The sequence below is a fragment of the Salvelinus alpinus genome, chromosome 3 (genome assembly GCF_045679555.1).
Source record: "Salvelinus alpinus chromosome 3, SLU_Salpinus.1, whole genome shotgun sequence".
In the NCBI taxonomy this organism is placed as follows: domain Eukaryota; kingdom Metazoa; phylum Chordata; class Actinopteri; order Salmoniformes; family Salmonidae; genus Salvelinus; species Salvelinus alpinus.
In genome coordinates, this window is record NC_092088.1 from 37,197,456 (window position 1) to 37,485,813 (window position 288,358).

Here is a 288,358-nt window from a genome sequence, read left to right on the forward strand (position 1 = left end):
GGGGTTTTAGGCTGGGTTTCTGTACAGCACTTTGAGATATCAGCTGATGTGCGAAGGGCTATATAAATCAATTTGATTTTGATTTGCAACCCAAAAATGGCGCCGGAAGAAATGGCAGCGGTTTTACGGGCGCCCAACCAATTGTGCTATTATGTGGGGTTTTTTCGCGTTATTTGTAACTTATTTTGTACATAATGTTTCTGCAACCGTATCTTATGGCAAAAAAGAGCTTCTAGATATCAGGACAGCGATCACTCACCTCGGATTAGACAAAGATTTTTTCTACAATAAAGAAATGTCAGTCCTGAGAAGAAATGTCGGTCGGAATGTCTTGTGCGTACAAGACATTCTTCAAACATCCCCGTTATTTGCAAGAGGAAGCGACGCAGGTACAGAGGACAAAGAGCCGGATGCCTGGTCAGGACCCGGAGAAGGCGACTGGGAAAGCTGCCGTTACCGTCAATACTACTCGCCAACGTGCAATCATTGGACAATAAATTAGACGAGGTACGATCACGAATATCCTACCAACGGGACATCAAAAACGGTAATATCCTATGTTTCACGTAATCGTGGCTGAATGACGACATGGATATTCAGCTAGCGGGATATACGCTGCACCGTCAAGATAGAACAGCACACTCCGGTAAGACGGTGGGGGGGGGGGGGGGGGGGGGTCTGTGCATATTTGTAAACAACAGCTGGTGCACGAAATCTAAGGAAGTCTCTAGATTTTGCTCGCCTGAAGTAGAGTATATTGTGATAAATTGCTGGCCACACTACTTGCCTAGAGAGTTTTCAGCTATACTTTTCATGGATGTTTATTTACCACCACAGACATATGCTGGCCCTAAGACCGCACTGTATAAGTCAGCTGTATAAGGATATAAGCAAACAGGAAACCACTCACCCAGAGGCGGCGCTCCTAGTGGCTGGAGACTTTAATGCAGGGAAACTTAAATCAGTTCTGCCAAATTTCTATCAACATGTTAAATGTGCAACCAGAGGGGAGAAAATTCTAGATCACCTGTATTCCATACACAGAGACGTGTACAAAGCTCTCCCTCGCCCTCCATTTGGTAAATCTGACCACATCTCTATCCTCCTGATTCCTGCTTACAAGCAAAAAGCAAAAATTAAAGCAGGAAGCACCAGTGACTCGGTCTATAAAAAAGTGGTCAGATGAAGCAGATGCTAAACTACAGGACTGTTTTGCTATCACAGACTGGAACATGTTCCGGGATTCTTCTGATGGCATTGAGGAGTACACCACATCAGTCACTGGCTTTATCAATAAGTGCATCGAGGACGTCGTCCCCACAGTGACTGTACCCCAACCAGAAGCCATGGATTACAGGCAATATTCGCACTGAGCTAAAGGGTAGAGATGCCGCTTTCAAGGTGCGGGACTCATTTTGGTCCAAGGTGGCTTAGCAGTTCAGACGTCTTTTTCCGTATTGTCGTGTCGTGTCCTGTATATATATATATTTACACCTTTTCTTCGCATATCTTTTATTTATTTTATTATCCAAGAACTCAACTACAAAAGCTTTCCTGCAAAAGCTTTCCTGCAACCCGCTTCACCAATTACAAAAAGTATTACTTACCTCAATCTGAAAATCCATCGTGGAAGCTAGCCAGGGGCTAATTCAGAAGCTAGCCTGAAAGCTAACCAGAAGCTACTCCGATAGCTAGCCAGAAGCTAATCTGTAGCTGCCCCGAAATTAGCCGGTTTGCTGGCTAGCGTTGGTGTTTCAGCTGCCCTCGTTTTGTGGTCATCAGCTATTCCTTTAGCTCGATAATCTACCGGCACTTTTGTGCAACGCGACTCGGACCGGAGCATTCCGGGACTTTTTTTCTTTTTCTCTCAGTTTCCCCGGATTCCAGCCGCAGGCTCTGGACACCTGCACCTTGATTTCGCAGCTAGCTAGCTGCATACCGTGTAACTATTGGCTTACGTCGACCCCGGAGCAAACTCAAATCATGCTGGAGCTAGCCAGCTAAGGAGTTCCATCACCATCCGGACCCGTTTCTTTTGTTGCTGCTGCAGATACGGAACCCCACCGGGCCTTCACGACTGACTGCCGCGACTGACTGCCGACGTTATCTGCCCGAGGGATTTATCCAACCGGCACCTCCGTCCCGACGTTACCTGAACGCTCATCTGAGGCCCGCTAATCGTTAGCTGTCTTATCGGCTGCTATCTGAACAAAACCCCACTACACGGAACCTACCGACGGAAACGCACGAGGTATCTACAAACAGACCTCCATCCTATGCTGCTACCGATAGCCATATACCTGGCCAGCTGTCTGGATCGCCACGACCCCAACCAACCTCTACTCACTGGACCCTTATTGATCACTCGATTAAGCATGCCTCTCCTTAATGTAAATATGCCTTGTCCATTGCTGTTCTGGTTAGTGTTTATTGGCTTATTTCACTGTAGAGATTCTAGCCCTGCTCTCTATACCATATCCAACCTCTCAGTTCCACCACCCACATATGCGATGACATCACCTGGTTTCAATGATGTTTCTAGAGACAAGATCTCTCTCATCATCACTCAATACCTAGGTTTACCTCCACTGTATTCACATCCTACCATACCTTTGTCTGTACATTATTCCTTTAAACTATTTTATCGCCCCCAGAAACTTCCTTTTACTCTCTACTCTAGTAGCTCTAGGCGACCAATTCTCATAGCTTTTAGCCGTACCCTTATCCTACTCCTCCTCTGTTCCTCTGGTGATGTAGAGGTGAATCCAGGCCCTGCAGTACCTGGCTCCACTCCTATTCCCCAGGCGCTCTCTTTTGATGACTTCTGTAACCGTAATAGCCTTGGCTTCATGCATGTTAACATTAGAAGCCTCCTCCCTAAGTTTGTTTTGTTCACTGCTTTAGCACACTCTGCCAACCCGGATGTCTTAGCCGTGTCTGAATCCTGGCTTAGAAAGACCACCAAAAATTCAGACATTTTCATCCCCAATTACAAGATTTTCAGACAAGATAGAACGGCCAAAGGGGGCGGTGTTGCAATCTACTGCAAAGACTGCCTGCAGAGTTCTGTTATACTATCCAGGTCTGTTCCCAAACAATTTGAACTTCTACTTTTAAAAATCCACCTCTCTAAAAACAAGTCTCTCACCGTTGCCGCCTGCTATAGACCACCCTCTGCCCCCAGCTGTGCTCTGGACACTATATGTGAACTGATTGCCCCCCATCTATCTTCAGAGCTCGTGCTGCTAGGCGACCTAAATTTGAACATGCTCAACACCCCAGCCACCCTACAATCTAAGCTTGATGCCCTCAATCTCACACAAATTATCAATGAACCTACCAGGTACCACCCCAATTCCGTAAACACGGGTACCCTCATAGATATCATCCTAACAAACTTGCCCTCCAAATACACCTCTGCTGTTTTCAACCAAGATCTCAGCGATCACTGCCTCATTGCCTGCATCCGTAATGGGTCAGCGGTCAAACGACCTCCACTCATCACTGTCAAACGCTCCCTGAAACACTTCAGCGAGCAGGCCTTTCTAATCGACCTGGCCGGGGTATCCTGGAAGGATATTGATCTCATCCCGTCAGTAGAGGATGCCTGGTCATTTTTTAAAAATGCCTTCCTCACCATCTTGAATAAGCATGCCCCATTCAAGAAATTTAGAACCAGGAACAGATATAGCCCTTGGTTCTCTCCTGACCTGACTGCCCTTAACCAACAGAAAAACATCCTATGGCGTTCTGCATTAGCATCGAACAGCCCCCGTGATATGCAACTTTTCAGGGAAGCCAGAAACCAATATACACAGGCAGTTAGAACAGCCAAGGCTAGCTTTTTCAAGCAGAAATTTGCTTCCTGCAACACAAATTCAAAAAAGTTCTGGGACACCGTAAAGTCCATGGAGAATAAGAACACCTCCTCCCAGCTTCCAACCGCTCTGAAGATAGGAAACACTGTCACCACCGACAAATCCACTATAATTGAGAATTTCAATAAGCATTTTTCTACGGCTGGCCATGCTTTCCACCTGGCTACCCCTACCCCGGACAACAGCACTGCCCTCCCCTCTGCTACTCGCCCAAGCCTTCCCCATTTCTCTTTCTCCCAAATACAGTCAGCTGATGTTCTTAATGAGCTGCAAAATCTGGACCCTTACAAATCAGCCGGGCTAGATAATCTGGACCCTTTCTTTCTAAAACTATCTGCTGAAATTGTTGCCACCCCTATTACTAGCCTCTTCAACCTCTCTTTCGTGTCGTCTGAGATCCCCAAAGATTGGAAAGCAGCTGCGGTTATCCCCCTCTTCAAAGGGGGGGACACCCTTGACCCTAACTGCTACAGACCTATATCTATCCTACCCTGCCTTTCTAAGGTCTTCGAAAGCCAAGTCAACAAACAGATTACCGACCATTTCGAATCACACCACACCTTCTCCGCTATGCAATCTGGTTTCAGAGCTGGTCATGGGTGCACCTCAGCCACGCTCAAGGTCATAAACGATATCGTAACCGCCATCGATAGGAAACAATACTGTGCAGCCGTATTCATTGACCTGGCCAAGGCTTTTGACTCTGTCAATCACCACATCCTCATTGGCAGACTCGACAGCCTTGGCTTCTCTAATGATTGCCTCGCCTGGTTCACCAACTACTTCTCTGATCGAGTTCAGTGTGTCAAATCGGAGGGTCTGTTGTCCGGGCCTCTGGCAGTCTCTATGGGGGTGCCACAGGGTTCAATTCTTGGACCGACTCTCTTCTCTGTTTACATCAATGATGTCGCTCTTGCTGCTGGTGATTCTCTGATCCACCTCTACGCAGACGACACTATTCTGTATACTTCTGGCCCTTCTTTTGACACTGTGTTAACAACCCTCCAGGCGAGCTTCAATGCCATACAACTCTCCTTCCGTGGCCTCCAACTGCTCTTAAATACAAGTAAAACCAAATGCATGCTCTTCAACCGATCGCTGCCTGCTCCTGCCCGCCTGTCCAACATCACTACTTTGGACGGCTCTGACTTAGAATATGTGGACCACTACAAATACCTAGGTGTCTGGTTAGACTGTAAACTCTCCTTCCAGACCCACATCAAACATCTCCAATCCAAAGTCAAATCTAGAATTGGCTTCCTATTCCGCAACAAAGCATCCTTTACTCATGCTGCCAAACATACCCTTGTAAAACTGACCATCCTACCAATCCTCGACTTCGGTGATGTCATTTACAAAATAGCCTCCAAAACCCTACTCAATAAATTGGATGCAGTCTATCACAGTGCCATCCGTTTTGTCACCAAAGCCCCATATACTACCCACCACTGCGACCTGTACACTCTCGTTGGCTGGCCCTCGCTTCATACTCGTCGCCAAACCCACTGGTTCCAGGTCATCTACAAGACCCTGCTAGGTAAAGTCCCCCCTTATCTCAGCTCGCTGGTCACCATAGCAGCACCTACCTGTAGCACGCGCTCCAGCAGGTATATCTCTCTAGTCACCCCCAAAACCAATTCTTCCTTTGGACGCCTCTCCTTCCAGTTCTCTGCTGCCAATGACTGGAACGAACTACAAAAATCTCTGAAACTGGAAACACCTATCTCCCTCACTAGCTTTAAGCACCAGCTGTCAGAGCAGCTCATAGATTACTGCACCTGTACATAACCCATCTACAATTTAGCCCAAACAACTACCTCTTTACCTACTGTATTTATTTATTAATTTATTTTGCTCCTTTGCACCCCATTATTTCTGTCTCTACTTTGCACTTTCTTCCACTGCAAACCAACCATTCCAGTGTTTTTTTAGTTTTTATTTTACTTGCTGTGTTGTACTCACTTCGCCTCCATGGCCTTTTTATATTTTTATTTATTTATACATATATTTGTTTGCCTTCACCTCCCTTATCTCACCTCACTTGCTCACATTGTATATAGACTTATTTTTTTTCACTGTATTATTGACTATATGTTTGTTTTACTCCATGTGTAACTATGTGTTGTTGTATGTGTCGAACTGCTTTGCTTTATCTTGGCCAGGTCGCAATTGTAAATGAGAACGTGTTCTCAATTTGCCTACCTGGTTAAATAAAGGTTAAATAAAAAAATAAAATAAATAAAAATCCAGAAGTTTACAACAAATCCTGCTATGCCCTGCGACGAACCATCAAACAGGCAAAGCGTCAATACAGGGCTCAGATTGAATCATACTACACCAGCTCCGACGCTCGTCTTATTTTACCTTTATTTATACAGGTTTTTTCTCATTGAGATAACATCTCTTTTCCAAGAGAGACCTGGTCCAATAGCAGCAGAGGGATCAACGTTTCCGACAAAACAACTTACATACACCAACACAACATTAAACAAAACTATAAACACACATACAGTACAACAAAAACATTTTACATTAAAAACACAAACGTCTTGACTAAAAACAGCTGGCCTAAAAACAATTATTCTAAAACACTCTTCTATGATATATACATCGATCAAGTGTTTAAACTCCACCAATGAAACTAGATTTTAAAATGTTCAGGAGAGAATTCCAGGACCACGGAGCTAAGTAACTAAAACTATTTCTACCATGACCTGTTCTAATTTTTGGTACTGTTAGAAGCAAATCAGAATGGGACCGTAATTTATATTTATTTACTGACCTGACTAAAAAAGAACAGAGATATAATGGCATTTTACCCAATATGGCCTTATAAATCAGTGTATACCAGGGTTTAAGCCTAAGCAAGGTCAATGACGACCAGCCAACAGCGCTGTAGAGATCACAGTGATGTTTTAGACGTTTCTGATTTGTAATGAACCTGAGGGCTGCATGATACACTGAATCAAGTGCTCTCAGGGTAGTGGCTGAGGCCTGCATATATATAACATTACTAAAATCTAAAACCGACAGTAATGTACATCGTACCAGCTCCTTCCTGGCCTCAAAAGAAAAACAAGCCTTATGCCGGTAATAAAATCCTATTTTAAGCTTGAGCTTCCTTATCAAGTTCTCTACATGCACAGTGAAGCTCAATTTATCATCAACACACACACCCAAATATTTGTTTCGTAAACAACCGCTGAATTGCAGAGCTCCAAATAAAATAAAATAAATAAAAATATTTATTTTCATTAAATCACAAGTGAAATATACCAAAACACAGCCTAGCTTGTTAATCCACCTATCGTGTCAGATTTTGAAAATATGCTTTACAGCGAAAGCAATCCAAGCGTTTGTGAGTTTATCGATCACTAGACAAAACAGTAAGAACACCTAGCAGCCATGTAGAATGGTCACGAAAGCCAGATATCGCTGCAAAAGGTGCTTCAACAAAGTACAGAGTAAAGCGTCTGAATACTTATATAAATGCTTTTTTAAATTTTTATAAATTAGCAAACATTTCTAAAAACCTGTTTTTGCTTTGTAGTTATGGGGTATGGTGGTCTATTTCTCTCAATCTACATGATCTAATAAATGTTTTATCAATAAGGCTGTAACCTAACAAAATGTGTGAAAAAGGGTCTGAATACTTCCCGATTATAATGTACAATCATGTTCATTGATTGGGTTAAGACGAACCGTCTCTCCAAAACTAGCGGACCAATGGAGACTCATTGTCTACGCCTCCCTCTAAACCCCGCCCTTCATGGAAAAATAATGCCAAAACTCGCAATCGAAAAGACTGGCAGTGAAAGCAAAGAAACAGACATCGAAAGCAAAGATATGAGTAGCGTAACCAACAGGTAGTACATGCAGGCAAGAGCGTAGGCAAAATGTATTCAATAGGATTGGTCGCTGGGAAAGTTTAACTGAAAACAATTTTTGCATTTGTTTTCAAATATATTTTTTACTCATGTCAGAATTTTGCTCTCGCTTTAAAATTACTTACACGTTTTGCTTTTGATGTCTTATTTTTGTCTTATACATTTTGCTTTCAATTGTTTGGTTTTTGATATCAACATTCATTACTTCACCCGTCCTTGAGAATGTTTCATTCTCAACTTTAACTTTCATGTTCACTATTTATTTTATTTTGAATTCAATACATATGGCGTGAAATTGACCCCATATCGCGCTGCATGAGGCAAATGATGGTCACACCAGATACTGACTGGTTTTCTGATCAACACCCTTACCTTCAAAAAAAAAAAGAGATATCTGTGACCAACAGACTCATATCTGTATTCCCAGTCATGTAGAATGCATAGATTAGGGCCTAATGAATTGATTTCAATTGACTGATTTCCTTATGAACTATAACATCTTTGACATTTTTGCATTTATATTTTTATTCAGTATAGATCCATTCTCTGATCCTTTTATTGGGTGTCAGATCATGCTGCAAGAGCGCCGATTGGTTGGAGGATGTCCTCTGGAAGTTGTCATAATTACTCTAAGTCTATGGAAGGGGGCGAGAACCATGAGCCTCCTAGGTTTTGTATCTCAAGTCAACGTATCCAGAGGACTGAAACTAGCTGGCCTCCGGCTCCATCATGGCGCTACCCTTCTGAGTACTGTTGATGCTACTGTAGACCTTCTAAAATGTGTTTGATATCAATTATTGTGACATGAATATATTTAGTATAGTTATCTAAAAATGACAAATCTAATGTTAATCATAGTTTCTCATTTCCTTTATTACTTTTTTTGTTGCTTTTAATCTTTTCATACAAATCTTCACTTCAATAGAAGGTGTAAGCTTGCAAAAACAAAAGAAACAACCAAAACAAAGACTGGTAGCTACAGTGCATTCGGAAAGTATTCAGACCACTTGACTATTCCACATTGTTACATTAGTCTTATTAGAAAATTATTAAATTATTTTCTCAAATCGACACAATACCCCATAAATGACAAAGCAAAACAGGTTTAGACATTTTTGCCAAAGTATTAAAAACATACCTTAATTACATAAGTATTCAGACCCTTTGCTATGAGACTCAATTGAGCTCAGGTGCATCCTGTTTTCATTGATCTTCCTTGAGCTGTTTCTACAACTGGATTGGAGTCCACGTGGTAAATTCAATTGATTGGACATGATTTGGAAAGGCACACACACACCTATGTAAGGTCCCACAGTTGACAGTGCATGTCAGAGCAAAAACCAAGCCATGAGGTCGAAAGGAATTGTCCGTAGAGCTGGGGCACAGATCTGGGAAAATGTACCAAAAAAAGTCTGCACTATTGAAGGTCCCCAAGAACAGTGGCCACCATCATTGTTAAATGGAAGACGTTTGGAACCACCAACTCTTCCTAGAGCTGGTAGCCCGGCCAAACTGAGCAAACGGGGCAGAAGGGCTTTGGTCAGGGAGGAGACCAAGAACCAGAGCTCAAGTGCTCCTCTGTGGACATAGCAAAACCTTCCAGATGGACAACCATCTCCGCAGCACTTCACCAATCAGGCCTTTATGGTAAGGTGGCCAGACGGAAGCCACCTTACAGACCGCTTGGCGTTTGCAAAAAGGCACCTAAAGGACTCTCAGACCATGAGAACAAGATTCTCTGGTCTGATGAAACCAAGATCTTTGGCCTGAATGACAAGCGTCATATCTGGAGGAAACCTGGCACCATCTCTAAGGTGAAGCATGGTGGCAGCATCATGCTGTGAGGATGTTTTGGACTGGGAGACTAGTCAGGATTGAGGGTTAGATGAACGGAGCAAAGTACAGAGATCCTTGATGAAAACCTGCTCCATGGAGCTCAGGACCTCAGACTGGGTTGAAGGTTCACCTTCCAAAAGGACAATGACCCTAAGCACACAACGAAGGAGTGGCTTCGGGACAAGTCTCTGAATGTCCCTGAGTGGCCCAGCCAGAGTCCAGATCTGCAGAGAAGAATGGGAGAAACTCCCCAAATACAGGTGTGCCAAGCTTACAGAGTCATACCCAATTAGACTCAAGGCTGTAATCACTGCCAAATGTGCTTAAACAAAGTACTGAGTAAAAGATCTGAATACTTCAGTTTATGTTTTAATACATTTGCAAAAATTTCAAAAAACAGTTTTCGCTTTGTCATTATGAGGTATTGTGTGTAGATTAATGAAGGGGAGAAGTTTTTTTTTTTTATTACCCATTTTAGAATAAGGTTGTAAGGTAAAATGTGGAAAAAGTCAAGGGGTCTGAATACTTTCCGAATTGTATATCACAAAAAAGTAAAGTGTTATACAGCTAACATGTCAAAAAATTCAAAAATAGCATTTCAGAGTTCAAAGATACAGGCTTGAAGTGAACATGGCATAAATGACTTCACACAAACAATCCATATTAAAAAAGGCAGACTTCCTCAATTCAACAGTTTCTGAATAATGATTCTGATATATTGCTTCAATCAATGACATTGATTACATTTGACTCTTGAATAGAAATATGCCTTCGTACAATGCCTTAAACCAAGATGTAAAGGTTCTATTACTCTATAATTTCTGATTGCAGCCTTAAAACGGTCTTGTATGAACCAGAAAAGAGCTATATCTGCATGTAAATTAATGTTAGCTGGCTAATGTATCGACCGTGCGTTGTGGTCCACCCCTCGGTCAAGGCGAAGCCAGCGATGATAGTGGGAGGAGCCTGCCAACGGCTCTGAGGTAAGTCTTTGTGTGGAGCCCCCAGTGGGCTGACCTCTGTTACCTCTTCAGACTCTTCTGGGCCTGCTTCAGTAAAGTGTCAAAGTCAAGGGCATCAAACTTGCCAGTCACGGGTGCCGACGGGTCATACTCGCGGTTAGAATCTGGAGGAGTGAAGAGAGAAAGAAGATTAGTATTAGGCGGTATACTGGGGTATTTTGAAATACCCACTATGATTTAATGCCATAATTTGTATTTATTTTTTATTTTAAGTCAGTATTCAATTGAGCAAGTCACATGGTATGTTTGTTAACAAAGAGCACATGGCGTGATCTAAGTTTCTTGACATGATGATCAACTGTTGAGCAGCGCAAGAGGTGATAAAGTTACACTTGAAAGTCCCACAACTAATGTTAGCCAGCTAAATATCTTAACTACCTAAAATGTGCCAAATACATTTTCTCCAGCTCTGTGCCCGATTTCCTGATAGCGAGGGAACTTAGGCTTACGGGTGTTTTAATGATGCAGCTTCCCTACAAACGGCCGATAGACGCAACATGCGTTTCTCAAAACACCACGCAAAAAGAACGTTCGCCAAGTGTGTCGCTGAGGCACACGTCGATACGGATAGGATCGAAAGGCAGCGCTGCTCTCAGATCAGTTTTCTCCATTCAAATCTTACCTTAACATAATTATTCTACAACACTGACGACAGATCAGTTCCTAGAAAGATATCACCTATGGCTGCAAATATTGAGTCATCTTATTCTAATGCTTAGCCTATAATAGGCACCTCATTGTGGCCATGTTACACATCATGCAACATACTGGGGCAAAAATTAGACGAGTTCCATTTGAAAAATTGTAGGCTAATTGAATGAACATTACATTTCAAAATGATTTAATTTGAAGCATCTTTTTATTCTTTGCTTGTTTGTAGGGATGTGCGAGGTTATTTTAATATCCGAACAGACATTAGTATTCGAATACTTGTGAGAAATTAAAGCCCTATTTTAACACTGAAAAGGCTATACAAATAAAGTATACACGTGACATTGTTGCATACACGAATGACCATTCAAATTATTAATTTGAAACGCGTCCCGTAAAAGTACCTAGTAGCAGACCGGTAGACTTCACGTGTAGCTTGTTGTTTACGTTGGACAATCAAAAAGTGAAAGTGGCAAAGACACTCAATGTGTAGCAAGTGGAGTGATGGTTCACTAATGCAATGTAATGCAAGATAAAAATAACATTTCGGAATGAAGTTAGCGAAATGAGGAGTGGGCTACAACGACCAACTAATTGGTAGGATGCCGTTTTATCTGAAAGGGGTTAGGGAGAAAGCGCAGCATGTGGCCTCAACTAGCCCAGCTAACTACAGCTGCCCAGCTTAGCTCGCAAGCCAGCTTGTCTAGGCTACTCCGTTAAAGACAGTAGTCTTGGCTGTAACCGAGTTGCCTCGGCATCTCTCTCATTTGACATCTGATCACTCCCATCTCATACAGTTGAAGTCGGAAGTTTACATACATCTTAGCCAAATACATTTAAACTCAGTTTTTCACAATTCCTGACATTTAATCCTAGTAAAAATTCCCTGTCAGTTAGGATCACCACTATTTTAAGAAAGTGAAATGTCAAAAATAGAGATATTTAAGTTTTTATTTCTTTCATCACATTCCCAGTGGGTCAGAAGTTTACATACACTCAATTAATATTTGGTAGCATTGACTTTAAATTGTTTAACTTGGGTTAAACATTTTGAGTAGCCTTCCACAAGTTTCCCACAATAACTTGGGTGAATTTTGGCCCATTCCTCCTGACAGAGCTGGTGTAACTGAGTCAGGTTTGTAGGCCTCCTTGCTCGCACGCTTTTTCAGTTCTGCCCACAAATATTCTATGGGATTGAGGTCAGGGCTTTGTAATGGCCCCTCCAATAACTTCAATATGTTGTCCTTAAGCCATTTTGCCACAACTTTGGAAGTATGCTTGGGGGTCATTGTCCATTTGGAAGACCCATTTGCGACAAAGCTTTAACTTCCTGACTGATGTCTTTAGATGTTGCTTCAATATATCCACATCCTTTTCCTATTTTGTGAAGTGCACCAGTCCCTCCTGCAGCAAAGCACTCCCACAACATGATGCTGCCACCCCTGTGCTTCACGGTTGGGATGGTGTTCTGCGCCTCGCAAAAGCATCCCCCTTTATCCTCCAAACTTACTGGTCATTATGACCAAACAGTTCCATTTTTGTTTCATCAGACCAGAGGACAATTCTACAAAAAGTACCATCTTTGTCCCCATGTGCAGTTGCAAACCATAGTCTGGCATAGTCTCCCTTTCTGCATCCTTTGACTCTCTCTGTCCCCTATCCTCCAGGCCGGCTCGGTCCTCCCCTCCCGCTCCGTGGCTCGACGACTCATTGCGAGCTCACAGAACAGGGCTCCGGGCAGCCGAGCGGAAATGGAGGAAAACTCGCCTCCCTGCGGACCTGGCATCCTTTCACTCCCTCCTCTCTACATTTTCCTCTTCTGTCTCTGCTGCTAAAGCCACTTTCTACCACTCTAAATTCCAAGCATCTGCCTCTAACCCTAGGAAGCTCTTTGCCACCTTCTCCTCCCTCCTGAATCCTCCTCCCCCCCCCTCCTCCCTCTCTGCAGATGACTTCGTCAACCATTTTGAAAAGAAGGTCGACGACATCCGATCCTCGTTTGCTAAGTCAAACGACACCGCTGGTTCTGCTCACACTGCCCTACCCTGTGCTCTGACCTCTTTCTCCCCTCTCTCTCCAGATGAAATCTCGCGTCTTGTGACGGCCGGCCGCCCAACAACCTGCCCGCTTGACCCTATCCCCTCCTCTCTTCTCCAGACCATTTCCGGAGACCTTCTCCCTTACCTCACCTCGCTCATCAACTCATCCCTGACCGCTGGCTACGTCCCTTCCGTCTTCAAGAGAGCGAGAGTTGCACCCCTTCTGAAAAAACCTACACTCGATCCCTCCGATGTCAACAACTACAGACCAGTATCCCTTCTTTCTTTTCTCTCCAAAACTCTTGAACGTGCCGTCCTTGGCCAGCTCTCCCGCTATCTCTCTCAGAATGACCTTCTTGATCCAAATCAGTCAGGTTTCAAGACTAGTCATTCAACTGAGACTGCTCTTCTCTGTATCACGGAGGCGCTCCGCACTGCTAAAGCTAACTCTCTCTCCTCTGCTCTCATCCTTCTAGACCTATCGGCTGCCTTCGATACTGTGAACCATCAGATCCTCCTCTCCACCCTCTCCGAGTTGGGCATCTCCGGCGCGGCCCACGCTTGGATTGCGTCCTACCTGACAGATCGCTCCTACCAGGTGGCGTGGCGAGAATCTGTCTCCTCACCACGTGCTCTCACCACTGGTGTCCCCCAGGGCTCTGTTCTTGGCCCTCTCCTATTCTCGCTATACACCAAGTCACTTGGCTCTGTCATAACCTCACATGGTCTCTCCTATCATTGCTATGCAGACGACACACAACTAATCTTCTCCTTTCCCCCTTCTGATGACCAGGTGGCGAATCGCATCTCTGCATGTCTGGCAGACATATCAGTGTGGATGACGGATCACCACCTCAAGCTGAACCTCGGCAAGACGGAGCTGCTCTTCCTCCCGGGGAAGGACTGCCCGTTCCATGATCTCGCCATCACGGTTGACAACTCCATTGTGTCCTCCTCCCAGAGCGCTAAGAACCTTGGCGTGATCCTGGACAACACCCTGTCGTTCTCAACTCACATCAAGGCGGTGGCCCGTTCCTGTAGGTTCATGCTCTACAACATCCGCAGAGTACGACCCTGCCTCACACAGGAAGCGGCGCAGGTCCTAATCCAGGCACTTGTCATCTCCCGTCTGGATTACTGCAACTCGCTGTTGGCTGGGCTCCCTGCCTGTGCCATTAAACCCCTACAACTCATCCAGAACGCCGCAGCCCGTCTGGTGTTCAACCTTCCCAAGTTCTCTCACGTCACCCCGCTCCTCCGCTCTCTCCACTGGCTTCCAGTTGAAGCTCGCATCCGCTACAAGACCATGGTGCTTGCCTACGGAGCTGTGAGGGGAACGGCACCTCAGTACCTCCAGGCTCTGATCAGGCCCTACACCCAAACAAGGGCACTGCGTTCATCCACCTCTGGCCTGCTCGCCTCCCTACCACTGAGGAAGTACAGTTCCCGCTCAGCCCAGTCAAAACTGTTCGCTGCTCTGGCCCCCCAATGGTGGAACAAACTCCCTCACGACGCCAGGACAGCGGAGTCAATCACCACCTTCCGGAGACACCTGAAACCCCACCTCTTTAAGGAATACCTAGGATAGGATAAAGTAATCCTTCTCACCCCCCCCCCCCTTAAAAGATTTAGATGCACTATTGTAAAGTGGCTGTTCCACTGGATGTCATAAGGTGAATGCACCAATTTGTAAGTCGCTCTGGATAAGAGCGTCTGCTAAATGACTTAAATGTAAATGGCTTTATGGCGGTTTTGGAGCAGTGGCTTCTTCCTTGCTGTCAATATAGGACTCGTTTTTACTGTGGATATAGATACTTTTGTACCGGTTTCCTCCAACATCGTCACAAGGTCCTTTGCTGTTGTTCTGGGATTGATTTGCACTTTTCGCATCAAAGTACGTTCATCTCTAGGAGACAGAACGCATCTCCTTCCTGAGCAGTATGATGGCAGCGTGGTCCCATGGTGTTTATACTTGCGTTCTATTGTTTGTACAGATGAACGTGGTACCTTCAGGCGTTTGGAAATTGCTCCCAAGGATGAACCAGACTTGTGGAGGTCTACAATTATTTTCTGAGGTCTTGGCTGATTTCTTTTGATTTTCCCATGATGTCAAGCAAAGAGACACTGAGTTTGAAGGTAGGCCTTGAAATACATCCACAAGTACACCTCCAATTGACTCAAATGATGTCAATTAGCCTATCAGAAGCTTCTAAAGCCATGACATCATTTTCTGGAATTTCCCAAGCTGGTTAAAGGCACAGTCAACTTAGTGTATGTAAACTTCTGACCCACTGGAATTGTGATATAATGCATTGTAAGTGAAATAATCTGTCTGTAAACAATTGTTGGAAAAATTACTTGTGTGATGCACAAAGTAGATGTCCTAACCGACTTGCCGAAACTATAGTTTGTTAACAAGAAATTTGTGGAGTGGTTGAAAAACGAGTTTTAATGACTCCAACCAAGTGTATGTAAACTTCCGACTTCAACTGTATGTTACAAACCAGCTCATCCGTAGCAATACAGCGCAGCAGTGCTCAAGTTAACAAGTTTAAGTTTCTTTAGAAAGTATTCATACCCCTCGACTTATTCCCCATTGTTGCGTTAGATGGATTTTTTTTTTTTTTTTGCCATCTACACACAATACGCCATAATGTCAAAGTAAAAAAGTTTTATAGAAAATGTATAAAATGAAATGCATAAGTATTCACACCCCTGAGTCAATACATGTCAGATTCACCTTTGGCATGGATTACAGCGGTGAGTCTTTCTGGGCAAGTCTAAGAGCTTAGCACACCTGAATTGTACAAAATGTGCACATTCTTTTAAAAAATGTATTCAAGCATCGTCAAGTTGATTGTTGATCATTGCTAGACAGCCATTTTCAAGTCTTGCCATTGATTTAAGCAAAACTAACTAAGCCACTCAGGAACATTCAATGTCGTCTAGGTAAGAAACGTCAGTGTATATTTGGCCTTGTGTTTTAGGTTATTGTCCTGACGAACATTGAATTTGTCTCCCAGTGTCTGGATTTTCCCCAAACATAATGCTTTGTGTATTCAGGACATGAAGTTAATTTTGCCACATATAACAGTTCTTTTTTTGAATAATATTTATTCTGTACAGGTTTCGTTTTCACTCTCATTTAGGTTAGTATTGTGGGGTAACTACAATGTTGTTGATCCATCCTCAGTTCTATTGCAGCCATTAAACAACTTTTTTTTCAAGTCACCATTGGCCTCATGGTTAAATCCCTGAGCGGTTTTAACAGAGTTAGGAAGGATGTCTGTATCTTTGTATTGATAGAAAATCCAAAGTGTAATTAACTTCTTATGGCTGGGGGCAGTATTGAGTAGCTTGGATGAAAAGCGTTCCCAAAGTAAACTGCCTGCTACTCAGGCCCAGAAGCTAGGATATGCATATTATTAGTAGATTTGGATAGAAAACACTGAAGTTGAATGATGTCTGAGTACAACAGAACTTATTTGGCAGGCAAAACCCCGAGGACAAACCATCCAGGACTTTTTGTTGTTGTTGAGGTCACTCTTTTCAATGGGTTTTCTATGTGGATCTAGATTTCTAAGGCACGTGCTTGCAGTTCCTATCGCTTCCACTAGATGTCAACAGTCTTTAGAAATTGGTTGATGTTTTTCCTTTGAGAAATGAAGTAGGGCTGTTCAGAACGAGGGTCGAGTCTAGTGTACTGTTGTGGTTGGGGCGCACGACCTGAAAGCTCGCTCTACTTTGTTTTTATCCGCTATTGAACCCAGTTTATCCCATCTTAAATTGTATTGATTATTTACGTTAAAAAATAACATCCCTCTGTTTGGACAAAGATTACAGGTACCTTAGATATTTTGTAGTCATGTTGCGCGAGTTGGAACGAGTGTTTTTCTGGATCAAACGCGCCAAATAAATGGACATTTTGGAGATATAACAACGGAATTAATCAAACAAAAGGACCATTTGTGATGTTTATGGGACATATTGGAGTGCCAACAGAAGAAACTCTTCAAAAGGTAAGGCATTAATTATATCGTTATTTCAGAGTTTTGTGTCACGCCTGGCGGGATGAAATATGATTGTCTGTGTTTGTTTGATGGAGTGCTGTCCTCAGATAATCGCATGGTTTGCTTTCGCCGTAAAGCCTTTTTGAAATCTGACACCGTGGCTGGATTAACAAGAAGTTAAGCTTTATTTTTGACATATTGCAAGTGTATTTTCAAGAATGTTAAATACACTGCTCAAAAAAATAAAGGGAACACTAAAATAACACATCCTAGATCTGAATGAATTAACTATTCTTATTAAATACTTTTTTCTTTACATAGTTGAATGTGCTGACAACAAAATCACACAAATTATCAATGGAAATCAAATTTATCAACCCATGGAGGTCTGGATTTGGAGTCACACTCAAAATTAAAGTGGAAAACCACACTACAGGCTGATCCAACTTTGATGTAATGTCCTTAAAACAAGTCAAAATGAGGCTCAGTAGTGTGTGTGGCCTCCACGTGCCTGTATGACCTCCCTACAATGCCTGGGCATGCTCCTGATTTTACCCATCTACAAATAGGTGCTCTTCTTTGCGAGGCATTGGAAAACCTCCCTGGTCTTTGTGATTGGGTCTGGAATTCACTGCTTGACTGAGGCACCTTACAGATAATTGTATGAGTGGGTTAAAGAGATGAAGTAATCCTTCAAAAATCATAATAAACACAATTATTGAACATAGAGTCCATGTAACTTCGGCAAATGTTTACTCCGGAACTTATTTATGGTTGCCATAACAAAGAGGTTGAATACTTGACTCAAGATGTCAGCTTTAAATTGATAAACATTAAAACATTTCAGAAAATATAATTCCACTTTGACATTATGGGGTATTGTGTGTTGGCAAGTGACACATAATCTCAATTGAATTAATATTTAAATTTAGGCTGTACCAACAAAATGTGTAAAACGTAAAGTGGTTTACATACTTTGAATGGACTGTATTTCGAATATCCGGATATCCGACAAAAGTGAATGATACTATTCGAATAGTGACATTATTTCAAACCTCCATCCCTCCTTGTTTGTAACAACTACAAAGACATTGGCAACTTTGTTGTGAAGTTCTGCGTTACAGAATCAAGATGTTTCTATGTTTAGCGGAAACATGTATAAAGTAATGAACCAAAAACAAAACAGACCTAATGACGCACTTAGCTGTTCTATGAGTGGTCTGAGGAAGCTTGTAAATAAGTGCAACTATGCATTTGGTTTGTTAATGTGCCAGCTAGCCACCTATAGCTTGCAAGATCAAGCATCTTGGTTAGAGCAGAGAATCAAAGTGTGAGTACCCTTTTGAGATAGTTACACAACTAGGAGCATGGTTGTCTGTCCATGGAATTCACTTGAGCTTGTTAGCATTTAGCTAGCATCCACTACGGGAATTTGCTATTACTTTGTTAGCATTTGTTCACATTTTTTGGTTAAGAAATAGCACCCCTTGTGTGCATTTCCGGTAATACCGTATGGTACAGGAACAGTAGGTATGGAAATATGGATACTGTTCAACCCTAATTAGCATCACCTGCAGGATTTGAGGGAACATAATCTTTGCTAGCTCTCCTTGTTTCTATAAACCGTGTTTTACCTAGATCAGCGTAGCTCGTCTTGCAGAACTGTCTCCTTCCTCCGAAGCAGAGGTCAAAGGGGAGTTCGTCAGGCTTGCGGAGCTTGCTGCCGTTCTCGATGGCCGTGAATGCATCCTTCGTATCGTAGTAGGTCACAAACCCATAGTTATCCCTGTCACAGAAATTGAATAGCAAATATTAAACATGCAGGAGACAGAGGGTTGATTCATTATGGCACAAAATGGAAGACATTTTAAAATACAAAGACAAACATTTGCAATGATTAGTGGACAATTCCGGGTAGTCCCGCCCTGTTAGTCGGTTTTCTTCTGCTTGGTGACATGAACACTAGATCGTGTTGAGGTGTGAGTTCTTAAAATAGCCACTGGTGGTTTAGCCTGGTTGTTGCTGTAGCACCTGTAGTTTGGCCTGAGAGACCACGGAGAGGATCAAGCAAGGGTTGGTGTTCTGGGTCTGGGAAGAAAATGAGACTTCAAGTTGTCTTCAGGAAGCACAAAACCGAGTTACTGGCAAACAAAAGGTTTAGCGATGGAAGTGGTAAGACCATGGCTGTGGCGGTCATCAAATTTTGTGACCCGGTAACCGTCATGCAAGTAACTGCTGGTCTTACGGTCATTTACCGTTAATTAACAAACACGTTTAGCATCTCCGGCCTTCCACGCATAGCCTACAAGCATCTAATGCAGACCTTTGGAGCATCTACTTTAAAAAAGTCAAATAAAAACATTCAATATAGCCTAGACCATCACAATAAATCCAGTTTAGGCGGGTCTAAAAAAATAAATGTAGCACATTTTACAAGAACAGAATAGCATATTCTGAGTCATCCTTATGTTAGGCTCTGCTCTTGCTATGCCATGTGACTATGGGCTAACACTAGTTTATTTAGCAGACAAGATTTGCTTATAATTCCCGTGGCATTATTTTATAGTAAGAGTAAAATTGAACATAGCTGAAAAAAATAAAAAGGATATTTTTCTCCAAACGATTTCCCATGGAGATGCTGCTATTCGGTGTTGAGAATTTGAAACAGAACCTCCTATATGCTTAATTTAGAGTTATTTATGGTACTTTGTGACACAAACCTTCTGTTTTGATTTCTAATATATTCTAAGGCTGCATGATGCGACTAATGATGATTTGAAAAAAGTGAAGCCATGCACTCTGCTCCGTTTCTTGTGCAGGCTACACAGACTTCATCAGTCTCATTTGCAATTTGACAAGCACTTCATAATATTCTAACCCATCAGACTATTCTCAATGTAATCTTGTCTTTACTTATGACCTAATGTGTGTAAATAAGTGGAGGCTCCTCAGAGGAGGACAAAATTTCAAACATTTAAAAAGTAAACATTTTTAGATGAAACTGTACTAAATACAATCACATATCACCAAATAATTGATTAAAACACTATTTTTCAAAAAAAGGTCCTCAGTAGCCTCAACGGGACTGTAGGGTAGCACCATGGTGGAGCCGGAGGACAGCTAGCTTCCGTCCTCCTCTGGGTACATTGACTTCAATACAAAACCTAGGAGGCGCATGGTTCTCACCCCCTTCCATAGAATTACATAGTAATTATGACAGCTTCCAGAGAGGTCCTCCAACCTATCAGAGCTCTTGCAGCATGAACTGACATGTTGTCCACCCAATCAAAGAATGAATCTAGTATAGAAAGCATAAGCTATAGCTAGCTAGAACTACAGTGCATTAAAATGTAGTGAGTAGTTGAGAGAAAGACGATAGTTGAACAGTTTTTAACAAATTAATTTCTTAAAAAATGGAGAAGTGAGAAAGTGTGTGACCCCCGGTTTCACTTAGCTAGCAAATGCAGCTAGCTATTGTCACCTACTCAAACACCCTGCTGAAACAGAGGGATGTTATGTTAGCTAGCTGGCTATGACTATCCAACGCAACACTGGAACTCTTCCAAGTCAAGGTCAGCTTTTGGTTTTACAAATGTATTGCCACTGAGGCCCGCAGGTGTAACTGCTTACTAGCATTACTGCATGATTGTAGCAGGTTTAGTAACGCATTAGTTCTATTAGCTATGCTGACTGAGGTTACGTTAGCAAATATGGTGACAACGATGTAGGCTGTGTGTAGCGGTTTGGCTTGTGACACACAGCTGATGTGTTGTGTATTGAAGTCCACAAGCAAAGGGAAGAGGTACAGCGCATAGATGCGAGAAGGAATAATACGTGGCTGCTATGAAAGTTCACTGTGCTTTCGCGTGATCAGGGGTGTATTCATTACACGGATTCTGTTAAAAAAAAAAAATTCTTATACGGAAGCAAACGGAACAAAACAGGGTTAAACACCTGAATTTGTCCAACAAATACTCATTTGCAACTGTTGGACTAATGAATACAGCCTATATTAGCTAGATGCAGGCAAGAGTGTGCAAGGCGGTATTGAATGACATCGTCTGTCACCTCAAATTTGTTGTAGCAACCTGATGGGTATAGGGAAAATTTGAGTAGCCTAAACCTATCGCTGTTACATTGAACTGGGTGAATGGAATTTGAATAACAGTCATCCAATAGGTTGTTAATAGAAATAAGGCCATACTCATGAGAAACAAATCGTCCTCTTAAAACGTCACTGACCACCACTGGTGCAATTATTTCTTATTTAGAATGGGCCACAAAAAAGAAAGTAATCTGTAGCCTGCACTCAAATAGCGAATATGTGCGGTTATGTTTTTAATATGCCAGGTAGGCTTCACCGGTTGTAAAGTGGATGAATGTGCTTAATTTAAGGTATTTATCAATAAATATAGCAGGACGAGAAAGCTTGGACCCTCTTATATAGTGAGCAGTCAAAACACTTCACATGCAATTGCGCAATGACTAGCCTTATAAGAACACATTTCACTAGGCTCTGTAGGCTATGGGCTCTCCAGACTATTCAATTTAATCTAGTCTTTACATATACTAAATATTATGTGTGAAATTACATTTGATTTAGAAAATGGGACATTATGCACCTGTCGGAACAACGGCATAGCAAAGACATCCGTATGCACTTGAATAGGGAATGGAGGACGTTTTCCCGCGGTTAATTTTCATTCCAGCTAGGTAGGCTACTCCGGTTGTGCTTAATATTATCAACATTAGGAAAGTTGAGAAATAAAATAGGCCTAGTCTATAGAAAGATGATGGAGGCCATCAAAACTGTTCTTACACAATTGCATAGCCTATAGAAATGTTGCACAACATGGGCTTATAGGACCACTTATTTAATTGCATGCATCAACCAGCTATGAGGAGCTGGCTCTCGCTACACAAGAAGTGATCCTATTCCACTCAATCTCAATGCCAGAGCTCTCATGAAATGTTTGATTTTCGATTGCATTTACATTGATGTCAGCGTGATTAGAGGGAAAATAGAGCATTGAGTACCAGGCCATTAACGACTTGCCGTTAGCAAGTTTGGTAGGCTACTAATAGACATCAGAGCGCAGTTTTGGAGAATCCTCGTTACCGTGACTCAACGGTCACGTGGAATTTGACTGCAATCCTGACTCATGACTGCCGGTGTAGAGGTAAAATGGTCACCGTAACAGCCCTAGGTAGGATTCAGACCTGTTCAATAGAACTAGTTTTTAGTTTCAAAATGTTTTCCATATCGTGCCGACAGAACATGAGCCAGGTTCCAGGCATTACTCGTTATTGAAACAAAACATGACTGGTGTTAAAGAGTACTTACCCATGGCCTCTGAAATGTAAAGTGCACTCCTCAATTTCTCCGTACAGAGAGAAGCGTTCCTTCAGCTCTTTATGAGTCATTGTCTCTCGGATTCGCCCTACGTAAACAACCCTACGCTCCTCCTGAGGGGAGAGAGTACGGCATTAGTCAGCTGACAGTTATTGTTCTGCACCATACACACGGTATCAGACAAGGCACTATTGGCTTCAATGTCTGAGAAGGGGCCCTTCTCAGACAAATGCCTATGTCTTCAACTGAAAAGAAGACGCTGCTCTGGGAAACTGAACCCAGAAACACAGAACGTGACCTTGACCCAGTGACCCCCACAGACTGTCCCGTTCTGACTTATCATCAATGGCCAACTTCACTTTAATAGAAATGTACTCACAATGGCTTTATCTGTGAGTCTCTTCCCCACCTCACTGTTTTCTCTAGATTCAGGCCGGTAGCCTGGTCTGAAAGACGGGCTGTGGAAAGAAACGGAATAGGAGACGTGGTCAATGTTATATAACTAAAAATCTGTATCCATGAAGCTAAGTACAGTGCATTCATAAAGTATTCAGACCCATTCACTTTTTCCAAATGTTGTTACGTTAGTCTTATTCTAAACTGGATCAAATAAAAATCTACACACAATACCCCATAACAAACCGTTGGCCTGAATGCCAAGCATCAGGTCTGGAGGAAACCAGGCACCACTCATCACCTGGCCAATACCATCCCTAAGGTGAAGTATGGTGGCAGCACCATGCTGTGGGGATGTTTTTCAGTGGCAGGGACTAGTTAGGATCAAGGGAAACATGAACGGAGCAAAGTACAGAGAGATCCTTGATGAAAACATGCTCCAGAGCACTTAGGACTTCCGACTGGGACGAAGGTTCACCTTCCAAAAGGACAATGACCCTAAACACACAGCCAAGACAATGCAGTAGTGGCTTCGGGACAAGTCTCTGAATGTCCCTGAGTGGACCAGCCAGAGTCTGGACTTGAACCCGATCAAACATCTCTGGAGAGACCTAAAAATAGCTGTACAGCGACGCTCCCCATCCAACCTGACAGACCTTGAGGATCTGCAGAGAAGAATGGGAGAAACTCCCCAAATATAGGTGTGCCAATCGCTGCCAAAGGTGCTTCAACAAAACACTGAGTAAAGGGTCTTAATACTTACGTACATTTTATATTTCATTTTTTATAATTTTGCTAATATTTCTGAAAAACTGTTTTTGCTTTGTCATTATGGGGTACGGGGAAAAACAATTTCATGAATTTTAGAATAAGGCTGTAACGTAACAAAACGTGGAAAGAGTCAAGTGTTCTGAATACTTTACAAATGCACTGTAAATGATGTTATCCTATCCCAAGTATTCAGGAAAACATACACTGATCTGACTGCACTGCATGTATGCATTTTTGGTTAATTTGAACTGACCAATACCATAGGAAAAAAATGTAACTCATGGTTGTTTATGAGGAAAGTGCTTTAATTACCTGCGTTGTCTGCTGCATCTACTCCACGCCCGTCTGTGGGGAGAGCGGGAACGGGACCTACTCCATGATCCTGATCGGGAAGAGGAGTAGGAATATCGCCGCCGCCTTGGAAAGCAGGCCAGGGAAGGAGAGGAGGAACGAGAGGAGGAGCAAGAGGAGGAGCAAGAGGAGGAGCAAGAGGAGGAGCAAGAGGAGGAGCAAGAGGAGGAGCAAGAGGAGGAGCAAGAGGAGGAGCAAGATGAGGCACTGAAGCTGCTATCAGAGTGACGAGGCCTGTACCTGGAGGAGAGATGAACGGGAAGGAGAAGGGAATCTGTCAGTAATGTCAGATTAGGATGGACTGGATATCGCCATTAGTCATATTGGTTTAAGCCAATGACATCACCTTTTTGATTGCTATATTGGTAGCAGATGGAGGGGGGGAGATAGAACAAACTATGAAACACATATGGAATAATGTAGTAACCAAAAAAAAGTGTTAAACAAATCAAAACAAAGACACGGCGGTTGTAACCAAAATTCTCAAATTTGGACAGACCAAAAGGACCGATTTCCACCGGTCTAATGTCCATTGATCGTGTTTCTTGGCCGTGTCCTTTAGTAGTGGTTTCTTCACAGCAATTCGACCATGAATGCCTAGCTCACAGTCTCCTCTGTTGATGTTGAGATGTGTCTGTTACTTGAACTCTGTGAAGCATTTATCTGGGCTGCTATTTGAGGCTGGTAACTAATGAACTTGTCCTCTACAGCAGAGTTAACTTTGGGTCTTTCTTTCCTGTGGCAGTCCTCATGAGAGCCAGTTCCATCATAACGCTTGATGGTTTTTGCAACTGCACTTGAAGATTTAAAAGTTCTTGATATTTTCTGGATTGACTGACCTTCATGTCTTAAAGTAATGATGGACTGTCATTTCTCTTTGCTTATTTGAGCTGTTCTTGCCATAATATGGACTTGGTATTTTACCAAATAGGGCCATCTTCTGTAATCCACCCCTACCTTGTCACAACACAACTGATTGGCTCAAACACATTAAGGAGAAAATAAATTCCACAAATTAACTTTTAACAAGGCACACCTGTTAATTGAAATGCATTCCAGGTGACTACATCATTAAGCTGGTTGAGAGAATGCCAAGAGTGTGCAAAGCTGTCATCAATGCAAAGGGTGGCTACTTTGAAGAACCTCAAATATATATTTCGATTTTTTAAACACTTTTTTGGTTACTACATGATTCCATATGTGTTATTTCATAGTTTTGATGTCTTCACTATTATTCTACAATGTAGAAAATAGTAAAAATAAAGAAAAATCCTTTTGACTGGTACTGTATTTGTTCAAAACAGATACATCTGTGCTAGAGGTCGACCGATTAGTCGGCATGGCCTATTAATTAGGGCCAATTTAAAGTTTTCATAACAATCGGTAATCGGCCTTTTTGGACACCGATTATGTCCGATTACATTGCAATCCATGAGGAAACTGCGTGGCAGGCTGACCACCTGTTACGTGAGTGCAGCGTCAAAAGGACCCTGTGGCTGCAATGAGCCATGGTAAGTTGCTAGCTAACATTAAACTTATCTTATAAAAAACATTCAATCTTCACATAATCACTAGTTAACTGCACATGGTTGATGATATTACTAGGTTAACTAGCTTGTCCTGCGTTGCATATAATCAACGCGGTGCCTGTTAATTTATCATCAAATCACAGCCTACTTCAACAAACGGGTGATGATTTAACAGAAGCACATTTGTGAAAAAAGCACGTTCGCTGCACATATGTACCTAACCATAAACATCAATACACAGAAGTAAAAATGTTTAAACCTGCATATTTAGTTAAGAAAGTCATGTTAGCAGGCAATATTAACTAGGGAAATTGTGTCATTTCTCTTGCGTTCAGTGCAAGCAGATTCAGGGTATATGCAACAGTTTGGGCCGCCTGGCTCATTGCGAACTGTGTTTCTTCCTAACAAAGACCATATTAATTTGCCAGAATTTTACATAACATTGAAGGTTGTGCAATGTAACAGCAATATTTAGACTTAGGGTTGCCACCCGTTCGGCAAAATACGGAACGGTTCCGTATTTCACTGAAAGAATAATCATTTTGTTTTCTAAATGATATTTTCCGGATTTGACCATATTAATGACCAAAGGCTCGTATTTCTGTGTGTTTATTATAATTAAGTATATGATTTGATATTTGATAGAGCAGTCTGACTGAGTGGTGGTAGGCAGCAGTAGGCTCGTAAGCATTCATTAATTCGAGCAGCTCTTAGCAATGCTTGAAGCACAGCGCTGTTTATCAACTCCCGAGATTAGGCTGGCAATACTAAAGTGCCTATAAGAACATCCAATAGTCAAAGGTATATAAAATACAAATGGTATAGAGAGAAATAGTCTACGCGTCATAATTCCTATATTAACTACACCAAAAACTTCTTAACTGGGAATATTGAACCACGAGCTTTCATATGTTCTCATGTTCTGAGCAAGGAACTTAAACGTTAGCTTTTTTTACATGGCACATATTGTACTTTCTTCTCCAACACGTTCTTTTTGCATTATTTAAACCAAATTGAACACGTTTCCTTATTTATTTGAGACTAAACAGATTTTATTTATGTATTATATTAAGTTAAAATAAAAGGGTTCATTCAGTATTGTTGTAATTGTCATTATTACAAATATATATATATAAAAAAACGCCCGATTAAAATCGGTGTTGGCTTTTTTGGTCCACCAATAATTGGTATCGGCGTTGAAAATTCATGATCAGTCGACCTCTAATCTGTGCCCATGAACCAGCTTTTTTCCTCACTGAATAGAGATGACTGGGATGAATATGACATTCTCTTTTCCCCTGACAGATATAAGACTCCGTGCCATTAGAGGACACCGCCTTGCCAGGTGACAGGGGGGACAAATAGCTATAAAGACAGAAATAAGCAGGGAGATGAGCATCTCACCTCTTCCTGGGTAGAGAGCGAGATCTAGACTGAGAAGAGGAGTCCGACTCCGAGTCAGTAAAGTCAGGGCTGGAGGAACGGTGGATACTCCTTTTCCTCTTCCTTCCTCGCCTGGGGCTTGGGCTAGGCCTGTGGGAGAAGGTATTATTGTAACTTCGGTAAGACCTCCCTTTCTTGGGACTCCTCTCCAGGGGACCAGCCTGGTCCATCAGCCTGGTGGGAGAGGCATCAGGGGTCTCCAGCACAGAGCTAGTCCTGTCAGTCTTTACATCCAGGGGCTGGGGAACTAGGGGGGCCTGATGGTTCTTCGTACCCAGGGCAGTTGTGAGGGTTTGGAGGGAGGGGGCAGGGATCCTCTGGGGTACCCAGGTAGTGTTGCTGCCAAGTGGCTCGATGGTGATGGCTGCTTGCTGTTTGACATTCCAGCGCTTGCCTGGCTCTCTTGCAATAGCCATGGGTTCCTTCTGAAGGAGGGAGTAGTCGTGGTCTGAAAAGGCCAGGGTGAGAGACACTGGATTGGGGGTGGGAGTTATAGGGGGGCTAGAGGTCTTGCTCCGAAGCTTGTTGGAGTGCAGGGGATGCGCGTCGATCTGGATGGCCTTGGAGGGTGATGGTTTGGGGGCCTCAGTGGCTCGGCTCTTACCAAGGAGGGCAATTGGGACCAGGGGCTTCCACATCTGGTGAGGAGGGGTAGCTGGAGGAGTCAGATCTGGAAAGAGATGGGAACAGAGTAGTCAGCTACTGTTCCATCTGAAGCAGAATACCTCTGACAGCCATTTGAAGGTAGATTTTGAAAGACATTAATGGATATCAAGCATTTTACCAAGAGAAACAGGCAACTTTTCATTACTCCATTGAGTGACAGTGCGATTTAGGTTAGTGGTGTAAACTTCTTCCTTGTTTTTAGTATGTTAGCAGTGTATTATTAGCATTAGCAATGTACAGGGTGATTGGTGTGTGATTAGCATTTGCACTATAAAATTACCATTAGCAGCTAACAGGGTGAACAGTGTGTGTACAGTAGTTCGTACCTGCAGTGCTGGTCAGCTCATGCGCTCGGACTCTCTCCACAGGGGTCCTATCACATGGTTGCGCCACACTACGATAGAAACAAACCTTCAACACACTGCTTTATTGAACATGTACACTTCTAAGAGGAGTCTATGGCGTGGTCCAGAAAACACACAGACGAAGACAGTAGAACATTTTCGAATTGCTGAACAGAAACAAATAGAAAATGGTTGAGCGCTTGGCCCATTGTGGGGTCAGAAGTCAAGGACTTCGGTTTGCGGTAGGTCTTGGCGAAGGCTCTCCATACACACACGCACGTACACATACATACACACCGACCCAGAGCAGCATGGGGCTGTAGGGTAACTCACCTAGAGTTTCCTACAGCTGCTGCTCTACCAGAGACCTCCGGAACACACTGCTCCTCTTTAGCTGGAGAGAGAGGGGGAAGAGAAAGCATGAGTAAAAGCAAGGGATGGAGGAAGGGGGTAGGGTAGCACAGTTACCATTCTCCACCAACAAAACATCATAAGGACTTGTTTCCATGATATCATTTAGATTTTGGGACATCTACATGGAGGTTTCAGCCAGTATGCTAGGCCTGGACTAGTCAGACGTGGTGTCATTACACACACGCCAGTGGAGGGGCCGACAAACACGTCTGGCTCCTTGTTCTAGCTGGGGCCTGTACTTCCAGCCAGAGAAAGGAAGCAGTGCGAGAGTTAAATGGATTTGTGAACAGGGCAGAATTCCAGCAGCTCAGCCGACATGACCACATAGCTGCTGCCCTGACTAAGCTACAGGATTGCTTCGCTAGCACAGACTGGAATATGTTCCGGGATTCATCCGATGGCATTGAGGTGTTTAGCACATCTGTCACCGGCTTCATTAATAAGTGTGTCGACCCCAGAGTGAACGTACGTACCAGAAGCAATGGAAAACAGGCAACACCCGGACCTAGCTAAAGGCTAGAGCTGCCGGTTTCAAGGAGCAGGACACTAATCAGGACACTTATAAGAAATCCCGCCACGACGAGCCATCAAACAGGCAAAGCCTCAATACAGGACAAACATACATGAGAGCACCAGCTGTTCCAGACAACTGTGTGATCACGCTCGCCGTAGCCTATGCGAGTAAGACAAACAGGTTAACATTCACAGGGCCAGATGGATTACCATGACGCGTACTCTGAGCATGTGCTGACCAGTTTGCAATTGTCTTCACTGACATTTTTAAATGTTCCCTGTTCCAAGCAGACCACCATAGTCCATGTGCCAAAGAACACCAAGGTAACCTGTCTAAAGGACTACCTGTAGCCATAAAATGCTGCAAAAGTCTGGTCATGACTCGCATCAACACCATCATGCCAGACACCCTGGACCCACTCCAAATCGTATACTGCCCCAAAAGATCCAGATGACGCAATCTTTATTGCACTACCACCTGGACAAGAGAAACACCTAAGTGAGAATGCTGTTCATTGACTACAGCTCAGCGTTCAACACCAGTGTCCTCCAAGCTCATCACTAAGCTAAGGACCCTGGGACACCTCCCTCTGCAACTGGATCCTGGACTTCCTGACGGGCCACCATCAGTTGGTGAGGGTAGGCAACAACAGATCTGCCACGCTGACCCTCAACACAGGGGCCCCTCAGGGGTGCATGCTTAGTCCTCTCCTTTACTTCTAGTTCACCAACGACTGCATGGCAGCGCACGACTAAGTGTGCTGAAGACACGTCGTTGGAAGGCCTGATCACCGACAAGGATGAGACCGCCTATAGAGAGTTGGCCAGAGACCTGGCACTGTGGTGCCAAGACAACAACCTCCCCCTTAACGTTAGAAAGATAAAAGGAGCTGATCATGGACTACAAGAAATGAGGGGCCGAGCACGCCAACATTCACAGGTCTGTAGTGGAGCAGGTCAAGAGCTTCAAGTTCCTCAGTGTCGACATCACGAAGGATCAATCATGGCAATGACAATGCCTCGTCCCCATCAAGAGGCTAAAAAGACTTGGCATGGGCCCTCAGATCCTCAAAATGTCCTACAGCTGCACAATTGAGAGCATCTTGACTGACTGCATCACCACTTGGTATGGCAACTGCTTGGGATCTGATCACAAGGCGCTACAGAGGGTAGTGCGTATTGCCCAGATCATCACTGGGGCTGAGCTCCCTGCCATCCAGGACCTCTACACCAGGCGGTGTCAGAGGAAGGCCCTAAAAATTGTCAAAGACCCCAGCCATAGACTGTTCTCTCTACTACCGCATGGCAAGCGGTACCGGAGTGCCAAGTCTAGGACAAAAAGGCTTCTCAACAATTTTTACCCCCAAGCCATAAGACTCCTGAACAGGTCATCAAATGGCTACCCGGACTATTTGCATTGTGTGCACCCCAACCCCTCTTTTTACGCTGCTGCTACTCTCTGTTTATCATATATGCATAGTCACTTTAACTATAGATTCATGTACATACTACCTCAATTGGGCCGACCAACCAGTGCTCCCGCACATTAGCTAACCGGGCTATCTGCATTGTGTTCCACCCACCACCCCCTCTTTTACGCTACTGCTACTTTCTGTTCATCATATATGCATAGTCACTTTAACCATATCTAAATGTACATACTGCCTCCCGGGTGGCGCAGTGGTCTAGAGCACTGCATCGCAGTGCTATGCTGCGCCACCAGAGTCTGGGTTCGCGCCCGGGCTCTGTCGCAGCCGGCCGCGACCGGGAGGTCCGTGGGGCGACGCACAATTGGCTTAGCGTCGTCCGGGTTAGGGAGGGTTCGGCCGGTAGGGATATCCTTGTCTCATCGCGCTCCAGCGACTCCTGTGGCGGGCCGGGCGCAGTGCGCGCTAACCGAGGGGGGCGGGTGCACGGTGTTTCCTCCGACACATTGGTGCGGCTGGCTTCCGGGTTGGAGGCGCGCTGTGTTAAGAAGCAGTGCGGCTTGGTTGGGTTGTGCTTCGGAGGACGCATGACTTTCGACCTTCGTCTCTCCCGAGCCCGTACGGGAGTTGTAGCGATGAGACAAGATAGTAATTACTAGCGATTGGATATCACGAAAAATTGGGGAGAAAAGGGGATAAAAATTTAAATAAAAAATAAAAAAAAATAAAAAAAATAATGTACATACTAACTCAATCAGCCTGACTAACTGGTATCTGTATGTAGCCTCGCTACTTTTATAGCCTGTCTTTTTACTGTCGTTTTATTTCTTTACCTACCTATTGTTCACCTAATACCTTTTTTGCACTATTGGTTAGAGCCTGTAAGTAAGCATTTCACTGTAAGGTCTTCAACTGATGTATTAAGCGCACGTGACAAATAAAATTTGATTCGAAAAATTTATTGAGTGCATGTAAACTTCTGACCCACTGGGAATGTGATGAAAGAAATAAAAGCTGATAAATAATTCTCTACTATTATTCTGACATTCCACATTCTTAAAATAAAGTGGTGATCCTAACTGACCTAAGACAGTGAATTTTTACTAGGATTAAAAGTCAGGAATTGTAAAAAACTAAGTTTAAATGTATTTGGCTACGGTGTATGTAAACTTCCGACTTTAACTGTATCTACCAAAATTACCTTGTAGCCCTGAACATCGACTCGGTACTGGTACACCGTGTATATAGCCAAGTTATTGTTACTCATTGTGTATTTATTATTATTACGCGTCATAACTTCTATTATTTCTTTATTTTCATTCTCTGCATTGTTGGGAAGGGCCCGTAAATAAGCATTTCACTGTTAGTCTACACCCTGTTGTTGACGAATACAATTTGATTTCACTCTCACACATTAAAGTAGTAATGGAAGAAAATGTTACCCCAATTTTCTCCTTGGGGATAACTACATGGGAACAGGTTACTAAAAAGCATAGAGTGTTCTCAAAATCCATCTCCTGAAACAACTATATCCCATGTTTCCAACTTTCACCTCAATGTTTGGACCTGAAAATCAATGCTTTCTAAAATGCCAGAGTGGGCACGTAGCTAGATTAGATAATGTCACCACCATGTTCACGTGCAGAATATACACTCACATAAAACAGTATATGAAGTAACCAACAATGAACTCAATTGCCTTAGTGTGTTGGAATTAAAAACTAGGCTAAAACACAGAAAGGCCTCAACGAATGACATACTGATAACCTACTGAGAATGCTCCTTACATGTGAACAGTTGATAATTGGATGTTTCTACATGACTAGATTTAACCAGGAATCATCACTAAACCGAAGGAAAATGTGGCTCTCAAACCCAAAGTATGAAAGCCCCTCTTTAGATAACTCATGAATATAAAAGACAACACGTCCAGCGCTGCTTCGCAAGCTACTAACCTGCACCAAAACACGTAAGACAATGAGCACGTTCCAGATCGAACTGCAAAGCCAAATGCTTGGGTCAGCCATTGACTTCATAAGGACCTTAAAAGTCTTGGCACTAAATTCCTCCAACCATCTCATCAGTCAATTAAGGCCAGAGGTAGCCCAGCTCTGCAACCCTTCACCCCACCTTTTCATCACACAATCCAGTGAAAGTGATTCTGGGGACAGATTTAGTACAGTACTACTGAACTAGCTGACACACTGAGCTTTTAGCCAATACCAAGTCACACAGATGTTAGCCAACGCTAAGACCATTAAGCCACAAGTATGCCATAGAAGGGTTACATGGATTTTACTTCAGTGGGAAACAGTCAGCCATTTGAAGCAGAATTCCTGGCAGTTTTCTAACAGAAATGCTATTTTTCAGTACTTTGTCATATATGAAATATCGGCAATGCCAAAGAAACATGGAAATGTGAAAGAAATGGGAACTACTGAAGAAATTTGGCAGTCATTTTTTAAAAACTGTCCCCTACAGCCAGAGAGAACTCGTGTCAATACCTCAGAGTCCATATCACTCACCTTGTGTCTCTTCAAACTGCTCCAGCAGGCTGGTGAGGTCTGCAGCTTCAATACCTGTGAGAGAGAACAACCACTCACTACTATACCAATAAACCACAACAACTAAAGCCAGGAGAAAACACTTTACATGTTTGTAATTGCTCTACGGAAGTGGCAAATCTAACATCCAAGCAACCAGAGACTCAGTAGTAAGTTCAGTATATCCCCTCACCGATTTCACTGGTGAAGGCCTCCATCAGCTCCTGAGTAGGACTCCTGGCTTTGGGGGCCTCCTGGGCTGGAGAACACCTCACTGGAGGTTTGAAGACTGGAGGTTTGAAGGCCTGGGCGTTGGAGGGCTTGGCTAGGGTAGACACAGGAGTGATGGTAGGTAGCTCAGGCACCCTAGGCTGGAGCATAGCAACTACTCCCTTCTGGAGATTAGTAGACACCTTCAGAGCAGCAGCAGGGGTAGGTTTCTGTACACAAACAGCAGCAGTGTTGGGGTTTAAAGTTCTCTTGGGTACAATAGTAGCGACGGGGGTGGGTTTTTGGGGTATAGGAGCAATTAAGGTGGACCTGTGGGCATCTGTAGTGGTTTTAGAAGAGGCTCCACTGGAGCTCTGAGATTTGATAAGGGCCACAGGCTTCAAGGAGGGTAGCTGAGACTGGCGCAGGGGGTTTGAGAGTGCAGGCTGGGGGGCCTGGGGTATACAACACTTCACAGAAAGGGTCTGGGCCTTGGTAGAGGGGGTTTGGGATGGTATCACCTTCACAGTACTGGATGCAGGCATAGCGGAGATTAGGGGCTGGAGTTGGCTAGCTTTAGATGACTGTGGAGTAGGAATAGCCGCTTGCTGGGGAGGGGTGGTAAGGGCCGCATTTTCAATAGCAACTTTGCTAGAGGAATATGACTTGGAGGCCTGCATGTAAGCAGGAGGCACCAGCAGGGCTTCAGGTGTAGGAGGTGCTCCTGGTCCCATGGGCTGCCAGGCTGCTTTCACTTCATCCACCTCATTCTTCCCCGGGGAGGGGTGGGGGCCTCTGGAGGAGGGGGTGGGGAGGCAGGGGATGGGGGGCAGCTCTGTAGGGGCCTCAAGGAGGATGGGCCACTTGACGCTCTGGTCCTCCAGTCTCTCTAGGGGGGCAAGTTTCTTCTGCTGGCGCAGCAGCCGGTACTGCTGGAGGGACAGGGGCTTGGGTTTGGGTTCAATAGCCTGAGGGGGGATCGCCTGGTGGGCCACTAGAGGGGCAATGTTGGGCTGCATCGTTGGCTGAGGGGCCACTGATACAGGGTTGGCACTGGGAAGGTTGATTGTCATTGACTGGGGGGCTTCCATCAACTGGTGGGCAGTTGGGTTAGCTGTAGAAGCTGGGGGGCCTTGAGGCTTCCCGCAGGCTGTGGTTGGTTGGGAGACCTTCTCGGGGGTCATAGTCATTGGCAACAGGTCAGAGGCGGGCATGACCTTAATGCTGGGTTGTTTGGGAAGTACTAGGGTGGTGACTTCCACATGTTTTTCGGCGGTATGTGTCGCTCTCGTCTTGTGCTTTGGAGCCTCGGGGGCGGCCGTAGAAATGGCGGAAGTTAACGACTTGTTCTTGTCCTTTTTCTTCGGTTTGGCTATCTCCTTGACAGGCTCGCAGGGCGAGGATTCCTGGGCTGCTCTCCTCAGGACCCTCCTCTCTGCCTGGTCAGGTTCAGGTGTGACTTCGGGAGGTGAATTCTCCATTTTGTTTTTCCGTTTCCTTTTCCTTCGAGACGGACATCTCTCTGCAGTCTCCTCCTTTGGTCTCCTGTTGATGACCTTCTCACCCCTTGCCTCTGACCTCAGGGTCACCGCGGGGTCAGAAGGGCCAGCCACCTCTGCTGGGTCATCCCCAATTACGACATCATCATTCGCAGACTCTTGTGTCTCCAAAATGGCGGCCTCCAAAACTTCATCTGGAACCCTCTGCTCCGCTTCGGATGAGTCTTCTACTCCAGGCAAGGAGAAAGAGGGATGACAGAGGGAAAGGCCCATATCTGGGAGGGCAAATATAGATTCTCGATGCACTCCCTGGTCCACCACCTCCAGCAGTATCCTTTTCTCTGCCAGCATCTGTTCTTCCCCTTCCCCATTCTCCATGCACACGGCCATGCAGTAAGGGTGCATGTGTCTGACCAGCTCTCCTAGACTCACTGACATGCTCTCTCCATCCTCGCCCTCTTCCCCCATGTGCTGCTCCAGAGCCAGCGGGAGAGGCAGATTCAGGCCATCCCAGTTCAGGAGATCTTGCTCTCCATCCTCTTCCTCCTCTCCGTCACTCCTCTGGACAGACTTCTGTGTCCTGGGGAGACTCTAGATAGAGAGGGGAAACATCTGGTCAACGTCTGGGGCTTTCTCCATTCAGCTTGGAGGTTTAAAATGTCTGGACCACCTGTATATGCAGACTTTCTCACCGGCTACACCATTTGTTGTGTCTGCACTTTAAAGCAATAATTATTTGAATGAAGACTTGAAGATTTCATATGTACGTGTCAATATGAAAATACCAAAATAACTAAAGTGATACAGTCTAATGCATTTACAACTGGGATGTAATGAAAGCAGATGAACTACCTTTCCTGTGGAGAACTGTCGTGTGTTGCAGAGTGTCTCTCTCTCTGGAGGCGAGCGGGACAAGCACAGCAGTCTCCTCAGCTACGATATGAGAAGAAACAAACATTACAATCACACATAGGACAAACTCAACATCAACAGTGAATCAAGAACACAGTTTAAGCACAAAAAGTTGTCATTAATTCCAGTTGCCTATTCGGTTAGACAGCCTTGCTTCTTAAAGATGGGTCTATCTTAGCCTCCACTAGATTATACTTAGTGTCCATTCAACCAAGTGACTAAGACATATGCACTACTACATGGCATATCCAAATTATAAAGCCTAAAGAAATGCTAGTCCTCAGTGAGCTAATTATCTTGTTTTGAAAACGAGAACTGCAACAAAGATGCCAGGAGGAAAAAAACACTAAGAAATCAAAAAGACAGCAGTGGCAGCTGTACAGATGAAGCCCATTGGATTTGTTAACTTCTCAAACATGGCAGAAAGCCAACACAATATGATGTTCAGTCACCTTATTAATTCAGCCACTTACTTAGATAACTAGCAAGTTAAACTTATTTTTCCACGCAGGAAAATAAGATAAAAGCATAAGAAATACACTACATATGCACAAAACTATGTGGACACCCCTTCAAATGAGTGGATTCGCCTATTTCAGCCACACCCGTTGCCAACAGGTGCACACAGCCATGCAATCTCCATAGACAAACATTGGCAGTAGAATGGCCGTACTGTAGAGCTTAGTGACTTTGAACACCGTACCATCATAGGATGCCACCTTTCCAACAACTAATTTTGTCAAATTTCTGCCCTGGTCAAATGTAAATGTTATTGTGACGTGGAAACAACTAAGAGCAACAATGGTTCAGCAGCGAAGTGGTAGGCCACACAAGCTCACAGAACAGGACCGCCTTGTGCTGAAGCGTGTAAAACACGTGTAGTGTCTCAGCTGTTACAGGGAACGATGGTAAGCTTCATAATGTGACAGGTGAAATGAAGATCGGAGTCTGCTTTATCTTCTAACATATTGCACAAGTTGACTGCTGGAATTTACTTCAGTAGCTACAAATATTACAATGTATAGAAACGGTATTGAAAAACCACCCTGGGGCTAGTTCCATATACCCCAGTATACTCCCCAAGCCTTGTGCAAGCTCTGCTTGCACGTTGGCCAGGACCAGCTGGGAACTCACAGGGGTGTGTTCCCTGACCTGATAATAGTTCAGAGTCGGGCAATATGTCAAACAGGGATAAGGTCACAGTTCGTATGTGTATGGTGTCTATTAGGACTCACCGGAGAGTGTTCCCGATATTTCTGGCCAGACAGTAGGTCCGAGTCTGGCAGTGTGTCAAAGTGGGAAAGGTTCTCATTGTCCACGTTATCCAGGATCTCCGTCAAAGCTGTGAGCAGCGTAGCCTGGTTCACCTCATCAAGTCCAAATTTATTCTGAGAAAAATCATGTTTTTTTGGGGGTGTTACATTTCACACAATTCAGCAAAGTAACTATTGTAGTTACCAAAAAGTAAAATTACTACCTAAATGTGTCTCTGGTCTGAAGTAAAGAACTGTACTATATAGGAAACAGGGTATGGTTTGACCTTTGTCCTTGGGGCCTTACCTCTCCTGAGGGTGTGTCCTCAAAGATGGACAGTATGGAGGGGTCCAGACAGCAGTGGAGGGCCTCCAGAGCCTCTCCTGTCTCCAGCTCCAGTCTGGCCACGCTTTCACTGGACAGGCCCCCATGGAGATTCACCACCTGATGGGGAGGGGGGGATTGGGTCAGTAAGCCCGGAGACAGTCGAACGATCAAAAAATCCCCCCAAGCACCTAGGCAAGTCGTGTCTAAGTCATATTTGAAGTACTGTTTAATAAATATATCCAGTAGTTATTTATAGCTTCATCTTGCTATTTGATAGGCTGGGTGGTATTTATTTTTCGCTGTATTACTTTAACCATGCTTCATTCCTCTCAAACCTACACATGGAGAGAGGGCCTACCTACACACTAGCAGACGATGGAGTCCGTTAGGGCTAGTTAGGCTGGATGTTAACTGTTAACCTCTTGACGCCAGGGGTCAGATTTTTTTTATTTTTTTATAATAATGTTCCCAAGGTAAACTGACTATTTCTCAGGTCCAGATCGTAGAATATGCATATAATTTACAGATTAGGATAGAAAACACTCCAAAGTTTCCAAAACTGTCTGTGAGTATAACAAAACTGATTCTGCAGGCGAAAACCTGAGAAAATCTAACCCGGAAGTGATTTTTTATTTTTTTATCTGTTTCCTGGCCCGTCTTTCTTCCATTTAAAGGGGTATCAACCAGATTCCTTTTCGAATGGCTTCCTCAGGCTGTGACCAGGCTTTAGACAAAGTTTCTGGCTTTTTTTTGAAAAATGAGCGAGATTTTTCAAAACTAGTCAGGTGTCCTCTGATTAGTTCCTGCGCGCGAGAGGGTAGCTCTCCATTTTATTTTTCGCTCTTATTGAATAGGTTACGGTCCGTTTGAAATATTATTGATTATGTTTGTTAAAAACAACCTGAGGATTGATTATAAAAAACATTTGACATGTTTCTACGACCATTACGGATACTTTTTGGAATTTTCGTCAAACGGAACGAGGCTTTGGTTTTCTGAACATAACCTCCATTGAGGCGTTTTTTTTGTTATAAAAGTAATATTTATCGAACAAAAAGAACATTTATTGTGTAACTGGGAGTCTCGTGAGTGCAAACATCCGAAGATTATCAAAGGTAAGCGATTAAATGTATTGCTTTTCTGACTTTCGTGACCATGCTAATTTGGGGCTAGCTGTTCTAGCATTGATTGATACACTCACAAAAGCTTGGATTACTTTCGCTGTAAAGCATATTTTCAAAATCTGACACGGTAGGTGGATTAACAACAAGCTAAGCTGTGTTTTGGTATATTTCACTTGTGATTGCATGATTATAAATATTTAGTAATATTTTGCGCCCTGCAATTCAGCGGTTGTTTAGGAAAATGATCCCGTAAAAGGGATCCGTAGCGCAGAGATGTTAATCTTTAAAATTGATTAGCTGCCGAAAATACATTTTACCGGTCATTCTTATCAGTCTATAGGTCAATTTGCATAATTTTGTGGAATTGAAATTGACGCATGCATTTTTGTTAGTTGTCACGCATCTTATTTATCACACGCGCACAGCATACAGAGCATAGTTTGCGTAACAAAATGGCCCATCACCTGTCAGACAGTGTGAGAGCAGCTCCTCAAAAAGCTAGTACTGGAGTGTAATGATAAAATAATTATTTGATGAAACATTAAAATAGGGGCCTTACTGTTACTGCCATTAGACCATAGAAACGCAGTGAAGGAAAAGCAGCCAACAAGTGCCCAGCATATTTGGGAACTCTTCCAAGACTGTTGGAAAAGCATTCCAGGTGAAGCTGGTTGAGAGAATTTCAAGTGTGTGCAAAGCTGTCAAGGCAAAGGGTGGCTACTTTGAAGAATCTAAAATATATTGATTTGTTTAACCCTTTTTGGGTTACTACATGATTCCATGTGTTATTTCATAGTGTTGAGGTCTTCACTTATTCTACAATGTTGAATATAGTAAGAATTGAAATATTAAAAAAACCTGGAATGAGTAAGCGTCCAAACTTTTCACTGTTACTGTACATGTTTGTGAATCTCACCTTCATAATAGTTTGTTGGACAAACAGTTCGGACACTAGATGTTTTATTGAGAATACCGATTTTTGGGATGTCTCACGGTCTGAAACACCGCTGTTGCTCTCCCACCTTTCACTGCAGATGCAGAAGGCCAATATTGACGGACAGACCCAACCAATGTATAATAAATAATAAAAATAAACGTTTTTTAATTAGGATTTTTTATTATAGTAATTACATTTCTGTGGGGCAGCGGAAATTGACTCGAGGAATAACCAGCATTTCTCTCCTGTTGCATTGGTTTTCATAAACTTTCATTGTCCAGAAGCCCAAAGACACAATCCTTGTCATATTAGCAACCCATCCTTGTTGTTTCTATCAAGACTCCCCCATCTAAATTTCTAAAGGAGATCTTCATATCGGTCACATGCATGTACCACTGGCATTTGATGCGCTGTTTAGAAGTGGGTACCTGCTAAAAGCATTTTGGAAAAAGCTGCTTCATTAGAGCAGTTGCATGTTCAATAATAAGCTATAGCCTTTTGACTGTACAACAATATGAAACAATAGCAAGCCTGTTTTCATTAAGCTCTTAATGAAACATGTAAGTTACTTGCATAGTATTTTCTGTTGGTCACGTTTTTTTTATACCATATGACAAAAATTTGACTGTCGACCCGTTAGAGGTTCCGCAGTAAAATTGACCAAAATTAAGCTGAATCGGTGGGTGCAGGCCAGGACAAACAAACTCCACCCCTCAACAAATATGAGCCTGAGGGGAGCATTCGGACGCAAATTGCCAACTGCCCACAGAATGTGAAGTAAAGGTATACAAAATAATGACAGCGAAATCCAGATGGTGTGCGAGGGGGCGGCTATAAAACCTGTGATGCGGAGAACACGGACGTTAACACGGAATCCAAACAACCATATGCGAACTTCGTAGGGAATCAACTTAATGTATTGACAATTAATTAGCCCAAGTTTATCATAAGACATGAACAGAACGCATCAATGTTTCGTATTTCCTGCAACCTTCTGAAGAGGCAAGGTGAATTCCACATCGGTGTGCGCGCGCCGAGTTGTCGGACAACACGAGTTTCGTAACCGGTATGGCCAATATTCCTGATACAGAAAGTACGTTGACGTTAATCGTAATTATCCATGATCCGGAAAAAAATTATAATTTCAGGTGTCCGCACACATCTTTCAATCAAGCGCGAGGTGCTACGTGATCTAAATAAATTAAATGGATAGCTTGCCTGTCTGTAAAGATAAGTGCGCTCGCTCTACGTTGATCCTGCTACTCTGATTTGGATGGAGCAACGCTGTATTACTCCATCCACCCGTCTCTTCATAATTCCACCCGATCACTTTTCCTCTCATGTTCCAGTCTGATCAGTTAGATTCCTGTTGCCTCCTGTTAGTCTGCTACTGCGATAAATCAAATGGCAAGGACGTTTGATAGCCTAGCAAGCTATCCAAGTGCATAATATCTAACAAGCGGGGTGAGATGACCAGCCGATGCGCATTCTGACTAGTGACAACAAACTTGTTGAAATGACATAAGCAAGCCAACAACAATCAACTTTTCTAAATACATAGATCGTTCAAGGATAAGCAAAGGCTGGAAGTAGTTACGCGACATTTCTAAGACAATCGAATTAGAGCAATATTAATGTATCTTGCTAGCCTGCCATCTAACCAGCAAAAATGCTAGGGGAAACATACAGTGACAACTATAATGCGACAGCTTTACGGTCAGTGTTAGCAGGTCGGATAACAAATTACAGTGGCAGAATAAGTATCATTAATTAACAGTAGGCTTAGTATAGCCCTTTGGACACCAAGGAACTTGCAACTCTCGACCCGCTCCACTTCAGTCCCGTCGATGTTAGTGTCCACATCACCAACAAACTCATGGTCCAAACACAGTATCAAGCATCGATCATCTATGTAACCCACATGTCATTATGTGCACCATTGAACTGGACCCTGCCCAGAAGGACATGTTGCTACCACGTACGTTGCCCCAAGAGATCTCCTTCCTAATTATCACGTTTTGCACTGCAACAAACCGGGCTCCGCTATCGCAGGGTACCTCGTGGAATCTAGACAGGCAGTATTGTAAACACACATGTGCTAATAATACCGCAAATATATTTTTGTAGTCTGAAATGTACACAATGACAATGGTATTCTGGTTTCTGAGTTGAATGAGTAAATGTATAGCTGTTTGAATCCGTCAACATGTGATGCATTCCCCACCACGTGTTTCTCATAAATAAGCATGGCAGAGGAATTTTTTATTTAAAACTATTATAATCATATACAACTGCAGGTAATTAGAAATGAGTTGCCAATCACTCAAGGTGGTGCCAACATATGTATTTAAAAAAAAAAAAAAAAATCCTGCATGTTTTCAACTCAGTGTAGCCAGGGATTTCACTAATTTTAACACACCAAGCTCGAGTTACCTGCAGCCAACTGTAAAATAACGTAACCGGTATTGGCATTGTTGTACATTACATATTGTTACTAGTTATTAACAATACTTATAATAACGAGAACGCAGTCTAATTTAGCGTTTTACGACGGCATGCATTTAGAACCACGTGTAAATTACTCCGACTCGAGACTGAATTTGAAGAGGCACAGGCTAAAGAAACATCTATCATCATGAAGCATATAGATAGATATTATAGGTTCATTAAAATCAGCACATTTGGTTAAATTATGTCATTGCCAGACATTGACTTTCACGATGTTTTACAGACTTTCAACTAGCTGTCAATGGCCTCATCTCGGACGAACAAACTGGACATCTCCCAACTTATAGCTAACGTTACAGTAGCTAGCTAAAACCACTTGTCCAAGTGGTTTTACGTTGGCTATATTTGTACATTAAAGAACGGCCATTGGATAACTAGACTATATAAAATCATCCACTTTAGTTTGACCGAGGCAGTTAGTAAACAATGAAATCCAAAAGACTTGAGTTCAACACATTTAAAGCCAAAAATCACGTTGTCTATCTAACCGTTAGCTAACTAACGTTACACATCCAGGCTAGCAATAGATTAGTTAGCCAGCAGGCAACTTCACATACTGTTTTGGATGCTACCTAGTCACTACAGCAGTTAAAGAAAACACAAATAATCGATCTACTTATCAAGGGATTAGATGTAATCAGTATTCTCCAACCGGCTGCTAATAATCAACCATGCCATGTTTGTTCTGGACAGTGGCTGTATCCACGTGTCACTTTTCCAGCGCATCATTCCCAGCACACGAGACATTCCCATTCAGCACAAATACACGCATGATACCAAATATACAACAGTATCACCTTTACCTCGTCTAGAGTATTTGTTGAGAAAAATTCCATGTTGCAGGCAGCTAAAATTTCATCGCATGCTACCCACCGCGCCGCCATTTTAGTTACAACACTCTCGCGCTGTGAAAATTCTTCTTCTATGAGGTTTAACGGTGGTTGGCATCCAATTTGTTGCATTACCGCCACCTACTAGACTGGAGTACAACTCCCTTCACACTCTAAATGTGTCGAGTACAACTCCCTTACACTTTGCTTGAAAAATAAAAATGTACTAAATAAATACCCTACCATCTAACACTACACTCACTAATTAAAAAATGTTATAAAATAAAATTAACACCACCCTACTCCACTAATTCAATGTATTTATTCCTACCTCATGACATCAACCTGAAAGGATGGAATATCACCACACACACACCCTGTAACTCTTCTGATGTCAAGTCTCACACACCCAAATACCTCTCTGCACCTGCCACCACAACCTACATTTTCTGCGACTTCCGTTCCATCTCTGCAGTACAGTTGATAACCATTGCTATAAATGCTAAAAATCCAATCTTACTGAAACTTATATCACTTTTTGGCCTATCCCTCTGTACTGGTATATCTCTACTACTCTCACCACTCCTCCCCCTTAACCCATCTTCCTCTACTTTCTTCACTGCCTCAGCATATGACAACTTCTGCACTACTCTAACACTGGAAACCTCAACCTGCCTCTCTCGCACGGGACATGTCTGATCCCCAGCTCCATGGGTACTCCTACAATTAACACATTCCACTACTTTCCCCAATACTACACCTTCCTTTGTCTCATGCCCTTCTGCACACTTCTCACACCTTGGACCCTCCCTCCTACACAGTGCTGCCACATGCCCATAAGCTTGACACCTGTAACATCGTAATGTATTCGGCACATACGCTCGTACAGGATAACTTATATCCTAACTTCACTTTGTCGGGCAAAGATCAACTTCAAAACTCAGAAGAACAGACAATGACTCTTCTGTTTCCCCCTTCTCGCCACCCTGTCTGCGTCACATCAAACGACGAGCATCACATACACCGGGAATCTTTCCCCTCAGCTGGTCAACTTTTAAATTCACTGCTACCCCAGTTATCACTCCTTTCATTGGTGCCCTTTTCTTGAGAGCTAAACAATTCACTTTTCTTGCCCCCATTCGTTTTACTCCGAGCGCATTCTCCCTCTGACCAACCGAAACACAAACAATTATCACTAGACCACTTCTGCTTACCCTCACCAATTCCACATTACCCAACTCTTTTTCACTCACCATGAAACCACAACATTTTCATTTAATGGATTAGCCAAAAGACAAGAGTCCACTTTTTCCATAAACTTCACTCCTACTGTCACAGACTCATCTTTTTCCTGATCCTCGGTGCATACCTCGGTCTCCGATACCTTCACCACACCTACCACCTCCGATACTTTACCCTCACTCACTTCCATTTCTCCTCCTGTATTTAGCCCCCTCTGCTTACACTTTCTACCATTCTTCTTGAACAAACCATATCCCTTTTTTCCACTATTTTTATCTGACTCAAGCTCACCCTCTTCTTCCCTCTCTCTCTCTTAGACCTCCTCTCCCTCTCTTTTTCCTATTATTTTTCCTCCGTTTTCCAAGTATATGTCTCCCTATGATAATATTGCACTACTCCTGACAACCATCTTGTTCTTGCTTTCTCTAGGGACTCCATTTCCACTGGGGGGCGCGTTCAGCAGGACGCAACCTTTTACGTCCCGTCCCAGCAACAAACTCCTCTGTGAAAATTAATCATCCTGATAGACCAAGACCGGCATAGGGACACGTGGTATTTGCATTCTCGGCTAAATTATGTACAGGGTCAGAGTTTAACTCCGCCCCTCAGCTAAATCTGGACAGGGCTTGAGCGGGAGATGGTGGAAGCAGAAGTGTCGTTTGAAGCTAAAAGCACGTCGAGTACAGTTAGCGAGAAAGATGAGTGGACAACAGTGAAGTCCAAGAATAGAACAAAAAGGGCAAGAATTGTTGTGGAAAATGAGTCTGATGAATCGTTGCTTGTTGGAGTACGTTTTTTTGGATAAGGATGTTTATTTGGGAAACTCTTTTGAAGTCACGAGGATGGTGAAGACGGCGTTGGGAAAAGTGGATGCAGTCAAAGTAACCAGGGAGTGGTATGGTATTGTTATCTCTGGCATCCCATTGGACATTGATAATCATTATCTTAGGCTAACAATTCCATGAGTAGTTCATGCACGTCGCTTGACTCGTATGGGGAAAAGGAGCAAAGTTTATCTGTATTATTGATGTTTTTTGAAGAGTATTTACCACCTTATGTAAAGTTGGGATATATAAGATATGCCGCAAGTGTCACGCCCTGACCATAGAGAGCTGTTTATTCTCTGTTGGTTGGGGCGTGATAGTGACTAGGGTGGGTCATCTAGGTGTTTAATGGTTTATGTTGGCCTGGTATGGTTTCCAATCAGAGACAGCTGTTTATCGTTGTCTCTGATTGGGGATCATATTTAGGCAGCCATTTCCCCTTTGCGTTTCGTGGGATCTTGTCTACAGATAGTTGCCTGTGTGCACACCAGTTGCGTCACGTTTCGTTTGTGCTTTTGTTGTTTTGTTTGGTGAGTTTCTGTTTATTAAAAGATGTGGAACTCTATGCACGCTGCGCCTTGGTCCGATTACTATGACGAACATGACAGCAAGAGCGTTTGTGCAAAACTCAATACTATGCAAGAAGTGTAAAAACTTTGTCCATGTGTCAAGTGTTTGCAGATGGAAGGAATATGTTATTAAAGAGTCTGTGAATATAAAATGTTGCAAATGTGGTGGGGAACATATTTCTCGAATTCTCTGAGTGACCTGTTAGGGTGAAAGAGGTTGAGCTGTCAAGGATCAGGGCTGTACAACAAATCTCTTATGTGGAGGCGGTGAAGAGAGTTGAAGGGGCAAAAGGCCACAGTTCTGAAGACGATATGGCGGTGGATGCACCTCAACCAGTTGCAATTGTTATATGTCAATCAAGTTATCTGGATACACTTATTATGAATAAGGTGGAATTTGTAGCATTTATAGCCACAGTTAACACGGATGGTTGCCGTTTTACGGGCTCCTAACCAACTGTGCTATTTTGTTTGTTCTTTCACATTGTTTGTAACTCATTTTGTATGTAATGTTGCTGCAACCATCTCTTATGACCGAAAAGAGCTTCTGGACATCAGAACAGTGATTACTCACCTCGAACTGGACAAAGATTTTTTTCTTTAAGGAGTCAGACACAAAGGATATACTGCTTTGTCAAGACAAGGCCCAAATCCCTGTCATCAGTGTGAAGAATTAGCCGACGAGAAGGTAAACCACCACTTCTCTCTGCTTGGCATCTGACCGTAAGGCGCTATAGAGGGTAGTGCATATGGCCCAGTACATCACTGGGGCCAAGCTTCCTGACATTCAGGACCTATATACTAGGCAGTGTCAAAGGAAGGCTCCAAAAATTGTTAAAGACTCCAGTCACCAAAGTCATAGACTGTTCTTTCTGCTACAGCACGGGAAGCGGTACCGGAGCGCCAAGTCTAAGACCAAAAGGCTCCTTAACAGCCTCTACCCCCAAGCCATAAGACTGCTGAAAAATTAAATAGTCCGGGCCATTGACCCCCCCCCCCCCCTTTTGTTTTTACACTGCTGCTACTCACTGTTTATTATCTATGCATAGTCACTTTACAAATGACCTCGACTAACCTGTACCCCCGCAATTTGACTCGGTACAGGTTCCCCCTGTATATAGTCTCATTATTGTTATGTAATTTTCTTGTGTTACATTTTGATTATTATTATTTCACTTTAGTTTATTTAGTAAATATTTTCTTAACTCTATTTCTTGAACTGCATTGTTGGTTAAGGGCTTGTAAGTAAGCATTTCACGGTAAGGTCTTACACCTGTTGTATTCGGCGCATGTGACAAATCAAATTAGATTTTTTTTAAACTGTACAAGTGTCCAAGAAGCTGGACATCATTATATCTGCAGCCGATATGTTTTTGTGCCTCCAAGACTTAACGCAGAAGCACTGGAAGGACTACTGTCGCCAGGAAATGTCCTGCTCTCACAGGATCCTTCTGAGCCTGTATTGGGACCTGAATAGAACAGAAAAGCAGCCTGATATAGTTTAATTCAAATTTTGTTATTGATAGTTTGTATGGCATTTTTTCTGTGTTATTTTTTTTTTATGGCAACATAGTTTCCCCTTCTGCCAGCCCTCAATTATCAAGCCCCTAAACCAGGGATGGGCAACTCCAGTCCTCGGGGGCTGGAGTGGTGTCACACTTTCTCCCCATCCCTTGCAAACACAGCTGATTGAACCAATTGAACCAATGAACAATCATGATTAGTTGATTGTTGGAGTCGGGTGTGTTAGCTGGGGCAAAAGTGTGACACCAATCAGGCCCCCAAGGACTGGAGTTGCCCATCCCTGCCCTAGACTGTGCCAGTTTGTGGGCACACATTGAGTCTCACATATTGAAGGCTGTGCCGCATAGAGGTAAGCACATGTAGCGACAGTAATTGTGACAACATATTAAAACAAATCTAATATGACAATTGGGATTTCACGCTGCGTTGTACAAAAACCAGCCATGTGTGTGGGTGGCCTCTGGTCTCCCTACCGGAGAGGAGCGTCAGTATAGAAGAGGTGGAGCTGACAAAGAGAGGGAGGAATATGCGCTGGCACGCACAGAGTGACTCACCACCATCAGCAAGTATGCTAAGGAGGGGACCGTCCTCAGGAACTACGCAGATGTTTTGGCTATCCTGGTTAAGCTGAGACAGTTATTTTGCCAACCTGACCTATTGGGCAAGACAACTACACACACAGGTGTGGTGTCTGTGACTCCTGCAGAGTTGAGAGAACTTCTGATAGAGAGGCTGAGGCTGGGCAGTGGCTCTGATAAGGAGTGTGCTGTGTGTCTGAACGGTCAGTTTGCCCATCATCAAACATGTCTACTGCAGACTCTGCCTCGCCATACCCCAAAATGACAAAGTTAAAACAGGTTTTTAGGAATTTTAGCAAATGTATTAAAAATAAAAAACAGAAATACCTTATTTACGTAAGTATTCAGACCCTTTACTTTGAGACTCAAAATTGAGCTCGGGTGCATCATGTTTCCATTGATTATCCTTGAGATGTTTCTACAACTTGATTTGAGTCCACCTGTGGTAAATTCAATTGATTGGACATGATTTGGAAATGCATTTACCTGTCACAACCTGCTCCAGAGCGCTTAGGACCTCAGACGGGGGCAAAGGTTCACCTTCCAACAGGACAACGACCCTAAAGCACACAGCCAAGACAACGCAGGAATGGCTTCGGGAGAAGTCTCTGAATGTCCTTGAGTGGCCTACCCAGAGCCGGGATTTGAACCCAATCTAACATCTCTGGAGAGACCTGAAAATAGCTGTGCAGCAACGCTCCCCATCCAACCTTACAGAGCTTGAGAGGATCTGCAGAGAAGAATAGGAGAAACTCCACAAATACAGGTGTGCCAATCTTGTAGCGTCATACCAAAAGAAGACGTAAGGTTGTAATCACTGTCAAAGGTGCTTTTATAAAAATTTGCTAAAAAAATCTACACTAGTTTTTGCTTTGTCATTATGGGGTATTGTGTGTAGATTGATGAGAAAAAAAATAATTTAATCCATTATAGAATAAGGCTGCAACGTAACAAAATGTGGAAAAAGTCAAGGGGTCTGAATACTTTCCGAATGCACTGTAGATTATATCATGGAGCTGTAGACGTCTGGCTGTTTAAAGACCGGTTGAAGGAGACTGTTCACTGTTCTTTTGTTCTTTAATATGCTTTACACTTAGAGGCAATGTTTCCCCATTTGTGGAACCAAACAAATACACACACACAACAATGCCCATCTTTTAGAGCAGATGTTTCTAAAAATGTGTACGTGGGAATAAAGTTTGTGACAAACCAGAAAAAAATGGGGAAAAAGTCATGAAATTCTTCTGGGAATTGCCAGGGACCTTTACAATACAATATCACAATACATACTGTAGGTGCCGATACGATAAGTATTATGATTCTATCTCTATGTATTGCGATTTCGATACTGTTATTCGATGTTCCAAACATTTTGCTCACTATATGTCTGCTGCAGAGGGACAAGAGAGACCCATGAGAAAACAAGTTATGATCAGTCATGGAAATGCAAGAAATATTTCACAGTAAAAAGTAGAGGTCGACCGATTAATCGGAATGGCCGATTTCAAGTTTTCATAACAATCGGAAAATCGGTATTTTTGGGCGCTGATTTTTTAAAATATATATATATATATATATAGATTTTTTTTACACCTTTATTTAATCTTTATTTAACTAGGCAAGTCAGTTAAGAACACATTCTTATTTTCAATGACGGCCTAGAAACGAGGCAGAACGACAGATTTTTAACCTTGTCAGCTCGGGGGATTCAATCTTGCATTGATTACATTGCACTCCACGAGGAGCCCTGCCTGTTAGCGAATGCAGTAAGCTAAGGTAAGTTGCTAGCTAGCATTAAACTTATCTTATAAAAAACAATCAATCAATGACTGTCATTGCTCCAATGTGTACTTAACCATAAACATCAATGCCTTTCTTAAAATCAATACACAAGTATATATTTTTAAACCTGCATATTTAGCTAAAAGAAAACCAGGTTAGCAGGCAATATTAACCAGGTGAAATTGTGTCATTTTTCTTGCGTTCATTGCACGCAGAGTCAGGGTATATGCAACAGTTTGGGCCGCCTGGCTCTTTGCGAACTAATTTGCCAGAACTTTACGTAATTATGACAACATTGAAGGTTGTGCAATGTAACAGGAATATTTAGACTCATGGATGCCACCCGTTAGATAAAATACGGAACGGAATAAACGTTTTGTTTTCGAGGTGATAGTTTCCGGATTAGTCAAAGGTATATGGTTTAGAGAGAAATAGTCGACGCGTTATAATTCCTGTAATAACTTGCGGCTGAATTTGAAAGGGGTTCCTTCGTTATTTTACCGTTCATGTCTTCCATAGAGAATGTCTTGATCTACTTCAAATAAGATCTGTGTTTTGTGCAGGCTTAAACCGCCTCTACGTTTTGATACCCGTGTAAATCTCACTAGGATAAGGTAACGTTTGTCAACATATTTTAATAAATCCACTCTACAACTTTTTTTTTAATCTTCGCTTATATTTAGCCAATATTGATCAGAGTTACCTTGTCCTATGGATATCTACACAGTTATAAAATTGGCACGGTGATGTAAGCCTACACGAAACACAGACCTTATTTTAAGTGAATCTAAAAATATCCTATGGAATAAATGAAGGAACCGCTTTTCAGATTTTGCTAGGTGTCATGGGAATTATGACTCGCACTTTGGTTGTCAATTCTTACCATGCCCATTATTAAAATAGGATTTCCTGCATATAGAAATGACAGTTTTTGTTTTCAACATTCATCACAGGTAACTTAAACTCTATTTTTATTCAAACAGTTGAGAGTATTTGTCTCCTAAGCAGACTCTTCAGTATCATTGTCACTTCAGAGCTGTGTGCGTGTGTGTATTTATGTATTATATTAAGTTAAAATAAAAGGGTTAATTGTTCATTTAGTATTGTTGCAATTGTCATTATTACAAAAATGTGTGTGTGTGTGTATGATATATATATATATATATTATTATTATTATTATATATATTTTTTTAAATAAATCGTCCGATTAATCTGTATCTGCTTTTTTTGTCCTCCAATAATCGGTATTGGTATCGGCATTGAAAAATCATAATCGGTCGACCTCTAGTAAAAAGGCCTCTTCAATATTTATTTCTGGCTTTCATTATTGTCATGCCAAGCTAGAATTTGTACATTGTATTATCAGAAATGTAAAGTGTAGAAAGAGAGGTCTGTGAAGAGGGATGGGTTTCTTTAGGATTCAGATTAGGCATAGATGCTTGTAATGTCCAACTTGTTCAGTCATGATGATAACACTGACATAATAACATCATGACACCCCTCCAAGTCAACACCTACAATACCTCCTCATGTACAGTATACTCCAAATGCCATTCTGTTTGGGCTGTACTTTGTTAGATGAATATCTCACATTAAAATGCCCTCTTTCATATTTTCATTCTGTCTTTCATTAATGTCCTACATGATAAAATTGGATGCTGTTCACATGGGAAACCATCTAGACCAGGCTAAACATTTGTGTGATTTTGAGAGTCCATCTTTCATTACTGTACTGCATGTAAAATCTTTGGTTCAAGATTGTTTAGCTTAAATGTCCATCATGTTAATGAATTTAAGAGAAACAGCTTGACCTGGTATACTTTGGGGTCTAATATGTTGAGATAAGCGGTGTTGAAAAGTCTGGCATAGAATATGTACTCTAACCTGTGATCTGTGTAAGAGGCGATATCTTGTGAGAAATTGTCAGTTGTAACCCATTTGCCTGAGGCTTCCAGCCCTCTATCAAAATATAACTAGTCATATGAGCTTGAAAAGGGTTAATTAACAACTGTTTGGTTCAAAGATGTTGAGAAAAGTGGCTTTGAAGAATCTGACATGGAATATCATGCTTAACCCTAACCTGTGAAAAATGTATGTACTACAACAATATCCTTTTTCTGGTTTACATCCAAACCTGTATTGTGTTTTTTGTTTTCACAGCCCTTTATGTAATGAGAATAAGGACAAGTGTCACATGATGGATTAAACATGTTTGGAGAATTTGTCATTGTGGTTCCCAACATGACTTCTTTGAGACATGCTATACATCATGAGAAAAATGCAGTTTAAAGCCATTCACCTTTGGATGAAAGTGTACAAGGTTTTCATTGTAATCCATTAGGGAGTCACATGATGACTGTGACCGTATGAATAAACCTGCTATTAAACATGTTTGGCATGTTGGGTTGGGTAGGTTACCTTCTAAATGTAATCAATTATAGTTACCTGTCCAAAATTGTAATCAGTTATTTAACTTTTTGATTGCCCAAACTCAGTAACGTAATCTGAGGCAATAGAAGAAGACAAAAATGTATGTTACCAATTGAACAACATCTATTGCAGGATTAATCAATGTTAAAGTTTACATAGCTGGCCATATATGGATGCAAAATTTTACTTTATGGGTTGGTTATGTAGGCTTTTTCTAACCCATTGCTTTCTACTAAATATAATAATACGATTAAATTATATCTCTATTGGAATGACTGGAATTCTGATAGACTTTGGTTTTTAATGAAAATGTTGTACCCCTTGATCTTCAAGAATAGGACTTGGAAATATGGAAGTATAGATTAGCCATATTGCTTTACCTGAGCATAATCCCAAAACAAATTATTTATTAGCCAGCCCTACTCTGTTGTTAATGATTTTGATGTCATGGAGGACTGATTGGGCTCATTGATTCGAGTTGAAAAATAAATGCTGCACTTATGGAATGGCATGCTTTGAGCACTACTCATAAGTGCTATTTACATGTGAAAAATGAATGCCTTATGCTGCATTAGCTACAGGTCTATTGTTAACCTTTTAGTTGGTGACACTTTGATATCTTGATAATATGCAGCTGATTAAAGGGCAAATCCACAGATGAAACAATAACAAAACGGACACCCCGCCTCCGTTTTGGCAAAAAGTGTAACCACAGATTAATAGACAGAGCTATGGATGCAAGGACTGACCATCCATGATATCAAAATTATTATTTTAACTATGTTATGAGGCTATATAGTTTTGTTACATTTACAAAGTTTACAAACACTGGAGAAAAACAAGCTTATATTTTGGTGTGACAGTTGAACTAAGCTCATGAGGCATTTATATGTTATATTCTTCAATAATCAATGGATATATACATATAATGTATAAAAAAAATATTTAAAAAATGGATGTAGCAACTACAGATTGACCCTTTAAGTCTAACGTGTGCAAGTTTGAGCATGTGTCCATTAGGCCTATGGATTTTTTTTTTATCAGCATGAATTAGATTTGAGCAATAAAAGCCCCACTTTTATTACAAAGGCTGGAATCCGAACTATGCAGCTGTTGCAACAGCGCATTTTTCACTGGCTGTCCACTGGTTTCAAGAACAATGATTGATAGGCAGCTTAAACTTCTTGAATTCAACCATTATTGGGTTCAAATACACATTTAAATTTGTGAACAGCCATCCACTACAACCACAATCCTTAAGGCGCGAATAGCTAAATGAGAGAGCAGCAGTGTGATTCACATCAATGCACTATGTAGATATCAATAATAAGCGATATCTGTATCACCATAGACTACACCACTGCTGTCATCTTTACCTCCAAGTGTTTATTCAAGTTGGATAATCTTTGGATGCCGACAGCAGTTGCACCATTGAACGGAACTGGAGCATCGTCATATAAATTCTCAATCAAATATATATTATGTATATATAATAAATATTATTTGTATATTATTTATATTTTAAAGACATAAAACGTATCATCAATACTCATAAGGAGGTAAATCCAATAATTGGCTAGTGTCTACAACCTAATTTTGGCAAAATTACCCGGAGATTATTACTGCTACCAAGGTTTCCTTTTCGCAAGCTATACGGAGGGTGCTCAAGCAAACAAACAGCAGAGACTTGAGGACACCATCCAACCTGGAACTGAGTGAGTAGTGTTTTGTCTTAAGCTATTTTGAGAGCCAAGAAGAAAATGAAAAATGACAAAATTGAAAAATAAAGTACATTTCAATTATATGTTTTACTTTATGGAGACTGAATGCTGAGTTAAGGCTGCCAGGCTTGCTAATGCAGACCAGATACAACTTCAATTAGCCTCCAGCACACACGCACTGTTGGGGCGAGTGACTCTGAACTTACAATGGCTAGCCCCAAGTCGTTATATATTAAAAAAATATATTGTGCATTTTGCTATTTGCCTCATGATTCCTGCATGCTTTGTTGACTACGAACTTTCTTTACCCAACCGTGGGACAGACTGTGTTTGTTCCCACACTCAGGAATCTGACTCTATTGGTTACACAGACTTTTGGCCTCCCATCCTATTTGAACCACCTCTCGCTGGCTTTGTATTCATGTTACCTGATGAAATTGCTGTACAATATGATCTTGTTGCCATCTGATGCACATTCAGATGTCATAAATCAGCACTGCAGAGTATTCCCTGTCCTATGCCGTGCCTTGATTGTATTACTGTTGATGATATCTGGAAATGTGCATTTACACCCTGGCCCATCTACTGTTGCTAGCCCCAATTCTGACTTGTGCTCTGATATCTGCTTCACTGATTTCTGCTCTCGTAAAAGCCTGGGTTTTCTGCACATTAAAACACTAGAAGCTTATTACCTAAAATGGATCAATTAAAAGTGTGGGTTCACAGCTACAATCCAGATGTGTTGGTCATTACTGAGACGTGCTGTGTCAGTGTTTTGAATACTGATGTTAACCTTTCTGGTTATAACCTTTTTTGGCAAGACAGAGCTTCCAAAAGTGGTGGAGAGGCAATCTTTACCAAGGATCACCTTCAGTGCTCGGTTGTCTCCACCAAGTCTGTCCCCAAACAATTTGATCTGCTGGTTTTAAGCATTAAACTTTCAAATAGCTCTTTGTTGACTGTTGCTGGGTGCTATCGTCCTCCATCAGCACCGGTCTGTACCCTTACCTGCCTTAAGCTCTCTCCTGGCCCCTTACACTAAGTCTGAATTTGTCCTGCTAGGTGACCTAAACTGGGACATGCTTAAAACACCCGACAGAGTCCTAAAGCAATGGGACTCCCTAAATCTTTTTCAGATTATTATCAATCCCACAAGGTATGACTCCAAACACCCAGAAAAGGCTACTCTCCTCAATGTTATCCTCACAAATAATCCTGATAGGTATCAGTCTGGTGTTTTCTGTAATGACCTTAGTGATCACTGTTTTACAGCCTGTGTTCGTAATGGCTGCTCAGTGAAACGACCAGTCCTGATTTGTCATAGAAGCTTGCTAAAAAACTTTAATGTGCAAGCCTTCCTTCATGAACAGGCCTCTGTAAAATGGTATAGAATCTGTTTGATCCCATCAGTCGAAGGCGCTTGGACCTTCTTTTTTTGATATTTTCAGTGGTATTGTTAACAAACACGCCCCCATAAAGGAAATGAGAATTAGAAACAGGTTCAGCCCCTGGTTCGACCGTGATCTTGCAGAGTTACTCCACCTCAAGAATTGCACTTGGCGAAAGGCTCGGCACACGCATACTCAGGCTGACTGGCTCTCATTCAGGTAAATGAGAAATAAGTGCAATCAGACTACCAAAGTTGGTTACATTAAGGAACAGTTCTCTCTCTATGGATCTAACCCCTAGAAGTTCTGGAAAATGGTTAAAGACCTAGAGAACAAACCCTCCTTCTCACAGCTGCCCATGTCCCTTAATGTTGATGTTGTAGTTGTTACTGACAAGAAGCTGAGCACTTTGAGCACATGGCCGAGCTCTTTAATCACCACTTCATTAAGTCAGGTGTCATGAAGTTGCCCTGGTGGTGAGGTTTATGACCCCCATAAATACCTTTCCCCCTTTTCTCTCTCTACTCTACAGAATAGACTCTTGGAAAGAGAGTATAGTAACATCAAAAGGTTGGGAACGGAACAATATTTCGGTAATCCAACCAGTTGAAAGTATCCATTGGTACTTAAAGAATATGATGTCAGATCACTTGTCATCTGAGACATTATTACTGATGATAGGACGACATAAATTGTATCATCTTGGAAAGTCCACACATTCTAGTTATTAGATTCACATGGAATTGTTGTGCAATTTAAATGTTTAAATATGAAACTATTTGTGAAAAGATTAAACGTAATTTTAGTTTTAAAAATGAGATAATTGTTTTCATAAGTAAAATATGCCCACTCAGTGGCCACACCCAAGTGAATAGGCATTGGTTGGAAATGATGAACCAACCCCTTTTCTACATTTACTACAAAAGCCCGTTGACGAAAGTCAACCTTGTGTTCCCGATGACGTGAGGACTGATGTCCATACGTTTAAAAGGGCTAATATCAACTAGAACCTAACAAAATTAACTTATGTTCCCGACGACATGAGGACTGGTGTCCACACGTTTAAAAGGGCTAATTTCAACGTGGAAGTGACGATCGCCACGCTGGAAGGATGAATTTTGACTACACCAGGCAGAATGTAGCACGAGCTGAGTATGGCAACTTGGTATGAACTTTGAACTCTTATTCACTAAAGAAGTGATACATGCTAGACATCGAGTTATCAGCAGCAGCTGTAAACATGGGTGGCCTAGGAAAGGGCGGACAATCTCTTCAGAACGACAGGGTACTACAAGTATTCGTTCTACCACACGACGACAGACTACAACCTATCCACCCAGAAATATTCTTCAAAGGACAAGGGAGATCGCTGCTGGGCAACCCAGCCTTCCATCTTCGACCAATCTATCAAAGCGCAGCTCAGAGTAAATATATTTATTGCATTTTCCTTTTCCGAATGGGCGGTTATTTAGAATGCATATGATTCTGTATTTACGATAGCTTAGCTTCATAAGGTCTGATAGAGACCCAATCCTTTTGTTCCTCAGTCTTCCTGCTCTTTCGTTCAAACCCAACCCCTTTCTTTGTGTAACCAGCTGTCGTATCGGTTTTGTCTGCTAGGGACGTTTTCTTTTATGACATAATTTGTAATCAATGTATGATCCATCCTGTGTATATGTAATTCTGTGTGATTATTTAGGTATTTAGTAAATAAATAATTAAACCAAATTTTGTATTGCTGATTCAACTTGTTAGCCAGGGTTTGTGAAGATAGCCAAGAATTTTACGACGTTCAGATGAGACTGAATAAGGTGACGATTAATAATTGACTGATATTGATATAAAATATTACCAGACCTTTAAGAGTTTATTCGGAACAGCTCTATAAACATGCTTCCGTGGTGCCCCGACTTCCTAGTTAATTACATTTACATGATCAGTTTAAATCAGGTAATATTAATTACAGAGAATTGATTTGATAAAATATCATGTCATATATAATTTAATCCATAGTAAAGACACGACACAGGATTCCCATTTGACTCAGCCACGCCTCCTTGCCCGTCCAACATTTCCTCATCTCCCACCCCTCTAATATGACTATCCCCAATGCTTCTCTCACTTTTTCCCCTGCCCCGCTACAAAGATTCTCCCTGCAGGCAGTCACTGAGTCCGAGGTGCTAAAGGAGCTCCTGAAACTTGATCCCCAAAAAACATCTGGGTCAGATGGTTTAGACTCTTTCTTCTTTAAGGTTCTTGCCCCTATCATCGCCAAGCCTATCTCCGACCTTTTTAACCTGTCTCTCCTTTCTGGGGAGGTTCCCATTGCTTGGAAGGCAGCCACAGTTCGGGGGGGGGCAGGAGGTCCAAAAAGTTGTACCTGAACCGAACTGGAGCTGGTGATTTTTTTCCCGAACCGAACAGTGCTTTTCAAATCATGCCTTCTGCATGCTTTGTGTGGTCGCATTCTCCCTTACAAGACCTTCGCTTGAAAAACGAGAAAAAAGTGGCATTAGTACGGTTTGTCCATCTTGAGATGCTGTAGCCAGTATATACTTCCTCAAAATAGTCTGAATTAATCTTTAGATAACTCAAGTAATCTGTCATTAATTTTAACGTTTTTGCTGAAGAGATGTCGTGGAATATCTAATCAAAGGGAAGAGAGACTGCAGATTCTTTCAAACAACAATTTATTATAAGATTAGCAAAAATGGAGAATCAACTATCCACTCAACAGTGCATAGTTGAAAAGCTCAACGAACAGTAAAGCCTTTATTGAGAAGCACATTCCTTTTGTATATGTGGCAGTCAGCAGATAGACAACTAATTACCTTCTACACACTGTGCAGACTTAAGATCGCACAAGGTTGATAGCCCGAGGGCTCAACCGTCTAACTGCATTCACAATAGCAAAACACTATAATGTGCTCCTTTCTGCAAGTTTCCATAAATGTGACTTTCTGTAGATGGTAAACCCACGGGATGGCACATGCTGCGGCCGCACCCAAGCAGACCCTAGCTATACGCCCAGTCTTATGACTAAGTTCCACAAAGACAAGTTTGTATCAGGTTAGAAAAACACTAGCATATAACAAGAGACAATTCTTTAAACAGTAAAACACGAGATAGCATGACTAATTATGTCATTTTCCATGATAGTTCCTCCCTTTTGAGACTAAGTCTCAACCTTATAGAAAATGAATTACAAACATTTCCATTAAACAAGCATTAACATGAGGAAAAAGAGGGAAAAGGAAATACTTTCTTACACTTAGTACATTACAATTGTAAATGACCTCCGTTGCCATTGAGTTTCACCCCTTCACATAGTGCAATTCATTCTCAGAAGGGGGAAAGGAACATATGAATTTAAACATCAGTACATACTTTATCACCACACACAAGGCAATAGCTTCGTTGAGACTGTCCATATTGCCACAGGGTCACCATGACTTCTTAGGGCTACTGTCTACAACTTCCGGTGAAATTGGAGGGCGCGCAATTCAAATAAATAATCATAAAAATTATGGATATTAAACATTTAGGTACATACAAGTGTCTTATCGGTTAAAAGTTTAAATTCTTGTTAATCTAACTGCACTGTTCAATTTACAATAGGCTTTACAGCGAAAGTATGCCATGCGATTGTTTGAGGACGACGCCCCACATCAACATATTTTTCCCGGCACAGGCTTCATAAAATCACAAATAGCGATTAAATATTCACTTACTTTTTGAAAATCTTCCTCTGATTTTTTATCCAAAGGGTCCCAGCTATAACATGTAGTGTTGTTTTGTTAGATAAAATCCTTCTTTATATCCCAAAAAGTCAATTTAGTTGGCGCCATCGATTTGAGTAATCCACTCGTTCAACATGCAGAGAAAGGAATCCAAAAAACTACACCTAAACTTTGTTTCAACAAGTCAAAATATGTTTCTATTTAATCCTCAGGTACCCTGAAATGTAATTAAACTATAATATTTCATACGGAAAGAAGTATGTTCAATAGGAAAGCAAAATTAGCAGGTGCGTGCGCACTCAAACACGGATTTCCAAACTGGTGTCGTCGTACTAAAACTCATATTTCTTCTTCATTATACAAGCCTGAAACCTTGGAACAAAGAATGTTGACATCTAATGGAAGCCATAGGAATTGCAATCTTGGAGCTGGAATTGCATATGCCCCTATGCTTTCCATTGTAAGAGCATGGGCTCTCCCCCAAAAATTATTCTGGTTGGTTTTCCTTTGGATTTTCTTCTACCATATCAATTGTGTTATAGTCTCATACATTATTTTAGCATTTCTACAAAACTTCAAAGTGTTTTCTATCCAATGGTACCAATTATATGCATATCCTGGCTTCTGGGCCTGAGTAACAGGCAGTTTACTTTGGGCACATCAGTCAGGTGGAAATTGAGAAAAAAGGACCCTAGCCTGAAGAAGTTTTTAACCATACCTTGGGAGCACCATTCACATAACTCCTGCCGTGAGCATGGCCTATGGAAATGCTGCACTATTAACTCAATGTTTTTACCTCGGAGTTATGGATCATCAGTCTTCATCAGACATGTGATCAGGCATATGAAATAAATCAGGTAAATAGGGTTCTGAGGCGTCTCCTTCAGGGGTCAGTAATGGCATGGCAAGAATAGTCTCAACGGCTTTGCTGCACAATTTCTTAACAAATTTATAATCAGCATTATTGTATTTAAAAAAAAAAACTAAGCCATAAATCAACCAATTAAATATTGTAGCTCCCCTAACACCAAATAATGAACCCATCCAAACGGATTCCAATCACCACTGAGCTTTTTCAGATGTTTCACTACAATAGTAAAGTTACCCTCACCCTGGGGTATGAATGTACAGCAATGGTCACCTATCATTTGGCACACTCTTATGCAAACATTCTGTCCCTGTATGGACTTAGCCTCTGGCTACAAATACATTTTGCACAATTAATCATTCTATCTAACCCATAACACGTTAGTCACTACTGCTAGTCCACGTACATAGTTACAAACATACTAAACATGCTCAAGTCAATTATACTGTATCATCCAGAATGCCATATGTATTGATGCGCTTTAACATTAGAACTCTGATAACATGGTAAAATAAAACCCCTACTATCAATGTTATACAACCCAAATTTAGAAAGACAGTCTTCAGTGCTTCATGTTGAGGCTATCACTCAAATTCAAGACCCTCAATTTAGCACACACAAAGTTAGAATATAAATGCATATATATACAGTGGGGAGAACAAGTATTTGATACACTGCCGACTTTGCAGGTTTTCCTACTTACAAAGCATGTAGAGGTCTGTAAAAATCCAGAAAATCACATTGTATGATTTTTAAGTAATTAATTTGCATTTTATTCATGACATAAGTATTTGATCACCTACCAACCAGTAAGAATTCCGGCTCTCACAGACCTGTTAGTTTTTCTTTAAGAAGCCCTCCTGTTCTCCACTCATTACCTGTATTAACTGCACCTGTTTGAACTCGTTACCTGTATGAAAGACACCTGTCCACACACTCAATCAAACAGACTCCAACCTCTCCACAATTGCCAAGACCAGAGAGCATAGAGCAATTTATGCAAGACCAGAGAGCAATTTTATCCCTGATGTAAGGACATCAGGGATAAAATTGTAGACCTGCACAAGGCTGGGATGGGCTACAGGACAATAGGCAAGCAGCTTGGTGAGAAGGCAACAACTGTTGGCGCAATTATTAGAAAATGGAAGAAGTTCAAGATGACGATCAATCACCCTCGGTCTGGGGCTCCATGCAAGAGCTCACCTCGTGGGCCATCAATGATCATGAGGAAGGTGAGGGATCAGCCCAGAACTACACGGCAGGACCTGGTCAATGACCTGAAGAGAGCTGGGACCACAGTCTCAAAGAAAACCATTAGTAACACACTACGCCGTCATGGATTAAAATCCTGCAGCGCACGCAAGGTCCCCCTGCTCAAACCAGCGCATGTCCAGGCCCGTCTGAAGTTTGCCAATGACCATCTGGATAATCCAGAGGAGGAATGGGAGAAGGTCATGTGGTCTGATGAGACAAAAATATAGCTTTTTGGTCTAAACTCCACTCGCCGTGTTTGGAGGAAGAAGAAGGATGAGTACAACCCCAAGAACACCATCCCAACCGTGAAGCATGGAGGTGGAAACATCATTCTTTGGGGATGCTTTTCTGCAAAGGGGACAGGACGACTGCACCGTATTGAGGGGAGGATGGATGGGGTCATGTATCGCGAGATCTTGGCCAACAACCTCCTTCCCTCAGTAAGAGCATTGAAGATGGGTCGTGGCTGGGTCTTCCAGCATGACAACGACCCGAAACACACAGCCAGGGCAACTAAGGAGTGGCTCCGTAAGAAGCATCTCAAGGTCCTGGAGTGGCCTAGCCAGTCTCCAGACCTGAACCCAATAGAAAATCTTTGGAAGGAGCTGAAAGTCCGTATTGCCCAGCGACAGCCCCGAAACCTGAAGGATCTGGAGAAGGTCTGTATGGAGGAGTGGGCCAAAATCCCTGCTGCAAACCTGGTCAAGAACTACAGGAAACGTATGATCTCTGTAATTGCAAACAAAGGTTTCTGTACCAAATATTAAGTTCTGCTTTTCTGATGTATCAAATATTTATGTCATGCAATAAAATGCAAATTAATTACTTAAAAATCATACAATGTGATTTTCTGGATTTTTGTTTTAGATTCCGTCTCTCACAGTTGAAGTGTATTAATGATAAAAACTACAGACCTCTACATGCTTTGTAAGTAGGAAAACCTGCAAAATCGGCAGTGTATCAAATACTTATTCTCCCCACTGTATACTGTAGTGGACTTCCATCAGCACTCAAAGAAAGAATCCTACACAAGACACATCAGATAATACAGTGTTCCATTAAGTGGAATAGACACCTTGTAAAGTAAACAATTCCAGGGCCCCTTTCCGGTAATCCTATTATTTTAACCTGTTGCATTAATTTAGTCAAAATATAAAACCTGTTTTAACAAATCTAGGACCTTCAAGAAGTTGGCGCTGTCAGCTCAATATTCAACAGCTCAATATTCAATGCTAAAACATTCACTTTAGATACTTGCTACTGTTCCACGTAATGGAAACAGATTATCGTTTTAAATGACATTACCTTCCTTCTCAAATTCACTGGTGTTACATAAACTACAAAATCGATTAACAATAATCAGAAACTGTCAAAGAAAGTTTCCGATTCAACTATTCAGACCTCTGCTTCAAATGTTCCACTGCATGCCTTACAGTCTGATCCAGCCCAGCGAGCACATCTTGCTTTCACCCACGGCCTAAAACATGGCATTATTAGAGTTTATCCAAAAACCACTAATAACTAATAACACATTTCCATTCACATTACTTGAAGGCATTGTTTTCATTTCAGTCTACCAAAACAATATTACTCTATATTTTTAATAGCAACCTCTATAGGATATTCCCTTTCTGGTTCACACTTATTAAACATCTATTATTATAAGATGAACATGTAATGCGCAAAATCCACAAAATACATCAGCCAATTTCTAAGGGAAAGGATACATTTCGATGAAAGTTTAAATAGTTCACAATACTTGAGCCTCTTTCTGCCCAAAACTTCAATTCAGTCAGTAACATAGACCCAATACTGTTGAAATGACCAGTAAATCCCGCAAATAACCCAATTATAATGGTTTGTAGTCTTAACATCTGGCACATAATAATGACACAATTACCAGAAACTATCCTTAAAGTTCATCCAAGTGTTTCTTTGCAAAGATTTCACATGCGCAAAGCAGATTCAGCAGTCAACGAGATGAATCGACATTTATTGATTTGGAAACAGATTTGGCAAGGTCAATAAAAACAGATTATATTTTCCCTTGCGACATAATGAAATTCCTTCATTACATCACATTTACTCCGCAATGATTTTTAATTTGATGGAAACCCTAATTTGGTTTATTACGTCATTACAAGTTGTGTCTACATTCAGTGTGATTTCTCCCTAACTCTTACTGCGAAAAAAACCAACACATTTTCAAGCCATATGGGCTATTTGATTTAAATGTATTAAATGTGTTTATAGTTTCATTGGTTAGGGTAAGTGAATTCCCCATACTTTCCCAGACCTTCCAAGCCTGTCCAACTTTTTAGAGTTCAGACGCATGCGGCAAATTAGAGATTCAACTCGCAACTCGAATTGGGGTTCTTTCCCCCCCACGTGCTCGCGCTGTTTGTCAGTCTGATCGCAATTATAGAATTGTACCAAATCAAGTCTATAAAAAGGTTGGAATATTTCTTCTTGACAGAATTCCATTTACACATATGGTAAAAGTCACTAACATGATCTAATTAGAAAGAACACAAAGGGCCTTTATTCTTGGGAGTTTTTATTTATTTTATTAAACAAATAATACGTTATTTGTTAGGTACAAAATGTACAAACATCTTATCCACGAAAAAAACAACAACTCAGATACGATAAGAATAAATGTTTGAAGCAGAGCATCAGTATCAAATAAACACGTTATCCATAATAAAACCGGAAAAGCTATGATAGGAAAGTGGGTGGAGAATTTAAAATGTTCAGGAAATCATTACCTAGACAGATTTGCCTGGTAGCTAGCAGATTTAGCCGCAGGGCATCAGGGTATACTTCTCTGTGGCAAACAGTTCCTCTGGCAATCATTGAAACCTTCTTAGTAACGAGGGCACTCAGCGTGTCTGTACTGAGGGAGTCTCTGTACTGGGTTTTGTTCTTGGAAACGAGACTGAATATTCGTTCACAGTCTGCATTGCTGTGGAATGTGACCAATATCCCCAGCATCACAACCGAAAGGTGGGAGTAGACCAGGCTGCCCCCCCTTTTCAATGTGCCGATTTCTCTCTAGGCCTGATCCGTGCGCATGTTGACCAGACTCTGCTCAAAGGTTGTTGCCTGATAGAGTCTAAACTCATCTCCACCAGATCAACAGAGGCTCGCTCAGGAATAATGCAGGGAAAGTGTGCCATAAAAAAGTTGAGGGCTGAGAACTTGTCAGCGACCACTGCATGCCGGACGAGCACATCTCCAAATGGAAATTTCAGCAACATGTAGTCTACAGCAGAAGAAAATAAGTTTCTGACATCTGCATAGAAGGTCTTCAGATCCAGCGTGCCTTGGCCCCCAGGTTTAGTCTCTATAGTAGAGGAAAGCTTGCCACCTCTCAAACTGGGCCAATCACTAGGGCCAGCTCACAAGGATTGGCTTTTTAGACAAGGTTCCTAATCAACACTAAAAGCTAAATAATTTTGAAAACATAAAAACAAGAACAAAGATCGCATCGACACAGACCGCAAACTGGCTACACAATGCTTAAGTAGGCTACCGGAAAGGGAATCTGAACGCTGTATGCTAAAATATTCAGGTGTTTCAGCCTATGTAAAGGTGCCTATTTTATTTCTTTGCAGCGCATACATCATTTCAGATTTCCGAAATTAATACAATCTCAAATCTAGTGCAAAGGCATTTTAGAGGCATTGCCTCTATAGCTAATACCAGACACTCGTTCATTCTTCACCGCGCAATCAACGATGTTCAACTAAAATAGACATCTTCCTGTCGATTCCAATGGGAGGCAAGTGAGTGGAGTAGGTGGTATCAATTGTCGAGATGGGTTTTTCAAATTCACGTTTATTGGTCTATCAGATGTCAGTCAGATGGCTTAGTGACGTAAATAAAAAAATTGTCATCATATTCAAATTAGGTTCAAAATGAGATGCAGACGTTGGACTGGAGATTTGGAGAGGAGGGACGTCAACACTTGATTTGATGTAGCTAACATTAATAAGCAACTATTCGTTGTTGAGCCTTTTATAACTCCAACCAAGATAGAAAGTAAGTTAGAAATATATAGTTTAATGTTATACATGTTATACAAATGATATATTAAAACGTTTTGTAGTGGGCGTTAACTGTTTGGCTAGCTATTTTCCGGTAACATGCTGACGAACAGTAACAGTAAGTTAGCCAACAGTTAACGTTAGCTAAATCAATAACGTTAAATTAGCTGGGCTCCGCACATGCAAGAAACTAGCTGAGGACTAGTTAACAGTTGTCCTTTTGCGAATCAATACTGAAGACTATTGGTAAAATATAATTGAGTGACGTTATTAATAGCTAACCGGTTACTCTTCTCTTTTCTTACCCTTCTGTGTTCCAAGATGCCGTAGCAGTTGAACGTGTATTTGTCTTTGTCTTATTCCATGTATTATACCGTGTAAATAGCCGTTTTTTTCCATATATTTTAATCTCACTTTCTATCTACGAACTAAATATACTTTCCTGCAACCTGCCTCACCCAATGTGGTACGGATCTGCTATTTTTATTCCTTATAACTGGAACCTCCATCAGGAGCTAGCCAGCGAAATAGCTACTAGCTATTAGTCTTTGTTAGCACCTTTAGCTCGGACACCAGCCAGCTTTAGCTTGGACAACACCTGCCAGTCTGCACAGCGCGATATCAACCCAGAGCATATAGGACTACTTCTCTCTACCACATCACCGGATTCCTGCCGCTCTGGATCATTACACCGGATCATCGCAGCTAGCTAGCTGCAACCCAGTGGCTACTGTTAACTAACGCCTCTGTTCCGAAGCAAGCACCAGTTAGCCTTGAGCTAGCCTCGAGCTAGGCCCATATACCAGATAATTCTAGGGCTACAATACCTCTTTTGCCAATTGGCCTGGACCCTTTATTGTCGACACGGAGCCCCGCCGATCCATCACGACTGGTCTGCCAACATAATCGCCCGATGTGGTCTCAATAGGCTTTTCCGTTGCAATGTCGCCAAAGACCCATCTGCTAGCCCCGGGCCGCTAGCTTTCTGAACGCCGTGTCTCTCGCTTGCCTAGCGTAGTAGTGACAACCGAACGGCTCCCTGACTCACCTATTGCTGCTCATTGGACCCTATGATCACTCGGCTACACAGCTGATGCCCCTGGACTGTTTCAAAAACACAGTACCTCATTTTGTTTATCTGTCGGCCCAAGCCTCGAACTCAGGTCCTGTATGTACCTAACTGACCCGCTCAACCTATTCATCGCCATTTACCCGTTGTTGTCTTAGCTCTCCCAGTCAACACCCGTGATTGCTTTATGCCTCTCTCTAATGTCAATATGCCTTGTCTACTGCTGTCTCGGCAAGTTCTTATTGTTTTATTTCACTGTAGAGCACTCAGTCCTGCATAACATGCCTTAGATAGCTCTTTTGTCCCACCCACCACACATTCGGAGACCTCACCTGGCTTAACAAGTGCCTCCAGAGACTAAACCTCTCTCATAGTCACTCAACACCTAGGTTCACCTCCACTGTACTCACATCCTACCATACCCTTGTCTATACATTATGCCCTGAATCTATTCTACCATGCCCAGAAATCTGCTCCTTTTATTCTCTGTTCCCAACGCACTAGACGACCAGTTCTTATAGCCTTTAGCTTATCCCTTAGCCCTTATCCTTCTCCTCCTCAGCTGGGCTAGACAATCTGGACCCTCTCTTTCTAAAATGATCTGCCGCAATTGTTGCAACCCCTATTACTAGCTTGTTCAACCTCTCTTTCGTATCGTCTGAGATCCGTACAGATTGGAAAGCTGCCGTGGTCATCCCCCTCTTCAAAGGGGGAGACACTCTAGACCCAAACTGTTACAGACCTATATCTATCCTGCCATGCCTTTCTAAAGTCTTCAAAAGCCAAGTTAACAAACAGATAACCGACCATTTCGAATCCCACTGTACCTTCTCCGCTACGCAATCTGGTTTCCGAGCTGGTCATGGGTGCACCTCAGCCAATCTCAAGGTCCTAAACGATATCATAACCGCCATCGGTAAAAGACAGTACTGTGCAGCCTTCTTCATCGACCTGGACAAGGCTTTCGACTCTGTCAATCACTGCATTCTTATCGGCAGACTCAACAGCCTTGGTTTCTCAAAATGACTGCCTCGCCTAGTTCACCAACTATTTCTCAGATAGAGTTTAGTGTGTCAAATCGGAGGGCCTGTTGTCCGGACCTCTGGCAGTATCTATGGGGGTGCCACAGGGTTTAATTCTCGGGCCGACTCTTTTCTCTGTATATATAAATGATGTTGCTCTTGCTGCTGGTGATTATCTGATCCACCTCTACACAGACGACACCATTCTGTATACTTCTGGCCCTTCTTTGGACACTGTGTTAACTAACCTCCAGACGAGTTTCAATGCCATACAACACTCCTTCCGTGGCCTCCAACTGCTCTTAAATGCTAGTAAAATGAAATGCATGCTTTTCAACCGATCGCTGCCGGCACCCGCCCGACTAGCATCTCTACTCTGGACGGTTCTGACTTAAAATATGTGGACAACTACCAATACCTAGGTGTCTGACTCTAAACTCTCCTTCCAGACTCACATTAAGCATCTCCAATCCAAAATTAAATCTAGAATCGGCTTCCTATTTTGCAACAAAGCCTCATGCTGCCAAACATACCCTCGTAAAACTGACAATCCTACCGATCCTTGACTTCGGTGATGTCATATACAAAATAGCCTCCAACACTCTACTCAGACTACATCCAATTTGCTATCACAGTGCCATCCATTTTGTCACCAAAGCTCCATATACTACCCACCACTGCAAACCTGTATGCTATCGCTGGCTGGCGCTCGCTTCGTATTCGTCGCCAAACCAACTGGCTCCAGGTCATCTATAAGTCCTTGCTAGGTAAAGTCCTGCCTTATCTCAGCTCACTGGTCACCATAGCAAAAACCACCCGTAGCACGCGCTCCAGCAGGTATATTTCACTGGTCATCCACAAAGCCAACTCCTCCTTTGGCCGCCTTTCCTTCCAGTTCTCTGCTGCCAATGACTGGAATGAATTGCAAAAATCACTGAATCTGGAGTCTTATATCTCCCTCACTAACTTTAAGCATCAGCTGTCAGAGAAGCTTACCGATCACTGCACTTGTACACAGCCCATTTGTAAATAGCCCACCCAACTACCTCATTCCCATATTGTTATTTATTTTTGCTCTTTTGCACCCCAGTATCTCTACTTGCACATCATCATCTGCACATCTATCACTCCAGTGTTAATGCTAAATTGTAATTATTTCGCCACTATGACCTATTTATTGCATTACCTCCCTAATCTTACTACATTTGCACACACTGTATATAGATTTTCTATTGTGTTATTGACTGTACGTTTGTTTATCCCATGTGTTGTTGTTTTTGTCGCACTGCTTTGCTTAATCTTGGCCAGGTCGCAGTTGTAAATGAGAACTTGTTCTCAACTGGCCTACCTGGTTAAATAAAGGTGAAATAAATAAAAAAATATTAAAACATGATATAGTTTCACATGGGCAAGAAAAGAGAAATAATAGCTAGCTCGACATATACAATATTAAATATTTATCCGCTGAAGTTAGCTAGCTAAATCAGATTCTGCACGTGTCAGAAAAATAGAGTAACTAGCTAGTTTAGCTAGCTAATAATTCAGGACCGCACATCAGAGTGAACAGGACGTAAGTTATTTGTTTACTCGAAGAGCTAGTAGCAGCTAGAACATGGATGAGCATGGACGAACAGCGTTTGTATGAATTAATGTACTGCATTAATTTACTGCAGTACTGCATTGTTACACCTCAAAAGAGCTAGAACCAGGTGTTGGAACCAAAATTATTTTACAATCGTTTTGTTTTGAACAGAACCATTACCAGGTGGACATTGGAATTAGGTTCTGAGTTATAGTGAGGACAAAGCACTGTTCCCCCAACTCGCGGGATTAATTTGGCACATGGGTGGTTTTATTTGGCCCCCAAAGTTGAGGCAATTTAAAATATATATTTTTTATTGATGTAGATAAAAGACTGGAAAAACACCAGAAAATCTGTGTCAAAAAAATCTAGTGATTTTTATTTAAGACTCTATTCATGTATTCCCATGCATAACAGAGACACCTGATCATATACAAATGTAAGCAAGGGTTGAATTATTATTTTATTCAAACATTATATTTGTTTGGGCTTCTTCCAGTCAATTTGCAGTCTACAGATTATTTGTAATTACATTCCGTCCCCCCAACCATCTACTCAAGAAGAAAATGGCACGCGGCTGAATCTAGTTGATGATCCCTGGGATAAAGGGAATGGATGACTCCCCTTTCTCTGTTTGTTTTTGTTCACTTCACCAGGATAGTGAGATGGGGGGAAGTCCAGGCAACAAAAAAAGTACTATCCAGTGAAACACTTCAGTTTTTGCTGTGCTATGGTTTTTGGTTAGTTAACTTCACCATGTTTCTTTCTAAGCTGCACTCACATTCTACACATGGTGCATTTCTTTATCATTTTTTCTATGAGGGGTTAGGCATGGCCTTCCAAGATGAAATCAAAGGCACTAGATCTAAGTAAGAGGACTCTTAGTCCTTACACAATGCCAGTTTTTGCCCAGAGACTGTTAAGATTTTTTTTGTCAATTATGTCCTTCATTTTTGTTACTCCAATTAATAAGATGACGACGTACTTGATTTTGGTGGCTTTTAGTCTTGCGGCAGGATGATGGCCTCCTCCTGCATGACACCTTTGCTACATGCTGCTTCCTTTGACACCTGAGCTTCCTCTATGCTCGAGGACAACTCCTTCCGCCACCTCTGTCACCTGAGCCTCCTCCTGTATGCTTGTGAGGAAGCCTCCTTGCCAGACCACCTCCTGCAGACCACCTGAACTAAATGCAGCACCTGCTGCTTCCTCTGCTGGGTCTACGCTCTCCTTCACTTCACTCTCTTGTTCAGTCTTTCTCGCCTAAAACTGCTACATTTGCTTCCCTGTCCTCGCCTTCAAAAATAGACAATTCAAGACTTTAAACCTAAAACAATAATGATGCATTTTTAATTGCTACGAACTTTGTGGTTAGCTTACTTCTTTTTCTGCTACGCTGCGCATCTGTTGCAGATTGAGGGGGTGGATTCATGCAATATATTCTGTTAGGTACTGCCTCGGAGGACAGTGTCTTCCGTGAACCCTGTTGAAAGACATTTTTTCCAGAAAAGTAACCTGACTGAAATGAATTTTTATTGACAAAGATAATAATCAGAATATAACACTCTTCAAAGTGCTCCTCGCACACAGCATAACCCCCTTTCTTCAGGTCCTCAAGGGACTTCTGCAGACTGATCTCCCTACGCCTGATGTTTCTCAGCCACATCTTCCTCCTGAGTAATTACAAAAGTGTGTAAGGTTTAATCTCACATTTTATTGAATTCAGCTGGATGTTCGTCTATGCTTAAGGTCTCCTGTTTCAGAGTTAATTTAGTAGTGTAGTGGTTGCAGATAATAGTTTATGGTTATGTTCTCTATCACTGTCATTGACCCTGATAATTTTTTTTGTTTAACAGTACTCTACAGTTAATTTAAACAGCTGCCGGGTTGTTTTTCTCTCTGTATGTGTAAGAGGAATGTGACGTAGATTCCAGAAGCCGGAAAGGCAGCCTTTCTTGCTACACCTGTGACCAGTACCCAAATGAGGATCTTACTGATCGTGTCCTGATATAGTTAGTAGTGTATATGGACATATCCCTGTAGTCTGCAGACTTCTGAGGTCTACGTTACACTCCTTCTCTTCAACTAAAACTGACACTCCTCTGTTAGACACTACCTTAACAACCATCGCCTGATTAGCAACACCCCCAATAACAGAGAACATATTATAGAATAAAGACCCACACTTTATCCTGTCCTATGAAACATTAGAATAAAGACCCACACTTTAACCTATGAAACATTTTCAGTTGCTGCCCTCTTATAAACCTGATTGATCTTTTGAAGCTCTGCTCTAATGCAACACATGGTGTATGTTTTTCTGCTTGGACCATTTTCCTATTGAGGGGATAAATGCACAATGTGTTCTTCCAGGTTGTGATCAAATGCTCTATATTTTTCACCATGTTAACAGGCATTTTATAAATATACAACCTTTTGAGTTTTGTCTATTTTCTGAAGATGCATATAATTATAGTAGACTCTATGTAAACTGGAAACCACATATCCTGAGGCTGCTTTTATTGTTGCTGGGGATTTTAACAAGGCTAATCTGAAAACAAGGCTCCCTAAATTTTATCAGCATATCGAATGCGCGACCCGGGCTGGCAAAACACTGGGTCATTGTTATTCTAACTTCCGCGACGCATACAAAGCCCTCCCCCGCCCTCCTTTCGGAAAATCTGACCACGACTCCATTTTGTTGCACCCAGCCTATAGACAGAAACTAACGCAGGAAACGCCCGTGCTCAGGTCTGTTCAACGCTGGTCCAACCAATCGGATTCCACGCTTCAAGGTTGCTTCGATGCTGTGGACTGGGATATGTTCCGCATAGCGTCAGACAATAACATTGATGAATAGGTTGATTCGGTGAGCGAGTTTATTAGCAAGTGCATCGGTGATGTTGTACCCACAGCATCTATTAAAACCTTCCCCAACCAGAACCAGATTGATGGCAGCATTCGCGCAAAACTGAAAGCGCAAACCACTGCTTTTAATCAGGGCAAGGTGACCGGAAACATGACTGAATACAAACAGTGTAGCTATTCCCTCCGCAAGGCAATCAAACAAGCTAAGCGTCAGTATAGAGACAAAGTAGAGTCGCAATTCAACGGCTCAGACATGAGAGGTATGTGGCAGGGTCTACAGTCAATCACGGCGTAAAAAAAGGAAAACCAGCCCCGTCGCGGACCACGATGTCTTGCTCCCAGACAAACTAAACAACTTCTTTGCTCGCTTTGAGGACAATACAGTGCCACTGACACAGCCCGCTACCAAAACCTGTGGACTCTCCTTCACTGCAGCTGACGTGAGTAAAATATTTAATTGTGTTAACCCTCGCAAAGCTGCCGGCCCAGACGGCATCCCCAGCCGCGTCCTCAGAGCATGCGCAGACCAGCTGGCTGGTGTGTTTATGGACATATTCAATCAATCCTTATCCCAGTCTGCTGTTCCCACATGCTTCAAGAGGGCCACCATTGTTCCTGAACCCAAGAAAGCTAAGGTAACTGAGCTAAATGACTATCACCCCGTAGCACTCACTTCCGTCATCATGAAGTGCTTTGAGAGACTAGTCAAGGACCATATCACCTCCACCCTACCTGACACCCTAGACCCACTCCAATTTGCTTACCAGCCCAATAGGTCCACAGACGACGCAATCGACTACAGCTCAGCATTTAACACCATAGTACCCTCCAAACTTGTCATGAAGCTCGAGACCCTGTGTCTCGACCCCGCTCTGTGCAGCTGGGTCCTGGACTTTCTGACGGGCCGCCCCCAGGTGGTGAGGGTAGGAAACAACATCTCCACCCCGCTGATCCTCAACACTGGGGCCCCACAAGGGTGCATTCTCAGCCCTCTCCTGTACTCCCTGTTCACCCATGACTGCGTGGCCATGCACGCCTCCAACTCAATCATCAAGTTTGCAGACGACACTAGTGGTAGGCTTGATTACCAACAACGACGAGACGGCCTACAGGGAGGAGGTGAGGGCCCTCGGAGTGTGGTGTCAGGAAAATAACCTCACACTCAACGTCATCAAAACAAAGGAGATGATCGTGGACTTCAGGAAACAGCAAAGGGAGCAGCCCCCTATCCACATCAATGGGACAGTAGTGGAGAGGGTGGAAAGTTTTAAGTTCTTCGGCGTACACATCACAGACAAACTGAAATGGTCCAGTAGCGCCTCTTCAACCTCAGGAGGCTGAAGAAATTCGGCTTGTCACCAAAAATAAACTTTTACAGATGCACAATCGAGAGCATCCTGTCGGGCTGTATCATCGCCTGGTACAGCAACTGCTCCGCCCACAACCGTAAGGCTCTCCAGAGGGTAGTGAGGTCTGCACAACGCATCACCGGAGGCAAACTACCTGCCCTCCAGGACGCCTACACCACCCGATGTCACTGGAATGCCAAAAAGATCATCAAGGACAATAACCACCCGAGCCACTGCCTGTTCACCCCGCTATCATCCACAAGGCGAGGTCAGTACATGTGCATCAAAGCGGGGACCGAGAGACTGAAAAACAGCTTCTATCTCAAGGCCATCAGACTGTTAAACAGCCATCACTAACATTGAGTGGCTGCTGCCAACATACTGAATAATCTCTAGCCACTTTAAAATTAAAAATTGATGTAATAAATGTATCACTAGCCACTTTAAACAATGCCACTTTATATAATGTTTACATACCCTACATTACTCATCTCAAATGTATATACTGTACTCTATACCATCTACTGCATCTTGCCTATACCGTTCGGCCATCGCTCATTCATATATCTTATCTATGTACATATTCTTATTCATTCCTTTACACTTGTGTGTATAAGGTAGTTGTTGTGAAATTGTTAGATTACTTGTTAGATATTACTGCATGGTCGGAACTAGAAGCACAAGCATTTCGCTACACTCGCATTAACATCTGCTAACCATGTGTATGTGACAAATAAAATTTGATTTGATTTAGACTATATTTTGTGGTATTCTTACTTAATCTGATCATAGGGCAACAGGACATAAGTAGTTGCCTATATAATGTTTTACAGACATCTACCATAATTTAAGAGGTACTTAACTTCTTAATGGTGTTCTACAACGATAATGTCAGGACCCGGTGCGAGAAACAGTCACTAATAATTGGCAGAACCCAGAAGATGAGGCAGACACAGCAGTACTAGAGATGGTGGTTTAATAAAAAAATAGATATCTTCCAAAATACAAAAGAAAATCCACAAAGTGGTAAAAACAGCAAGGGAAAAAACAAACCTCAAAAGATCAATCCAAAAATACACGAGAACAAAACCATAGAAGCTCTGGAAAATTCAACAAGAGAAAAATGTTCACAAAGGCTGGGGCTGGGTGCTAACATACAAACACTGAGCAAGGAACTGAGGAACACACAGGGTTAAATACTAACAAGGGAATGACTTACAGGTGCAAACAATAATTAGGGCAAGAAAAAACAAAAGGTACAAAAAAGGTGCAAGGGGGACATCTAGTGAACAAAACCTGAACAGTCCTGGCCAAAACCTGACAGAATCCCCCCCCTAGGAACGGCTCCTGACGTTCCTACCAGCCTTCTCAGGGTGGAGGACCCTGAACTGACGAATGAGGTCAGGGTCCAGTATGTCCTTGGCAGGAACCCAGGAGCGCTCCTCGGGACCGTAGCCTTCCCAGTCCACCAGATACTGCCAGGACCGCTGCACCCGGCGGGAATCCAGTATCCGATGGACGGTATAAGCCGACTGGCCTCCGATGATACGGGGCGGAGGGGGAGGTCTGCCTGCCGGGATAAGGGGAGAAAAAACAACAGGTTTTAATAAAGAAATGTGAAACGTGGGATTAATTTTAAGGGATCTGGGTAAGTGCAGGCGAAAAGTAACGGGGTTCACTTTTCTGGCAACCTTAAAGGGACCGATGAATTTCTGGGACAGTTTGCGAGACTCCACCCGTAGCGGTAAATTCTTGGTTGAGAGCCATACTCTCTGGCCGAGGCGCAGGGTAGGCCCGGGACGGCGACGTCTGTTGGCTTGTTGTTGGTACCTCTGTGAGGAACGCAGAAGATTAAGACGGGCCTTCTTCCACGTAAGCCGACAGCGTCTGATGAACCTCGAGGCTGAAGGCACACTGACTTCTGCCTCCTGGTTCGGGAACAATGGAGGAGCATAGCCAAACTGACACTCGTGCGGGGACATACCAGTGGAGGAGGAGCACAAGGTGTTGTGCGCGTACTCGGCCCAAACCATGAAGGACGACCATGTGGACGGGTTGTTGGAGACCATACATCTGAGGGTGGTTTCCAGCTCTTGATTCATCCTCTCGGTTTGGCCATTGGACTCCGGATGGTACCCTGAAGATAGACTGGCAGTGGCCCCTATGAGTTGGCAGAAGGCCTTCCAAAACCTTGAGGCGAACTGGGGACCTCTGTCGGAAACCATATCTTGCGGAATGCCGAAGACTCGGAACACATGGTTAATCACCAACTCAGCCGTTTCCTTGGCAGAAGGTAACTTAGTCAAGGGAACGAACCTGGCCGCCTTAGAAAACCTGTCGATGATGACTAGGATAGTTGTATTACCATGGGACGGAGGAAGGCCAGTAATAAAGTCCAATGAGATATGGGACCAGGGTCGGTGGGGAATAGATAGAGGGTGAAGGAGTCCTTGAGGGCGGAGGTGAGAAGATTTGCCCTGGCAGCACACGGAACAGGCCTTGACGAAAGTGGCAACGTCTTCTTTTATGGTGGGCCACCAGAACTTACGCTGGATGAACTCCAAGGTGCGACCTACGCCCGGGTGACAGGTGAGGCGAGAGGAGTGCCCCCACAGAAGGACTTGGGACCTTGCTGCCTTGGGAACAAACAACCGATTGGCAGGACCTCCTCCAGGGCCCGGTTCGATGGCTTGGGCTTGTTTCACGGTATCCTCCACTTGCCACGAGATCGGAGCCACGATCTTAGCGGCCGGAAGGACAGTCATGTCAGTATCTTCTCGAATGGCAGGAGAGTAGATTCGTGACAAGGCGTCCGGTTTGAGATTCTTCGACCCGGGTCTATAGGTGAGGATAAACTGAAATCGGCTGAAGAAAAGAGACCATCGAGCTTGTCTGGAGTTCAACCGCTTCGCCTGCTGGATATACTCCAGATTTTTGTGGTCCGTAAGCACTTGAAACGGTTGAGAAGCCCCCTCGAGCCAGTGTCTCCATTCCTTCAATGCCATCTTAACCGCTAGGAGTTCACGATCCCCCACATCGTAATTCCTCTCGGCCGGGGTAAGCCGGTGAGAGAAGAAGGCGCAAGGATGAAGCTTCTTGTCTTCACCCCTCTGAGACAGGACAGCTCCAACCCCAACCTCTGATGCGTCTACCTCCACCACAAAAGGTTCATCCGCCGTTGGTAGTGTCAGAATGGGAGCAGAGAGGATGCGCTGCTTGAGTCCTTGGAAGGCCGTCTCAGCTTCTCTTCCCCACAGAAACCTTGTGTTGCCACCCTTGGTTACAGCTGAGAGAGGGGCTGCCACCGAGCTGAAGTTCTTGATGAACTTGCGGTAAAAGTTAGTGAAGCCCAGGAAACGCTGAACTTCCTTAACGGACTTGGGGGTGGGCCAATCCGCTACCGCCCCTACCTTCGTGGGGTCCATCTGGACTCGACCGGGTTCCACTACAAATCCCAGGAATTGTACTCGGGAGGAATGGAATTCACATTTTTCCGGCTTAACGTACAAATGGCTGTCAAGGAGGCGTTTGAGTACTTGTCTGACATGCTTAGTGTGTTCTTGAAGGGAGCTCGAAAAGATGAGGATGTCATCCAAGTAAACAAACACGAAGATGTTAAGCATATCCCTAAGCACATCGTTTATGAGCGCTTGGAACACAGCTGGAGCGTTGGTCAGGCCGAAGGGCATCACCAAGTATTCGTAGTGACCAGTAGGCGTGTTGAAAGCGGTCTTCCACTCGTCACCGGGTTTGATCCGCACAAGATGGTATGCGTTCCGCAGGTCAAGCTTAGTGAAGACCACTGCTTCCTGGAGCAGCTCAAAGGCTGTGGCCATAAGGGGTAGCGGGTAGCGGTTACGGACGGTTATGGCATTAAGTCCCCGGTAGTCGATGCAAGGACGTAATCCCCCGTCTTTTTTGGCCACAAAGAAAAACCCTGCTCCCGCCGGCGAGGTGGATGGACGCATGAGGCCTGCTGCCAGAGAGTCCTTGATGTAGGTATCCATAGCAGCTCGTTCGGGAGGAGATAGGGAAAAGATCCGACCCCTGGGGGGGCATGTGCCCGGAAACAGGTCGATGGGGCAATCGTAAGGTCTATGGGGTGGTAGTTTGGTGGCCCTCTGTTTGCTAAATACCGGTTTGAGGTCATGGTAACACTCGGGAACTCGGGACAGGTCGATGGATTCTAGAGACTCGGGAGGGGAACTCGGGGAACTTGGGAAGATACAAGTGGCTTGGCACGTAGGACCCCACTGCTTGATAGTGCCCACAGACCAGTCGATGTGAGGGTTATGGCTGTGAAGCCAGGGGTATCCAAGGACGAGAGGGAACTCGGAACACGAGGTCAGATGAAAGTTCATCACTTCCTGGTGTTGGGAAACTGAAAGTCGCAAGGGGGTAGTGACACGAGTGACAAGTCCAGATCCCAAAGGGCTTCCATCCAACGTAGTAACCCTTATGGGATCACTTAGAGGTTCAGAGGGAACGCCATTTTCCTTCGCCCAGACACCATCCATGAAGTTACCTGCGGCTCCAGAGTCTACCAAGGCTTGAAGGGGAAGCTCGTGGTTGTCCCAGGAAAGGGTAACTGGAATGAGCAGGCGGGAGTTGGATGGATGGGAGGAGGTTATGTTTCCCGTTACAGTCCTCCCAGGCCTGCACGGGAGAGTGCGTTTTCCCTGGAGCCCGGGACACGTGGAGAGGAAATGGCCCGGTTTGCCGCAATATAGACAGCATCGCTCCCTCATCCGGCGGTCTCTCTCAGCCTGGGAGATGCGTCCAACCTGCATGGGTTCCGGTGGAGTCAGCGAGGATAAAGGTGGAGACTCGGAGCTGGGACCGATAGGAGCTAGGGTGAGAGATCTACGGTTGAGCTCTCTCTCTCTCAGACGCAGGTCTATGCGTGAAGCCAACTTGATCAGGGACTCGAGGTTGTCTGGTGGTTCCCGAGTGGCCAGTTCATCTTGGATGGTGTCGGAAAGACCCTTCAAAAAGCACACTGTGAGCGCCTCGTCGTTCCAGCCACTCGCTGCTGCCACCGTGTGGAACTGGATGGCATAGTCCGTCACGCTGCGCCGACCTTGGCGGAGAGTCAGGAGCTGTTTGGCTGAGTCAGGACCGCTGGTAGGACCTTGAAACACTCGCTTGAATTCTTCAGCAAAGGTAGAGTAGCTGGCACAGCAGGGACTTTGGGCATCCCACACAGCAGTAGCCCAGGCTAGGGCTTTTTCCGACAGCAGGGTGATGATATATGCTATCTTGGACCGGTCGGTGGGAAACGACGATGGTTGCAGCTCGAAGGAGAGAGAACATTGGGTGAAAAACCCCTTACAAACCCTCGGATCACCTGAGAACCGTTGGGGAGGCGGCAGACGAGGTTCAGCCAGGGGGTTAACTGCCACGGGCACTTGAATCTGATGAACTGGAGCAGAAGCAGTTGCAGGAGAAAGTTGATCAGAAATCTGCTTTATGGAAGTCATCATCTCCGACAGAAGTTGAGAATGTCCAGCCAGTAAGGCCTCTTGCTGAACCAGAGCAGCTTCGTGACGTTGGACAGTCCCCTCGTGGTGGGACAGCATGGGAAAAAAGTCCTGGGTACTGGCTGCCTCTGGGTTCATATTAATGGCTCAGTGTTTCTGTCAGGACCCGGTGCGAGAAACAGTCACTAATAATTGGCAGAACCCAGAAGATGAGGCAGACACAGCAGTACTAGAGATGGTGGTTTAATAAAAAAATAGATATCTTCCAAAATACAAAAGAAAATCCACAAAGTGGTAAAAACAGCAAGGGAAAAAACAAACCTCAAAAGATCAATCCAAAAATACACGAGAACAAAACCAGAGAACCTCTGGAAAATTCAACAAGAGAAAAATGTTCACAAAGGCTGGGGCTGGGTGCTAACATACAAACACTGAGCAAGGAACTGAGGAAAACACAGGGTTAAATACTAACAAGGGAATGACTTACAGGTGCAAACAATAATTAGGGCAAGAAAAAACAAAAGGTACAAAAAAGGTGCAAGGGGGGACATCTAGTGAACAAAACCTGAACAGTCCTGGCCAAAACCTGACAGATAAATTACTTTGCAATGACCCAGTGTCTCACCTATCTGTGGCGAAGTCTTCTAAACTCCCGACTCCATTTAATGCCAAGATGTTTATATTTATTTTTTATTATACTTTTGTAATGCTTTTGGTGACGTGATCATAATTACAGTTACAGTCTATCAGTTTGCGTGATCCTCGTAATGTTATGTGGAAAATACAACCAATGTGACGCTGAATTAAATGTATATCACACTCGCACAAATGCGACCAGTTATTTTTCGTATTTGCATTTCATTTATTTCACTAGCAAATGCGAGTGAACTGCTGGCACTTTAGAACCCACTGAAAGTTCACTAACGTTATTATGTTCGCTAACGTTAGCTTGAAACAATTAGTGTTTACCTTTCCACAACACACGGAGTCGAAAAGGGATTTGTCAATGTAGCGTTATTTACTTACAGCTGACAGTCGGCAAACTCAGCATCATAACAAACAGGAGGGGCAGACACGGGGTAGCTACGTCGAAAAATTATGTATTAATCTTCATGTCAGTTGACACAAACTCCGTACATGTCTGTGTGTTGCAGGTCGAGAATCGGGAGGTTAGATTTACTTAGAGGATTTATTTTTTATTAAAATGAAAAAAATATATATTAATCAGGCCCTTATTCATTTCTGCGTACTTTTAACTCGGTTCTCGTAACTGCGTACATGGACAGAGAATTGCGTAGTTGGTACGCAAAATGCGTGCATGTTGGCAGGTCTGCTTTCCTGTCATACATTTAGCCAATATTGCCCCTACACTCACTTTTCGAATGACCAACGACCCCACACACGACGCTTCGGTATTTTTCCGCTACCCCCGCAATATCCATGTTGATAACAGGTTTCGAACCTTCAAACCTGGGGTGGCAGGTAGCCTAGTGGTTAGAGCGTTGGACTAGTAATCGGAAGGTTGCAAGGTCGAATCCCCGAGCTGACAAGTTAAAAATCTGTTGTTCTGCCCCTGAATCCACTGTTCCGAGGCCGTCATTGAAAGTAAGAATTTGTTCTTAACTGACTTGCCTAAAGGTAAAATAAAAAACATGGTTCATATTAGTATACTGGAACCTTTGCAGTTGAGCTTTGCATGTCTTGGAAGTTGTTGCTAGTTAGGCATTTTATGACTTCTGGCCAAGGAGCAGGGTTGGTCCAAGCTCTCTGACCTTACAAAGGCAGTCAAACACCCAAGTTAACTGGCTAAAGTTGGCTAGCTTGCTTGCTACTTCCAGACACAAATAAGAGAACACATCCTCACTTTGACCTTTCACTCACTCACCCTAGCAGAGCTGGTTAGGCTTTTCCCATGTTATCCATGACTAACTGTGCTGCTGGCAACAATTTAATTACGTTCTTTCCCTGACACCGGCCATATTCAATGGGTGTTGACCATTCGTAAATTCATCAGTTATTCTGCATCTGGTACATTCAGACGAGAGTGCTCTGAAATCCGAACAAATAGCCAGAGCGAATTTACAAAGCACCCAATTTAACAATGTCCATTGAGAACGCACAACGACTATACCATTTAGCTAAGCATGACGTGAATAATAAAGCCAATAAACGTTGGGCAGTTTTGTATTTATTATGGATCCCCATTAGCTGCTGCCAAAGCAGCAGCTACTCTTCCTGGGGTTCAGCAAAATTAAGGCAGTTTATACAATTTTAAAACATTACAATACATTCACAACACACTGTGTGCCCTCAGGCCCCTACTCCACCAATACCACATATCTACAGTACTAAATGCATGTGTATGTATAGTGCGTATGTTATCGGGTGTGTGTGCGTGTGTATGCATGTGTCTATGCCAATGTTTGTGTTGCTTCACAGTCCCCGCTGTTCCATAAGGTGGTTTTTTTTGTATCTGTTTTTTAAATCTAATTTTACTGCTTGCGTCAGTTACTTGATGTGGAATAGAGTTCCATGTAGTCATGGCTCTATGTAGTACTGTGTGCCTCCCATAGTCTGTTCTGGACTTGGGGACTGCAAAGAGACCTCTTGTGGCATGTCTTATGGGGTATGCATGGGTGTCCGAGCTGTGTGCCAGTAGTTTAGACAGACAGATCGGTGCATTCAACATGTCAATACCTCTCATAAATGGAAGTAGTGATGAAGTCAATCTCTCCTCCACTTTCAGCCAGGAGAGATTGACATGCATATTATTAATATTAGCTCACTGTGTACATCCAAGGGCCAGCCGTGCTGCCCTGTTCTGAGCCAATTGCAATTTTCCTAAGTCCTATTTGTGGCACCTAACCACACGACTGAACAGTAGTCAAGGTGCGACAAAAATAGGGCCTGTAGGACCTGCTTGTTGATAGTGTTGTTAACGCAGAGCATCGCTTTATTATAGACAGACTTCTCCCCATTTTAGCTACTACTGCATCAATATGTATTGACCATGACAGTTTACAATCTAGTGTTACTCCAAGCAGTTTAGTCATCTCAACTTGCTCAATTTCCACATTATTTATTACAAGATTTAGTTGAGGTTTAGGGTTTAGTGAGTGTTTTGTTCCAAATGCAATGCTTTTAGAAATATTTAGGGCAAACGTATTCCTTGCCACCCACTCTGAAACTAACTGCAGCTCTTTGATTAGTGTTGCAGTCTTTTCAGTTGCTGTATTAGCTGACGTGTACAGTGTTGAGTCATCCGCATACATAGAAACTCTGGCTTTACTCAAAGTCAGTGTCAAGTTGGATAGCATAGTTAATATACTAGCAAGTTCGATGCAATTATATGCTATGCGGTTCATAAGGATAGCGTAACCAACACATTTGTCAGCCAACATAACGTATAACGCAACTTGATTTGAAAAGTCATTACTTTATAACATTGCTCAACATTTTCTTAACATTTGTCATAATTAGTTAAAGCAATGAATTTGTATTTATGACCAATAAACATACTACATTCTCTATTTACTACTCAAATAGTACAGTTAGTGAGGTTATGCTGAGTACATCTACTAATCTTGATTCTATCGGTTTCTCTCCTCTGCCGATAGGTGACATCAAAATTCTGATGTATTGAGCCTTAGACTTTCATTTAATGTCATTGTGCCAACTCACAATAGCATCTGAAATCTTTATTAGATTGGAATTTTCCGTCAGCTGGGAAATGCTGTCGTATTTGATCCATAATTCGATTTTCTTTGCTCCCCATATTCAAGCCGAATTGGTAGAATGTGCTTGCTCTTCTTTTAGTGCCTCTACGGCTTTGCTATAGTTTACCTCTTCCTGACAGTGGCCAGAGTGTTTAGAGTTACTCACTCACCGCGCTAATATATGTCAATATAAACATTTTCTAAAGGTAGTGATACCCAGTTTCCTGGAGAGTAGTTATGGTATTTGTGCCTTTTAATTGGTAACAGTTTTGATACCTTGTATTAGAACCAATACTGGAACGTCTGCCAATTTACTACTGGAGAATATGTGTTCCTTTATTCAATCCCACAGTGCAGCCAGTTGGGTTGATAGGGTCCATCGTCCGTCCATAATATAAATCTCTCGTCAATACACACACTCAGGAAACAAAAACAAACACACAAAACAAACAGTATTTGGTTAGGAACTTCTTCCTTTTTTATAATTTGAAAATAGTTATTTCTTCTCCATCAAAATAGTTTTTAATTACTCTATGTAATTTTAAATGACATAGCCTCATGGGAGTTCCTCCTATGCACATTTCCATGTAGGGTTTAAATTTATAGCTGGTTTCCCAATCATAACCAACTAATTTTACCAGTACACTGATTATTTATTTTTATTTTACAACCATGATTGGCACAGTTAAAAAGAACAAGCCTGAGCTCCCCCCTGCACTCCTCGCAACAAGGGGGAGAGAGGCCTTCTCATCAAAGTTTGCCTTCACCCCCACCACCACTCTAGTTTCTTACCTCCAAAAGAGAAACAAGAATGTGGTCCTCCTGAGCACACTGCAGAAAATGTTGTTGTTTATACACCATGTGGGTTGGGTCAATGGTTAAAAAAATGGGCGAAGACTAGTATTTTGTAGTTGAATTCCTCATTGTACAGTATATAACAATATATCACTATGTTGTCAAAAAGACTGTTATTGTTTCCCTTCAATAAAATGCATTCAAAACTACTTTCTGCACATTTCTGCTAATTTCTTAGGCTATACAAGTGCTATCTCTTGCTAATAAATTTGTTTACACCTATGCAGTAGCTTTAGAAATAATAATAAACCTCTACTTTAGTAAAGAAAACAATTATGACAGGTGTGTTGTAATAAAAACGAGTGGTGTCCACTGATTTAAATGCAGTCTTTCTGCATTGTGAAGGGGGAAAACCCAGATATTCACAAAGTGTGTAATGAATGGCAGGATGTTTCTTCACGCAAAATAGAATTTGGGTTTAAAATTCAATTAAACTGCTTTATTTTTGGGGTTTAGTGAAGGCGGGTCATTTTTTACCCTTAGGACAAGGGCAGAATACAGAATGTTAAGACTACACAAGGCTTAACCTCAGTCTCCTGGGAGCAATCAGCAAGCTGAGTTAGCATCCCACCTATGTCACCAATTTGTCATGGATTGTCATATCTAATCAAAGGGAAGAGAGACTGCAGATTATTTCAAACACTTTATTACAAGATATGCAAAAATGGAGAATCAACTATCCACTCAACAGTGTCTTATGACTAAGTCCCACAAAGTTTGTATCATGTTAGAAAAACACTAGCATATAACACGAGACAATTATTTAAACAGTAAAACACAGGATAGCATGACTAATTATGTAATTTTCCACGATAGAGATCTTAGTCGCGCAATTTTACATCTAACTAAGATGTTTGTTTCAGTATTTCACAAATGAAAAAATGTGCATAAACACTGTCTCTTGTTGAATGACAACAAACACTTCATTTAAAAATCCCTACTGTTGATCAATCACCTACGAAGCGGCGTAGAAGATCAAAACAAATAAAAAGGTCACACAATGTCTTCATACTATATGTAGAACTGTTTCGGATGGGAAGCATTTTAACGCCTGTAGGGCGTGGGAAAAAATAAATATACATATGCTATTATTTAATTCAAGGATTGTGTTTAAAATGTCCATAAAAGTGTGCTTAATGTGTAAATGTTACCGTTTCAAAAATACATTGTTTAAAGGTATACTCAGCGAAATTAAGTTGCCACGAGCAGCACCGGAAGAGATATTGAGATGAGCAAGATGCAACACTTCGCTCTCATACGGTCACACACAGTATCTGCGCATGTGCACGGGTTCGCTTCCTGCTGTTCAGTGTGGTAGCCAGGGCACCAAAACAGAGAAGTTGAGCCTCGAGCTTCAAAGCTCTTAGTTGTTGCAGAAATTGACCCACTATGCTATTTTCTACGTCATATCGCTGAATTTACCTTTAAAACAAACTCAGAAACAGTTCAATGACCTACTGCTCTGCCATCAGCAGCTCCGGGCGTTCGGCCTGCCGTCCAGCTTTTGACAGCTATTACATTGCTTGATATTGGGGGGGACTGCAGCAATGAGATTGCAGGATTTTATCACATGGTTTTCATAGCACAAGGTAAATGGACCGTCCTGGGCGAACACCCAGGCTTTCTGGGTCTTCTCTAATCAGGTATCATGTACTGAACAGACGGCGCTAAAGAGCAAATTGCAATGAACTTGTAAATAAATAACGAGACCGAACCGGACATCCATATCCACCAACAGTTGAGAGACATAGGGATACACATCATTAGCAAGAATCAGTGATGTACAGTATATAAACCCTAGAATGCGGATTCTATGCATTGGCCATTATGAAGCTTTAAAGTACACGTCCGCACAATACTGATTTCTTTATCCTGTTCCAGCCCGCACCCGCTGGCTTTCTGTCCAACTCCCACCCATTACCGCAAGAACTGGTCGCGAACCCAAACGCTGTCCTGCAATTTTATTGTAAGCGTATGTGACGCAGCCCACTTGCCAGCCATGGTCCCAGCAATTTTGCACCCTATAGGCAATATCAAAATGCGTTAAAATAACCTAAACAATAGGTTGCATTACCAGAGATTTTCACATGGCTCATTATATTAAGGCGCAGTGTTGTAGTACGAGTCCCTTCTCGAAGACCACATATTGAGTGTATCGGTCTTGTCTTGGTGTCGAATACATTTGTACTCGGTCTCGACTCGGTCTCTAATGGTGAGGACTCGTCGTTTCTTCCCGAGACCAGCAGAGTAAAAAACTCATAATTATAAGCGTCCATTCAGTCAGTGCATAAAACTGCTTCGCAAGGCCAAATATATACACACCTTTATTGAAACATTCATATCTTAACCGCCTTTATATCTATTATAGACATGTTTGCGCAGTGGCGAACCCATAGGCCTTCAATGTGTCACAGGTTCGTGATTCTGAAAGGACAGCAACCATATTACCAGAGCACTCATGTAAGAGAGTGCACTTTTTGTAAAACACAAAGGGCCAGTGGTCTAGTGGAGGTTATAAGTAGGTATGAGTGAGAGGTTCTTCGGAGCACGCAGCAGGGAATTATCATTATTAGATTCAGCCCAAGGGCACAACGGCAACTGGCTGCAGAAGGCATGGATTTTTTTAGGAGGCATTACAGCCACACAAATGAAATGTAGATGGGAAATTCGAAGTATTGGTTCCCGGGTAGCACAAAACGTTCCTGGAACCTAAACCAACGTTGGACTTAGGTTGGGAAAGGTTGTATATTGGTGTTGCAAAAACAAACGTAACAACATTCTCTCAACATTCCTAAATAAACGTTTAAAAATAAATGTATTTGAAACATATTCCAACGTTGCCAATAGGTTGAGATTTGGTACTGTTTGACATGTATGAAAGGGAACTCTTGGCCAATGTTTCTAAACGTTGTCAGGAGGTTACAAAATGAACATTTAAAAATAAATGTATTTTAAACTTATTCCAACTGTCACGCTTTTATTCTCTATTTTGGTTAGGCCAGGGTGTGACTAGGGTGGGCATTCTAGTTTCTTTATTTCTATGTTTTCTATTTCTTTGTGTTTGGCCGGGTGTGGTTCTCAATCAGAGGCAGCTGTCTATCGTTGTCTCTGATTGAGAACCATACTTAGGTATCCCTTTTTCCACCTGTCTTTGTGGGAAGTTGACTTTGTTTAGGGCACATAGCCTTTAGCTTCATGGTTTGTTTTTGTAGTGTTTATTGTTTTGTTCGGCATAATTTTTATTAAATAAAGAGAAAATGTACGCTCACCACGCTGCAGTGGTTTCCCAGTTGTACTGTCATGTGGAAATTCTAAAACGAATGACCTCGACTTTCTTAATGATACCATACAAGATGAAGAAGCTTCAAGATGAGGGAATGGTGTATAGGGGCAGGCAAGTAAAAATCCTTCTGACGTGTAGTGTGTGACGCACCAGCCAGAGCCATGGTAAAAGGGATCAAACAATTCTCAGGATACTACGGATGTGAGATGTGCACCCAGAAGGGAGTCTGTCTTAGGTGAGTTACATATCAGGCTGTAGAAGACCCAGAGGCACGCACTGACAAGTCATTTAAGGAGCACACTCAACAAGAACATCACCAACAGATGTCTCCATTCATAGAGTTGGATTTTGACATGATGGTCTTCCCAGTAGACTATATGCGTCAGGCTTGTTTGAGTGTCACAAAGAAGTTGATTCTGACTTGGATGCATGGAAAGAGGGAAACAAGAATGTCTAGGGGTCATATTGCAAATGTCAGTGCCTGCATGTTAGAACTGAAACCAGCAGTGCCCAACATCTTTTCTCGTAAGCCTAGGAGTCCAGATGAAATCGAAAGATGGAAAGCCACTGAATTTCGCCAATTCAAGCTTGTACTTAAGGGCATCCTAAGACCAGACCTACACTACCGTTCAAAAGTTAAGGATCATTTAGAAATGTCCTTGTTTTTGAAAGAAAAACATTTTTTTTTGTCCTTTTAAAATAACATCAAACTGATCAGAAATACAGTGTAGACATTGTTAATGTTGTAAATTACTATTGTAGCTGGAAACGGCTGATCTTTTATGGAATATCTACAAAGGCTTACAGATGCCCATTATGCCACCCACAAAACACCAGTCTCAACGTCAACAGTGAAGAGGAAAGAAAAAGAAAAGCCATATCTCAGACTGGCCAATAAAAAGAAAAGATTAAGATGGGCAAAAGAACACAGACACTGGACAGAGGAACTCTGCCTAGAAGGCCAGCATCCCAGATTTGCCTCTTCACTGTTGACGTTGAGACTGGTGTTTTGTGGGTACTGTTTAATGAAGCTGCTGAGGACTTTTGAGGTGTCTGTTTCTCAAACTAGACACACTAATGTACTTGTCCTCTTGCTCAGTTGTGCACCACTCCTCTTTCTACTCTGGTTAGAGCCAGTTTGCGCTGTTCTGTGAAGGGAGTAGTACACAGCGTTGTACCAGATCTTCAGGTTCTTGGCAATTTCTCACATGGAATAGCCTTCATTTCTCAGAACAAGAATAGACTGACGAGTTTCAGAAGTTATTTATTTCTGGCCCTTTTGAGCCTGTAATCGAACCCACAAATGCTGATGCTTCAGATACTCAACTATTCTAAAGAATGCAAGTTTTATTGCTTCTTTATCTAGAACAACAGTTTTCAGCTGTGCTAACATAATTGCAAAAGGGTTTTCTAATGATCAATTAGCCTTTTAAAATGATAAACTTGGATTAGCTAACACAACGTGCCTTTGGAACACAAGAGTGATGGTTGCTGATAATGGACCCATGTATGCCTATGTAGATATTCCATAACAAATCAGCCGTTTCCAGCTACAATAGTCATTTACAACATTAACCATGTCTACACAATTTTTTATAAATTTGATGTTATTTTAATGGACAACATTTTTGCTTTTCTTTCAGAAACAAGGACATTTCAAAGTGACCCAAAACTTTTTAATGGTAGTGTATATAATTTTTTTTTTGACCTTCTCAGTGGCTATGTGTATACTTGTCTGCCCAAACCTCATTGAGCAGCACTATAACTATGCAAAAGAACCGCTAGCCTATATTGTCAAGAAGGCCAAGGAGCTGTTCGGCCCAGAATTTGTTGTTTACAATGTGCATAGCATGCTCCACATTGCAGATGATGCAAAGCAATTTCGTGGACTGGACAACTGTTCTGGCTTTCCGTTTGAAAACTACAATCAGAAATGAAAGAAGATGGTCAGCTCTGGACACCATCCCTTGGCCCAGATTGTCAAACTTCTCTCTGAGACTGTCGCTGTGGTCAAAAGACCTGTTTGCCAAGGAACAACAAAGTGTGAAATGCAGGCGGACTGACAATGTGTTCCAGACATTCTGCGAGGAAGTATCACAGGGCGGTGGGTTCCTCTGCAGGGTGTACCATGACCTTGAGTCATTATTTTCTGAGCCCTGTGACTCAAGATTGATTGGAGTGTACCATGGTAGGACAGGGAATACCTCAATAAGAGTCCCTCCACTGGCAAGCTTAAACAAACCAGCTGTAATAGTCAAGGAGTGTGAGGACTAAATCAAATCAAACTTTATTTGTCACATGCACCTAATACAACAAGTGTAGACTTTACCGTGAAACGCTTACTTACAAACCCATAACCAATAGTGTAGTTCAAGAAGACTATGCTATATTTCTGAGAATTCTTCACAAGAATTAACAAGTTGTGAGTGTAATACTGAAATAATTTTTTTATGATGTCTTCAGAGTAGTCTAATCAACAGAGTTCTCTGTGTCACTCCACCGTTCAATTAATAAAGGCAGATGCCAGTGTATGCAGTGGTGGAGTTCCACAATGAAACTCCAGTCACGGTGGCAGCAGTGGTAAAGTCATGGATTGTGACCACTAAGAAAGTGCTAACTTCTTTAGAAGCTGTGAAATAGAACCATAACATTAAACTAATTCATACTTGGTATGTACTGTACTGTTAATGCCTGTGGATGACAATCAAGTATTTTTCCTTTCAGGGATTCCTGTGCTACTGGCCATCAACAGGCTGCAGCAAAAGCTGATGAGGTGACGCTCCTGACAAGGAGAGGTGGCCTAAATATAGCATCCGTGTCATCCCTCCCACAACAACTGGTAAAAGTGTACCACCAATGTAGTTTGTCTATAATCAACCAAAGGTCACTGTCACTGTTACGTTTCTGTTCTCCCAAATGTAATCATATTTGTCCAAATTTCTCAGATGACTACTACAAAGCATGCCGCTTTGCAAAAAAAAGCTGAAAAACTCTAATGTGGAAAGCACTAGCGAAATGGAGGCACAACCACACACCATCTCAGCTTGTTACCAGACTGGTTGTTCTGATGACAGCAGCAGTAAATTGATTATACACTGAGTATATTAACATATGTGTAGATCCGATGCTTATGACATGTTTTCTGTATAGATGAGTTCTTTATGGAATCCTGCTTTCCAGAGAAAAATGTAAGTTTACCTTTACCACCCAGATATCAGGACACAAATAAAGGTTGTTGTATTTTTCTGAAATGTCACAATGCACTGTTAAGAAGGAATTAATTGCTTTACTCTAAATCTCCAATTTTTTTATCCCAATGGTTGAACTCAACTATCACTATAGCTTTGACCAATTCCCAGAAGTTTGTAAGACCCTGGTTAATGAAGAATTAGACAAAGCCCTCAGTCTGCAATAGGTTAGTTCTTTATTCAGAGAACGTTCTGAAGTCAAGAATGCAAACAGTCATTTTATAACCCCCCCCCCCCCCCCCCCCACACACACACACACACACACACACACACACACACACACACACACTTAACACTTTTCTACCAGCCTTGGCAGTTTCTCGCTGTTCCTCTCCTCCCTAGATTACAGGCCTTGGAAGGGCCCTCTTTCCTGTTGTCAGCTTTTTCAGAGCCATAACCAGGTCATGTGTAGTCTACCAGCCTCTGTTTTCTCAACCATACATTTCTCCCTCTTAACTTGTCCCACACATACATTATTGGATTAGTCTTAATTCTAATACATTTCACACCGTTAAATAAGTTTCAGGGTGGAATTCTTTAGTCATTACTTTAAACATATAAATTACCTTATCACCTATCCATCCTCAAAGGTCTCCAACAAAAGGAATCTGCATTCACAAGTGCTGTTCAGTCTCAGGAGATAATTGCAATGATGTTAGTACTGTACATGTTCATCTGTGATTTAACAGTGCTTTGGTCAAAATAGCAACTCCCCTTTAATCCTTTCTGCTAAAACAGCTTGTCTAGGACCCAATTATTATTTTTATACCCCTTTCTCATGGTATCCAATTGCTAGTTACATTTGGGACCAACAGACTGTCGTCCCAGTTCAGTATGAAAGTGAGAAAAAAGTTGGCATTCGAAGACCTGCCTCTTAAGTCATGACAAGTAGGTGCACATTCATACCGGATACCCTAGTAGAACCTTTATTATTTACAGCTCAGAAGACAACCATCATCTATTTACCCAGACTCCATTGGCCTCCTTGTCCGAGATCTACAGTATAATACCATATTGTGCTGCTCTACTACCAAACTGAATTATGATGTGTTTCAATCTCATTCAGAGGCCTGCAGCAGATGCCACAAAGAGACCAAATCACTGAGTGTGAGACCGAAATCGGTGAATCCCTGAAGCATGCGCCATTTAAGGAGGGGGGGGGGGGCTACAAATACAGATCAAAGGTAGGACAGGTAGAGTTCCACATCTGATATTTTGTGTTCATTAACAGTACCACAAGTGTTTTACTTACATGAAAATGTCGTTCTTTATTGTAGTTTCTCTGAATAATTCATTTGTATGATCGACTCCGTCGTAGCTCGCTAACACAACAGATGGATGCTTAGCCTAGTCTAGCTAAATACCGTAGTAATCCACGAAGTAAAACATTAGCGAAAGAACAGCATTAGCTATGACTTACCACATGCAAGTTATGCCTAACTATACTATACTATACAACTATTAAGCTATCAACTTCCAGCAATGTTTGTTTACTTCACCACCATGTCATAATGCTAGGTAACTTTCTTCTTCTGTAACGTTACTTGTCAAAATTGACACATCCGTCGCCAGAGAAGAAGAGAGTCGCAGATAAACAGAAAGAGCTCTGTGTTCCCAAATGGTGTGAGAGAGCACGAGCTGACTGTACCCCTCAAATAAATGTTTCTAGTCCAATGATGAGTTTTAACACTGTTACTTTGTTTCAGACCACAGCACCTGAAATAATGGAGAGAGACAGAAGCTTAAGCACGAGCCCAAGAGACAGAAGCCCAAGAGACAGAAGCCCAAGAGACAGAAGGAGCACAAGCACGGAGGCGACCCTAATGCTTTTTGACTAAAGAGGACATTTTGTAACTACAGTGATTTTATTAAATGTGTCCAGTGGTAAAAAAGGGAAATACTATGGAAATAGTAATGTATTAGTTGCTAATCCAAATATAGTTAATCAAGAGTTAGTAATTAACAGTTTTATTTTGTATTTCCTTGTTGGTTAGATAAATAAATTGTTATCGATAATAGTCCCCTTTTCAGTCGTGTAAATTGTTAGCAATCCAATGATAGTTAATCAAGAGTTATAAAACTGTTAATTACTATTGTATTTCCTTGTTAAAAAAAAATAGATATTGTAATGACCTGACTAGATCATAAAGGAACAATTGTCCAGACAGGGTTGAGTTTACGAATTGACGGTTTATTAACCCAACTTTACACAGGCTACTGTTTGGCCGTAGCCCACACCAAATAAATGAAAGATACCCCACAAGCCAAACGTGATCTTCTCTTGTGAAGCCCAGATGTGAGAGAACAATGGCTAAACCTGGTCTTAACTTCCAATGCTCCATCCCCCTGCCCAACCCCCCTCCACGCCACTCCGCCAACCACCAGGATGCCCAGCATCAGAACATTCCAGGCATCCCCGTGATTGGCAGATAGCAGGTTGATTGGTATGTCGGACCCTGCTAACACTGGTAAGTACAACACAACCCACTAATAGCCTACCACATAACACACCGCTGTCTATGCGGGTCGCTACAATATATAGTTGAAATTTCCTATCTTTATTAGTTGAAGCCACCGTCGCATATAACACCTATTACCAATGTTTGTTAAACATTGGCGAACGTTGATCGAAGTTTTGAAACGCAAACAACGTTGTAAAATACACCTATTACCAACGTCAGGGATGCAAACTGGTGAGGGCCCATAAAGGTTTTAACTAATTAAACAACAAACAATATGATCTACATGATCAGTCTCTGTGGGTAAAATCAAAAGTGGTTAATGTGACCCTAACACGGAACCCAAACCGGCTACGCGCGTGCGCAATCGTGCATAAATGTATTTTGTCCCCCTACACCAAACGCGATCACGACACGCAGGTTAAAATATCAAAAACTCTGAACCAATGACATTAATTTAGGGGCAGGTTGAAAAGCATTAAACATGTATGGTAATTTAGCTAGTTAGCTTGCACTTGCTAGCTAATTTGTCCTATTTACCTAGCTTGCTGTTGCTAGCTAATTTGTCCTGGGATATAAACATTGAGTTGTTATTTTACCTGAAATGCACAAGGTCCTCTACTCCGACAATTAATCCACACATAAAACGGCCAACCGAATCGTATCTAGTCATCTCTCCTCCTTCCAGGCTTTTTCATCTTTGAACTTACATGGTGATCGCATCTACACTTTCATAGTATTACCACGACAACCGGCAAAACAGTTCGTCTTTCAATCACCCACGTGGGTATAACCAATAAGGAGATGGCACGTGGATACCTGCTTCTATAAACCAATGAGGAGATGGGAGAGGCAGGACTTTCAGCGCGATCTGCGTCAGAAATAGAAAGGAGTTCTATTTTAGCCCTTGGCATCGCAGACGCTTGTTGGCGCAATAATTGAATAACATGGCTTTCAAAATTTATTTTGCAACGCTTGCGCACGCGACGTATCCGGTCTGGTCAGCATGTTAGCCAGGTCGATGAATACGGCTGCACAGTAATGTCTCTTATCGATGGCGGTTATATCGTTTAGGACCCATTCAGCTAAAGTAAAAAATTACTTGGATAGCTGTAGGATACACAGGTTTAACGGTAATGGCTTCAGTCATACGAATTTTTGTGGCTTTTTCTACACAACGTTTTTGATGTCGGTACTATTGGATTGTTAAAGCATTAAATCCAAAAAGTCACCCAGAGGAATTTGATTAGTAGCTCTAGGTAATTAGGGTTTGATAAAATCAAAGCTGATAAATATATAAACTTAAGCCTTGGCCTGCATGTCATGGTTCATCTAATTCAAAAGTTTATAACCTTACCTGTCAACAAGGTTATCTTCACCATGCTCCTGTGGTGTCTTCTCAAGCAAGTGATGAAATTGTGTATTTATTCAATCTCTCATTTTGCTTATACATCTTTGGACTTGATCAGGCATCATTAGTTGTCAGTTGAAATGTGGATAATTGCGTGAAACTATGGACCACTCTTAGGAAAATTGCACTTCCCGGTACTGAGGTTGTCAAATACTGAGTATTAAAAACGATAGAGATATACAAAACATGAAAAGCGATATTAAAGACTAACGTAAGTGGTTTTCAGTAAGTCTTTCATGGGTTAGGACGACACATTGCTGTGTTTGGATGTAACTTAGTAAGAGCAACTGGTCTTGAGGTAAAAACAAAATAAACGTTTAGTATTCACTGTGTAAGGCAACCTCTAACAACACATGTTATATTACATAATACAGCTTCACATTTTCACAACACTTAATGTAACTAATCAAAATAGGTATTAATTTGTCCACTAGATGTCAGTCTGACTTGACTGTAGAATACACGGACACTCAGTGAAATAATAAAAAGCTTCAGTTACGTAGATAATATAGACAGCATTAGACAGCTATTCATGAAAGTGATTTTCAATGGCCGTCATACAATGTTAGCTTAATGAATGGGTGTACTTTATACTAGATAGTAACAGTAAAGTGAGCAGTGGAGTCCTAACTAATTTTCTGCGCTGAGTATAGACTGAATTAAAACATTTAAAAAGTTATGGAGTATGAAAACAACGTTGACATTTTCAATATGCATTTTGTATGCATTAGCAAGAGGCAAAGTAAATCTTACGTGCGTGCTCCTTCCTCTCAGAGCACTGCCTCTCCCAGAGCCTCTGAAAATGTTCATGAACAAGCAGACAGTGTTGTTTTCTCCTCCATGGTCCTTCCTAACTCTGGAGGGAATGCCATATGTAGAGACAGCATTCATGAAGCAATCCATTACAATACTGTTGTGATTGTTGCTGGAAGCACGGAGAAACACAACGAGGCGGATGTACCCATCAATGCCACCATGTATAACTATCCTCCACCTAAATCAGAAAATACAGCACTGGTTGATACAAAAGCCGAAGACACATTAAGTATACAACATCATCATCCTCCTTTACCACTTAGATGCTGCAAAAGGTTCCTGCGGTATATAACAAAGCAGCAGACCAAATATTAAATTAACATCCAAAATGTGGAACAATGTTAATGAAAAATCTACCGCGGATCACAACTATAAATACTTCTGTTAGCCCTCTAAAGGCTACAACAAGGGTTTGTGCAAGACTGTTTCCTGCAGCGGAAGATGTGTGATTACAATATCTACTTCAATTGGAAAAATAACCATGTTTATCTTGATGAGTCAAGAGGACAGACTCTCCTGTTGTTCACACTTAGGCACAAATACTTTTCTCCAACTGTTTTTACCTCCGTATGTTTTCAAGATGAGCATGTTTGTTAATTTCATGATGCAGTTATTATATCAATCAGCAGAACCACAAAACAATTATTATCCACAAGTGACATATGGTATCAAGGAACATGACTTGCTAAACTGAACTGTTAGTTGTTGATGAACAAGTTGATGATGAACAATTTGAGATGTTACAATGTACAACTTCTCACCAGTGATATAGATAATTGTGCCTATCTCAAATATACATCTAGCTTATCAGTTTGTGGTTTCCATCAAGGTGCCATAACGAGTTTGGTCCAGCAACACGGTATGACCTTCTATGCAGCTTCTGCGACATGGCTCTGAGGGCAGCTGCCCTTGGGTTAACACGAAGCATGCGGTCCCTCACTGCGTCTCTGCACCCGGATTCCCATTGTCCTAAATTGTCCTCGAACAGCCTCCGGTCCTAGTTTGTCGTTCCCAGCCACCAAGTCCTTTAATCTTTTCTGACATGTCAGAATATAACGGTGCATGTGACAGATTGAAGTGTCTGGATAAAAAAGATTAACAATGGCCAGGGATGAGGTAACGTATATCATCATAGTATTTTAAAGTCCTGTCTTGATTGTAGTCATTCTAAATTGTTTGATTGGTAAGAAACTGGAAACCATGCATCTAAAGTCTTGGTAGTTTATTTTATTTAAAAATATATATTTCACCTTTATTAAACCAGGTAGGCTAGTTGAGAACAAGTTCTCATTTGCAACTGCGATCTGGCCAAGATAAAGGAAAGCAGTTCGACACACAACAACACAGAGTTACACATGGAATAAACAAACATACAATCAATAACACAGTAGAAAAATCTATATACAGCATGTGCAAATGAGGTAGGATAAGAGAGGTAAGGCAATAAATAGGCCATGGTGGTGAAGTAATTACAATAAAGCAATTAAACAGTGGAATGGTAAGATGTGCAGAAGATGAATGTGCAAGTAGAGATACTGGGGTGCAAAGGAGCAAGATAAATACAAAAATACAGTATGGGGATGAGGTAGTTGGATGGGTTGGTGAACCAGGCTAGGCAATCATTTGAGAAAACAAGGCTGTTGAGTCTGCCAATAAGAATGTTGTGAGTCGAAAGCCTTAGCCAGGTCGATGGATAAGGTTGCACAGTAATGTCTCTTATCGATGGTGGTTATGATATCGTTTATGACCTTGAGCGTGGCTGAGGTGCACCCATGACCAGCTCTGAAACCAGATTGCATAGCGGAGAAGGTATGGTGAGATTCGAAATGGTCGGTAATCTGTTTGTTAACTTGGCTTTCAAAGACCTTAGAAAGGCAGGGTAGAATAGATATAGGTCTGTAGCAGTTTGGGTCGAGAGCGTCTCCCCCTTTGAAGAGGGGGATGACCGCGGCAGCTTTCCGGCTGTTGACCGGGGTAGGGGTAGCCAGGTGGAAAGCATGGCCAGCCGTAGAAAAATGCTTATTGAAATTCTCAATTATTGTGGATTTATCGGTGGTAACAGTGTTTCCTAGCCTCAGTGCAGTGGGCAGCTGGGAGGAGGTGCTCTTATTCTCCATGGACTTTACAGAGTCCCAGAACCTTTTTGAGTTTGTGCTACAGGATGCAAATTTCTGCTTGAAAAAGCTAGCCTTAGCTTTCCTAACTGCCTGTGCATATTTGTTCCTAACTTCCCTGAAAAGTTGCATATCACGGGGGCTGTTCGATGCTAATCCAGAACGCCACAGGATGTTTTTGTGCTGGTCAAGGGCAGTCAGGTCTGGAGAGAACCAGGGGCTATATCTGTTCCTGGTTAAAAAAAATTGAATGGGGCATGCTTATTTAAGATGGCGAGGAAGGCACTTTAAAAGAATAATCAGGCATCCTCTACTGATGGGATGAGGTCATTATCCTTCCAGGATACCCGGACCAGGTCGTTTAGAAAGGCCTGCTCGCTGAAGTGTTTTAGGGAGCCTTTGACAGTGATGAGGGGTGATTGTTTGACCGCAGACCCATTACGGATGCAGGCAATGAGGCAGTGATCGCTGAGATCTTGGTTGAAAACAGCAGAGGTGTATTTAGAGGGCAAGTTAGTTAGGATGATATCTATGAGGGTGCCCGTGTTTACGGATGTGGGGTTGTACCTGGTGGGTTCATTGATCATTTGTGTGAGTTTGAGGGCATCAAGCTTAGATTGTAGGATGGCCGGGGTGTTAAGCATGTCACAGTTTAGGTCACCTAGCAGCACGAGCTCTGAAGATAGATGGGGGGCAATCAATTCACATATGGTGTCCAGGGGACAGCTGGGGGCAGAGGGTGGTCTATAGCAAGCGGCAACATTGAGAGACTTGTTTCTGGAAAGATGGATTTTTAAAAGTAGAAGCTCGAATTGTTTGGGTACAGACCTGGATAGTAAGACAGAACTCTGCAGGCTATCTCTGCAGTAGATTGCAACACCGCCCCCTTTGGCAGTTCTATCTTGTCGGAAAATTTTATAGTTAGGGATGGGAATTTCAGGGCTTTTGGTGGACTTCCTAAGCCAGGATTCAGACACGGCTAGGACATCCGGGTTAGCAGAGCGTGCTAAAGCAGTGAATAAAATAAACTTAGGGCGGAGGCTTCTAATGTTAACATGCATGAAACCAAGGCTTTTACGATTAAAGAAGTCAACAAATGAGAGCACCTGGGGAGTAGGAGTGGAGCTAGGCACTGCAGGGCCTGGATTAACCTCTACATCACCAGAGGAACAGAGGAGGAGTAGGATGAGGGTACGGCTAAAGGCTAACACGACTGGTTGTTTAGGCGTTCAGAGCAGAGAGTAAAAGGAGCAGGTTTCTGGGCATGAGAGAATAGATTCAAGGCATAATGTACAGACAAAGGTATGGTAGGATGTGGATACAGTGGAGGTAAACCTAGGCATTGAGTAATGATGAGAGATATTGTTTCTAGAGACGTTTAAGCCAGGTCATGTCACCGCATATGTGGGAGGTGGAACTAAATGGTAGGTTAAGGCATATTGAGCAGGGCTAGAGGCTCTACAGTGAAATAAGACAATAATCACTAACCAGGACAGTAATGGACAAGGCATATTGAAATTAGGGAGAGGCATGCGTGCCAGGTGATCAATAGGTGTCCAGTGAGTGGGTGGGCTGGCTGGAGGCACGGCGATTCAGACAGCTAGCAGGCCGTGGCTACAAGCTAGCAGACCGGGACTAGCAAGCTAGCAGAAGGGCCTTAGAGGGACGTCTCGACGGAGTAGTCTGTTTTGGCCTCCGTGTTGGTGACGTTGATAGACCAGTTGTGATGGATTAGTAGGGTTCCGAGTAGCAGAGGGGTCCAAGTCCAATTGGCAAAATAGGTATAGTTGCCCAAGAAATTGGCCGATGGATCTAGACAGCTAACAGTCCAATATGCTCTACACAGCTAGCGGGCCGCGGCTTGCAGATGGGCATTCATGGGTGGTCGCGATGTAGAGGCCAGTTGAGTACCCGCTCGAGCAGATTAAGTCGTAGTCCAGTCGTGAAGGATCGGCGGGGTTCCGTGCCCCGTACCGGCAGTAGAAGTGGTCCGGGTATTGTAGCCCAGGAGTGGCTGATGGGCCTCTTTAGCAAGCTGGTAGAAAGGGTCTGGCATGGGCTAGCTCCAGGATAATTGGTGCTTGCTCCGGGGACCGACGTTAGCCAGTACTCGGATAGCAGCTAGCTAGCTGCGAAGATCCAAGTGAAAATGTCCAGAGCTTGCGGTAGGAATCTGGGGATATGGAGAGAAAATAGGTCCGGTATGCTCTGGTTTGAGACGCGTTGTACAAACTGGCGAGAGCTTTCCGAGCTAAAGGTTAACTGATGACCACTAGTAGTGATTAGCTGACTGCTGGCTAGTAGCTAGTGAGCTGGCTAGCTTCTGTCGGGGGATTCTGGATTCGAGGTGAATAATACTTAAGAAAAAAAACTGATCCGCACCACATTGGGTGAGGCGGGTTGCAGGAGAGTTTTGAAGTTGAGTTTTAGAAAAAATATATTTTTTAAGATATGCGAAGAAAAATATATAAAAGATATAAAAATATATATACACGGGACACGACAAGATGAGGACAAAGGACGTCTGACTGCTACGCCATCTTGGAAACGTATATAGCATTACTCCCAAGCACAACTGACCTTAGACGACGTTTGACTGTCGATCGGGACACATGTAGAATATCTGCCATCTGAGGCACACTGAAAGCACAGGACATCAAAAACCTCAGCTGCTCTTGAGTGATGCCATAACAAGGTGCACCTCTAGCTCCTCTCCAAGTCCGAGGAGTCCGGTAACCGGAACTGGCTGTAACAATAATACAACATTGTGTTTAGGCTACTTAATGTATTGTGACACACGCCCGCCCCCTCATTCCGAAAACGCTTTTAAATGATAGTAACTGTCACAAATTGTGGCCAAGTAATGTTTTTATAATGTTGGATTTTAAAGCCAAGACATAAATAGAAATGTTGACCAAGAATTAATACAATGGGCAGCAGGAGAACGAAGAGTGAAAAAATATCAACGGCCGATCAACATTACCTGGTTTGATTGCTCAACAGTAACCCCAACCACTACAATGCTGCCTACCTTGTTGTGCATGCCAGCCAGAGGTACAAATCTCCTGAATGAACTGAGATACTTGATCAATTAGGTAATCTGCTGAAGCAACATTTATCAGCCTCCCACTAGCCCACTCAAGGCTCCTCTGCATGGTTTCCATTCTGCAAGATGACGGTTTTGTGAAAATAGAGACCATGGGACTGAGATTCCTGTTCAAACAGTGCCACAGTACTAATGTTAACGTTCCTGGTTTATGTCTGAAGTTGTTAATTTCTACATCATAGGCTTAGATGTAATATTAATATTTCAAAAGGTATTCAAAATAATATCTGTGCTGTTGGAAAGATATTGTAGATGTTGTAGATATTAGCAAAGTTTTTACAGGGTTGTCCTGGGTAAAATGGGCTTTATGTGAGCTTTGTAAATGTTTTCATGCTAATCGCGAGCTAGTAGCACTAGGTAGCACTGAAATTATAGCTAGCCAGTCAGCCTGCCTGAAGTTTTAGACCTTCAGCTGTTGTTTTGCCTAAAAATACAAAAACATGTTTGACGTCAGTACTTCTCAATAATAAGTCACCTTTATGTAGCCAGTCTTAAAGCATAGCCATGCCATGTTTCAGTGACTGTAAAAGTTAACAATTTACATGTTTTTTCATGCAGGCTGTAAAAAAGTCACAAGACGGTGCCGTTCACTGCGGCTATGGTCGGTGTTTGAGGCTAAGGAACGTTAGCAAGCTAACTAGTAACTAATTTAGTAATCCAGCCATTTACATACCAGCATTCATTAATATATATATATATATATATATATATATACTAGTGTTGATAAAAGGTGAGGTGCACAGGTGAGCGAGTCGGTCAAGGATCGACTCAGACGAGGAGTTAAAGTTTAACAATCAGCAGTTTATTCAGAGTAAATATATTTGGTACTGCGCATGCGGGCTCCGTCTAAGAACTCCGAGTGAGCTAAAAGAGGAGAGCCCCTAAAACAGGTTGATTACAGATTATATACAGTACAGAAAGTAGGTTGATTCTTTGAAGTCCTGGTCCTCTGGTTGGCTCTGGTCCGGGCGTAGTCCATGCTTATTGGTCCACCATTGTTGTTGAAGAATGTCCCTTGCTTAATGTCTGTTTTGAATTTCCCAACTGCCGTGTGTGCACAATGTTGATAAGCTTAGGATCCCTAGAAGCTCTATTAGGTATTAATGCGGTGTGTGTGGTTCTCTGTGTTTGAGTGTAAATGTGCGTGGGTGTGTGTGTGTCTACCAGCCATCAGCAGATATGTCATCACAAGATGAAGTCCCTTAGACCTCTGCGGTTGACCCAGTTCCTGTTTTCTTGGCTGTATGTGGAAACATTAGTATGGCATGCCAGAAGCAGGTTGTGCAACATACTGCAAACACACTTGTAATATAAGTTCATTTGCTTTGCCTTTTGTTACTAAAAGCTAATGCATAGATATAAAGGCCTATCTTGGCTTCAAGCATATATGAGCATAAAAGTTTTTCTTACACTAGCTACATATATAAAATACTCCCTTGGCCTAATCAGACTTACAATATTAGCAACACATAGGCCTAAATTACTTGCACTGCTGTCTCAGTGTCTGAGCCTCCAACATAGCTGCATAGCCATAAACAGATCCGTCCTCTGTGTTAGCTAGCTGATCAACTTTATGATTAAGTAATAATAGTATTTAAAAAGAATCAACCTTGTTAACGTGGACTGAAGGACATCAAGTCCAGGATTATCGGAGAGCAGAAGGAGAGTGCAGTCATTTAGGGTCTCTTTGCAGTGGATAAGGAAGTCTTTCTCCTCATCTTCAATTGTGGTGTTGTTGCTTCAAACTGACTGTACACCGATTAATGAAATCTGGTTGAAAGGAGGAGTTAGGGAAATTGGCGTGTAAACTTAGCATATTAAAGAATGCGTTAATTTAGCGTGTGTATATGTATATTTAGCAGCTGTAGGCGTTAATTTGATGTTTGCAGGACCGCTTGCAGCCGTTTATTTAGCACGTTGGAACAAGTTGGACCGCCTGCCACATTTGCACATGCTTATTTGACTCATGTAGGCATTAACTTTGCGCTTGAAGGCGTTAATTTAGTGCCTGCACCTGCTTATTTTACACGCGTAGCATTAAAAAGATTGCGTTTTACCACGTCCTTTTTGAGCCTATCGGCGTTCCATAGGGGCACCCTTAGTGGCGTTGTCAGAAAGAGGATGTTGATACGCCTAGCTAGTCTAGCTAGCTTCTGTGTCGATGAACATCAGTGACCTCTGTTTGCCCTGCCTGAGTGTTGCCAGGTGTTGACTCTACAGGTAACTTTTATTGCATGTAGGGAAAAGGATGTGTGAATATTAGGGGTGAAACGGTACGCGTATTTATATTGAACCGTTCGGTACAGGGTTCACGGTGCAGTACGCACTGCGAACCGAACAATACATTAATCATATATTATAGCTAGGAATATATATATTTTATTTTTTATTGCATATATATTAACGTGGAAAAATATCCACATAGTAATAAAGTTGTCTGCAGTTCCGCTCATTAGTTATTTAACTCCAACAATAACAGAGCTGAGAGACTGTCTTAAGCAGCAATTATCTTATGAAGGAATTAGCAGTTAGCTAAATGCAAAGGAGCAATATGGCAAGCATTGGCGAGCCAGAACTAGAAGACGCCCAAGTATCATTCAGGTCTGCCGTCTGGGAACATTTCGGTTTCCCTGTAAACTATAACGGGGATTGCCAACGAGTGGTGGATAAAACTAATACAACATTTAGGCTCTGTTCATTGCCGTTAGCCTATTCGAGTGGCAATACGAGTAACATGACTACTCATTTGCGCCGACATCACCCCAAAGTGCCAATCGGTTGGACTAGGCGGGAAAATAAAAACGGCAATCACTTCTCACCACAGCCTTAACATGCTGACCAAACCGTGCGCGAGCGTTGCAAAATAAATTTACAAATCCATGTTATTCAATTATTACACCCACACTGCTCCAGCGAGCCAACTAGCGTCTACGGCTAAAATAGAACTCATTCCTATTTCTGACGCAGATCGCGCTGCAAGTCCTGCCTCTCCCATCTCCTCATTGGTTTATAGAAGCAGGTACCCACGTGCCATTTTGCCGGTAGTCGTGGTAATACAATGAAAGTTTAGATGCGATCACCATATAAGTTAAACGATGAAAAAGCCTGGAAGGAGGAGAGATCACTAGAAACGATTCGGTTGGCCGTTTTCTGTGTGTATTAATTGTCGGAGTAGAGGACCTTGTGCATTTCAGGTAAAATAACAACTCAATGTTTGTATCCCAGTACAAATTAGCTGGCAACAGCAAGCTAACTAAATAGGACAAATTAACGTTAGCTAGCAAGTGCAAGCTAACTAGCTAAATTGCCATACATGTTTAATGCTTTTCAACCTGTCCCCAAATTAATGTCATTGGTTCAGAGTTTGTTTTGATACTTTAACCAGCGTGTCGTGATCGCGTTTGGTGTGGTGGGGGCAAAATAAATGTATGCATGATAGCGCACGATGGCGCACGTGCGCAGCCGGTTTGGATTCCGGGCTAACGAAATCAACGCAGCAATAGCAAAATTCATAGCGGCAGATATGAGACCCTTCTCTGTGGCAGAGAATGCGGGGTTCAGAAACCTGTGGTCGAGCCGCGCTTCACTATTCCTTCCCGTACACATTTTGCCCAGACATTAATACCTGCCTTATACAAAAGAACAACTTGAGAGCGAGTTGTCAGAAACGCAGTCTGTTGCTCTAACAACAGACAGTTGGACGTCTAGAGCTACAGAGCTACCTTACTGTAACGGCTCATTTCATTACGGCAGCGTGGGAGATAAAAAGCCATGTCCTTCAAACACGTCCCCTTGAGAGGAGTCACACCAGTGTAAACTTGGGGGAAGAGCTAAGGGAAGTAGTTGCAGTGTGGAAGTAGGAGAGGGATAATGTAACGATTCCTGTGACCACTGACAACGCTAGAAATATTGTAAATGCAGTTGCACTAGCTGGATTGGGGCCACAGACAGGATGCTTTTCTCACGTTATTAATCTACCATCTCAAAAAGCAATGTCAATTAATCCAATCTCTCGCCTCCCAGCGAAGATCAGGAAGGTGGTATTCTTCTTTCATAAAAGCACAACTGCTGCACATGTTTTCAAGACAAAACAGGAGATGCTGGAGCTGCCAAACCACAAACTAATCCAATATGTCCCTACAAGATGGAATTCAAGCCATGACATGTTTGAGAGATAGCTTGAGCAGAAAGTTGTGGTGTATTCTACACTGACTGATCAAGCTGTGAGGAAGAATATCAAAGATATTGTAACTTTGTCTGAAAATGACTTAATACTAGCAGAGGAAGTTATCAAAGTGTGCAAACCTCTCAACAGTCACAACACTAATATGCACTGAGTGGTCCATGGTCCTGCCTAAGAAAACAATGATCCTGAAATCAATGGTGGCATCTGATGAAGATGAACCCGCAGTGTCAAGGAATGTCAAGACTGCTATCAGAGTAAACCTGGAGCCTAGATATGCTGACCCTGGTGTCCAAGACTTCTTACACAAGAGCACCTCTTTGAACCCCCGGTTCAAGTCCATGCTGCACCTGGATGCTGCTGCTCGTCTGAGAGTCTACATTGAACTCACAGCAGAGATTGTGACCAATATACAACAGGTATTGTATTTATTTTGATAATGTGACATTTTTTATTTGATTAATTAGTGATTTAAGCCACAGATACCACAGGAGCCAACCCCTCTCCAGAGACGGCAGACGACAGGGGTTCTCCTCCAGAAAAGAAGTCTGCCATAGCAGAGCTTTTTGGGGAGTTGTTCACGACCCAGGAGCAGGGAACCAAATCAAAGGTCAAGGTCATAGAGGAGGAGGTGACCTCATACAGGGACGTGGACTGTATTCCCCTGGATGCTGATTCACTTACATGGTGGAAGACCAAAGAGTTAATATACCCTCGTGTTGCCATGTTAGCAAGGCGCTACCTGGCTGTGCCTGGGACCTCTGTCCCTAGCGAGAGGGTATTTTCCTAAGCGGCTGACATTGTCACAGTAAGCCGATCTGTGCTCGCTACAGATAATGTGGATAGACTAGTCTTCTTAAAGAAAAACTTGAAAATCTGATAAAAAATGTTTTTTCAAGTAACCAGTCTCAAGGGGTCCTATTTTGTTTAAGGCACTGCTATGTGACTTAATTTTGATATATGGTGTTGGACTATGCACTCTTGTTGAAGTATTGTTTTAAATTTCTATTTTATTTCATGTTATATAGCAGGCACTGCAGTTTTTGTTGTCCCTTTGTTTCCATATGCTCCTGGGAATTCAAGCTACCCATGTTTACTATTATAAGTGAAATGGAAAATCGAAATACAAATTACATATTTCTCAGGCATTTATTTTGTCGATGTATCGAAACCGTACTAAACCGTGACACCACTGTACCGTATCGTACAATGAGTTTTGTGAACCGTTTCACCCCTGGTGAATATGTATGTTATTGCCTCTGCAGTATATTATTCTTAGGGTTTTGTTAGTGTACTTTGTTTTAAAGACGAGATGGGTCAGTACCAAAAACGGTATCTATTTTATGTATAAAGTATATTCTGACTTTATTTTACCCAGCACTTAATCTAGTATTTTACACTATTTATGAATGTAATGTTTGTTTTTGTGTCATATACAGTACCAGTCAAAAGTTTAGACACTCATGAAATTTTTTATTTTATTTGTATTTTTTACTATTTTCTACATTGTAGTATAATAGTGAAGACATCAAAACTATGAAATAACACATGGAATCATGTAGTAATCAAAAAAGTGTATATTAATATATTAATATATAAATATATTTTATTTGAGAAGGCCTAACAAACAGCAAAAGCACTAGCCTATGTCAATCTACTATCCCCCATAGTCCTAATATTGAAGAGAATCAATGAGCTTTATATTAGGAAGGTTGAGAAATAATATAGTAGGCCTAGCTTATAGAAAGCTGATGGGACCTTTCTCTTTTTAATAGAGGCCATCACACTGTTTTCAAAACGCAATTGCATTGCCTAAAGAGATGCGCAACATGAGCTCATGGACTCTCGAAGTGTTTGATTAGATTTTGGAACACATTTGCATTGATGTTAGAGTGATTAGAGGGACAATAGAGTGCTGAGTACCAGGCAGTTAGCAAGTTTGGTAGGTTGCTAATGAATCATCAGCAGCATCAGAGCTTGGAGAAGCCTTATTACTGTGACTAAATGGTCACATGGAATTTGACTGCCATCATGACACACCGCTGGTGTGGTGGAAATACGGCCACCGTAACAGCCCTAGTTCACTACAGTGTATCCTACTGTTGAGAGTGAACCAGAGCTACGCACAGACACCAAACACCGCAGAGACGTTGCCTTGGTGGTTGAGTCAGAGAAAGTCATACATGGTGTGAAGGGCCCGTCTCCTTTACAGTTTCTCAATCGCTTTGGCAAATGTTTTGAAACAGTCTTAACATTCTCTAAACTGTAAGTGCAATTGTCACAACTGTTGCATTTCTGCAAAATGTAACTCAGCCAAAACATTTAATTCATGCTTCAAAACCTAGTTATTGTGTCAGTAAATTGGCCAATGCCATAAAAATGAAAAGGAAAAAAAATAATTGTGTGAGCCGTACTGGTCAAAATGTTTTGATGTTTTTTCACCATGGCAGTCAACCCTGGAAATGTTTGTTTTATACAAATTTCTGTTTTGTTCTACTTTGTCTAGCTGAATGCTATTGTGTATCACACTGAGATTTGTAGATACCGATTTCAACAGTAGGTAAAAGTTTACTGGGAAAAGTCAATACTGTAGTACACAGAAAAATCATATGCACATTTGTATGTACAGTTGAAGTCGGAAGTTTACATACACTTAGATTGGAGTTATTAAAACTTGTTTTTCAACCACTCCACAAATTTCTTGTTAACAAACTATAGTTTTGGCAAGTCAGTTAGGACATCTACTTTGTGCTTGACACAATTATTTTTCCCAACAATTGTTTACAGACAGATTACTTCACTTATAATTCACTGTATCACAATTCCAGTGGGTCAGAAGTTTACATACACTAAGTTGACTGTGCCTTTAAACAGCTTGGAAAATTCCAGAAAATGATGTCAAGGCTTTAGAAGCTTCTGATAGGCTAATTGACATCATTTGAGTCAATTGGAGGTGTACCTGTGGATATATTTCAAGGCCTACCTTCAAACCCAGTGCCTCTTTACTTGACATCATAGGAAAATCAAATGAAATCAGCAAAGACCTCAGAAAACATTTTTTGTAGACCTCCACAAGTCTGATTTATCCATGGTAGCAATTTCCAAACGCCTGAAGGTACCACGTTCATCTTTACAAACAATAGTACGCAAGTATAAACACCATGGAACCATGCAGCCGGCATACCGCTCAGGAAGAAGACGCGTTCTGTCTCCTAGAGATGAACATACTTTGAGAAAAGTTGCAGTCAATCCCAGAACAACAGCAAAGGACCTTGTGAAGATGCTGGAGGAAACAGGTACAAAAGTATCTATATCCACAGTAAAACAAGTCCTATATCGACATAACCGGAAAGGATGTTCAGCAAGGAAGAAGCCACTGCTCCAAACAGCAATAAAAAAAAGCCAGACTACAGTTTGCAACTGCACATGGGGACAGAGATTGTACTTTTTTGAGAAATGTCCTCTGGTCTGATGAAACAAAAATAGAACTGTTTGGCCATCATGACCATCGTTATGTTTGGAGGAAAAAGGGGGAAGCTTGCAAGCCAAAGAACACCATCCCAACCGTGAAGCATGGGGGTGGCAGCATCATGTTGTGGGGGTGCTTTGCTGCAGGAGGGACTGGTGCACTTCACAGAATAGATGGCATCATGAGGCAGGAAAATTATGTGGATATATTGAAGCAACATCTCAAGACATCAGTTAGGAAATTAAAGCTTCGTCTCAAATGGGTCTTCCAAATGGACATTGACCCCAAGCATACTTCCAAAGTTGTGGCAAAATGGCTTACGGACAACAAAGTCAAGGTATTGGAGTGGCCATCAAATCCCTGACTTCAATTCTATAGAACATTTGTGGGCAGAACTGAAAAGCATGTGTGATTAAGGAGGCCTACAAACCTGACTCCGTTACACTAGCTCTGTCAGGAGGAATGGGCCCAAATTCACCCAACTTATTTTGGGAAGCTTGTGGAAGGCTACCCAAAATGTTTGACCCAAGTTAAACAAACAATTTAAAGGCAACGCTACCAAATACTAATTGAGTGTATGTGAACGTTTGACCCAGTGGGAATGTGATGAAAGGAATTAAAGCTGAAATAAATAATTCTCTGCTATTATTCTTACATTTCACATTCTTAAAATAAAGTGGTGATCCTAACTGACCTAAGACAGGGAATTCTTACTAGGATTAAATGTCAGGAATTGTGAAAATTGAGTTTAATTGCATTTAGCTAAGTTGTATGTAACTTTCGACTTCAACTGTACACAGTAAATTTATTTTTGTAACAATGTGTTACATCTAAACAGAATTCACATTTGCATGTCCATTTTTACATATAAAGTCACAGAATTTGCCACAAAATAATATCCATGCAAAAAAAAAAAAAAAAAACTGCAACAATGAAAAAACCTGTGGTAGTTCTGTGAAAAGAATAAATTGTACCTCCTCACAGTACGTAACACTACAAGTTCCCATCTTCTTGGTGGACATCCTGTCGCTCTTGTTGGTCTGGCCAGAGATTTTCGACAACATCACATCTGATGTTTTCCCTTGCGATGCACCGTGGCACAACCATCCCCTGCAGTAATTGCCTGTGATGTCCTCACAAGCAGCATTCATGGCATCTAACAGAGACCTCTGATCTTGTACCTGATAGTCTTTTATTATTATTATTTTTTTAATTTTACCCCCTTTTCTCCCCAATTTCGTGGTATCCAATTGTTAGTAATTACTATCTTGTCTCATCGCTACAACTCCCGTACGGGCTCGGGAGAGACGAAGGTCGAAAGCCATGCGCCCTCCGAAACACAACCCAACCAAGCCGCACTGCTTCTTAACACAGAGTGCCTCCAACCCGGAAGCCAGCCGCACCAATGTGTCAGAGGAAACACCGTGCACCTGGCTACCTTGGTTAGCGCGCACTGCGCCCGGCCCGCCACAGGAGTCGCTGGTGCGCGATGAGACAAGGATATCCCTACCGGCCAAACCCTCCCTAACCCGGACGACGCTAGGCCAATTGTGCGTCGAACCCCACGGACCTCCCGGTCGCAGCCGGCTGCGACAGAGCCTGGGCGCGAACCCAGAGTCTCTGGTGACACAGCTAGCGCTGCGATGCAGTGCCCTAGACCACTGCGCCACCCGGGAGGCCTGTACCTGATAGTCATATACTTTCCACCTCCATGCTGAAAAAAACTTTTCTTTTGGATTCAGGAATGGGAAGTGTGGTGGATGAACTCCATTGTTATCTTTTCATGTGCAGCAAACTATTCCCTAACAATGTTGGTTCGGTGGAAGCTGACATTATCCCACACAATTACATGATTTGGCAAATCTGGTCTAACTTAACCTCTTTCGTATTCTGGTATTAGTTCTCTGTAAAGTGCATTTAGGAAGGCCAAGAGAAGTTGGGTGTTATAGGGCCCAATGTGTGGAAAATGTGTGCTCACACCATTCTCAGAAATGGCACCACACATTGTAGTACTGCCCACACGTTGGCCTGGTGTGCCCATTTTAGCCCGGTCTCCAATGAGATTGCAGCCACGTCTCCTGCCTTTGGCCATATTGAACCCAGCCTCGTCCACAAAAACAAGAATGTGGGTCATTTCATGTCCTTCCAGCTCCATTATTCTCTATATAGTAACACAGAAACAAAATATAGAGTTAGTTTTACATAGCCTATTCTAGAATCAGACATTTAGGAAAGTAGAAATGCTTTCTGTTGTTATGGGTATCTACAACTTCAAGAAGTATATACAGGCATCATTGAGGTACAGTAAAACTCCCTGTACAATATACCATGTGCACACCAATGGTTTACCTGGACATACTGGTACCGCAGCTCCTTCAATCGGTCACTATTTCTCTCAAATGGCACCTTGTAGAGTTGTTTCATAGTCAATTCGATTTTTTTTTCAAACTCTCTCTTGTTGAAAGGCTGACAGAATTGATATTTGCATTTATGTTTGCACTTTGGATCTTTCTTAGCCTGATGGAATTGTTGGGATTGATCATGTTGCAAATTTCTTGTTGATGGCTGAATACTGCTCCTCTGCCACCAACATGAGGTCGTTGTGCAGTCCTATATATGACATGTAGATTTCACAATTAGATAATGTTGCAGATAGTATATTGTATTCAAATTGTGCAGTATTACTGTATATTCCTCACACGTGGTTTTCAGACTTGTATGTACCTTTACAATAGTTGCTGTATTGTTGTGAATTAAATGCTGTAACAAAAGTAAAGAACGAGTACATATTTATCTGTTTTCACTACAGAATGTTTGCACAATTGATGACACTGTGGACCTGTTTACATTAGGCTGTACTCGCCGACCAGCCTCTTCCATTGTAAGACCATGGTTTATGATATGGTCCACAATTGTGGCTCTGATTTCATCAGGGACTCTTATTCTTTGCCTCTACCTCTTCCTCTATTATGTCTTCCCCTAACACCACCACCACGCATTCTTACACATCTTCTTATTTCTCTTCCACGAGCATGTAGCTGCTGTTCAGGGTTGTGATGTTCCGCCATGTTCAAAAATGGTAGTGATTGTGCTGTGGGCAAGCTCCATATATATGCTTCCAAACTTGATTGGCTGATTGGTAAGATTGTGATTCCTATTTCATTACTATGTCACCTGGCAGGTAAATTGCCAATTTAGCAGACATCACAAACATTCCATGTCATAGATATTTATGGAATATACATGCATGTCTGACAGATTTTGATAATTGAATGGATCATTTTGTGATGGCTCACATGATGAAAGAATGTTTAGAAGTTGTGAAGAGTATGATCATTTCACTGAGAATTAACTCATCAGTTTTGATCAGCAAGCCATGTGCATGTAGTTGTTGTGCAAATTGTAGACAATTGTACTTACTCTTTTGCACATGTGCCAAAACACGTGCAATTTGCTTAAATGAATAAGAAATTCAATTCTGGTGTGAACAAGAAACAAATTGTTCAGAAATTTGAACTTATTGTTTATGGGGAAAAAAATATTATAATTTGAGAATTGAGCCAAAGCGATTTGAGAAAAACTGTAATACTTCTTACATTTTTCAACATGATTGCAGGGTTTGCATTTGATTACATGCACGGTACCTTACTCTGCATATGTTGGCAAATGACCACACTATGGTTTGACTCAAAGCATTACCTGGTACATTGAGTCCTGGTACATGGGACGAGACATAGAACAAATCGACAAGAGGTTGCTTGCCATAAAACCCCCAGTAAATGTCACAAGACCTCCACGCTCAATACGTTCACACACATTCTGGAAAGCCTCAGACACTTCCTCTTGTTTTACAGTCTTCCTTGCTTAAAATGAATTATACCGTCGCAGTATCTAGAGCACTTACTGCTCCTTGTACAAGGAAGCTGCTGTTTCCTGATAGAGTTCCCCTTATGACATTGATGAAGCTGAAATGCTCCTCAAGATATTTGTTGGTCGTTTTGAAACATTGTATGGGAAGTGTCATGTTTCTTTCAACATCTACATACTTCTACACACCACATCATTAGTAAGACATTGGGATCCTTTATAGTGTCAGTGCCTTCATATTTGAGAGCCACAATGGGAACTTTCTGAAACTCTTCCATGGCACAGATTGTTGAGATGTCCTGCCTTTACCAACATGCACCAAGGCTTGTCACAGTTGTTTATGCCAGTAGTTCCAACCAGCAAAGTAAAAGCTTTGTAGAAAGAATGCTGAGAGACTATAAGCTAACAACAAAGTGTGCAATGAAAAATGATGTGAGAATGCCAACACCAAGGGAGGCTTCTCTCCTTGGAGAATCAGGCTTAGTGAATGACCAGCCTTGCCGATTTCATCTAGGAGCAATAGTGCATGGCAATTGCATTCATGCGAAATCTAGCACCACACTATCAAAACAGGTCAAACATACAGTTGTCACAAACGAAGGGTCAGTGGTTCTGATAAGGAGTTTTGCAGACGTTGGTCATAGCTGTGACGTGGGGTATGTATTCAATGACCCCGTTAATACAACCAACTACACCGCAAAAGACCGAGACACAGGGGATACTGCTTCAGGAATAAAAAGAGAGTGGTTTCTCCAACAATGTGCAGTTAATAAAATGCTCAGACATCCGCACAACCTGTGTCTACATAAAAGACATTCCAGGTCTTGAGAGCAATTTGTTATGTATTCAGCCCAACAGATGGGAGGTAGATAAGGGTTTGGGAATTTGAGGGTTATGCTACATTAAAGCTAGGTTAATAGTTTGTTCTGACTGCAGTACCCAATAAGTTGGTGCTGGGAGGGGGGTGGGTGCTGTAGGTGGGGGGAGGAAAGGTGAAGGGGGTGGATAATGGCAGTTTTAGATGGCAGTTGTGTAAGCACAGCACAGCGAAGGTCCTCACGCTGCTGTCCACTCATCCGTTCTATAAACAGCTTTGTTACTGAGGGCATGGCCTGACACTTCAAGACTTTCAAATACAAAATGGTTGAGACTCTTCACAAAACTTGGTATAATAATGACATAGTATTTGCCTCTAGGATCGATGACCTCACCAGGATGGATCATATGGCATTTTGGCCTGCTGAAGCAATTTCCGTGAAATTTCAGCATCTATAGACCAGGATCTTATTAATATGTTCCAAAAACTAAGACCATATTAAATGCCATGGTCGCTGTGAGCCAATGAATTTGAGTGAATGCGTGGCCTGACACCTCAAGTCTTTCAAATACAAAATGGTTGAGAATTTTCACAAAACATGGTAAAACAATTATATAGGAACCCAAATGCAAAAATTCCTATGATGGTAATATAGGAGGCATATATTCTGCCGTTCATACATACATGTGTCGTCATCCATGGTTTTCAAACACTATATGTTCTATGAGGCATGCGTTGTTCATAAGGTTAGTGTCCTTTTCTGGTAATACATACTGAGTTCAAATCTGTTTTTTTCTTCAGATTATCACAAAACTTTTAATAACAATTACATAGAGGTCACAACTGAGCCCAAATGCTAAATATTAATAAGATGTCAATATAGGAAGTATATTCTGCAATTCATACATGCATGCTCTTCCATGGTTTTTGAGCCTCAGACTTGCCTGAGGCACTCATCTAGCAATACATACAGATCCATGGTGGGCCAGGTTTGAATCCTGCCACTGCTGCTTTCAGAAAGGGATCCCTTGACAGTGAGGGATTGTTGATGTTGTGCCTAAACCAAGTTTGATTTCAAATAATAAATGGCTTAAAATAAGGGTGTTATAAGAAAGCAAAAAGGGTAAAAGGAACCTGGGTCATCACTGCTTGTAGCTTTATTTATAGTTTTTTTGTTGTTGGTTAATTTATTTGTTCACAAACACTTAATTGCCTACACATAAAAACGGTCACTCACTTCACGGTGGTGGGTTTGGGACAGGGAGTTGAACTACGCAGTGACCCAGACCCTCCACTGTCGGAGACAACACACTCCTATTCATATGTTTTGTATATGTAATTAATTTTGAGTATTTGGAAAATATATACTGTATATAATAACGTTGTTCTATAAATTGTAACGTTGTTAAAATTAATAAACTGAAATTGCTTTTCATCTCACGAGTGGCGCAGAGGTTGAAGGCACTACATCCCAGTGCTAGAGGTGTCACTACAGACCCTGGTTCAATCCCAGGCTGTATCACAACCGGTTGTGATCGGGAGTCCCATAGGGTGGCGCACAGCGTTGTCCGTGTTAGGGGAGGGTTTGGCCGGGGTCGGCCGTCATTGTAAAATAATAATGTGTTCTTAACTTACTTGCCTAGTTAAATAAAGGATTCATTTTTTTCTTTTTTTCTGTCATCAACCCAAGGTGTACAGTCCCTCAAAAATGTCCAGTTTGTGTGTGTGGACACAATACATGAGTCAAACATGCTTTTGAAAATATAAAAGGATACACTGTACACCTGCCAACCGTGTCAGCATGCATTGACATTATACAGGATTATCAAAAATACTGCATGAATTTGCCATGCCCTGCATGAATTCATCTAGTCCTTTAGAAATAATCCTTGTCCTGCAGGATTGTACAGAAATAAATCCTACAGGATCTGCCTCTGTCTATTAACTTAATTTGACCTTTTCCTGCACAAATTTGCTTTATCCTGCCTCTGCAGTGCTTACTGCAGGAATTTGTCTTGACCTGCAGAAATGTACCTTGTCCTGCAGGAATATAAAAAAGAAAACTGCAAGACAATATAAAGTCTGGCAAAAGCATAGGAAAACTTGACAGTTATCAACTTTGACCTGCATCTCACCTGTACAATTCCTTCACAGAGGCTCAAATTCCTGCAGAATTCCTGTGGGACATTTTTGTAGGGGTCAAATTGCAAGGTCTCCCGAGTGGTGCAGTGGTCTAAGTAGCTGTGCCACTAGAGATCCTGGTTAGAGTCCAGGCTCTGTCGCAGCCGGCTGCGACCGGGAGACCCATGGGGCGGCGCCCAATTGGTTCAGCATCGTCTGGGTTAGGGGAGGGTTTTTCCGGCAGGGATGTTCTTGTCCCATCGTGCTCTAACAACTCCTGTGGCGGGCTGGGTGCAATGCATGCTGACCCGGTCACCAGGTGTACAGTGTTTCCTCCAACACATTGGTGCGGCTGGCTTCCGGGTTAAGCGGACATTGTGCCAAGAAGCAGTGCGGCTCGGCTGGGTTGTGTTTTGGAGGATGCACGACTCTCGACCATTGCCTCTCCTCAGTCCGTACGGGAGTTGCAGCGATGGAACAAGACTGTAACTACCAATTGGTAGTTTTTATACAAATATTTATACAAAATTACATTTGTACATTGGTTTCCTTACCCTGCAAGCAGTCGATGGACAAGGTTAAGACAGCAATCCATGCTTTAGTTTTGTGTAGCATTTACATTTTAGTAATTTAGCAGATGCTCTTATCCAGGAGTAATTAGGGTTAAGTAACACAAAACCAATGCAAGTGGATTTCCCTGATATATTATCACCTTCCATGTCCAAATCATCCGAAAGTGTTAAAAATGTATTGTATAGCTCAATAAAGTTTCACTTACATCGTTTTTTTTGCTATACTGTAAATGCTAAAAAGCTGGAGACAGCAACCAGGTAAACAAAACCCAAGCATGGATTGCTGTCTTATCTTGTTCATAGACTGCTTACAGGGTCAGGAAACCAATATGTAATTTATGTGAACTATCCCTTTAAGTCCACATCCCAGGCCGTTCATTGTGGAAATTCCCTGATATGCAAAACCCCCAAATTAATGAAAAGATAACCACCAAATAAGATCTGGAAATGATATGGTGTTCATCTTTTCTTGTTGGTGTTGAGGCATAGAGCTGGCTCTACACAATCAATAGCATAGGATGTGTATTCATCTTCTGAAAAGCATGAGCTGGCGCACACCCCAAAAAGTTAGTAGAGGTGCTTACTAATGGGGAGAACTGTAGGCTATAAAAAATAGAGTCGCAAACTCTATATGTAATCTCCCAGTAATTTATTGGGTAAACCACCAATGTTTTGGCATCATCTTGTATTCATCTTGACAATTTCTTAGATTTTTTTTCTGTAATGTCCTTTAACACAGTTTATATCAACCTTTGTCAGATGCTTTCAGACATCAAAAGTAGTGTAATGTCAAGAACATGCCAACAATTAGAACATCATGCTATATTAGAACATTAGAACATCATGCTATATGCCTCAATCTGGAAATGATTTGGTGCTCACTTTTGAATTCTGAAAACATCAGACAAGCTTTAGATTTTTAAGTGTAATAAAAAAAAATGTATTTTTTTGTTGTTGCAGTGGTGGGACGCAAAAGGGTCGTGGAGGTTTTTTGTTGTTGTGTGTGTGGACACAATACACGAGTCAAACATGCTTTTTTTTGTCTAAAATATTACTAGTTTATGTGAATACCCAGAAATGTTAACTCTTTGAATATGTACCACTTTATACAATATTTCATTGGTTTTAATTAAATGTGTTAGTTATTTCTATAAATTAAATGCATCTAAAGTACATTTTATAAATAAGATTTAAGGCCAAAACAAGTTAAAGAACCAGAAACCAAATGTGATAGTAAATTATTAAAACATTTTAGAGGCTATATAGCTGAATTCACCACAGACATGGTTTCAGTTGGTTTCACGAGAATCACCCTGCTGTGCCCCAACATCTCAGTAACCACCACCTACTGCTGCTCGTTGTTGCCATGGATACAGTGCCCTCTCTCTGTGGGTATGGAGGGATGGGGTGGAGAAGAGGAGAGGAAAGAAGTGACTCTGGCTGCTGCCTCTGCGTCATATTTATATCAGCAGAGAGCTAGCCGGCTCCCTTCCTCATCATCTGCGCGCTCCACTACATCTCCTCTCTCTTTTTGTCTCTTTTTCTGACAGTATATTTTTCTCTGCAGTTGACCTGGTGGATGTTTTAGTGAACAGGCTCTGGTGTTTCCACAGCCACGGACAGAGGACGGGAGGAGATAAAAGGGGGGAAAAGGTAAGCATGGATGGCGTGTGTGTGTGTCGTGAGGTGCCGAGTAGACAGACAGACAAAGAGGAGAGGTAAGCATTATTTTGTGACCTCACCTAAGATGGACTGGGACTGGGGGATTAGGCTAGCTATGCCATTGTCATTATTATGTGTTTGTGTGTGTGTAAAATGTTATGTTCATAATGAGTGTTTGTTTACCTCCAGAGAACAACATGTTCACAAGAGGTGAAGTGTGACCGTTCTCATTCAGGTGTGTGTGTGTTTGTGCAAGTACCTGACTCCTCCTGTGACATTGCTGTTGCTGCGTGCCTTCTGACAGGGAAAGATAGAGCTACACCATCTTTGTTTTCGGAAAAACTGCTTTAGAGAGTGAGCGCCAGTGCGAGAGACACTGCCTGTTTGTGCAGTCAGCGACGTGTATATCTCTAGCCTCAACGCCTTTCTGGCGTAGAAACAAAAGCCATTTCTCCAAAGCTGGAGTGGAGACAGACACACAGACATACTCAAACAGAAACAAACACACACACCCCTCTCTCTCTCTGTGAAATGACTCATATCTGCCTTTGTTCTCAGTTCACCCTTTTAAAAGCAGAGTTCTACTTACTGTCAGCTGAGATAATTCTGTTTTGTCCTGACTGGAGAGAGAGAGAGCGAGAGAGACTACAAATAGTAAAGGCCTTAGGGAGGGTGTTAATAGTTCCTCAGAAATGTGTCTAACAGTATGTATGACATTCAGCTCTGATGGCTCTGACACAGCACGTAATAGCATTTAGGGAATGTCGTGTCCCACTTGTTATTTTTGTAAATTGGTTGTTATGTTTCCTCAACGTATTGATCCTGACAGACGGATAACAAAGAGCTTGAGCTTGTTAAGAGAAGTCCCGCTCCTACTGTGTGTGTGTGTGGTCTGTCTGTCTGTCTGTCTGTCTGTCTGTCTGTCTGTCTGTCTGTCTGTCTGTCTGTCTGTCTGTCTGTCTTGGTTTTGATTTATTAGGATCCCATTAGCCGACACCAATGGTGACAACTAGTCTTACTGGGGTCTGACATAACGAAAAATGAATTACAGACAAAAGATTTTACAGTTTACATACATGCAAAAACATTAAGATGTAATGTGTGTGCATCTATCAGTTACACATACATGTCAGTACATACACACAACAAGTAGGTCACATAAGGGAGACGCATTGTACCGTGAGGTGTTGCTTTATTTGTTTTTTGAAACCAGGTTTGCTGTTCACTTGCGCTATATAAGATGGGAGTTCCATGCACTCATGGCTCTGTATAATACTGTACGTTTCCTTGAATTTGTTCTGGTGGCATGTCTGGTGGGGTAAGTGTGTGTCAGTGCTGAGTGTAAGTTCATTATGCAAACATAGTATACAAACATAGTGATGTGGTGGACTGTAATATTATTGAGTTAGAGAGAAGACGCTTGATGGAGAGAGGTGGAGAGGGAAAAAGAGGGGAGAAGAGAGCTAGGGTGAGGGACAGCTAAGAAGGCTCATACTGGAGGGTGATGTGTGTGTGTGTGTTTCATGGGTCTCCAGTGTCCCAGCGCCCCAGGTGGGCTTTGCATTTTTAATCGATGCTGTCTGTAGTGATTAACACTGCTGTTCTACACACAGATACAAAACAGAGGGAGGGAGGACAAGGGTGAGAGAGAGGCAGAGAGTTTTGAGGTTATTCCTATTTTCACCATTTACAAAGTTGAACAAATGAGCTTTAAAAGGGATGCTCAAATCAATGAGCTGCACATTTAGCAGTGGAGGCTGCCCAGAGGAGGAAGGGGAGAACCATCCTCAGTGAAATTCATAAAGATAAAAATAGTGAAACATTGAAAAGTTTTCCTTTTTAGATAAAACTATACTAAATATATTCACATCAACAAATAATTTATTAAAACACACTGTTTTGCAATGAAGGTCTACAGTAGACTCAGCAGCACTATGTAGGGTAGCACCATGGTGTAGCCGGAGGACAGCTAGGTAAGCTTTTGGTTTTATGATTTTATTGCTACCAGGGCCCGCCGGTGTAACTGCTATCAAATCAAATCCAATTTTATTGGTCCCATTCACATGGTTAGCAGATGTTATTGCGAGTGTAGCGAAATGCTTGTGCTTCTAGTTCCGACAGTGTAGCAATATCTAATAAGTAATCTAACAATTCCACAACAACTACCTAATACAGACAAATCTAAATAAAGGAATGGAATAATATATACATATTTGGATGAGCAATGACAGAGCGGCATAGGCAAGATGCAATAGATGGTAAAAAATACAGTATACAGTTGAAGTCGGAAGTTTACATACACCTTAGCCAAATACATTTAAACTCAGTTTTTCCACAATTCCTGACATTTAATCCTAGAAAAATTCCCTGTCTTAGGTCAGTTAGGATCACCTTTTTATTTTAAGAATGTGAAATGTCAGAATAATAGTAAAGAGTGATTTATTTCAGCTTTTATTTATTTCATCACATTCCCAGTGGGTCAGAAGTTTACATACACTCAATTAGTATTTGGTAGCATTGCCATTAAATTGTTTAACCTGGGTCAAACGTTTCGGGTAGCCTTCCACAAGCTTCCCACAATAAGTTGGGTGAATTTGGGCCCATTCCTCCTGACAGAGCTGGTGTAACTGAGTCAGGATTGTAGGCCCCCTTGCTCGCACACGCTTTTTCAGTTCTGCCCACACATTTTCTATAGGAATGAGGTCAGGGCTTTGTGATGGTCACTCCAATACCTTGACTTTGTTGTCCTTAAGCTATTTTACCACAACTTTGGAAGTATGCTTGGGGTCATTGTCCATTTGGAAGACCCATTTGCAACCAAGCTTTAACTTCCTGACTGAAGTCTTGAGATGTTGCTTCAATATATCCAAAATTTTCCATCCTCATGATGCCATCTATTTTATGAAGTGCACCAGTCCATCCTGCAGCAAAGCACCCCCACAACATGATGCTGCCACCCCCGTGCTTCACGGTTGGGATGGTGTTCTTCGGCTTGCAAGCTTCCCCCTTTTTCCTCCAAACATAACGATGGTTGTTATGGGCAAACAGTTTTATTTTTGTTTCATCAGACCAGAGAAACATTTCTTCAAAAAGTACGATCTTTGTCCCCATGTGCAGTTGCAAACCGTAGTCTGGCTTTTTTTAGGGTGGTTTTGGAGCAGTGGCTTCTTCCTTGCTGAGCGGCCTTTCAGGTTATGTTGATATAGGACTCGTTTTACTGTGGATATAGATACTTTTGTACCTGTTTTCTCCAGCATCTTCATAAGGTCATTTTGCTGTTGTTCTGGGATTGCAACTTTTTGCAAAGTATGTTCATCTCTAGGAGACAGAACGCGTCTTCTTACTGAGCGGTATGATGTCTGCGTGGTCCCATGGTGTTTATACTTGCGTACTATTGTTTGTACAGATGAACGTGGTACCTTCAGGCATTTGGAAATTGCTCCCAAGGATGAACCAGACTTGTGGAGGTCTACAATTTTACAGTGAATTATAAGTGAAATAATCTGTCTGTAAACTATTGTTGGAAAAATGACTTGTGTCATGCACAAAGTAGATGTCCTAACCGACTTGCCAAAACTATAGTTTGTTAACAAGACATTTGTGGAGTGGTTGAAAAACGAGTTCTAATGACTCCAACCTAAGTGTATGTAAACTTCCGACTTCAACTGTATATATATGACATGAGTAATGCAAGATATGTAAACATTAGTAAAGTTGCATTATTAAAGTGTCTAGTGATCCATTTATTAAAGTGGCCAATGATTTCAAGTTTGTAGGTAGGCAGCAGCCTCTCTGTGTTAGTGATGGCTGTTTAACAGTCTAAACTGCTAAAATGCTTTCTGACTGTACACTGTAATGCATGATTGTAGCGGGTTTACTAATGCGTTAGTTCTAGTAGCTATGTTGACTATGACATTGGCTAATATGGTGACAATGATGTAGGCTGTGTGTTGCGGTTAGCGGTCACAGTGGCGGTTCTAGACCATTTCAACTGGGGGGGCCAAGCTGGGGCCAGTTGTACTGTTAGAGGGGCCAGTTACATTAGACGTTATTGTTGTCATATCGTAAAAAGTATTTCATACTCCACATTTAGGGGGGCCACAAGGGGGTCCAAAATTGTTGTCACAGGGTCACCCCCCCCCCCCCCCCAGAACCGCTAGTGAGCGGTCATAATTTGAAGGTTTGTCTTGGAAATGTTTTTTACCTGGTCACAGACAGCTAATGTGTTGTGCACTGAAGTCCACATGCGAAGGGAAAAGGATATACAACAAGTGAAGTGATCATGATGTTTTATGTGGCTACTATAAAAGTGAACTGTGTTTGCATGTGATCTGGGGTGTATTCATTCTGCCAATTCTGTTGAAAAAACGTTTCTTAAACGGAAGCAAACGGAACGAAACGGGGATAAACATACCTGCATTTGTCCAATAGAACCTCTCATTTGCAGCTGTTGGACTAATGATTACAGCTAGATGAGCTAGATGCAGGCAAGCGTGTGCAAGGCTGTATTGAATGTGTAACTGTCTGTCACCTTGATTGCAAAAAAGTCTCTCGACCTGTGCACCTATGTTGTAAACTTTCATTCATAGGCTAGGTTGTAGCAACCCCATGATGGGTACAGGGAAATTAGAGTATCATGTTGTAGCCTAAACCTATCGATGTTACGTTGAGCTGAGTGAATGGAATATGAATGACAGTCATCCAATATACTTTATGAGAAATAATGCCATGCTCAAAAAATTATCATCCACCCTCCTCTTAAACGGCACCAACCGGCACTGACATTTAGATCACCAATTACATAATAGAGCAGGCAATGGCCGTTCAATGTTTGCAAAGTATAGCCTCTGCACATCATACGTTTTGAAAAACAGAAGATTGCCCTCTCTGTTGCCCCGTGCAAGCATATCTGTTGCCCTGTATACGCATAATTACTGATATCTTTGCCACAATAAGCGATTTCAAGAGAGCTATGGTTCGTGCCCCCCCCCCTCTCATATTTATCTTTGCCCACGAGGATTGCAATTTGCATATTAACAAACCAACCAGAGCCCTATATTTCCTACTTCCTGATTGTTAAATAGAGCTAGAAAGAGAGCTCCGATCCTGTTGTACTTCTCATTATATGTCCTGTTCTTCTAACCCTTTTTTCTCACTTTCCTCTGTTTCTTGCTCTCTCTCTGCATGTGTATCCTTGCATATGGAGGGAGGACTGGAGGCGGCTGTTTCCAGCAGAGCAGAGACCTACAACATGTGAGAAGATGTCTGTTGGAGGCTGCGCTTGCCCTGGTAAGTCTCACCATTTCTCGCTCTCTGTCTCTGCTCTCTCACTCTCTATTGCTCTCTCTGTCTTCTGTCTCTCTCTCGTGTGTCTCCCGGGTGGCGCAGTGGTCTAGGGCACTGCATCGCAGTGCTAGCTGCGCCACCAGTCTCTGGGTTCACGCCCAGGCTCTGTCGCAGCCGGCCGCAACCGGGAGGTCCGTGGGGCGACGCACAATTGGCATAGCGTCGTACGGGTTAGGGAGGGTTTGGCCGGTAGGGATATCCTTGTCTCAGTATGTAAAATGTAATAAAATGTATGCACTCTACTGTAAGTCGCTCTGGATAAGAGCGTCTGCTAAATGACTAAAATGTAATGTAAAAAATGTGTGTCTTTTCTGCCGTAAAGGTAAAGTCCAGCAACTGGTTTACAGTGTGTTCCTCACTCAATATTCAGTGTACTTTATTTATCAGCAAGACTGCACAACGGCTACTAGCGCTCACTAGCTATTACTAGCGCAACTCCTACATACACGGATACGTCTTTCCCCCATGTTGAATGACACAACGTTTTCTTGCTCGGACAAGTTTGGGTCAGTGGAATGCTCCTGTGCCCTCAGAACAACATTGTTCCTTATGGAGGTGTGTCTGGTTTGTGTGAGTGTGTGTTTGTGCGCATGCGTGCACATTTGATTGTCACTCTCTCTCTGGCAGCTTCGTCTATTTGTTGCTTACTAAGCGGTTACTAACTGTAACGTAGTCTGAGCTTGATCGATATCTTCATCAATACCCGTTGTCTCTTCTTTACCTTTCTCTGATCGTCACAAGAAGACACACTGTGTGTGTGTGTGTGTGTGTGTGTGTGTGTGTGTGTGTGTGTGTGTGTGTGTGTGTGTGTGTGTGTGTGTGTGTGTGTGTGTGTGTGTGTGTGTGTGTGTGTGTGTGTGTGTGTGTGTGTGTGTGTGTGTGAGAGAGAGAGAGAGAAAAGTGTGTACATATGGGCTTTATTTGTTGAGTGAAATGGTCAGTCTGACATTTTGTACAGTTCACCTCAATCTCTTATCTGTATCAGTATCTTATCATGATCAGTTTCCTGTGCAAATTCAAGTCTGTCCAAGTCTGAATCACTCTATTCAGAACAAGCACGATGCCTACCAGGGTTGGAGAGTCAACGTCAGTCCCTTCAGGAAGTTAATTAAAGTTTAAAAAATCTTCTTCATTCAATGTTCATTAATTGCCTAATGGAATTTGCCCTAACACTCCTGCCTGTCAAGTCAACACAGCCATTGGCGGGGACAATTTGCTATCTTACAGCAGGGTCATGATCAATAGTGACCAAATGGAAGAAAGTCGACTGAAACAGAGACTATCTGAACTTAACATTAACAAATGCTCATCCCAAAAACAAATGCTAATTTCCGATTGCCATTACAAAACATTTTCCATTGTGTGCCCTATTAATGAGCATGACCCAGATCTGTGTAGATGAAAGCCTGTTGGCCAGTGAAACACACAGCAGAGTCCATCATCAGCTCTGCCTAACCTTTTACAGGAAACACTGAGAGTGCAGGGTTTGAGTGGCATGGCTTGTTAATGAGACTATAGTGAGCCCTCTTTTGAACGAGGTCTGTCTGTGTTTGAACCTGGACCGTCTGAGTTTCAATATGAATTCCCCATGGGGCATTTCATTTTACATTACAGTCATTCAGATGCTCTTATCCAGAGCGACTTCCAACGTCAATTAGGGTTAAGTGCCTTGCTCAAGGGCACATTGACAGATTTTCCCCTTTTCGTCTCGGGGATTTGAACCAGCGACCTTTCAGTTACTGGTTACAACACTCTTAACCGCTAGGCTACCTGCCACATTCAAGGATGTAAATTCCATCAGTATTCCAGCCGAATAAAACTAAATTATGTAAAGCATTCTGATTTGACACAGATGGTTTGATGGAGCAGAATGAAGTTAGGAGGTATTCAGGAGGATCACAAGAGGGCACCAAATCATGTTTCCTACTTGTCATGATTTCTAAAATGTTTGTGTATAGTGCCCCCTATAGATAATGTGTCTATTGTACAGGAAACACAATGGCACAGTGGAGGGCATAGGGATTACTGGCTTTAACAGGCTGTTCTGGCATACAAGCACATTTTACCGCTGTTTCCAAGAACTCTCACGAAAACACAGCACACACGCAGGCACACACACACACACACACACCCACACACACATTGTTGTCTCTATTGAGCCTGATAGCAGTAGCCCTACCGTAGCGCAGCTGTGTATGCGTGTGCGTGCATATGACTACAGTATTCTGCTTTCCAGCATAGTGCTGCTGAGACTAGATCTGTCCTCCTGTGGGCTTTTATCCACCAGTAACATATCGCACTGTCAGTTATTTTGGGCTCCCGAGTGGTGCAGCACTGCATGTCAGTGCAAGAGGCATCACTACAGTCCCTGGTTCGAATCCAGGCTGTGTCATATCTGGCCGTGATTGGGTGCACAATTGGCCCAGCGTCGCCCGGGTTTGGTCAGGGTAGGCCGTCATTGTAAATATGAATTTGTTCTTAACTGACTTGCCTAGTTAAATAAAGGTTCAAATAAAAAATTTAATCTTATTCGGCTCCACGGTCAAAAGAAAGGACAAGCTGTTTTTCAGCTGGTTTAGTAGAGGGGGATGCTGTTTCACAAATCTCCTCTATTGCCCTCTTGCTCCCTCACACTCTCCTTCTCCATCTCTCCCTTTCTTTCTTTCATTCTTTCTTTCTTTCTCTCAATCTCTCTATCTCTCTCAATCTCTCCCTCTACAGAAGGCAACAGTTAGTTAGGTGTGACTGATCACATGCCTCTCACAGGGGACAAAAATTCAGCCTGGAATTAGGCTAGTAGTTGAATTCTCATTCCTGTTTCCATTATACAAAATGCTACTCTCCTCTGCCCTTTACATCCCCCTTCCTTTATTCCCACCATCCATCCCTCCTAACTTTATTTTTTTCCTAGGGAATGTTTGCCATATAGTGTCTCCCATGGCTTTGTTCTGTGTGTGAGGCCACTGCCAGTAGATCCGTGTATATCACCTCTGCCTCTGACAACATAATGGTGATGGGGTGCACTCCAGGTCAGGAGCTCGTAGTGTAGTGATGAAGTGAGCCACGCTCATTCATAAGCAGTGGTATAAAGTACTTAAGTAGTACTTTAAAATATTATTACTTAAGTCGTTTTTTGGGGTATCTGTACTTTACTTTAGTATTTATATTTTTGACAACTTTTACTTTTACTTCACTACATTCCTAAAGAAAATTATGTACTTTTTACTCCATACATTTTGCCTGACACCCAAAAGTACTAGTTACAATTGGAATGCTTTGCAGTAGAGGAAACATTTCCAATTCACGCACTTATCAAGAGAACGTCCCTGGTCATCCCTACTGCCTCACATCTGGTGGACTCACAATACATAAATTATTCCTTTGTAAATTATGTCTGAGTGTTGGAGTGTGCCCCTGGCTGTCAAAAAAAGTTATAAAAAAGGAAATTGTGCCATCTGATTTGCTAAATATAAGGAATTTGATGTATAGCATATACTTTTACTTTGTACTTTTACTCAAGTATAAAAATGTAGTACTTTTTCCACCACTGTACTTAAAGTACATTTAAAATCAGATATTTTCAGACTTTTACTCAAGTAGTATTTTACTGGGTTACTTTCACTTTTACTTGAGTCATTTTATATTAAGGTATCTTTACTTTTACTCAAGTATGACATTTGAGTACTTTTTCCAACTCAAAGATGGCGCCGGAGGGGATGGCTGCCGTCTTATCGGCTCTTAATCAACCATGCTATTTTGTTTGTTTTTCCCCGTTGTTTGTAACTTGTTTTGTACATAATGTTGCTGCTACCGTCTCTTATGACTGAAAAGAGCTTCTGGACATCAGAACTGGGATTACTCACCTCAGATTAGACAAAGAGGTTTTTTCAATGAGTCGGACGGGAGGGATATACTACAGACACCCGACCAGTCCCAGATCTCCATCATTCGCTGGAGCAGGAAACTGAGATTTTGCAGGGATCAGGGTGCCTTGTAAAGAACAGGTGACAAGTGGCTAATCTGCCTTTACCTTCCCTCCTGCTAGCTAACGTTCAATCGCTGGAAAATAAAAGTGACGAACTGAAAGCACATATATCCTACCAATGGGACATTAAAAACTGTAATATCTTATGTTTCACCGAGTCGTGGCTGAATGTTGACATTAAGAACATACAGCTGTCGGGATATACACTCTATTGGCAGGATAGAACAGCAGCCTCTGGTAAGACACGGGGCGGGGGCCTAAGTATACAGTGGGGAGAACAAGTATTTGATACACTGCCGATTTTGCAGGTTTTCCTACTTACAAAGCATGTAGAGGTCTGTAATTTTTATCATAGGTACACTTCAACTGTGAGAGACGGAATCTAAAACAAAAATCCCGAAAATCACATTGTATGATTTTTAAATAATTCATTTGCATTTTATTGCATGACATAAGTATTTGATACATCAGAAAAGCAGAACTTAATATTTGGTACATAAACCTTTGTTTGCAATTACAGAGGTCATACGTTTCCTGTAGTTCTTGACCAGGTTTGCACACACTGCAGCAGGGATTTTGGCCCACTCCTCCATACAGACCTATGTAAACAACAGCTGGTGCACGATATCTAAGGAAGTCTCAAGGTTTTGCTCGCCTGAGGTAGAGTATGTCATGATAAACTGTAGACCACACTATCTACCTAGAGTTTTTATCTGTATTTTTCGTAGCTGTCTATATACCACAACAGACCGATGATGGCACTAAAACCGCACTCAATGAGCTACATGCCGCCATAAGCAAACAGGAAAACGCTCATCCAGAGGCGGCGCTGATAGTGGCCGGGGACTTCAATGCAGTTTAACTTAAGTCAGTTTTACCTCATTTCTATCAGCATGTTAAATTCTAGAACACCTTTACTCCACACACAGAGAACCGTACAAAGCTCTCCCTCGCCCTCCATTTTGTCACGCCCTGGCCTTAGTTATTTTTGTTTTCTTTATTATTTTTTAGTTAGGTCAGGGTGTGACATGGGGGATGTTTGTGTGTTTTGTCTAGTCTAGGGTGTTTGTATTGTCTAGGGGGTTTTGTAGAGTTCATGGGGTTGTGTTCAGTGTAGGTGTTTATGTAAGTCTATGGTTGCCTGGATTGGTTCTCAATTAGAGACAGCTGTCTATCGTTGTCTCTGATTGGGATCCATATTTTAGACAGCCATAGGCATTAGGTAGGTTGTGGGTAATTGTCTATGTTTTGACGTTAGTTGCTTGTGTCTGCACTTTCATTTGATAGCTTCACGGTCGTTTGTTGTTTTGTCTAGTTTGTATTAGTGTTCGTGTTCGTTTCGTCTTCTATTAAAAAGAACATGTATTTATATCACGCTGCGCCTTGGTCCTCTCTTTCACCTAATGACGACCGTGACACATTTGGCAAATTTGACCATAATTCTATCCTCCTGATTCCTGCTTACAAGCAAAAATTAAAGAAGGAAGCACCAGTGATTCAGTCAAAAAAAAGTGGTCAGATGAAGCAGATGCTAAACTACAGGACTGTTTTGCTAGCACCCACTGGAATATGTTCCAGGATTCTTCCGATGGCATTGAGGAGTTAACTACATCAGTCACTGTCTTTATCAATAAGTGCATCGAGGACGTCGTCTCCACAGTGACTGTACGTACATACCCCAACCAGAAACCATGGATTATAGGCAACATTCGCACTGAGCTAAAGGGTAGAGCTGCCGCTTTCAAGGAGCGGGACTCTAATCCGGAAGCTCATAAGAAATCCAGCTATGCCCTCTGACGAACCATCAAACAGGCAACGCGTCAATACAGGACTAGGATCGAATCGTACTACACCGGTTCCGACACTCGTCGGATGTGGCAGGGCTTGCTAACTATTAAGGACTACAAAGGGAAGCACAGCCGAGAGCTGCCCAGTGACACGAGCCTACCAGATGAGCTAAATTACCTCTATGCTTGCTTCGAGGCAAGTAACACTGAAACATGCATGAGAGCACCAGCTGTTCTAGATGACTGTGTGATCACGCTTTACGCAGCCGTTGTGAGTAAGACCTTTTAACAGGTCAACTTTCACAAGGGCACAGAGCCAGATGGATTGCCAGGACGTGTACACTGATCATGCGCTGACAAACTGGCAAGTGTCTTCACTGACATTTTCAACCTTTCCATGTCTGAGTCTGTAATACCAACATGTTTCAAGCAGACCACCATAGTCCCTGTGCCCAAGAACACTTAGGTAACCTGCCTAAATGACTACCGACCCATAGCACTCACATCTGTAGCCATGACGTGCTTTGAAAGGCTGGTCATGGCTCACATCAACTCCATTATCCCAGAAACCCTAGACCCACCCCAATTTGCATACCGCCCCAACAGATCCACAGGTGATGTAATCTCTATTGCACTCCACACTGTCCTTTCACACCTGGACAAAAGGAATACCCTCAAAGCTCATCACTAAGCTAAGGACCCTGGGACTTCCTGACGGACCGCCCCCAGGTGGTAAGGGTAGGTAACAACACATCCGCCACACTGATCCTCAACACGGGGTTCCCTCAGGGGTGCGTTCTCAGTCCCTTCCTGAACTCCCTGTTCACTCATGACTGCACGGCCAGGCATGACTCCAACACAATCATTAAGTTTGCTGATGACACAACGGTGGTAGGCCTGATCACCGACGACGATGAGACAGCCTATAGGGAGGAGGTCAGAGACCTGACCTTGTGGTGCAAGGACATCAACCTCTCCCTCAACATGATCAAGACAAAGGAGATGACTGTGGACTATAGGAAAAGGAGGTCCGAGCACGCCGCAATTCTCATCGACGGGGCTGTAGTGGAGCAGGTTGAGAGCTTCAAGTTCCTTGGTGTCCACATCACCAACAAACTAACCTGGTCCAAGCACACCAAGACAGTCGTGAAGAGGGCACGACAACACCTATTCCCCCTCAGGAGACTGAAAAGATTTGGCATGGGTCCTCAGATCCTCAAATGATTTTACAGCTGCACCATCGAGAGCATCCTGATGGGTTGCACCACTGCCTGGTATGGCAACTGTTCGGCCTCCGACCACAAGGCACTTACAGAGGGTAGTGCGTATGGCCCAGTACATCACCGGGGCCAAGCTTCCTGCCATCCTAGACCTCTATACCAGGCGGTGTCAGAGGAAGGCCCTAAAAATTGTCAAAGCCTCCAGCCACCCTAGTCATAGGCTGTTCTCTCTGCTACTGCACGGCAAGCGGTACCGGAGCACCAAGTCTAGGTCCAAGAGGCTTCTAAACAGCTTCTACCCCCAAGCCATAAGACTCCTGAACAGCAAATCAAATGGCTACCCAGACTATTTATATCCCCCCCCCCCCACGCACACACACAGTGACTCTGTTTCGGTACCCCCCGCTTTTGTTATTTACTGCTGCTCTTTAATTATTTGTTATTCTTATCTCACTTTTTTTTTTTTGGGGGGGGGGTATTTTCTTTAAACTGCATTGTTTGTTAAGGGCTTGTAAGTAAGAATTTCACTGTAAGGTCTACACGGCGCATGTGACAAATAAAATTTGATTATATTTGGTTTGAACTCCAGCACTATCTGAGGTGTTATCAGCTCATCACTCAGAGCTGTAGTGTCAGGCCTCTAGTGTTTTGTCCTAAAGGTATCACCAATGTTGACCAATTACCCAATTTATTAGATGCATATTTATGAGTTGAACTTCTTTGATCAGTCAGTGTGTGATAAGGTGCTACACTCAAACTTTTTCTCTGCATTCATTTTGTAAGCTAGTACTGAATGAATGAGAGGCAGTGAATGTGATTGTTTTTAAAAGGCTAGCTAGATACTGAATGTATTATTTATTTTAATACACCTACAATTCATAACAAATGTAAAGAGCTTTACTAGATAGCTATTAGTTTGTGAATAGGAGGGGAGGGTGTTGTAAAGGCGGATTACGTTTCGATTAAACACGTTTGGGGGAGCCCATTCTGCAGGGGGAATGTTTACGCAAGCAGGGAGGAGAGACGTAAGAGCAGAGACGGGGGCCATTGTTCGCGTCTGGTTAGGAACAAAGGGTTTGGCTCCGTATCTAGCTGGCTAGATCCCCACTTTTCAACATCTGGGTTGCTTAAAAAAACGCGACTTTGTAAGTGCAAAAATAACGAGACCGAGGACGTACTCATTCGCTTTAACTTTTGTTTTGCTTTTCGTTTTGTTTCGGAGAGGAAAACGGAAATAACGACTACGCTGAAAGGTGCTCCAAATTGGGACGGCTAGCATCCAAGCTAGCCTGCTAACACCGAGCAGTGCTGTTACTGTTGGAAAGAACACCGCGTTTCGGTGAATCATTCTGTGCAGGTATGGTGGATTAAAGTTAGCAATTAACTATACCAGTTACTAACGTGCCTTGTTACAATCTAAGTAGAAATCATATTATAAGGCACATTTCAAGTGTGGTCCGTGCAGCTAACTAACGTTATAGCTAGCTTGCTTAGCATTGGCGAATCCCAGTTAGCTATTCACTGCCACACTAGCTAGTTTAGCATTGGCTAACGCTAGTTAGCTATTCACTGCCACACTAGCTAGTTTAGCATTGGCTAACGCCAGTTAGCTATTCACTGCCACACTGGTCAAGACAATCTTGCTGCTGTTGTAGCTAGCTTGTCATCAGCATCAGTCAAACCTTTTGTTCAGCTGATCTCATTCTTTAGTATTAATCAAGACAATGAATGAGGAATTCACCATGTAGTTGTCTGCTATAGGTTCTCAGCTCTGTGAATTCCATTGTCTTTTATGCTAACGATATAATTATGCTGCCATTCTGTTTATTTTTTAACCCTCAAATCAATGGACGATTTTAGGGGATTAAATTATCGTTCTAACCATGGTGGTTTTATATTCTGTAGTGTGCCACCGTATTCCATAGCAAAACATGGATGGTGTATTGCCAATGAGGTTTTACTCAAAAGGCTCAGACTTTTCTGTTTCGATCTCTACGCGGGCCGTCACCTGTGTCTGACTGGGCCATGCATGGCTCCGGCGGACCTTCCCAGACTTGGGGCCAAGCCCCGGTTCTGGGTAACGTTACTTTTTAGCCTGCATTTACATAACAATGGCTACATGTTAACTTTAACACCTTACAGAACAAAAAGTATGTGGTGTCACATTCCTGATGGAAACATAATTACACTTGAGCGTTCGTTTAAAAAACACCAGCGACCCACTAGTGTGGGGTTAAATCTCAGTGGAAAAGCACCATCTCCAATCATATCTGTAGGGCTAGGGAAATTGTCATGTAGGCCCAACGTAACAGATATAGGATCTGCTCATCCTCCCCAAATCCCATTGAAGGGAACATTCAAAGCAGACCTTAGATCAGTAGTGGCAACTTCACCCCACTCCAAAATGGCATACACACACCTGTATACAGGCTACCATCTGGAGAAGAGGGGAGAGGTCTGTCACCCCTTCTATATATGGGCCATCAGACGGAGAGTGTTTTGAGTTTTACACACTTCATACGTATATACTCAAATCAAATTTTATTTGTCACATGCGCCGAATACAACCTTACAGTGAATTGCTTACTTACTGTTTTCTAGTCGAAGCTCATCCCATATAACCACTGCTGTACACCTTTTCTATTCATGTACTGTCCATAATGTATATACACACACCATCATTTACATATATATTCCGGACTCTGACATTGCTCTTTCTAATATTTTGATATTTCCTAGTTCCTTTCTTACTTTTTGGGGGATTTGCATGTATTGTTTGGAGTGATGCACCGATATGACATTTTTGGCCGATATCTGATATTTTCCTTGCCAAATAAAACAATACAGATAATCTTAAGAATTCTAGTACAGTTAAATAGTTTACACACACATGGATGCAGCGGTCTAAGGCACTGCATCTCAGCGCAAGAGGCTCCACTACAGTCCCTGGTTCAAATCCAGGCTCTATTGTTTACTAGGGATTGTTTACTAGGATTAAATGTCAGGAATTGTGAAAAACTGAGTTTAAATGTATTTGGCTAAGGTGTATGTAAACTTACGAATTCAACTGTATGTAGCTTGGTGTCATCTAAAATAACCCTAATTTATAAGATTAGCCACAATAGTGGACTTTGCGGTTAGCCTTCAAAATAAAAGTATGGCATAATTCTACTATTTGTATTCATTTGCATTGCTGTCAATGACATACTTTTAATTTGAAGGCAACCGCAAATTCCACTATAGTGCCTAATCCTTATTGTGGCTAGCTTCCCAACACATAACCCGGTCCGGTCGAGCCTCACTAGCCAGATGAAGCTAGCTGGCTGCTTATAACATTAGCTTTGGGCAACAGGGTTGAGTAGCTGGCTAGCTATTTATTTTCATGACCTGAAGTTCAATTTTAATAGGTGAACAACAAGCAACCTAGCTAATACATCTGCCACACTGATCCTCAACACTGGAGCTCCCCAGGGGTGCGTGCTCAATCCCCCCCTGTACTCCCTGTTCACCCACGACTGCATGGCCAGGCACGACTCCAACACTATCAAGTTTGCAGACGACACAACAGTGGTAGGCCTGATCAACGACAAGAAGGCCTATAGGGAGGAGGTCAGAGACCTGGCCGGGTGGTGCCAGAATAACAACCTATCCCTCAACGTAACCAAGACTAAGGAGATGATTGTGGGCTACAGGAAAAGGAGGACCGAGCACGCCCCCATTCTCATCGGCGGGGCTGTAGTGGAGCAGGTTGAGAGCTTCAAGTTCCTTGGTGTCCACATCAACAACAAACTAGAATGGTCCAAACACACCAAGACAGTTGTGAAGAGGGTACGACAAAGCCTGTCCCCCCTCAGGAAACTAAAAAGATTTGGCATGGGTCCTGAGGTCCTCAAAAGGTTCTACAGCTGCAACATCGAGAGCATCCTGACTGGTTGCATCACTGCCTGGTACGGCAATTGCTCGGCCTCTGTCTGCAAGGCACTACAAAGGGTAGTGAGTACGGCCCAGTACATCACTGGGACTAAGCTGCCTGCCATCCAGGACCTCTACACCAGGCGGTGTCAGAGGAAGGCCCTAAAAGACCCCAGCCACCCTAGTCATAGACTGTTCTCTCTACTACCGCATGACCAGTGGTACCGGAGTGCCAAGTCTAGGACAAAAAGGCTTCTCAACAGTTTTTACCCCCAAGCCATAAGATTCCTGAACAGGTAATCAAATGGCTACCTGGAAAATTGGCTATTTCCATTGTGTGCTCCCCCCAACCCACGCCCCAACCAGTCTTTTTACACTGCTACTACTCTCTGTTTATCATATGCATAGTCACTATAACTATACACTCATGTACGTACTACCTCAATTGGGCCGACCAACCAGTGCTCCCGCACATTAGCTAACCTGGCGATCTGCATTGTTTCCCACCACACGCCAACCCCTCTTTTACGCTACTGCTACTCTCTGTTCATCATATATGCATAGTCACTTTAACCATATCTACATGTACATACTACCTCAATCAGCCTGACTAACCGGTGTCTGTATGTAGCCTCGCTACTTTTATTGCCTCGTTACTGTATATAGCCAGTCTTTTTACTGTTGTTTTTATTTCTTTACCTACCTATTGTTCACCTAATACCTTTTTGCACTATTGGTTAGAGCCTGTAAGTAAGCATTTCACTGTAAGGTACCTGTTGTATTCGGCGCACGTGACAAATAAACTTTGATTTGATTTGAAATCATTGCTAAGAATAATGAAAATGACTGCAGTTTCTACTGGTCATTGTTTTCAGGCTGGTTGTGTTGGTGCTAACTACGTACCAAGCTAAAGCTAGCTACCCCAGAAGTTGCAGTCGAATAAATTATGCTTTATTATCAACGCGGTATTGTAAACACATCGTTCATCACCGGTGTTTGCTTGTTGCAGACTTTTTTTGAGTAACTTTGACAGTGCTGCTGTATCTTTTTTGACACGCAAAATACCAAAATGGTGTTTCATAGTATGTATGTCGTGAAGCTAATAGCATTGACGCTATTACTGTGTAACTCCGGTAGGGCAACATCTGAAAAATAGATCTCTTGGTAGTGTGTACCGATGCTCGACCAGTCGGCAAAGGCCAACATCACTCACGCCAGAGAACAGTTGGTTGTCAAGGGCAATGAATTTCATTATCTTGGCTTTAATGGATTTCGCGTTGTCTCGCTGAAATGTTCTTACTCTTTCAAATGACTGCTCGACTGGTTGACAGCTCGATCCACACATCAGACATTGTGGGCTAGGCTAAGAATGCTGTGCAACATTTTACATGGCGTCATTACGTCCTGTACCTACGTTATATAGGTATGTACGGTAGGTTTTTTATCATCGGCGTTAAATTAGACATCGGGCCGATACCGATGTTGCCATTTTTAGCTTATATCGGCCAAATGTTCACCAATATATTGTGCATCCCTACTTGTTAGGTATTACTGCACTATTGGAGCTAGGAACATAAGCATTTAGCTACACCCGCAATAACATCTGCAAAATAGGTGTACGCGACCAATAATACTTTATTTGATTTGACGCTATGCTGCTTAGGGCTGTCCCCAGAAAGAAAGAAAAAATCTTGGTAGTAAGAAGAGTTGTCTGTTCTTTCGACCAGTCAATTGGTCAATTTTTAACTGCATTTTTCCATTTATAGACACCTTGTTTTGAATAAAATCAACTACACTGAACAAAAATATAAACGCAACAGGTTAAGTGTTGGTTTCACGAGCTGAAGTAAAAAATGGCAGTTTTTATGCGCACAAATCTACTTCCTCTCATTCTTTGCACAAATTTGTTTACATCCCTGTTAGTGAGCATTTTTCCTTTGCCAAGATAATCCATCCACCTGACGGGTGTAGAATATCAAGAAGCTGATTAAACAGCACGATCATTACACAGGTGCACCTTGTGCTGGGGACATGAATCGTGTATGTGTGCCATTGAGGGTGAATGGACAAGACAATATATTTAAGTGCCTTGGAATGGAGTATGTTAGTAGGTGCCAGGCGCACCGGGTTGTGTCAAGAACTGCAATGCTTCTGGGTTTTTCACACAACAGTTTCCCGTGTGTATTGAGAATGGTCCACCACCCAAAGGACATCCAGACAACTTTACACAACTCTGGGTAGCATTGCAGTCAACATGTGCCAGCGTTCCACACTTTGTGAAGTCCATGCCCCGACGAATTGAGGCTCTTCTGTGGTCAAAAAGGGGGGTGCAACTCAATATTAGGAAGGTACTCCTAATGTTTGATATACTCAGCGTATATGGATGATTTATAAAGCCGGGCTCGTTGTTTTATAGACCTTATTAAGTTGGGGTTTCCTCTCAATTTTCTTAGACAATTAAGGCAATGGCTGTTTCCTCGTCTCCCTACTCCGCTGCTGCCTCCGCAGCATGGTTCCCAACACCAATATGCTGTTTAACTACGCTATTATGCACATAGAAACTTATAGAGAAAAGTGCCAATTCAACTGCGCAATGCAGATTACGTTTCAGAACCGCAGACAGACTGTTATCCATTGTGGGAGAAAGCGCATTAGTGTTGCATCATTATTCTTTTATAATAATTTACAATTCCAGTACCACATGTGCACCATGAAAAAAAAAAAATATATATATATTTGTGACTGCTCGACTGAAGAAATCTTGGTTGACCAACAGCCTATCGACCAAACAATCAACCAGTCGTCTAAATAGAGTCAGCTCTAATGCTGCTGCCCCAGACCTCTGGAAGTTGGGGAACCAATGTCATCCATTGCCACCTGTCATATAGACAAGGACCCCCCCTCGTCCAATTATTAGAACTAGGACTGATCCCAAAGTAGGGTGTGTGGATCAGACTTCACATCCATTATATTCTGTTGGACTGGCATGCTGCATTGCTATAGGGTAAAACCATTTTAATTCAATCTCTTTTTGAGAACACCCCATTTTTATTTGAAAGAACTTCTATACATATTTGCCCATTGTAGAAGTGCTCAGAAAGTGAAGGTCAAAACAATTTAAGAAAGGTGGTCAAAATGTACCTATTTTGCATACCATACCATGAGACATCCATCTCTTATTCACTGGAAAAAATCAACGGTTTATCTAATTAAAAAGCTTACAAACAGGGTTGTCAAACTGTTTTATAATATCTTGATGTAAAATTTTTACTTTAATTTACGTTTATCTAAAAACGCGTCATTTTTTTCCTTCTGTCTCCATATTTGCATATGTTTTAGCTTAGACACTATTTTACATCATTTGAGGTTTTTGTGTTGTGCCTACCATTGGTTGAGACACAACATGTTCTTGAATACAGGGTGGTGGGTGTTATGTTTTGGCTGATAAATGTGCTAAAATGGGAATACAAATTACATTTTGACTTTAAAATGGTACCACAAAGGTGGTTGGAGGTTGGCATATCAGAGAATGTTGACTTGAATGGGAATATGTTTTAAATTATACTGTCAATCCTCCATAGGAAGAAACCTATTGAAATTAGAGGTCGAACGATTATGATTTTAACGCCGATACCGATTATTGGAGCACCAAAAAAGCCGATACCGATTTAATCGGCCAATTTTTATTTATTTGTAATAATGACAATTACAACAATACTGAATGAACACTTATTTTAACTTAATATAATACATCAATAAAATCAATTTAGTCTCAAATAAATAATGAAACATGTTCATTTTGGTTGAAATAATGCAAAAACACTGTGTTGGAGAAGAAAGTAAAAGTGCAATATGTGCCATGTAAAAAAGCTCATGTTTAAGTTCCTTGCTCAGAACATGAGAACATATGAAAGCTGGTGGTTCCTTTTAACATGAGTCTATAATATTCCCAGGAAATAAGTTTTAGGTTGTAGTTATTATTAGGACTATTTCTCTCTCTACCATTTGTATTTCATATACCTTTGACTATTGGATAGGTACTTTAGTATTACCAGCTTAATCTCCGGAGTTGATGGGCTTGAAGTCATAAACAGTGCAATGCTTGAAGCATTGCGAAGAGCTGCTGGCAAATGCAGTAAAGTGCTGTTTGAATGAATGCTTACGAGCCTGCTGCTGCCTACCACCGCTCATTCAGACTGCTCTATCAAATCATAGACTTAGTTATAATATAACACACAGAAATACGAGCCGTAGGTCATTAATATGGTCAAATCCGGAAACTATCATTTCGAAAACAAAACGTTTATTCTTTCAGTGAAATACGGAACCGTTCCGTATTTTATCTAACGGTTGGCATCCATAAGTCAAAATATTGCTGTTACATTGCACAACCTTCAATGTTATGTCATAATTCCGTAGAATTCTGGCAAATAAGTTCGCAACGAGCCAGGCGGCCCAAACTGAAAAATAAGCAAACACGTTTGGTGTTCGCCAAAAGGCATGTGGGAGACTCCCCAAACATATGGAAGACGGTACTCTGGTCAGATGAGACGTATGTGTCAGGGTCCACAGACAGTCATGGACTACAAAAAGAAAACCAGCCACGTCACGGACACCGTCTTGCTTCCAAACAAACTAAACATGTTCTTTGCCCGCTTTGAGGATAATACAGTGCCACTGACGCGGCCCGCTACCAAGGACTGTGGGCTGGCTCTCCTCCGTGTCCGACGTGAGTAAGACATTTTTAAAGGTTGCCGGCCTAGATGGCATCTCAAGCTGCGTCCTCAGAGCATGCGCAGACCAGCTGGCTGGTGTGTTTACGGACATATTCAATCTCTTCCTATCCCAGTCTGTTGTCCCCACATGCGTCAAGATGGCCACCATTGTTCCTGTACCCAAGAAGGCAAAGGTAACTGAACTAAATGACTATCGCCCCGTAGCACTCACTTCTGTCATCATGAAGTGCCTTGAGAGGCTAGTCAAGGATCATATCACCTCCACCTTACTTGTCCCCCTAGACTCACTTCAATTTGCTTACCGCCCCAATAGGTCCACAGAAGATGCAATTTCAGCACACTGCACACTGCCCTATCCCACCTGGACAAGAGGAATGCTGTTAATTGACTATAGCTCAGCATTCAACACCATAGTACCCTCCAAGCTCATCAGCTAGAGGCCCTGTGTCTCAACCCCACCCTGTGTAATTGGGACAGCAGTGGAAAAGGTGGAAAGTTACTATTATTTTTTCTCCCATTCCTCGGCTTACCAATCACGGACAAACTTAAATGGTCCACCCACACAGACAGGAAGGCCAAAGAGATCAAGGACAACAACCACCTGAGCCACTGCCTGTTCACCCCGCTACCATCCAGAATGGCGAAGTCAGTACAGGTGCATCAAAGCGGGGACTGAGAGACTGAAAAACAGCTTTTAGCTCAAGGCCATCAGACTGTTAAATAGCCATCACTAGTATAGAGAGGCTGCTGCCTACATACACACTTGAATTCATTGGCCACTTTAATAAATGGATCACTAGTCACTTTAATAATGCCACTTGAGTAATGCAAGATCTGGAAACATTATTAATCTCATGTATATACTGTATTTTACACCATCTATTGCATCTGCCTATGCCACTCTGTCATTGCTCATTCATATATTTATATGTACACTACCGTTCAAAAGTTTGGGGTCACTTAGAAAAGTCCTTGTTTTGAAAGAAAAGCAAATGTTTGTCTTTTTTTTAATTACATCAAATTGATCAGAAATACAATAGTCTAAAGAAGGCCAGTTTTATTGCTTCTTTAATCAGGACAACAATTTTCAGCTGTGCTAACATAATTGCCTTTTAAAATGATCAACTTGGATTAGCTAACACAATGTGCCATTGGAACACAGGAGTGATGATGGTTGATAATGGGCCTCTGTACGCCTATGTAGATATTACATAAATCAGCCGTTTCCAGCAACAATAGTCATTTACAACATTTACAATGTTTACGCTGTATTTCTGATCAATTTGATGTTATTTTAATGGGCAAAAATGTTCTTTTATTTAAAAAAGACAAGGCCATTTCTAAGTGACCCCAAACTTTTGAACAGTAGTGTATATATTGTTATTCCTTTACTTAGATTTGTGTGTATTAGGTAGTTGTTGTGTAATTGTTAGATTACATGTTAGAAATTGCTGCACTGTCAGAACTAGAAGTGCAAGCATTTCGCTACACTCGCAATAACATCTGCTAACCATGTGTATGTGACCGATTTTAAGGTTTGATTTGAAGAATGAAGCTATATACAGGGAGTACCAGTACCATTTCAATGTGCAGGGGTGCGAGGCGTTTGAGGTAGATATGTACATAAAGGCAGGGTAAAGTGACTAGGCATCAGAATTAAGGTTGGATATTCCTCCCTCCTGGGTGAGGATCAAAGAGAGCCCCCCCCTCTCCCACCAGAGAGGAAGGGGAGAGTGGGCTGGTCCTGTGACTTTAACGACCAGTCATAAAGTCTATCTGAACTGCAATATGAAGAAGTCAAAAATCCTTTGTGTGTAGAGAGACTGCCCCAAAGCTTTAACATCAAAAGGTTGGACATTGAAACAATATTTCTAATGTGGGGATCTGAACAATAATCATGTTAAATCAGTTTTGTGTTATCATTAAGGATGGTATAACCAAATAACGGTAACTCTACAAATGTATACGTCCCAGTTATCAGATTTACATTGTCGTGGAAAATCGTCTCAGAAATATAACACTCGTAAGAACTTGTGAAATCAAATAGACTTTTTAATACAATGTATCACAAGCCGGAACGATCCGCGGATCCCACACCTTCCCAGAGCACTCGCTCTCTCTTTATACACATCCACACACATTAGATCATTACATACATTAATTAAATTACTTCTCCTATGGTCATCTGCCACCATTATCCTTCATTTCAGGCTTGCTGCTTGTCTACGCCCAATAACGCCTGTATCCGCTCTTGATTAGATTATAATGGAGGCAGGACCCCCTTGTCCCCTAAAATTTATATATGTCTATCTTGCCCTAAGCACTTATGGCCTTTACCCTAAGCACTTATGGCCGTTCCTGTCAATTTTATCTTCATAATGGTGTCCTGCTTTTTCCATACATGCACTTTAAAGCACGTATGACTTTGGCCATCTGCTAATCTTTGGTTTCCTGTATTTACCAGAATGGCAAATGCACTCACGTCTGCCTTCTTCGCCTATTTTCTAATGTACACCTGTCTATTGTTTAATAGTGTGATATCTACCTACATATGTATCAATTACTCCTACAACATCTAACTGTTGTGGAACTTATAGGATTAAATATGAAACTGTGTGACGATTAAATGTGATTTTTAGAGAATTGTTTTTCATGTAAAGTTTTATCCAGTTAGTAACCACACATGTGAGCACAGACATTGTGGAAACGTGATGGAACCGCCCTCCAAGGTGAGTGCTTAAAAGGACTCGCTGAAGAATTAACATGAGACCAGTACATTGTCGGGTTGCTATTGGTGTGTTAAATGGTTTAAAGCTACCAGACAGCGTGGAGCAGTGGCTACACGGCTCAGTAATGGTTTGAAACTGAAGACCAGTTTATGTGCTGCGTGAGCGGAATACGTTACGAAATGGCTTAACTTCTTACAGATGAAATCCCGTTAAGTGAAAGTACAGGGTGCCAAATTCAAACAAATCTCATAATTAAAATTCCTCAAACATACAAGTACTATACACCATTTTAAAGATAAACTTGTTGTTAATCCCACCACAGTGTCCGATATCAAAAAGGCTTTACGATGAAAGCATACCATGCGATTATGTGAGGTCAGCACCTAGTCACAGAACAACACAGCCATTTTTCCAGCCAAAGAGAGTCACAAAAAGCAGAAATAGAGAAAATGAATCACTAACCTTTGATATTCATCAGATGACACTCATAGGACTTCATGTTACACAATACATGTATGTTTTGTTCATATTTATATCCAAAAATCTGTTTACATTGGCGCTTTATGTTCAGTAATGTTTTGCTTCCAAAACATCCGGTGATTTTGCAGAGAGCCACATCAATTTACAGAAATGTTGATAAATGTGTTATACATGGAATTAAAGATATACTTCTCCTTAATGCAACCGCTGTGTCAGATTTCAAAAAAGCTTTACGGAAAAAGCACACCATGCAGCGCTCAGACACCAAAACAAGCCATACAGATACAGATACCCGCCATGTTGTGGCGTCAACAGAAGTCAAAAATAGCATTATAAATGTTTGCTTACCTTTGATCTTCATCGGAATGCACTCCCAGGAATCCTAGTTCCACAATAAATGTTTGTTTTGTTCGATAATGTCCATAATTTATGTCCAAATACCTCCTTTTTGTTTGCGCGTTTAGTTCACAAATCAAAATTCATGAGGCGCAGGCACTTAGTCCAGACAAAGTCAAAAAAGTTATACTACAGTTCGTAGAAACATGTCAAACGATGTATAGAACCAATTTTTAGGATGTTTATATCATTAATCTTCAATAATGTTTCAAACTGACAATTCCTTTGTCTTTAGAAATGAAAAGGAACGCAGCTCGCTCTCACGGGCGCATGACTTAGCTCATGGCATTCTGCCAGATCTCTTAGTCAAACAGCTCTTATTCGTCCCCCTTCATAGTAGAAGCCTGAAACAAGGTTCTAAAGACAGCAGTCACAAAAAGCAGCAATAGAGATAAAATTAATCACTAACCTTTGATGATCTTCATCAGATGACACTCATAGGACTTCATGTTACACAATACATGTGTGTTTTGTTTGGTAAAGTTCATATTTATATTAAAAAATCTGAGTTTACGTTGGCGCGTTACATTCACTAGTTCCAAAAACATCAAGTGATTTTGCATAGCCACGTCGTTTCAACAGAAATACTCATCATAAATGTAGATAATACAAGTTATACACATGGAATTATAGATATACCTCTTCTTAATGCAACCGCTGTGTCAGATTTCAAAAAAACTTGATTGAAAAATAAACCATGCAATAATCTGAGACGGAGCTCAGAACAATAGCCAAATTAGCCGCCATGTTGGAGTCAACAGAAACCAGAAAATACATGATAAATGTTTCCTTACCTTTGATGAACTTCATCAGAATGCAGTCCTAGGAATCCCAGGCCCACAATAAATGCTTGATTTGTTCGATAATGTCCGTTGTTTATGTCCAATTAGCTAGTTTGGTTAGCAATTCCAAAGTCACAAAGCGCGTCCACTATAACGTGACGAAATGTCCAAAAGTTCCGTAACAGTCAGTAGAAACATGTCAAACGATTTATTGAATCAATCTTAAGAATGTTGTTAACATACATCTTGAATAACGTTCCAACCGGAGAATTACATTGACTTCAGTTGAGCGATGGAACGGAGCTGCCTCTCACGTGAACGCGCGTGTTCAATGCGTGGTCACCTCATGGCAGTGGTGAATCATTCCTGTCTCCTTCGGCCCCCCTTCACATTAGAGTCATCAGACAAAGTTCTATTGACTGTTGACATCTAGTGGAAGCCGTAGGAAGTGAGAACTCATCCATATCTCGCTGTAATTTCAATGGGAGCTTGGTTGAAAATCTAGCAGCCCCAGAAAAAATCCAAACAGGAAGTGGAACTTCTCAGGTTTTTGCCTGCCATATGAGTTCTGTTATACTCACAGACATAATTCAAACAGTTTTAGAAACTTTGAGTGTTTTCTATCCAATACTAATAATAATATGCATATATTAGCAACTATGACCGAGGAGCAGGCCGTTTACTCTGGGCACCTCTGTGCACCTTTCATCCAAGCTACTCAATACTGCCCCTGCAGCCATAAGAAGTTAAGGGTAAAAAATGACCCGCCACTATGTTTAACTGTGGAGAGAATCCCCTAAATTATATTTTTTCAATTTGAAATATGATGACTTTTCCTAGAGTGGCCCCCACCATTAGAAAAAGTGAAACATCGCCTTTGTTCATATTTCCATGAAAGCTGTACACCACCAGGGTACAAAGATTGTTTTAGGGGCATTTTTGACCGGGCAGTTAAAATCATTTATACACCACACACACACACACTGAGAAATTGAGATTGTGTGCTACTGATTGAACTCGCATAATTACGTTTTAGTTTTGTCTATGTGCAGCATCTCCCCTCCACAACCCCACACATGACTCAAGTTCACAGACAAAATGTAAAAAAAATCAAGACAAAATAAACATTTATTGAAAGCATTGTTTATTAATGGGGAATGCAGCCAGGCTGCAGATGAAGTGCTGCAGATGAGTCCCCCCAGTTCCCTCTTTGCTGAAGCTGTGAGTGCACGTTTCAGTGCCCTGCAGGTCGTAGTATAGATTTTTTTTTAGATGTCCAGGAGGAACAAGAGAACAATGAGGCGAGGCTACATGTAGTCTCTGGGATGCAGAGAGTGGAAGGGCGATTTTTCCATGCCACGATGCCACAAAGTCTATCACTTTTTCAAGAATGCTATGATTTGATTACCGCGAGTCAAGACCTGCAAGATGTGAGAGACAAACTAGCGGCCATAAGAGAGGTCTGGGAGAAGTGGGTGGAGCCTCTGCCATACCTCTACAACCCTGGACCTGAAGTAACAGTGGATGAGCAACTGGTTCCATTCAAAGGTAAAAAATTAATAATATCTGTAATATAAGATATTTTTCACTGTTTCGTATTGCTGTAATATAATTGAGTAATGTCTTTTTTCAAAAGGTCGCTGTCCTTTCCGGAAATATATGGCCAGCAAAGTATGGCATCAATATATGGGTGGCCTGTGACGCACAATCCAGCTACACTTGGAAGATGCAAGTCTACACAGGGAAGCCGACCAGTGGAGGCCTGGAGAAGAACCAGGGGATGCGGGTTGTGCTTTGATGTGACAGATGGACTGAGGGGGCACAATGTCATGTGTGCCAATTTCTTCACCTCTTATGAACTCAGCCAGCAGCTGCTGAAGAGGAAGATCGCCATGGTTGGCACAGTTAGAAAGAACAAGCCTGAGCTCCCCTCAGTACTACTCGCAATATGGGGAGAGAGGCCTTCTCATCAAAGTTTGCCATCACCACCAGTAGTTTTTTACCCCCAAAGAGGAATACGAATGTGGTCCATCTGAGCACACTGCACAAAATGGCTGAGATCAGTGATTGTGAGGACAGGAAGGAAGCCATCATCCTGGACTACAACCACAACAAAGGAAGCGTGGACAACCTGGACAAGGTGATTGGAACTTACAGCTGCAGAGGGGGATGACTGTCCGCTGGCCCCTGGTCGTCTTCCATAACATCATTGATGTGTACTCATAACAATGCCTTCGTGATATGGAACAAGATCAACCCTACCTGGATGCCTGATAAGTGGAACAAGAGGGTGTTCCTGGAGCAGCTGGGAAAGTCACTTGTAAACCCACACATTCAAAGAAGGCTGCGCCTTCCCCGCACAGCAGCGTCTGCAGCTCTTGTGAAAGCTGTTCAGGGGGTTGAATCTTGTCCTGATCCACCTGAGGCTGGGGCAGGGAAGAGGAGGAGATGCCCCCCCCAAGGGGGACTGTTAAACAAATACTATGTGCTGCACATGAGAGATTCATCTGCAAAGTCCATGCGCACACACTTGCATACTGTACTACATGTGCTAATTAGAGTTGATTGCTTTATGGTCACGTTTTTGTTTTGTATCGATCTTATTTTATTCTTATTTGTTGTTTATACACCTTGTGGGTGGGGGCAATGGTTTAAAAAATCGGAGAAGACTAGTATTTTGTAGTTGAAGTCATCATTGTACGGTATTTAAGAATATATCACTGTTGCCAAAAAAATGCAAGACTTGTTTCCCTTCAATAAAATGCATTCAAAACTTTCTCCACATTTCTGCTACTTTCTTAGGCCATACAAGTGCTATCTCGTGCTAAAAAAATTGTTTACACCTATGCAGTCCATTTTAGAAGTAATAATAAACCTCTACTTTAGTAAAGAAAACAATTATGACGGGTGTGTTGTAATAAATATTTGTCTTGTACACTGATTTAAATGCAGTCTTTCTGCATTGTAAAGAGGGAAAACCCAGATATTCACACAGTTTGCGATGAATGACAGGTTGTTTCTTCACGCAAGATAGATTTGAGGTTTAAAATTAAATTTTTAGAGGTTTAGTGAAAGCGGGTCATTTTTTACACTTAGGACAAGGGGAGTATACAGAATGTGGAGACTACAGAAGGGTTGGAGAGAGGCAAGCGGAGGACAGGTGCATGCATATTGCGCAAGAGACGGAGGCTAAGTTTAAGCTAATAACCCATCTCCCATTAGCAAAATATAAGGCTTATACTGCATTGAATGTATTACCAGAAAGCGGTAGGCTAGGACATCGTATCTATATGCCTTAATCAATCTTGAACAGGATTGTCTATTTCGGATGCAATTTGAATAGAATTGAGAGAATGATTGCGTGTGCACTGATTTAATGTAAAGATTATTTGAGTGATAGGCTGTTTTTAAAACGGCAGCTGCAATAAAATAAAATCTTTACAATTAAGGTGACCCATGAAAGCCAGATGGAGATGTGTAAATTACACACGCGTTCGGTCCTTATATTAATGTAGAATAGGCTATGCTGCAGCAAATGTAGGGCCATCCTGTCATAAGAAAAAAAGTTACCATGATAGGTCTACATGCATTTTGAACTGCACTCCGTACTGAGATGGGCTGTATGTCACCACCCTGAGCTTTGATTAATCATGCAGAGAGAAGGCAGTACAGTAGCCAGATTTAGACATCACATATAATTTAACAGTTCCATTTCACATCATGCTGTTCATATAAATAATTTATTTATCCTGGGAAAAGGGAGTGGTTTTGGTATAGTAAATATCAGGGTCCCGCCGTTCAACCCTAAGCAGAATAGATGATAATAAGAGTAAGAATAAGGAACGGAGTAGCAGCGGCAGATGACTGAAAGTTTGTGTACAGTCGTGGCCAAGTTTTGAGAATGACACAAATATAAATGTTCACAAAGTCTGCTGCCTCAGTTTGTATGATGGCAATTTGCATATACTCCAGAATGTTATGAAGAGTCATCAGATGAATTGCAATAAATTGCAAAGTCCCTCTTTGCCATGCAAATGAACTGAATCCCCCAAAAACATTTCCACTGCATTTCAGCCCTGCCACAAAAGGACCAGCTGACATCAGCCTTTTCCAGCATGATGGAGCACTTTGCCATAAGGCAAAAGTGATTACTAAGTAGCTCGGGGAACAGAACATCGATATTTTGGGTCCATGGCCAGGAAACTCCCCAGACCTTAACCTCTTTGCGCACAGATCCCTTTAGCGGGATCATTTCCCTAAACAACCGCTGAATTGCAGGGCGCCAAATTCAAAAATATTACAAAAAATATTTATAATCATGCAATCACAAGTGAAATATACCAAAACACAGCTTAGCTTGTTGTTAATCCACCTATCGTGTCAGATTTTGAAAATATGCTTTACAGAGAAAGAAATCCAAGCTTTTGTGAGTGTATCAATCAATGCTAGAACAGCTAGCCCCAAATTAGCATGGTCACGAAAGTCAGAAAAGCAATAAAATTAATTGCTTACCTTTGATAATCTTCAGGTGTTTGCACTCACGAGACTCCTAGTTACACAATAAATGTTATTTTTGTTCGATAAATATTACTTTTATAGCAGAAAACGCCATTTGGGTTGCGCGTTATGTTCAGAAAACTACAGCCTCGTTCCGGTGCTGAAAGGCAGAAGAAAATTCCCAAACGTATCAGATACAAAAATATTACTAAAAATATTTATAATCATGCAATCACAAGTGAAATATACCAAAACACAGCTTAGCTTGTTAATCCACCTATCGTGTCAGATTTTGAAAATATGCTTTGCAACGAAAGCAATCTAAGCTTTTGTGAGTGTATCAATCAATGCTAGAACAGTTAGCCTTATATTAGCTTGGTCACGAAAGTCAGAAAAGCAATAAAATGAATCGCTTACCTTTGATAATCTTCGGATGTTTGCACTCACGAGACTCCCAATTACACAACAAATGTTATTTTTGTTCTATGAATATTACTTTTATAACAAAAAACGCCATTTGGGTTGCGCGTTATGTTCAGAAAACTATAGCCTCGTTCCGTTCGACAAATTCCAAAAAGTATCCGTAATGGTCGTAGAAACATGTCAAATGTTTTTTATAATCAATCCTCAGGTTGTTTTTAACAAACATAATAGATAATATTTCAACCGGACCGTAACCTATTCAATAAGAGAGAAAGGGAAAATGGAGAGCTCCCCTATCACGTGCAGGAACTATTCAGAGGACACCTGACTACTTTTGAAAAATCTCGTTCATTTTTCAAAATAAAAGCCTGGTCACAGCCTGAGGAAGCAATTGGAAAAGGAATCTGGTTGATACCCCTTTAAATGGAAGAAAGACTGGCCAGGAAACACAGATAAAAAAAATAATAATAATAATAAATCACTTCCGGGTTGTATTTTCTCAGGTTTTCTCCTGCAGAATCAGTTTTGTTATACTCAGACAATACTTTGACAGTTTTGGAAACTTTGGAGTGTTTTCTATCCTAATCTGTAAATTATATGCATATTCTACGATCTGGACCTGAGAAATAGTCTGTTTACCGTGGGAACGTTATTAAAAATAAAAAAAAATAAAAATAAAGCTGACCCCTTGCGTCAGGAAGTTAATCCCATTGAGAACTTGTGGTCAATCCTCAAGAGGCGGGTGGACAAACAAAAACCCACAAATTCTGACAAACTCCAAGCATTGATTGTGCAAGAATGGGCTGCCATCAGTCAGGATGTGGCCCAGAAGTTAAATGACAGCATGCCAGGGCGGATTGCAGAGGTCTTGATAAAGAAGGGTCAACACTGCAAATATTGACTCTTTGCATCAACATCATGTAATTGTCAATAAAAGCCTTTGACACTTTTGAAATGCTTGTAATTATACTTCAGTATTCCATAGTAACATCTGACAAATATCTAAAGAAGCAGCAAACTTTGTGAAACTGAAGCAGCAAACTTTGTGAAAATTAATATTTGCGTCATTCTCAACTTTTGGCCACGACTGTATGTATGTGTGTGTGTATATATATATATATATATTACTACCGGTCAAAAGTTTGGGGTCACTTAGAAATGTCCTTGTTTTTGCAAGAAAAGCACATTTTTTCCATTAAAATAACATCAAATTGATCAGAAATAAAGTGTAGACATGTTGTAAATGACTATTGTAGCTGGAAACGGCAGCTTTATAAAAAATAAAAATAAACGAATATCTACAAAGGCCCATTATCAGCAACCATCAGTCCTGTTTTCCAATGGCACGTTGTTAGCTAATCCAAGTTTATAATTTTAAAAGGCTAATTTTGCAATCATGTTAGCACAGCTGAATGCTGTGGTTCTGATTTACAGAAGCAATACAACTGGCCTTCTTTAGACTAGTTGAGTATCTGGAGCATCAGCATTTGTGGGTTCAATTACAGGCTCAAAATTGCCAGAAACAAACAACTTTCTTCTGAAACTCGTTAGTCTATTCTTGTTCTGAGAAATGAAAGCTATTCCATGCGAGAAATTGCCAAGAAACTGAAGATCTTGTACTACTCCCTTAAAACTTCTTATGGCTGCAATCCCGCTACCGGGATCGATATGACAGTGAAAGTGCAGGGCGCCAAATTCAAACAACAGAAATCTCATAATTAAAATTCCTCAGACATTCATGTGTTTTATATCATTTTAAAGGTAATCTTGTTGTTAATCCCACCAAAGTGTCCGATTTCAAATATGCTTTTCAGCGAAAGCACTACAAACGATTATGTTAGGTCACCACAAAACCACAATAAGCACAGCCATTTTTCCAGCGAAATATAGCTTTCACAAAAACCAGAAATAGAGATAAAATTAATCACTAACCTTTGATTATCTTCATCAGATGACACTCATAGGACTTCATGTTACACAATACATGCATGTTTTATTTGATAAAGTTTATATTTATATAAAAAAATCTGAGTTTACATTGGCGCGTTAGAATCACTAGTTGCAAAAACATCAAGTGATTTTGCATAGCCACATCGTTTCAACAGAAATACTCATCATAAATGTAGATGATAATACAAGTTATACACATGGAATTATAGATATACCTCTCCTTAATGCAACCGCTGTGTCAGATTTAAAAAAAACTTTACGGAAAAATAAACCATGCAATAATCTGAGACGGAGCTCAGAACAATAGCCAAATTAGCTGCCATGTTGGACTCAACAGAAACCAGAAAATACATGATAAATGTTTCCTTACCTTTGATGAACTTCATCAGAATGCAGTCCTAGGAATCCCAGGTCCACAATAAATGCTTGATTTGTTCGATAATGTCCGTTATTTATGTCCAATTAGCTACTTTCGAATTGTTTACCAAATGCCCTAACCAAAGTCTCAAAGCGCGTCCACTATAACATGACGAAATGTCCAAAAGTTCCGTTACAGTCAGTAGAAACATGTCAAACGATGTACTGAATCAATCTTTAGAATGTTGTTAACATACATCTTGAATAACGTTCCAACCGGAGAATTACATCGACTTCAATTGACCGATGGAACGGAGCTCCCTCTCACATGAACGCGCCAGTTCAATGCGTGGGCACCTCATGGAAGTGATTACTCATTCCTGTCTCCTTCGGCCCCCATTCACATTAGAGTCATCAGACAAAGTTCTATTGACTGTTGACATCTAGTGGAAGCCGTAGGAAGTGAAAACCCATCCATATCTCTCTGTATTTTCAATGAGAGCTTGGTTGAAAATCTAGCACCCCCAGAAAATATCCAAACAGGAAGTGGAACTTCTCAGGTTTTTGCCTGCCATATGAGTTCTGTTATACTCACAGACATAATTCAAACAGTTTTAGAAACGTCAGAGTGTTTTCTATCCAATACTAATAATACTATGCATATATTAGCAACTATGACTGAGGAGCAGGCCGTTTACTCTGGGCACCTCTGTGCACCTTTCATCCAAGCTACTCAATACTGCCCCTTCAGCCATAAGAAGTTAACAGAACAGCGCAAACTGGCCCTAACCAGAATAGAAAGAGGGGGAGGCCCTGGTACACAACTGAGCAAGAGGACAAGTACAGTTTCTAGTTTGAGAAACAGACACCTCACAAGTCATCAACTGGCAGCTTCATTAAATAGTACCCGCAAAACACCTGTCTCAACGTCAACAGTGAAGAGGCGACTCCGGGATGCTGGCCTTCTAGACAGAGTTCCTCTGTCCAGGGTCTGTGAGCTTTTATTTTTATTGGCCAGTCTGAGATATGGCCTTTTCTTTGCAACTCTGCCAAGAAGGCCAGCATCTGATGTTGAGACTGGTGTTTTGCGGGTGCTATTTATTGAAGCTGCCAGTTGAGGACTTGTGCGGTGTCTGTTTCTCTTACTAGACACTAGTCCTCTTGCTCAATTTCAAAATTATTTTCATTACTTGTCCTCTTGCTCAATTGCAAAATGGTTTTCTAATGATCAATTAGCCTTTTAAAATTATAAACTTGGATTAGGTAACACAACGTGCCATTGGAACACAAAAATAATGGTTGCTGATAATGGGCCGATGTAGATATTCCATAAAAGAATCAGCCATTTTCAGATATAATAGTCATTTACAACATTAACAATGTCTACAATGTATTCTGATCCATTTGATGTTGTTTTAATGGACAAAAAATGTGCTTTTCTTTCAAGAACAAGGACATTTCTAAGTGACCCCGAACTCATGAACGGGTGTGTGTGTGTATGTATATTCAGTGCAACATAGGGTCAATGCAATGTAACTGTTTAGCAGTCTTATCTTATGGCTGAATCGTGGGGCGTGTTGGTGCGAGGCTACAATTCATTGGTTGATTTTGTTGTTGCTGCGGGCTGTGTACAGAGCACCACGTCGCTCAATCTCCCTTTTCCTCTCTGTCTCTCTCTCCAGGCTGTTCATCTAAGTCGTTCAAGCTGTACTCCCCCAAGGAGCCCGGCCCTAACGGCAGTGCCTTCCCCCCCTTCCACCCCGGCACCATGCTGGACAGAGATGTGGGGTAAGACACACACCTTCCACTTAGCTCATACTGTTAGTACTGTAGGTTGGTGCTATTAATACCTATATAATTATTATAATACATTTTGACTCTCGCCTGTCTGTCTCTGCAGGCCAACACCAATGTACCCCCCTTCATACCTAGAGCCTGGCATGGGGTGAGTACACCGACTGAGCATCCATAACAGATTCAACCCTCACCCCTCAGGCCTCCAAAAAGTGTTGGGGCAAAACTTTCAACCGGAAAATAAAGTTATGTACTGACCCTGCTCTGTCCTTTTGCAGGAGACCTACACCATACGGCAACCAGACAGACTACAGGATATTTGAGCTCAACAAGCGGCTACAGAACTGGACAGAGGTGAAAGCCCAACACACACACACAAACTCAATTATTCCGGTTGTCAGTCTTACTGTGCTCTTGTAAGACTCTGACAACTTGTGATGGCAGATTTATTAATTTATTGTGTGTTGTAGGACTGTGACAATCTCTGGTGGGATGCCTTCACCACAGAGTTCTTTGAAGATGATGCCATGCTGACCATCACCTTTTGTCTGGAGGACGGGCCCAAACGATACAGTAAGACACACTTAGACTTTCAGGGAGGCTTTAAAATGGGATCGTATAGATTTCACCCTGTTACACATTATGGTTACAATCTTTATTTTGCACAAGAGTATTAGGGCCAAGTGAAGAGGGAAATAATCTATGAATGGTGATTGGTGAGGGGATTTTGTGTGGAAAATCATATTTGGGAAAAAAAGTCTAAATATTATATTATAAAATATATAATATTTGGAGAATAAAGTCACTATCTCCAGAATAAAGTATTTCTTTAATAGGCTACAGCAGGATATTCTTCTCAGCCATAATCGCACTGACATGCGACTGCTGGGATTAGTATGGTACACAGGTGTATAGAATACATATTAGGAACTCTCATTCTTCACCCCTCCCCCTGTCAAGTATCAACCCTGCACTCGTCAAGTGTCACTCCTTCTCCTCAATCTTCCTTACCCATGCATTAGTCAAGACTCACTTCTCCTTCTCACCCTTGCACTCATTTATTCACAATGAGCTTTTACATTGGCCAAAAAAACATGCTAAGAGCTGACAACACATGGAGGTATAATATTTGGAAAATGTAGCTGCAATTAAGAAATACCATAATTTGCTATGATTAAATTGATTTCCATTACAAAGTTACTAGCTATGGATGTCGTAGGCACTCCAGTGGCTGCATAGGTCCACATGGGAAAATTGAAATGTGGTACGGAAGCAATCTTTCACCATTCAGTCATGCCTCCTGAATTCAAGCAATAAGACAGAGTTTACATTATTTTGTATTATAACTCCCGTCCAAATGTTGTGAATTATATATATATATATATTAATGTCAGTCACCAATCAACTCCCATTACTCTTAAGTTACTTCAACCAGTGAATGCTAATGTTTAGCTATGCAAGCTATTCTACCAGTCTGTCTTAAAGTATAACAATATCACCAATGTATGTTGTATTGGACATTTCAAACATTCCCAGCTAATGAGAAAACAGTCATGGTATTTAATTGAAGAGAATGAAGAAGATTTAACAAGGCAACCTTGAGGCTAATTTGTACGGGCGCCAACGGCAGATTGAGGGATCTTTACACCCCTACCCCAGTAGAGGTGCGTGGCCATTGAAACATAATTCCTTGAGGGACTATGTAAACACAACCTATTACAGTCTTAGAATTCTGGTACACCACCATAGCTTAATACAGCTAAATAACATGGGTTTGTTTAATCAATTAAAGAATTTCATGCCCATTTCAAACATATTTCCTAAATGTAAGCAAATGAATTGGGTATTACTAACTGATCCTGCTATGTAACTAGACCTACCCAATCTAGTTTAGGGGCTAGCTATGTAAATAAGAGCATAGCTAGCTAGCAAGCAAGTGAAGTTCTCTAGTTTGTGTATGTAAACGTATATAATTTCCCTAAACTATTCTTGCTAGTACCTTTTGAAATTAATATATCACCATGAGGATAAATGATCATTCCTAGCTGGCTCTTTAAGTGTACATGTATTTCGGCCAATAGTCATGGTCATTGTAATTTAAAAAGAAAGAATGTGGTGTAATGCAAGGGTGAGAACTGACTGATGCACAGATGAGAGCGATGAGGCAGGATTATACCTGACCAATGCAGGGGTGAGGATTGAGAAGGTGGGGTGATGCTGAACTAGTGCAGGGCTGATACTTGACTAGGGGAGGGGTGAGGTCTGAGGAGGAGGAATGATAAAATTCCTAATACACTATATATATACAAAAGTATGTGGACACCCCTTCAAATTAGTGGATTCGTCTATTTCAGCCACACTTGTTGCTGACAGGTGTATAAAATTGAGCACACAGCCATGCAATTTCCATAGACAAACATTGGCAGTAGAATGGCCTAACTGAAGAGCTCAGTGACTTTCAACCTGGCACCGTCATAGGATGCCACATTGCCAACAAGTCAGTTAGTCAAATTTCTGCCCTGCTAGAGCTTCCCCGTTCAACTGTAAGTGCTGTTATTGTGAAGTGAAAACGTGTAGGCGCAACAACAGCTCAGCCGCGAAGTGGTAAGCCACACAAGCTCACAGAACTGGATTGCTCAGTGCTGAAGCACACAGCGCGTAAAAATCATATGTCCTCGGTTGCAACACTCACTACAAACTGCCTCTGGAAGCAACATCTGCACAAGAACTGTTCGTTGGGAGCTTAATGAAATGGGTTTCCATGGCCGAGCAGCGACACACAAGCCTAAGATCACCATGCACAATGCCAAGTGTCGGCTGGAGTGGTGTAAAGCTCGCCGCCATTGGACTCTGGAGCAGTGGAAACGCGTTCTCTGGAGTGATGAATCACGCTTCACCATCTGGCAGTACGACGGACGAATATGGGTTTTGCGGCTGCCAGGAGAACGCTACCTGCACGAGTGCATAGTGCCAACTGTAAAGTTTGGTGGATGAGGAATAATGGTGTGGGGCTGTTTTTCATGGTATGAGCTAGGCCCCTTAGTTCCAGTGAAGGGAAAGCTTAACGCTACAGCAAACAATGATATTCTAGACGATTCTGTGCAATTTTGTTGTAACAGTTTGGGGAAGGCCCTTTCCTGTTTCAGCATGACAATACCCCCGTGCCCAAAACGAGGTCCGTAAAGAAAAGGTTTGTCGAGATTGGTGTGGAAGAACTTGACTGGCCTGCACAGAGCCCTGACCTCAACCCCATTGAACACCTTTGGGATGAATTGGAACACCAACTGCGAGCCAGGCCTAATCACCCAACATCACTGTTTGTGGCTGAATGGAAGCAACTCCCCGCAGAAATGTTCCGACATCTAGTGGAAAGCCTTCCCAGCAAAGTGGGGACTAACTCCATAGTAATGCCCATGATTTTGGAATGAGATGTTTGACGAGCAGGTGTCCACATACTTTTGGTCATATATTCTGTCGAATATTGTTGATTTCACTTTGCAATAGGCTCTCTCATCCAAGTCGGTGTGGTTCCTCCTTCTGAAAAGACCTTATCTGCGGCACAAGGTCCTAATACTTATAATAATATTATGTGCTAAAAGAGTAAGGTTTTCCTCGTTTCTAAAGCCAATTCCAAATTATAGTTTCACCGAATGATATATATAAACCTTGGATTGCTGATGCTATGTATTGGCTTTTGAGAGGCTTTGAAGCCACCTGTCGGCCATACTGGCACTCCCCAGTAGGATCAGTCTTCCATAGGAATGAATGGGATTCTACAGTGTTTCAATGAAATGTTTCAAGGACAAAATCACATGTATTTAAGGTTGTTTTTTTTGTAGTGGGGACAGTAACATTAGTAATAAAAAAAAGACACCTTAAGGAAAATTGTGATGCTTTTATGTTTTGCTTACATAATATAACTAAAATGTATTAAATATATTTCTATAGGTTCCAAATTATATATTTTTCCCAATGGTAGTTTTAGTTCCAAGATGGAGGCACGGTTGCTTCAACACAGCACCCCCTGTCAGTCATGTTGTGTGTGTATATATAAATCATTGGTTCCACCAGGTCATCTAACTCAGGCATTTCAACGGTAGTGCACAGCAACAGGGAGGCATGCAATTAACCAAATCGCCCACTTTAATCTTGAAATATAACTGCCACTTTATTCTCAATGTTTAATTTATTCTCGAACTGAAATTTCGAGTTCTAAATATTTTGACTTTATTATCAACATTGATATTTTATCTATGCAAAAATACTTGTTAGTACAAAACATTTTTTTTCACTCTTCGCTTATTCCTAATACTCGTCCGTAGTATTTTATACAAAGGAATGTCATTAAATTATTCCTCTCCCTAGCTATCGGCCGGACATTGATCCCACGGTACTTCCGGAGTATCTTTGAAGGGGGCGCCACTGAGCTGTTCTACACATTGAAACACCCTAAAGAGTCATTCCACAGTAACTTTGTGTCTCTAGACTGTGACCAGTGCACCATGGTTACACAGAACGGCAAGCCCATGTTCACACAGGTACGTAAATACACTTTCTCGTCCATTTGAACATACATATACTGTTGTACACATTTCATTCTCCATTTGCAAATACATATTTCATTCTCTATTTGCAAGCACACATTTAACTCTCAATTGCAAATACACATTGCGTTCTGCATTTCCAAATCCTCAAATGTCCCATTTAAAGTTCCACAACTCAACAAATCCAAACACTAATTTCAGTCCCCCCCACACACACACACAAACAATGCTTTATTTTTTCCTCTCTCGTCCTTTGTTTGACCTCTAACTTCTCTCCCCTCTAGGTGTGTGTGGAGGGTCGTTTATACCTGGAGTTCATGTTTGACGACATGATGAGGATCAAGACTTGGCACTTTAGCATCAGACAACACAGAGAGGTCTTGCCTCGTAGCATACTAGCTATGCACGTGAGTCACACTTTAAAAACTTTATTTGAATCCACAAATCACATTACAGTCCAAAAGGATTAATTTACATTTCAATGATCATTCACAATTAAAAGGTCACAGAAACAGTTATTGATTGCCGGTGTTACTGACCACCATTCAGTCATTGCTTCTCTGCTCTCCTCCCCCTCTTCCAAGGTGCAGGACCCTCAGATGCTGGACCAGCTGGCCAAAAACATCACAAGATGTGGTCTGTCCAACTCCACACTCAACTACCTTAGGGTAAGTCACGCCCAGTTAGTGCTTGAAGTAGAATGAAAAAGGTGGTTGTACTCACTTTAATTTGGCCATACCGGGGTTCCTACCGAGCTGGCGTTCTACTAGAGGTGCTGAAGTATTGGTAGTCTGACTGTCAATGTCTTTCTCTTTCCTCTAGCTGTGTGTGATCTTGGAGCCGATGCAGGAGTTGATGTCCAGACACAAGACCTACAGTCTGAGTCCCAGAGACTGTCTCAAGACCTGTCTCTTCCAAAAGTGGCAACGCATGGTGGCCCCACCAGGTAAACACACACAGTCATCACACTCTCTGTATACAGACAACACACTTATATGGTGAACCAAACTTGGGTGATGAGTAACCTGATCAAGACCTGAAGCCTAGGCTCTAACTCAGCAGCCTTACACTGTCATGTGGTGTGTCGATGAAAAGGATTTGAACTCTGTCAGAGACACACACACACTGCAGATCTCAGTAACACCTCTCCCCCTCTCATAATATACAGCTGAGCCGGCCAGACAAGCGCCCAACAAGCGGAGGAAAAGGAAGATGTCTGGCGGTAGCAACATGAGCGCTGGAGGAGGGAACAACAACAACAGCAAGAAGAAGAGTCCTGCTAACAACTTCCCCCTTTCCACACAGGTACCTGTAAGCATCCCATCTACATGACCTTGTGGGGAGCGGGGAACGATAGGGGTTTGGACCTGGGAACGATAGGGGTTTGGAGGTGGGGTGGGGAGAGAGTGACGGGGTGGGGTTGGGACAGGTAACATGGGGGAGTGTGGGGTCAGGAAAGATGGGGATGGGGGCTGGTATGATAAGGATATGAGTTCAAGGCAGGGTGGTTTGGGATAGGGGAATGCAGGATAGGGGTTGAGAGGAGGAAGGGTGGAGGTGGGGCATTTGGTCTTAAAATCAGAGTGGGGAAAGTAGGCTACGGGTATTGGGGGATAGTGCGAGTGTATATTATGCTTATGATACCAAAGACTCCCTGTCTGACGTGAGCCAGTGCTGGGCAGTACCTGGTCCTCTGGGGCCGCACTCTCATTCAGTAGGTAGACATTACACCTTACCGCTGGCCCAGGATCAGATACAATATCATCCCTCTAACTATTAAAGTTAGGAGTGGAGATATGCCAATCTGATCCTATATTGTGGTTAGGGATAGCGTCTACCTGGAGCGGGTGAGACATGCCGCTCAATCTGCTTTATCGTCATACAACCTTAAAAGCCGCATCTACCTGAGCCTATCAAAACATAGAATTCACAGGCAGCTGAGCAGCTATTGATTGAGTGAGCCAATGAGACCTGAGGTGGAATGAAAACCCCCATGATGCAGCACTCAAGAATTAGGGCTGCCCACCGCTGACCAACAGGGAAGGGCGATATTACCCAAATCCCTGGAACAGAGGCTGGCATTGGGCCTGTTGTAGATGTTGTTGAATATTTGGGCTGGGTGCCTGAAACCCAGAGTTATGTCTGATTGTGAGTGGGGTGAGCATGGATGGGCAGTCACTGAATATTACAGACTCTGAAACATGAATTATCCTTATTTTCAGAGGTCCCAAAAAGCTTTACTTTAAAATGTCCATATCATTTTAGGCCTTCAAGGACCTAAAGGATATGTAAAATATTAATCATAAAAACACTTTATATCCCATAAGTCTCATCTAGCCCAAAACTCACCATTACGAGTAACAACGGTAGTCCCAGCCCCATCCATCCCATTTTCTAAGTCCTTTGGGATCGTCCATGCTCGGTTCTCCCCCATGGTTGTGGGGATAATGTTCCGGCCCTTGCTGTCCCTCTCTAGGACGTGATGATGGTGGGCGAGCCCACTCTGATGGGAGGGGAGTTTGGAGACGAGGATGAGCGTCTGATCACACGGCTGGAGAATGGTCAGTTCGACACGGCCAATGGAGGGGGGGGCCTGGAGGACGAGGACAGTTTCGGCAGCTCCCCCGCCCTGGGGGGCGCGAACTCACCCTGGAACAACAACAAGACCCCCAACAGCCAGGACAGCAAGAACAACGACTCCCAGTCCTCACAGTAGAGCCACAACCATAAACCCTAACTCAGCACCCAGATACGCTACTCATTTACCTGCAGAATGAATCGCTACTCACGCTCTCTCGCACATGCTCAGTGGTGTTCAACCCCGGCCCTCTTCTCCTGGCTCCCCTCGCTTATCAGCGCTAGGCCTGACTCTGCTCTTTTAGTGTGTGTGCTTACCGGTCAGAGTGTTAGAGTCAGAGCTGGATTCTGCCTTTTATGATCACAGTGCTAGCCGTCACGGCCATATTGGCGGGTTCTTGTTCCAACCTCGGGTCTCTGGGTGTGTTGCCTTGACAACGTACCTCTGTTTCTGTTGTGCTCACCTCACAGGGAAGGAATACCTAGCTTTATTTATTATCTCTTAGATTTAGCAGAATAAAAAGTATTGTGTGCACTACAGCATAAATCCAACGTTCAGTTTTTAAAAACGAAATTATTTGTTTTGTAGGACCTGGTTGGAACAAAAACCTGTACACTGCCGGAGCTTGAGGACCGGAGTTGAGAACCACTACGCTAAACCTTAAACACACAACACACACACACACATGCAAATCTCATACACACACAAGGGTACCGGAGAGCGGTCCTACTTCCCCACCTGGACCAGAGCGCCTGGCCATACAGAAGTGGGTTTTAATGTTCTATGTTTTTAATTTGATTTCAATTTTTTATTTTTATATCAATTTCTAAAAATGAAACAGACAAGCAAAAACAAAGTAAAAAACACCCCTGAATATTCTTTGCACTTTTTTCCACTGACTTCAATCTATTTTTCTTATGAATTGATGGTGTTTTGTTCTTTTTTATTATGGCTTATATGAAGAAATTGTAAAGATTCAGAAACCTGTGACTGGAGAGGAGAATCAACGGTATATAACTGTATAATTATTACTGTTAGATCATTTGTATTATTGTGATTGATTGCTACTTCTATGTAATATTGTGTTGTCTATGTCTGAATCAGTATGTAGCCTGTCGGTGTCAGATATGGTTATAACGAAGCCCAGTGTTTCTGATCTGAAGGGAAAGGCCACCTCTTTAGTGTTCAAGGCTGTGCCTTTAAATGGCACCTATTCCCCATGTAGTGAACTATTTTTGACAAGGACCTATAGGGCTATGGGCAAAAGTTAGTGCACTTAGAGGATAGGGCTGCATCCCAAGTGGCACCCTATCCTCTGTCTACTTATCTGCTCAGTACCTTGTGTCCACACCTCAGACAATGTTTGTTTCTCTCCGATTTGCTACTTGAAACATTTGAAGACAATTTTGACAAGGCATTGTAAGATTTAAGATAAACATTTAGTTGTTTTCCCAAACATTTTATCACAATTTTTGAAAGCTACAGACCAAGAAGTTACTTTGCAAGATCTTTATAAATATCGATCCCCAACATACTATTGGTTTGTATTAGAATCATTTTGTGGGCTTTTCCCCCCTCATGTTTTATGTGTCTTTGTGCTTGTATATTTAAAGGTAGTTTCTGTATAATTGTAATTCTATGTATTCTGCCTTAGGGTGTTGATCTAAGGCATCTCTCTAAAGTAAAGATACAATCCTTTTTGAACCGTTTGGAAAATACATTCAATGAGCTTGGCTATGAATTTGGGTTCAACATACAATTTATTGATTTTTCTATGTCAATGGAGTCTGTCTGGCTTAAATTCACAAGCTCATGTACAATATCCATGTCTTTGCCTCCAATGTCAGATGTTGGTGGGCTGCTCTGGCTGTCATCTAAACTATATACCATGTCAATAACTCACACCAATGTCACTTTATCAACATTCAGATGTATGAGAAGAGTAAAAAAGGGCAATAATTTCAAATGGTGTAGCATATGTTTCTCATACTTATCTTCACATGATTTTCAGTCAAGTCAATACAGTGATGAATGAATCCTCTGGTTTCTCTGTGCATAGTTGGTGTAGATACTAAGTTTCACCACCAGGGGTCTCTCCTGAGCTCCATGACAAGTTGAGCAGCCCACCAAGTCCACAGGATCAACCCTCTCAAGCTCTCTAAATCCACTCAGACATCACAAGACTTAACTGTATAATGTTTGACTATCCAATCATGTTCTCTAACATCCCTGTCTTCTGGTCCAGCACTTCTGCAGAGTGACTGAATAGAAAACTGAGGGCACGCCTCAAATCACACCATTTCCCCTAAATAGGGCATCCCCACCTGTGGTGTACTAAACTCAGCAAAAAAAGAAACGTCCTCTCACTGTCAACTGTGTTTATTTTCAGCAAACTTAACGTGTAAATATTTGTATGAACATAACAAGAGTCAACAACAGAGACAAACTGAACAAGTTCCACCGACATGTGACTAACAGTAATGGAATAATGTGTACCTGAACAAAGGGGGGGTCAAAAGTAACAGTCAGTATCTGGTGTGGCCAGCAGCTGCATTAAGTACTGCAGTGTATCTCCTCATGGACTGCACCAGATTTGCCAGTTCTTGCTGTGGGATATTACCCCACTCTTCCACCAAGGCACCTGCAAGTTCCTGGACATTTCTGGGGAGAATGGCACTTGTCACCCTCCGATCCAATAGGTCCCAGACGTGCTCAATGGGATTCAGATCTGGGTTCTTCGCTGGCCATGGCAGAACACTGACATTCCTGTCTTGCAGGAAATCACGCACAGAATGAGCAGCATGGCTGGTGGCATTGTTATGCTGGAGGGTCATGTCAGGATGGGCCTGCAGTAAGGGAGGAGGATGTCTTCCCTTTAATGCACAGCGTTGAGATTGCCTGCAATGACAACAAGCTCAGTCCGATGATGCTGACACACACCGCCCCAGACCATGACGGACCCTCCACCTCCAAATTGATCCCGCTTCAGAGTACAGGCCTCGGTGTAACGCTCATTCCTTCGACGATAAACGCAAATCCGACCATCACCCCTGGTGAGACAAAACTCGTCAGCGAAGAGCACTTTTTGCCAGTCCTGTCTGGTCCAGCGACGGTGGGTTTGTGCCCATAGGTGACGTTGTTGCCGGTGATGTCTGGTGAGGACCTGCCTTACAACAGGCCTACAAGCCCTCAGTTCAGCCTCTCTCAGCCTATTGAGAACAGTCTGAGCACTGATGGAGGGATTGTGCATTCCTGGTGTAACTCAGGCAGTTGTTGCCATCCTGTACCTGTCCCGCAGGTGTGATGTTCGGATGTACCGATCCTGTGCAGGTGTTGTTACACGTGATCTGCCACTGCGAGGACGATCAGCTGTCTGTCCTGTCTCCCTGTAGCGCTGTCTTAGGCGTCTCACAGTACGGACATTGCAATTTATTGGCCTGTCCACATCTGCAGTCCTCATGCCTCCTTGCAGCATGCCTAAGACATGTTCACACAGATGAGCAGGGACCCTGGGCATCTTTCTTTTGGTGTTTTTCAGAGTCAGTAGAAAGGCCTCTTTAGTGTCCTAAGTTTTCATAACTGTGACCTTAATTGCCTACCGTCTGTAAGCTGTTAGTGTCTTATCGACCGTTCCACAGGTGCATGTTCACTGTTTATGGTTCATTAAACAAGCATAGGAAACAGTATTTAAACCCTTTACAATGAAGATCTGTGAAGTTATTTTGATTTTTACAAATTATCTTTGAAAGACAGGGTCCTGAAAAAGGGACGTTTCTTTTTTTGCTGAGTTTATATAAGGAGTAGGGTGTGATTTGAGTCTGAGTGGTGTGAAGTACCCATACTTGTTCCCGTTAGCGGCTCATGTCATGGGGGTTTGTTGATATGCAGTATATTATATTTTGCCTAGTTTCTGCCATTGATTTGTGTTAGGGTATCAATAAAGATAAATTTTCACTTAAGCACAGTTGACTGAGGCTCTTCACTTGTTCTGTCTGTTATTAGGGGCAAATACTAACTTCCGCTTAAGTCACACATTGATGTCAATAGGAAGTTAGGATTTGCCCCAGACTTACCTGCTGGCTTTGGGTGGCAGAATAGGTGTTTTTGATAGTAGGCCTCTGAAGCTAGATGGACAGACTTTGGGTAAATTGCCCTCCATGTTAGCACGGAAATCTCCAAGACTAGAATGACATTTCCGTTCTAAAATATCACGTCTGTACCGGAAGACCGTTGATCCATTTTGGTGTTGTAGCAGATGTGATGTGGGAGATGATGACTAGGCTTGATAATGACTGACATTTCCATGGATGAGAGGTGGGTGTAAGAGTACTGGCTGAAGCTCTCCTGTGCCAAGTGTATGATTCCCATTATGCTGAAACAGACTGCATAGCATTAGCAAGCCTTTGGGCTATACATTTTAGTGCAGATGAAAAAAGATTAGGAATATAAAGCAGACATTACATTTCAGATAAAGGCAGTCTTGGGAGGCTCTAGCTGAAATGTCAAAATGTCTCATTCATACTCTTGTACTCTTATCTTTATCCATTTTATACGGAATGTACAAAACATTAGAAACACCTTCCTAATATTGAGTTGCACCCCATTTTGCCCCCAGAACAGCCTCAGTTCGTCAGGGCATGGACTCGACAAGGTGTCGAATGTTTTCCACAGAGATGTTGACTCCAATGCTTCCCACAGTTGTGCCAAGTTGGGTGGTAGACCATTCTTGATACACACGGGAAACTTGAGCATGAAAAACCCAGCAGCGTTGCTGTTCTTGAAACACTCAAACCCAACAGCATTGCAGTTCTTGACAAAACCGGTGAACCTGGCACCTACTACCATACCCCGTTCAAAGGCACTTAACACCTTTTCTTGCCCATTCACCCTCTGAATGGCACATACACAATCTATGTCTCAAGGCTTTAAAATCCTTATTTAACATGTCTCCTCCCCTTCATCTACACTGATTGGTTTTAACAAGTGACATCAATAAAGGATCATAGCTTTCACCTGGTCAGTCTGTTATGGAAAGCGCAGGTGTTCCTAATGTTTTGTACATAACCTGTGTTTATGCTTTTCCTCTGGTATAATGCAGACCAGACAGTGACAGTGCTGCTGAAAGATTAGTGGAATCTGTGTGGGTAGCTGGACAGGTAGGATGACTGACAGTGAAGGTGAACAGGTGGTCACGTGTCAGGTGACAGAAGAATGGATGAGACTGAGGCAGGAATTCCTTTAACCATAAAGTGGTATATTTACTGAGTAGTCTGTGCTGCATAACAAAGGAAACAAAATAACATGTATCCAATCAAATGCATAATCACAAAGATCAAATCATAACAATCATTCATTATTAACATAATTAGGGAATTCAACAATCCAGTTCATTAAGAAGTCAATAGTAATCACCCGTGAGTCATTTAGGCTCTTAACTATTTATCATAAATCATGAAATAAATACAAACAGTGAATGGTCATTCAATCTATAATCTCCTTTAGTTTGATATCAAAGTCGATCAGTTAACAAACAATGACGTTTCTCATTTCACCCTTTCAATTGTCTTCATGTGTACATGTAATTAATTTAATTACATATTAACCATATCGATTGCATAATTGGCCTATGAGGATCCGTGTGGACGCGATCATTTACAATTCACATTACACAATATGTTTGAAGCGCGCGCTCCAAGCCGCGCTCCGCGGTAATAGCTATAAACAATAACTGATGGCCCACTCTCCCGATCGCAACAGATAGTTCAGATGAAAGGTAACAGAGTCGGTGGACTTACGTGGATTCATGGACGCACAGAACTTCTCGAGCAGACAGAGTTAAGGAAGAGAAAGCAGCGAGATCAGGCGATGCCGTTTTCCTCCTTTTATGTGGATGAGATCTGTCGGTCATTGCCACCTGACCTAATTAAAGCGCCCCTGGCCCAGCGTAGTAAGTGGCCATGAATTAAAGGATTATTCCACCAACTCCATGGGCCTTTTCTACAGCTGCCATCTTTCTTAGGAACAAGCCAATCCAGAGATCAGCCACGTCATACCACATTGCATGCAATGAAACTCCTAGACATTGATCTGTCAGTTTTGGGTTTAAACCCCTAATGGTTAATGTTGGGATTGGGGAAAGATGCACAGATCCTGGATCTGTTCCTATGGGCAACTTTCACTTGTTCTGAATCCCAAACTTTTAAGATCCACATGAGTGCTTAAGGGGGAGGGTGGGGGAATGTAGCACAGGTGAAAGTTGCCATTGGGCAAGGGGGATTGTTTCTGGACAGGGCCTGTGTGTTTTTTAGGCGGTAGGGTCAAAGTTCAGCAGCACTTGCTAGGAGATTGTGTAAATGGGCTATCAGGGTCGGCTCAGGTAGAGCGATAGACTGATTAACAGATGCCATGGGTGGTGAACTTCAAGACGCAGGATACTGTTGGAGCTAGATACACAAGCATTTCGCTACACCCGCAATAACATTGCTAAACACGCATGTGACCAATAAGATTTGATTTAGAGATGGAGGAGAGTCGGAGGTCATTGCTCACATCAAGAGGATAGGTCAGTGTTTATCTTTGCCAGGAAGTGGTAAGCTACTCTGCTATTAAGCCTTATTTAAAATACAGCTTAAATTAAAACTAGACTTTGAGAACCAAAAATAGATCAGTGCCAGCTAACCATCTATCTGAGGGAACATCCCAGGGATGTGTAGGAGAAACAGTCTGAGATAAACATTTCAGCTCTCTGGTAAGCTCCATTCTGTTTTTTTACAGTAAAAGGCCTTTTATACGCCTGAGTTTAAACAGGGACATTTGAATCATGGAAAATCTGTTTTTCTCTTGTGCTATGCAAATGTACAGTACCACCTCTCTCTCTGGCCCGATGACAAAAGATAACATGTTCACTTTGGATTACAGTCAATCTTGCATGCAAAATAGGCCTGTGTGATAGAATATGTCACACGTAATGTAGACCGGAATGAATTTAATTTGTTTTGTCTGCCTTTGAATGAAGGGAAATGTAATGTTAAATGGCAAAAAAGTATCTAGCATTTCTACTTATGACGGAAGTGTCCAACCGAATGTCTGTATTTGATGCAGCCTCCATCTTGATGGTAAGCGTGTCCTGTCATCTGGGTCACATATCCTCAGGTAAGGATGCTCTATAAATGACACTAAACACGCAGAACTCCTGTTCAAACAAAACTATCATGTTCTGTTTTAAAACATTATTTTATTGCCCTGACCTACTGGTTGTATGGTGGTTATAAGCTCTTATATTCCAGTAGGGGCCTGTTATTTTGACGCTGATGGCTTTTATGTGATCAAGACATATTTTATTTATTTTTGACATTCCAAGCCAACCTAAAATGGGACACGCACATCAACATTACCACCAAAGGTAACCGAAGGCTCTTCATGATGAACCACCGTTGAATGAATGCGTAAAAATAACTTTCTTGAAAAAGCATTAATTCATTAGATAACTATTTAAAGTAGGCATTCAAGCATAAGTCATAAGCATGTATAACATTTATAATGGCATTAATAGTTTTTTTTAGGGTGTGTCTCATTCACCAGCTCTCAACCCAATTGAACATTTATGTGAGTTTCTGGATTGGCACCTGAGAAAGCATTTCCACCACCATCAAAAATAAATAAATAAATGGAATTTCTTGTGGAAGAATGGTGTCGCATCCCTCCAAAAGAGTTCTAGAGACTTGTAGAATTTATGCCAAGGCGCATAGAAGCTGCTCTGAGGGCTTGTGGTGACCCAACTCCCTAATACACTTTGTTGGTGTTTCCTTTGTTTTAGCAGTTACCTGTTTGGTCTAATTAATGTGGCCAACCTTCTTAAAATATTAGAAAATACTTTATCTATTTCTATGTCCGGTAAATGACAGTGATGGCTAAGTAACGTTCACATTTTCAAACTTAGTCTATTTGAGCTTTGTTGGGCTATAGTTAACATTTCCTGGCGATGTTCCATTGTCCACTTGGGTTTGTGGTCAATGTATACTGTAGTAGCCTTTCACTGCTAAAAAGGAAACACCCGCTCCTCAAAGTATGTGTTTTGCTCTCTCCCTCCCGACTGTCTCTCTCATCCAGTTAAGACCCTCCCGTTCTCCCTCCCAAATCCTTTCTTCCATCCCTCTATTGTCAGTATTTCGCAGAGAGGCAGTCAAATTAATAGCAGCAATAGTAGACCCTATCAGGTTTCTCAAGGAAGGGACTAACACACTCCCTCACACATCTGTGCTGTGTAGAGCGGAGACACACCTGCAAACACATACACTAGTGGAACCAAGGTAGAGACCGGAGACACACACACACACCTGTGCTTTGCAGATTGGTGACACACCTGTCCAGGAAGAGGACACACTCAAACTCACCTGGAGTATATACTTCACTCTCCTGCTTCACCTCTTTCCTGTCTCGACTTAAGGAACAACAGGTAAAGTACTGTTTTCTGTCCCCCCCTTTTCCTCTCACCTCTCCGATATCTTTCTCCTCTATGGTCTCCAACACTCTACCTTCTTTCCTCTTCTCTCACACTCTTCTCCTGACTCTCTCTCCCCGTCTCTCTCTCACTTTCCTGTTATGTCTCATCTACTCCTCCACACACTTCCAGAGCCTCAAACAGGTACAGGAGAAGTAGGCTAACACCTCTGCAGTTAGCATCCAGAGGCAATAGTAGTAGTTAAAAGTGTCGAGTTAGCTGTACAAGATATACATGTCTGCTGTTGTAATTGATTAAGCCACTATAGAGCCTATTTCCTGTAGAGGAGCTTTTGGGTTGGTTGTATACAGTTGAAGCAGCAGTAGTGAGAGAGTGTTGGAGTTGGAGGACTGGTTGACTGTGTTCTGTCTGTTCCAATAGGACTGTGTACAAAGAAGCCTGCTCACTCTCTGCTCTACTCGCAACAGAACTCTGTTTATACTGTGGGAAGTGAGTGAGTGTTTTTTAGTCTGTACTTAATGTATTTTTCTTTCTTTCTCCGTTGTCCTAGTATTTGCCTTTCAGAGGAACATGAGTAAATAAATATAACATACTGAAACTTATTGGACAATCAAATTGCATGTGACATTGCAATAATTTGAGTTTATGCAATCCTAGTAAAAGCTCTTTACTTTATATAGAGAATACCGGTATTTTTATTTCATTTTTATTTAACCTTTATTTAACTATTCTGTCACACAGTCTTAGTAAGCAGATCAGTGCCTGGTTTCCCCCTCCCATATTTCACCTCTGTCTGTCTGGTTAAAACTAAACAAACAGTAGTGATGCAGGTAGCTGTTTATGATGAACTGTTATGCAGTAGTGAGTGTCGATAGTCTGTTTTTCTATAAACACTCACTGTGTGGTGTTGCGTTATGGAAAGTTTTTCTTGTTTTTGGTGATCTGTCTCGTGTCTTTTTTTATTGATATAGGAACAGCAAATGTGAAATGACTAGATTCAAGTAATTGATTATGATAGCTGTGTTGGTGGTTGATTGATCAAAGCTCAAGTGTGTAAAGATGTTGATAACCTTCAGTGGTATAGCCTAAGACAGAACTATGCTCTCTAGAAGGATGCTGTGCCAATGTTTATAGATAAACAGGGAAGTATGATGCCAATGTTTGTCGCGCAACATGGACATACTTTACACATGAACTAAGGTAGGACACATTTATCAGAAGTTGATCACCAGCACCCCTTACCCGTGGGCACAAAAGCAAAGAAAGTAAAAAATATGAAAATAGCACTGAGTGTACAAAACATTAAGAAGTTCTTCCCTTTTGCCCTCAGAACAGCCTCAATTCGTCTTGGCATGGACTTTACAAGGTGACGAAAGCATTCCACAGGGACCCATGTTGACTCCAATGGTTCACACAGTTGTGCTAAGTTAGCTGGATGTCCTTTGGGTGGTGGACCATTGTTGAGACACATGGGAAACTGTTGAGAATTTTTTTTTAAAACAGCTTTGCAGTTCTTGACAAAACCGGTGCACCTGGCACCTACTACCCTACCCCGTTCAAAGGCACTTCAATCTTTTGTCTTGCCCATTCATCCTCTGAATGGCACACATACACAATCCATGTCTCATATGTCTCGAGGCTTAAAAATCCTTCTTTAACCAGTCTCCTCCCCTTCATCTACACTGACTGAAGTGAATCAATAAGGGATCATAGCTTTCACCTGGTCAGTCTGTCATGGAAAGAGCAGGTGTTCATAATATTTATACATTCAGTATATATATATAAAATCCGTGGAGGCTGGGAGACTCACGGTATAGGCGCGGAACGCACAGAGACCACAAAGTGTGCTTCAAAAATCATCAAAGACTAATTATTTTAACCTAAAGCATTTAATAAAAACATTTATAGTACAATATTATGGGGAATGAGAGGGCTACTTACAGTGTTGGAAAGGGATCACAGCAGTGAGGGTATGAGGCATGAGTTGAGGTGTTCAGAGGCTTGACCAGTGCAGGACAGCATTTTACTGCAAAGATAACACAAGACACTACACAGTTAGACAAAAGAGCTAAGAATGAGTTAGTCAAAGCAAGGAGTAAACTTGTTGATGTGTAATAATGTGATTGACTCTACATATAGTAATGAGAGAAAATTGATAGGGGTACTCACAGTGCTTTGAAGGGAAACATTCAATGTGCCAGTGGATGAGCGGGCACATCAGACGTCGTGCTTCAGTTCATGTCAGGAGAAAGTTGACAATGGTAGTGGAGTGGAGTAGTCACCCCTTAATCAGGGAACATGAGGGGACTTAGCTGTAAATACAAATAGCAGATACATTCCTTTACAGCTGCGCCATCGTTGGTTTGGACAACGAGTTTCTCTATGAAGTTAAACTCAGACATCTCAAAATTCATAAAGTCAAGCAGACTGCGCATCTGGCCCACTTGACACAATGCAACCCAAGAAACGTTCCTGAATAAAGCCCTGATCATCCACATACCTGACAATAACTGACAACTGCAAGCAGACTGGTGGCACCATAGGTCCCAGAGCGGTGGGGCAATTTTTACCCCCTGGGGCCTGGGGTTTCTCCTTATATGTTAACCAAACTAGGAAAACGATGGACCCTATAAGGTATGACAGTGATTAATCGGTTGGAAAAAAGGTTTTCTATGGGCTATGATGGGACTAGTTTTTCATAATCATGGTTTTAAAAAACTCCTGGCCCTGGGAGGGATGAAAATTCTCTCAAACTACAGCTACCTGATATTTGTTCATATAAATTATATTTAGACTAGATTAAGAGGGGGATTTCCTCTAACCAGATACATAGACAACAACTGATAGACAATAGAACTCACAGGGCTGAGCTTGCTTTATGCATGTTTGCATCATGCAGACCTATGCAACTGTAGGCCTTGTAAAAAGAAATGACTCACATCTGCCATCACTATTATGTTGATTGGTTAATTCCAGGTAATAATATTGGATTAAAAACGTATAGGCAGCCTAGCCAGCCCAATTTTGAATATAATTATAATCTAAATCACATTTTCTCCTGACACATGGACGATAAATACATTACGTTACCAATTAGTTTACCCTGACCAGATGGACAGTAGATGGAAAAATAGTATTGTTTTCATCCCATACAGCATGTCAGATTTTTAATGTTTAGGTGTAGCCTAGGCTGCTGCAACATTTATGTCATGAGTTTTTGCTTGTGTCTGTCCGGAGTGATTATGCGTTATCATCTTTGCTAAATAAAGGAGGAAAGTGCAAAGCCTACTTGAGAGCATGCAAAAAAATGTGCTGCGTCAACCTCTCTAATCTAACTTTTAATGGATGATGCGATGGAAGCTATCAAATCATTTGGAATTGTTTGACATCCCAGAAAAGATGTAAAGCATCATAATGTGCAATTACAGGTGGCTTGATGATAGGCTCCCTGTTAACCAGCTACACATTTGATACCAGTTGGTATTGATTGCCCTCATCATTTTCATCCTTCTTCATGAAACTGATCTCAGGTAGAGGTCGACCCTCGCTTTTAATTTGCACCTTTTCCGCGTACCCCAGAGAGTGAAAGGGGTTCTTCAACAATGGAACCCCCATAATGCTCTGTGGCACAATCTCAATACAAAACACTACATTCATTCTCTGATCCTACATCTATGATTGGATGGACATGTCAGTTCATATTGCAAAAGCTTTGATTGGTTGGAGGACGTCCTCCGGAAGTGGTCATAATTACCATGTATGTCTATGGAAGGGTGTGGGGCCTACCAGCCTCCTAGATTTTGTATTGAAGTCAATGTAGTCAGAGGAGGACGGAAGCTAGCTGTCCTCCGGCTACACCATGGTGCTAGCCCAGACAGTGCTGTTGAAGTTACTGTAGACCTTCATTGCAAACAGTATATTTTAACCAATTATTTGGTGATATATGAATATATTTAGCATAGTTTTATCTAAAAATAACTTTTTTAATGTCATATTTTTAAGAAATTTCACTGAGGAGGATGGTCCTCCCCTTCCTACTCTGAGGAGCCTCCGCTGATATACACTACCGTTCAAAAGTTTGGGGTCACTTAGAAATGTCCTTGTTTTTGAAAGAAAAGCAATTTTTTTGTCCACTAAAATAACAGCAAATTGATCAGAACTACAGTGTAGACATTGTTAATGTTGTAAAAGACTTGTAGCTGGAAACGGCAGATTTTTTTATAATGGAATATCTACATAGGCGTACAGAGGCCCATTATCAGCAACCATCACTCCTGTGTTTCAATGGCACTTCGTGTTAGCTAATCCAAGTTTATAATTTTAAAGGGCTAATTGATCATTATAAAATGCTTTTGCAGGTATGTTAGCACAGCTAAAAACTGTTGTTCTGATTAAAGAAGCAATAAAACTGGCCTTATTTAGATTAGTTGAGTATCTGGGGCATCAGCATTTGTGGGTTCGATTACAGGCTCAAAATGGCCAGAAACAAAGGACTTTCTTCTGAAACTCGTCAGTCTATTCTTGTTCTGAGAAATGAAGGCCATTCCATGTGAGAAATTGCCAAGAACCTGAAGATCTGGTACAACGCTGTGTACTACTCCCTTCACAGAACAGTGCAAACTGGCGCTAACCAGAATAGAGGAGTGGGAGGCCCCGGTGCACAACTGAGCAAGAGGACAAGTACATTTGAGTGTCTAGTTTGAGAAACAGATGCCTCACATGTCCTAAACTGGCAGCTTCATTAAATAGTACCCGCAAAACACCAGTCTCAACGTCAACAGTGAAGAGGCGACTCCGGGATGCTGGCCTTCTAGGCAGAGTTGCAACGAAAAAGCCACATCTCAGACTGGCCAATAAAAAGAAAAGATTAAGATGGGCAAAAGAACACAGACACTGGACAGAGTAACTCTGCCTAGGAGGCCAGCATCCCGGAGTCGCCTCTTCACTGTTGACGTTACACCATGAATTGTCACTGTTGATAATTCTAATGTTAATAGTTCTAATAGTAGCTGTATCCACTGGCAAATTGGGAGAGAGAGTGAGGTGATTGCCATCTAAGAGCCAACATAATTTTCTTGCTGCAGTGCTGCCGGGCAGCAGTAATAGTCTCTGACTAATTGAGAGATTCAAGGAACTATCATTGTTAACATAGTAGATGTAAAGCATTGAATATTTACCACTTCAAAATTCTGCACTTCAAAATTAATTTTGTAACTTTGTCCCAGAAGCATTTAACTGCAGGGCACTCCCACATCATATGACGGAATGTGCCTACCTGATTTATTGGACACAGTAAACATTTGGGAGTTGGGGACAATTTCATCATAAAACGTTTCCTTTGTGTTATACAGTTTGAACAAACTTAATGTAATAATTGATAGTTTGGATTACGGGATAACAAGGTCATATTTTTCCATATTTTGTTCCAATTAAAGGGTTATTCAGATTCACTTAGAACTGTGGACCATACTTTTTTAATGGCTAGCTCAGAATATAAGCTTTCCATAAGTTGTTTAGATATTACAGAGATCAGTCCTGTTGGGAGCCCAGATAATTTATTTATAAATCCCATCATTGGATGGTTTGGTAGTTGGGCTTCCCAAGGGACTCCATAGGCCAGCATTGCTGACCTAAGTTGTAAATATAGAAAAAAGGAGTTAACTGGTAATGTGTATGTCTTTCAAATCTTGGAATGTTCTCAAACCATTACTTCCATGATATTGGCATGGGTACGGATCCCACATTTGGACCATTGGGGGAATGCAAAAAGACACCCTCCAGATTGCAAGACATTATTGTGAAATATTGGAGTATGGGTATGCCATTTCGATTCCCAGAGATTGTGTGAACAGTAATAGGACCAAAGTGTAGTTTACATTTTTTAAGGGACATATCAGTGAAGACCACCACTTCCAGGGCTATAGGAAACACCATATTTATCTCTATGGAAAATGGCGCCGGAGGGAATGGCTGCCGTTTCATGGGCTCTTAACCATGCTTTTTTTTCACATTCTTTGTAACTTATTTTGTACATAATGTTGCTGCTACCGTCTCTTATGACCGAAAAGAGCTTCTGGACATCAGAACAGCGATTACTCACCTTGAACTGGATGAAGAATTTTTCTTTAATGAGTTGGATGAGAGGCCCTCATCCCCGTCATTAGCAGGAGAAAGAGACAGGGGGTATCGGGGTGCCTTGCGAGTATCCGGCGACGCGAGGCTAATCTGCCTTTGCCATCGGTACTATTGGCCAACGCACAATCGCTGGATAATAAAGTGGACAAACTACAAGCACGTATATCCTAACAACGGGACATTAAAAACAGTAATATCTTATGTTTCACAGAGTCATGGCTGAACGACGACATGAATAACATACAGCTAGCGGGTTATACACTATCGGCAGGATAGAACAGCAGCCTCTGGTAAGACAAGGGGTGGCGGTCTATGTATATTTGTAAACAACAGCTGGTGCACGAAATCTAAGGAAGTCTTGAGGTTTTGCTCGCCTGAGGTAGAGTATCTCATGATAAGCTGTAGATGACACTATCTTCCGAGAGAGTTTTCATCAAAATTCTTCGTAGCTGTCTTTTTACCTCCACAAACTGATGCTGGCACTAAGACCGCACTCAATGAGCTGTATACGGCCATAAGCAAACAGAAAAACGCTCATCTAGAGGCTGCGCTCTTAATGGCCGGGGACTTTAATGCAGGGAAACTTTAATCCCTTTTACCTCATTTCTACCATTATGTTAAATGTGAAAATAGAGGGGAAATAACTCTAGACCACCTTTACTCCACACACAGAGACGCGTACAAAGCTCCCCCTCGCCCTCCATTTGGCAAATCTGACCATAATTCTATCCTCCTGATTCCTGCTTACAAGCAAAAATTTAATCAGGAAGCACCAGTGACTCGGTCAATAAAAAAGTGGTCAGATGAAGCAGATGCTAAGCTACAGGACTGATTTGCTAGCACAGACTGGAATATGTTCTGGGATTCTTCCGATGGCACTGAGGAGTACATCACATCAGTCACTGGCTTCATCAATAAGTGCATCGATGACGTCGTCCCTACAGTGACTATACGTACACACCCCAACCAGAAGAAATAGATTACAGGCAACATTTGCACTGAGCTAAAGGGTAGAGCTGCCACTTTCAAGGAGCGGGACTCTAACCCGGAAGCTTATAAGAAATCCTGCTATGCCCTCCGATAAATCATCACACTGGCAAAGCATCAATACAGCACTAAGTTCGAATAGTACTACACCGGCTCCGACGCTCGTCAGATGTGGCAGGGCTTGCAAACTATTACAGACTATAAAGGGAAGCACAGCTGAGACCTGCCTAGTGACATGAGCCTACCAGACAAGCTATATTACTTCTATGCTCGCTTTGAGGCAAGTTAACACTGAAACATGCATGAGAGCAGCTGTTCCGGACGACTGTCTCTCCGCAGCCGATGTGAGTAAGACCTTTAAACAGGTTAACATTCACAAGGCCGCAGGGCCAGACGGATTACCAGGACGTGTGCTCCGAGAATGCGCTGACCAACTGGCAAGTGTCTTCACTGACATTTTCAACCTCTCCCTGTCTGAGTCTGTAATACCAACATCTTTCAAGCAGTTTGAATTTTACAGTTTGAATTTTACCTAGCTAAACAATCTACAGTTCCCTTGACATGCCATAGGCCTATTTGAAGTCCTGTCTTGTGACTGTCGAATTTGTATAGCGCCTCACAATCATCACACATAACATAGCCGGCACTGTTATCATCCTCCTACCACTTCACCAAATACTTTCCAAACATTACTTTTCTGGCCCTCCGTTCTCTTTATTTTCAACTCTCCTTTCACAGTTTTTGTCTTATTGAATTAAACGTCGACAATGTCCATACTATGTCAAAAAAATAAGAAAATAAAAAGAGGAGGCTATGTGAAAGAAATGCAGTCTACAATCTTCACACTAATTCATAGTGGCCTGTAGGCAAAGTCCTCCCCGGGAGATAGATTCAATAGCCTGCTCGAAACAAAGGGGGCCAGCAATAAAAAAATATATATAATTAAATAAAAGCAATTGTATGGTAGCCCACATGGGACTGGCCATCTTTCATTACCAGTAGCAAAAATAGTAGGGGAATAAACTTCCAATTTATATTGCCATATTTTGCCCATGTAGAGATTCAATGCGTTGTAACCCCACAAGGAAGCCACAGTCAAATCAAATCAAAGTTTATTTGTCACGTGCGCCGAATACAACAGGTGTAGACCTTACAGTGAAATGCTTACTTACAAGCTCTTAAGCTCTTAACCAACAGTGCAGTTTAAGTTAAAAAAAATAGGTGGCTGGACACAATGCATAGTCCGGGTAGCCATTTGATTAGCTGTTCAGGAGTCTTATGGCTTGGGGATAAAAGCTGTTGAGAAGCCTTTTGGACCTAGACTTGGCGCTCCGGTACCGCTTGCCATGCGGTAGCAGAGTAAACAGTCTATTTTTAGGGCCTTCCTCTGACACCGCCTGGTGTAGAGGTCCTGGATGGCAGGCAGCTTAGCCCCAGTGACGTACTGGGCCGTACTTACTTCTCTCTGTAGTGCCTTGCGGTTGGAGGCCGAGCAGTTGCCATACCAAGCAGTAATGCAACCAGTCAGGATGCTCTTGATGTTGCAGCTGTTGAACCTTTTGAGGATCTGAGGACCCATACGAAATATTTGTAGTTTCCTGAATAGGCTTTGTCGTGCCCTCTTCACGACTGTCTTGGTGTGTTTGTGGACCATTCTAGTTTGTTGGTGATGTGGACACCAAGGAAGTTGAAGCTCTTAATAACCTCTACTTGGTCACAATCCCGGATCCGGGAGCACCCTCATCAGTAAAAAAGCTGACTAGCATAGCCTAGCATAGCGCCACAAGTAAATACTAGCATCTAAATATCATGAAATCACAAGTCCAAGACACCAGATGAAAGATACACATCTTGTGAATCCAGCCATCATTTCTGATTTTTAAAATGTTTTACAGGGAAGACACAATATGTATTTCTATTAGCTAACCACCATAGCAAAAGACACAACTTTTTTCCCCCACCATTTTTTTCCTGCATAGGTAGCTATCACAAATTCGACCAAATAAAGATATAAATAGTCACTAACCAAGAAACAACTTCATCAGATGACAGTCTGATAACATATTTATTGTATAGCATATGTTTTGTTCGAAAAATGTGCATATTTCAGGTATAAATCATAGTTTTACATTGCAGCCACCATCACAACTCTCACCAAAGCAACTAGAATAACTACAGAGAGCAAACGTGAATTACCTAAATACACATCATAAAACATTTATGAAAAATACACAGCGTACAGCAAATGAAAGACAAAGATCTTGTGAATCCAGCCAATATTTCAGATTCTTTAAGTGTTTTACAGCGAAAACACAATTTAGCATTATATTAGCTTACTACAATAGCCAACCACACAACAGCATAGATTCAAGCCAACAGTAGCGATAACGAATAAACCAGCAAAATATATTAATTTTTTCACTAACCTTCTCAAACTTCTTCAGATGACAGTCCTATAACATCATATTACACAATACATATATTGTTTGTTCGAAAATGTGCATATTTAGCGGCACAAATCGTGGTTATACAATGAGAATAGTAGCCAAGCTGCCAACAAAATGTCGGGAGAAATCTTGGGAGAGGCACCTAATCTAATCAATAACTAATCATAAACTTGACTAAAAAATACAGGTTGGACAGCAAATGAAAGATACATTAGTTCTTAATGCAACCGCTGTGTTAGATTTTTAAAACTAACGTTACTACGACATACAGCGTGCGCTAAAGCGAGACCGCACCGAAATTAATGGCCGAATAATAGTTTTACATTTTTCAACAGAACAACGAATTAACATCATAAATAGTTCTTACTTTTTCAGAATCTTGTGCAAGTGGTCCTTTGTCCAGAATCATCGTTGCTCGGTTGTAGATTGCCGTCTTCAACTTAGGAATTAGCAGCAAACATTAGCTATGTGGCCCAGACGTGCCCAACTCTTCATAACGCAGGACAAAGAAATATCCGAAAATCGCAATATACTGATATAAACTGATATAACTCGGTTTAAAATAACTACATTATGATGTCTTTAACACCTATATCGAATAAAACCAGAGCCGGATATATCTAAGGCCTATAACGAGAGCTTTTCAGAATGCCATCCTGAGGTCCTCCTTTGCGCCATGACGAACGTTGAAAAGAGTGCACCCCCGGTTCCATGAGCCTTTATATGGCCTCAGATCTGCCTAGCAACACCATTCCAATTCTCACTGCTTACTGACATCTAGGGGAAATCGTATGCAGTGCATGTCGACTCATAGATCACATGCAATTTAATAAACTGACCCTGGAACAGAGCATCGATTTCAGATTTCTCACTTCCTGACAGGAAGTTAGCTGCAACTTGAGTTCTGTTTTACTCACAGATATAATTCAAATGGTTTTAGAAACTAGAAAGTGTTTTCTATCCAATAGTAATAATAATATGCATATTGTACGAGCTAGAATTGAGTACGAGGCAGTTTAATTTGGGAACGAATTTTTACAAATTATGCTGAGAGCTGGGATGTGTGAGTATATGGATAGCATACCTGAATATTGAGCCAGTCATAATGTGGTTCCATCTGTCGACTCGTCTGCTTGTGTGTTAGGTTTGATGTAGTTTTGAGGTGATTCTAGAAGTGTTTAGCTTTCTTTGGCAGTGTGTTGTGTTCTGGAAGGTCAAGATGAGTTTTACCGGTTGGATGAAGCCACATCTCAGATTTAGCTTGCATAGCTGGGATCTCAGCTCATTGTAGGTCACCCTCCGTTTTAGCAGTTCGGCACTCAAGTCTGGGTAGATGCTGATCCTCTTCTCCGCGTAGGTCAGAGATCCCGATTCTGCTGCAAGGCGAACAATTTGCCGTTTGACTTCAAAACTGTGGATTCGTTCGTACAATCATACAGCGAGAACCATTCCGGAGAGGACCGCGTGGTGCACAATGTTAATTAGCGGCATGGAACCCAACTTCTTCTGCCCGAACAGTTAATAGAAAATATTTCCCATGAATGAAGTTGGGTTGCCTGCTTCCACGCAAGTTTCAAGTCCTTTAACCCGCACATTGAATTTACGGGAATGAATTTCAAGTGATTCCGTTTGATCTTTTTGTAGATTTGTAGAGCTAAAGCTCGCGCTGTTTCCAGGTCACGGAGCCTCACGGGCCACCTTCTCCAGACTTTACACTTTAGTTGAATAGGCATCCACTTTAGAAGAGAGCAATGTGAGTGATTCATTTACAGGTTTTAATTGCAAATCGAGGGCAGAGATAATCTCTTTACGAACAATCTATCGGATAGTAGCGGCCAGCTCTTTCTGTTGTCTGGTGAAAGGCGCCATGTTCCCACAGGTGAATTGTGGATGGGCAGATTATGCTATCTGCTGGAGCCAAAAAGACCTGCAAATTTTTTATGTTAAAGTCCTACACCTTAATATGGGGTTAACAATTTACATTTTTAGAAAACAATAATTTTGCAATAGAAAGAAACGATAAGGCATATCAATGCATGTCACCGGAACCGGAAACCGGCTTCACTTGTGGTCACATTTATGGTTTCCCTCAATGCTAGTTTTCTTACAATTACAATATGAATGCATTTACTTTCCAGTGACTGCACCCTTTCACAACAATCTCTTTACTTGTGTGTTTCCACTCCCACCCCAATGTCTCTGCTTTGTGTTTGCAGGCCCATCAATACAGAGATAGTGCCACTCTACATTCTCCAGCCTTACCCTAGCCCACCTTCCAGTCCTATCTCTAGTTGCAGTGATGGGAGCATGTAGGAGTGTTTGGAGGTTGGGGGGCTGCGCCAGGGTGGTGTTGGCCTGGATCGGGGCTCTGTTACTGGGGTCCAGCTTGGCCCTGCCTCTCCCTGCCACCTGTCCTAAGGGAGTCTCTCCCTTGAACCTGATCCAAACACAGTACCAGTCAATCCCAGGAGCAGACACAGGCTTCATGTCCGGGGTCGTCCAGTCCTTCCTCCACACCGTCCAGCCCAACCCCTTCCCCAAAGGTCAGTCTCGGTGCATACATCTGGTCAAAAGTAGTGTACTATATAAAGGGAATAGGGTGCCATAGTAAAAGAAACTGTAGCATAATCGGACAACGCTGCTTTTCTACAGCAGTGTTTTGATCATATTGAGCTCATTTTGACCTAGCCAGGTGTGTGTAGCCACTATGTAAATCTCATATAAATACCTGGGCTTTCACCCATTTGCAGAGCGATTTCTGCATAGAGCATATTTAAGTATACCAGCCTCAGAATTGCAGCCCAAATAAATGCTTCATAGAGTTCAAGTAACAGACACATCTCAACATCAACTGTTCAAAGGACACTGCATGAATCAGGCTTCATGGTTGAACTGCTGCGAAGAAACTACTACTAAAGGATGCCAATAAGAAGAAGAGACTTGTGTGGGCCAAGAAACACGAGCAATGGACATTAGACCGGTAGAAATCTGTCCTTTTGGTCTGATGAGTCCAAATTTGAAAATGTTGATTCCAACTGCCGTGTCTTTGTGAGACGCAGAGTAGGTGAACGGATGATCTCCGCATGTGTAGTTCCCACCGTGAAGCATGGAGGAGGAGGTGTGATGGTGTGGGGGTGCTTTGCTGGTGACACTGTCTGTGATATATTTAGAATTCAAAGCACACTTAACCAGCATGGCAACCACAGCATTCTGCAGCGATACGCCATCCCATCTGGTTTGCGCTTAGTGGGACAATAATTTGTTTTTCAACAGGACAATGACCCAACACACCTCCAGGCTGTGTAAGGGCTATTTGACCAAGAAAGAGAGTGATGGAGTGCTGCTTCAGATGACTTGGCCTCCACAATCACCAGACCTCAACCCAATTGAGATGGTTTGGGATGAGTTGGACCGCAGAGTGAAGGAAAAGCAGCCAACAAGTGCTCAGCATAGGTGGGAACTCCTTCAAGACTGTTGGAAAAGCATTCCAGGTGAAGCTGGTTGAGAGAATGCCAAGAGTGTGCAAAGCTGTCATTAAGGCAAAGGGTGGCTACTTTTAAGAATCTAAAATCTAAAATATATTTTGGTTTGTTTAACACTTTTTTGGTTACTACATGATTCCATATGTGTTATTTCATAGTTTTGTGATGTCTTCACTATTATTCTACAATAGTAAAACTAAAGAGGTGTGTCCAAACTTTTGACTGGTACTGTATATCTGGGTCCAGGATAAAGTGACTAATGGGGCAATTGAAATCGGCGAGGGGGCAACATTTTGGGGGTTCTTGCATTGGAATTATATTGAATTCTGCTTATATCACGTTATACTACAATAAACCTAAAGTTCAAATGCCCAGGCTCCAAGATCATTGAGTGCTTTTGAAGTGACAGTCAGGCTACAGATTTCGTGACAACCTATCTCCGCTGCGCTATATCAGAACAATGGACAGTGCCTAGTGCCGTACACACTAAAGTAAGGCTGTTTTGGTAAAGAATACAGGCTACAAGATAGATAGGTTGTTTGTAATAGCTGTCTTACCAAAATAATGCAAACGAAACGCTGAAAGTAGTAGCCTAGTTATTCATGCATGCAAACAAAAATACTGAATAGCAGTTTGACGTAGAATACCGACACAACTGCGAATGTGAACGAACGAATGAATGCGAACTGAACAAAACAGTGGTATCAAGTAGTAGTAGGCCTAGTAAAACAAAATGTCAGATCGATAAAGGCATGACACAATCTATATTTAGGCTAGTTACATTAACAGTAAACAGACACAGTAAAAAAAATGCGAATGGAGATCCAAATAAGCAAAACAGCCTACTACAGCGGAATGCAGCCATGCACAGTTGTCTTCCCAAATAAACAGGGCTATAATTTCCCGCTTCAAACATGGAATATAATGCAGCTCGCTCATGAGTTCAGCAACACGTTGTGATACGGCAAAATACACTTCTGTAAATCAAATTCGACACACGTAATCATTTAAGCAATGGCCAGACTACCATAAACAAGTTTCCAATATGTACAGTTCCATTTACAACCACGAAAACCCTAATAGATTGTCTAGTTATTTGATTAAACATACGATCTGTAGCTATACCCTGGGGCATCATTTGGGATATTGCGTTGGAATTATATTGAATTCTGCTTATATCACGCTATACCACAATAAACATAAAAGTTCAAATGCTTTTGACCAATAAGTAACAGGTTGGCGCAAAATCTCCGCTCCGCTCTATCGGCACCATGGACAGCACTCTACACACTAAATAACGATTTGTATTAAAACTAACCTTGTCTATTCAGAGAGTATATTCCATCATGGACAGAAAAAGTATACTGCCCCCCTCTCCTCTTGACTCTATTGCGTCCAATACCTCCTCAGTGGTTGCTGGTTTGAAACAAGACATTCAATAATGTCAACAGTCGCCGAAACACATACATGCGATTTCTTAACAAGTGTTGACATCTCAGTACTCGCAATGCAGTGCATTTCAAACGCTCTTTGTTTGATGCGTGCCCAGAAAATCCTTTGGAACTATCAATAGCATGCTTCCAGTTAGAATACCCGACTTGGGCGAAGGCCTTGTTTGCGTTAGCATTGGACCCAACACAGAACTTTCGACGTGGGAAACAAAATGTTGCATCTGCAGTAACCGAGTATTCCAGCCACTCTCTTCCTATGAACCAGTTGCTATTAAACGAACGTTTTAAAATAGATAACCTTAGGCTATGGTAGGATTCTAGGCTAACCTGGGCTTGCTCCTCTGTTCCAAGATCGTCAGGAACAGTCGGCTGTGGAGGGGGCTGTGGAGCCATTATCCTGGCGGCATTTGTGGAAGAGAGGGAAGGCTCTGCACTCGGAGCTAGCTGGAGCTCGGCAACATCATCGCTGCTGGGCTTGGCAGCGGCCTCGGTGGTTTGATACTGCTGCTCATTGCTCTCCATTGGCTTTGTTTGGGTACTTTGGCGCAGCCAATTTATGATATCCATTGTGGCAGTGGCAGATTAGCTGGTTCGAGCTAGCTAAATAGGCGAAGGCTAATAACACTAACGCTTTTTACAGCTGGATAAGAAGCTAAATAAATTCTGTAGTGGTGTGGGGTGTGAGACAGAGTTGAGTGAAGCTGCTTCAATGGTAAACTTGACCCCGCCCTTATAAATCAAATATTACAGGCGGAGCGGTATCACTTTATTCACTTAGCCTACCACAGATGGAGCCTTTTCCCCAGCTTTTATTGAAACCCAAAGGGATCATACATAACCTGCCCCAAGTGGCTTTCCATAGTCCCCCTACACACCTCAGCGCACTCTGTCCATTGTGCAGGGAGATACAGATTTTTCACCAACCTGTCAGTCAATCATTTGGAACTTTTTTGCTATTTTTAATATAGGGACATAAAACAAAAACTGAGTGGGCTAAGCTCCCTAGTGGAGGCGGGTACACCCTCCTCCCTCTGTCATTCTCTATCCCTTTCTCTCTATGGCTGAATGCTTGGGTATCAGGATTCAGAAGTGGATTACTATTCTGTTCCCTAAGTAACGCACATGACAGTGTACCAGTTGGGGCTTTAACACGTCTTATGGCACGCCAGCTGGGTATCTGCTTTCAGGAGATTAATAAAGAAATGGAGAGAGACTATGAGAAAGCGGAATTTCCTCTTTCCCACCTAGACGATAGAGCTCCTCTGAAGTTTCTCTTCACAATGCCAGCTGGTGTTGTGTGAACAATAACCGGCCATAAGTGCAGGGTTAGACAAGACAGTGGAGTAGGAACAGTGTGGTAGTCTCAGTTCTCACATCCCTGGTATGGTTACTAATGGTTTCCTGATCCTGAACCTAGGTTACATCTAAAGAACATACAGTAGGTTTGATTTCTGCAAGTAAATTAAATAATGATAGAGAGTAATTGTTGTATTGTGAAGGTGTGAGATCTCACTGTTAGAGAGAATGAGGGAAAGAGAGAGAGAGGGCGATGAAGAAACTGAGGGCGAGAGAAAGTGAGAGGGAATGAGAGAGATACCTAGTCAGTTGCACAACTGAATGCATTCAACTGAAATGTGTCTCCGCATTTAACCCAACCCCTCTGAATCAGTGAGGTGTGGGGGGCTTCCTTCATCGACATCTACGTCTTCGGCGTGGGTTAACTGCCTTGCTCAGGGGCAGAACGACAGATTTTTACCTTGTCAGCTCTGGGATTCGATCCAGCAACCTTTCGGTTACTGGCCCAATGCTCTAACCACTAGGCTACCTGCGAGAGAGAGAGATCAGAGGGTTGATGTAAAATGTGACACCTGATCTCCATACAGCCTTTGACAGTGTGAGGTCAGATCCTCTCACATGAACAAGCCAGATGATGTTTATATGTTGAATATATTTTTGTGGTGATATCCAATCATTATTGGTTGAATGTTGGCTGATGTTTAATTAAAAAAATGAATTTAACCTTTTATTTCATCAGGGAGTCATACTGAGACCAAGGTCTATTTTACAGATGAACCCTGAATTACATAAATGAAAGAAAAAACACACATCAAAATATAAATACAGAATGCAAGCAGAAAGAAAAACATGGTCATAAAAAACAAACACATCCAGATCCTCCTCCTTTCTTTCTCTCCCTCTCCATTCTTCTCTCCTAGATCTGCTGGTTAAATTAGTGGAGAAAGGGGGCAATATATACGATGACAAGAAGACCATCAACGAGGTAAGAAAAGATGGATGTGTGCATGTGTGTGTGTGTCATAACTTGGTCGCTAAATCCAGAGAAACTACGGACCATGTAAAAAAAACTGTTAGTCTCTAAATCCGTCTAGAAGGACCACGTAAAAACGGTTGGCTGGTATGCCCTCACCCGTCTGAGCGGTGGGCTGTGAATTCCCTCACCCGCTATATACTTATAACTGATTAGTTTGGTTCTGCCCTCTATAGTGCTGTCCGGTTAGAACATGATGTTGAGGCCCATCATTGTACTCTTGATAGTCACCACCACACAGACACAGCTGTTTCCATTTGAGGATGTTTATATGATTTTAGTAACCCGAAGGACTTGGAATCTTATTGTTGTGGTTCTATAAGACAAAGATATGCACACATGTAAACAGTATTAATTAATGTTTATAACTATGCAATATACACATATGTACATGAATAAATGGCAAATGGCATTACCCTTACATGTCTATAAAGGGCTATAAACACAGCATCAATATAAACATAAACTTAAACATTCACCTCTTGGAGAGAGAGAGAAACTAATTACTTGGATTTACAGAGTCCAGATTTATGGCACCCTCTCTCTTCAGCCTTGTATGAGAATCTGCCAGGCTGACACCTGATCTGGCCTGGCACCACAAGGTTGTGAATTCATCTGTGCATGAGGAAGCTCCAAGAACTGTCTGGGATGACTCGAGAAGCTTGCCCATGGCAGCTCAATAAAACACCTTAATAAAGGCCACTATGGAAAATGCTGTGTTAGCATGTGCATGCAAAAGACTATGCTTACCAATACAACAATTAAACCACTTCTGCAAAAGTACTTGTGCAACCAATGCAATAATAATGCTTATGGCAGTACAGAATAATACTACATACAATAAACAATACGCAAAGCAGCATTGGCAACTCTAACATGAAATAATACTAACAGCCATACAGTAGATCATATGGCTGAAACGTATCAAAGTAACATGAAGTAATTAGTGGTAATGACCTATTGTTATACAGCATGTAAAAACCACAATAGAACACCCCTGCACCTTACATTTCGATGCACCCACAACATTCAGACATTCCTGTTACTGTCGACAATAAAAAGTCCTCAGAAACATGCGTCTTCTCCCTTCGGACAACGATAACACTCTGACCTGGGCGCTTGCAGTGTCCAGATGTGCATTTCCAAGTGCTCTGATTGGTTGGGAATGGCAGGGCTATAATGGGTGAGGGATATCTTAGGTAGCCTGAGCAAGTGCTCTGATTGGTTGGGAATGGCAGGGCTATAATGGGTGAGGGATATCTTAGGTAGCCTGAGCAAGTGCTCTGATTGGTTGGGAATGGCAGGGCTATAATGGGTGAGGGATATCTTAGGTAGCCTGAGCAGCCAAACTAATGGGACTTAAGAGAAACTGATGGGACCTTGAGGGGAAGTTAGGTAGAGAGGAGAGGAGCAGGACAACCTTTTTTTACAGTGTGTGTGTGTCTGTGTGTGTCTGTGTGTGTGGCAGAGGTGTGTGTCAAGTTAAGCTCTGTGTACTAGCCACAGACACTCCCTCCTAAGTTACCCTTTAGGCAGTAACCTGGGAGAGCTTTATGTAAGGCACCCTACTAATTGTGTGTGTGTGTGTATCTCTGTGTGTTAACCTGTGTGTGTGTGTATGTATGAATCTCCTCAGGTCCTTCTCTATGAAGTTGGTTTCCTAGTGTGTGCTGCTATAGGGATCGTGTACATTATCCTTATGCCCCTGGTGGGGTTCTGCCTGGCCTGCTGTCGCTGCTGTGGACACTGTGGAGGACACATGTACCAGGAACAGACTAAAGCTGTCCACTGTCACAGGAGAGGATTATACTGGGCTACACTACTCACAACACTAGTCATACTGTAAGTGTGTGCCACCCTGAAAAAAACAGCATAGACCAGCATAGGTGGTGGTTTTGCTGGTGACCAGCCTTCGCTGTGTTTATGAAGTTCCTTCGTTGTGCTTTCATGGTTCATTCACTGTGTTTTCGTGTTGACCAGCCTTCGCAGTGTTTTGCTGGTGGCCAAAATATCACATAGGGCCCCCAAAATGCTAGGGCCGGCTCTGACTGCATGTGTGGGTATACATGTGGGTAAGCAGACCCACAAGCCACTACAGCCGTTCATGATGAGTTCATATTTTCTGTGGGCCCCAACCACATCAAAGTTGCCCATCCCTGAGCTAGACCATGCTGGACCACCATACACCAGCTTGGTCACCAGTATACCAGCATCACCATCATAAACTAATATCACCATCATAGCTACATTATTGAGGAACATTTTACTTACTATGACTGTAATATGTGGTTGTTCCACCTAGCTTTCTTAAGATGAATAGCCCTTACACCTCCCGGCTGTGTAAGGGCTGTTTGACCAAGAAGGAGAGTGATGGAGTGCTGCATTAGATGACCTGGCCTCCACAATCACCCGACCTCAACCCAATTGAGATGGTTTGGGATGAGTTGGACCGCAGAGTGAAGGAAAAGCAGCCAACAAGTGCACAGCATATGCGGAAACTCCTTCAAGACTGTTGGAAAAGCATTCCAAGTGAAGCTGGTTGAGAGAATGCAAAGAGTGTGCAAAGCTGTCATCAAGGCAAAGGGTGGCTACTTTGAAGAATCAAAAATATTTTTTGATTTGTTTAACACTTTTTTGGTTACTACATGATTCCATATGTGTTATTTCATAGTTTTGATGTATTCACTATTATTCTACAGTGTAGAAAATAGTAAAAATAAAGAAAACCCCTTTTTTTGACTGGTACTGTATAAGGCAGGGTATTTTTAGGGTATTTTCATACGTATCTGTTTTACCGTTTAGAAACGTCTTATGGCTGCAATCCCGTTAACGGGATCGATATGACAACAGCCAGTGAAAGTGCAGGGCGCCAAATTCAAACAACAGAAATCTTATAATTAAAATTCCTCAAACATACAAGTATCTTATACCATTTTAAAGGTAATCTTGTTGTTAATCCCACCACAGTGTCCGATTTCAAAAAGGCTTTACAGCAAAAGAACCACAAACGATTATGTTAGGTCACCACCAAATCACAGAAAAACACAGCCATTTTTCCAGCCAAAGAGAGGAGTCACAAAAAGCAGAAATAGAGATAAAATTAATCACTAACCTTTGATGATCTTCATCAGATGACACTCATAGGACTTCATGTTACACAATACATGTATGTTTTGTTTGGTAAAGTTCATATTTATATAAATAAATCTCAGTATACATTGGTGCGTTATGTTCAGTAGTTCCAAAAACATCCGGTGATTTTGCAGAGAGCCACATCAATTTCCAGAAATACTCATAATAAACGTTGATCAAAGATCAAGTGTTATACATGGAATTTTAGATCCACTTCTCCTTAATGCAACCACTGTGTCAGATTTCAAAAAAGCAGACCATGCAATAATCTGAGGTCGGCGCTCAGAGCCCAATCAAGACAAAAATATATTCGCCATATTGTGCAGTCAACAGAAGTCAGAAATAACATTATAAATATTCACTTACCTTTGATGATCTTCATCAGAATGCACTCCCAGGAATCTCAGTTCCACAATAAATGTTTGATTTGTTCGGTAATGTCCATCATTTATGTCCAAATAGCTACTTTTGTTAGTGCGTTTGGTAAACAAATCCAAAGTCACGAAGCGCGTTCACTAAAAGCAGACGAAATGTCAAAAAATTCTGTTACAGTCAGTAGAAACATGTCAAACAATGTATTGAATCAATCTTTAGGATGTTTTTAACATAAATCTTCAATAATGTTCCAACCGGAGAATTCCTTTGTCTTCGGAAATGCGATAGAACAGAGCTCGCTCTCACATGAACGCGCATGGTCAGCGCATGTTCAGGTCATGGTAGACCTTACTCAATCCCCTCTCATTCGGCCCCACTTCACAGTAGAAGCATCAGACAAGGTTCTAAAGACTGTTGACATCTAGTGGAAGCCCTAGGAAGTGACCCGTATTCGATAGGGGCTGAGTTGAAAATCGACCAACCTCAGATTTCCCACTTCCTGGTTGGATTTTTTCTCAGGTTTTTGCCTGCCATATGAGTTCTGTTATACTCACAGACATCATTCAAACAGTTTTAGAAACTTCAGAGTGTTTTCTATCCAAATATACTAATAATATGCATATATTAGCAACTGGGACTGAGGAGCAGGCAGTTTACTCTGGGCACCTTTTCATCCAAGCTACTCAATACTGCCCCGCAGCCATAAGAAGTTAAAAATGAAAGCACTTTATGTATCTAGACCCCCCATTTGAAGAAATCCTAAGTATTTTGACAAATTCAATTATTGTGTATTAACGTAGGGAAAAGTTTAGTATTTGGTCCCATATTCTTTGCACACAATGACTAAACCAAGTTTATGACTCTACAAACTTATTGGATGCATTTGTGGTTTGTTTTGGTTGAGTTTTCGATGTCTTGTGTGCCATTTTGGAGTCACTTTTATCGTAAGTAAGAATAGAAGGTTCATGTGTTCTACATTCTTGTGGATGCTACCCTGATTATGGATAATCATGGATGGATCGTGAATATTGATGAGTGATAAGGTTACAGAGGAACAAAGCTCATACCCTCCAAAAATCCAAACCTCCCATGTTATTGGTAATGCATGTTTTGTTGTTTTGTTGTAGGTTTGCATGTTTTGTTGTAGCCTCTGTAGCTTTCTTACTCATTCATGGTTTTTCTTAATTATGGCCTTATCATGATTCATTTACAACCATCTTATCCACTCACTTAGAAAGAAAATGACTCCAGTCATCATTCACCATTCAGATACTATTGGGCAAAACATAACCCAAAACAAACTGCAAATGCATTCAATGAGTTTGTAGTGTCAGAAGTTTGAGGTAGTTGTTGCGTGCAAGGAATATGGGACCAAATACTAACCTTTTTGACTACTTTAATACCCTATAAGTGAATTTGTCCAAACTTCTTCACATGGGAGGACTAGATACATGAAGTGCTTTCATTTCTAAACGGCAAAACTGTTATGTATGAAAATACTCACAAATAAAAGGTACATTCTGTATTGTTGCTTAATATTAAACATTTGATCTGAAATCCAAAATGCTGGAGTATAGAGCCAAATAATAATGTTTAGCTTCACTGTCCAAATACATGTAGAGGGGAGTGTATTTGGATATGAAGTGAAACAAACTACATTTTCTGTGTGTTTGTGTGCGTGCATTCATGTATGTGTGTATGTGTGTGCTTATGTGTGTGTGTGTAGTGCAGGGAACATCTGCATGTTCTTCACTAACCAGTTACTGAAAGTGAGTGTCGAGGGCAGCTCTGTAGAACTCAACAATAACCTGGACAACCTCCAAACCTACCTCACCGCTGTCCCACAGGTAAGTGTGTGTGTGTTGTGAGAGAGAACGTTCCTATTATTTTCAGAAGGGAAAACCAAAATAATAAATGAAGTAGAAGTAAGACCAGTTTAGTTTTTTGGTTTATAAAACAATAGATATAGCTAAAAGTAGCAACTGGATATTTTTGAATGGTTACACACATTTATTAAAAACATTCCATATTCTCTTCTGTTAAGTATCCTGTAATAAATTACTTGGATGGCATGTCACTTATCTTCTGTTGACACACAACAGAAGATAGAGAGAGAGAGAGAGAGAGAGAGTTGCCTAGTTAAATAAAAGTTTAAAAAAATTGTTTGTCTGCACTGTGAACACTTGTATCTGATACAACAGAGGGAGATGGGACATGAGGGTGGGAGAAGGCAGAGAGAGAAAGGGAAAGGGGGATACCTAGTCAGTTGTACAACTGAATACATTCAACTTAAATGTGTCTTCTGCATTTAACCCAACCCCTCTGAATCGGAGAGACTCAGAGAAAGGGAGAGAGGGGAAGAGAGGATGTAGAGAGGGGGAGGGAAGAGAGGGATAAGCTAATGGTCGGGCAGGGTTGTGTGGTAAATCGGAAGTGGCTTTGATGTTTCGGTGCATAGTTTGTCTTTCTATTTAAATGTGTTTGAGGGAGTGCAAGTTTATGTCTTCTCTTCTTTTTGTCGTCTCTCCTGTGTCTAAGTGTGTTTGTCTCCTGTGTCTCATCAGCAAATTGACAGTGTGCTGATAGAGAGCAATAAGACAGTAGATGAGGTTACCAGAAGCCTCAATGGTAAGTACTGTACCTGAGCTTTGAGATCAGGGTTCACGAACAGGCAAAAGAAACAGCTCCAAATGATTTTACATTTGGAAATCTGTTCTGAAGTATCCTCAAGCATCATAGAGAGACATGATTGTATACAGTCGTGGCCAAAAGTTTTGAGAATGACACAAATATTAATTTTCACAAAGTTTGCTGCTTCAGTGTCTTTAGATATTTGTCAGATGTTACTATGGAATACTGAAGTATAATTACAAGCATTTCATAAGTTTCAAAGGTTTTTATTGACAATTACATGAAGTTGATGCAAAGAGTCAATATTTGCAGTGTTGACCCTTCTTTTTCAAGACCTCTGCAATCCGCCCTGGCATGCTGTCAATTAACTTCTGGGCCACATCCTAACTGATGCCAGCCCATTTTTGCACAAACAATGCTTGGAGTTTGTCAGAATTTGTGGGTTTTTGTTTGTCCCTCTTGAGGATTGACCACAAATTCTCAATGGGATTAAGGTCTGGGGAGTTTCCTGGCCATGGACCCAAAATATTGATGTTTTGTTCCCCGAGCCACTTAGTTATCACTTTTGCCTTATGGCAAGGTGCTCCATCATGCTGGAAAAGGCATTGTTCATCACCAAACTGTTCCTGGATGGTTGGGAGAAGTTGCTCTCGGAGGATGTGTTGGTACCATTCTTTATTCATGGCTGTGTTCTTAGGCAAAACTGTGAGTGAGCCAACTCCCTTGGCAGAAGCAACCCCACACATGAATGGTCTCAGGATGCTTTACTGTTGGTATGACACACGACTGATGGTAACGCTCACCTTGTCTTCTCCGGACAAGCTTTTTTCCGGATGCCTCAAACAATCGGAAAGGGGATTCATCAGAGAAAATGACTTTACCCCAGTCTTCAACAGTCCAATCCCTGTACCTTTTGCAGAATATCAGTCTGTCCCTGATGTTTTTCCTGGAGAGAAGTGGCTTCTTTGCTGCCCTTCTGGACATCGGGCCATCCTCCAAATGTCTTCGCCTCACTGTGCGTGCAGATTCACTCTCACCTGCCTGCTGAGCAAGCTCTGTACTAGTGGTGCCCCGAACTTTAGGAGACGGTCCTGGCGCTTGCTGGACTTTCTTGGGCGCCATGAAGCCTTCTTCACAACAATTGAACCGCTCTCTTTGTAGTTCTTGATGAGCCGATAAATGGTTGATTTAGGTGCAATCTTACCGGCAGCAATATCCTTGCCTGTGAAGCCCTTTTTGTGCAAAGAAATTATGACGACACGTGTTTCCTTGCAGGTAACAATGGTTTACAGAGGAAGAACAATGATTCCAAGCACTACCCTCCTTTTGAAGCTTCCAGTCTGTTATTCAAACTCAATCAGCATGACAGAATGATATTCAGCCTTGTCCTCGTCAACACTCACACCTGTGTTAACGAGAGAATCACTGACATGATGTCAGCTGGTCCTTTTGCAATTAATTGTAATTCATCTGATCACTCTTCATAACATTCTGGAGTATATGCAAATTGGCATCATACAAACTGAGGCAGTAGACTTTGTGAAAATGTATATCTGTGTCATTCTCAAAACTTTTGGCCATGACTGTACACATGCAAGCAAGGTTTGAAATGATTATGTTTAGTCAAATATTATATGTTTGGGCTTCTTGCTGTCAATTTGCAGTCTACAAATGATTTGTAATTATGTTTCGGCCCCCCGACCGCTCAAGAAAAAATTGTCCCACAGCTGAATCTAGTTAATGATCCAAGTTCTAGATATTCACGCAATGCGTGCAAAAGTTCTGCAAAGTAGAAATGCACTGAAACAATTATGTTGATCATTGTTTTGACCCAGAAGAAACTGCCATCCACCATTTGAGAAACACTGGTCAACAATTACATACATCTCTACCTTCTCTCTCTCTCGTCTCTCCCCCAGACATAGGTCCTCTGCTGGGCAGAGAGATCCAGAGAAGTCTAGAGGGCCCCCTGATCCCTGCCCTGAAGTCTGTCAGAGATATAGCCAAAGGTACAACTCCATCCTGTGTGTGTGTTCGTTTGTGTGGTTGTGTGTAATTCCTCTTCTGATATACTAAACTGTGTGTGTGTGTCTTTGTGTGCGCATGGGCTGTTTGTGTATTCCTCTTCTGAAATAGTTTCATTTTAATTCTCTACATGAATGGTTTAATAAAGAGCTTTCAAAAGTCAAAAATCTTCTGACATTTTAATCTCTGTGTATGTTGCATCTGTATCCTAGTGGTGAACCGTACCAGTGTCCTGCTGGTGGGGTTGAACTCTACTCTAACCCAGCTCCAGTCTGATGTGACTGTGGTCCAGGCTAATGTTTCCTCTGTCAGAGACCGCATCAACAGCACACTGAGAGACCCTGACTGTAATGGGTGTTCTGCCTATCAGTCAGAGCTAGAGAAACTAACATTTGACACCACTATCACTGTGAGTGCAATCGTGTTGTGTCGCCTCTCCTCTCTTTTCTCTTTGCTCTCCTCTCCTCCCTTTTTTCTTCCCTCCTTCTCATCTTTCCACCATTAAATGCAAATTCCATGGTAGCTCTGATAACCCAGTTATCCCCTTGTACACACTGGTGTGTATTTTCATCTTACTGGTTTGTTCTTGATAAAGAACAATTCAGGCCTTTTGCTAAACACAATCGAGCTGAAACACCTGGCTTTCTCGTGTGTTCATGGTACAATGTGTGTCTGGTCGTGTGGTTGTGGACAGTGTGTGTGGCCTTGTGATTTTGTGTGGTTGTGGTTGTGTGTGCTGGTCTTGCAGCAGAAGTTAATGGGGTGGATATGACACAGGCAAATTAGTTATGTGGAAATGTCTTATGACATCAGGTTTCAGGGTGTTCCTCCTCCTCCCACTCTACTGTTGCTGACGCACGCTGAGTCTGTTTGTGGGTTAATTCTCTCCCCTCCTCTCCCCGCTTTCTCAAACAAGCTACCACAAATAGAGGCTTGGGTTTCAGGAAAATGACAGTTCATAATATATATATATATATATATATACGCACACACACAGTATGAGGAACACAAGATAAGTTCCTTATCGAGAACAAACCAGTAGGATGGAGAACAAACAGTTAAAAAACCATGGATAAGATACCATGGTGTATGTTACTCTGATATGATTGTGGAAAACAAAGCAGTATTTCATTCACCCCTATCACTGTTCTACTTCTATAACAAGCATAAGGAAGGCAATACATGCCAAAGTAAAAACGTGAATTTGTCATCTGAGTGGATAGTTCTGGTTTTGCTGCCCCCTGCTGCCAAATAATAAGAATGACACTTACTGCAGAGAAGTCATGAGCTGTTTGTAACCTAAAGTGTATGTGTGTGTTTGTGTATGTTCCATAGATCCCCAGTCTGAATGAGCTGCAGTCGGCTGTTGATGACGTCACCAATGCTAATCTCAACTCAAAAGTGAAAGAGGTAATTCTGTCTGGACTAAATAGGCACACTAACCCCCACCCCCCCCCCCCATTGAGAGAGAGAGAGGGCAGTCGAAATGGATTAGTGAAGTGTAACTGACATTCCACAGCATGTTCCTGTTTGTGAGGGAGGAATTGAGATCCACTCTTGTTCCAACATTTTTCATCCATTGACTTCTATGCGTAATTTCTGCCGGGTACTCCTTGGAGTCTGAAGTAGTTACAGAGGACCTTTCTGACCATGTGTGTTTCAGGGAGAATACTTATTTGCCAGTATTCCCCAGAGAGTGACCAACGACACCAGGTACATGGTACAGAGTGAGTATTTACCTTCAAGGTCACTACTAACTGTTATAGGATTAGGACTAGTTCAGTTAAACTACTGGCTGTTATAGGTCATTCTTATTCACAGTGACACTAACAAGAGTCTGACGTCTACTAGCCGTATAGCCACATCTTATGCTTTAACCTAAATACCTTTAAAACTGACCTTGGATCAGTGTCTAGAGATATATTCATTCCTCTCCCTCTCCTTCAGATGTGAAGCAGCAGCTTGAAGTCATCAAGAGACAGATATCTTTGGTGAAGGGATACATCCCTGTCTCTGCCCTCAGCAAAATCTCAGACACACTGGGAAATGCTCAGAGATACATCGACATGTACTCACCACAGGCAGAGTGGGTAGAGATGATCAGGTAAAGAGTACACACACATAGGCACGCGCACACAGTGACAGCGCTGAACAGATAAGGTAATTATCCCTCTGTGTTTTTGTCTCTCTAGGTGGGGTGTGGGTATTATCCTGAGCTGTGTAGTTCTCCTGGTCGTAGTGTGTAACCTTCTGGGTCTGTTTTTGGGTCTGGTGGGACTGAGCCCTCAAGACGACCCGACAGAACGATCCGGCACCGCCAACTGCGCAGGAACCTTCCTAATGGCGTAAGTACTGTCACTGTGTCTGTCTGTCTGTGTGTGTGGGTGGGTGGGTATGAGGATGGGCATAAGGGGCATTTGGTAAAATAATTATCTCAACGTATTTGTCTGTGTGTGTAGGGGTGCAGGGCTAAGTTTCCTGTTCTCCTGGCTCTTTATGCTGGTGGTGTTTATACTGTTTATACTGGGAGGGAATGTCTACACACTGGTTTGCCAGCCCTGGCGCAGTGGACAGCTACTACAGGTAAGAACACACACTCTCATACATGCACAATTAATTAATTGACTCACTGATTGATTGATTGATTGTGTCTCCCCCCTCCACAGTTTGTTGACACTCCGGGCCTGATACCTGGATTCGATTTAAGAGAGATACTGGGCCTGAAGAGCAACCTGACTCTCATTGAAGTATACAAGTGTGTAGCAACATTATAAAGGGTTATGTAAATTAAAGATCTTATTTCTGGTTTTCTAAAGTATTCTTATAAGTCACTCTGGAAAAGACTCCCAATCACGGCCGGTTGTGATACAGCCTGGATTTGAACCAGGGTGTCTGTAGTGACGCCTCAAGCACTGAGGTGCAGTGATTTAGACCGCTGCGCCACTCGGGCTAATAACAAGCCCGCACCCTAATCCGATAATATAGAAAATGCGCTGTAGGCTACAGTCAGAGACGGCAGACTTTTTTTATACAGGGTTCAGGATTTTTTTTGCCTGATTTAAATATGTTTCTGCTTATAATTTCCGACATTTTGGTAGGCTATTTGTTAGTCAACTTGTCCATCAGTGGAGGCTGCTGAGGGGAGGACGGCTCATAATAATGGCTGGAATGGAATCATTGGAATGGTATCAAACACATTCACTCCATTCCGGCCATTATTATTAGCTGTCCTCCCCTCAGCAGCCTCGACTGTTGTGTATAATTATATAAATGCAGCTTTACTTCTGTCATTATATGTTGCCCTAGAAGACTAAATAAACACTTGCTCACCAGAATAATGTAATAAATCGATAGAATGAATGCTTCAATATAGTTGACATAGGTAAAGTTTTTTCTATCATCTCTGCTTCTTTCGCGGAGCAACGACGTTTAGGGACCGGATAGAAAATTAAATAACTCAACAACAAAAAACTAGAACGTTTTTCTGTGCAAAATTTCCAAAAGACCGGCTGTGAAAATGACCCAATATGTTTCTGACAAGATTTCATTTCGGGATTGGATGCATATTTTATGTGGTTGATAAAGATAGCACCTCTACAGATGGTAGGTATCTAACTGCGCATTCGCATTCTCTCAGGCTGCTGAAAGAAAGAAATCATATTTCCCCACTCCACTCAAAATTCTGCCTACATTTGGTGTATAATTTTACTGCAAGAAATGCTTAATTCTGCAGGAGTTCATATTAAGGCTACATAGGTTACAGTTGGTGTCCAGAATTCAGTTTCCATTTAACCCATCTGAACAGTAGGCTACAGTTCCTATTTGAAGTCCCCGTCTTGTGACTGTCGAATTTGTATAGCGCCTCACAATCATCACACATCTATCTATCTGCTATCATTCTCTTTTACCACTTCCCAAACATTAGTTATCTGGCATGGCACTCCCTTCTCTTTATTTTCAACTCTCCATTTTGCGTTTCGCAGCTTTTCTCTTATTGAATTAAACTCCAGCATTTTCCTTTTTTTGCCTCCATGATCGTCTTGAACATGAACTTTTTCTGCCCGTTTCCAAAAGCATTTGGCGGTTGGCGTGTTGGCTATTTGGCGCACGTACGGTTAGGTCCTAAAGCTTAGGCATTATGCACTAATGCCAGATAGCCTAAAATATTGAAAGAAAAACGTCAATGTAGCCTATAGATATAAATTGCACAAGATGAATGATACATTTATGGATATTTAAGGTATTATTTTCTCTTCATTTAACCCACCCGCCCTTCATCCACACAATATTTCATGACCCTAAACCCGCCACACCATGGATGTAACCGCTGGGACTGCAGGTTATTAGTCAACCTCCACATCACTAGTAAGGATGTATTGTTGTGTGTGTGTTTGTAGTGAATGTGAACAGAACAGGCCTCTATGGACAACCCTCCACCTGTATGAGCTCATAGACCTCAATGATCTACTCAACGTATCCAAAGTAAGACTGTCACGCTACGGTTTCTACTCTTATCACATGTGGTTTTGACTTTTTCTGTCACCATACACGTCTACTGATCATTACTGGGATTCACTTTATATGGGTGGTTAATTCCCAAATCACGTCTTATGTTTCCACTTCCAAAGTGGTGTAAAGTCCATATTTCAAACCATCTGCTATACTAGCACAACGTCTCCGCTACTCCTTTTAATTATGTGTCCACCTCTCGCCTCCCAGTACAGAGAAGAGATTCAGCAACACTTTGACAGTAATGAGATCAAACTGCCTACCATCACCCTGCTCACACCTGAGATACGCAAACAGCTACACGGCTTCTCCGACATGGTCCATGATGCTGACTTAAGCTCTGTCACACAGCAGGTACAAAGTGCGTGTGTGTGTGTGCGTGTACACGTAGATGTGCTTGTGCATTTATGTGTGACCTTTGGTCTCTAATAGTTTGTAACGTGTTCAATTGGAGTGTATATTAGGACAACATGCAGCGTCACGTCAGTATGGTTACAAAGTCTTATCATAACTATTTCTATACCGGTTTCAGATCAACGTTATTTCCAGCATTAATCTGACAGAAATAGCAGGCATGTTAGACCAACTTGCTACTGTTCAAGTGAGTAATAAAACATGTAACATGGTTACAAACATATTCCCTCCCTCTGAGCACTCTCAGCCTCTTCCATCAATGAGACGATGTGAACATCAGTGTGTGCACTAGTCATATAGATGTTTGTATAAAGACAGTACTGTGATGCATGTCTCTCAACAGATTAATACAGGTATTCAAAATCAGCTGACACAGGAGGCTGGAGGCCTGAGAGGGATCCAGTCAGGCATTGTCACTGCCATCATCCCACAACTGGTACGTCTGACTGGCCTGCTGCCTGGTGCTATCTGTTTCTGCTCTGGACAACTTCAGCAAATGTGCAAATGTCACATATGTGTGTTTGTACTAAATATGCAGCTATCTGAATGTCTGGATTATCTATGACTATTTTATAAATCCTTAAGAGGTCATTATCCAGAGCAGAGTCCTATATATTGTAAATAGATATATTACCTGTCTGACTTTTGTGTTTCAGACTCAGTTGAACTCCAACATATATGCCCTCAGTGTCATAGCATCAGAGATCAATGTAAGTAATACTGCAGAATGTTCAGAAAGCATGAGCTGCAAGGGTTCTTTCATGAAACAATGAAAATATGTAGCTATGCAATGCATGCTCATCCCTCTCCCTCCCTACCTCTTTCTTCTTTAGGGCACAATAGGAGATGTGTTGAATAAAGTGGGAACAGCTCAAGACTTCCTCAACACCAACACTACACAGATAGTCAAGGCCGTGAGTAACCACACACATGCACGTTCAAACGCATGCACAAACACAAGCATATCTAGTCACGAAAAAAAATCCTTTACAACCAGAAAATGACATCATATGCCACATTTCTCTCATTTGGGTTTCTTTCCTAGAAAGATAAACCATTTCATCTGGTTCATGACCTCAGGTGTTCTGTAAAGTAAAGAAGGAGAGATGGTAGCACCACAGCCATTACTCACATCTTAGCCCACAGTCACACGGCACACTTCACATAGTTATAGGGAATTCCAACTGATTTTCTGCTGCAAAGCTCCACTGATTCTCATGACTTCTGAGTCAATAAATGTATGGAATTTACACTTGTTTTTCTTTCTTTTTCTCAGGCAAGTAGGGAGTTCCTAGACTGTCAGATGGGGTACTTCACGACGTATGCTGACTGGGCTAACCTCACGGTGGGTTCACTTAACATTCTACTACTACTGTATCACTGCATTGCTGTATCTTGTGTATGCGGTTTAATTTTAGGTTCCTATGTTTGTTTGTGTGTGTAGTTTAGCCTCAGCCTTATGTGTAAGAATGTGTGGTTGTGGTTGATGTAAAAAGGGCTTTATAAAATACATTTGATGAAATTTGATTGTGTGAGTGTGTGTGTGCGTGCGTGTGTGTGGGTATGTAGATCACTCAACAGATTGGTCTCTGTGGCCCAGTGGCACAAGCTGTGGACTCAGCCAAGGTTGTAGTCTGCTCAAATATGATGGAGTCTCTGGTAAGAAAATGATTTCACGCATGCACCCACGCACAGAAAATGATACACTGCGTTAATCTAATATTGTTTATTAACCTACATCTGTGTTTGTGTCCAGAATGCGTTCTGGTTCAGTCTGGGCTGGTGTATGATCTTCCTGGTCCCCAGCATCATCTTCTCCATCAAACTGGCCAAGTTCTACAGGAGGATGAAGCACAGCGATGTCTACGAGTGAGTAGCAAACATATTTACACACATACATCAGATGATTGTACTTAGGTACTGGGCGGGAAATACTCATTCAGAAATAAGACCAGGGCCTGGCTATATAGTACCAGTCAAAAGTTTGGACACACCTACTCAAGGAATGGACACACCTACTCAATAATTTTTCTTTAGTTTGACTATTTTCTGCATTGTAGAATAATAGTGAAGACATCAATATTATGAAATAACTCATACGGAATCATGTAGTAAGCAAAAAATCTAAATATCAAAATAATCAAAATATATTTTATTTTTGGGATTCTTCCTAAGTAGCCACCCTTTGCCTTGATAACAACTTTGCACACTCTTGGCATTCTCTCAACCAGCTTCACCTGGAATGCTTTTCCAACAGTCTTGAAGGAGTTCCCACATATGCTGTGCACTTGTTGGCTGCTTTTCCTTCATTCTGCAGTCAAACTCTTCCCAAACCATCTCAATTGGGTTAAGGTCGGGTGATTGTGGAGGCCAGGTCATCTGATGCAGCACTCATCACTCTCCTTCTTGGTCAAATAGCCCTTACACAGCCTAGAGTTGTGTTGAGTCATTGTCCTGTTGAAAAACAAATGATAGTCCCACTAAGCGCAAACCAGATGGGATGGCGTATCGCTGCAGAATGCTGTGGTTGCCATGCTGGTTAAGTGTGCTTTGAATTCTAAATAAATCACTGACAGTGTCACCAGCAAAGCACCATCACACCACCTCCTCCATGCTTCATGGTGGGAACCACACATGTGGAGATCATCCGTTCAGCTACTCTGCGTCTCACAAATACACTGGGTTGGAACAAAAAATCGCAAATTTGGAATCATCAGACCAAAGGACAGATTTCCACTGGTCTAATGTCCATTGCTCGTGTTTCCTGGCCCAAGCAAGTCTCTTCTTCTTATTGGTGACCTTTAGTAGTGGTTTCTTTGCAGCAATTTGTCCATGATGGCCTGATTCACGCAGTCTTCTCTGAACAGTTGATGTTGAGATGTGTCTGTTACTTGAACTCTGTGAAGCATTTATTTGAACTGCAATTTCTGAGGCTGGTAACTCTAATGAACTTATCCTCTGCAGCAGAGGCAGTCCTCATGACCTGTGGCGGTCCTCATGTGAGCCAGTTTCATCATAGTGCATGATGGTTTTTGCGACTGCACTGAAGAAACTTTAAAAGTTCTTGAAATATTCCCGGATTGACTGACCTTCATGTCCTAAAGTAATGATGGACTGTCATTTCTCTTTGCTTATTTTAGCTGTTCTTGCCATAATATGGACTTGGTCTTTTACCAAATAGGGCTATCTTCTGTATACCACCCCTACCTTGTCACAACACAACTGATTGGCTCAAACGCATTAAGAAGAAAAGAAATGCCACAAATTAACTTTTAACAAGGCACTCCTGTTAATTGAAATGCATTCCAGGTGACTACCTCATGAAGCTGGTTGAGAGAATGCCAAGAGTGTGCAAAGCTGCCATAAAGGCAAAAGGTGGCTACTTTGAAGAATCTCAAATATTAAAATATATTTTGAATTAACACTTTTTTTGCTTACTGCATGATTCCATAGGTGTTATTTCATAGTTTTGATGTCTTCACTATTATTCTACAATGTAAAAAGCATTACAAATAAAGTAAAACCCTTGAATGAGTAGGTGTGTCCAAACTTTTGACTGGTACTGTATATACCAGACTTCGTGTGCTGATCTAGCATCAGGTCCCCTGCCCGCCCATAATAAAATGATTATCTTATTATTCGTTATGATCTAAAAGGCAAAACGGATCTTATGTCAGCACTCCTACTCTATTACTTTTTGTGAACACGTGCCCAGGACACTATGACTCTGATTGAAATGTTGTTGTAATGAAGCTGGTATGGGAACAATATACAATCTCTCTTTCTGTCTTGTCTCATCTCTCTCCCCACAGAAACCACATAGCCATGAACACCCCCCCCCGAGCCAAACCCTACTGAGCTGGTGGAAAGAGAGGACTGGCAAGGGCTGTTACTGCTCTCAGGGAATAGAACCAGGGCTCTGCCACCCCACCCTGACAGAGGGACATGAATGGGTCTAACGCTACATGTACCACCTGAATAGTGATATATCAAATAGGGTAGGTACAAGTTGCCGGCTTCAACATAACGTCTATAATCATGTCATTGTGTTGTTTGTCTACAATGTCATTGACTTTTTGTTATTTTTGATATATTTCTTTTCTTCTAATGAATGATATTGATTGAAATATTTGATTATGCAATGATACAATTTTGTACCAGACAATGAGTAGGATATCTGTTACGAAGCACTTTAGTAGGTCTGTTTATATATGAAAAACATTTCTGACATGCATTGTGCAAACTACTGTGATTAAAGATTTGCTACAAATAGAGACTACTGTTTGTGTTAGCTAATTCTTTCTCAAATATATTACTTATATAGTACTTGTAGTATAATATGTTTCTGATAGGATAGCACTAGCAGCAGTGGCCAATAGAAACGTGTTCTGCATGTGATTGATTGCTGTTTACAGGATGCAGTCTAAAAATGGTACAAATCAATCAATGCGTTTAGGTTTACAGCACAGATCCACCTGATTCAGTGAAGACAACCTCTCAGCATCACGATGGGGGAAGTAGGGGAGCAGAGGGAAGTGTGGGTATCGGGTTGAATTTGACCTCAATGACCGATATGAAGTGTTCTGCAGTTTTCTAGCCTCTGGGATCAGCCTCATTCCCACTCTCTCCCTCTGCAGCAGGATTATCTGAGACAGAGATAGTGAGTCCCCATTGTCTTCAGCTAGGTGACGTCACTCCAGAGGATCCTCGATCAACAGTGCAGATGAAAATCCAGCGTAAGACAATAAGCGGGGCCCCTCCACCACCCTTTTCCACCACTTCTCCCCCCCCCCACTCCATGGTTAATGATAATTCAACCTACATGATGATATCCTTCTCACACACCCCTGGGGAACCTGCCTGTCTGCTGTGAAACAAAAGAGACGCACGCACACAGTTCCGTGGCATTGTTTAGTAGACAGGCTAAGGAAGGACATTTTTCACACACACCGCATATATGCACATTAATCCTTTGACTGGTGCACACACTAAGCTGTGTGCAGCTCTAAAGAGATTTAGGCCTAGATTCAATCAGATCAAGTGTTAACCGGCGATTGCAGACATGCGCATAGCGGATGTTTTGCCGGTGTGAACACATTCCAGTGTTCAAACTTTTAAACAAGGCTGCATGGGATTTATCTTAATGCTACGGCATGCAGCTAATGGCAATGTCCGTTTTTTAGGTATAATGCTGGGAGCCACTTGTGGATTTGACAGCTCCACCTCAGACACTATCCACTAAGTTGGCTAAAGCAGATCTGATTGAATTGAGCCCTTGGTCATAGCTGGGCTATGGCCATATTGAGCTTAAATCCCAAAGCTATGGGAGCAGTGGGTCATCATGTGTCCTGAATGTAACTAGTAAATGTAGTGTTTCCTCGACTATAATGGGTTTAAACATAGCAAGACGGCACAAACAGACCTGGCTAACATATGGGACCAGGCTAGTTTAAACAAAAGGCAAAAATCAATGTTTTTGTATCTAAGAGTAAGTTGGCAATGCCAAGGGCCTAACAAACCAGAAAAACGTGTGGGAGCCATGCCTTATGGTGAGGATGAGAAACTATTCACAGAACAGAAACACAGGTAAAAACACAAGGGCATTTCTCAGTGACATACATATTGGGCACATTCTGCTCAGACCTGCATAGAATATCAGCTCTTTACCACATCATTATGATGTAATGATCTCGTAAACTGTACAGTCTTGCACATAATATGGCTATCTGGAACGCACCCAATTACACTCAACGAGTTAGCCTGTGTACCTGACTGTTTCTGATGTTAGCAATACTACATTGTTGCCTTAGCAGGACAACGACCAGTTAGCTAAATTAGAAATAGACTGGGTAAATACAACAAAATACTATCAAACAGTATATTCCAAAATAGCAAACAAACACCACCAAACAGAGACCATGTAGAAGTTTTAACTTGGGTTTAATAACACATGCATTTTGCATTCAATCATATATCTAAACATTTGATATCTGTGTGGCTGAAAGTGAAACACTGCAGAAGGCTAAAGTACTGTACATGGAATAGTCATCACAGCTGACCGGAAAAGACACAATTTGATAACAGGCAATAAAAAAGGGGAACTCCACCTGTCAAAGTGGAGCAAAGGCAAATTAACAAAGACTTCCTGTTCTGAGCACATTCACCTGTCCGGATTGAATAGTAGGATGCTTGGCAATGGTGTTTTATGTGATTTTCTTGTTATGCTAAGGCTTTATACATCCATCCATTCCCACATACTGCAGGGGTATCAAACTCAAGTCGATGGCTGCAATCCTACTGGTTTTAGTTTCACATATTGATCACCGACTTGGCCAGAGAGAGTATACAGTCTGTGATTAAAAGTAATTAAAAAAACTGCCATTTGCGGCCCTCCAGGACAGTAGCTGTGCACCCGACATACTAGGATAGTCTCGTCAGTTATCATATGCACAGTGAAACATCAAACTAACAGAATGTCATCACAAGTCACAGCATCCCAATTAGCAACCCTTTTCACTGGAGTGCACTCCTCCGCAGATTTAAAAGCATAGGGCTGGTGTTAGTATGGGTGATTACACCGATCCCATCCTCGGTTTGATGACATTCTGTTCTGTTTGTTCTACGTGGGGGATTTCCTTGAATCACTTCAAGGAAATGGGTGGAGAATTCCAGCACAGAGTAAGTCATCTTTGGCTCTCAGAGCAGGCGACCAGTTTTAACTGGCCGAGTCACATGATCAGGCTAAACAAATTACCCCATGTCACTCACTCACACACACAACATCCCATGCTCCTGACGGCTGTATCTATAACAGCGGTGGTGACTGCATTAGAGCAGATATGTGACACTAGGTTGTGAATGAGGAGCAGCAGCTCCCTGAAGGAACTCAGTCATTCCAGTAGCATTCTGACTGTGTGCCTTAGCAGGCCGTATTTTGTGAGCGCAGTGTTCAGTCGGTTTTAACCAGGTTAGGCTTCACCAACTTCACAGAATATATCTGGATAGGACTACAGAAATGAATAATTTCATAAACAAGTTATATTCTTTAGAGGTGGTTCCACAGCTGTTAGCCTGAGTCCAAGATTTGTCTGTACTGTCATTGGCAAGACAGCACAAACATATCTGGGACTCAGACTACTGCACTGTGTAAAACATTTAAAGAATCAGTTTGATTCTAAATCTAAATGCTAAAGAACACTTTCTATAAAATAAAAATGTAGGCACTTTAAAACAATCATCTTTATCCATAGAGCTTAATTTACGAGGTTTGATCTCCAGACTTTAAAATTTTACTCAGACATGACAAGTAAACAATAGTAGGATGTTCTGTAATACTGACAATTGGGAAGCTACACATACAGCGTGTAGAGAATGAACTCCTCTGTGTGTGTAAATCATGGAGCAGAAAACAGAGAGGAGAAAGAGAGCAGAGGTGAAATGGAGACGGGGAATGTTAACAGGAGAAAGCGAGAATGCCAACAGTGGATAGAGAGAGAGAGAAAATGTTAGGAGAAACAGACAGAGGGTCTAACATCCATAACGACATTACAGTCACTTGGCCCATGCAGGGAGACGTGACCTGGTGCAGAGTGCCGTGTGTGTGAGAGATGTGCTTTGGTTTTGGCCTACCCCATCCCTACTAAGGACATAACAGCGTTACCCCAAATTAAATTACAGGAACTCGAAGACAGTGAGTCACCTCTCCTCTACAGGGCAGTTTGGTAGGAATGTACTGGGTGGAACTGGAGAAAGAGAGACTGGAGTGGACAGGGGAGAGACTGAAGAGAGGGTTGAGAAGATTATGAAAAGAGAAAGAGAGAATGCAACAAGGGTTTAAAGAAGTAGAAAGATATAAATATTAATCTACCCCTGAAAGAAAATGTACACTTTTTTACTGAACATTTTCCTCCAAAAGCAGCTGTATATCTCTTCAATATCGTGTTTCACTATAGAACTTTTCCACTGCTGCTGGAAAAGGTGTCATTACATCAATGTTATTTTCAAACAGACACGTTCAGTAAAATAGTTCATGTTTGAGGGTGACGGTTGACTGACTTTATGAGGAACATACACTAAACCCAGAAGTCATGTCCCAGAGACGAAACCTTTACCCCCTAGAGCCAAGGGTTCAAAATATTCTAAACAAATAAACATTCAACTCAGAGGTTCGTGGGTCAGGGTCCGATAACTGTATCACTATGGGCTGACAAAGGGCTTTCGATTCTTAGTAGGTTTAAAGTACAGTAAACCACCTGGGATATTATGACACACAGAGTTGGCGAAAGCAAAAAAAGATCCAGGTTGTGTACAGTAGGCACGAATTAGAAAATAACATTTTGAAGCACAAGAGGCACTGCCTGAACATGACCAATGAGAATGTTCACTGTAGCTTTTTAAACATTTTCTGTTGGAAAACATGTTCTGTTTTGTGCCTGCTGAACAAGACCCACAACAATGAATCTACCATATTACATACAAGAATGGTAGCTCTGTGACATGCACACTTAATAATCTGTTCATAATATCAATATATACTGTATATGAGTCTAATGTTCTTTCCATTAAGGCTGAGTTTATCGAATGCAAGGCAACTCTTAGCTAGCATTCTACTCTGTGTGCATTCCAGATCACACAATAACACTTAAATAACACCACATATATACACATTTTAACATACAAAATGAAAATCAAAAGAGAGGTATGTACAATGGTAAGATTTAGTAGTCATTTAATAACCTGGAATAACTTTAAGGCAATATTTTGTTCGGAAAGTAAACTGTCAGCTATGGTTACTCATCTGCTTATGATTGACAACAGAAAAGAGCCTCAAATGAAGCCTGCCTAAAGGAGGACATTTTGTTTTGTTGACTGATTTTGTTGTTCAGGCACAGTCCTGGTCCAGTGTAGAGGAAGCACTTAAGATATGCTGTTCAATAGCAGATTAGACCAATCTCAATCTAACAACCCACTACTACCTATACCAATCAACTGAAATCTCAATAATGGTATCAATAGTTTTTTGTTGTTGTTTTTATTCTGTTAAAATGTTTTCGTAGCCAACACTGCACATCAAGTAGAGTAACATGAAGATATCGCCGCAGCCAAAGAGCACTTTTCCCTACAGAGCAGAAATAGACTGTGCATGTTTTGAGTATGGTAGAATTGACAGGTTGTGGGAGTGTCAGACGAGGGTTATGGGGTGAGAGTCCAGTGTGTGTGTGCGCGTCTCAGTTGGGGTTCGGAGTGGAGGTTACCCTGCCCCCGGGGACAGTCCTGTGTTTAGATGGGTCGTGTTGATCCAAGATGGCCGCCATGTTGCCGATGACATCATTGTGCTGCTGATCTAAGCCTATGCTAGGCTCGGTGGTGGACCTAGGCAGTCCTTTAGCCCGACGAGGGGGCGTTGGAGGGGGGAATGAGGGCGACTGGAGGATGTCAGCATATCGCTGGTTGGGCCTGGTCTCTCTCTGTAGAACCTTACTGAGCAACGGCTTCAACAACCCAAAGGTCAACTGGCCGGACTGGGGGTCAGCAAAGGGAGAGGAGGGAGGGATATTTGAGGAGGGGGAGAAGGATGTAGATAAGGAAGATGATGAGGGTATATTTTTCAGTACAATGTTAAGTATGGCCGTGACCGTGAGATCTTCAGGACACAGAGCCCAGAGGAGGTCTAGGTATGGATCCAGGTCTCGATGCTGGGCCACCTCACACAGTAAGGTAGTAAAGATCTCTTTGTTCAGTAAGGGACTCTGCCTGCAGAACCTCTGGGCCACTTGGGTTACCCTCTCCCACTGCCGTCTCCCCATCAAGATCCTCAGAGCCTGGAGGACAGCGTTTGGCCTACCACTCACCAAAAGGAGATCCACCTCCAAGTCCTGGTTTTGTTCATAATCTGGGTATTGTTTCAGGTCTGATCCGGGGCCAGGTAGAGGCAGAGCTGAAAGGGCGCGTTTATACAGGGGTAGGCTCTCTCCGTTCTCCGCAAATCCCCTACCTCCAGAGTAGCTCCAGGTGGAGCCACCAAGGCCTAGACCCATCCCCAAGCCTGCAGAGGTCTGCTGCTGCTGGGCTAGCTCCAGGAACCTGGGCAGCCAGCTGGGCTGGAAGCAGAAGACGGAGTGGCACAGGAGCTCGAAGACAGGCAGGGCCGAGTTAGCGGCAGGGGGGCTGGAGTTGGAGCTAAGGCTGGGGCTAAGTTTAAAACTAGAGCCAGTGCTGGAGCAAGGTTTGGGTGACTTGTGCTTAGACTGGCTGTTGCCATTGGTGTAGGGCAGATTGGCAGTGACAGTGGGGGCCTGTACAGGGCTGAGGACAGTCTTCCAGACCTCCGGGGACACTTTAGAGGAGATAGAGCCCTCTCCGTTGCAGCGTAGCTGCAGAGCGCTCTGCGTGGCCCTCCAGGCCTGACCGGGAAACAGGCTGAAGATGGAGTTGAGGTAGAGTAGAGAGTCTCGGTCGAGCTCTGACGACAAGAGGAGTCTCCCCACCTCCTGCTGCACTAGACTCTCACACACATCCTCCACCTCCCTCTCCTTCACCAATCCCCCCTTCACCTCCTCTAGGGAGATCAGCCCCTTCAGTTCAGCCTCCAGGGACTCGAGCAGCTTCTCCTGTCCTCTCCTGCCTCCTCCCTGGGGTAACTCCACTACCCTCTCCCCCCTGCTCTGGAGGTAGTCTCCGACGATGTTTGCCAGAGTGATAGGAGCCTGGAACATCCCTCCTCTTTTTAACTTCTCCACAGTGAGCCGAGTGCTGCTGAGACTTCTCTGTTGGTAATACTTACAGGCTTCCTCGAACACAGCCTCTACCAGTAGAGCCGCAGGGCTGATGCTCTCCCCTGTACCCAGGGACGGGGTCTTCTGCTTTGGGTCGGAGTCGTGGCCCCGGGGGTCGCCCTCCCGGAGCATCACTACAAATAGGCCGGTCTCTAACAGCAGGTGTGGTGCCTGCCTCTCGGTCCTGTTCACGTAGAGTAGCCCCTCTCTCTTCAGGGCTATTTTCTCCAGCTCCACACCACACTTAGTGTCAATCAGGTAGAGGGTCCGTCCGATGGTCAGAGCCAGGGTGTCCTGGTACACGTTCAGGCTGTTATGGGCACTGCTGCTGGCCAGGCAGTTGTCAGCTAGTTTGTAGATCTGTCGTAACACCCCATCCTTTTGTAGTAGACTGACCCAACCTGTGCTGAGCAGCAGTAACAGGCCTCCACTGCCAGTAGGGGAGTAGCCATAGATATCAGGGGGGCTAAGGGCTGATAGGTATCCCGTGCAGTCTGTTATCAACCTTCTAAAGTCAGATTCTTTAGTAGAAGGTGAGTCTTTTCGGAGGAGATTACCTTTACTGGTGCTGCTCACTCTGAATGTGTCATACTGGGGGGACCACATGAGAAAGAATTTGGAGAGGGACATGGTGGATTTGTCTTTCAAATCAGGTAGTAGGTAAACATTCTCACCTGAGCTGATGACGTTGTAGCGGGGGTTGTTGTGCAGAGCAATTTTCATGCCCCCTAAACTGACAGCCATTTCCTCCACCTCATAGGTTCGTTTGCAGATGCAGTACCTGAAGTTGTGGGTCTCATTGACAGGTGATGAGCTCTCCGACGGTGGCCTCTCCTCACACCAGAATATGTAGTTTTGACTGGCCGAGACAGATATGACTTTAGCCCGAGGGCTGTTGCAAAGGTCCGCGGTGTGCAGGGGATGCCATCCCCCTTTGAGTTCCAGAAATTTCCAAAACTCTGCTTTTCCATTCTCGAATATGACAGCTAACAGCGCAACACCGTCGTCTCTGTTTTTGTCGTCAAAATATACAATATCCACAATGGGCACAGCCCGAGTCAGCCCCAGATCTAGGTGTTTTTGGCTCTGGATCTGCTGCGGTCTCTGATATTTGTCAAAAGTCATGAGACCAACCTTGGGTTTGTGGAGAATGACATGAATGTGGCGTCCATCTGGGCTCACGCGCACATCTGATAGATTGTTTTTGCAACTGTTATTCGAATACGTCTGTTTTAGATACTCGTTTAAATCTGTACCTCTAGTAAAGTCCACGAAAGCTGTCACTTGTTCCAACATTCGTTGCATCATGTCTACAGAGCAGAGAAGGTATTCGATGCGGCGCTAACGCTAGCACAAATCTCAACTCAGACTGCCGATGTTGCTAGCTGGAACCCGTCAGCGGTTAAATCAACCGATTGTCGTGGGCTTTAGTAATCCCACTTCCGTCGATGAAAACCTCTCTAACTATGTAGCTAACTGTCGACATTTCAAAACAGTTTAAATCTTATGCGTAAAAGTAGTTAACTAGCTAACAAGCTAGTCATCTGGATGCTTAGCTACCTCCTGACATCACGAGTTTATTAATTTCCGGATACAAAGATTTTTTTCCTGAAAGGGGAGGAGTGGAGAGGGAAAAGACGTAACATCAAAGACTGCATCACAGAACGTTGCACTGTGCAGGTTTTCCATCTTCAGCTTGACTTCGCATGTGAAATTGTTTAACAGCAGTACAACTAAATAAACGCAAATGGGTGGCATACAACACTTCTAAAATGACTCCTAAAATGTGTATTCGAAAAACGTTCATCAAAATTGTGATTATTAAGTGACTGAATGACAAAATCGTTGAAGTTGACTATCTTCTGTTCTTAAAAAGTATTTTATGAAGCTTTGAACTGTCAATCAAGGCACGACCGCAAGCTATCTTTCAAAGGGGGCTTTCGTCTGCCTAGGCGTTGCTAACGCATGCCAGATGTTACAGTGCATTTCCACATAACATGTTGGGGTGATAAAACAACGGAGCCCCATTCATTTTCAATTGAGGGAAGTCAGTGAAGTGGGCAGAGGGACAGTTGGGCGATGTGAGCATGTGTGAGGGAGGGTGAACAGGGTAGATTTTGGTAATACTCCAATACATTGTGGCACTGTCGACCAATCGAAGGTCACTATAGCTTCCACTCCCTACTGTAATGGCTGTTCATACCTAGCCTGCTTGCTAGCACCCACATGAGGACGAAGCTAATGCGGCTATCCAAATGATCGTGTTACGTGGAAATTGGGCATCACCGTCCATTTACACTATACAAGCGGCACTCGCATAACCGCGCTAGCCTCATCTTCATGTGGGTGCTAACAAGGTAGCAAGCTAGGTAGTCCTATGCATCAACAGCCATTGTCAGCCAATCCAGTAGGAGTTGGAGGTTATGGTGAGCTTCGATTGATCACTTGCATTCAGAGTATGTGAGCGGAACGGAGCTGGAGCAGAGCGAAGAGGAGCTGCCCAATTTATCTGGAGTGTGGAGTGAGTTTCCACTCCAGTTTCTCTCCAGTACCACTCCAGTAGCGCTCACTTCATGAGCTCAGGGCATGCCCTGCCCAGTATGCATTTGTATGCAACTTGTGTGCTGCTATAGCCCCTTGCTGTAGCTACTGTCATGGAGTTCGCAAAATATTTTTTATAAAGAATCTGATAAAACACACAGGTGCAAAATCAAGGTGACTTACAAGATGAGGAGGACCAGGCGCAAAAGAGGGAGTGCGGTGATATAGTGTCCAAAATTAAATAATCGTTGTGGAATCTGAAAAGACACATATCCCAAAAGCATGATGTTGTAAGTGAACATACAGAATGTAAGGAGGTGGGTTGCTAGCTAAGTATGTCATTGCAGAAAAGTATTTTTAAACCAAAAATCTGATCTCTTAAAAGTTTCATTAATTTTCGTTCTATTATCTATGCAATAGGCTATCATTTTTTTGGGCCCAATAAGCCTGACATATTACCTCTTTCAAGGAGCTTTCCGTTTTGATAGGGTTATTTTGCCTAAAAACATTTAGGCCTACCTTCAAAATGTTTAAAAACAACTCCGCATCCCATCAAGCATGGCAAGAATGTCCCGAAGGGTGTATAGCATCCTCAGTTGCTCTGCAAGCATGGAGAGGGTCTATTCTCCGCTGCTGGCATTTTTTCCAGGCACCATCGCATGAGCCTGAAGCCACAGACTCTGGCCAAACTCGTGTTTCTAAAAGTGAATTCAAAGACACTGTAGACTGAGCCTAATAAAGACATTTTTAGTTACATTTGTATTTAATTTTAAGTAAGTCACAGCCTATATGCGCAATGTATAGGCTATAATGATTTAATACAACAAAATGTTGTAAGGATCTCTACAGGATCAGTGTCCCACTCTCGGGACAGGTGAGCTAACATGTGCTAATATGATTAGCATGACGTTGTAAGTAACAAGAACATTTCCCAAGACATAGACGTCTTATATGGACAGAAAGCTTAAATTCTTGTTAATCTAACTGCACTCTCCAATTTACAGTAGTGATTAGTGAAAACATACAATGCTATTGTTTGAGGAGAGTGCACTTGTACTTGAAAATGTATATATTGACCAATTAGGCACATTTGGGCAGACTTGATACAACATTTTGAACAGAAATGCAATGGTTCATTGGATCAGTCTAAAACTTTGCACATACACTGCTGCCATCTATTGGCCAAAATCTAAATTGTGCCTAGAGTCCTAAGTCAGATAATGGCCTTTCTCTTGCATTTCAAAGATGATGGAACAAAAAAAAAAAGAGTTCTTTGTATTATCTTTTACCAGATCTAATGTGTTATATTCTCCTACATTAATTTCATGTTTCCACAAACTTCAAAGTGTTTCCTTTCAAATGGTATCAATAATATACATATCCTTGCTTCAGGTCCTGAGCTACAGGCAGTTAGTTTTGGGTATGTCATTTTAGGCGAAATTGAAAGAAAAGGGTCCGATCCTTAAGATGTAATGCTGAGCACTTACTGTTCCTGACAGACTTTCAAATCCTTCACATTGTATTTCTTTGTAGGCTATAGCCTTGAAATAATAGGCTAATAATATAGCCTAAATAACTCATTTTCGTTCCTTCTTAGGCTACCTGTCTGGCTCTTGACCTATTTAGAGTGTTTATGTGCTGTTTAATATTACATGTAGCCTATTGGCCTATTGGAAATGATGAGCTCTTCTTACAGTAAACTTTTCATGTTGTTTATTAAAATACTTTTCATTTAAATAATATGGTTTGATTTCAATACTTAAAAACCAAATGGTAGGTCCACGTAGTCCCAAAAATAGATGGTTGTTGGTTAAATGGTGATTTTAACGAACGGACCGAATTTGAATAGTCAGTTTTTTTCCTGTGAGCAAGGAGCGTTTTTTAGCGGAGCGTTGAATGTGGAGCACATGAGCAGTGCATGAGCAGTGCGAAAGCATCGCTCCATGATCGATGATTGGGATTTTCGACCACTCAACTCTGCTCACATACTCTGCTCGTGTAGCGATATCGCAGAGGATTTGCATAAAGTTCAGCTTTCCCCAACTTTAGTCCCGTCCTGTTCAGCTCCCTCGCACATGCTCGCATCTCTCAACGGTCCCCCATCCACTCTTCTCTCTCTTTCTTTTCATTGAAAGAATTGCTTCAGATGTTTCTCTGCGCTGCTGTTTACTATAGTGCAATTTGACTTTTTACAACACCTGGATATTTATTTTAAGTATCAGCTTACCAAATATTATGTTATAGCAATCTATCAGTTGAAGAGACAGTCGATGACGTTGCACGCAACCATTGCTTGATGCATGCAAAGTCTGAGCAGGGGAACACAACCAAAAAGAGCTGTGGGTCAGTGAGATTCTGTTTATTTTGTAATGACAGTAAACAATATTCCATTCTCATGCTGTGTTCATAACATATTTGTCCATATTATCAGGCAGGTGTGGTATTTAGCTATAAGCATTATCACCTGACGTAGTCCACCTGGTGCAGCATAGTGGCTATAAATAGACTGAGGGTTGCCCATCTGAAATTATTACATTGGGCTAATCATTAGCTAGATCACAAACTCTAAAGTCTAAACACCAGGCTATCTTGTTGCTAGTTACAGCAACATATACAGTGGGGAGAACAAGTATTTGATACACTGCCGATTTTGCAGGTTTTCCTACTTACAAAGCATGTAGAGGTCTGTAATTTTTTATCATAGGTACACTTCAACTGTGAGAGACGGAATCTAAAACAAAAATCCAGAAAATCACATTGTATGATTTTTAAATAATTAATTTGCATTTTATTGCATGACATAAGTATTTGATCACCTACCAACCAGTAAGAATTCCGGCTCTCACAGACCTGTTAGTTTTTCTTTAAGAAGCCCTCCTGTTCTCCACTCATTACCTGTATTAACTGCACCTGTTTGAACTCGTTACCTGTATAAAAGACACCTGTCCACACACAATCAAACAGATTCCAACCTCTCCACAATGGCCAAGACCAGAGAGCTGTGTAAGGACATCAGGGATAAAATTGTAGACCTGCACAAGGCTGGGATGGGCTACAGGACAATAGGCAAGCAGCTTGGTGAGAAGGAAACAACTGTTGGCGCAATTATTAGAAAATGGAAGAAGTTCAAGATGACGGTCAATCACCCTCGGTCTGGGGCTCCATGCAAGATTTCACCTCGTGGGGCATCAATGATCATGAGGAAGGTGAGGGATCAGCCCAGAACTACACGGCAGGACCTGGTCAATGACCTGAAGAGAGCTGGGACCACAGTCTCAAAGAAAACCATTAGTAACACACTACGCCGTCATGGATTAAAATCCTGCAGCGCACGCAAGGTCCCCCTGCTTAAGCCAGTGCATGTCCAGGCCTGTCTGAAGTTTGCCAATGACCATCTGGATGATCCAGAGGAGGAATGGGAGAAGGTCATGTGGTCTGATGAGACAAAAATAGAGCTTTTTGGTCTAACTCCACTCGCCGTGTTTGGAGGAAGAAGAAGTATGAGTACAACCCCAAGAACACCATCCCAACCGTGAAGCATGGAGGTGGAAACATCATTCTTTGGGGATGCTTTTCTGCAAAGGGGACAGGACGACTGCACCGTATTGAGGGGAGGATGGATGGGGCCATGTATCGCGAGATCTTGGCCAACAACCTCCTTCCCTCAGTAAGAGCATTGAAGATGGGTCGTGGCTGGGTCTTCCAGCATGACAACGACACGAAGCACACAGCCATGGCAACTAAGGAGTGGCTCCGTAAGAAGCATCTCAAGGTCCTGGAGTGGCCTAGCCAGTCTCCAGACCTGAACCCAATAGAAAATCTTTGGAGGGAGCTGAAAGTCCGTATTGCCCAGCGACAGCCCCGAAACCTGAAGGATCTGGAGAAGATCTGTAGGGAGGAGTGGGCCAAAATCCCTGCTGCAGTGTGTGCAAACCTAGTCAAGAACTACAGGAAACGTATGATCTCTGTAATTGCAAACAAAGGTTTCTGTACCAAATATTAAGTTCTGCTTTTCTGATGTATCAAATACTTATGTCATGCAATAAAATGCAAATTAATTACTTAAAAATCATACAATGTGATTTTCTGGATTTTTGTTTTAGATTCCGTCTCTCATAGTTGAAGTGTACCTATGATAATAATTACAGACCTCTACATGCTTTGTAAGTAGGAAAACCTGCAAAATCGGCAGTGTATCAAATACTTGTTCTCCCCACTGTAGCTTAATAAAATGGGTCCGGAGAGGATGGCTGCCGTTTCATGGGCTCTTAACCAACCGTGCTATTGTTTTTGTTTTTTCGCATTGTTTGTAACTTATTTTGTACATAATGTTGCTGCTACCGTCTCTTATGACCGGAAAGAGCCTCTGGACATCAGAACAGCGATGACTCACCTTGAACTGGATGAAGAATTTCTCTTTAATGAGTCGGGCGAGAGGGATTTACTCCAGACACCCGAACAGGCCCTCATTCCCGTCATTCGCAGGAGAAAAAGACGGAAGAGGTATCACGGAAAGAGTTTGGGGTGCCTTGTGAGGATCCGCCGAAGAGTGGCTAATCTGCCTTTGCCATCCATACTACTGGCCAACGTACAATCGCTGGATAATAAATTGGACGAACTAAAAGCACTTATATCCTACTAACGGGACATTAAAAACTGTAATATCTTATGTTTCACCGAGTCGTGGCTGAACAACGACATGAATAACATACAGCTGGTGGATTATACACTGTATCGGCAGGATAGAACAGCAGCCTCTGGTAAGACAACGGGTGGCGGTCTATGTATATTTGTAAACAACAGCTGGTGCACGATATCTAAGGAAGTCTCGAGGTTTTGCTCGCCTGAGGTAGAGTATGTCATGATATGCTGTAGACCACACTATCTACCGAGAGAGTTTTCACCTATATTATTCGTAGCTGTCTACATCCTACCACAGACCGATGCTGGCACTAAGACTGCACTCAATGAGCTGTATACTGCCATAAGCAAACAGGAAAACGCTCATCTAGAGGCGGTGCTCCTAGTGGCCGGGGACTTTAATGCAGGGAAACTTAAATCCGGTTTACCTCATTTCTATCAGCATGTTAAATGTGCAACCAGGGGGAAAATAACTCTAGACCACATTTACTCCACACACAGAGACGCGTACAAAGCTCTCTCTCGCCCTCCATTTGGCAAATCTGACCATAATTCTATCCTCCTGATTCCTGCTTACAATCAAAATTAAAGCAAGAAGAAACAGTGACTCGGTCAATAAAAAGTGGTCAGATGAAGCAGATGCTAAGCTACAGGACTGTTTTGCTAGCACAGACTGGAATATGTTCTGGGATTCTTCCGATGGCATTGAGGAATACACCACATCAGTCGCTGGCTTCATCAATAAGTGCATTGACGACGTTGTGCCCACAGGGGGAACATACCCCAACCAGAAGACATGGATTACAGGCAACATCATCACTGAGCTAAAGGGTAGAGCTACCGCTTTCAAGGAGTGGGACTCTAACCCGGAAGCTTATAAGAAATCCCGCTATGCCCTCCGACGAAACATCAAACAGGAAAAGCATCAATACAGGACTAAGATCGAATCGTACTACACCGGTTCCGACGCTCGTCGGATGTGGCAGGGCTTGCAAACTATTACAGATTACAAAGGGAAGCACAGCCGAGAGCATCCCAGTGACACGAGCCTACCGGATGAGCTAAATTACTTCTATTCTCGCATCGAGGCAAGTAACACTAAAACATGCATGAGAGCACCAGCTGATCCCAAAGGACTGTGTGATCACACTCTACGCAGCCAATGTGAGTAAGGCTTTTAAACAGGTCAACATTCCCAAGCCCCAGGGCCAGACGGATTACCAGGATGTGTGCTCCGAGCATGCACTGACCAACTGGCAAGTGTCTTCACTGACATTTTCAATCTCTCCCTGTCTGAGTCTGTAATACCAACATGTTTTCAAGCAGACCAACATAGTCCCTGTGCCCAAGAACACTAAGGTAACCTGCCTCAATGACTACCGACCTGTAGCACTCACGTCTGTAGCCATGACGTGCTTTGAAAGGCTGGCCATGGCTCACATCTAAGCCGTTATCCCAGAAACCCTACACAATTTGCATACCGCACCAACAGATCCACAGATGGTGCAATCTCTATTGCACTCCACACTGCCCTTTCACACCTGGACAAAAGGAACACCCATGTGAGAATGCTATTCATTGATTACAGCTCAGCGTTCAACACCATAGTGCCCTCAAAGCTCAACACTAAGCTAAGGACCGTGGGACTTAACACCTCCCTCTGCAACTGGATCTTGGACTTCCTGACGGGCCGCCCCCCAGGTGGTAAGTGTAGGTAACAACACATCCGCCATGCTGATCCTCAACACAGGGGCCCCTCAGGGGTACGTGCGCAGTCCCCTCCAGTACTCCCTGTTCACTCATGACTGCACGGCCAGGCACGACTCCAACACCATCATTAAGTTTGCCGATGACAGTGGTAGGCCTGATCACCAACAACGACAAGACAGCATATAGGGAGGAGGTCAGAGACCTGGCTGTGTGGTTCCAGGACAACAACCTATCCCTCAATGTGATCAAGACTGAGGAGATGATTGTGGACTACAGGAAAAGGAGGACCGAGCACGCCCCCATTCTCATCGACGGGGCTGTAGTGGATCAGGTTGAGAGCTTCAAGTTCCTTGGTGTCCACATCACCAACAAACTAACATGGTCCAAGCACACCAAGACAGTTGTGAAGAGGGCACGACAAAACCTATTCCCCCTCAGGAGGCTCAAAAGATTTGGCATGGGTCCTCAGATCTTCAAAAGGTTCTACAGCTGCATCACTGCCTGGTATGGCAACTGCTCTGCCTCTGACCGCAAGGCACCACAGAGGGTGGTGCGTACGGCCCAGTACATCACTGGGGCCAAGCTTCCTGCCATCCAGGACCTCTTTACCAGGCGGTGTCAGAGTAAGACCCTAAAAATTGTCAAAGACTCCAGCCACCCTAGTCATAGACTGTTCTCTCTGCTACTGCACGTCAAGCGGTACCGGAGTGCCAAGTCTAGGTCCAAGAGGCTTCTTAACAGCTTCTACCCCCAAGCCATAAGACTTCTGAACATCTAATCAAATGGCTACCCAGACTACTTGCACCCGCCCCCCCACCCCTCTTTTACGCTGCTGCTACTCTCTGTTATTATCTATGCACAAGTCACTTTAAAAACTCTACCCACATGTATATACTACCTCAATTACCTCAACTAACCGGTGCCCCCGCACATTGACTCTGTACCGTTACCCCCGGTATATAGCCTCGCTATTGTTATTTTACAGCTGCTCTTTAATTATTTGTTACTTCTATTTTTATGTATTATCTCTTTAAACTGCATTGTTGGTTAAGGGCTTGTAAGTAAGCATTTCACTGTAAGGTCTACACCTTTTGTATTCGGAGCATATGTGTAACGGCAGCCTTCCCTCTCTTCACGAGAAGAGAGTGTAACAGGGATCGGACCAACACGCAGCGTAGCCAGTGCTCAACATGTTTAATTAAACGATAAACAGTGAACACTTACAAATACAAAATAACAAAATGTGGCAAGCCGATACAGCCCTATCTGGTGCAGAGAAAACACAAAGACAGGAAACAACCACCCACAAACCCCAACACAAAACAAGCCACCTATATATGATTCTCAATCAGAGACAACACAAAACATCTGCCTCTGATTGAGAACCATATTAGGCCAAACATAGAAACAGACAAACTAGACACACAACATAGAATGCCCACCCAGCTCACGTCCTGACCAACACTAAAACAAGCAAAACACACAAAAACTATGGTCAGAACGTGATAGTACCCCCCTGAGGTGCGGACTCCGAACGCACCCCCTAAAGCTCTAGGGGAGGGTCTGGGTGGGCATCTGTCCGCGGTGGCGGCTCCGGCGCTGGACGAGGACACCACTCCACCATTGTCTTTGTCCCCCTCTTTAGCGTCCTTTGAGTGGCGACCCTCGCCGCCGACCTTGGCCTAGGAACCCTCACAACGGGCCCCATCAGACTGAGGAGGTAGCTCAGGACAGAGAGGTAGCTCAGGACAGAGAGGCAGCTCCGGACAGAGAGGCAGCTCCGGACAGAGAGGCAGCTCCGGACAGAGAGGCAGCTCCGGACAGAGAGGCAGCTCATGACTGGAGGGCAGCTCATGACTGGAGGGCAGCTCATGACTGGAGGGCAGCTCATGACTGGAGGGCAGCTCATGACTGGCGGGCAGCTCATGACTGGCGGGCAGCTCATGACTGGCGGGCAGCTCCTGACTGACGGACGGCTCTAGCGGCTCCTGACTGACGGATGGCTCTAACGGCTCGGGACAGACGGGCGGCTCTGACGGCTCGGGACAGACGGGCGGCTCTGACGGCTCGGGACAGACGGGCGGCTCAGATGGCGCTGGGCAGACGGATGGTTCAGATGGCGCTGGGCAGACGGACGGCTCAGATGGCGCTGGGCAGACGGATGGCTCAGATGGCGCTGGGCAGGCAGGCAGCTCAGACGGCGCTGGGCAGGCAGGCAGCTCAGACGGCGCTGGGCAGGCAGGCAGCTCAGACGGCGCTGGGCAGGCAGGCAGCTCAGACGGCGCTGGGCAGGCAGGCAGCTCAGACCTGCTGAGGCGCACACTAGGCCTGGTGCGTGTTGCCGGAACTGGTGGTACCGGGCTGAGGGCACGCACCTCAGGGCGAGTGCGGGGAGAAGGAACAGGGCACACTGGACTCTCGAGGCGCACTATACACCTGGTGCGTGGTACCGGCACTGGTGGTACCGGGCTGAGGGCACGCACCTCAGGGCGAGTGCGGGGAGAAGGAACAGTGCGTACAGGGCTCTGGAGACGCACAGGAGGCTTGGTGCGTGGTGCCGGAACTGGTGGCACCGGGCTGGAGACACGCACCACAGGGAGAGTGCGTGGAGGAGGAACATAGTTCTGGAGACGCACAGGAAGCCTGGTGCGTGGTGTAGGCACTGGTGTTACTGGGCTGGAGCGAGGAGGTGGCGCCGGATATACCGGACCAGGAAAGCGTACTGGCTCCCTTGAGCACCGAGCCTGCCCAACCTTACCTGGTTGAATGATCCCCGTAGCCCGACCAGTGCGGGGAGGAGGAATAGCCCGCACTGGGCTGTGCTGGCGAACCGGGGACACCATAAGTAAGCCTGGTGCCATGTACACCGGCCCGAGGAGACATACTGGAGACCAGATATGTTGAGCCGGCTTCATGACACCTGGCTCAATGCTCAATCTAGCCCGGCCAATACGTGGAGCTGGGATGTACCGCACCGGGCTATGCATACGTACAGGAGACACCGTGCGCTCTTCCGCACAACACGGTGTCTGCCCGTACTCTCGCTTTCCACGGTAAGCCCGGGAAGTTGGCACAGGTCTCCTACCTGACTTCGCCACACTCCCCTTCATCCCCCCCCCAATACATTTTTGGGGTTTCTTCTCGGGCTTCCAGCCACGCTTCCGTGCTGCCTCCTCATACCACCGCTCCTTGGCTTTAGCTGCCTCCAGCTCTTCACGAGAGCGGCGATATTCTTAAACCTTAGCCCAGGGTCCTTTACCCTCCAGAATTTCCTCCCATGTCCAGGAGTCCTGTGTAATGGGCCGCTGCTGCTGCTGCTGCTGCCCGTAGCCACGCTGCTTGGTCCGAGATTGGTGGGTGGTTCTGTAACGCCAGCCTTCCCTCTCTTCACGAGGGATCGGACCAACACACAGCGTAGCCAGTGCTCAACATGTTTAATTAAACGATAAACAGTAAACAGTGAACACTTACAAATACAAAATAACAAAATGTGGCAAACCGATACAGCCCTATCTGGTGCAGAGAAAACACAAAGACAGGAAACAACCACCCACAAACCCCAACACAAAACAAGCCACCTATATATGATTCCCAATCAGAGACAACACAAAACATCTGCCTCTGATTGAGAACCATATTAGGCCAAACATAGAAACAGACAAACTAGACACACAACATAGAATGCCCACCCAGCTCACGTCCTGACCAACACTAAAACAAGCAAAACACACAAGAACTATGGTCAGAACGTGACAATATGACAAATAAAATTTGATTTGAATATCTTGCATTTCCCCCAAAAAAACGTTCCACTGGCAAACCAAGGATCATGTACTGTGAATATTATTATATTTAACCTTTATTTAACTAGGCAAGTCATATAATGTAGGCCTACCGGTTACAACTGACCCTTTTTACATTTAGCCCTGGTCTTCTCAATGCATTCAACGCCATTGGCTCTCCCTGACACGCATAAACCATGCTGCTGCTAAAAACACTGGTTCAAAAATTTTGCATTTCACTAATTCCTAAGGTTTGACAAATAGGCTGAGTGTAACCTAGTAATAGTAGAAAGCTAAGTGATCCTCCTCTTTTAACAATGGCCATCAAAACTACTTTCAAAGGTATGTTTTCCTGCAACTGCAATAAGAATTTTGGAGTCTACAATGACTGGGCATGCATATTTCTCTCCCTTTGCGGCACGAGCAATTTGAATGCTCCTCCAGAGGAATATTATTTTCTTGCATAGAATACGACAGGCTGAACAATTGAACAGGTAAACTATTCTACTATGGGGTTGTCTGATGTAGCTGTTGCTTACTCGTGTTGTTGGCTGTGGAAAATTACATGTGGACAACATTTTTCATTAGATAATTCGAATAGGCTCACGAAAGGGACCAGGTCTCAGCTCGGCCTGGCTCTCATTTGGATCATAGGTGCCAGGTCACGGACCCGGCGGGACCCGGACCAATTTAACCCACTAGTAATTACCAGTTGGAGGGGCGTTTAAGTGTTTTTTTCCCAGTCGTATGCGGTAAATATCACCTTCCCACTAGGTTATGAATGCAGCATCATTCAATACAGTTTGCTTTGTAAATAAAACATTTTTGGGTGAGGATTGCTGATTCTACTGTTGCTGCCTGATACAGTTATTTCCAATCAAGTTGTTACACACATGGTTAGATACATTATTATATATATTTTTTTTAAATGTTCAAGATTTAACTTTTGTAGTCAGCTATATCAATAAGATGTAAACTAAATTGTTTATATTACATAGCATGCCTACAGAAATGACCAGGTAGCTTACTAAAACATTACATTGTATAATTCAGCAGTAACAACATATGAATTGTTTGTTTGCTTTGCATTTGGGTAACTGAAACAAGGAGCACCACCAGGCATAGGCAGTGGCGATTTTAGCATGTTAAACTTGGTGGGTCAAAATTACCACCGCTACACCTGGCTATCAGCGGAGCCTTGTCTGGCAGCGAAACAGTTCATTCAGCCTCATTTACTGCCTTTTTAAAAACATAGCTGACACGGCTGACTTGCTTAAAAATCAATTTTCGCCTAAAATGACATACCCAAATCTAACTGCCTGTAGCTCAGGACCTGAAGCAAGGATATGCATATTCTTGATACCATTTGACCAAAAAACATGCGTTTGTTTTATTTATTTTGTTCCATCATCTTTGAAATGCAAGAGAAAGGCCATAATGTAATATTGCAGATTAGGCGCAATTTAGATTTTGGCCACTAGATGGCAGCAGTGTATGTGCAAAGTTTCAGATTGATCCACTGAAGCGTTGCAATACTAGACAATATTTTGTATCAAGTCTGCCCAAATGGGCCGAATTGGTCAATTGATACATTTTCAAGTACATAACTATAGAGAACATACAAAAATGATATGGTATTACACATTTTTAGATTACACACTCCCAGGAATGTCATACATGATGCATCATTATCTTATACACTAACTTTCACACATCTAGATGGCCGGGCGGGGTGGGTGTGGACCCAGACACAGCAGGGGTTCGAACTGTAGAACCCAGTTCCTACATTTGAATAGGGTTGCACAATTTGGGGAATATTCAGAGATGGAAACTTTCCGTGGGAATTAACGGGAATATATGGGAATTAACGGAAATATATGCAAATTAATATGAATACCATTTAAATGTAGATGTTTTTTTGCATTGGATATATTTACAATATCATATGGAGACAGAAACATAAACCTTTAACCTTATCATAAGTAGACAATTGCAAATGATTAAATCCTTCCAATAGAAATAAAAAAACAATTTAGTTACAAATTTAACTTGAATTAAATCAGTTGACTCTTCACATGGGATGATTTCACTGAACAACAAAAGAAAGGGAATATTGAATGATCCCCAATGATCCATTGCATCTCCCAAAAACGTTTTCAACATACATCTGTAAAATGATAGTCTAGAAACTAAAGCTTTGGTTGTCTTCCTCTCAGGCTTCCATGTCTTCTCCCTGGACCTCCTCAATGGCCTAGGAACCCTCACAACGGGCCCCATCAGACTGAGGAGGTAGCTCAGGACAGAGAGGTAGCTCAGGACAGAGAGGCAGCTCCGGACAGAGAGGCAGCTCCGGACAGAGAGGCAGCTCCGGACAGAGAGGCAGCTCCGGACAGAGAGGCAGCTCATGACTGGAGGGCAGCTCATGACTGGAGGGCAGCTCATGACTGGAGGGCAGCTCATGACTGGAGGGCAGCTCATGACTGGCGGGCAGCTCATGACTGGCGGGCAGCTCATGACTGGCGGGCAGCTCCTGACTGACGGACGGCTCTAGCGGCTCCTGACTGACGGATGGCTCTAACGGCTCGGGACAGACGGGCGGCTCTGACGGCTCGGGACAGACGGGCGGCTCTGACGGCTCGGGACAGACGGGCGGCTCAGATGGCGCTGGGCAGACGGATGGTTCAGATGGCGCTGGGCAGACGGACGGCTCAGATGGCGCTGGGCAGACGGATGGCTCAGATGGCGCTGGGCAGGCAGGCAGCTCAGACGGCGCTGGGCAGGCAGGCAGCTCAGACGGCGCTGGGCAGGCAGGCAGCTCAGACGGCGCTGGGCAGGCAGGCAGCTCAGACGGCGCTGGGCAGGCAGGCAGCTCAGACCTGCTGAGGCGCACACTAGGCCTGGTGCGTGTTGCCGGAACTGGTGGTACCGGGCTGAGGGCACGCACCTCAGGGCGAGTGCGGGGAGAAGGAACAGGGCACACTGGACTCTCGAGGCGCACTATACACCTGGTGCGTGGTACCGGCACTGGTGGTACCGGGCTGAGGGCACGCACCTCAGGGCGAGTGCGGGGAGAAGGAACAGTGCGTACAGGGCTCTGGAGACGCACAGGAGGCTTGGTGCGTGGTGCCGGAACTGGTGGCACCGGGCTGGAGACACGCACCACAGGGAGAGTGCGTGGAGGAGGAACATAGTTCTGGAGACGCACAGGAAGCCTGGTGCGTGGTGTAGGCACTGGTGTTACTGGGCTGGAGCGAGGAGGTGGCGCCGGATATACCGGACCAGGAAAGCGTACTGGCTCCCTTGAGCACCGAGCCTGCCCAACCTTACCTGGTTGAATGATCCCCGTAGCCCGACCAGTGCGGGGAGGAGGAATAGCCCGCACTGGGCTGTGCTGGCGAACCGGGGACACCATAAGTAAGCCTGGTGCCATGTACACCGGCCCGAGGAGACATACTGGAGACCAGATATGTTGAGCCGGCTTCATGACACCTGGCTCAATGCTCAATCTAGCCCGGCCAATACGTGGAGCTGGGATGTACCGCACCGGGCTATGCATACGTACAGGAGACACCGTGCGCTCTTCCGCACAACACGGTGTCTGCCCGTACTCTCGCTTTCCACGGTAAGCCCGGGAAGTTGGCACAGGTCTCCTACCTGACTTCGCCACACTCCCCTTCATCCCCCCCCCAATACATTTTTGGGGTTTCTTCTCGGGCTTCCAGCCACGCTTCCGTGCTGCCTCCTCATACCACCGCTCCTTGGCTTTAGCTGCCTCCAGCTCTTCACGAGAGCGGCGATATTCTTAAACCTTAGCCCAGGGTCCTTTACCCTCCAGAATTTCCTCCCATGTCCAGGAGTCCTGTGTAATGGGCCGCTGCTGCTGCTGCTGCTGCCCGTAGCCACGCTGCTTGGTCCGAGATTGGTGGGTGGTTCTGTAACGCCAGCCTTCCCTCTCTTCACGAGGGATCGGACCAACACACAGCGTAGCCAGTGCTCAACATGTTTAATTAAACGATAAACAGTAAACAGTGAACACTTACAAATACAAAATAACAAAATGTGGCAAACCGATACAGCCCTATCTGGTGCAGAGAAAACACAAAGACAGGAAACAACCACCCACAAACCCCAACACAAAACAAGCCACCTATATATGATTCCCAATCAGAGACAACACAAAACATCTGCCTCTGATTGAGAACCATATTAGGCCAAACATAGAAACAGACAAACTAGACACACAACATAGAATGCCCACCCAGCTCACGTCCTGACCAACACTAAAACAAGCAAAACACACAAGAACTATGGTCAGAACGTGACAATATGACAAATAAAATTTGATTTGAATATCTTGCATTTCCCCCAAAAAAACGTTCCACTGGCAAACCAAGGATCATGTACTGTGAATATTATTATATTTAACCTTTATTTAACTAGGCAAGTCATATAATGTAGGCCTACCGGTTACAACTGACCCTTTTTACATTTAGCCCTGGTCTTCTCAATGCATTCAACGCCATTGGCTCTCCCTGACACGCATAAACCATGCTGCTGCTAAAAACACTGGTTCAAAAATTTTGCATTTCACTAATTCCTAAGGTTTGACAAATAGGCTGAGTGTAACCTAGTAATAGTAGAAAGCTAAGTGATCCTCCTCTTTTAACAATGGCCATCAAAACTACTTTCAAAGGTATGTTTTCCTGCAACTGCAATAAGAATTTTGGAGTCTACAATGACTGGGCATGCATATTTCTCTCCCTTTGCGGCACGAGCAATTTGAATGCTCCTCCAGAGGAATATTATTTTCTTGCATAGAATACGACAGGCTGAACAATTGAACAGGTAAACTATTCTACTATGGGGTTGTCTGATGTAGCTGTTGCTTACTCGTGTTGTTGGCTGTGGAAAATTACATGTGGACAACATTTTTCATTAGATAATTCGAATAGGCTCACGAAAGGGACCAGGTCTCAGCTCGGCCTGGCTCTCATTTGGATCATAGGTGCCAGGTCACGGACCCGGCGGGACCCGGACCAATTTAACCCACTAGTAATTACCAGTTGGAGGGGCGTTTAAGTGTTTTTTTCCCAGTCGTATGCGGTAAATATCACCTTCCCACTAGGTTATGAATGCAGCATCATTCAATACAGTTTGCTTTGTAAATAAAACATTTTTGGGTGAGGATTGCTGATTCTACTGTTGCTGCCTGATACAGTTATTTCCAATCAAGTTGTTACACACATGGTTAGATACATTATTATATATATTTTTTTTAAATGTTCAAGATTTAACTTTTGTAGTCAGCTATATCAATAAGATGTAAACTAAATTGTTTATATTACATAGCATGCCTACAGAAATGACCAGGTAGCTTACTAAAACATTACATTGTATAATTCAGCAGTAACAACATATGAATTGTTTGTTTGCTTTGCATTTGGGTAACTGAAACAAGGAGCACCACCAGGCATAGGCAGTGGCGATTTTAGCATGTTAAACTTGGTGGGTCAAAATTACCACCGCTACACCTGGCTATCAGCGGAGCCTTGTCTGGCAGCGAAACAGTTCATTCAGCCTCATTTACTGCCTTTTTAAAAACATAGCTGACACGGCTGACTTGCTTAAAAATCAATTTTCGCCTAAAATGACATACCCAAATCTAACTGCCTGTAGCTCAGGACCTGAAGCAAGGATATGCATATTCTTGATACCATTTGACCAAAAAACATGCGTTTGTTTTATTTATTTTGTTCCATCATCTTTGAAATGCAAGAGAAAGGCCATAATGTAATATTGCAGATTAGGCGCAATTTAGATTTTGGCCACTAGATGGCAGCAGTGTATGTGCAAAGTTTCAGATTGATCCACTGAAGCGTTGCAATACTAGACAATATTTTGTATCAAGTCTGCCCAAATGGGCCGAATTGGTCAATTGATACATTTTCAAGTACATAACTATAGAGAACATACAAAAATGATATGGTATTACACATTTTTAGATTACACACTCCCAGGAATGTCATACATGATGCATCATTATCTTATACACTAACTTTCACACATCTAGATGGCCGGGCGGGGTGGGTGTGGACCCAGACACAGCAGGGGTTCGAACTGTAGAACCCAGTTCCTACATTTGAATAGGGTTGCACAATTTGGGGAATATTCAGAGATGGAAACTTTCCGTGGGAATTAACGGGAATATATGGGAATTAACGGAAATATATGCAAATTAATATGAATACCATTTAAATGTAGATGTTTTTTTGCATTGGATATATTTACAATATCATATGGAGACAGAAACATAAACCTTTAACCTTATCATAAGTAGACAATTGCAAATGATTAAATCCTTCCAATAGAAATAAAAAAACAATTTAGTTACAAATTTAACTTGAATTAAATCAGTTGACTCTTCACATGGGATGATTTCACTGAACAACAAAAGAAAGGGAATATTGAATGATCCCCAATGATCCATTGCATCTCCCAAAAACGTTTTCAACATACATCTGTAAAATGATAGTCTAGAAACTAAAGCTTTGGTTGTCTTCCTCTCAGGCTTCCATGTCTTCTCCCTGGACCTCCTCAATGTCCACCTGTTGATCATCAGACTCTGAGGCCTCATCTTTACTGTCACTTTCCAACCTTGTTGAGGATGGCTCGTTGTCAGGCTCAAAGAGCCTCAACTTTGCCCAGATGACCACAAATTTTTCAACCCTTGTATTGGTCAGCCTGTTGCGTGCTTTGGTGTGTGTGTTCCCAAACAAGGACCAGTTGTGCTCTGAGGTGGCTGATATTGGTGGGATTTGGAGGATGATGGAGGCAACAGGGGAAAGAGCCTCAGATCCACAAAGTCCCTTCCACCAGGTGGCTGAGGAGATGTGTTGGCATGGCTGCCATATTGCATCTCCATTCCAAAGGCCTTGCTTGGAAGTCTACTTCGCAAGACTGCCAAGAACATTGCCCTCATCCAGGCCAAGGTGGCGAGACACGGTAGTGATGACACCATAGGCCTTGTTGATCTCTGCACCAGACAGGATGCTCTTTCTAGCAGACTTGGGGTCCAACATGTACGCTGCGGCGTGTATGGGCTTCAGGCAGAAGTCTTCACGCTTTTTGATGTATTTAAGAATTGCAGTTTCCTCTGCTTGGAGCAACAGTGAAGTGGGCAGGGCAGTATGGATTTATTCTCTTACATCTGCAAGCAGAGTCTGAACATCAGACAGGATGGCATTGTCTCCCTCAATCTGTGAAATGGCTACTGCTCCATGTTTCAGGAGTTCCCGGCTGATTACCACTCTCTCCCAAAGTTAAGCAGTTAGATTAAACAACTTTTTTGTAAGATACCTGTTTTAAAATGAAACATGTATGGAAACAGGTGAATTAACACTCCTCAGTTAGCAGGCTCAAGCAAGCTAAAACCCACATGGTAGCAAAAACTAACAAGCAGAAATTGTTAAGGAGTTAGAAATGATTTAATGACATTTCAATGAAACATGGTGAAGCCACAAAATTGCCCTCGCTAGAAGCCTGTGTTTCAGACATAAGGAAGTGGATGGCTGAAAACTTTCTACTTTTAAACTTGGACAAAACAGAGATGCTTGTTCTAGGTCCCAAAAAAAGAGATCTTCTGTTGAATCTGACAATTAATCTTGATGGTTGTAAAGTCGTCTCAAATAAAACTGTGAAGGACCTCGGCGTTACTCTGGACCCTGATCTCTCTTTTGACGAACATATCAAGACTGTTTCAAGGACAGCTTTTTTCCATCTACGTAACATTGCAAAAATCTGAAATTTTCTGTCCAAAAATGATGCAGAAAAATGTATCCATGCTTTTGTTACTTCTAGGTTAGACTGCTGCAATGCTCTACTTTCCGGCTACCCGGATAAAGCACTAAATAAACTTCAGTTAGTGCTAAATACGGCTGCTAGAATCCTGACTAGAACCCAACATTTTTTATCATATTACTCCAGTGCTAGCCTCCCTACACTGGCTTCCTGTTTTAGGCAAGGGCTGATTTCAAGGTTTTACTGTTAACCTACAAAGCGTTACATGGGCTTGCTCCTACCTATCTTTCCGAGTTGGTCCTGCCGTACATACCTACACGTACGCTACGGTCACAAGACGCAGGCCTCCTAATTGTCCCTAGAATTTCTAAGCAAACAGCTGGAGGCAGGGCTTTCTCCTATAGATCTCCATTTTTATGGAATGGTCTGCCTACCCATGTGAGAGACGCAGACTCGGTCTCAACCTTTAAGTCTTTACTGAAGACTTATCTCTTCAGTAGGTCATATGATTGAGTGTAGTCTGGCCCAGGAGTGTGAAGGTGAACGGAAAGGCTCTGGAGCAACGAACCACCCTTGCTGTCTCTGCCTGGCCGGTTCCCCTCTCTCCACTGGGATTCTCTGCCTCTAACCCTATTACAGGGGCTGAGTCACTGGCTTACTGGTGCTCTTTCATGCCGTCCCTAGGAGGGATGCGTCACTTGAGTGGGTTGAGTCACTGACGTGATCTTCCTGTCTGGGTTGGCGCCCCCCCTTGGTTTGTGCCGTGGCGGAGATCTTTGTGGGCTATACTCGGCCTTGTTTCAGGATGGTAAGTTGGTGATTGAAGATATCCCTCTTGGGTGGGGTTATATCCTTCCTGTCTGGCCCTGTCCGGGGGTATCATCGGATGGGGCCACAGTGTCTCCTGACCCCTCCTGTCTCAGCCTCCAGTATTTATGCTGCAGTAGTTTATGTGTCGAGGGGCTAGGGTCAGTTTGTTATATCTGGAGTACTTCTCCTGTCTTATCCGGTATCCTGTGTGAATTTAAGTATGCTCTCTCTAATTCTCTCCTTCTCTCTTTCTTTCTCTCTCTCGGAGGACCTGAGCTCTAGGACCATGCATCAGGACTACCTGGCATGATGACTCCTTGCTGTCCCCAATCCACCTGGCCTTGCTGCTGCTCCAGTTTCAACTGTTCTGCCTGCGGCTATGGAACCCTGACCTGTTCACCGGACGTGCTACCTGTCCCAGACCTGCTGTTTTCAACTCTCTAGAGACCGCAGGAGCGGTAGAGATACTCTTAATGATCGGCTATGAAAAGCCAACTGACATTTACTCCTGAGGTGCTGACTTGCTGCACCCTCGATAACTACTGTGATTATTATTATTTGACCATGCTGGTCATTTATGAACATTTGAACATCTTGGCCATGTTCTGTTATAATCTCCACCCGGCACAGCCAGAAGAGGACTGGCCACCCCTCATAGCCTGGTTCCTCTCTAGGTTTCTTCCTAGGTTTTGGCCTTTCTATGGAGTTTTTCCTAGCCACCGTGCTTCTACACCTGCATTGCTTGCTGTTTGGGGTTTTAGGCTGGGTTTCTGTACAGCACTTTGAGATATCAGCTGATGTACGAAGGGCTATATAAATACATTTGATTTGATTTGATTTGGTGTCCTATGTGAATTTAAGTATGCTCCCTCTAATTCTCTCTCTCTCTCTCCCTCTCCTCCAGGAGAACCTGAGCCCTGGGACCTTGCCTCAGGTCTACCTGGCCTGATGACTCCTTGCTGTCCCCAGTCCACCTGGTCGTGCTGCTGCTCCAGTTTCGTCTGTTCTGCCTACGGCAATGGAACCCTGACCTGTTCACCAGACGTGCTATCTTGCTGTTTTCGACCTGCTGTTTTCGACTCTCTCTCTCTACCACACCTGCTGTTTCTAACTCTGAATGCTCGGCTATGAAAAGCCAACTGACATTTACTCCTGAGGTGCTGACCTGTTGCACCCTCCACAACCACTGTGATTATTATTATTATTTGACCCTGCAGGTCATCTATGAACAGTTGAACATCTTGGCCATGTACTGTTATAATCTCAACCTGGCACAGCCAGAAGAGGACTGGCCACCCCTCGGAGCCTGGTTCCTCTCTAGGTTTCTTCCTAGGTTCCTGCCTTTCTTGGGAGTTTTTCCTAGCCACTGTGCTTCTACATCTGCATTGCTTGCTGTTTGTTTTTTTTTGGCTGAGTTTCACTTTGTGACATCGGCTGATGTTAAAAGGGCTTTATAAATACATTTGAATGATTGATTGATTGATTGAACCCGTCATAAGTGACAGAACACTAAACCAATCACAGCGCAACTAGAGAAGATTACCAACCCCTACGCTCTGTATTTTCCACTGGCTGCCTCTCCACCACAGAAAGCACTGAGCTAGGCTGAAACCCCTGCATTTTGGAGCTGCCTTACTCAATATGCAAACAGATATATGACACGTATTAATGTCAAAATAACATGCAAAACTGGCAAACAAAATGACGGGTCTGAATGACGGGTCACCACTGGGCATAGGCTATTGTGAACTATTCCCTAAGTTTAAGATCAATGTAATAACCCACAGCACCACAACAATAGGCAGTAAGAAAGAGGGGGGAGAGAGGGGGGGAGGGAGAAAGAATATAGAGAGACAGAGAGAGAGAGGGAGAGAGGTGGTAGAGGTAGAGATGATTTTTGACTTTGTCCCTGAAACCCAGGTTAAAATCCAGAGCAACAAGACACAAATGTAATGTTTGCTGAGATAATGCTTTTTAATTATTTGCTCATAGCCTGACAGAGGCTGGTAGTATTCAGAAATACACAGTACAATTTAGGGCCAGCTATAGTAGATTTCACCACCATTCTTTATCTTATCATCAGACTCTTGTGAAATGCCTATACGATTGCCACAGAGTGACATACGGAAACGGGCTTCCGTAAACTTTGTATATCTATAGTCAACAGTCGACATTGTCCAACTCTCCTATCACCTCCATGATCTGTAACCATTGTAATGGTTCTTAAAGCGATAACTCAAAGTTTGATTGAGGCTTGCCGATTTCTCACACAGATAGGCTTACCGCAGTAGTAGTGTTGGTGAGATCATGTTGCGGATCTACACATCAAACATGTCTGTCTACTCTGGGTTTTGACTGTGCATTGGTGTATTCATGCACACAATGCAGCTATCAATAGTCCTAACAGACGTCTTCAGGACAGGGCAGGTCGATACAGTGCTATTCTAGTCCCAGCTCGGGATCTTTTCATAGAGATAAAGGCCTGATAATAGTATGGATTTTTCTCTGTGGTTCATATATGAGGGAATGATGGAAGAAATTATTGATGCTCAGTAGTAATACTGATACCTTTTTAGATAACTTTATCTCAGTAGTCCTCATTTCCCTCCCTTCATCTGATTCTGCACTGATGTAAGAGAGCTGGAAAGGTGACCCTATTGCTTTCACATCTACTGGGATTTCAAATCAGTGAAGACAAAAGGAAAGGTGACGGAAGAGGAGGTTACTGTAGAGAATCCCCTGGAGTATTGGGAGGTTTGTGAGTTGGTAGACTTAATATCTAGGAGGTGGCAGTATTGAGTAATATCCTTCCTCCCCTGTCTCCTCTTTGCAATAGCGATCCATATTGGCAAGGGAAGGAATGGCAGGCCATGGGGATGTTTTACTTCTCTGTAATGAGATAAGAAAGGTGATAGATCTATACGAGGCTAAAGTCCTCAGGTAGGAATAAAGTTCAGAACTATGACCAATTTCTTCTTTCTACACTACATGACCAAAAGTATGTGGTCACCTGCTTGTCGAACATCTCATTCCAAAATCATGGGCATTAATATGGAGTTGGTCCCCCCTTTGCTGCTATAACAACCTCTACTCTTCTGGGAAGGCTTTCCATTAGATGTTGGAACAATGCTGCAGGGACTTGTTTCCATTCAGCCATAAGAACATTAGTGAGGTCGGGCACTGACGTTGGACAATTAGGTCTGGCTTCCAATTCATCCCAAAGGTGTTCAATGGAGTTGAGGTCAGGGCTCTGTGCAGGGAGTCAAGTTCTTCCCCCTCGATATCAACAAACCATTTCTGTATGAACCTGGCTTTGTGCACAGGGCTATTGTCATGCTGAAACAGAAAAGGGCCTTCCCCAAACTGTTGCCACAAAGTTGCAAGCATAGAATCGTCTAGAATGTACTTGTATGCTGTAGCGTTAAGATTTCCTTTCACTGGAACTAATGGGCCAAGCACGAACCATGAAAAACAGCACCAGACCATTATTCCTCCTCCGCCAAACTTTACAGTTGGCACTATGCATTCAGGTAGGTCCTGGCATCCGCCAACCCAGATTCGTCCATCGGACTGCCAGATGGTGAAGCGTGATTCATCACTACAAAGAACGCATTTCCACTGCTCCAGAGTCCAATCTCGTCGAGCTTTACACCACTCCAGCCTACACTCGACATTGTGTATGGTTATCTTAGTCTTGCGTGCGGCTGTTTGGCCATGGAAACCCATTTCATGAAGCTCCCGACTAACAGTTCTTGTGCTGATGTTGCTTCCAAAGGAAGTTTATAACTGGTGAGGGTTGCAACCGAAGACAGCCTATTTTTACGCACTTCAGCACTCGGTGGTCCCATTCTGTGAGCTTGTGTGGCCTACAACTTTACGGCTGAGCTGTTGTTGCTCCTAGACTTTTCCACTTCACAATAACAGCACTTACAGTTGACCGGGGATGCTCTATCAGGGCAGAAATTTGAAGAACTGACTTGTTGGAAAGATGGCATTTTATGACGGTGCCATGTTGAAAGTCACTGAGCTCTTTAGTAAGGCCATTCTACTGCCAATGTTTGTCTATGGAGATTGCATGGCTGTATGCTCGATTTTATACACCTGTCAGCAATGGGTGTGTCTGAAATAGCCAAATCCACTAATTTGAAGGGGTGTCCACATACTTCGGTATATATAGTGTTTATTTAGAAATGTTGAAGCGTTACAGATTCCACTCTAGAAATGTAAAGGTAATTTCCGATTTAACCCACATATGCAGCATTTATCATGAATGCAGTCTCCGCTAAAGCGGGAACATTGCCTTTAAATCGCAATCATGCTGTAAATAAATGTATATGCTCCAGTGGTGGCAGTTGAGAGAGACATTATCTTTTTAGAGACATTATCAAATACCACTGATAAATATAATGCTGAGGATTATTTATTTCTTGCTCAGGATTTTAACTGCACAGTCAGTGATTTAAATAGAAACCACAAAGAACCTCATATAGCCTCAACGCCTTATTGTAACACATGAACTGTGTGATATTTGGCGGAGCCAACATGGAGGCACGAGACAGTACACATGGGCCCATTTGAGAGAGAACACCATCTCTCTGGCCAGGTTAGATAGGTTTTATTGTTTTGAGCATCAATCTCAGGTCTGTAAATCAAGTGTGATAACCCCAGTGGGATTTTCTGATCATTGTTTAATAACAGAGGTGGTGTTCATTAACGTTGCAAAACCCTAAAGCACATACTGGCATTTTAATATAACTTTATTGAGTGATGCTTACTTCAGGAAATGTTTTAGTTTTTTCTGGGAGAGGTGGAGGTCTTAAAAGGCGAGTTTTGTATCCCTTCAACAGTGGTGGGATACAGGGAAAATCCAGATTCAACAATTATGTAATCAGTACCTGATGAATGTCACCAGAGATGTCACCAGATCAATGAATGCCCTAGAGTCTGAAATAGTGGACCTCCTGACGTTGGTTGAGACCACGGGAGATCGAGGCCATACTCAGGTCCTCAAGATGAAAAAAAGCTGCATTGGCAGACCTGCTGGGTATCAGAGCACAGGAGGCATTGGTGAGAAAACATTTTCAGGGAATATGTGAAATGGTGGCCTCAACCAAGTTTTTCTTTGGTTTAGAGAAAACGAATGGACAAAAATGAATTATTCATTGCCTCAAATCAGCTGTTGGACAAGAGATCACTAGCCTAGTGAAATTAGAAAGAGGTCAGTAGAGTTCTATGCTGAGTACAAAGAGGATAAAACAGTGACACAGCAGTTCCATGATGGGCTTCCACAGGTGGCTGCAAAAACTCCGGTTGAGCTACAGCAACCATTGTCTTTGCAGGAGCTATACACTGCATGGAAAATGGAAAGGCACCAGGCATTGATGGGCTTCCCGTTGCCTTTTTAAAGTATTTTTGGGCCATGTTGGGAGAGGATTGGGTAGCAGTAGTTAACAATAGTTTGACTGGAGGGTTACTACCGATAAGCTGCAGGAGGGGTGTCCTCACCCTACTGCCATAAAAGGGTGACCCTAGTGAAGTGAAGAACTGGAGGCCAGTGGCATTATTGTGCACTGATTATAAGATCCTGTCCAAGGCTTTGTCCAACAGGCTAAGGGAGATGATGGGGCAAATCATACATACGGACCAGTCCTACTGTGTTCCCGGCAGGCATATAGGGGATAACATTTCCCTGATTCTGGATTTTTTGGACTTCTCTCGGGCTATTGGGTTGGATGCTGGTCTAATTTCAATTGATCAGGAAAATAATTTTTTAAAATTTTATTTAACTAGGCAAGCCAGTTATGAACAAATTCTTATTTACAATGACGGCCTACTCCGAACAAACATTAAGAGCAAATTCTTATTTACAATGACGGCCTACTCCGGCCAAACCTGGACAACTCTGGGCCAATTGTGTGCCGCCCTATGGGACTCCCAATCACAGCCGGATGTGATACAGCCTGGATTCAAACCAGGTACTATAGTGATGCATCTTGCAGTGAGATGTAGTGCCTTAGACCACCGTGCAACTCGGGAGCCACTCGGGAGCCACTTGGCATTTTGAACATCAATACTTATGGCACACTTTTGAGGCGTTTTGTTTCAGCTCTGGTTTTATTTTCATGATCAGTGTGATATATGGTGACATTGAAAGTGTACAGAAAGTTAACGGTGCTCCTTTTAAAGTGTGTAGAGGAATTAGGCAGGGGTGTTCTTTGTCAGGAATGTTATATGCCATCGCTATAGAGCCACTACTAAATAGCATTAGAAGTCACATTGAAGGGGTGCACCTTTCAGAGGATATTCCTCCTATTCGTCTCTCAGCCTATGCTGATGATATAGTTATTTTTGTGAAAAATCAAACAGAGGTCGATCGTTTGAGTCTCATGGTTGATCGGTTTAGGAGAATATCCTCTGCAAAGGTAAATTGGGAAAAAAGTTGTGCTTTACAGATTGGAAAATGGTCTGGAGGGATCATGGCTTTGCCAGGGTGGCTGGAATAGTGTAAGGGAGGTTTTAAGTATCTTGGAGTGTACCTAGGGGATAAGGGGACAATGGGATTTTTTTTTTAATGGGGTGCTTGAAATGGTGGAAGGGAGGATGAGGAGATGGCGTTGGTTGTTATCTCATATGTCATACAGGGGGCGTACTATTATTGTTAACAATGTGGTTACCTCTGCACATTGGCATCGGTTGTCATGTTTAGAGCCACCTTCTGGCCTTCTGGCTAGAATACAGGGGATTATTGTAGATTTATTTTGGGATAAATATCATTGGGTTCCACAAAGTGTTTTGTATTTGTCAAAAGAGGAGGGGGGGGCAAGGTATTTTACATCTTGCTAGTAAGGCTGCTGCTTTCTGGTTTCAGTTTATTCAAAGGTTGCTTTATGGACCGGAAAATGTGGTTTGGAGACGGGTGGCAGGTCTTGTATTACAGAAGGTCGGGGGATTAGGTTTAAGAAGGCTTTATTTTTGGTTGACAGTGGACATATTTCTAGGGAGGGAGTACATCCATTTTACAGAGGCCTTCTTAGGGTTTGGAGCATAATGAAGGTGTCCAGCTGAGTCAGTGCATTGGCTGCTGGAGGAACCTCTGGTGTATGGGGAAAGACTGTATTGTACAACTAGAGCTGTTCCACATTTGTCCAAGATTCTGGTGAAGGGCAAAATCATCACCCTAAAGCAGTTAATGGCCATGGCTGGGCCCACCTTAATGGATGGAGGACGGGTGGCTGAACATTTGTGGGTGAGGTCAGAAAGGATTGTTGGACAACTGCTGGGAAGCTGCAGGAAGGCTCTGTCAGTAGAAGAGTGGTTTATGCTTAATAATCACAAGAAGAAGGTTCAAGATGAAAATGTCCCATTTCCAAGACTTGGGATTACACCTAATATCCCAGAGTCAGAAAGAAAGGCGTTATTACTGGATTTGAGAGGGTTGGAAGAGTTGGGTTTGGATGAGGTGAATGGGACTTATATAGGGGTGTGTCAAGGTTTTGAATAAAGATAAATTGAAGATTAGAAAAGACACTCCTTGGAGGGTAAAACTGGGTATTGGTGACATGGAGAGCATAGAGAGCACTGTACAAGCCACTGTTAAAAGGGCACTGGTGACATGCAATTGAGGGTTTTGCATGGTATCATTGCAGTTAATGCTTTTGTATCTGTTATTAACTCAGATGATGGAGATGGATGTCCATTTTGTAATATTAGAGAAACCATTTTCACTGTGTTATGGAGTGTGAGAGGATAAAGCCTCTCTTTGAAATGCTGGAGTCTTTGTTTACAGCTGTATTTTGGGGTTTCAATACAGTAAGCAACAGAAAAGAAAATGTCAACTGTTCAATTTTATTAAGCTAAGATGTCAATTTTTCTGAGTAGGAAATAAAATATTATTTTATTGAATGTATTTTTATTTAAGAATGACAAATTTGTTGTTTAATTTCTTAAAAGGCACAGTGTGCCATTATTTGTGTTAACTTCTTGTGGCTGCAGGGGCAGTATTGAGTAGCTTGGATGAAAGGTGCACAGAGGTGCCCAGAGTAAACGGCCTGCTCCTCAGTCATAGTTGCTAATATATACATATTATTCGTATTGGATAGAAAACACTCTGAAGTTTCTAAAACTGTTTGAATTATGTCTGTGAGTATAACAGAACTCATATGGCAGGCAAAAGCCTGAGAAAAAGTCCAAACAGGAAGTGGAAATTCTGAGGCTGGTCGATTTTCAACCAAGATCCCATTGAAATCACAGCGAGATATGAATGTTTGCACTTCCTATGGCTTCCCCTAGATGTCAACAGGCTGTAGAACTTTGTCTGATGCCTCTAATGTGAAGGGGGGCCGAATGAGAGGAGAATTAGTCAGGTCTGCCATGACCTGACCATTCTTTGACCATGCGCGTTCACATAAGAGGGAGCTCTGTTCCATCGCTCATCTGAAGTCAATGTAATTCTCCGATTGGAACGTTATTCAAGATTTATGTTAACAACATTCTAAAGATTGATTCAATACATCGTTTGACATGTTTCTACTGACTGTTACTGAACCTTTGGACATTTCGTCAGCTTTTAGGGAATGCGCTTCATGTCTTTGGAATTGTTTACCAAACGCGCTAACAAAAGTAGCTAATTGGACATAAATAACGGACATTATCGAACAAATCAAGCATTTATTGTGGACCTGGGATTCCTGGGAGTGCATTCTGATGAAGATCATCAAAGGTAATGGAATATTTATCATGTCATTTCTAGTTTCCAACATTTGTGCTTTTTGTGACTCCTATCTTTGGCTGGAAAAATGACTGTGTTTGTCTGTGATTTGGCGGTGACTTAACATAATCGTTTGTGATGCTTTCGCTGAAAATCCTATTTGAAATCGGACACGTTGGTGGGATTAACAACAAGATTACCTTTAAAATGGTATAAGACACATGTATGTTTGAGGAATTTTAATTATGAGATTTCTGTTGTTTGAATTTGGCGCCCTGCACTTTCACTTGCTGTTGTCATATCGATCCCGTTACCGGGATTGCAGCCATAAGAAGTTTTAATAAGTATGTATAAAATAAAGGTCTTATAAAAACTCAAAACTCTCTCTCTCCTCTGACCTGTGGTACATTGAACAACCACAGGTGGGCAGTATATTCATTACAGATGAGGATGAGGTGATGTTAGTTAGCACACACTGTGTGTGTGCTGCACCTGAGGTTGTTAGCTAATAGCAGACTGCCTTGTGAGGCCTTAGCAGAGATCAAAGAACAGGATTTAGCCATGTCTGAGTGTGTCTTCCCCATCTCCCGTTAAAACAACCTCTCTGTATTACTCAGCCCTAGAATCTACCTACAGAGCTGCTCTCTTCTCTCTCACCTTTACAAATATCTTCTCTCTCTCTCGCTTTCTGAACCTAAATCCTCCGAAGCGATTTCTCATTTTCTCTTCTGAAATCACATCTGTTCTCCCCTCCTACCAGTGAACAGTCATAGCTGTAACCAGGGCCTCCTTTGATCATAGAGAATATTCACCAATAGAGACAGATCTCCTTCTTGTCTCCTCTTCCTTCCCTTTTCGTAATTTTGCGTTACATTACCCAGAAACACGTTGATATTGTCACTTAACCCCCCCCCCCCCCGTGTCGATGTGGAATTCTGACTCAGGTTTGACAGAAACTCAGAGGAGATGTGTGTGCATGCGTGCGTGTGTGTTTGTTCGTGGTAGTCATGGTTACTTGTCATGTCTGGCCCAGATTCCACTTGTGAGGCACCTGGAAGGTAACTGCTCACATGCACGAATACATGCACACACACACACACAGTCCATGCCTATATTTAAACAGAAACCTGATCATTATCCTTTCCTTCTGTTTAGAAGATAAACTAAGTTTTTTTAATTGACTAGATCTGCTGATGTATAGACAGTAAGTGTGTAGATGATAAACAAACTCACCATCCTGTCTGATTCCTCTACATTATTTAATTAATTATTACCTTGAAGAGCATCATCTGCCTTTATCGTAACACATCTACTTAGAGAGTGTATGTGTGTGTGTTCGTGCGTGTGCGTGTTTTCCTAAACGCAGAAGTAGTGACAGCTTATTAGAGCCCACCAGCCGTTGTGACTCATCAGAATGAACAGCTACGGTGAAGAATATATACACTAACGAAGCTAGTGTATTTTTCCTTCTTAGCTGAAGTAAATTTATGCAGCCCATCTCCTGTCTTTAGATACCTCTCTCATTACTCTCACAAGAGAAGACCTTGAGAAGGATAAGTGTCTAGCTGTGTCCTAGTCTGGGGGAAGATCTCAATTGTATACACCTAGCATACTCTCTCCTCTTTCCTTGTCTCCTTCTCAAAACCCATTGCAGGAGAAGGTCAGAGGGGCGGGACTTTGAGAAGGAGACAAGGAGAGAGGAGAGAGGAGAGAGGAGAGGAGTATGCAATTGAGATCTTCCCTGGGAGTGAAGTCTTCTTAGCAAGAGTTTTTGACTACTAGTCAGTAGTCTGAAGTGCCTTCCTCTCTTCGTCTTCTTTCCTCCATCTGCACTGAAAAGGAACTGGACAGGAGAACAGCAGGGTCATGTTTGTTAAGGCCGAAATGGAAAGCGCTTTAAAACATTTTGGAATGGGAAGTGAAAGGGAACGTTTCTTATTGGACAAGTCTAGATAGTCTCTCCCTGTTTCAGTCCACTCTTCTGTTTGTTGCCTATCAGTGGAGGTTCCTCAGAGGAGGAAGGGGAGGATAATCCTCCTCAGTGAATTTCATAAAAATAAAAATTGTAAAACATTTAAAAAGCTGTCCTTTTTAGATAAAACTATACTAAATATATTCACGTCACCAAATAATTGATTAAAACACAATGTATTGCAATAAAGGACTACAGTAGCCTCAACAGCACTCTGTAGGGTAGCACCATGGTGGAGCCGGAGGACAGTTAGCGTCCGTCCTCCTCTGGGTACATTGACTTCAATACTAAACCTAGGAGGCTCATGGTTCTCACCCCCTTCCATAGACTTACACTGTAATTATGACAACTTCTGGAAGACGTCCTCCAACCTATCAGAGCTCTTGCAGCATGAACTGACATGTTGTCCACCCAATCAAATGATCAGATAATGAAACTAGTACTGAAAGCATAAGCTACAGCTAGCTAGCACTCCAGTGCTTAAAATGTGGTGAGTAGTTGACTCAAAGAGAGAGAAAGACAATAGTTGAACAATTTTGAACAAATTAATTTCTTCCAAAATGAAGGAGATGCAAGAGAGAGAGATAGATTGTCATTTTTTTTTCAGTTTCACTTACTTAGCTAGCAAATACAGCTAGCTAGTTTAGCCTACTCAAACACCCTGCCGAAACAGAGTAATGCTATGTTAGCTAGCTGCCTATCCAACATAACGCTGGAACTCTTCGAAGTCAAGGTAAGCTTTTGGTTTTACTAATTTATTGCCACCGGGGCCCACTGGTGTAAGTGCTAAACTGTTTATGGCTGTACACTGTAACGTTACTGCCTGATTGTAGTGGGTTAACTAACTTGTTAGTTCTATTAGCTATGTTGACTATGACGCTACTTTAGCTAATACGGTGACAATGATGTAGGCTGTGTGTAGCGCTTATGATATGTTTTTTTCCCACCTGGTCACATACAGCTGATGTGTTGTGCCTTGAAGTACACAAGCGAAGGGAAAAGGTGAGAGGAGGAAAGCGCTTAGATACGAGAAGGATACGAGAAGGAATACAACGGGGCTGCTATGAAAGTTAACTGTGTTTATGTGTGATCAGGAATCACATTCATTCTGCGGATTCTGTTGAAAAACATTTCTTAAATGGAACAGGGATAAACATACCTGAATTTGTCTAGTAGAAACTCTCGTTTGCAACTGTTGGACTAATGATTTTAACTTTTTAAGAGTGTGTAAGAGTGTGCAAGGTGGTATTGAATGTGTCACTGTCTGTCCATGTGTCCCTGTCTGTCACCTCAAATTTTTCTCTCGACTTTCAGTCTCATAGGCTAGGTTGTAGCAACCTCATAATAAGTATAGGGAAAATTTGATTATCATGTAGTAGCCTAAACCTATCACTGTTGCTGAAGATGGTCCCTCTCCTTGTTCGGGCGGCGTTCGGTGGTCGATGTCACCAACCTTCTAGCCATCGCCGATCCACTTTTCATTTTCCATTGGTTTTGTCTTGTCTTACATCACACCTGGTTCTTATTCCATCAATTACATGTTGTGTATTTAACCCTCTTTTCCCCCCATATCCTTGTCCGTAATTGTTTCCTGTAGTGCTTGTGCACGATATGCTGGTGATTACCGGGTTTTGTTTGACCCATTTCATGTATTGTTCTGTTGACGGTGGTTTATGTTGATTAAACGACACCATTGTAAATCAGTTTTCGCTCTCCTGCGCCTGACTTCTCTGCCGCTAGTTACGCACCTCGTTACAGTTGCATTGAACTGGGTGAATGGAATATGAATGACAGTCATCCAATATGCTGTAATGAAAATAAGGCCAATGCTCAATGCACCGACCACCACTGGTACCTATAATGAACACGACCCGGCATCCACATCTCCACGGTTGTGAAGTTTGAATATTCATTTTGGGTCAGAGACGGTCAGAGACTGTACCCTCCGACCCCTGACCTCTGTTGACCTCTAAGTCAAGGCCTGTTGAGGACATTTAGAATGATGCCAGTCCAATTTTCTCCTCCACAGATTGTTGTTGTAACCCGTGCTCCTTGTCATCTGTCCATCCGTCCTGTATTTGCTGTCTGCTGCTGTTTTTAATTTGGCTCAAAGACTGACACTGCCTCCCCTCTTCTCTCCTCACATTCTCCTCTCCTCTCCTCTCATTCTCCTTTCCTCACTCTCTTCTCTCCTCACACTCTCCGCTCCTCACATTCTCCTCTTCTCTCCTCACACTCTCCTCTTCCCTTCCTTTCTCTCCTCTCCCTCTCCTCTTCTCTTCTCTCCTCTCCTCACACGCTCCTCTCCTCACACGCTCCTATCCTCACACGCTCCTCTCCTCACACGCTCCTCTCTTCACACTCTCCGATCCTCACATTATCCTCTTCTCTCCTCACTCTCCCCTTCTCTCCTCTCCTCACACTCTCCTCACACTCTCCTCTCCTCACACTCTCTTCTCCTTCTCCGCCGAGACTATATATAGACTGATATAGCTCGCACTGCCAAGCCCCAGTTCAGCTGGGAACTGCCTGATAGAGTGAGAGATGGATAGAGGGAGGGAGGCAAGAGGAAGAGAGAGGCCAATCGTGAAGGAAGAGAGGGAGAGGGTGAAGAGGGGGAAAGGTAGAAGGGAAGGAGAGATGATGAAATAACACGGGTGAGGGAGAGAGAGACTTCTTAGCACTCAGTAGGGAAGTAGATGACTACTTCATTTTCAACCACAAGCTCTGTAATTCGAAGCAATATAAACCAATACGTCCTGTATGTAACAAGCGAAAATGCTATGTTTTTCTGACTTAAAATATAGGAAAGCACCATTACATAGGACCCTTTAAAGTTTAATTTCTCAGAAAATGTTCAATTAACTGCAATAACAATCAAGAACTGATTGGTGAAGTAGTCAGCAAATATTCTGTTTTCTGGCAGAGACTGCCCCAGTAGTTCTCTGGTCAAGCACTAATGACTAATGCCTCTGATCCCACCACACACGCATGCGCACGCACACACACAGACCCCCCCCCCCTCTCACACACACACACACACACACACACACACACACACACACACACACACACACACACACACACACACACACACACACACACACACACACACACACACACACACACACACACACACACACACACACACACACACACACACACACACACACACACGCGCATATGCACACGTACACACACTCAATCTCAGATCAAGATTACTCCTTCACAGACATAAAATATTCACATCCTATTAAATAAACATAAATCAGATTAGGAGAGCTGCCATGTTACATTACCCTCCCTCCAGGTCTGCCATGTCTGTTCCCTTCATACTGTATGACCTCACAGAGAGGAACAGAAGGTTTCAGGGAGCAGGTTTAAACGTTTCTGCAGAAGCTGTGAGTGTTTGGCTGTGTAACGTGTGGCTACATCTCCTGAGGAAACGACTTTGGCTCTATTGACCTTTTGCGAGTGTGTGTGTGTGTGACCTTTGCATGATACATTTGATACATTTGTTGTTAGACATTATACATTACATTACACATTCATTATTAGCTAACCACAAGTTCCCTGCTGAAAAATCTGTTTGTCACCGTATATGTCTTTATATATGGATATACAGTTGAAGTCGGAGGTTTACATACACGTAGGTTGGAGTCATTAAAACTAGTTTTTCAACCACTCCACAAATCCACAAGGGTCCTAACTACATAACAAATGGTCCTTTTGTTTGATAATTATATCCCCAAAAAGTCTGTTTCATTGGCGCGCTAGACTCAGTAATCCACCGGTTTCCCTCGTTCAAAATGCAAACAAATGAATCACGTAAGTTACCAATAAACTTCTTCCAAACATATCAAACAACGTTACTAATCAATTCTCAGGTACTCTATTATGTATATAAACAATAAAATTTAAGACGGAGAATGCTGGAGACCAGTACCGGAGATAAATAACGAAGTACGCGCACTCACCGGAACACTACAGCCAAAATGGGAGCCACTTAGAAAAACTAATTTTTCAAAAAATAAGCATGAAACTCTTTCTAAAGACTGTTGACATCTAGTGGAAGCCCTATGAACTGCAATATGGGAGGACTTCCTTTTATATTCCTATTCCCAGCCATTGTAATCAGAAGTGAGCTGAAAAAAAAATCTGGATGGATTGTCCTCGGGTTTTCGCCTGCCATATCAGTTCTGTTATACTCACAGACATTATTTTAACAGTTTAAGAAACTTCAGAGTGTTTTCTATACAATGCTTATTATATGCATATCCTAGCTTCTGGGCCTGAGTAACAGGCAGTTTACTCTGGGCACGTCAGTCATCCGAAATTCCGAATACTGTCCCCTAGCCCAAAAAGGTTAAACAGTCTAAAGGCAATGATACCAAAAACTAATTGAGTGTATGTAAAGTTCTGACCACTGGGAATGTGATGAAAGAACTAAAAGCTGTAATAAGCCATTCTCTCTACTATTGTTCTGACATCTCACATTCTTAAAATAAAGTGGTGATCCTAACTGACCAAAAACAGGGAATTTCTTACTTGGATTAAATGTCAGGAATTGTGAAAAACTAAGTTTAAATGTATTTGGCTAAGGTGTATGTAAACTTCCGACTTCAACTGTATATACAGTCGTGGCCAAAAGTTTTGAGAATGACATTAATTTTCACAAAGTCTGCTGCCTCAGTATCTTTAGATATTCTTGTCAGATGTTACTATGGAATACTGAAGTATAATTACAAGCATTTCATAAGTGTCAAAGGCTTTTATTGACAATTACATGAAGTAGAAGCAAAGAGTCAATATTTGCCTTGTTGACCCTTCTTTTTCAAGACCTCTGCAATTTGCCCTGGCATGTTGTCAATTAACTTCTGGGCCACATCCTGACTGATGGCAGCCCATTCTTGCATAATCAATGCTTGGAGTTTGTGAGAATTTGTGGGTTTTTGTTTGTCCACCCGCCTCTTGAGGATTGACCACAAATTCTCAATGGGATTAAGGTCTGGGGAGTTTCCTGGCCATGGACCCAAAATATAAATGTTTTGTTCCCCGAGCCACTTAGTTATCACTTTTGCCTTATGGCAAGGTGCTCCATCATGCTGGAAACGGCATTGTTCGTCACCAAACTGTTCCTGGATGGTTGGGATAAGTTGCTCTCGGAGGATGTGTTGGTGCCATTCTTTACTCATGGCTGTGTTCTTAGGCAAAATTGTGAGTGAGCCCATTCCCTTGGCTGAGAAGCAACCCCACACATGAATGGTCTCAGGATGCTTTACTGTTGGCATGATACAGGACTGATGGTAGCGCTCACCTTGTCTTCTCCGGACAAGCTTTTTTCCGGATGCCCCAAACAATCGGAAAGGGGATTCATCAGAGAAAATGACTTTACCCCAGTCCTCAGCAGGCCAATCCCTGTACCTTTTGCAGAATATCAGTCTGTCCCTGATGTTTTTCCTGGAGAGAAGTGGCTTCTTTGCTGCCCTTCTTGACACCAGGCCATCCTCCAAAAGTCTTCGCCTCACTGTGCGTGCAGATGCACTCACACCTGCCTGCTGCCATTCCTGAGCAAGCTCTGTACTGGTGGTGCCCCGATCCCGCAGCTGAGTCAACTTTAGGAGACGGTCCTGGCACTTGCTGGACTTTCTTGGGCGCCCTGAAGCCTTCTTCACAACAATTGAACCGCTCTCCTTGAAGTTCTTGATGATCCAATAAATGGTTGATTTAGGTGCAATCTTACTGGCAGCAATATCCTTGCCTGTGAAGCCCTTTTTGTGCAAAGCAATGATGATGACACGTGTTTCCTTGCAGGTAACCATGGTTGAAAGAGGAAGAACAATGATTTGAAGCACCACCCTCCTTTTGAAGCTTCCAGTCTGTTATTCGAACTCAATCAGCATGACAGAGTGATCTCCAGCCTTGTCCTCGTCAACACTCACACCTGTGTTAACGAGTGAATCACTGACATGATGTCAGCTGGTCCTTTTGTGGCAGGGATGAAATGCAGTGGAAATGTTTTTTGGGGATTCAGTTCATTTGCATGGCAAAGAGGGACTTTGCAATTTTATTGCAATTCATCTGATCACTCTTCATAACATTCTGGAGTATATGCAAATTGCCATCATACAAACTGAGGCAGCAGACTTTGTGAAAATGTATATTTGTATAATTCTCAAAACTTTTGGCCACGAGTGTACTGTATATTGTGTGGGTCTGTACATTCCTGTATAAGGAATTCTATATTATCAGAAGCAAAACAAGCTGTCAACCTTCCTCCAGTGTTTGGAAGCAGCTTCCACTTTGATATGAGCCTCTCATATCTAATATTGTAGGCCTGCCTGCTGAGCCAAGCCTTTGGGCGTTATTCACTTACACAACAGGCCTATACCATCCAGTGTCCACCATCGTCTGTAGATGTGAAAGTTAGGGAAAGCTGGTCTGGAATATAATTGATTAACTGTACGAGATAACGGATTGATTTCCCCTCATATGAATTGTAGAATGCCCTGGACTCAAGAATTCATTTACATCACAAAATCTCTGGAGGGGGTTAATGTGTGTCCGTGCATGTGTATCGTGTGTGTATGTGTGTTTGTGTGTGTGTATATGTGTGTGTCTTTGTCTGTGTGTGTGTGTGTGTTTGCGGGTGTGTGTTTGTGAGACTGTTTGTGTCTGTGTGTGTGAGTCAGTGAATCCAATAAGACAGAGAAGTGGGTTGAATCCAGTGAGCTCAGCAATGTGGGAGAACTCCACACCTAATTGGTTGGAGGTGGAGCTCAGGTATTGGTTAAGAGTTTGACTGGAGGCGTGATGATTCCCCTTGGGCTGAACCAGATCTAATCTCTTTCTCTCTCTCAATTCAATTCAATTAAAATGGCTTTATTGGCAGGGTATTAATGGGGTGTTTGTCCCATTTGGTGAAATCTTTTTTGCAAGTGGACCACACACCTCGCTGCCATGAAGTGCAATTGGTTCAATGACACATTCAATTAGTTATGCACACATTTTAACAGGTATTTTAATTTGAAATAGTTTTTTACTGGCTTAGAATGCCCTGCTTGCTTTCTCTCCCAGTTCATTCACTGATTAATTTAGGTGTCCAGTTTAGCTTATTTTTTAAACCTAAGTAATTGTAATGTGTGCAGTACTCTATATACAGTTGAAGTCGGAAGTTTACACACACCTTAGCCAAATACATTTAAACTCAGTTTTTCACAACTCCTGACATTTAATCCAAGTAAAAAAGTCCCTGTTTTAGGTCAGTTAAGATCACCACTTTATTTTAAGAATGTGAAATGTCAGAATAATAGTAGAGAGAATGATTTATTTCAGCTTTTATTTCTTTCATCACATTCCCAGTGGGTCAGAAGTTTACATACACTCAATTAGTATTTGGTAGCATTGCCTTTAAATTGTTTAACTTAGGTCAAACGTGTCGGGTAGCCTTCCACAAGCTTCCCACAATAAGTTGGGTGAATTTTGGCCCATTCCACCTGCCAGAGCCGGTGTAACTGAGTTAGGTTTGTAGGCCTCCTTACTCGCACACGCTTTTTCAGTTCTGCCCACAAATTATCTATAGGATGGAGGTCAGGGCTTTGTGATGGCCACTCCAATACCTTGACTTTGTTGTCTTTAAGCCATTTTGCCACAACTTTGGAAGTATGCTTGGAGTCATTGTTCATTTGGAAGACCCATTTGCGACCAAGCTTTAACTTCCTGACTGATTTCTTGAGATGTTGCTTCAATATATTCACATAATTTTCCTTTCTCATGATGCCATCTATTTTGTGAAGTGCACCAGTCAGTGCTGCAGCAAAGCACCCCCACAACATGATGCTGCCACCCCTGTGCTTCATGGTTGGGATGTTGTTCTTCGGCTTGCAAACCTCCCCCTTTTTCCTCCAAACATAACGATGGTCATTATGGCCAAACAGTTTTATTTTTGTTACAGCAGACCAGAGGACATTTCTCCCAAAAGTACGATCTTTGGCCCCATGTGCAGTTGCAAACCGTAGTCTGTTTTTTTTTTATTGCAGTTTTGGAGCAGTGGCTTCTTCCTTGCTGAGCGGCCTTTCAGGTTATGTCGATATAGGACTCGTTTTACTGTGGATATAGATACTTTTGTACCTGTTTCCTCCAGCATCTTCACTAGGTCCTTTGCTGTTGTTCTGGGATTGATTTGCACTTTTCGCACAAAAGTACGTTCATCTCTAGGAGACAGAATGTGTCTCCTTCCTGAGCGGTATGACGGCTGCGTGGTCCCATGGTGTTTATACTTGCGTACTATTGTTTGTACAGATGAACGTGGTACCTTCAGGCATTTGGAAATTGCTCCCAAGGATGAACCAGACTTGTGGAGGTCTACAGTTTTTTTCTGAGGTCTTGGCTAATTTCTTTTGCAAAGAGGCACTGAGTTTGAAGGTAGGCCTTGAAATACATCCACAGGTACACCTCCAATTGACTCAAATGACGTCAATTAGCCTATCAGAAGCTTCTAAAGACATGACATCATTTTCTGGAATTTTCCAAGCTGTTTAAAGGCTCAGTCAACTTAGTGTATGTAACCTTCTGACCCACTGGAATTGTGATACAGTGAATTATAAATAATCTGTCCGTAAACAATCGTTGGAAAAATGACTTGTGTCATGCACAAAGTAGATGTCCTAACCGACTTGCCAATTAACAAGATATTTGTGGAGTGGTTGAAAACGAGTTTTAATGACTCCAACCTAGGTGTATGTAAACTTCCGACTTCAATTGTATAATTTGTACCAATTGAGAACTTTGGTCTACTTCCCTGAGATCTGTATCTCCTCTGGAAAATCATTCGTTTTGTATTTTTGAGGTTTACTGTCAGGGCCCAGGTCTGGCAGTCTTGAACTCTTTGACCTGGTAGGGCTCCCGAGTGGCGCAGCGGTCTAAGGTCCTGTATGCCAAATACAATCAAATGCTTTTTGGAAGTCAGTAAAGCAAGTCTTATTTTGGTGGATATGTTTATCTATCAGGGTGGGGAGGGTGTACATCGGTTGTGCGATGTGTTGGTATAAATCCAATTAGGCTTTTACTCAAGACATTGTGCTTGTTAAAGAAGTTTAGAATTCTTACATTTACGGTGCATTTGGAAAGTATTCAGACCCGTTGACTTTTTCCACATTTTGTTACGTTACAGCCTTACTCTATAAAAAAAAAATCATTCTCATCGATCTACACACAATATCCCATGATGACAATGCGAAAACAGGTTTAGACATTTTAGCCAATTTATTACAAATAAAAACAGTATTGCCTTATTTAAAGAAATATTCAGACCCTTTGCTATGAGACTTGAAATAGAGCTCTTGTGCATCCTGTTTCCATTGATCATCCTTGAGATGTTTCTACTACTTGGAGTCCACCTGGAGTCCAATTGACTCAAGTTCAATTGAAGTTCAATTGAAGTTCAATTGAAGTTCAATTGATTGGACATGATTTGGAAAGGCACACACCTGTCTAGATAAGGTCCCACTGTTGACAGTGCATGTCAGAGCAAAAACCAAGCCATGAGGTTGAAGGAATTGTCATTAGAGCTACGAGACAGGGGCATCCTTCATTCTTAAATGGAAGAAGTTGGAGCCACCAAGACTGTCCGCCCGGCCAAACTTAGCAATCGGGGGAGAAGGGCCTTGGTCAGGGAGGTGAGCAAGAACCCGATGGTCACTCTGACAGAGCTCCAGAGTTCCTCTGTGGAGATGGGAGAAGCTTCCAGAAGGACAACGATCTCTGTAGCACTCCATCAATCAGACCTTTATGGTAGAGTGGCCAGACGGAAGCCACTCCTCAGTAAAAGGCACATGACAGCCAGCTTGGAGTTTGCCAAAAAGGCACCTAAAGGTCTCTCAGACCATGAGAAACAATATTCTCTGGTCTGATGAAACCAATAACTCTTTGACCTGAATGCCAAGCGTCATGTCTGGAGGAAACCTGTCACCATCCCTACGGCGAAGCATGGTGGTGGCAGCATCATGCTGTGGGGATGTTTTTCAGGGGCAGGGACTGGGAAACTAGTCAGGATCAAGGGAAAGATGAACAGAGCAAAGAGAGCGAGATCACACAGTTGTCTGGAACAGATGGTGCTCTCATGCATGGTACAGTGTTGCTTGACTCGAAGCGAGCATAGAAGGAACTGGGTTTCCCTTTGTAATCCGTGATAGTTTGCATGCCCTGCCACATCCAATGAGCATCAGAGCTGGCGTAGTTAGATTCAATCTTAGTCCTGTGTTGACGTTTTGACTGTTTAAATGCTCGTCGGAGGTCTTAGTGGGATTTCTTGCAAGCCTCTGGATTAGTGTCCCACTCCTTGAAAGCGACAGTTCTAGCCTTTAGCTCGTTGTGGATGTTGCCTGTAGTCCATGGCTTCTGGTTGGGATATATACACGTACGGTCACTGTGGGGACGACGTCGTCAATGCACTTATTAATGAAGCCGGTGACTGATGTGGTAAACTCCTCAATGTTATCGGATGAATCCCGGAACATATTCTAGTCTGTGCTAGCGAAACAGTCCTGTAGCTTTGTATCTGTTTCATCGGACCATTTCGTATTGAGCGTGTCACTAATACGTCCTGTTTGAGTTTTTGCTTGTAAGCAGGAATCAGAAGGATGGAGTCATGGTCAGATTTGCTAAATGGTGGGCGAAGGAGAGCTTTGCATGCGTTTCTGTGTGTGGCGTACAGGTGATGTAGAGTTTTGTCGCCTCTAGGTACACAGGTGATATGCTGGTAAAAACGAGGTAAGACAGATTTCAGTTTCCCTGCATGAAAGTCACTGGCCACTAGGAGCACCGGCTCTAGATTTGCATATCTTGTTTGCTTATGGACCTACACAGCTTGTTGAGTGCGGTCTTGGTGCCAGCATCGGTTCTTGATGGTAAATAGACAGTTACAAAAAGGATAGATGAAAACTCTCTTGGTATTGCAATAGTATGGTCTGCAGCTTATCATGTGGTATTCTAACTCAGGTGAGCAAAATACTCAAGACTTCATTATCATTAGAGATAGTGTACCAGCTGTTGTTAACAAAGAGACACACACCTCCCCCTTAACCTTACCCGAAGCTGCCGTTCGGTCTTGACGATGCATAGAAAAAACAGCTAGATAAGTACATTATCCATGTCCATGTTCAGTCACGACTCCAAGAAACATAGCGATATTACAGTTCTTCAGGTTATTCTCTAGTTATTGTATGTTCGCCAATAGAAAGGAGGGTAGAGGGGGTTTATTTATTCCCCGACATAGTCTCGTCAGGTAGCCCGTTCTTTTACCTCTCTTGCGCTGTCTCTTCCTCTTTCGATTCCCGGGGATTAGGGCCTGGTCCGGAATAAGCAGTGTGTCCACAGCTGCCAACTTGTTGAAGAAAAAACGTCATCCAAATCAAGGTTAGTGATTGCTGTTCTGATGTCCAGAAGCTGTTTTTGGTCATAGAAAATGATGGCTCAAATATTATGTACAAAAAAGATGGCAGCTATCCACTGCACCAAGAAGATGCTGGCCCCACATTGAAGTATTCCCCTCATTCATTCCCTCTTCCCTTCCACCTTCTCTCTCCCGCTGCTTAGTCTTTGCCCATCAGTCCTCAGAACACAATCAATATCCAGTGCCCTCTGGCATTGCCACCATAAAACCGATGGAGGGAGGGTGAAATGGAGAGGAATAGATAGGGATGGGGAGAGAGGGTGAGCGTGAGAAAAAGAGGTGTTGACGTTGTTCATTTAATGCTGCTATTTATTATGGTGCTCTGCTCTATTCTCCCAAGTGACACACCCATGCACGCACAGACACCACACTCTCTCTCTTTTATAGACCAAGCCTGTGTTTTTGTTGACTTTTCATGGGTACAGAGGGAGAGTGCGAAAGACAGAGACAAAAGGAGAGAGAGATGGAACACCCATAACTTGCTGTGAAATACTCCAAACAACACTGTCCTTCAAACAGGGACATTATACAATAAGCAACCTTCATGGTTTTACTCCCGCTACGACAGATACTGTATTGTGTAAAGAAAACATAAAATCAGAGATACAGTGCCTTCAGAAAGTATTCCCACCTCTTGACTTCCAGATTCATGGACTTCCGGTGGACATGGTCTCCGTCCTCAGTTCTCGTCCTGGTTCTGGAAGGCGTTCTGCACCCTCATTGGGGCATTGGCCAGCCTGTCCTCTGGTTTTCACCCTCACTGCCAGTCGGAGCGAGCCAATCAGGACCTGGAGACGACTCTTCATTGCCTCGTCTCCGCCAACCCCACCACCTGGAGCCAGCAACTCGTGTGGATGGAATATGCCTGCAACACCCTTCCCTGCTCCGCCACTGGTATCTCGCCGTTTGAGCCCCTCTGCTGTTCGCCTTCTGTTTCCCCACACTCTCTGTATACATCCCACTTTCCATGTATCTAGAATTAAACCCCTGTCCCACCCATCTCATCAACAGCCATCCTGCAACAGCCATCCTGAGGCAGTGGATTCCAGTACATGGTTGACTGGGAGGGTTATGGCCCGAAGGAGAGGTGCTGGGTCCCCGTTAGGATCATCCTGGACCCAGTCCTCATCATTGAGTTCCGACGCTGGCAACCTGGTCAACCAGGTAGGTAACTGTCCCACCCTGATCTGTTTCACCTGTCTTGTGCTTGTTATCACCCCCCACCAGGTGTCTCCCAATTGTCCCCATTATCGCCTGTGTATATTTTATTTCAGATCATGAAACATTTATATTTTTGTTCAGTGTACATCAAAATCTACATTACTTGTAAACAAAGGTGAGTTATCATTAAATATCAAATTTACAACCAAATTTACATTCATCAACTGTAAATACAATTTAGGGATGGCCACAATTGCTCTTGACAAGCTACAGGTTTATTCAGAATTTTTTGTTCAAGTCCAGTTCTACCACACCCGATTCTACTATTCATGGTCTCGAGGAACAGCTGAGGTCTTGATGAACAGCTGAGTAGTAGAATCAGGTGTGGTAGCACTGGGCTTGAACAAAAAAGCCTACATAACCCTGTGAATCGTCAAGAGCAATTTTGATAACTCCTGATACAAACACTGTTAACAAATGACAAACTGCTGAGAAACACCTGCAAAAAGTCATGAGACAAGTACAAAACTCGTAAGAGAAATTATGACATATTTACAAAATTGTATAGATGCTCTTGTCACCCTGATCTGTTTCACCTGTCTTGTGCTTGTCTCCACCCCCCACTAGGTGTCTCCCATTTGTTCCCATTATCTCCTGTGCATTTATACCTGTTTTTCTGTTTGACTGTTGGCAGTTCGTCCAGTCCCATAAAGTACTACCAGCGTGTTTTCGAGTTTCTATAGTTGCTGTTTTCTAATCCTCCCGGTTTTTACCTTTCTGCCTACACTGACCCTGCCTGCCGTTCTATACCTTTTTGACACTGCCCTGGATTACTGACACTACCCTGGATTACAGACCTCTGCCTGCCCTGACCCTGAGCCTTCCTTCCGTTCTGTATTACTGACCTCTGCCTGCCCTTGAACTGTCGTTTGCCTGCCCCCCTGTTTTGTAAATACACATCTGTGATTCGAACTGTCTGCATCTGGGTCTTATCCTGAGTCCCGATAGCTCTAAACCCTTGAATACAAAACTTCAGCTACAAATGTCCTAAGTAATGCTGTACACAACTTTCCAACTCCAGTAAAAGAGCACACATGCCCTCATTTTTAAATGGCAGTATAAATTAGAAAACAGGTGGGACAACTCACAGATTTGGAAAAGAACATACATTTTAGGTATTGATAGTGTGCGAAGTACCATGTTTACTGCGTGCATTTGAATTGTAATAAGTCGTTTGTCAGTTCCACATGGGCCAGCTTGCATTTCTCCGTGACAGGCGCATTCCCACAATCGGCCACACTGCCATAAAGCAACGTGTCCCTAGGCAGCACCATGGGGATGGCATGCATCTCACGGATGAGGGCAACAACCTTTTCCTGGAGAGTCTGAGAGCTGGTCTCTCCTCCGTTCTAGCAAGACGCAAGCAGTAGTGCACACTGCCACTTGTCTGCCACTTTTGCCCTCAGAACAGCCTCAATGTCGGGGTAGGGACTCTACAAGGTGGACAAAGCGTTCCACAGGGATGCTGGCCCATGTTCACTCCAATGCTTCCCACAGTTGTGTCAAGTTGACTGGATGTCCTTGGGTGGTGGACCATTCTTGACACACACGGGAAACAGTTGAACCTGAAAAACCCAGCCGCGTTGCAGTCCTTGACACAAACCGGTGCGCCTGGCACCTTTTACCATACCACGTTCAAAGGCACTTAAATCTTTTGTCTTGCCCATTCACACTCTGAATGACATAGATGCACAATCCATGTGTCAATTGTCTCAAGGCATAAAAATCATTCTTTAACCTGTCTCCTTTCCTTCATCTACACCGATGGAAGAGGATTTAACAAGTGACATCAATAAGGGATCTGTCACGTCTACTCCTGCTCCTCCTCTCTGGCGCTCATTGTCGCCAGTTTACTTATTAATACGCACACCTGCCACCATAGTTCCGCACACCTGCGCCTCATGAGACTCACCTGGACTCCATCACTTCTATGATTACCTCCCCTATATCTGTCACTCCCTTTGGTTCTTTCCTCAGGCAGTATTAGTTATGTTTCTCATGTCCAGATGCTACTCTTGTTTTGTATTATTCCATGTTTTTTGTATTATTAAATTCACCCCCTGTACTTGCTACCCGACTCCCAGCATCTGTGTTACAGAATACTGTCTCAACAAATGGAAGCAACAGGGATTTTTAAAAAACGTTATTATTTTTTGCTGGTGACGTTTAGGTCCAAAGGACACTGTCAAACCAACCGGGGATGCCTCAGCTGGCTCGTCAGGTTCTGGATTCCATTGTGGAAGCTATTGGAGATTCCTCAGCAAACCAGTCAGTCTTCCAAGCCTCAGCTGGTTCGACAGGCTTTCAAGACTTGGTTGGCTCATCAGGATCCCATGCCTCAGCCGGTTTGTCAGGCTCCCGCGCCTCAGCCGGCCCGTCAGGCTCCCGCGCCTCAGCAGGCCCGTCAGGCTCCCCCGCCTCAGCTGGCTAGTAAGGCTCCCGCTCCTCAGACGGCTCTTCAGGTTCCCGCGCCTCATCAGAGGCTACCTGCCTGGTCCTCGGGACCGTTCCTCTGGTCGGCGTCCTGTGGTTGAAGCAGCACGTCAGGGAAGGGGTACTGTCACGTCTACTCTCGCTCCTCCTGTTTGGCGCTCATTGTCGTCAGTTTACTTATTATTACGCACAGCTGCCACCATAGTTCCGCACACCTGCGCCTCATGAGACTCACCTGGACTCCATCACTTCTATGATTACCTCCCCTATATCTGTCACTCCCTTTGGTTCTTTCCTCAGGCAGTATTAGTTATGTTTCTCATGTCCAGATGCTACTCTTGTTATGTATTGCTACATGTTTTTTGTATTATTAAATTCACCCCCTGTACTTGCTTCCTGACTCCCAGCATCTGCGTTACAGGATCATAGCTTTCACCTGTATTCAGCTAGTCAGTCTATGTCATGGAAAGAGCAGGTGTTATTAATGTTTTCTATACTCAGTGTATATTTGGCCTTGTGTTTTAGGTTATTGTCCTGCTGAAAGGGGAATTTGTCTCCCCGTGTCTGTCGGAAAGCAGACTGAACCAGGTTTTCCTCTAGGATTTTGCCTGTGCTTAGTTCGATTCAGTTTCTTTTTACCCTAAAAAACTCCCTATTCCTTGCCGATGAAAAGCATACCCATAACATGATGCAGCCACCAGCATACTTGAAAATATAAAGAGTGGTACTAAGTGATGTTTTGTGTTGGATTTGCCCCGTACATAACATTTTGTATTCAGGACAGTATTCTTTGCCACATTATTTGCAGTTTTACTTTAGTGTCTTAGTGCAAACAGGATGCATGTTTTGGAATATTTGTTTTCGGTACAGCCTAGTGTCATTTAGGTTAGTATTGTGGAGTAAATACAATGTTGTTGATGCATCCTCAGTTTTCTCCTATCACAGCGATTAAACTATGTAACTGTTTTAAACCCACCATTGGCCTTATTGTAAAATCCGTGAGCGGTTTCCTTCCTATCCGGCAATCAAGTTAGGATGGATGCCTGTATCTTTGTAGTGACTGGGTGTATTGACACACCATCCAAAGCATAACTGATGACTCCACCATGCTCAAAAGGATATTCAGTATCAGATTTTTTTATATTCATCCATCTACCTAAAGGTGCCCTTCATAGCGAGGCACTGGAAAACCTTGCTGGTCTTTATGGTTGAATCTGTGCTTGAAATTCACTTCTCGACTGAGGGACCTTACAGATAACTGTATGTGTGGGGTAGTCATTAAAAAATCATGTTAACCACTATTATTGCACACAGTGTTAGCCCATGCAACTTTTTATGTGAGTTGTTAAGCAAATTTTTACTCCTTTACTTATTTAGGCTTATTTAGGCTTGCCTCCAAAACTTCCAAAAGGACTCATTCGAGGTAAAAACTAGTTGCAGCACTCAACAAAAAAAAGTGTTTATTTGTAAAGGACCACAGGAGGAGGCCGGTAGCTGGGTCCAGGGGCAGGCAGAAGGTCATACACAAGGGGTCCAAAAAGGCAACAGTACAGGCAGGGAAAAGGCTAGTAATGTTGTCCAGGAGATCAGGCAATAGGTTGATAACAGGAAATCTGAAAGGCTAAAGTACAGGCAGGGAATAGGCAAAACTATCATACACGGGAGGATTAAATTGCGGGAGAAACAAAACTCAGAATAGAAGTGACGGGGTGCAAAGAACTGAACTAAATAGTGTGTGATAATGACATACAGGTGTGTGAACAGGTGATCAGAATTCAGGTGATTGGGATCTGGAGAGTGAGCTGCGTTCAGGGGATCTATGTGTTTGAGAGTGTGAGCTGCGTTCAGGGGATCTACGTTTTTGAGAGTGTGAGTTGGAAGCAGACGTTACACATTGCACCTACCTCCTATTTATAGCCTACTCGCCCATTGAGACACAAGGTAAATTACAAAATAATAAGATAAATAGTGTGTCTCGTTAATAAATAGTGTGTCTCGGTAGGCCATGTCAAAATATCCATATGTGATATTTGGGTGTCTGTGGATTCGGAGACACAGAGAGACCAAAAGATCAAGGCAACAACGAGGACAGTAAAAAATCATCGTTTAGCCACTTTGGATCCACAGTGGGTAAGGTGTACTTTTCTTTTCTGTACCTTTCTCTGTTTTAGTTTACATTTGATGTCACCTCCTCTTGGTGAAATTTGGATGTGTTCTATGGCTACAAAGTGCAGGAAGGAAGGTGAGCCATGTTTGGCTTCGATGCAGAGGAGAGCAATAGCATAGTCCGTGTTTTTATTTTAAATAGCAGCCTTATGTTCTGCGATGCAAAGTTTCAATGCTCGTTTAGCAGCCCCACAGATGCATTTGAGCACGTACTGTATATTATTACATTTTTGGTGCTACAATTAATGAAGCTTTGGATTATATATTCTTTACCTGTTCTAAGGTGGTAAAAAACTTTAGTATTGGTCGTACTGTCACAATGTACATAGTGGCCACACTTGTAATTGCCATTTGGCAGGCCTGAGGTTGAATACTTATTGACTCAAGATATTTCTGTCACACCCTGATCTGTTTCACCTGTCTTTGTGCTTGTCTCCACCCCCTTCAGGTATCGCCCATTATCCCCAGTGTATTTACACCTGTTTGTCTGTTGCCAGTTTGTTTTGTTCTTCAAGCCTACCAGCGGTTTTCCCCTTGCTCCTGTCTTTTTCTAGTTCCTGTTTTCTAGTTTTCCCGGTTTTGACCATTCTGCCTGCTATGACCCTGAGCCTGCCTGTCGTTCTGCACCTACTGACCTCTGCCTGCCCTTGACCTGTCATTTTGCCTGCCCCCTGTTCTAGTAATAAATGTTTGGTTACTTCGACACTGTCTGCTTCTGGGTCTTCTCCTGAAATGTGATAATTTCAGCTTTTCATTTTTTATTAATTTGACAGTATGGGGTATTGTGTGTAGATCAGTGACTCAAAATCTCAATTGAATCCATTTTAAATTCAGGCTGTAACACAAGATTTGGAAAAAGCAAAGGGGTGTGAATACTTTCTGAAGACACTGTAATAGATCGATAGACAGGAGACGGGAGTAGTTTGGAGAGTTAGTTCAAATATTGATTGCAAATTAATTTATAGTGGGGAGTGGCTGTGTCTGAGACGTTTGCTGCCCACTCTCCTGTGGTGCTATACTTCCGAATTCCAATTCCATCGCTGTTCACGTTTGTGGTGCTGAATTGTCACTATACTGTAAGCTTGTTTGTTAACTTTAGCAACTGAACTTTTACTCTTGTGAAAAAGTCGCCACTGTGTGTGCGTGTATATGTGGATATCTATGTATGTTTGTTGGCAAACACGGACATTCAAGAGATTAAAAACAGAGCCTTTAGATTTGTGTATGTGCGTGTGTGTGCGTGCATGCATGCCTGTGTGTGATCTAAATCTCAGAGGGCTGTAGTATTGCTGGACACAACTTTTCCAGACCACTGAATGCTGAACAGGAGCTACTCACAGAGAATGTCAAACAGGGGAAACAGCTCAAACTCACCGAGACACTCTCAGGGTGCATCCCAAATGGATTCTGATCATAGGACTCTGATCTAATGTGAAGCATTCTTTAGGGAATAGGGTGCCATTTGGGACGCAGGCTGAAACTCAAACCCCCAGCTAGTTTTTTCATTCCAAACCAACAAAAAAACGAATGATTCTGAATGGTAAACTTGCTAAATGCCACCATTGACAAATAATTTGTCTGCTGCTGAATAGAGTTGCAGAGTATTGAGTAGTCTTAATGTGTTTGTCAATGCCTGTATCTACATCCTGCTGTTATCCCACAGACAATATAATTTGATAGGGAACAAGGTGGGAAGGAGAGAGAATTGAGTATGGTATTACATTTTTATCTCAACCTTGTCCTCACTTTCTCTCGATTTTTGTCTTTTTGTCTGTCTCCCCCCTAAATCTCTCTCTCCCTTTCTAATTTGTTTACCATTCCTTGTTGTCTCTCAGATTTCTGTCTCGCCAGTTTCCTGCCAAAACACCAGAGTGATCAATTAATTACAGGTTGTCACAAAGTGTGTGTATGTGCATGACTGTGCGTGTGTTCTCTCAGACTGTTATGTTATTCTACTGCAAGCACCCTCGCCTTCCTTGAGTCGACTGAATTCAGACTACTTGAGGTCAGTCTTGAGATCAGCAAGAAAGGGCTGCATTTTAATACGTTTGAATAACTTCTATCCAGTAGGCTCATTAATCATAACAGCAGAAACACAAAGCTAATGCTGATAAACAGATTCACTTAATATGAAATTAGTTTCTTATGCTCCAGACATACAAGGACAATCGGTAATACTTTATTGTAGGTGTCCTTATGCATGCACGCATAACTGCTTTAAAACAGCTACATAACACATAATAAAACTTGTCATGAGTTGTCATAACTAGTTATGAGTAACCCCATATGATGTTATAAAACTAGTTAACATTTGCGTTATAGATGATCTGTCCTGTTGTCATATGCTCTAATATCAACCGTTATTAACGACTGCTATTACATAGTCTGCATGACAACTTTTGTCATATGTTATTACATTCTACATAAGTCTACATACAATATTTTATAACAGGGTGTTATTTAATTTACCAACCTCTATGTCACCAACCACATTATTACATTGACTGAAATCATAGGCGTCAAAACCATGTCATATGCAGTCTGCACAGACACCTTAAGTAAAGTGACATTAATTTGAGGTATTATAAAAATAAATGTGTGAATGTGCTTATACCACATTTTGACAACGATCTCTGAGTTAACTGCTCTGAGTTGTACAAATTGGACCACGTCCAGATATAAAAAGATACATTATAATAAAAAAAAATTGCTCAAAAAACACAAACATGTTCAAATGAAATGTAAGCAAATCATATTTTACAACAAAATCAATGTTTCTGGGAGAGATCAGGATTAGTGACAGCTGTGAACAAAATTAAAATGTATAGGCTACAGCAATAACAACCGCTACATAAAAAAAGGTAGTTAGTGTAGTTAGTTAGGTAATTGCGTAGTTGATGTTGCAATTGCAACATTGTGTTGATTTCCAGTGTTGAACTCTTTGGTGAGGACAATACTTCCCGCCATGTTGATGGCATGTGGTAGCACTACAAAAAAGAAGCAAGACTCAGGTAAGTGTAAAATGGGTACCGGGTTTAGTGCCACACTCACAGACACAGAGGTGTGTTCATCAGTCCATAGCCTTAGAGTGTGTTGCTAACACATGCGCACGCACACACACACACACACACACATTAGGTACCGATTAATTTCATTCCATTTCCCTTCCCCTTGGCCTTAATTTTATGATAGCAGATCTGAAAGCTGTAAACAAAATGGTGGATGCTTAACATAAAGGTTTACAGCCAAGGGAACAATAACCTTTCTTTACTTTTACTATTTACTACATTGTAGAATAATAGTGAAGACATTAAATAGCACATATGGAATCATGTAGTAACCAAAAAGTGTTAAACAAATAAAATAGCCACACTTTTCCTTGATGACAGCTTTGAACACTCTTGGCATTGTCTCAACCAGCGTCACCTGGAATGCTTTTCCAACAGCTTTGAAGGAGTTACCATATACACTACCGTTCAAAAGTTTGGGGTCACTTAAAAATGTCTTTGTTTTTGAAAGAAAAGCACATTTTTTGTCCATTAAAATAACATCAAATGGATCAGAAATACAGTGTAGACATTGTTAATGTTGTAAATGACTATTGTAGCTGGAAACGGCAATTTTTTTATGGAATATCTACATAGGTGTACAGGCCCATAGGCCCATTATCAGCAACCATCACTCCTGTATTCCAATGACACGTTGTGTTAGCTAACCCAAGTTTATCATTTTAAAAGCCTAATTGATCATAAGAAAACCCTTTTGCAATTATGTTAGCACAGCTGACATACTGACAACAAACTGTTGACAGCTGACAACAAACTGTTGTTCTGATTAAAGAAGCAATAAAACTGTCCCTCTTTAGACTAGTTGAGTATCTGTAGCATCAGCATTTGTGGGTTCGATTACAGGCTCAAAATGGCCAGAAACAAAGAAATTTGTTATGAAACTCGTCAGTCTATTCTTGTTCTGAGAAATGAAGACTATTCCCTGCGAGAAATTGCCAAGAAACGGAAGATCTCGTGCAACGCTGTGTACTACTCCCTTAACAGAACAGCGCAAACTGGCTCTAATCAGAATAGAAAGAGGAGTGGGAGGCCCCGGTGCACAACTGAGCAAGAGGACAAGTATATTAGAGGGTCTAGTTTGAGAAACAGACGCCTCACAAGGGGAGGCAAATGTAAGTAGTTATAACGTCATAACGAGTCAAGCAAAAAATGTACAAATGAGAGGAATATGTTTGTTAATGTAGAGACAAACGATTGTGCATATTTTTTGGTCATAAAGTTAATTTAAGAAAATAGTTATTTTGCAAGTTTTTTTTCTGTCATATCCAATACCAAGTGTATCAAACTCCATTCTGTGAATAATGCTGTGTCTGCATGTATGTATTACAATTATACATTTCAACAGTGTTTACCACTCCTGCTCCTGGGACATCAATGATTACACATTGTAACTATGCAATAGACTAGAACATGATTTTGTAATTCATATATACAGAATAAAAAAACAGTACATCCTTACGCGTGGAAGAGGGCGAGGAATGAGATGGGAGTAACAATCTAGCCGATTTTCTCTGAGACCTGCATAATAATGTAATGAAACAAGCAGGGAGCAGATTTCGAATCCTCAAAATTCTAGCCCGAAGTCCAGCACGCTATCGACTGTGCCGATTGTGGCTAAAAACACTTTATCGATTGGAATCTTTAACATGTGGAAAGGGGGAAAAGTATTATTATTCGTTTTTCACAAGTGTAGCAGGACGGGCTATTAGCTGAACAATAGACTATTCAAGAATTGTCTAATAGCCGAGCTAGGTGTTTACCCACACCCCCAACTGGCAACAAATCATTTGTATCTATCTTTCCACATCTACCTACACACGTATCTACCTACACACAGTTAATTTTCTGAAAAAAAAAAAAAAAGTATATCTATGGTTCGAATTCAGGCTGTATCACATCCGACCGTGATTGAGAGTGCCATAGGGCAGCGCACAATTGGCCCAGCGGGTTTGGCCGGGGTAGGCCTTCATTTGCCAGGGTAGACTGCTGCTGGGGTAGGCTGGTGCTGAAAATATAGATAGCTTGTTATGCAAGTGTTGCACACTAACATATGGAGAAAACCTACACCAGTCGAGCAATTCATTTCAACAATAATCTTCATTTTAATTTGATTACAAACAACAAGAGGGCTTAATTTCTTCAGAGCCTAGACCTATATAAAATACCTTAACTGGCTGAGGTAGACTTTGAGGCTTTATTAGGCCTACTTACAATTGCAACTGGCCAAAATTGTAGCATCCTACATAAAACAATAATTTAAAAAAAGTCTACAAGTTCAAACTAAAACAATGTAACTAATAATTAAAAGCACACATTTGTAAATACCAAACTCTAAAAGTAATTGGAAAGGTAGATACAAATGATGTGTGACACAATAAAGAATGTAAACAAGATGCTGAGTTTTTATTTACAGTAGTGATGGACAACTGGAGGCATTTTGAAAACAGGTTTTCAAACACTTGTTTTTCACAGCTGTAGCAGGTGTAGCCCATCATGCAAATGTATCCTATTAGCAGGACAATATACTTTTTATAACCCGGCTACTGTTGCAAAAATCCCTCAACTTGCAATGTATTCGATGCTTAAGTACTCTAAAGTGTTACATTTCTAACTCAAAACAGCAGTACAGTATTTATTCAGCAACATCTGTATGCTTTTGTTAATAAAATAAAATAACAAGGAAAAAGACATTAAAATGCAGATGTTTATATAAACTCCATTTTAGTCGCACTTCACCCAGCTCCACATCCACAGGTAAAACCTTGCTGAGATGATCAATGTATTTGTTGCATTATTGTATCGTCAATTTCTCAAGCTAAAACATCTTGATGGCCTTGACCAGTTCATCTTTTCTTGTCGGCTTGGCAGAGTTACGGATGAATGTTTCCAGTTGATGCCAAACAAGTTTGATCGGGTTTAAATCAAGAGACCTACATGTAGAGATGATTTAAAAAAAAATAGATATACTGTAGGCCTACCGAAGGTGTTGTAGGTCTTTTATTTATTTGTTTCTTTTTAACCTTTATTTTACTACATAAAGGTCTACTTACTCTGCTGGCGTCTTGACCCAGTTTATGCCCTCGTTTGGGCAAACCCAAGCGGCAGTGTGTTTTGGGTCATTGCCTGCATTTGGAGAAGAAAAAAATACATTTAGCAAAACAGCCAAAGTTAGTTACAATAATAGTAATATACAGTTGAAGTCGGAAGTTCACATACACCTTAGCCAAATACATTTAAACTCAGTTATTCACAATTCCTGACATTTAATCCAAGTAAAAAATTCCCTGTCTTAGGTCAGTTAGGATCACCACTTTATTTTAAGAATGTGAAATGTCAGAATAATAGCAGAGAGAATGATCTATTTCAGCTTTTATTTCTTCCATCACATTCCCAGTGGGTCAGAAGTTTACATACACTCAATTAGTATTTGGTAGCGTTGCCTTTAAATTGTTTAACTTGGGTCAAACGTTTTGGGTAGCCTTCCACAAGCTTCTCACAATAAGTTGGGTGAATTTTGGCCCATTCCTCCTGACAGAGCTGGTGTAACTGAATCAGGTCTGTAGGCCTCCTTGCTCGCACACACTTTTTCAGTTCTGCCCACAAATTTTCTATAGGATTGAGGTAAGGACTTTGTGATGGCCACTCCAGTACCTTGACTGTTGTCCTTAAGCCATTTTGCCACAACTTTGGAAGTATGCTTGGGGTCATTGTCCATTTGGAAGACCCATTTCCAACCAAGCTTTAACTTCCTGACTGATGTCTTGAGATGTTGGTGGTTAACAACATGTGAGATGTTGGTTCTAAACTACAGAACAGTACAAAATAATAATAATAATAATAAGCGATCACACATGGTTAATGTTCTGATCATAAAAAATAAAATAAAAATTATATATGTAAAACATTTCTTATTGAGCCTTTCCGTAAGTCCACGCAAGTTTCTTCAACTGTCTTCTTACTGTAATTAGAGCGATGTTGATGTCGTGCCGTGATGCCAGCAGATTACACATTGCCTTTGCCGTTCGCTCGTCATCTTCATTCATCAGTGAGTCGATGGCTTGAATAATCTCGTTGGAAATTAAATACAATGTGAAAATGTGCAGCATACAGTAAAGACCAGCAGTTGATTTATTTAAGCATTATTTTTAGCATTATTAGGCCTACATTCCAGTATCGTAGCCTACTGTACCTGTTCATTTTCTTGGGCTTTCGAGTTAGGTGTAAAACAGGCATCTGATGATAGTGTTTGCGAATAGCACGGTCCGTGACCAAAATCCCCAAGTCTACCAGTATTTTTGAAATGTCTCCAGTAGATTTTCCGTTCCTCCTGAAAGCCCTAATCTGCTCACTTAAATGAATAGAGATCCTGGTCATGGTGCTACAGTATAATCAAAGTGAGGCCAATCGGCATTCTGCTGTATATTTATAGCCTATTGTAACCTGAAAGTCACGCCTTTCCTCACCCGCCCAAAACTCCACCCTTAACACAGTTACCATTCAGAAACGAGCTGTTAATAAATAAAAAAATCCCATTGCGACCAAAGAGACGAAATGGACATTGTTTTCATCAAGCCAGCTTCTTTCTATGGTGCTACCCGTTCCAGGGTTAGAACTGTAACCACCAGAGGACTTGAAAATGAGTCGGAGCTGAGAGGATCACCAAAACTAAAGGTATTTTGGTTTCAGAACATTTTATATAAAAAAGAGAAGGTATATAGCCTATAAATGTGTAGGCATATTGTATAATAAAATCGATAAATGTGTACTAAAAACGTGAATGTGTTTTTGCAGAGCTTACAACCATGCCAACAACCATCGTGGAGATCAGTGGACAAAGGGCTGGACAATGGGCCGCACCAAAAAAACGCATGGTTGCCAAGAAAGCGGTTAGTTAAGCTAGATTATTAAAATGTGTACGCAGCATTTGTGTGTTTGAGTCACTTTTAATTCTTAATTGATCTACCGTTTCTATCATAGGCCACTGTCATCGATGGTGGCTCAGGGCGGTACCTTTCTGCTCATCTGATGAAGGTGCTCATGGGTGAGATTCAAACTTTGAAGACTGAGATCGAGTCATTGAAGGCAGACCATCAGAAAGAGAAACATTCTCTGAGGGCAGAGATGCGGGCGACAGCTGATGCAGTGGTCCAGAGTCAGGCGGTATTGGCGGAGAGTCACTCCTCATTAGTGAACCTTACCAGTGAACCTCCGGGTTCATTAATACTGTGTCTCAGAAGTTTCTGTCCATGACTGATGCAAGCCGAAAAAGCATTAAAGACAGAGTTAATGAGTACTTGAGGTCACCGAGAGTCTGGACATGGCCTGCTATACCTTATGTAAGGAATTAGGCACTTTCTCATGTTTACTACAGTATGCTATGTTTACTTGTCAGACTGCAGAGTATACTAAAAAACAAATGCAGTTGGCTTATATCTTCAAAATGCTTTAAATGCTTTATTACCCATATGTAAACGCATATACTGTACAGTACTGTATTTCCTCATCAGCATCTTTATGCTTTCGTTAATAAAATAATGATAAAAATACTCTTTCAAAATGCTGATGTTTATTTAGTTATGGATCCAAAACGAATTACTTGTTCAAATATACCATTATATTCTTGAGATGTGTTGACTGAATATAAGCAAGTGATGTCTTTTTCTCGCTCACTCTAGGTGAAATGAAAACGAAATCTCCAAAACATTGTTACTTTTTAACAAAGCGATTATTATTAATTAATTTAGAATTATATAAAAGCCCCATAGATATTAATTTAGAGTCTTCCAATCCGCTAAATGTAATTGTTGGCGGAGAGTCATGTCATTGAAATGTTTTTTCCCCCCGATATACTGTAGGCCTACCATAGACAAAATGAGTCTCACTAGTGTTGATTAACTTCTTTGGGGTATTGGGGTAGGGGGCAGTATTTTCACGTCCGGATGAAAAGCGTGCCCAGAGTAAACTGCCTGCTACTCAGGCCCAGATCCTAGAGTATGCATATTATTAGTAGATCTGGATAGAAAACACTCTGAAGTTTCTAAAACTGTTTGAATTATGTCTGTGAGTATAACATAACTCATATGGCAGGCAAAGACCTGAGAAAAAATCCAACCAGGAAGTGGGAAATCTGAGGTTTGTAGGTTTTCAACTCTTTGCTTACAAAGAGTGGAAATGGGGTCATGTTGCACTTCCTAAGGCTTCCACTAGATGTCAACAGTCTATAGAACCTTGTTTGATACCTCTACTGTGAAGTGGGGGCGAATGAGAGGAGATTGGGTAAGGTCTCTCCCAGAGTGCCACGAGCTGACCATGTGCTGACCATGAGTGTTCATGTGAGAGTTAGCTGCGTTCCATCGCATTTCTGAAGACAAAGGAATTTTCCGGTTGGAACATTATTGAAGATTTATGTTAAAAACATCCTAAAGATTGATTCTATACATAGTTTGATATGTTTCTACGACCAGTAATATAACTTTTTGGAATTTTCATCCGACATTTCCACTGGAAGTTGCACACGCGTTTCGATTTGTTTACCAAATGCCCTAACAAAAGGAGGTATATGGACATAAATGATGAACTTTATCGAACAAATCAAACATTTATTGTGGAACTGGGATTCTTGGGAGTGCATTCTGATGAAGATCATCAAAGGTAAGTGAATATTTATAATGCTATTTCTGACTTTTGTTGACTCCACAACAAAAAAGGAAATTCATTTAAAGGGAATTATCCAAAATGTTAATTGCATGTAAAGTTTGGAATACTGCAGCCAATGTTAATTGGTGATGTGTCCCAAAAGGATTGATATATTATGAAAGTTTCCGACAGGATTGGCCATCAGCAAAAAAAAGTTGCGTCATGACAGTTTTCAAAAACATTTACAACCAACCAGAATCAATTGCACACAGTATTACATAATGTAGCTTTAATATTTTTTTATTTTTATGATTTCTTAGTAGAGTGGGTAAACTGAGCATTATGCAAAGTAGTTAAGTCATGTAGGTCAAGGGACTATAATGTTACAATATGTGCAATGTTACCATAAATAAATTGCATTATTGTTATGCAAGAATAGTTAAATACGTCAAAACGCACACACACACGCACGCACACAATCTCTGAATCCAGCAGTCCCAGTAATGATATTTAGGTGCTGGGGTACGGTACGAGTGACTGAACCCTATCTCCCAATTATTCCAAAGGACACTGAGATAGAGTGGTATGTGTGTGTGTTTGTGTGCACACCCCCGTGTGTGTGAGAGAGTATCTGCTCTCTATTGGAGATCATTAGAAAACCACTCAGTTGAAACAGATCACTGCAGAGAGAGAAATGGACAGACAGAAGGAGAGATGTATCTGCCCCTAATAGCACAGCGGGAGGCTCCCCCAGCACTCTGTAACCCTTTATTTTTTATTCTATCTGTATTCTATCTATCACTCCCTCCCTTGAATGGTGTCCTCTCTACACAATTTTGAATTATTGCTTGTGAGATACTGACACAAAGCATAAAGTGTGTGAGGGTCTAAGTTTGTGTATGAATATTCCAGTGTGAAAGTGTGTGTGTGGCAGATGAACAGCACCAGTGTGTGTGTGTGTGTGTGTGTGTGTGTGTGTGTGTGTGTTTGTGTGTTTCCATATAGCTAATGCCTCTGTATTTATCTGCCTTATTCTAAAACAGATTAAATAAATAAAAAAATCCCCAGCAATCTACACACAATAACCCATAATGACAAAGCAAAAACAGGTGTTTAATATAACATATACCTTATTTAAGAAATACCTTATTTACATACGAATTCAGACCCTTTGCTATGACACTCGAAATTGAGCTCAGTTGCAATTAAAAATGAAAAAAAAAGGCAAATTCAGTCATACAATCAAAATATTGACACACAGGAGATGTTTCTACAACTTGATTTTAGTTCACCTGTGGTAAATTCAATTGATTTGACATGATTTGGAAAGGTACACACCTGTCTATATAAGTTCCCACAGTTAACAGTGCATGTCAGAGCAAAAACTAAGCCATGAGTTCGAAGAAATTGTCAGTAGAGCTCCGAGACAGGATTGTGTTGAGGCACAGATCTGGGGAAGGGTACCAAAACAGTATTGAAGGTCCCCAAGAACACAGTAGCCTCTACCATTCTTAAAAAAAGAAGTTTGGAACCACCAAGAAACTGAGCAATCGGGGGAGAGGGGCTTTGGTCAGGGAGGTGATCAAGAACCCGATGGTCACTCTGACAGAGCTCTAGAGTTCCTCTGTGGAGATGGGAGAACCTTCCTGATAACAGGCCTGAGCAATTCCAGTCCTCGGGAGCCTGATTGGTGTCACACTTTTCCCCCATCCCTAGCAAACACACCTGATTTAAACAAATTGCATTTTTAACTGAAGATCATGATTAGTTGAATATTGGAGTCAGGTATGTTAGCTGGGGCAAAAGTGTGACACCAATCAGGCCCCCGAGGACTGGAGTTGCCCAGGCCTGTTCCAGAAGGACAACCATCTCTGCAGCACTCCACCAATAAGGCTTTTATGGTAGCGTGGCCAGGCAGAAGCCACTCCTCAGTAAAAGGCACATGACAGCCTGCTTGGAGTTCGCCAAAAGGCACCTAAAAACTCTCAGACCATGAGAAACTTATTCTCTGGTCTGATGAAAGCAAAATTGAAGTCTTTGGCCTGAATGCCAATCGTCAAGTCTGGAGGTAACCTGGCACCATACCTACGGTGAAGCATGGTGGTGGCAGCATCATGCTGTGGGGATGTTTTTCAGCGGCAGGGACTGGGAGGTTTGTCAGGATCGAGGCAAAGATGAACGGAACAAAGTACAGAGAGACACCTGAACATAGCTTTGCAGAAACGCTCCCCATTCAACCTGACAGAGTTTGAGAGGATCTGCAGAGAAGAATGGGAGAATCTCCGTAAATACAGGTGTGCCAAGCTTGTAGCATCATACCCAAGAAGACTCGAGGCTGTAATCGCGCCAAAGGTGCTTCAACAAAGTACTGAGTAAAGGGTCTGAATACTTATGTAAATGTGATATAAATTGGCAAACATTTCTAAAAACCTGTTTTTGCTTTCTCGTTATGGGTTATTGTGTGTAGGTTGATGAGGGGAAAAAACTTTTTAATCATTTTTAGAATAAGGCTGTAACGTAAAAAATTTGTGGAAAAAGTCAAAGGGTCTGAATACTTTCCGAAGGCACTGTATCTCTGTGTCTCCCTGTCACAGTGACCTGATAAGGGGGCAGAACAGGGTGCCAGTGAGATAGTTAGTCGATACTCCTCCTCTCTAGCAACCTATTGAGTGAAGACTCCTATGTGTGTGTGTGTGTGTGTGTGTGTGAGAGGGTGAGATGGAGGGATATGAGGAGGCTTAGTATTATCCGATCTTAACTCATCTCTACCCCCCCCCCCTTTACACACACACTCCCTAAGGGCTACGGTTGGAGTGGCAGAAAGAGAGAAAGTGTAGCTGCTCATCCGCTGAAGGATGACAGTTTAAAAGCCCCAGGGGTCTTTCACTGGCTGTTCAGATCAACTGACAGGTGTGTGGGTGTGGGATGGAGGCTGGTGTGTATGTGTGTTGGAAGATAGTTTTGTGTGTGTGTGTGTGTGCGCGTGGGTAGCAGAATAACTCTACCAGTATAAATTGAGAGGAATGATGTCTAAATAAGAAAACTGTGGCATTTTGTTCAACTTTGTTGCATGGAAGGCTAATTTCATGGATGTATCAATGTTCAGATGGAAGGCTATCTGTCTGAGACGGTTGTTCATGGGTGCCAAGGAAAGCCAGGCTTCTCCCAAAAATGTACCAAGAAAAAAGAAAAAACATACAAAATAATGTATCTTTCATCTGTCTGTGCTTCATACAATTCACAAGAGGCTGAATGTATCACACTGGAAAAAGCACCAGAGCGAATGAAACCGCGCCCCTCTGTCTCAGTATGGGTAGCCCAACTATCTGATGCTGTCTGGTCAAAAAGAGTATGACATTGTTGCCGCCCGTAGCATTGAATACAAGAGAAGTGAGCGAGCATTTGACCACCCTTGATAAAAAATATTAAATAATAGCCCATCAGCGTTGAGCTAAACTGTGTGAGTTCAGCTGTGAATGGTCCTGGCGCACCAAAAAAAGTGTTAAGGGAAGCCAGTTTGGATTTGGCTTCACACCAATCACATCACCAGAATCTAAACCTCATTGACAGAAAAATAATGAATTGTTGCATCTCGTTGTGCTGTTGTGCTCTGGTGGCTACCTAGCTAGCTAGGTAAAATCGACCCATTCTTAAATAAACCATGGATGGAGATAGGGATTTGGACTTGTGGTTTTACTTAATTCTCCTTACTGGCCAATGATTATAATGGCGATTCTAATACAACCATAAATGTATACATTGTGCCTCTGGCCTGAGAGGATGGAAGTTCAACATGTAGCTAGATGTAGTAGGCCTGTTGCATCGTTGCCATGAAGGGAAATTAGGCTAGTGAGCAAGCATTTGTGACTCGTTTCAGGAAACTAGGCGTATGTCGCGCTACTTCACAGGAAAAAATTCTAATCAAAATGTGTTTTTTGGCAGAAATGCCTTCTGGAACATGTGAACTTTCATGTGCCTTAATAACAAACTTGTAAATACTCTGTAAATACGAATACAATTGTTAAATTAGGAGCCTAGTTGGATTAGCCACAGAAAAAGTCAGCAACCTTCCCACTAGCCATGATTGGCTGAGATAATGAGTGGGCTGGACATGCCGAGAGATGAGTTCGGATTGGTCTGCCATGTAGCGTGCTTCTGTCTATTTGAGCTGGTCAGTATGTGTAGTAGGTAATCATATCTAACGCTGCTTTTTTTTAAGTTAAAGATATCACGTACTAAAACTGCATAAGTGTTGTTCTCCACTTTCTGGAGAACCGAGTTTTGAAATCAGTGGAATTAGAGTATGATAGCTAAGGAGATGGAGAAAACACTTGTCTCTGCATTACATCTTCAAACTAAGGACAGCCATGGCATCCTTCACAGAGAGGGAGAAGCGTCCATCCATGTATACGGGTAAGTAGCCTGGAACAACAAAAACTAAAAGTGTGTACTGTATGACAGAGTCATAGACCGTTTAGACAACATGAAAGAGGAGGATGGCATTGCTAGCATTTCTCTACAAGTAGGGTGAGTCAACAGGCTTTTTTATTCTTCCCGCACGCACGCACGCACGCACGCACGCACGCACGCACGCACGCACGCACGCACGCACGCACACACACACGCACGCACACACACACACACACACACACACACACACACACACACACACACACACACACACACACACACACACACACACACACACACACACACACACACACACACACACACACACACACACACACAGAAATCAGTACCATGGACAGCCACATCATATTTAGCTTACGTTGATTGGACTAAATAGTTGTTGGTATCTTTCATTGTCACTGTATTAGGTGATTAGATGATGTTGAAGTTTAAATGGTGCTGGATTAGTGGAGGCAGCTCCTGTTTTCTTTGCAAGCTGCGGTAACTCTCCGTGGTTCTAAATCAATAGTTTAGTATTCCGAAAATGTCGGAAACATTAACTTGCTTAAACATGCTGTAGGTCATGTAACTGTTTGTTACATGCAATATGTTTTGTGGACTTCACTGGACAGATGTTGCTCTCCAGTTTTGTGATTGAAACAAAGATGTGGTTGAATTTATTCTTATTATCTCAGCCTTAGGCCTATATATCATGGTGTCAAGCCATATTAACTAACAAGCTTGGCTTCTCAGGTGATTTTACACACACACCGCTACTGTTGTTAGGTCTGATGAAGTCTATTTTGTTAATTCTGGTTCCTCAGGTGCTGTTTACCACCATTTCAGTGCCTTCAGAAAGTATTCATACCCCTTCACATATACCACATTTTGTTGTGTTACAGACTGAATTAAAAATTGATTAAATAGATTTGTTTCTTTCTCACACAATCTACATATAATACCCCATAATGTGAAAGTGAAAACATGTTTATTAACATTTTTGAAAATGTATCAAAAATGAAATACAGAAATATCTAATTTACATAAGTATTCACACCCCTGAGTCAATACATGTTAGAATCGCCTTTGGCAGCGAGTACAGCTGTGAGTCTTTCTGGGTAAGTCTCTAAGAGCTTCGCACACCTAGATTGTACAATATTGGCACATAATTCTTTAAAAAATTGTTCAAGCTCTATCAAGTTGGTTGTTGATCATTGTTAAATAGTCATTTTCAAGTCTTGCCATAGATTTTCAAGTCGATTTAAGTCAAAACGGTAACTAGGCCACTCAGGAACATTCAATGCCATCCAGGTTATATTTGGCCCTGTGTTTTAGGTTATTGTCCTGCTGAAAGGTGAATTTGTACATATGTTGATGTTAATCTTATGCTAATGCTAATGATAACAATAGCCTAATATACTCAATATGCTGTAAACTATTGTCTTTTAAGAGTTTCACTAAATTAATTATTGTCACACCCTGATCTGTTTCACCTCTCTTTGTGATTGTCTCCACCCCCCTCCAGGTGTCACCCATTTTCCCCATTACCCCCTGTGTATTTATAACTGTGTTCCTGTGTTTGTCTGTTGCCAGTTTGTTTTTGTTTCGTCAAGCCTACAGTGGTTCCTCCTTTAAAAGTTGCGAGGTTACAACACGGCTTCATTACTCAAGACCACCACAAGGGGTAGTTAGAGCACTCATTATGCATTTGGGTCCCAAGGTTTTTATATGACCAATCATATCGAGTGGTTCCAATGACGAATTTGAGGTGAGTCACCCGTCCCTGGTGACTATCTTCAGCAAAGATGGCTGACAAAACATTACGGGGGAAGCAAATGTAAGTAGTTATAACGTCATAACGAGTCAAGCAAAAAATTTACAAATGCAGAGACAAACAACTGAGCATATTTTTTTGTCAAAGTTAATTTACGAAAATCGCTATGTAGCAGTTTCTTTTCAATCTAATACCAGGTGTATCAAACTCCATTATTTGAATGATGCTGTGTCTTTAAAAAAATATATATATATTTCACCTTTATTTAACCAGGTAGGCCAGTTGAGAACAAGTTCTCATTTACAACTGCGACCTGAACAAGATAAAGCAAAGCAGTGCAACAAAAAATAACAACACAGAGTTACACATGAGATAAACAAAAGTACAGTCAATAACACAATAGAAAAATATATATACAATGTGTGCAAATGGAGTAAGGAGGTAAGGCAATAAATAGGCCATAGTAGCGAAGTAATTACAATTTAGCAAATTAACACTGGAGTGATAGATGTGCAGATGATGATGTGCAAGTAGAAATACTAGTGTGCAAAAGAGCAAAAAAGTAAATAAAAAATAAATAAAAATATGGGGATGAGGTAGGTAGTTGGATGGGCTATTTACAGATGGGCTATATACAGCTGCAGTGATCGGTAAGCTGCTCAGATAGCTGATGCTTAAAGTTAGTGAGGGAGATTTAAGTCTACAACTTCAGCGATTTTTGCAATTCGTTCCAGCCATTGGCAGCAGAGAACTGGAAGGAAAGGCGGCCAAAGTAGGTGTTGGCTTTGGGGATGACCAGTGAGATAAGGCGGAGCTTTACCTAGCAAAGACTTATAGATGACCTGGAGCCAGTGGGTTTGGCGACGAATATGTAGCGAGGGCCAGCCCACGAGAGCATACAGGTCACAGTGGTGAGTGGTATATGGGGCTTTGGTGACAAAACGGATGGCACTGTAATAGACTGCATCCAGTTTGCTGAGTAGAGTGTTGGAGGCTATTTTGTCTGTATGTATATATTACAATTATACACTTCAACAGTGTTTACCACTCCTGATCCTGGGACATCAATGATTACACATTGTAACTATGCAATAGACTAGAAACATAATTTAAGTAAAGGCTGATTTGTAATTCATATATACAGAATAAAAAACAGTACATCCTGCCAGCACGCTCACAAGCGTGCTGAATGACGTGTGGAAGAGAGCGAGTAACGAGATGGGAGTAACAATCCAGGCTATTTGCTCTGAGACCGGCATAATAATGTAATGAAACAAGCAGAGAGCCGGTTTCGAACCCTCAACATTATAGTCCGAAGTCCAGCACGCTATCGACTGCGCCCAAATGTAATTGTCACGTTCCTGACCGGTTTTCTGTTATTTTGTATGTGTTAGTCGGTCAGGGCGTGAGCTTGGGTGGGCAGTCTATGTTATGTGTTTCTATGTTGGTAAAGGGTGACCTGATATGGTTCTCAATTAGAGGCAGGTGGTTTTCATTTCCTCTGATTGAGAACCATATTAAGGTAGGTGTTTTCACATTGATTGTGGTGGGTGGTTGTCTCCTGTGTCTGTGTTTGTCGCGCCACACGGGACTGTTTCGGTTTGTTTGTCCGTTCGTTCTTTTGTGTAGTCATTTTTCCTGTTCGTGAGTTCTTCGTTGTATGTAAGTTCGCATGTCCAGGTCTGTCTACTCCGTTTTGTTATTTTGTTAGTTATTCAAGTGAAGTTCGTTTTCGTTCCTTGTTTAATAAATATCATGTCAAATCACAACGCTGCATTTTGGTCGAATCCCTGCTCCTCCTCTTCGGATGAAGACGAGGAGGAAATCCGTTACAGTAATAATTGGGGTTGGGGCCGATTGTGGCTAAAAACACTATCAATTGGAATCTTTAACATGTGGAAAGGGGAAAAAGTATTATTATTTGTTTTTCACAAGCGTAGCAGGATGGGCTATTAGCTGAACAATAGACTATTCAACCTTTACTAAAGAATTGTCTAATAGCCGAGCTAGGTGTGAAACCCCCTCCTCCTCCCCAACTTGAGCTAGGTGTGAATCCCCCCCCCCAACTTGCAATAAATAATTTGCATCCATCTTTCCACATCTACCAACACACGTCTCTACCTACACACGGTTAATGTTCTGAAAAAAATAATAATATATAAATATATACGTTTGGATGACTGAGGTGCCCAAAGTGAACTGCCTGTTACTCAGGCCCAGAAGCTAGGATATGCATATTGGATAGATTGGATAGAAAACACTCTAAAGTTTCTAAAACCGTTAAAATAATGTCTGTGAGTATAACAGAACTGATATGGTAGGCGAAAACCCAAGGCGAATCAGATTTTTTTGTTGTTGAGCCCACCACTCATTGAAATGGCTGTCTATGGGAAAATCAATGGAATACCTCCCAGATTGCAGTTCCTAGGGCTTCCAGTAGATGTCAACAGTCTTTAGAATCAGTTTCAGGCTTGTTTTTTTTTTTAAATGAGCTAGAATTTGTAGTTTTTCTAGGTGGCTCCCATTTTGGCTGTAGTATTGTGGCGCACGTGGATGAGGGCGCGGTCTTCGTTATTTATCTCCGGTAATGAACATACTATTCTCTGTCTTAAATTTGAGAGTTTATTTACATATTAGGGTACCTGAGGATTGATTAGAAATGTTGTTTGACTTGTTTGGATGAAGTTTATTGGTAACTTTTGGGATTCATTTGTATGCATTATGAACGAGGGAAACCGGTGGATTACTGAAACAAGCGCGCCGACTAAACTTACTTTATTGGGATATAAAGGACTTTATCGAACAAAAGGACCACTTGTTATGTAGCTGGGACCCTTGGGATTGCAAACAGAGGAAGATCTTCAAAGGTAAGTGATTTATTTTATCGCTATTTATGACTTTCGTGACGCCTCTGCTTGTTTGGAAAATGTTTGTAATGCTTTTGTACGAGGGGCGCTGTCCTCAGATAATCGCATGGTCTGCTTTCGCCGTAAAGCCTTTTTGAAATCTGACAAAGCAGCGGTATTAACAAGAACGTAAGCTTTTAAACGATGTAAGACACTTGTATTTTCATGAATGTTTAATATTACGATTGTGTATTTTGATTTTGGCGCACTCCGATTCCACCGGATGTTGTCGAATTTGATCCCGGTAATGGGATTTCCGCACTAAGAGGTTTTAAGAACAAATTCTGATTTACAAGGACAGCCTATTCCTTCCTCATGCCCTGCGGTGATTCTTTAGCTAAATAGCCCAGTACTGTACTGCCGACCGTCAGATTGTACAGCGCCATATTTTCCATTCCATCCTAACGAAAAGGGTTACATTTTTCTCTGAATAGAAACACCATAATATTAATCAAATTAATTTAGCAAATTTCTTAAAATCAATCCCATATACTAATTATTACAAAAACGTTTCATATTCTCTGGTAATGCCAATACGGAATACTATCAAATGCTTCTCAAAGATGCCCTCTGGTGGTCAAACTAGCAATAACTTGCAGTACCAGAAGTGCCACAGAATGCTGCAGCAGTACGCAAAATGTGCCGCAGTATGACCACTGTACCAGCATTTTCCCCTCTGTTCTTGTTTCTTGATTTGTCCTGTTCTCTAGTTTTCCTGGGTTTTGACCTTTTCTGCCTGCCCTGACCCTGAGCCTGCCTGCCGTCCTGAACCTTTGCCCCACTTATCTGGAGAAGGTCTGTATGGAGGAGTGGGCCATAATCCCTGCTGCAGTGTGTGCAAAACTGGTCAAGAACTACAGGAAACGTATGATCTCTGTAATTGCAAACAAAGGTTTCTGTACCAAATATTAAGTTCTGCTTTTCTGATGTATCAAATACGTATGTCATGCAATAAAATGCAAATGAATTACTTAAAAATCATACAATGTGATTTTCTGGATTCTTGTTTTAGATTCCGTCTCTCACAGTTGAAGTGTACCTATGATAAAAATTACAGACCTCTACATGCTTTGTAAGTAGGAAAACCTGCAAAATCGGCAGTGTCTCAATTACTTGTTCTCCCCACTGTATATATATTGGGGTCAACGGCGGGTGGATAAGGGGGAGTGCAGAACGTTTACATTCTGTCAGAACATGTTATTGTCAAATCTCATGTATCCTATGGAGAGAGGCAAAGAGTAACAGTTTGATCAGATGAATTGCAATTAATTGCAAAGTCCCTCTTTGCTATGCAAATGAACTGAATCCCCAAAACACATTTCCACTGCATTTCAGCCCTGCCACAAAAGGACCAGCTGACATCATGTCAGTGATTCTCTCGTTAACACAGGTGTGAGTGTTGACGAGGACAAGGCTGAGATCACTCTGTCATCACTCTGTCATGCTGATTGAGTTCGAATAACAGACTGGAAGCTTCAAAAGGAGGGTGGTGCTTGGAATCATTGTTCTTCCTCTGTCAACCATAGTTACCTGCAAGGAAACATGTGACGTCATCATTGTTTTGCACAAAAAGGGCTTCACAGACAAGGATATTGCTGCCAGTAAGATTGCACCTAAGATTGCACCTCTGTACTGGCACCACCAGTACAGAGCTTGCTCAGGAATGGCAGCAGGCAGGTGTGAGTGCATCTGCACGCACAGTGAGGCAAAGACTTTTGGAGGATGGCCTGGTGTCAAGAAGGGCAGCAAAGAAGCCACTTCTCTCCAGGAAAAACATCAGGGACAGACTGATATTCTGCAAAAGGTACAGGGATTGGACTGCTGAGGACAGGGGTAAAGTCATTTTCTCTGATGAATCCCCTTTCCGATCGTTTGGGGCATCCGGAAAAAAGCTTGTCCGGAGAAGACAAGGTGAGCGCTACCATCAGTCCTGTGTCATGCCAACAGTAAAGCATCCTGAGACCATTAATGTGTGGGGTTGCTTCTCAGCCAAGGGAGTGGGCTCACTCACAATTTTGCCTAAGAACACAGCCATGAATAAAGAATGGTACCTACACATCCTCCGAGAGCAACTTCTCCCAACCATCCAGGAACAGTTTGGTGACGAACAATGCCCTTCCCAGCATAATGGAGCACCTTGCCATAAGGCAAAAGTGATAACTAAGTGGCTCGGGGAACAAAACATCGATATTTTGGGTCCATGGCCAGGAATCTCCCCAGACCTTAATCCCATTGAGAACTTGTGGTCAATCCTCAAGAGGCGGGTGGACAAACAAAAACCCACAAATTCTGACAAACTCCAAGCATTGATTATGCAAGAATGGGCTGCCATCAGTCAGGATGTGGCCCAGAAGTTAATTGACAGCATGCCAGAGCGGATTGCAGAGGTCTTGAAAAAGAATGGTCAACACTGCAAATATTGACTCTTTGCATCTACTTCATGTAATTGTCAATAAAAGCCTTTGACACTTATGAAATGCTTGTAATTATACTTTAGTATTCCATAGTAACATCTGATAAAAATATCTAAAGACACTGAAGCAGCAAACTTTGTGGAAATTAATATTTGTGTCATTCTCAAAACTTTTGGCCACGACTGTACATTGTCCAGTAAAGGTTAGTGTTTGAAAGCAGCTTGGAATTGAAGAAAGCACCAGAACCACGGCGAAATCAGTGGGATCTTGCATTTTGCAACACACAGTTTGAAAAAGCACATGATCAAACATAGCTTCGGACATCATTGATGACGTACTTCTAATAAAGTGATACATATGTCGTCACACTGCTTCGAAGTTAGCTCCTTAGCGATTTCGACACATGCCTCGGAGCTCTGGTATCAAACATAACATCACTACATACCAAACCAACAAGTATGTGTTTGTGAATGAAAATAAGTCAAGAACTAAGCTATTGTTCCATGTAAGAGAAGGGGAGTTTGAACTGTAAAGTTCTGTTAGCATTCTGCTGTTAGCTAAGTTTTCTAATTGGCATTAGCTAACTGGTGCTAGCCAGGTGTTAGCATTCTGCTGTTAGCTTACTTTGCTAATTGGCGTTAGCTAAATTTGCTAACTGGTGCTAGCCATTCGACTTGACTGTTTTTCCCTCATGGGCACCCATTGATTTTGTTGACTCACTCAGGTATCATATGAACACACAGTTTCATCTTGGTAAGCAGCTCGTTCACACCACGCTCCCACATGCTCGTTCACACCACACTGCTTGTTCATGCCACGCTGCTCGTTGGTATGCAAATCCTCTTGCTACCTGTCTCTCCTTAACTTGTTGACCAGTTTTTTGGCTCACTGCCCCGCAATTTACAGTTTGCTTCTACAGCCCCAACTTGCGAATTGGTCATGTCCTGCTCGTATAGTATCTGTGCAAGCAGGATCCATACAGTGAGCAAGTCCTCCACTTTCTCTCTGTTTGGCGTGTGATGTGTTGCTTGTGTTTTTGCTATTTCATGGGCTGTGCTTGTTTCGGGAGGCGGGGTGCGGGCTGTATTTGCGAACCAACTGTAGCTTATAGCAAACTTTTAGTAAATTCCGGTCAAGAACAGAGACAAAGCACTGTTACCCTAGCTAGCCTGTAGTTTCAAATGGAAGCTGTGTTTATTTTGCTCTATTCCAGGACAACGTGAACTTTCAATGTAGCAAATGTTTGCTCGCAGAGGACTACAGAAGCAAAGTGGGTACTCTTAGCAAACAAGTTGTAAACTTACACAAGCTACTGGGGAATCCACATCCACCTACTTTCTCTTTCTCTTCTGCTCCAGAAGCTGGATGTCGATCTGACCTGATGGGAGTGTCTCTCCATAACCAATTGGCCGGTGCTATGCAGTGATCCCTCCCCAAAGGGGTCTACCCCTTCCCTGGAAAATGGAGTTAGTAGGAAGCTTCTGGATCACTTAGCGGATGTTCATATTCTTGACCCTGTCAACGAGCCTTGGAGGCACGTCACTCGCCATGGAAGTCGATAGCAGCGGCTTTTGGCAATTGGGGCATCCTTGGCGGTGGGAATCCATTTAATAATATTAGGAATGGTAGCTCGGAACGGCTGAAACAGGATTTTGAAGAAGTGATTGGGTCCTATCAAAAAACGTTTCTGACCCTGTTCCCTCACTGGGTCGGGGTAGTGAAAGTTTTGGCATGCTACTAGCAATTCACAACTGGCTAAGTAACAACTGCAGCTCCTTGGGTAACTGTTGTAGACAACTTTGACACCTTTTGGAAGGAGAGGATGCTCTATAAGGAGTAAGGGTGGCTCCCTAATCATTTGGGTGCCTGGATAGTGTCCAAACACTACAAAGCAGCGCTGAGGCAATTACTGATCAAATCAAGCTCCTCAAAGGTATTTACTCCCATTAAATTGTAGCGATATCATTCTGCCACAGCTTCCCATGTTGACAGATGTATTGTAAATAGTAATTCTGTGCCTGTTAATTTAATTTCCATTGATAGCTCTGTTAGCTCCACCTATGTTATTAATAGTTTATTTATTTAACCTTTATTTAACTAGGCAAATCAGTTAAGAACAAATTATTATTTACAATGACGGCCTACCCCGGCTAAACCCTCCCTAACCCGGACGACATTGGACCAATTGTGCACCGCTCTATGGAACTCCAAATCAAGGTGAAAGGATTAAGACATTTTGCAGAACTTGGGGAGAGCTATCATATACTCTACTCTTGTCACGCCCTGACCATAGATTGCTTTGTATGTTTCTATGTTTTGTTTGGTCAGGGTGTGATGTGGGTGGGCATTCTATGTTTTATGTCTAGGTTGTCTATTTCTGTGTTTGGCCCAGTATGGTTCTCAATCAGAGGCAGGTGTCAGTCGTTGTTTCTGATTGGGAGCCATATTTAGGTAGACTGTTTTTCCTTTGTGTTTGGGGTGGTTGTATCCTGTGTTAGTGTTTTCACCATACGGGACTGTTTCGGGTTGTTTGTTTTGTATTTGCGTATTGGTCCGATCCTTGATACTCCTCGTCAGACGAAGAGGACGAAACCCGTTACAGAACCACCCACCAAAAAAGGACCAAGCAGCGTGGTATCGGGCAGCAGCGAGTTCTGGACTCCTGGACATGGGAGGAGATTTTGGACGGTAAAGGACCCTGGTCACAGGCTGGGGAATATCGCCGCCCCAAGGCAGAGCTGGAGGCAGCGAAAGCTGAGCGGCGGCGATATAAGGAGGCAGCACGGCAGCGCGACAGGTACGAGAGGCAGCCCCCCACCATAATGTTTTGGGGGGCACACGGGGAGTGTGGCAGAGTCAGGTTGGTGACCTGAGCCCACTCCTCGCGCTTATTATAAGCAGCGCGTTACTGGTCAGGCACCGTGTTATGCGGTTAAGCGCACGGTGTCGCCAGTACGCGTCCATAGCCCGGTGCGCTATAGGACAGCCCCTCAAAAGTGTCATGCGAGTGTGGGCATCCAGCCAGGGTGTATCCAGCCAGGGCGTATTATGCCTGCTCAGCGTGTCTGGTCCCCGGTACGCTGTTTCGGTCCAGGGTATCCTGCGCCGGCTCTGCGTGCTGTGTCTCCGGGGCGCTGGGAGGGTGCAGTGCGTCCTATGCCTGCGCTCCGCTCGTGCCGGGCGAATGTGGGTATTGAGCCTAAGGGGGAGGTGCGCGTAGTATTTACCAGATCTCCAGTGCTCACCCACAGCCCGGTTCAACCTGTGCCTGCACTCTGGAGGGTCCGGGCTAGAGTAGTCATCCAGCCTGGGGGAGTGGTGCCAAGGCTGCGCACCAGAGCTCCAGTGCTCCCCCACAAGCCCGGTCCTTCCGGTGCCTCCTCCAAGCACCAGGCTTCCTGTAGGTCTCCCCAGCCTGGTGGGTCCTGTGGCAGCCCCACGCACCAGGCTGTCTCTCCGTCTCCTCCCTACAGGTGCTCCCGTCTGTCCTGAGCCACCTGAGCGGTCCGTCTGTCCTGAGCCGCCTGAGCCGCCCGTCTGTCCTGAGCCGCCTGAGCCGCCCGTCTGTCCTGAGCCGCCCGTCTGTCCTGAGCCGCCCTTCAGTCCAGAGGCGCCTGAGCCGCCCTTCAGTCCGGGGCCGCCCCTCAGTCCGGAGCCGCCCCTCAGTCCGGAGCCGCCCCTCAGTCCGGAGCCGCTCCTCAGTCCAGTGGTGCCCTTTATTAGGGTCCCCAGTCCAAAGACGCCACTTAAGCGGGCTAAGACTATGGTGGAGTGGGGTCCACATCCCGCGCCAGAGCTGCCACCGCGGACAGATGCCCACCCAGACCCTCCCCTATAGGTTCAGGTTTTGCGGCCGGAGTCCGCACCTTTGGGGGGGGGGGGTACTGTCACGCCCTGACCATAGATTGCTTTGTATGTTTCTATGTTTTGTTTGGTCAGGGTGTGATGTGGGTGGGCATTCTATGTTTTATGTCTAGGTTGTCTATTTCTGTGTTTGGCCCAGTATGGTTCCCAATCAGAGGCAGGTGTCAGTTGTTGTCTCTGATTGGGAGCCATATTTAGGTAGCCTGTTTTCCTTTGTGTTTGGTGGGTGGTCTGTTTTGGTTTAGGTTTGTTCTTTCATGTTGTTATTTTTGTATTTTTGTAGTGTTCTGTTGTATTATTAAAATGGACACTTACCACGCTGCACATTGGTCCGACATTTCATACTCCTCTTCAGACGAGGAGGAAAACCGTTACAACTCTGTACCAACTTCTGCCTACAATTGTATTACTAAAGGATAATTTTAATACTTAAACAAATAATCTGTGTTTCCTTTCTACTACCAATATATATATAAGTTTGATAATTATATAGACCTCGTCATCTGAAGAAATTGACCAACAAAGGCCAGTTGTGATAGAGCCCGGGATCAAATCAGGGTCTGTAGTGACGCCTCTAGCACTGAGATGCAGTGCCTTAGACCGCTGCGCCACTCGGGAGCCAAGCTATTGATATCAAGCTATCGTTTTGCTACATGTGCTCATAAGCACAGAGGTATTGTCTATAGTAGTCTTGTGAACATTTACCTGAATTCTACTATTAGCTCCGCAACGTTGAATCCAACCAAGAAACCTATTGTGGCTTGCTCATCCAGTTCTATTGACTCCTGTGTCACCATGGATACTCCTGCTGTTTTCAAATCTCACAGAGGGCTTAGACCAGGGGTCTCCAACAGTAGCTCGCAGGCCACCTATGAGTAGCTCGCTAAACAATTCTTAAAGTGCATACAATTTTCACGTGTTCCACCGCAAACTGTCATAAACAAATCTCCCAGCTACTATCTAATCAAATAAACATTGACATTATCCCACATCTGGTTAGCCACTATTGGCTAACCAGATGTGGGACTAAAAGCCAATTTGAACACAATACCTGCCAATTAATTTCCAGCAATATTGCCCCATCTGTCTGTGTGGTGCGCGTTTGTTTATCACTCCGTGTTTAGCCAGTTGATGTGATAACCGTCTTGTGGGTTGACAGAAATACTTTCCCAAAAACCTTCTCAATTAACTGTTAACTGCAAAGTAGGCTTACCTGGCAGAAGTATATCATGAGTAAGTATATAATTTGTATCTATTATTTGTTATTTGCAAACTTTTCCATGAAATGAGCAGCAGCATTACAGAACCATCACTAGACCGGCACATAAGACAGCACATTTCTCACTTGATAGATGCGTAATTTAAAGTCCAGATGTGCAATTAAAGGGTATTTACACTGAAAAGTTAGTTAGTTAGTTAGTTTGTTTTCTTACAGACTGAGAAAAGTCTTCTAATGTGATTTAAGAATTACTCAGAGCATCCAATTTCGTTGTTTCTCTATGAACAATAATTTAAAGAAAAATAAAACTGAGAACTTAATTTGGGAAAATATAAAACAGATTTTGGGTGGGGGGGAATCACTAATTTGAGTGGGTTGCGTTACTTACATGATCTTCCTGACCGGTTTTGCGCACCCTCGGGCTCGTGCGGTGGAGGAGATCTTCATGTGCTATACTCAGTTTGTCTTAGAGTAGTAAATTGGTGGTCTGTTAATATCCCTCTATTGGTATGGGAGCTGTGTCTCCCGACCCCTCCTGTCTCAGCCTCCAGTATTTATGCTGCAATAGTTTATGTGTCGGGGGGCTAGGTTCAGTCTGTTATATCTGGAGTATTTATCCTGTCTTATCCGGTGTTCTGTGTGAACTTAAGTATGCTCCCTCTAATTCTCTCTCTCTCCCCCCCCCCTCCCCTCCCTCCCTTCCCAGAGGACCTGAGTCCTAGAACCATGCCTCAGAACTACCTGGCCTGATGACTCCTTGCTGTCCCCGTCACCAGTCCATCCGTTCGTGCTGCTGATCCTGTTTCTGCTGTTTTGCCTGTGGCTATGCAACCCTGACCTGTTCATCAGACATTCTACCTTGTCGTGCTGCTGCTCCAGTTTCAACTGTTCTGCCTGCGGCTGTGGAACCCTGGCCTGTTCAGCGGACGTGCTATCTTGTATCGGACCTGCTGTTTGACCCTCTCTCTCCCTCACTCTCGCTCTCTCTCTCTTTCTACATATCTCTCTCCCTCTCTACATCTCTACCACACCTGCTGTCTCGACCTCTGAATGCTCGGTTAAGAAAAGCCAACTGACATTTACTCCTGAGGTGCTGACCTGTTGCACCCTCTACAAACACTGTGATTATTATTTGACCCTGCTAGTCATCTATGAACGTTTGAACATCTTGAAGAACAATCTGGCCTTAATGGCCATGTACTCTTACAATCTCCACCCGGCAAAGCCAGAAGAGGACTGGCCACCCCTCAAAGCCTGGTTCCTCTCTAGGTTTCTTCCTAGGTTCCTGCCATTTTTTCTAGCCACCGTGCTTCTACATCTACATTGCTTGCTGTTTGGGGTTTTAGGATGGGTTTCCATTTTAGCACTTTGTGACATCTGCTTTTTTTTTATGTAAAAATATCATTTCGACGTCTTGACAGTACCATGTCAGATATAAAGTTAAAAAATATTCAATTTTGAGTTTGGATCCCAATATGACACTTTAAATACGTCACAGAACACTGAAATATAACAAAACGCTTAGTGTGTTTATTGAGCTGTACACTGAGGTGACTATTCAGAGATGCTCAGTTGGTAAATATTCCCCTCCAGTGATTCCCCAACATTTTGTCAACATGTGCCTCAAAAATGGAGCAGATATATGGTACTAATCTATCTTTATAAAAGTTTATCCATAACAAGGCGTCCCCTAGTGTACAAAAATCTCAAAAATCTTTATTTCTTTAGTGTGTAGACGATACATGAGTGTTTGAGATTAGGTCCCTGAATGGTCAAAAACTTATTCAAATAGAAGTATGTTTGTAGCACTATTCAACAAATATCCTACAGGCAGGCCCTCTCTCACTCTCTCTCATCATAGCACAAGCTGATAGGCTCCCAGAGGCAGGGCCATAAAAGGCCCCAGCTCACTCAACTACCCCTCTGCCTCTTTAACAGCCATCAGCCCAAAAGCAGAGATAAGGATCTTTCTCCACTGAACTGACCAATCAGCGGCGAGGAGGCTTGGCACTCTGTGACCCTTTGAATACATCAATCTATATTATAGTTCATCACTCCATCTAGTGGAGAGGTGTTAATGCACAGGTCAGGCAAATCCATTCTCCAAAAACAAATCAAATCTATGTATTGGTAGCAGGTCTGAACACAGGCCCACCGACCATTTGTTCCAGCTTTACTAAAATAGACACTCAACAAATACAGATAGCCTGGGTTCATGTCACAGTAAAGGGTCTGTACAGATACCTCTGGATGTTTTTATCAAGGAGAGAGATTGCATCACATAGGCCATCTTTGCTGAAAGGTGAAATATATTCAATTGTGTAAATGTCTAGTAGTTAAGTCTAGATACAAAATAAAACCTAGGTAGCCTAAGGTACATACACTATAAACACCCTTTGAATAAACTACATATCCTCAATAGTGTTGTGTTTGCATTGGCTTAAAAATAGGCTATACAGCACTAATTCAGCCAGCCAGGAGTACCTGTAGGTGAGGATGGGTGAGCGTGACTGATCAATTGTTTCATTCAGGAGAGAGGTTTCATCCGAGCAGGGGTTCAACATCATTCCTGAAGTAAAATATAAAAAAGGAAGTATTAAATGCCATAAATCCAGCACAAGTCTACACAATATGTTCAGGGTAACATTCATGAATGTGTGGTAGCCTTAGCCAGCCCTAAAACAGATAGGCTTAACATTTTCACAACATGTTTCCAATAAAAGACTCATCAAACTGGTTATGCTATTGAACAATTCACGTTGAACAGGCCAAAATAAATGTGTTCTTTAGTGATTTACTTTGTTGTTTATATCACTTATGAAAGTGGACATGGAATGGAAAGTAGTCGATAGAAGATTCAAGACACTCAACTTTGACTCAAAATAAGATTACTTTGTGTAGCTTAAAACGTGACCATTTTCCATTGATTTCTGCCTGAATCTTCCTTGCGCAAGCGCAAAGTAATGGAGTCGCTAGTTGAGTCTCTTGGTAGAATAGCATCTCTGATTCAAGTTTCTGCTGTGATAAAGTTATGCATTTTATGTCACCGAAATGTCATAAACAGAGCTGACAGGATTCCATATTCTACATGTCAGACACATAGTGTTATATAATATATTAAAATCTGAATGTTTTGTTTGTTTGTATTATAATGTGTCTTATGTTACCATTCCGTCCCATTCTTTAGGCTAAGCTATACCTGCTACATTGGTGTACTATGAAACCTGAATGCACTTCGTAACTAACATGTATAGCATGAACTACATATTGTAGCTATAACAATGACACCAAGAATCAATACACATATTGATCCTTACAAGTGTCTGTCCAGCTGAATAAAGCCATCCCTTGCTTGCTCGATGTGTCTTCCACTAGAACAAGCCAACGCGCAGAACAGCAACTGTCCGGGTCAAAGCATTTCGGTGGGGGATGAACAGCGCTGGCCATGTATATGTGACCCAAATACCATCAGGATAGACTGAAGGTGATGCTGTTGAATGACAAAGACCTATCCACGCTGTTCAAAACGTTGACATCAGCAAACCGCTTGCCAACACAACGACATACACGCTGTCTGCCATCTGTCTAGTACAGTTGAAACCGGGATTCATCAATGAAGAGCACACTTCTCCAGCATGCCAGTGGCCATCGAAGATGAGCTTTTGCGACCATGTCTGTAGTTACAGTAGGTCAATATTGTTTGTTTTAGAGAAATAAGCTTTTTGTGCATATGGAACATTTCTGGGATCTTTTATTTCAGCTCATGAAAGATGGGACCAACACTTTACATGTTGCATTTATATTTTTGTTCAGTGTGTATCTCAAATTTGGGGATTTGACATACATCCCTGTTAGTCAGCATGTCTTCTTTACCAAGGTAATCCATCCACCTGAAAGGTGTGGCATATCAAGAAGCTGATTGAACAGCATGATCATTACACAAATTGACCTTGTGCTGTGGACAATAAAAGGCCACTCTAAAATGTGCAGTTTTGTCACACAACACAATGCCACAGATGTTTCAAGTTTTGAGGGAGTGTGCGATTGGCATGCTGACTGCAGTAATGTCCACCAGAGCTGTTGCTAGAAAATGTTGTGTTCCCTACCATAAGCCACCTCCAACATAATTTTACATAATTTGGCAGTACATCCAACCGGCCTCACAACTGCAGACCACGTGTATGGCGTCGTTTGGGCGAGCGGTTTGCTGATGTCAACGTTGTGAACAGTGTGTATCTCTCCAATTTTGTGTTAGGTAAATCTGCTTTTAACGTCTCATGCGGAATGATCTCCAAAAATCCTTAAAGTTGGTGGAGTTGGTGCCTCTAGGGCAATTCAAGCAGATGTTAGAGGGCCTTTTATTGAAACATTTGTTTGTTTCATATAATTGTGTTTTGCTTTTTGTGTTTTGTGTTTGCTTTTCATGTATTTTGAAATGTAAGTGTATATAGATATGTATAGTGTAATTGTTGTTTATTGATGTGTTCATGCAGGGTTCATCTGCCAAAGAGAGTGCGGTCTCAGCATGACTCCCTGCTTAAAAAAAGGAAAATAATAAAACAAAATAAAAATGAGTGTCCATTTGTGTCTGTGTTTGTGCATGCATGAGTGTGTGTGTGCGCATGTGTCTATTTTTGTGAGTGGAGTGTGTCTATGCGCGTTAATGGGACCTGTTGTCTGTAAACAATGATGACAGGTATAGTGTGTTATCATATGGATTCATGTTCAGATCTTATGTTGCTGCTGACTGCTCACATTATGATCCTAGAGTCATACCCCCTAGACTAGAGTCATATTTAGATTCCTATTAGGGCTCTAATACCCCTCTCAAATAAGTTCACCTTGAAAGCTTAGCTCATCCATAACCACATGCATATGTAACTATTAGTGCCAGTTTGAGTAAGTATATTAGTGAGAGTTTGTCACATACTTCGTTTTGGCTCTTCATAGCTAAATAACAAGCAGATACTATAAACCCTTTTAAACCTCCATCCACTTAAAGGTAAGCGTGGTGATAAAATAGTGCAGACTAAAAAGGTATTGCAGCCAAGCCTAGTGAGGTGAATATATAATATTGGAATTTATAAAATTGGAATTTAAGTCAAGAGATGCTCCTTGTTAAGATGGTTTTAAAATGCACTGAATTATTTACATATCCATCTCCACGTTCTGTCTCGCACAGAGAGCTTAAGTGTGTGTGTGCGAGCGTGTGTGTGCGTGCGAGCTTGTAAGCGTGCATACATGTGTGTGTGACATTGGCAAGAACAGGAACAGTGGTCTCTCCTCAAGCATTAAACAGTTTTGCTTTCATAAAAATGTAACAAATAGGGAATATATTCTAAATGAATCCATGACCTCAGTCAGTCAGTCAGGCTGGTAAATGAAACTGAAATTCACTCTTTGATTTAGTTTGGTTTGTGTGCTCTGCATCCATTTCCAACCATGGCTTCACATGTCCACAGGGGAGAGTTTGTTACCAGTTATCCATGTAATGTTATGGAATCCATTTTGTGGTTCTGTCTTCCCTGACAGGGCCTGTCCCGACAGTCACCTGCAGGTAGCTGGGTGTGGTGAGTCTGGGAGTGTGACTGTGGAGCGCATGGAGCCGCTGGCAGCCATTACGGATTCAGTGTTCCAAGGAGCAGAGCAGACATGGAGACTCGACACAGAATAATGCATGAAAGACTTCTCAGCCGGAGGTTAGAGAGATGTGGTGTGATGGGGTGTGTGGCGGGGTGAGTGTGTGTGTGTTTGTATATGTGTGTTTGTGTGAGAGAAAGAGTGAGGGAGAGAGGCTGAGTGAAAGTGTGTGTGAGAGGTCTAAAGAAGAAATGCTTACAGAGGATGGCTGTAACACTACATTTAAAAAGTTTTGGCCGACAAGACTTTCATAATTTGTAACTTACATCTCTCTCTAACTGTGTGTGTGTCTCACATCTCCTGTTTTCTAAGTGTGTTTGTGTGTCTCACATATTCTTGTAACTGTGTCTCTGTGTGTTTGTGTCTCACATCTCCTCTAACTGTGTGTGTGCGTGTTGTGCATGTGTGTGTGTGTCTCCTCCTTTTAACTGTGGGATCAACACTATTCGGCATTGAGCTCTCTAATATTCCTTAATCAACTACATTATTAAAATTCTTCGGGGTAATTATGAATGTAATTAGTCTAAATCAAATCTCTCCGGATGCTCCACAGTAAATAGTATTAAAGGGAGCTGCAATAATACAGTGCCTTGCAAAAGTATTCATCCCCCTTGGCATTTATCCTATTTTGTTCCATTACAACCTGTAATTGAAATGGATTTTATTTGGATTTCATGTAATGGACATTAACAAAATAGTCCAAATTGGTGAAGTGAAATGAAAAAAAAACAACTTGTTAAATTAAAAAAATAATAATAATCAAAAAGGAAAAGTGGAGCGTGCATATGTATTCACCCCCTTTGCTATGAAGCC

General features: G+C 42.5%; 4 protein-coding genes across 13 annotated transcripts; 2 read left to right on the plus strand and 2 right to left on the minus strand.

The window, feature by feature from the left end:
• Positions 1–8,617: 8,617 nt before the first annotated feature.
• On the minus strand, positions 8,618–42,814 carry LOC139570627 (peroxisome proliferator-activated receptor gamma coactivator-related protein 1-like). The gene is made up of 14 exons (XM_071392653.1): positions 42,648–42,814; positions 37,255–37,392; positions 36,930–37,082; positions 35,635–35,715; positions 33,267–35,373; positions 33,056–33,109; positions 28,510–28,570; positions 28,159–28,226; positions 27,128–27,836; positions 24,156–24,434; positions 23,056–23,134; positions 22,668–22,789; positions 18,958–19,109; positions 8,618–10,727 (listed from the first exon to the last, which is right to left on the minus strand). Exons 1-14 carry the CDS (start codon positions 42,804–42,806, stop codon positions 10,624–10,626), a joined length of 4,266 nt encoding a protein of 1,421 aa, XP_071248754.1. The 5' UTR covers positions 42,807–42,814; the 3' UTR covers positions 8,618–10,623.
• A 58,297-nt stretch (positions 42,815–101,111) lies between these two features.
• LOC139570633 (LIM domain-binding protein 1-like) lies at positions 101,112–161,188 on the plus strand. 6 transcript variants are annotated; one of them, XM_071392667.1, is made up of 13 exons: positions 101,112–101,242; positions 115,619–115,704; positions 120,920–121,002; positions 149,996–150,101; positions 150,214–150,258; positions 150,386–150,461; positions 150,578–150,680; positions 154,473–154,645; positions 154,936–155,058; positions 155,236–155,319; positions 155,474–155,597; positions 155,820–155,962; positions 157,128–161,188. In XM_071392667.1, exons 3-13 carry the CDS (start codon positions 120,975–120,977, stop codon positions 157,365–157,367), a joined length of 1,245 nt encoding a protein of 414 aa, XP_071248768.1. In that variant the 5' UTR covers positions 101,112–101,242; positions 115,619–115,704; positions 120,920–120,974; the 3' UTR covers positions 157,368–161,188. The 6 variants fall into 6 exon arrangements, with proteins under 6 accessions (XP_071248768.1, XP_071248769.1, XP_071248770.1 ...); XM_071392668.1 differs by lacking the exon at positions 101,112–101,242 and having other exon boundaries at positions 115,484–115,704; positions 155,242–155,319; XM_071392669.1 differs by lacking the exon at positions 101,112–101,242 and having other exon boundaries at positions 115,485–115,704; positions 155,820–155,956.
• Positions 161,189–165,513: 4,325 nt separating this feature from the next.
• On the plus strand, positions 165,514–199,883 carry LOC139570628 (prominin-1-A-like). Of its 5 annotated transcripts, none has more exons than XM_071392655.1 (25): positions 165,514–165,684; positions 166,111–166,179; positions 177,476–177,802; positions 182,409–182,473; positions 184,158–184,363; positions 187,755–187,875; positions 188,593–188,656; positions 190,579–190,668; positions 190,897–191,093; positions 192,020–192,094; positions 192,348–192,411; positions 192,632–192,788; positions 192,877–193,029; positions 193,144–193,267; positions 193,351–193,439; positions 195,082–195,166; positions 195,404–195,547; positions 195,726–195,794; positions 195,951–196,043; positions 196,264–196,317; positions 196,441–196,521; positions 196,884–196,952; positions 197,177–197,266; positions 197,364–197,476; positions 199,420–199,883. In XM_071392655.1, exons 3-25 carry the CDS (start codon positions 177,559–177,561, stop codon positions 199,463–199,465), a joined length of 2,493 nt encoding a protein of 830 aa, XP_071248756.1. In that variant the 5' UTR covers positions 165,514–165,684; positions 166,111–166,179; positions 177,476–177,558; the 3' UTR covers positions 199,466–199,883. The 5 variants fall into 5 exon arrangements, with proteins under 5 accessions (XP_071248756.1, XP_071248758.1, XP_071248755.1 ...); XM_071392657.1 differs by having other exon boundaries at positions 165,546–165,684; positions 166,111–166,183; XM_071392654.1 differs by lacking the exon at positions 166,111–166,179 and having other exon boundaries at positions 165,547–165,684.
• A 1,645-nt stretch (positions 199,884–201,528) lies between these two features.
• LOC139570629 (BLOC-2 complex member HPS6) lies at positions 201,529–207,999 on the minus strand. The gene has a single exon (XM_071392660.1). The coding sequence runs from the start codon at positions 207,688–207,690 to the stop codon at positions 204,835–204,837; it is 2,856 nt and encodes a 951-aa protein (XP_071248761.1). The 5' UTR covers positions 207,691–207,999; the 3' UTR covers positions 201,529–204,834.
• Positions 208,000–288,358: the final 80,359 nt, after the last annotated feature.

Coding starts and splice junctions, on each gene's coding strand:
- LOC139570627 (XM_071392653.1), bottom strand. CDS start 42,806: ATGCAACAAATTGGATGCCAACCACCGTTAAACCTCATAGAAGAAGAA. Junction 28,571..33,055: donor GCAGTTTGAAGAGACACAAG/GTGAGTGATATG, acceptor CTCTCTCTCCAG/CTAAAGAGGAGCAGTGTGTT. Junction 28,227..28,509: donor GCAGCTGTAGGAAACTCTAG/GTGAGTTACCCT, acceptor TTTCTATCGTAG/TGTGGCGCAACCATGTGATA.
- LOC139570629 (XM_071392660.1), bottom strand. CDS start 207,690: ATGATGCAACGAATGTTGGAACAAGTGACAGCTTTCGTGGACTTTACT.
- LOC139570628 (XM_071392655.1), top strand. CDS start 177,559: ATGGGAGCATGTAGGAGTGTTTGGAGGTTGGGGGGCTGCGCCAGGGTG. Junction 188,657..190,578: donor GGTTACCAGAAGCCTCAATG/GTAAGTACTGTA, acceptor TCTCTCCCCCAG/ACATAGGTCCTCTGCTGGGC. Junction 196,044..196,263: donor CTGCCATCATCCCACAACTG/GTACGTCTGACT, acceptor TTTGTGTTTCAG/ACTCAGTTGAACTCCAACAT.
- LOC139570633 (XM_071392667.1), top strand. CDS start 120,975: ATGTCTGTTGGAGGCTGCGCTTGCCCTG. Junction 121,003..149,995: donor TGGAGGCTGCGCTTGCCCTG/GTAAGTCTCACC, acceptor CTCTCTCTCCAG/GCTGTTCATCTAAGTCGTTC. Junction 150,102..150,213: donor ATGCTGGACAGAGATGTGGG/GTAAGACACACA, acceptor CTGTCTCTGCAG/GCCAACACCAATGTACCCCC.